At 42.3% G+C, this 288,358-nt stretch overlaps 11 protein-coding genes and 1 pseudogene across 22 annotated transcripts in view; 6 read left to right on the top strand and 6 right to left on the bottom strand.

Moving 5' to 3' along the window:
• Positions 1–5,637: 5,637 nt before the first annotated feature.
• clip1a (CAP-GLY domain containing linker protein 1a) lies at positions 5,638–61,225 on the bottom strand. Of its 6 annotated transcripts, XM_064937256.1 has the most exons (26): positions 61,078–61,225; positions 39,750–40,044; positions 36,285–36,805; positions 34,277–34,401; positions 33,858–34,074; positions 33,493–33,690; positions 33,059–33,150; positions 32,756–32,816; positions 30,497–30,601; positions 28,234–29,142; positions 27,882–27,998; positions 27,501–27,558; positions 26,573–26,729; positions 26,131–26,296; positions 25,772–25,924; positions 20,601–23,264; positions 19,847–19,984; positions 19,171–19,277; positions 14,823–14,943; positions 14,633–14,685; positions 11,204–11,321; positions 9,184–9,334; positions 9,044–9,096; positions 8,330–8,335; positions 6,905–7,032; positions 5,638–6,658 (listed from the first exon to the last, which is right to left on the bottom strand). In XM_064937256.1, exons 2-26 carry the CDS (start codon positions 39,838–39,840, stop codon positions 6,430–6,432), a joined length of 6,738 nt encoding a protein of 2,245 aa, XP_064793328.1. In that variant the 5' UTR covers positions 39,841–40,044; positions 61,078–61,225; the 3' UTR covers positions 5,638–6,429. The 6 variants fall into 6 exon arrangements, with proteins under 6 accessions (XP_064793328.1, XP_064793329.1, XP_064793330.1 ...); XM_064937257.1 differs by lacking the exon at positions 8,330–8,335 and having other exon boundaries at positions 5,638–6,661; XM_064937258.1 differs by lacking the exon at positions 8,330–8,335.
• Positions 61,226–68,887: 7,662 nt separating this feature from the next.
• LOC135514071 (zinc finger CCHC domain-containing protein 8-like) lies at positions 68,888–75,029 on the bottom strand. Its single transcript, XM_064937255.1, has 14 exons — positions 74,821–75,029; positions 72,851–72,893; positions 72,699–72,773; positions 72,490–72,595; positions 72,322–72,399; positions 72,129–72,232; positions 71,780–71,845; positions 71,624–71,684; positions 71,360–71,493; positions 71,072–71,214; positions 70,823–70,935; positions 70,622–70,708; positions 70,429–70,534; positions 68,888–70,208 (listed from the first exon to the last, which is right to left on the bottom strand). The coding sequence occupies exons 1-14, from the start codon at positions 74,981–74,983 to the stop codon at positions 69,298–69,300; spliced, it is 2,190 nt and encodes a 729-aa protein (XP_064793327.1). The 5' UTR covers positions 74,984–75,029; the 3' UTR covers positions 68,888–69,297.
• A 15-nt stretch (positions 75,030–75,044) lies between these two features.
• Positions 75,045–77,337, top strand: si:ch211-110p13.9 (uncharacterized protein LOC562347 homolog). The gene is made up of 4 exons (XM_064937254.1): positions 75,045–75,277; positions 75,379–75,508; positions 75,595–75,728; positions 75,860–77,337. Exons 1-4 carry the CDS (start codon positions 75,164–75,166, stop codon positions 76,736–76,738), a joined length of 1,257 nt encoding a protein of 418 aa, XP_064793326.1. The 5' UTR covers positions 75,045–75,163; the 3' UTR covers positions 76,739–77,337.
• An 18,796-nt stretch (positions 77,338–96,133) lies between these two features.
• LOC135514068 (arginine/serine-rich coiled-coil protein 2-like) lies at positions 96,134–110,787 on the bottom strand. The gene is made up of 10 exons (XM_064937253.1): positions 110,642–110,787; positions 104,519–104,675; positions 104,233–104,273; positions 101,371–101,540; positions 101,125–101,241; positions 100,834–100,950; positions 97,585–97,664; positions 97,217–97,479; positions 96,902–96,991; positions 96,134–96,808 (listed from the first exon to the last, which is right to left on the bottom strand). Exons 1-10 carry the CDS (start codon positions 110,645–110,647, stop codon positions 96,623–96,625), a joined length of 1,227 nt encoding a protein of 408 aa, XP_064793325.1. The 5' UTR covers positions 110,648–110,787; the 3' UTR covers positions 96,134–96,622.
• A 2,942-nt stretch (positions 110,788–113,729) lies between these two features.
• kntc1 (kinetochore associated 1) lies at positions 113,730–140,647 on the top strand. 2 transcript variants are annotated; one of them, XM_064937252.1, is made up of 62 exons: positions 113,730–113,924; positions 114,312–114,453; positions 115,299–115,419; positions 115,513–115,628; positions 115,765–115,843; positions 115,950–116,027; positions 116,128–116,162; positions 116,275–116,385; positions 116,601–116,694; positions 116,853–116,905; positions 117,030–117,142; positions 117,269–117,323; positions 117,484–117,582; positions 117,883–117,926; positions 118,062–118,124; positions 118,221–118,296; positions 118,386–118,511; positions 118,873–119,039; positions 121,029–121,140; positions 121,274–121,417; positions 121,537–121,593; positions 121,733–121,804; positions 121,986–122,105; positions 122,234–122,377; positions 122,551–122,646; positions 122,767–122,870; positions 122,979–123,081; positions 123,162–123,296; positions 123,418–123,537; positions 123,762–123,834; positions 124,028–124,095; positions 124,212–124,513; positions 124,727–124,899; positions 125,102–125,202; positions 125,358–125,502; positions 125,645–125,701; positions 125,791–125,954; positions 129,538–129,642; positions 129,798–129,926; positions 130,034–130,150; positions 130,347–130,456; positions 130,609–130,816; positions 130,928–131,017; positions 131,136–131,301; positions 131,433–131,491; positions 131,680–131,896; positions 131,994–132,067; positions 132,284–132,494; positions 132,698–132,810; positions 132,947–133,002; positions 133,095–133,173; positions 135,560–135,684; positions 135,777–135,912; positions 136,029–136,124; positions 136,274–136,330; positions 136,462–136,516; positions 136,607–136,670; positions 136,860–136,989; positions 137,251–137,340; positions 137,519–137,673; positions 137,828–137,927; positions 139,821–140,647. In XM_064937252.1, exons 2-62 carry the CDS (start codon positions 114,328–114,330, stop codon positions 139,848–139,850), a joined length of 6,618 nt encoding a protein of 2,205 aa, XP_064793324.1. In that variant the 5' UTR covers positions 113,730–113,924; positions 114,312–114,327; the 3' UTR covers positions 139,851–140,647. The 2 variants fall into 2 exon arrangements, with proteins under 2 accessions (XP_064793324.1, XP_064793323.1); XM_064937251.1 differs by lacking the exon at positions 113,730–113,924 and adding an exon at positions 113,968–114,047.
• Positions 140,648–142,381: 1,734 nt separating this feature from the next.
• On the bottom strand, positions 142,382–144,427 carry LOC135513614 (hydroxycarboxylic acid receptor 1-like; annotated as a pseudogene).
• A 9,380-nt stretch (positions 144,428–153,807) lies between these two features.
• Positions 153,808–191,386, top strand: hip1rb (huntingtin interacting protein 1 related b). 2 transcript variants are annotated; one of them, XM_064937250.1, is made up of 32 exons: positions 153,808–154,162; positions 164,034–164,097; positions 164,477–164,619; positions 165,359–165,415; positions 165,681–165,761; positions 168,366–168,442; positions 168,777–168,838; positions 169,541–169,681; positions 172,684–172,741; positions 173,906–173,981; positions 174,113–174,277; positions 174,427–174,479; positions 174,645–174,717; positions 176,693–176,876; positions 176,981–177,069; positions 177,963–178,079; positions 178,194–178,295; positions 178,609–178,803; positions 179,041–179,188; positions 179,333–179,419; positions 179,566–179,673; positions 179,806–179,942; positions 180,026–180,136; positions 180,275–180,333; positions 180,431–180,461; positions 180,564–180,626; positions 188,805–188,905; positions 189,036–189,141; positions 189,281–189,404; positions 189,505–189,566; positions 189,666–189,893; positions 190,064–191,386. In XM_064937250.1, the coding sequence occupies exons 1-32, from the start codon at positions 154,070–154,072 to the stop codon at positions 190,070–190,072; spliced, it is 3,204 nt and encodes a 1,067-aa protein (XP_064793322.1). In that variant the 5' UTR covers positions 153,808–154,069; the 3' UTR covers positions 190,073–191,386. The 2 variants fall into 2 exon arrangements, with proteins under 2 accessions (XP_064793322.1, XP_064793321.1); XM_064937249.1 differs by having other exon boundaries at positions 174,424–174,479.
• A 1,733-nt stretch (positions 191,387–193,119) lies between these two features.
• On the top strand, positions 193,120–220,380 carry LOC135514064 (RILP-like protein 1). Of its 3 annotated transcripts, XM_064937244.1 has the most exons (8): positions 193,120–193,620; positions 198,583–198,730; positions 209,069–209,187; positions 209,409–209,684; positions 209,950–210,230; positions 214,042–214,140; positions 218,631–218,718; positions 219,340–219,427. In XM_064937244.1, exons 1-8 carry the CDS (start codon positions 193,333–193,335, stop codon positions 219,343–219,345), a joined length of 1,305 nt encoding a protein of 434 aa, XP_064793316.1. In that variant the 5' UTR covers positions 193,120–193,332; the 3' UTR covers positions 219,346–219,427. The 3 variants fall into 3 exon arrangements, with proteins under 3 accessions (XP_064793316.1, XP_064793317.1, XP_064793319.1); XM_064937245.1 differs by lacking the exon at positions 218,631–218,718 and having other exon boundaries at positions 219,340–220,380; XM_064937247.1 differs by lacking the exon at positions 219,340–219,427 and having other exon boundaries at positions 218,631–218,724.
• Positions 220,381–220,855: 475 nt separating this feature from the next.
• On the top strand, positions 220,856–224,108 carry rilpl2 (Rab interacting lysosomal protein-like 2). The gene is made up of 4 exons (XM_064937248.1): positions 220,856–221,433; positions 221,578–221,729; positions 221,831–221,968; positions 222,445–224,108. Exons 1-4 carry the CDS (start codon positions 221,140–221,142, stop codon positions 222,464–222,466), a joined length of 606 nt encoding a protein of 201 aa, XP_064793320.1. The 5' UTR covers positions 220,856–221,139; the 3' UTR covers positions 222,467–224,108.
• Positions 224,109–224,350: 242 nt separating this feature from the next.
• kmt5ab (lysine methyltransferase 5Ab) lies at positions 224,351–227,059 on the bottom strand. Its single transcript, XM_064936412.1, is given in 6 exon segments — positions 224,351–226,207; positions 226,333–226,409; positions 226,411–226,528; positions 226,602–226,647; positions 226,744–226,776; positions 226,778–227,059. Coding segments are annotated over 6 exon segments (570 nt in total). The 5' UTR covers positions 226,862–227,059; the 3' UTR covers positions 224,351–225,995.
• A 15,862-nt stretch (positions 227,060–242,921) lies between these two features.
• mtrfr (mitochondrial translation release factor in rescue) lies at positions 242,922–248,937 on the bottom strand. The gene is made up of 2 exons (XM_064937243.1): positions 248,479–248,937; positions 242,922–243,357 (listed from the first exon to the last, which is right to left on the bottom strand). The coding sequence occupies exons 1-2, from the start codon at positions 248,749–248,751 to the stop codon at positions 243,127–243,129; spliced, it is 504 nt and encodes a 167-aa protein (XP_064793315.1). The 5' UTR covers positions 248,752–248,937; the 3' UTR covers positions 242,922–243,126.
• A 5,224-nt stretch (positions 248,938–254,161) lies between these two features.
• Positions 254,162–288,358, top strand: part of LOC135514061 (membrane-associated phosphatidylinositol transfer protein 2-like) — a 96,675-nt gene continuing 62,478 nt past the window's right edge. For 2 of the 3 annotated variants that reach the window (XM_064937242.1, XM_064937240.1), the window contains exon 1: positions 254,162–254,721. The gene's annotated coding sequence lies outside the window, so the exon portion shown is untranslated. Of the gene's footprint in view, positions 254,722–281,118; positions 281,257–288,358 lie in introns of those variants that run through there. The other variant, XM_064937241.1, reaches the window with a different exon arrangement.

The following is a 288,358-nucleotide window of genomic DNA, read 5'->3' as shown; positions in this document are numbered from 1 at the left end:
CAGTCAGTGCAAGATAGGGTCAATGCGGATAGTCACGGTAAAATTTAATTAACTAATTAAAAGACTCAGAATTTTTGGTTTAAGATACATAAATTAACAAAAATCAATGATTGCAAAGTTAAACAAACCATACAATTTCAACAAACTTCACAAAAACACATCTACTTGAAGAACAGTGCAGATCCAAAGTTTGGTAACAGAATGTGTTGTCACGTTTTTGTAAAATTCTTAGTGTAAATTGTTAAAAGTACTGTAGTCCTTGTGCATAGAGTTTTATGGTTTGTGTTGAGCCTGGTAGTGGCAGTGTCCAGCACTGACCCCATTGATGATGTCTTTGTGGGCATGTGCCTACAGAAGATTAATGTCACACTGACACACCACTCTGGCTTCAGGACCTTTGGGTTCCGTCAGGTGGTCACACTTCAACCCCTGCATTTACAGGGAGATCATGTTTACGTGTTTTGTTGCTAACTTTACTTTGCTACCTGACAACTTTACGGTTTTTACTTTTTAATTACCGTTTATATTTTTTGTTTTTCCCTCACGCAATTATAATTTATTTCAATCAACTTTTTCGCTCCGGACGCTTTATCTGGACTTGGTTCGTCAGGACCTCCCCCAGCCGAAGCTAAGAAGTAACATTAACATGATGCCTTCTTTTTTAAGTAGCTGTACCCATAATATACAGGAAAACGATCGCCCTACGGCGGGGATAGCTGTGCTGCAAGCCCAGCTTCAGACGCAATCGTTAGGCATGGGTAATTTCAGTGTAGGAAAGGATGAAACAGCGTCTGTGCCACCAGTAAGTACAGATAGTAGTATAAATCCCCTCGCACGGTCCCCGCAGCCGGACAACTTTCTCATGGCTTCTGGGGGGAAATGCTGTAGGAATGCTCAACCGGTGTCGCTCATTCAGCCGACAGAAACTTTCAACCAGTTCTCCCCATTAAGCAGCGAGTCGGAGTCTGAGGCCCAGCCTTCTCTGGTCTCCACTCCTCCCGTTACGGGGTCTGAGACGTCAAAGCCTCCTACCATTAGCTCTGACAAATTGAAAACCCTAGTCATTGGCGACTCCATTACCCGCAGTATTAGACTTAAAATGAATCATCCAGCGATCATACACTGTTTACCAGGGGGCAGGGCTACCGACGTTAAGGCTAATCTGAAGATGGTGCTGGCTAAAACTAAAACTGGCGAGTGTAGAGAGTTATCAACGTCGGCACCAACAATGTTAGGATGAAACAGTCAGAGGTCACCAAGCGCAACATAGCTTCAGTGTGTAAATCAGCTAGAAAGATGTGTCGGCATTGAGTAATTGTCTCTGGCCCCCTCCCAGGTAGGGGGAGTGATGAGCTCTACAGCAGAGTCTCACAACTCAATCACTGGTTGAAAACTGTTTTCTGCCCCTCCCAAAAGATAGAATTTGTAGATCATTTGCCCTCTTTCTGGGACTCACTCACAAACAGGAACAAGCCTGGCCTGTTGAGGAGTGACGGACTCCATTCTAGCTGGAGGGGTGCTCTCATCTTTTCCAAGAACATTGATAGGGCTCTAACTCCCCTAGCTCCACAATGAAATAGGGTGCAGGCCAGGCAGCAGGCTGTTAGCCAGCCAGCCTGCCAGCTTAGTGAAGTCTTCCACTAGCACAGTCAGTGTAGTCAGCTCAGCTATCCCCATTGAGACCGTGTCTGTGCCTCAACCTAGGTTGGGCAAAATTAAACATGGAGGTGTTCGCTTTAGCAATTTCACTGGAATAAAGACCTCCTCCATTCCTTCCATTATTGAAAGAGATTGTGATACCTCACATCTCAAAATAGTGCTACTTAATGTTAGATCCCTCACTTCCAAGGCAGTTATAGTCAATGAACTAATCACTGATCATAATCTTGATGTGATTGGCCTGACTGAAACATGACTTAAGCCTGATGAATTTACTGTGTTAAATGAGGCCTCACCTCCTGATTACACTAGTGACCATATCCCCCGCGCATCCCGCAAAGGCGGAGGTGTTGCTAACATTTACGATAACAACTTTCAATTTACAAAAAAAACACGTTTTCGTCTTTTGAGCTTCTAGTCATGAAATCTATGCAGCCTACTCAATCACTTTTTATAGCTACTGTTTACAGGCCTCCTGGGCCATATACAGTGTTCCTCACTGAGTTCCCTGAATTCCTATCTGACCTTGTAGTCATAGCAGATAATATTCACATTTTTGGTGACTTTAATATTCACATGGAAAAGTCCACAGACCCACTCCAAAAGGCTTCCGGAGCTATCATCGACTCAGTGGGTTTTGTCCAACGTGTCTCCGGGCCTACTCACTGCCACAGTCATACTCTGGACCTAGTTTGGTCCCATGGAATAAATGTTGTGGATCTTAATGTTTTTCCTCATAATCCTGGACTATCGGACCACTATTTTATTATGTTTGCAATTGCAACAAATAATCTGCTCAGACCCCAACGAAGGATCATCAAAAGTCGTGCTATAAATTCTCAGACAGCCCAAAGATTCCTTGATGCCCTTCCAGACTCCCTCTGCCTAACCAAGGACGTCAGACTAAAAAACTCAGTTAACCACCTAACTGAGGAACTCAATTTAACCTTGCACAATACCCTAGATGCAGTCGCACCACTAAAAACATTTGTCACAAGAAACTAGCTCCCTGGTATACAGAAAATACCCGAGCTCTGAAGCAAGCTTCCAGAAAATTGGAACGGAAATGGCGCCATACCAAACTGGAAGTCTTCCGCCTAGCTTGATCATCCAATTTTTCCAACTTAATTGAGGAAAATAAGAACAATCCAAAATGTATTTTTGATACTGTCGCAAAGCTAACTAAAAAGCAGCATTCCCCAAGAGAGGATGGCTTTCACTTCAGCAGTAATAAATTCATGAATTCTTTGAGGAAAAGATCATGATCATTAGAAAGCAAATTACGGACTCCTGTTTAAATATGAGTATTGCTTCAAAGCTCAGTTGTCCTGAGTCTGCACAATTCTGCCAGGACCTAGGATCAAGGGAGACACTCAAGTGTTTTAGTACTATATCTCTTGACACAATGATGAAAATAATCATGGCCTCTAAACCTTCAAGCTGCATAAGGGACCCTATTCCAACTAAACTACTGAAAGAGCTGCTTCCCGTGCTTGGCCCTCCTATGTTGAACATAATAAATGGCTCTCAATCCACCAGATGTGTACCAAACTCACTAAAAGTGGCAGTTTTCACCTTTATTTAACTAGGCAAGTCAATTAATTAAGAACAAATTCTTATTTTCAATGACGGCCTAGGAACAGTGGGTTAACTGCCTTGTTCAGGGGCAGAACGAAAGATTTGTACCTTGTCAGCTCTGGGATTTGATCTTGCAACCTTTTGGTTACTAGTCCAACGCTCTAACGACTAGAGGCTGCGCTGCCACCCCACTAAATAATAAATAATAATAAAATAAATAGTAATAAAGCCTCTCTTGAAAAAGCCAAATCTTGACCCAGAAAACATTTTAAAAACTATCGGCCTATATCGAATCTCCCATTCCTCTCAAATATATAAAAAAAGCTCATCTCACTGCCTTCTTGAAGACAAACAACGTATACGAAATGCTTCAGTCTGGTTTTAGACCCCATCATAGCACTGAGACTGCACTTGTGAAGGTGGTAAATGACCTTTTAATAGCATCAGACCGAGGCTCTGCATCTGTCTTTGTGCTCCTAGACCTTAGTGCTGCTTTTGATACCATCGATCACCACATTCTTTTGGAGAGATTGGAAACCCAAATTGGTCTACGCGGACAAGTTCTGGCCTGGTTTAGACCTTATCTTTTGGAAAGATATGTTTGCCTCTGTGGATGGTTTATCCTCTGACAAACCAACTGTACATTTCGGTGTTCCTCAAGGTTCCGTTTTAGGACCACTATTGTTTTCACGATATATTTTACCTCTTGGGGATGTCATTCGGAAACATAATGTTAACTCTCACTGCTATGTGGATGACACACAGTTGTTCATTTCAATGAAACATGGTGAAGCCCCAAAATTGCCATCACCTGGTGAAGCCTGTGTTTCAGACATAAGGAAGTGGATGGCTGCAAACTTTCTACTTTTAAACTCAGACAAAACAGAGATGCTTGTTCTAGAAACAAAGAGATCTTCTGTTGAATCTGACAACTAATCTCGATGGTTGTACAGTCGTCTCAAATAAAACTGTGAAGGACCTCGGCATTACTCTGGACCCTGATCTCTCTTTTGACGAACATATCAAGACTGTTTCAAGGACAGCTTTTTTCCATCTATGTAACATTGCAAAAATCAGGAACTTTCTGTTCAAAAATGATGCAGAAAAATGAATCCATGCTTTTGTCACTTCTAGGTTAGACTACTGCAATGCTCTACTTTCCGGCTACCTGGATAAAGCACTAAATAAACTTCAGTTAGTGCTAAATACGGCTGCTAGAATCCTGACAAGAACCAAACAATTTGATCATATTACTCCAGTGCTAGCCTCCCTATACTGGCTTCCTGTTTGGCAAGGGCTGATTTCAAGGTTTTACTGCTAACCTACAAAGCATTACATGGGCTTGCTCCTACCTATCTTTCCGATTTGGTCCTGCTGTACATACCTACACGTACGCTACGGTCACAAGACGCAGGCCTCTTAATTGTCCCTAGAATTTCTAAGCAAACAGCTGGAAGCAGGGCTTTCTCCTATAGAGCTCCATTTCGATGGAATGGTCTGCTTACCCATGTGAGCGATGCAGACTCAGTCTCAACCTTTAAGTCTTTATTGAAGACTCATCTCTTCAGTATGTCCTATGATTGAGTGTAGTCTGGCCCAGGAGTGTGAAGGTGAACGGAAAGGCACTGGAGCAACGAACCACCCTTGCTCTCTGCCTGGCCGGTTCCCCTCTCTCCACTGGGATTCTCTGCCTCAAACCCTATTACAGGTGCTGAGTCACTGGCCTACTGGTGCTCTTCCATGCCGTCCCCAGGAGGGGTGCGTCACTTGAGTCACTGACGTGGTCCTGTCTGGGGTTATATCTGGAGTATTTCTCCTGTCTTATCTGGTGTCCTGTGTGAATTTAAGTAAGCTCTCTAATTCTCTTTCTCAGAGGACCTGAGCCCTAGGACCATGCCTCAGGACTACCTGGCTTGTTGTCCCCAGTCCACCTGGCCCGACTACTATTTTTTGACCATGTTGGTAATTTATGAACATTTGTACATCTTGGCCACGTTGTTATAATCTCCACCCGGCACAGCCAGAAGAGGACTGGCCACCCCTCATAGCCTGATTCCTCTCTAGGTTTCAGCCTTTCTAGGGAGTTTTTCCTACCCACCGTGCTTCTACACCTGCATTGCTTGCTGTTTGGGGTTTTAGGCTGGGTTTCTGTACAGCACTTTGAGATATCAGCTGATGTAAGAAGGGCTATATAAATCAATTTGATTTTGATCATGCTGGTGCACAAACTGAATCCAACCGAGATGTGGATTATGTGGTCTCTACTGCAGGACACAAAGCTGAAGTGCTTTAGATTAAGGATATGAGGCATCAGGTGGTCTTTCTCACTACGGTAAAATAAGCATTCCTTTCATAGAGAAATTACCCTTATCGTCAAAAGTAAGGTCCTTTCACACGAGCTCCTGCAAAAAAACTTTAATTCATCCATAAATTTCATTTGATTTTTGTACAGATATTCAACATTCAAAAAGTTAGGTAAAGAAATTCATAAGCATTATACCATCTGTTTACAATATTTTATTCTCTTAAAATGATAATTTAATTAAGAAATGTTCTTGTAAAGGCCACTTAAAAAAGAACCAAGGATTTTAAACAGAGGAGAAATAGTGTGTGCAGTCCTTTAGGTTTGTTTAGCAGTTTCAACCTTGACCACGATCCCACTGTCCCATTCGGCCGAGGTCAGGTCTTTTTTTACTGAAAGTCAACCAGTGTTGGGTTTCACTGTTCCAACACGTCCAGGCAGCAGGAGACAGCCATGCTCCTCTGCATTCCTTTCACCACACAATTATCACACAGACAAGGCAACATTTTTTAAAGTATAAAGTATTCTCAAGCTTAAAAAAATAAACTATAGCCTCTCATCTTATGCACAGTGAAGAGGATAGCAACAAACAAACCGTGGATTTTATTTCAAGACAAGTCCTTTACAATTACCAATTAAAACCTTTTATCACAATACATATGCATTCCTGCCCCTTTTCCCAGTCAATGATGTGAACATAGTGTGGCCGGAATAATTACATTTGTTGTTTTGAGAAAACCTTCTCCCATAAGAGCGCTTAGGGGCTTGAGCAAGACTCTTTCTCCACAGACAAACATGTGGACAAACCCATACAGTAGGGAACTCCATGTGAATTTGATTTATGTGCAAAATTTGAGATTGTGCCAAAGATGGCTCTCGAAGGCTTTAGATTAGAAGGTCTGGTCATCGTTACAAGAGTCAGTCGAGTGGCCAAAGGCCTCACAGATGTCACAATAAGCCCTCTCCTCATCCTTACTGCCGTGATAGGCGGTGTGGGGTGGGGAGTCCGGCATCTGCATCTGAGTGGGACAGTCTTCTGTATCATGGAGGTCGAAGCAGTCACAGATGTCACAGAAGAGCCTTGGTGGGACCTTCTTTTTGGAGGGGCCTTTGTTAAAACTGCTGAGAAGATGGTGGGAGACATACAGGGTCAGGGTGTGAGCATGTACAGTAAATTAGACAAATGGAAAAGTACTTAACGGGGGAGGGGACAAACTAAGACTGATGAAATGTTAAGATAGAAATAATGCTTCATGCTCTGAACTAGCTTCATGAAATTAACAAAACAAAAAAAGCATGAGGTTAGTGTGGGCTTCAACTGGTCTGACTTCGGGTTACAGTTTAGGAGCATCGGAAAAGGCTGACCCGTCATAGTTGTCAAGCTCGCTTGCATTATTCCCATTGAGGGCAGCCTCTGCCATCTTCTCCAGCTTGCCCTGAAGTTCCTCATTCTTCTTCTGCAGGTCCACGATAACCGAGTTCAGGAACTCAATCTGTCCCAGACAACACGGGATATCACGGACATTGCCACAGTTCAGTAAAAAAATAAATGTGACATGTAACTTAGAACTATTGGACACATGAACAACAGGTCATCCAACTGTATACACATCTCATTGAGTGCCAATATCACACAAGTAGTTAGTAAATTCACCCCTTTCCCCAACCCACCATGCTACAAGAACAGTGAACCACAACCTTCACCAATGTGCTTGGCCAGTTCCTATGTTGTGAAAACAAACCCACATCCTGGCTTGAGCATGGGAAAGGGTACTGAGGGCAACTCTGGATCATCCATCATGAGAAATTGTGGCATCAAGGCATGTCAATTTGCTGGAAAGCATACTCTGATAAATGTCCTGTGTGAATAGGATATGAGGTCCTTTTTTTGAATCCCTGAAAGCTATTGTAAATAAATCCTTTGAAGTTTTTGCAGAGGTTTTAGTCACGTAATTTTACATACAACTAAGATGTTTGGTGCAGTATTTCTCAAGTAAAAACATTTGCATAGAAACAAGTAGTCTCTCATTGAATGACAACAAACAATTGAAGAATGCCCAATGTTGACCAATCACCAACAAAGGGGCATATACGTCGGCTTCAGAACTTCGGCTTGCCTCAAGAAAATAACACAAACGGCAGAAAAAACCTCCTTGCCGAAGACCAAAACACCACAAAATGTTGTCATAATATACACGGGAGTGTACAAAACACCTGCTCTTTCCATGACACACAATGAACAGGTGAATCCAGGTGAATGCTATAATCCCTTATTGATGTCATCTGTTAAATCCACTTCAAAACGGTGTAGATGAACGATAGGAGACGGGTTAAAGAAGGATTTTTATGGTGAATGGGAAAGAAAATATTTAAGTGCCTTTGAACAGGGTATGGTAGTAGGTGCCAGGTGCACCGGTTTGAGTGTGTCAAGAACTGCAAAGCTGCTGGGTTTCTCACGCTCAAGTTTCCTTTGTGTATCAAGAATGGTCCACTACCCAAAGGACATCCGGCCAACTTGACAACTGTGGGAAGCATTCGAGTCAACATGGGCCAGTATCCCTGTGGAACACTTGACACCTCGTGTCCATGCCCCGACAAATTGAGGCTTGAAACTGTTTCGAATGGGAAGTATGCGGACGCCTTTAGGAGACGACCAGAAAGGTAAATCAACAGGAACATTCAGGAATTATTCTTCAGAACATAGAACAGCACAGACAGAACAGGAACCAAGGGGAAATCTACAGACAAATAGACATGCATGAGTGGAGCTGATGAAAAACAGTAACAAACCGCTGCCTGATTTCCGGGTAGCGTGGCCAACATCAGTGACAGAGGAGGAGGGAGGTAAATGAGGAAGTGGAGATGGAGGAGACAAAACAGATCAAGATTAGGACCCACCTAATAGCAGACAATAGATTCAAGTCATCACTGAAAAATACTAAAACAACCTAAGAGAAAAGTGGGTAGGCAGCAGTACAGCTTCATCACTGTTCAACCTCTGACAAACCTATTCAAAGCCTGTGACAGTAAGTTAAGGGATAAAGGCAGATCTACATGGTAAGCAACTTCAGTGCTCATTATTGTTTTTGGTTAAAGCTGTTTGAGGCATCTCAGCACACCTGTGATAAAACAGCTTCCTAAATCAATTGTCAGAGGTTTTCCAGTGAGTTAAAATAAATTATGTACACTGCCAGTCATGGACTTTGCAGACATTGACATGAGCAAAATTACATTCATTTAGAGGGAATTTCCATACCACTGATCGTATGAAAGTTGTCATTGTCATAGTACGCTAAGCAACCACAGCATGTCATATGGCAATAGTATGGAACCGTAACTTAAATTAATGCACAAGTACGACTTAGGTTAGGTACTTCTTACACACAATCTTGCCAAACACACAATGCAACAGTGTACATATCAATAAATAACCCACTGATTGACATACCCAAGCGGTCTCTTATTCACCCATTTTTGCTAAATCGGTGCATTATAAATGTATACCTGGCTTTCTGCAGTCTCCTTGTTCTCCCTTAGTTGATCCAGGGCTGTGTCACCTGAAGGGAAAACATGCATATAAAGCATTCAGTGACAGTGAAGTTCAATCTGCAGACATGAGTTAAGCTTCAACTACCCAGTCATACCTGAGGAGCTGGTAACAGTATACTGTCCTCCTGAAAGGCTCTTCTCCAGGCTCTGAACATGCTCCTGCAGCTGTGCCTTGTCCTTCTCCAGTAACTGGATAGTAAACTTCAGTGTCTTCGCTATGGCGCTCTCCCCACGCAGCACTGATAACTGCTCAGAGGTAAAAATAAAAATGTCATATACATTAGACAATGGCTATACAGTTGGAGTCGGAAAATTACATACACTTAGCTTGGAGTCATTAAAACTCGTTTTTCAACCACTCCACAAATGTCTAGTTTTGGCAAGTCGGTTAGGACATCTACTTTGTGCATGACACAAGTAATTTTTCCAACAATTGTTTACAAACATATTATTTCACTTATAATTCACTGTATCACAATTCAAGTGGGCCAGAAGTTTACATACACTAAGTTGACTGTGCCTTCAAACAGCTTGGAAAATGTCAGATAATTATGTCATGGCTTTAGAAGCTTCTGATAGGCTAATTGACATGAGTCAATTGGAGGTGTACCTGTAGATGTATTTCAAGGCCTACCCTCAAACTCAGTGCCTCTTTGCTTGACATCATGGGAAAATCTAAAGAAATCAGCCAAGATCTCAAAAAAAAAATTATAGACCTCCACAAGTCTATAACTGTTTGGCCATAATGACCATCCTTATGTTTGGAGGAAAAAAGGAGAGGCTTGCAAGTCGAAGAACACTATCTCAACCGTGAAGCACGGGGGTGGCATCATCATGTTGTGGGGGTGCTTTGCTGCAGGAGGGTCTGGTGCACTTCACAAAATAGATGGCATCGTGAGGTAGGAACATTATGTGGATATATGGAAGCAACATCTCCAGACATCAGTCAGGAAGTTAAAGCTTGGTCACAAATGGGTTTTCCAAATAGACAATGACCCCAAGCATACTTCCAAAGTTGTGACAAAATGGCTTAAGGACAACAAAGTCAAGATATTGGAGTGGACATCACTAAGCCCTGACCTTTTTGGGCAGAACTGAAAAAGTGTGTGTGAGCAAGGAGGCCTACAAACCTGACTCAGTTACACCAGCTCTGTCAGGAGGAATGGGCCAAAATTCACCCAACTTAGTGTGGGAAGCTTGTGGAAGGCTAACTGAAACGTTTGACCCAAGTTAAACAATTTAAATGCAATGCTACCAAATACTAATTGAGTGTATGTAAACTTGTGACCCACTGGGAATGTGATGAAATAAAAGCTGAAATAAATCACTCTCTCATTTCACATTCTTAAAATAAAGTGGTGATCCTAACTGACCTAAAGACAGGAAATTTTTACTAGGATTAAATGTCAGGAATTGGGAAAAACGGAGTTTAAATGTATTTGGCTAAGGTGTATTTAAACTTCTGACTTCAACTGTATATACACTGAAGAAAAATATAAACGCAAAATGTAACAACTTAAAAAAATACTTTGGCCCTAATCTATTCTCTAAAATGATATTGGAGGCAGATTATGGTAGAGAAATGAACATTCAATTATCTGGCTCCGCTGGACATTCCTGTAGTTAGCATGCCAATTGAACGCTCCCTCAACACTTGAGACATCTGTGGCATTGTGTGACCAAACTGCACATTTTTAGCGTGCCTTTTCTTGGCCCCAGCACGAGGTGCACCTGTGTAATGAACATGCTGTTTAACCAGCTTCTTGATATGCCACACCTATCAGGTGGATGGATTATCTTGGCAAAAGAGAAATGCTCACTAACGGGGATGTAAACAAATTAGTGCACAGAATTCGAGAGAAATAAGCTTTGTGTGTGTATGGAACATTTTGGGGATCTTTAATTTCAAACATGGGACCAACACAATATTTTTGTGTTTACATTTTTGTTCAGTGTATTATACTAACGCTGAAAAACAATGTACTGAAGTCTTAATGAACTCAAGTTCTAATAAGACTAGTCCAAAGCTTTTTGGCTTAGAATTAGTGCCAGGGAGCCTGCCATGAGGCTAGGGAATTAAAATGTCTAGAAATAGGGAAGAGCACCAATTCTTACCTCACTCATCAGGGTCTCCAGCTCCTGATCCTTCTCAGAGATCAAGGCGCTGCTTGTATGGATGGATTTCTGGAGGAAGGCTTTCTCCTCATCTAACTTTTTCTTCATTGTGGTCTCTCTTTCAAAGGCAAAACAGAATTATGATTATAGTCATAAGAGTTTAACCACTCAAAAAGGGAATAGTGAAGCATTGACCATGCATAATCTGAGTGAACCCAAATGTCTACTGGAGTACCAACAACAGCCGACTGGTTTCCTTAAGTTCGGTTAAAAGGTGCACCATGAAGAAATCCCTCCGCCATTTCCTGGTTGTAAAAATTCTAATAGTTTGCCTAATTTCAGTTTGTGACAAAACAAGCTAGTGTCGAGAATCATTGAACCATCTAAACAGCTGTGAAATATATTTTCCATAACAAAAAATATTGTATTTTCAGCTGTTAGAAGCTCATGTACAAAACATAATAGAAGACGAAAAAACAAAACTTAATGGGAAGCATCTTAATAGTGCACATAGAACAGTTTTACCGCTTCTTAGACTAGCTTTCAAAGAGAATGACAGATCTATAACTCACATTTCTATGTGAATTTGGTCGGGTCGCCCAAAACGTTGCTACTTGAAACTCCATCTTTATATATACACAATGGTGCTTGTGAAACTTTACAATTCAGAAGCATGGAATAAAAAGGTTTAAAGTCCCCCCCCCACAGTGACCGTACATACATCCCAACCAGAAGCCATGGATTACCGGCAACATCTGCACCGAGCTAAAGGCTAGAGCTGCCGCTTTCAAGGAGCAGGACACTAATACGGACGCTTATAAGTAATCCCGCCATGCCCTCAGAATAACCATCAAACAGGCAAAGCATTAATACAATCCTACTACACCGGCTCTAACGCTTGTCGGATGTGGCAGGGCTTGCAAACTGTTACGGACTACAAAGCGAAACCCAGCAGCGAGTTGCACAGTGACGCGAGCCTATCAGACAGGATAAATGCCTTTTATGCTTGCTTCGAGGCAAACAACACTGAAGCATGCATGAGAGAATCAGCTGTTCCGGACAACTGTGTGAACACGCTCTCCATAGCCGATGTGAGCATGACCTTTAAACAGGTCAACACCCAACAGACTTATTACCAGAACGTGTACTCCGAGCATGTGTGGACCAACTGGCAAGTGTCTTCACTGACATTTTCAACATCTCCCAGACCGAGTCTGTAATACCTACAAGCAGACCACCATAGTCCCCGTCGGTAGCCATGAAGTGCTTTGAAAGGCTTGTCATGGCTCACATCAAAACACCATGATCCCGGAAACCCTAGACCCACTCCAATTTGCATACCACCTGAACAGATCCACAGATTAAGCAATTGCACTCCACACTGCCCTTCCCCACCTGGACAAAGGGAGCACCTATGTGAAAATGCTGTTCATTGACTACAGTTCAGCGTTCAATACCACGTAAAACTGCTTCAGAGTGAAAACAAATATTTACATTCCAACAGGACAATGACCTCACACATACAGCCAAAGCCATGCTGGAATGGCTTCAGAACAAGAATGTGAAAGTCATTGAGTGGCTCAGCCAAAGCCCAGACATGAATCCCATTGAAAATATGTGGGGGTGTGAATACTTGTCAATTAATATTCTTAATTTTTCAATACACTTGTGAAAAAACAAACATTTAATCCATTCTGAATTCAGTCTCAAACAACAAATTGTGGAATAAGTCAAGGGGTATAAATAATTTGAAGGCACTGTAAACATACTGTGATGACAAAAAGCAAGACAGTGTAAACAGAGCACAAACATGACATGCCACAATGATGAATGGAAAAGTGATACAAACATCCATGATTAACCTCTCTGGGATATGTGGGACGGTAGCACCCCACCTTGCCAACAGCCATTGAAAGTGCAGGGCGCCAAATTCAAAACAACAAAAATCTCAATCAAAATTCCTCAAACATACAAGTATTTTACACCATTTTAAAAAGATAAAATTCTCATTAATCCAGCTAGTGTCTGATTTCAAAAAGGCTTTACAGCGAAAGCATCAAACGATTAAGTTAGGTCACCACCAAGTCACAGCCATTTTTCCAGCCAAAGAGCACAAAGAGATAAAATGAATCACTAACCTTTGATGATCTTCATCAGATGACACTCATAGGACTTCATGTTACACAATACATGTATGTTTTGTTCGCTAAAGTTCATATTGATATAAAAACATCTCAATGTACATTGGGCACGTTACATTCAGTAGTTCAAAAACATGCAGTGATTTTGCAGAGAGCCACATCAATTTACAGAAATAATCATCATAAATGTTGATGAAAATACAAGTGTTATATATGGAATTAGAGATAAACCTCTCCTTAACGCAACCACTGTGTCAGATAAAAAAATATAAAAAAACTTTACAGAAAAAGCAAACCATGCAATAATCTGAGTACAGCCAAAAAGATATCCACCATATCGTGTAGTCAACATTAGTCAGAAATAGCATTATAAATATTCACTTACCTTTGATGATCTTCATCAGAATGCACTTCCAGGAATCCCAGTTCCACAATAAATGTGTGATTTTTTGGATAAAGTTCATAATTTATGTCCAAATAGCTTCTTTTGTTCGGTGAACAAATCCAAACGCGCGTTCGGTGAACAAATCCAAACGCGCGTTCGGTGAACAAATCCAAATGCGCGTTCAGGTCCAGCCGAACGTCGGACAAAAAGTTCAGAATATTCCGTTGCCGCCCGTAGAAACTTGTCAAACTAAGTATAGAATCAACCTTTAGGATGTTTTTATCATAAATCTTCAATAATGTTCCAACCGGACAATTCCTGTCTGTAGAAAAGCAATGGAACGAGAGCACTGCACGTCACGAGCCTGTGGCACTCTGCCAGACACCTGGCTCAATCCCCCCTCATTCTCTCCCCTTAATAGCAGAAGCCTCAAACAAAGTTCTAAAGACTGTTGACATCTAGTGGAAGCCTTGGGAAGTGCAATATGACCCCATTTACACTGTATATTGGAATGGCAAAGAGTTGAATAACTACAAACCTCAGATTTCCCACTTCCTGGTTGGATTTTTCTCAGGTTTTTGCATGCCATATGAGTTCTGTTATACTCACAGACATCCTTCAAACAGTTTTAGAAACTTCAGAGTGTTTTCTATCCAATACTACTAATAATATGCATATATTAGCATCTGGGACAGATTAGCAGGCAGTTTACTCTGGACACCTTATTCATCCAAACTACTCAATACTGCCCACCGTCACCAAGAAGTTAATTGCAGAACTGTTGGGAGTGTCTATTTTCGACTAGAAACGGCAAACAATTTTCAGACACTTGATTTGGATGGAAATTAAAACAGCATTATAGACAGGGCTAGCTACATACACCATGTTTCTACAGTTTCTCACCTCTGCTTCATTTCTTGCAACTGTTTATTGAGCTTGGACTGCTGAGCTTCCAGCTAAGAAAAAAGAACATACATTATAGGATGAATTGCTTGGTTGGAAAGTTGTAGTAATTCAATGTAAATGTTACATTCTTAAAATATAGAGGCAGTTTGAGGGAGGAGGTAACACATCAGTCGTCCAGTGGTGGTACCTTATGCTGGCCACTGGTCTCCTTCTTGCTGCTGCCAAGCTCCTTGGTCAGCTTGTTGTTCTCCTCCTGTAAGGCCACCAGGGACTGGGACTTCACAGAGGTAGCTTGCTTCAGCTTATCACTAAACACACACATTATTCTAATTCAATAATTATTCTTATCTCAGATATTTGGGAATTGAGGTTGGGTATGAAGACAATGTCTGACACTTCCATGTCTGAATATTTAAAGTCTGAAAACTGTTGAAAGCAATGAGCTATAACTCATACCCAGTGTGTGTGTGTAATGTATTTTCACTCAGAATAAGAATGTCAGAACGAGGACAATTAAAAGCATGGAGTAAAGAAAGCAAGTTTACATTTCTTTTAAGTAAATCTATTAAGAAAAATAAATAAATCAAGATGTATGTATGTATGTATGCATGTATGCATGTATGCATGTATGTATGCATGCTTGCATGTATGCATGTATGCATGCTTGTTTTTTTTTGCCCGCACATAATGACTAAGCGAAAACAGGTTTTGTAAAATACCTTATTTACATAAGTATTCAGACCCTTTGCGATAAGACTTGAAATTGAGCTCAGTTGCATTCTGTTTTCATTGATCATCCTTGAGATGTTTCTACAGCTTGGAGTCCATTTGTGGTAAATTAATTTGAACAGGGCAGCACGGCTGGCCCTTAAATGTACAAGGAGAGCTAACATTAACAATATGAATGTAAATCTCTCATGGCTCAAAGTGGAGGAGAGATTGACTTCATCATTACTTGTTTTTGTTAGAAGTGTTAACATGCTGAATGCACCGAGGTGTCTGTTTATACTACTAGCACACCCATGCATACCCCACAAGACATGCCACCAAGGGTCTCTTCACAATCCCCAAGTCAAGAACAGACTATTGGGAGGCGCATTGTACTACATAGAGCCATGGCTACATGGGGGACTGACACATGCAGTAGAATCAGATAAGACACACACGTACACATTGTATTGTAAATATGTGGTGGTGGAGTGGTGGCCTGAGTGAACACATTGAATGTGTTGGGTAAGGTGTTATGAAATGTAATGTCATGTAGTATTTTAAACTGTAGGTATGTGTGTACAGTGGGGCGAAAAAGTATTTAGTCAGTGACCAATTGTGCAAGTTCTCCCACTTCAAGATGAGGCCTGTAATTTTCATCATAGGTACACTTCAACTATGACAGACAAAATGAGGAAAAAAAATCCAGAAAATTACATTTTGGATTTTTTATTAATTAATTTGCAAATTATGGTGGAAAATAAGTATTTGGTCACCTACAAACAAGCAAGATTTCTGTCTCTCACGGAACTGTAACTTCTTCTTTAAGAGGCTCCTCTGTCCTTCACTCGTTACCTGTATTAATGGCACCTGTTTGAACTTGTTATCAGTATAAAAGACACCTGTCTACAACCTCAAACAGTCACACTCCAAACTCCACTATGGCCAAGACCAAAGAGCTGTCAAAGGACACCAGAAAGAACATTGTAGACCTGCACCTGGCTGGGAAGACTGAATATGCAATAGGTAACCAGCTTGGTTTGAAGAAATAAACTGTGGGAGCAATTATTAGGAAATGGAAGACATACAAGACCACTGATAATCTCCCTCGATCTGGGGCTCCACGCAAGATCTCACCCCGTGGGGTCAAAATGATCACAAGAACGGTGTGCAAAAATCCCAGAACCACATGGGGGGACCTAGTGAATGACCTGCTGAGAGCTGGGACCAAAGTAACAAAGCCTACCATCAGTAACACACTACGCCGCCAGGGACTCAAATCCTGCAGTGCCAGACGTGTCCCCCTGCTTAAGCCAGTACATGTCGAGGCCTGTCTGAAGTTTGCTAGAGAGCATTTGGATGATCCAGAGGAAGATCGGGAGAATGTCATATGAACCCAAAATAGATCTTTTTGGTAAAAACTCAACTTGTCGTGTTTGGAGGACAAAGAATGCTGAATTGCATCCAAAGAACACCATACCTACTGTGAAGCATGGGGGTGGAAACATCATGCTTTGGGTCTGTTTTTCTGCAAAGGAACCAAGACGACTGATCCATGTAAAGGAAAGAATGAATGGGGCCATGTATTGTGCGATTTTGAGTGAAAACCAAGGGCATTAAAGATGAAACGTGGCTGGGTCTTTCAGCATGACAATGATCCCAAACACACCGCCCGGGCAACGAAGGAGTGGCTTCGTAAGAAGAATTTCAAGGTCCTGGAGTGGCCTAGCCAGTCTCCAGATCTCAACCCCATAGAAAATCTTTGGAGGGAGTTGAAAGTCCGTGTTGCCCATTAACAGCCCCAAAACATCACTGCTCTATAGGAGATCTGCATGGAGGAATGGGCCAAAGTACCAGCAACAGTGTGTGAAAACCTTGTGAAGACTTACAGAAAACATTTGACCTCTGTCATTGCCAACAAAGGGTATATAACAAAGTATTGAGATGAACTTTTGTTATTGACCAAATACTTATTTTCCATCATAATTTGCAAATTAATTAATTAAAAATCCTACAATGTGATTTTCTGTATTTTCCCCCCTCATTTTGTCTGTCATAGTTGAAGTGTACCTATGATGAAAATTACAGGCCTCATCTTTTTAAGTGGGAGAACTCGCACAATTGGTGGCTGACTAAATACTTTTTTGCCACACTATCTATCTATCTGTCTGTCTGTCTGTCTGTCTGTCTGTCTGTCTGTCTGTCTGTCTGTCTGTCTGTCTGTCTGTCTGTCTGTCTGTCTGTCTGTATGTATGTGTATGTATGTATGTATGTATGTATGTATGTATGTATGTATGTCTGTATGTATGTATGTATGTATGTATGTATGTATGTATGTATGTATGTATGTATGTATGTATGTATGTATGTATGTATGTATGTATGTATGTATGTATGTATGTATGCATGTATGTATGTATGTATGCATGTATGCATGTATTCATTTAACTGTGTATATGTTGTATGTATGATATGTATGTATGTATGTATGTATGTATGTATGTATGTATGAAGTATGTAGTATGTATGTATGCATGTATGTATGTATGTATGTATGTATGTATGTATGTATGTATGTATGTATGTATGTATGTATGTATGTATGTATGTATGTATGTATGTATGTATGTATGTATGTATGTATGTATGTATGTATGTATGTATGTATGTATGTATGTATGTATGTATGTATGTATGTATGTATGTATGTATGTATGTATGTATGTATGTATGTATGTATGTATGTATGTATGTATGTATGTATGTATGTATGTATGTATGTATGTATGTATGTATGTATGTATGTATGTATGTATGTATGTATGTATGTATGTATGTATGTATGTATGTATGTATGTATGTATGTATGTATGTATGTATGTATGTATGTATGTATGTATGTATGTATGTATGTATGTATGTATGTATGTATGTATGTATGTATGTATGTATGTATGTATGTATGTATGTATGTATGTATGTATGGATCCATATGTATGTATGTATGTATGCATGTATGTATGTATGTACATGTATGCATGTATGTATGCATGTATGCATGTATTCATTTAACTGTCATATGTTGCTGGATCCCAGGAAGTGTAGCTGCCGCATGGGGATCCATCATTAACACAAAAACGTAACCAGTTGGCCTGAATGCAAAGCTTTATGTCTGGACAAAACCAGGCACCGCTCATCACCCATCTAACACAATCCTTACCATGACGCATGGTGGTGGCAGCATCATGCAATGGGGATGCTTTTCAGTGATGGGAGACTAGCAAGGATAGAGGAAACAATGAATGGTCCAAACACACGCGCACAGTCGTGATGAAGGCACGACAGCAGGTTGAAAAAGTTGGTCATGGGACAAAGTTTGTAATTCGGAACAAGAATGTGAAAGCCTTTGAGTGGCCCAGCCAAAGCCCAGACTTGAATCACACTGAAAATCTGTGGAAAGACTCCCTATCTAATTTAAGCGCTTGAGAAAATGAGCAAGGAAGAAAATCCACAAATCCAGATGGGTATGTCTGTATCAGCTATGCACAAGCCAACCCAAAGCTGAAATCGCCACCAACGGTGCTTCTACAAAATGATTGACTCAGGGATGTGAATACCTATGTAAATGCGATATTTCTTTATTTCATTTTCAATAAAATTGCTACAATTAAAAATAAAATAAAAATTGCTGTCATTATGAGGTACTGTGTGTAAATCAGTTTAATATGTTTAATTCAGGCTGTAACACAACAAAATGTGTAATGTGGAAAATCAAGGGGTTTGAATACTTTCTGAAGGCAAACACACACACCACACAGTATACTCACATCTCCTGGCACAGGCCGCTGATTTTCTGGTTCTCTGAGCTGAGCTGCTCTTTAGAAAGGTAGAGCTCCTTTTTGTATTTGGAATTCTGTTGCTTCAAGGAATCCAGCTGTGCATTAACAAAAAAACATAGATCACTTCTAATGTACTGTATATAATACAGATTGTTTGAATCCTGTGAAAGTTCAAGTTGAGAGCATTTTTCCTCACTATAGCTTTCAGTCCCTAGTGAACTTTACTTGTGCCAGTATGAGTACATAAAAGGATTGATGCAATTTCTTATTTTATGTTGGGCAATGAAATTAACACACAAAAAAAGTACAAGTTGAAATTATCAAATAAAAAATAATTATGGGGCTGAAAAATCCTGTTTTAATGTGGATCTTAGAGTGTGAGCATGACAGCACCTGTGGCTAAAATTCTGTTTATATGTATCACTGTATTATACTGTGAATAATAACTTAAACAAGTGGTTTGCAACCATTAAACCCCGAAACCAAACTTCTGTTAAGTTTACAAGGAGCCCCTTCCAAAGTCCTTAGTGATAGCCCTGTATGACAGTAACAAAGCCATCATTCCTCACCCATACAATTTCAACAATCTCCATACCTTATTGAAAATCCATGATGCTCAACCACTATAGTATACCCCAACAGAGGCATTACATTCTCCATATACCTGATTGGTCATCTCCTTCTTGGCACGCCTGAACTCTTCCAGCAGAGACTGGGCCTCAATCTTCTCCTGCTGCAGAAGGCCCTTCTCTTGTGTCAGCAACTCCACGACCTCAGCAGTCTTCCCTGAGAACTCCGCTGCCTAGGTAGTGAGGGAGAGGGGGGCATGTCAACCAGACATATATAATGAAATACCTGTAACTTACTTGGATAGGGGTTGGTTGAGGTGAACCCCTATGTCCTGAGATATCATTTGATGGAACCTTATTTTACACAGCCCAAATCAACTCTAACAAGAGGATCCCTAAAGGATCACTCCATTTTCTCATATTATGCCGAGTTAATTTCCATGCTTTGCATGTCAGTCATCCAAGTCATTCCAAACCGGATTTTGAAGCTCTAGGGGGTTACAATGATTGTTTCTCCTATGAAATTAGTGTAATCCTCAGGAATCATTGTAATGCCAACATCTACTACTACTTACTAATTACTATTGTCAACCCAAATTCTAAGGGAGCGGAGATGTAACCATCTACCCCAACCAAGGAACTTCTCAAATCACATTCTAAGCCCAAAGGAATTTACATTTTATAAATAAACTGTTCGCAATGGACTAGAAGCAAGAGAGCAGTTAGTAAAGGAGATTAAACAAAAATTAAGTTAAATAGAAGACCGGAGTAGCATGCAGTGAGGTTGAAACAAGACCACAGGCAGCTCAACGTGAGAGTTAGTTACGGGGTTTGTTAGTAATGGAGTACCTCAAGCTGCTTGGAAATAGCATTTTTTAGTTGAGCCTCAAGCTGGGTGACCTGCTGGATGGCTTTGTCCCTCTCCTTGAGCAAGGCACCCTTCAGGTCCTTCAGGTCTTCCAGGTTGGTGGCCATTTCTTCTCTGACCTTGGTAGACACAGATGCCTCCTCCACAGAGGCTTTGTGCTGTCCCTCCATCATTGACTTCTCAGCACGTAGGGCGTTGACATCTGCTTCAAGCTGTCTCTGTGTAACTTGCAGCTTCTCTACCTCCCCCATGAGCCTTGAGTGTTCCCCATCCCTACTCTCTTGGCTGCTGTGGAGGGAGGAAAGGTCTTGCTCCAGGCAGGACTGTATAGCTAGGAGGTCTACCTTCTCCTTAGCCAGGGAGGAGACCTCGTTGACAAGCTTCTCCAGCTTGGCAGACAGGCATATTTGGTCTCCAGCCAAGTCACCCTTTTCCTGGTCCCTCTCCTTCAGCTGTGCCTTTAAGTTCTCAACCTCCCCAGCCAAGGCTTTTCTCTCCACTCCAATATCCTTAAGGTTGGCAGACAACTCATCCATGGCCTTCTCTCTGGTGACAGATTGTTGAGTGAGGTCCTGCACTTTGACTTGCATCTGGACTTTCTCCTCAAGAAGACCCTGTCTCTCACCTAACAATCCAGTGTGGGTCATCTTAAGTTGCCCTAAATCATTACGTAAACTATTTCTCTCAGAGGCCATTGTGTCTCTTTCAACACAAACAGAGGCAACCTCTGCCTTCAGGCTGGATTCAGACTGCAGCAGAGTAATCTTCTCCTGTGTCAGAGTGAACAACTGTGTCTGTAAGTCCTCTCTCTCTCTGGAGAGGTCATCCTTTGCAGAGGACAGTTTACTTCGGTCACTTGCTTCAGTCTGCTGCTGCAATTCAAGAAGCATTTTTGCCTTTGAAAGTGATTCCGTTTGACCTTTGAACTCCTGGACCTGCAGAAGCAGATCCTCTTTGTCCTTCTGCAGGCTCTTGTTAAGCTCCGTCTGCTGCGAAAGCAGGAGATCCTGCTTTTTTGTTAGGGTATCGTTCTGCTGAATGAGTTCCAAACGCATCTGCTCAGAGTTGCCTTTTAGTTCATGATGCTCCTCTGCAAGTTCAGTTTTGCTTTTTTCAAGGGCCTCCCTCTCGGAGCAAAGCTTCTGAAGCTGTGCCTGTAGATCAACCTTTTCTTTTTTCAAAGAAGCTCCCTCAGCCTCCACCTTTTCTATCTTCTGTTTTAATTCCTCCAGCAAGGACGCGAGGTTGGAATTGGCTTGCTTCAGGTCATCATTGGCCTTAGTGGAGCTGTCCAACTGGTCCTTCATATAGCAGATCTCACCTGCAAGCTTGTCACGCTCTTTTGTTAGAGTACACTTTTCAGAGATCTCCTGTGTGTGCTTTTCTTCCAGCTCTTCCTTTTCATGTACCCAACAGTCACTCTCCATGTTCTGCTTTTCCAGTGTTAATTCTATAGCCATCTTCTCTTTGCGTATGGAGTGTAGCGCCTTCTCAGTCTCTGCATTCTGGAGACAAAGTGCTTCCTTCTCCTCGCCAAAAGATGACAACAGCTCTTTAACTTTCTCCTTAGAGGTTGCCACTTCCTCTGTAGAAAGTCTGAGCTTCTCCTTTAACTCTTCTCTCTCCTTGATAAGTTCATCTTTCTCAGAACACACCTTTCGCTGGGTAGCAAGCATGTCCTCTTTCTCCTGCAGGAGGTGAAGCCTCTCAGAGTCGGTAACCTCACTGCTGGTCTTGGACTGGTCCAGCATTTTGGCCAGGCTCATTTTTGAAGCATGTAGCTCAACCTTGTCGCGGACAGACTTCTCAAGATCCTTCTTAGTGATATTCAGCTGATTTTGAAGCTCTGCATTCAAGGTTTGGAGGGCCTCTTTGTCAAAAATGGCAGCATTAATTTGAGTAAACATCTCCACTTTATCTTTGCCCAAGGTCTCGGTCTGTGCCTGCAGCTGAGTGTTTTTCAGATAGAAGTCTTCTTTTTCCAAGCTTAAAGATTGATACCTTGCCTGCAACTCCACATTCTTTGCATCAAGGGATTTCTTAGCATTTCTGGCTGCATCCCTCTCCAACAAAAGGCTATCCCTCTCAGAGGTCAGCTTCTCCCTGCTTTGCTGGAGCTCGTTCCTCTCCTCACAGGTCTTCTCATAGACCTCTGCTAGCTGCTTCCTCTTAGTTTCCTGCTGCAGGATCTCCTGTTGGTACTTCAAAAGGACCTCATGCTTCTCTGCATTTTTCTTTTGAAGCTCCTCAACTTGGGACTGATGCTCCGTTTCAGATTGACTGAGGGATGTGTTATTGGCCTGTGCCTCCTCAACAGCAACTCTAAGCTTCTCCACCTCTCTGGATAGTGAGGCATTCTCTCCATCTAGCTTCCGGTTGGTGGTCCAAAGTTCATCCTGCTCTTTTGTGAGCTTGTCCCTCAGTGTCAGAAGTTCTTCAGTCTTACCTGAGAGCTCCTGGTGACTAGCCTCCGAGGCTGAGAGCTTGGCCTCGAGTTCAGAGAGTTGATTTTTGAGACTTCCTTCCTGGGCTTTGAGATCTGAGCTTTCCTTAGACATGTGCGCCAGCACTGAGATTTGCTTCTCCAGGTCTGTGGACAATCTCTCAATATGCTGCTCGGAGTAGTCGAGCTCACCAGAAAGAAACTGAGGGAAAAAGGTTGAAAGAAAAAAAATGGGCATATAAAGGGAAAACAAAATAAGTCAAGCATTTTATTACAAAAGTTATAAAATGCAATTGGAAAAGTTAAGCTGGTGCAAGCATAAAAGACAGTTGGGAGAAAAAGAAACAAAGCTGACAATGAAAACTTGAGAAAACAGAGGTACACCAATGGAGTGCTTATGATTGCATGTGTATGAAGATGTGTGTGTGTGTGTGTGTGTGTGCCTTCTAAGTGGCCTCTAATGATTCAGGTTTTCAATCAGTGTGCACCAGGTGTGGAGGAGTGTGTGCGTAATTGAATACTTTCAATTGGGAATATTTTTTTACAAGTAGATAACACTATTTTAATAATCTTATAATAGTTGTGCCTCGAAATTCTGCCCTTTTGTATCCCTTTGACATTAAGTAGAAATTGTGCACCAATATTGCATTTTAAAAGCCGTGACGTGAACAGAACTCGTTTAATATGGTCAAACTAGTGCAAAAGCAGGCGAGCTGGTTCTACACTTTTTGGCAATTTTCTGTTGTTTTGTGGTGTAAAACTGAGTGTGTCGAGCATAACACGCCAACCCACAGGCAAAATAATATATATACAGTTGAAATCAGAAGTTTACATACACTTAGGTTGGAGTCATTAAAACTTGTTTTTCAACCACTCCACAAATGTCTTGTTAACAAACTATAGTTTTGGCAAGTCGGTTAGGACATCTACTTTGTGCATGACACAAGTAATTCCAACAATTGTTTACAGACAGATTATTTCACTTATAATTCACTGTATCACAATTCCAGTGGGTCAGACCCAATTCCAGTGGGTCAGAAGTTTACATAAACTAAGTTGACTGTGCCTTTAAACAGCTTGGAAAATGTCAGAAAATTATGTCATGGCTTTAAAAGCTTCTCATAAGCTAATTGACATCATTTGAGTCAATTGGAGGTGTACCTGTGGATGTATTTCAAGGCCTACCTTCAAACTCAGTGCCTCTTTGCTTGACATCATGGGAAAATCAAAATAAATCAGTCAAGGCCTCAAAACAAATTGTAGATCTCCACAAGTCTGGTTCATCCTTGGGAGCAATTTCCAAATGCCTGAAGATACCACGTTAATCTGTACAAACAATAGTACGCAAGTATAAACACCACGGGACCACGCAGCCATCATACCTCTCAGGAAGGAGACGCGTTCCGTCTCCTAGAGATGAACGTACTTTAGTGCAAATCAATCCCAGAACAACAGCAAAGGACCTTGTGAAGATGCCGGAGGAAACAGGTACAAAAGTATCTATATTCAAAGTAAAACGAGTCCTATATGACATAACCTGAAAGGCCGATCAGCAAGGAAGAAGCCACTGCTCCAAAAGTGCCATAAAAAAGCTGGACTACGGTTTGCAACTGCCCATGGGGACAAAGATGGTACTTTTTGGAGAAATGTCCTCTGGTCTGATGAAACAAAAATAGAACTGTTTAGCCATAATGACAATCGTTATGTTTGGAGGAAAAAGGGGAAGGCTTGCAAGCCGAAGAACACCATCCCAACCGTGAAGCACGGGGGTAGCAGCATCATGTTGTGGGGGAGCTTTGCTGCAGGAGGGACTGGAGCACATCACAAAATAGATGGTATCATGAGGAAAAAGTTACGCTAACAAAAAGGGATTGAAATTGTGGAACAACCCATAAATGGTGAGCACAGACTGAAGCCCTACACTTTACATACCGGCTACTCATCGTGAAACGACACTAATTAAACCACTAACAATTATGTGGTTACTACATCCACTTAATCAAGATTATTGAAGCATGAATTAAAATGTCATCAGTTTTTTATATCTAAGGTGTGCCTCTGCTTTCAAAGTAGGCCCTAAAACCACACCATAGCCACACCATAGCCACACAGTCAATGCTGAAATTAAGACACATATGATATATGACATGGTGCAATGGGCTTGCATAAACAGTTATTATCAAAAAGCAATAATATGAGCAGATAAAACACTAACATGAATATTGGGCTTAGTGTGTTTTTATGATTCAATTTGTTTTAATGAAATCAAAGAAAGAGTTCACTGTGATATGCCATAATTGTTCTAACAGTCAACCTTTCATAAAAGTAATACGGACTTCAGCTACTTCTTACCTTCCTTCCTACAGTATGATTACTACCCAGACAGAAGTGAGGTGGTCTAATTAGCATCAAGTGAATATCAATCCTCACCATAGACCATTTCAGGCAACACTTCATTTGACTTGGAAACAACAGTCAAATGGTAATGACATAATAATAACCAGGTCATTTCTGGTACTGTAAAATAAGGTGCTACTGACATCTCTTACAGAAAGTGGATAGGACTATACTGGAAAAATCTTCTCACTTAATACTTCAGTCAACCTAAAGAAAGCTAACGCAAAGCAGCAAGATTTTTTGTACAAAAAGGCAGCTCCTCCTGAGAGCATAAAACATGGTGGTCCTGATAATGCTATGGTGGGTGCTCACCTGAGCCTTCTCTTTGTAAGGCTGCAGCTCAGTCACCAGCCTCTCCAGCTCCTGGAGCTGCTTGGCATGGTGCTCTGAGGCCTCAGACAGGGCCTTCTGCTGGGAGGTCTGAAGATCCTTGACCTGGGCCTCACACTGCTGCAAACTCTTCTCCTACACACACATAAAATGAAGGAGACAGTAACTAACATCAATCATTTGAGGTTTGGTAGGGGGACAGCGGTAGATTATTTCAGTGTTTGGGTTAGAGACAGTAAAACGTCTATTACTGAAGAATGTAGGCAGTTTTACAACAAACCGCTTCTCTTCACATCTAATCATCTACTTTATCCCAAAGCCATCTCTGGGTTTTCACTCACCAATTGTGTGATTTTCCCCTGCAGGTTGCTTAGCTGGCCATGATGCTCGTCCCTGGCAGCCTTCAGCTCCTGCTCCTTCTGGGCAACTTCCTGCTGTTGTTGCTCCTCAGAACATGCAGCCCGCTCCTTCTCCTCAGCGAGTTGGGTCTGTAACTCTTCTAGACTCCTGGTAAAGGGGAAGGAGCTCAATCTCTGACCAAATGAGACCAGTGGCATTCAAACAAACTGTGGCTTCATTGTAGAGGACAGATTCAAACAGTTTTAGACTGAAACTGAAGAACTGATAAACCAGGGCGATGGACAGGTTTTGTGCATTGATGTCACACTCATTAAATATTGGCACTGGAGGAAACCGGATTGTGTACTTCTCAGATGACAGTAAGCCATTAAACAACTTTAATATGTTTGAGAACACCTTTGTTTGTGACATTTCATTGTGTACCTTTTTTTCTGAGTGATGTCTTCATTCATTTTGGTCAGCTGTGCTGAACTGTCGCCTGATGACTTCATCATGTCTGAGATGTCACTTTGGAGCTTGGCCTTTTCGTTTGCGAGCTGATCAAGCCTCTCCTCTCCAGCCTTTAGCTTCCTCTCCAGCCCTGAGTGAGAGGAAAACATAATTCAGTCATGGGTAACAAGCCTCAATCCACATACACATACTATACACAGCCAATTTGTTACACAATATAAACATAACGACTAACTCAGACTCTCTATAGTGATTCTTTTAGTAAAACATTGGTGATATTTTGTGGTGTTGGTCAGGGATAACTTTCTCAAAACAGGTTGTGGTTGCCCTTTTGATTCAGTAATCACAACCTGGTTTATCGAGCAGAAACTCAAGACAACAAAAACAAGCAGGTTTGGAAACCCCTGGTGTAGGATACAAAGTTATATTACTGAATGTACGTAGGGAGAATGGTCATATTGAGCTGTGTGTACTGAAGGGTAGTGCTGGCCAGTGTTCTGACCTGCAAGTTAGCTTCTAAGAGCCTCTGAGTGGGATGTGCACTGCTCTTTTTTGTTGTTGCTAAGCTTCTAAAGCAACTCTGACAGAGAATGAGGGAATTTAGACCGACACTTGCATCATTCAAGTTCTTAGCACTAAGCAAGACACAATTACATGCACTAATCTACTGTCTACTGCTTGGCCATGTGCTTGGCCATGTGGACCAATATAATGAATTATTTGCACAAAACCACATAATTGATAATCATTAGATTAGCTTGAAGTCAACATTTTCTTTCTGGTAAAATATGTCTTGCAGATAAAAACCCATGTAACCCAAGTAATAAGAAAACAAAGACTAACGTTGTTACAGGTCAAACATCCTGTAACGTTGATACATGAAAAAAGTAAATCTATTTACCTTGCATAGTTTGTGTTGACTTAGCCTGATTGTCTGTGCTTTCTGACAGTTTTTGTTTCTGAGGAAATAAAACTTTGATGAATACATTTGTGCATGCTTAAGTCAAGAGTTTTCCATGACAAACCTCAAAATGATTGACAACTAATAATGTTCTACACAAGTTATTGAACCAACATTTGTATTTAAGGATTATAATTTTGATGGTATCGTAAGTGTGTAATAGAAGGTAGATACGTTTTATCATTCCCATGAAAACAAAAAGCTAGAATTCCAAAGCTATGCTCTTCTTTACCTGAGCTTACCTTGAGCCCTACAGTCATGCAAGTCCACACATTCCCAACCCCTGGCGCCACAACACCAGTCATAAGCCCTAGTACTCACCAGGTTGCCCAGCTCTTGCTCCAAGGAGACCTTGTCATGCAGCACAGAGGTCAGGCTCTGCTGCAAGGAGAGGAGCTCCTGCTGCTTACCCCCCAGCTCAGAGTTCAACTCACTGACCTACAGCCACAGGCCAGGGCATGACACCATGGACATGGAGAACATTTTGAAGGGGGAAAAAATGATGAGTGACAAAATGAAGGAAAAGCTAATAAAGAATAAAATGAAACAAAAGCAAATTGCTTTGAAGGTAGGGATCAATCAATACAACATGAAATACCACAGGTGTGTTTCACGCTTATTTTTCTGGAATATGGTCATGGACAATGGTAGTATGGCGTGGGTATGGACCTACCCTGTTGCTCTGTGAGCGAGCTTGGCTCTGGGCCTCCTCCAGCTGGGTCCTCAGGTTCTGGAGAGCTTGGTTACCTTGGCAAGCCTGGGACTGCAGGACCTCCATAGCTGCCACCTGCTCCTGGACCTCCTTGGCACGGTCCTGGGTCTGCTGGACAAGCTTAGCTTCATGCTCCTCCAGCTCGTTTACCTTCAGCTCAGCAGTGTGCAGTTTGCCCAGCACGTCCTCCATCTCCACCAGGTGCTGCTCCTCAGCGCACTCCACACTGGAGCGCAGGCTCTCCTCCAGGCACTCCTTCTCCTCCGACACGACCAGCAGCTGTTTGTTGAGCTCCCCTTTCTCCCGTGCCCGGGCTGCAGCCTCTGCCTCACACCTGGCTCCCGCCTCCTCCAGTGCTTGCTTGTGCTCCACCTTCAGCCTCTCCAGGGCACTCTTGGTCTCCACCAGCTCTGTCGTCTGGGAACCGGCCCCTTTACTGAAGGACACCTTCAGCTCCTCCATGGCCTGCTGGTGTGAGGCGATGGCAGATTCCAGCTTGCAGCGCCACAGCTCTATGACGTCTGCATTCTCCTTCTCGTTCTGACTGAGGCGCAGCTTCAACTGCTCGTTGTCTGTGGAGACCTTGGTGGATGAGACTTGGAACTGAGACACTGCCTCACTGTGGGCCTTCTCCTCCGCTGCCAGCATCTCCTTCAGCCCAGCCAGCTCAACCTGTTGCTGGTCTTCTTGAGAGGCCAGCTGAGCCCTCAGAGAGCTCACCTCTTCCAGGAGAGGGGAGGTGGTGGAGTCTGAGCCCCCCGAGCTTTGCTGGACCGCCAGACGCAGCCGCAGGTCAGCCACCTCCCTGGTCCTCAGCACCAAGTCCCTCTCCAGTTCCATGATGCGGGACTTCTCTGACACCGTGGCCACCTACGGGACGGCACAACTCTGGCTCAAACAAAACCATGTTCTTCAACCTATGGAAACATTGTGATTGTGTGTGTACTGGCAGGACAAGAGGGTAGCTGTTGAAGCCCCTTGTCATCAGACAGGTTTACATGGGTCAATATTTTTCTAAGAAAGTCATTTACAAACAGATGTCCTTCATAGTTGCAGTAGCGCAATGAAAGTAACAGCGCAGACCACATTAGCATAAAATGCCTACAGTTGAAGTACTACACCGCCCTCTAGTGGATATAAGCTGGAACCATATCAGTCATCACACATAATTGTGTATTGAACTGCTGTCCCCAAATGCTGTAGCTTCTTCTGGTTTTCATCCTTACGTTTATATCAGGGGTCAATTTAGGCCAGAGAAACTTGATAGTTAAGACTCTTTCCCAACTAATGACATCAAATGATTAATTAAGAACCAGGGGAAAAACTAAACCAGCAGAGACTACGGCCCTTGAGGATGGCAGTTTAATACTCCATCACTGGCTGTGAAACCCCTGACAGACGCATATAAGAATTGTTAAGGGGTGGTAGCAGGAAATAGACTCGCAAGAGGCGGGGGTTCCCAGATGGGCAGGACAATTGGGGCTGGTAGAATTGGGGGGGGGGGACAAAGGACAACTGGGAGCAACGGTTGGGTATAGGGGTGGTGTCTGGCTACCATGTTGCACCACAAAAGCTGTTGAGACAGTGGGCAGAGGAAAACATGGAGAAAGAGGCAAGTGAATAACCCCACGATGGAGAACCCTAATGATCCTATATGTAGTGTGGCCCTGACATGGCCGTTGTCTAAGTCTAGGTTTTACCCATAAAACGGCAAATCTAAAAAGAACAGGATTGAGGTTTAGGAAAACTATAAGTACAGCATTTCAACCCAATAAACAAGATTTAAAGTCGGAATATTTCAAAATGTTTTGAGTGACAGCAGCCATGTGTTTAAGATTCCTGTTCGGGTAAGACACAGGAATGTTTCATGTTTGATAAAATGGGAAGAGAATGAAAGCATGCGAGAGATGCTGCAAATGGATCTCTAACTTACAGCTGAGGCCAAGAGATAATATTCTTAATTTCAAGTAAAAAGATTAGTCAACTACACAATTCAATGTTTGCTTAGAGATATTCAAATGCAGTTAAATACCGACTCTCCATCCACAAGCCTCTATGGCAGAAATGGTCAGAAAAACAGCATATGGAAGCCAGTGCAACAGGTATTTGGAGATCCTCTGTAACCCATTGTACACCCTCCCAAGAGTTGCAACATTACCCCTGGTACCATCCACACTCCACCCCTCGTTCCAAACGCACCACTGTGCAGAGCAAGATCCATTACCCTAGTGTCTTCTAACTCTTTCTGGAGTTTCTCAGCTTTGGTCTTTTCAAAGAGCAGGCTCTGTTCAAGCTCCTTAATGTGGGCATGCTCCAGTTTGGTCTGCGTCTGTTAGTAAAGAAGGGGAGAGGAAGAGAACAAAACCAGTGCCACCATCACATGCCAGCCCAACACAGACAGAGGAAGAGGGAGGGAGGGGAAGGAAGGGTACCCCATGCAGATCCCATGCCAAGCACAGGTGAGCATTGGGGATGTAGCTGGAGGTGGTGATAAGAGGATATGATAGAAGCAGCAGGGGAGATGTGCAATGTTTATGGATGTGTAGTTGTTGGTTGTGATTAGAGGAATCCATGCAGAATGACCTGGTGAACAACCAAAGGGAAAGACTAGGAAGGAAGGTTGGAGCTCAAGACCGTGACGAGGCTGTGAGATGCATCTCCAGTGGTTGGTCGAGACCGTGACTAGGCTGTGAGATGCATCTCCAGTGGTTGGTCGAGACCGTGACTAGGCTGTGAGATGCATCTCCAGTGGTTGGTCGAGACCGTGACGAGGCTGTGAGATGCATCTCCAGTGGTTGGTCGAGACCGTGACGAGGCTGTGAGATGCATCTCCAGTGGTTGGTCGAGACCGTGACTAGGCTGAGATGGTGGAGGGGAGCATCTCCAGTGGTTCCATGCTTAGCACTGGGCCAACATGAACAAGAGGAGAAGAAAAAGAAGCAGTAACGTCACTGAAGCAGTTACAAGACAACATTAGTACACCGTCAATTGCTTGAAATCAACAGAAAACATTTGCTGTGTTGATTTGGTTTGTTGTTGTTTTTTTAAAGCTGCATGCATGTGAATGATATATATTTCTGCAGTAAGTAGTACACAGACCATTAGTATGCAATCAAAGGAAGATAAAAAGGGGGTATTACTTCTAACCCTGTAGCACTCATTTTTAAAGATAACATTTGATGTGGGACGCCATCAGGGTAATTGGGATGGTCCCTGATTGGAGTTGCACTGTGGGATAAATAATGACACAAATCCTTTGATCAGACGTGTACATATTAAACAGCCCTGGGTCCACCTGCTTCCCAGTCTCTGCTCCATAAACAAGGATATGGTTAGCCAAGGGAGAGGCAGAAAAAGTAAGTTGTTCTCCAAGAAATAGCCCACATTTCCACATTCCCATCAAATAGCACTAGAGCGATGTTGAAGAAAAGTGTGCAAACCTTACAGTCTGATGTGCCAACGACATTTCTTAGCAAGAGGGGAGCAGGAAAGAAATAAACACCAACTAATTCCTAAAATGATCCTAGGCTCGTGTGTTTATTTCAAGCAAACAGTGTTCCAAAAACAAGTTGGGAACATTCAAGCTGTGTTAATATCCACATGCTACATAGTCATGAAATGAGGAAGACCTCCAGGTTGGTGAAGATCGGTCTAATCAAGGCACTGCGCATATTTGGAAGAATGACAATACATGGATAATAGTTTAGTTATTTGTAGATCAGCGAGTCTGCAGTGCCGTGCTCAGGCTGATCCTCTACAAAAGCATGACTTCATGGACACTAAAAGAACATCAGAGCCAGGTTCAGTCAGGTCTGATTCTGACAGCTGTTCCATGGAGGACCTTACTGTCACACGATAGAGAATGAGATTTCAGTCTTGAGTGAGATGGCATCGATCATGCCATGCAACAAACCTAATAGGACTGTGGGCACTGGGCAGGACAGATCTCTGGTGTAGACAGACTGAAGAGAATATTCATGCTCAGTCCTTGGCATACTAGATTAAGGACATGTCACTGACAAGGACACCAATCACTCACTTGCCAACTTAAAATCACAAGCCGGTAGCCAAACTGTTGATGTAATGTATACAGAGTAGCCAAATAGGGACCTTCAATAAGATGTATTCATTGATTATGTTAGAATCTAATGTACACCCTACCACTTTAATCTCAGGGGTCGGGAGCAGTGATGTTGCGGAGTGACTTAATTCCAGAGGTGGACTCTAGTCTGCACTCATCAGAACAGGATGCTTTTAACTCAAAATGTCTGTTTCACAAGACAAGGAGTTTCAACAGCAGTCCTGATGAGATGCAGTGTTGGTGGATTTCTGATACACCTCAGCATCAAATGGATTAATTCCAGTCACTTAGGGGGCGATTTTAACTTGAGATAGGGACATGTAAATCAAAGATGCTCCATAGCATTAGAAAGGAAAAATGTATTCATATTTTGAGTTTGTGGAGAAGTGTATGTGTGTTTACCTCCAGGTCTCCTTTGGTAATGCAAGCTTCCTCCACACGGAACTGGAGGTCCTCCACTTTCCTATCACACAGAGCACACTTCAGATTATAGTTCAGGAACATTTAATATAAGAGGTCTGAAAAAGGAATCATGGATCAAGGGTTTGAAACAGGTTTTCAATCTGACCTACATAATGCCCCCCCTCCCCCCATTTTCCTCCTGTGATACTGTACTGATAACATACAATCAGAACATAGTTATACCCATAGTTAGACCCCATACCCCCTGGACTCCCTTCACCCCACACCCCTCTGAAGCCTCACCGCTTCTCCTCCTCCAGCTGATTGAGCAGCTCAACCTTCTCCTTGTCAGCAGCCTCCACCAGGGTGCGTAATTGGTCCATCTTGGCCTCCATCTTCACAACACATGAATATGCATTCATTAAAACAGATCATCAATATAAGTTGATGACTCATGACAAAACAACGTTATGGAAGGCCGCTATGCATCTGGGAGTTGGCTATAAAAACAAGTGCTTTCTCATTGACAGCAGATGGCAGTGCAGAGGTTTTTGTGACATGAGTGTGAGGTACAGCAAGGTGTTTTCCCAAATCATTACCCAAGGTTTGTCATGGTCATGTATGACATAACACACTTCTGCAGATGAGAGTACAAGTTCCAAAACTGTAACGTCCTGGGACTTATCTGTGTGGAAATGTGTGTGTAAATCATGAGGAGGAACTCAGTGTGTATTGACCTGCTCCTGGTCCTCTCTCAGCAGGGTCAGTTCCTGCTCCACCTCGCCCACATGGGTGGTTGCCTTGGCCACCTCTGCCCTCTCCATGTCACGCTCCGCCATCAGCTGCTCGATGTGCTGCTGCTTCTCCTTCAGCACCTCCTGAACTGCTGTGGTGCCAGAGATCTTTCTCGAGTACCGTGATGACGTTTCTGTCAGCTGTGGTGGGAGGGGGGGGGGGGGGTAGAAGAGTGTTTAGACTGGTTAATGGGGGGGTGGGAGTTCTACTCAGGACAGCAAAAGACAAGACCAATTAAAGAACAGACATCTTGTTGCTCTGCAGTTGTAAATGTGGATGCACTTATGAGTGTGTGTGTGCGCCTCACCAGGCCTGTGCGGCTGGGCTTGGCACTGACGGAGGAGGCCACAGAGCTCATGGAGCTGATGGAGGAGGCGCTGGGGCTGCGCTTCAGGCCCGAGGGCGTGGCCACCAACTTCCGCACCATGGTCTTTGCCTTGGCCGGCGTGGTGGAGGGGAAGCCAATACGCGTGACCTTATGGACTGGGGCGAACAGGCCATACTTGGGTTGGCATTGAAAGTATCTGAGGAAATACAAATGAAGTGGATAAGAAAAAAAAAGCAATGTCACTGCGCCCCCCCCCCACAGACAAAAAGTCTATACAAAAAAGTATATACAAATAACACCCATAAGACTTGCCGGTACTTAACTTTCTTTTAAACAAACTGGTTGCCAGAGTAGCATGTTTCTCAAGCCTGTGTGATAATCCTCTCTGGTCTGATTACCTGGTTCCTGCCACTGCCCCATCGTTCTTTCCCAGGGGCTCATCCAGTTCCACACCACACCACTCTCCCTTGGCAAAGTCTGTTTCACCAAGAAAGCGAACCACACCAGCTTTTGTGCCACCAACCTGCAGAGAATGTGCAAAGAAAGAGTTCAGAAAAAAGAATCTCAAAGCACCTAGAGATTAACGAGCTTGGCATGAGATAAAACTACCAAGGCAACAGTTCTTAATAATAATAATCATAATACATGCAACATGTCAACATCACGGGGCTGATAAATGTATCGTCAGCGTTTCCTTTTACAATGCTCTAAAGCAGTGATCACTTTCTAAGTCAAAATGCAAGCCGAGATCTACCGCTCAGATGTTTTAAACATGGCTAAACATAAGCCTATGCAACATTAACCTATTAAAAACAGTTCTGTAACAATTAGGTTTGTGCAGTAGGCTAAAGGCCCAATACATTATCACTGCATATTGGATATGCTTGAATTACCCTGCCAATGTTGTCCTTCTCAGACCATTTAGAAATGATTTGGTAATAGATAAATTTGTTGTATTACTTGTGAGGCACAGCTAAGTGAGCATAATAATTTGCGTTATTATTTTTGGGGGACGGATGGTCAGTCTGAGGGGAGGAAGGAGCAGCGGTGAGGCTGCCTCTCAACCGACTCACCGTCCCACCGTTTTCTCTCCATTTGCTGAGAAAAGGGGACAGTCTTCCAGCTGATGGTGAAACAAGTCGCACTGCATTATTTCTGCCTCATGCACAAATTCATATGGTTACTCCTATGACCAGAGACTGTTAAATATTCATCGATATTAAAAAAGCCACAAGCCACTAATAATAACACAAGCTCATCAGAAGACTTTGCTATACTCAAGTCATTGCAGCTGCAATGCTGGTTGTAGCGTGAGTGGAAGTAGGAAGAACGCACATTTTATGGATTATAAAATCTTTGAACGTGTTGAATAACAATTTAAACATGAACTTACTCATTAAAAACAGCACCTCTTTGCTGTACTCGTTGAGTCTCTCTCTTGTCATGGGTTTAGAAGTTTAAAAATGTCAGTGTCAACTTTGCTGTGCAGTCGAGGCTTCTTTTTACAGTCTATGGCTTAAGGGAATTGTGCAAACACAGTGATCTGAGCTACCTGATTGGCCAGTGGTAGGCCAAAAGGTGCACTTGATTTGCTCTCTGGCCCTGCCGGGTAGGTGGAGTTCTCCACCTTTACACAAATGAAACGGTTAAAAACGGGAAAACTTGCCATCCTGGCACTATGGCTGCTGAATCAAGTGCACCTAGCAACAACAGAGCAAAACAAATTAAGAAAATAGCAACGGAATGCTTTATCCTTCGTTTTTTTACAGCAACGTTTGGTGATCAACTAGTAATGCCTTGAAGATCAACCAGTATCGCGATCGACCGGTTTTTGACCACTGTTCTAAAGGGAGAAGTGAGAAATAATGTGGTGAGAAAAGCACCCTCCCTTCCTCTGAGCGTGGGTGACACTTCCTCTTAACACAATGTGTTACACAGCCCGAGGCTGACGGCGAGAGAGAGGGGGGCCTTGGACAACACACTCAGGACGGAAGGTGCTCATACGAGGACAGAGCTTGGCTGTGAACAGAGGGACTATACACAGAAACTGAGCTCACTGAGGAGTGTTAGAACGGATGTTCTCATTGGTCAGTGAGAAGTTGGGAAGGAGGTGGGAGGAGGTTGTGTTCCGCAGACACATTCCTGAGAGATTACCATGGTGAGAGGGAGGAGTGGTCAGTCGTGTAACTGAGACCAGGCTGTATTTACAGCATTTGTGGCCACACAAGGGGCAAGAGGGTGTGGGGATGGGGATGAGCCCTCTCTAACCTGGAACAGGGTTAGGAGGCCAGGAGGAACATTTGAGACAAACTTGCATAAATGGACGAGCAGGCAGATGCTTCAGGATAAAAGCTACCTGATTCAAAATAACAGCTGCATTCAAAGTGTAAATGAACTAAGCCTTACCAAAACGCGGTCTCCATTCTTCAGCTCCCTCTCCCCTTTCTTGACCGAGCTGGTGTCTGAGAGGTTGGAGATGGACTCGCTGTTTGTGCGTGCCAGGTTGGAGGCTGGAGTGGCAGGCGTTGCAGTTGAGGCTTTTTTGACAGAGGGGGTGTGAGAGGCCAGGCTGGTGGTGGAGGGGGTGGGCGACCCAGCCCGGGACGAAGGTGCTGTCTGAGTCCCGTTGGCCTCGCCCTCTGTGTAGGACAGCTTGGAGGGGCGGGTGAATATCCCTTTCAGGGCCTCGCACTGGAAATAGCGCACCCCTGCCACCGAGCCATCGTTCTTCCCAATGGGCTCATCCAACACTATGCCAGCCCACTGTCCTGGTGCAAACTGAGCCTCCCCCAGGAACTGCACCACGCCAGGTTTGTTCCCATTCACCCACACTCGCTCCCCAACCTGGAAGTTCTCCCCGCCATCTTGTGTCCCAGCTGCACCGCCTCCTGGAGTGGACTTGTCGGCTGCAGCTACTTTGGATCCGGCTGCATGGAAACAGGTGGAAATCATCCAATTACTGCCAGTGTGCCAATGCCACTAAAGTTGGTCCATGGTGAGCTGAGCTAACAGGGCTAACATGAAGGGGTTAGCTCACAGAACATGACACCTTTACCCCGCTATTCAACAGTTCCAAACTCTTATCCCAGAGTGAAATATGTTACGTACAGTGCCTACAGAAAGTTCACACCCCTTGACTTTTTCCACTTTGTTATTACAGCCTGAATTTAAGATGTATTAATTTGAGATTGTGTCACTGGCCTTCACACAATACCCCATAATGTCAAAGTGGAATCATGTTAGACATTTTTACAATGAAATGTCAAGTCAATAAGTATTCAACCCCTTTGTTATGGAAAGCCTAAATAAGTTCAGGAGTAAAACATTGCTTACAAGTCACATAAGTTGCATGGACTCACTCTGTGTGCAATAACAGTGTTAAACCTTTTTTTTGACAAACTCATTTTGAATATTCCTTTGAGCATGGTAAAGTTATTAATTACACTTTGGATGGTGTATTAATACACCCAGTCACTACAAAGATACATGTGTCCTTCCTAACTCAGTTGCCGAAGAGGAAGGAAACCGCTCAGGGATTTAACCGTGAGGCAAATGGTGACTAAAACAGTTGCAGAGTTTAATGGCTGTGATAGGAGAAAACGGAGGATGGTTCAACAACATTGTAGTTACTCCACAACACTAACCTAAATGACAGAGTGGAAAGGAAGCCTGTACAGATGAAAAATAATCCAAAGCATGCATCTTGTTTACAATAAGGCATTAAAGTAAAACTGCAAAATATTAGGCAAAGAAATTAACTTCATGTACTGAATACAATGCTTTATGTTTGGCGCAAATCTACCAACATCACAGAGTACCACTCTTCATCTTTTCAAGCAGGGTGGTGGCTGCATCATGTTATGGGTTATGCTGTTCATCTGCAAGGACTAGGGAATGTTATTGGATAAAAGAAACGGAATAGAGCTAAGCATAGGCAAAATCCTTTTGGAAAACCTGGTTCAGTCTGTTTTCCAACAGACACTAGGAGACAAATTCACCTTTAAGCAGGACAATAACCAAAAACACAAGGCCAAATATACACTGGAGTTGCTTACCAAGACGACATTGAATGTTCCTGAGTGGCCTAGTTACAGTTTTGACTTAAAGATGCTACACACAGGATTTCTTAGAATAATTGCATTGTTATTTCAGAAAATGTCCATAATATATCTGGCGCTAATAGTGGAATGGTGGTGTTTCACAGTATTACTCACCCGCCAGTGTTGTGATTGGCTGTGAAATTCACCTATTGATTCCTCCTGCCGAAGTGGCATCAGTTGTCAAACTGGGAAAGCTGTTCTGACTTTGTGGAGCTGTTCTGATCTAGTGGAAATCTTCATTTTAATATTAATATATATTATATATATATATATTAATATATTAATATATATATTAATATATATATATATTAATATATTAATATTAATATATTAATATATTTATATATATATTAATATATTAATATATTAATATATTTTATATATATTAATATATTAATATATTAATATATTTATACCAATATATATATATATATATTTATATATATTAATATATATATATTAATATATTAATATATATATATATTAATATATATATATTAATATATATATATATATATATTAATATATATATATATATTAATATATATATATATATTAATATATATATATATAAATATATATATATATATATAAATATATATATATAAATATATATATATATATATTAATATATATATATTAATATATATATATAAATATAATATATTAATATATATATATAAATATATTAATATATATTATTAATATATTAATATATATATATATAAAATATATATTTTAATATATATATATTAATATATATATATTTAATATATATATATTAATATATATATATACCAAAATAATATTTATATTATCATGGTTATATGGTCCATACATGTATATCAATACATATATAAAAATAAATATATATTTTTATACATATATATACATATATATATAATATATATATAGACATGAAAATGGCTGTTTAGCATAATGGTCAATATACATATATGTATATATGTATATATACATATATATGTATATATATATGTATATATATATGTATATATATATATATATATATATATGCTAAATGTTGTACAAGCCAGGTGTGCAACGCTCTTAGAGACTTACCATTAAGACTGATTCTAACATGTATTGACTCGTGTGAATACTTATGTAAATTATGTACAAAAAACATGGGTGAGAAAAATTCAGGCTGTAACACAACAAAATGTGTTATAAGTCAAGGGGTATGAATACTTTCTGAAGGCACTCTACCGTCAACATTTGATCAGGCCCAATAATTAAGGTTGCCTGATTTTCAACATATAAATAAACTGGCTCATATGATAACAGCCAAGCAATGCACAAAGTAATAGTTGATTGGATGACATTTACATGAGGCCAAACTTCAGTGGCATTTTCACATGACCCGACTGTCAATGCTTTGAAACAAAATACCAGCACAGGGTTCACATTTTACATAGCAAGCCTGCTGTGTCTAAAGCCTCTAGTGAACTCAATTCACCAAATTTCTCCTACTTAAAAATATAGTTAATCCACCATATTGGAGAGATTTTGGGGGTAAATACTATAGCCTATGGAATCAAAATGGCCAGTGACCGATCAGCATGTCTACATCAAATCTAGTCAAGCCGCATCAGCAGATCCAGACTGATGAAGCAGTAAAGCCCATTTCATTGCAACCTTAAGCTGATTGATGACATCAAAGTCAGAGGTTAGGTGCTGTAGCTACCAGCCTTAATGAGAAGCAGCAAGGACATGAGAACTGCTGGTGCTAAGGGGGACGAGGACCTCTTACCAGCGGAGGGGGTGGTCTTGGTGGCTGGCGCCCCCGTTGACCTACCCATCTTGCTGGGCGCTTTGAGCCCGCTGGGCTTGGTTGTGCTCATGTTTCCTCTCTGTGTGCTGTGAAATCTACAGGGCCTTTCTGTCCGTCAGTGGGCGCTGGCAAACCCCAAATCATTGACGTAGTTGTGCTCAGACTCTGAGATGACAATGCTCTCTGAGTCACAGCACCAAAATAAATCAAACAAAAATAAAAAAAAAGGTAGGAAAAGGGGTGAGGGAGAAAAAGATTCCCCTCAAAAAGGACCCTGTTAAGAGAGAGGAAGACAAATTAGTGCAACAAACAGCTTCGTATAGTATGCATTTGAGTTAGCCTAGTTTATTCATATTATTTACTTTGCATAGAAGACTACTAATGATAATACCCTGAAGGGAACAGGATTTTCACAGAAAAATCCTATATTTCAGTCTTCACTTAAAATGGTAAGCCAGGAGGGAGGGTTGTTTCACTGGTCCAATTTTTACTTTGTGGACATGACTATTCAAACACTGGCGTCTTATATTGATTTGTTCACTTGGTATAATTGATTCCACCACAACATCATGGGTGGCACTGACAAGGCTTATTGTTTACAACGGATTAATGGTGAGCATAGATGGGCTGAATAGCCTGCCCTTGACATTCAAATGATCTTGTGTTCTTATGACAACAAGCAGTGCTCGCCCGACTGACTCGTCACAGTGAGTCCTATACTAAAAATACTCTGTCACAAGCCAGGCCACATTCAAGTGTCTCCGTGTGCGCATGCATTTGTCACCACCATACAGAAACAAATTCTCGCTTTCCCTTTCTCTCCCTCACACACGCAAAGTCGATCAGTCTTCGATATCAACAAACCTAGTACCATTCAGAAACACAGGTAGGGAATTCTTAACGAAAGACCTGCGCATAAACACATTTCAACCCCAGACATGAAGACTGGAAGTACACTCTTTTTGCATGTCAGAGTACACTCATTTTGCTTTGCTCAATAACATGTGATTCTACCCTCCCTGCTTTAATAAGGACTTCAAAAATGGGCCCATTACATGGATTTAGTAACACTCCAATGACATGTTTCTAAATTCGGGGTGGCAGGTAGCCTAGTGGTTAGAGTGTTGGGCCAGTAACCGAAAAGTTGCTAGATCGAATCCCTGAGCTGACATCTGTCGTTCTGCCCCTGAACAAGGCAGTGAACCCACTGTTCTTAGGCAGTCATTGTAAATAAGAATTAGTGCTTACCTGACTTGCCTAGTTAAATAAAGGTTAAAAATAAATAATACCTCACATTCTCATCACAAGTGCTCTGCTGTGTTTTTGCCAGGGTTTTACCAATCAATCAGGCCTTGCAAATAGCTCTGTACCCATCAAACACAAGAGTCTTGGGATTAGTAAACAAACAGAAAATGATGAAAGTGTTTAGCAGCCCTCCTACAGGCCAGACTACTAGATTAGCTAATAGCTAAATATGCTACAAGGGTCTAGCCTACCTGTTATTACCAGACTGACAAAATGGTGGCCTTGGCATAATCCGGAAACATTTGTGTTGTCCTTCAATAACTTCTCAATAAGGCTTCCTGTTAATATTAATGTTTGAGAACGAGCATTAATTAATGTAGTAACTAGGGAAGCCTTAGGCCAAGGAGTGGCAACATATGTGTTCTACTGTTAGCTAGCAATGTAGGAAGACAATTTTATTGACAGTCTTTGCTCTGACTTGCAGCATGTTAGGGACTCCCAAGTGTTGAAATAATGCATGTGGTTGAGAGAGCCCAGAGCAGCAGGTGCACAGCAAGGCCTTCACATCAAGTTACCACCTTACCCCTGGAGGTCAACCACACTACTGTTGCTATGGCAACACAACCTATTATTTTTTTAATTTATTTTATTTATTTCACCTTTATTTAACCTGGTAGGCTCGTTGAGAACAAGTTATTATTTACAACTGTGACCTGGCCAAGATAAAGCAAAGCAGTGCGACAACAAACAACAGTGTGTGCAAATGGCGTGAGAAGGTAGGCAATAAATAGGTCATGTATTTCATATACCTTTGACTATTGGATATTCTTATAGGCACTAAAGTATTGCCAGTGTAACAGTATAGCTTCTGTCCCTCTCCTTGCCCCTACCTGGGCTCGAACCAGGAACACATCGACAACAGCCCCACTCGAAGCAGCATTAGCCATCACTCCACATAAGCCGCGGCTCTTGCAGAGCAAGGGGAATAACTACTTAAAATCTCAGAGTGAGTGACGTTTGAAACGCTTTTAGCGCACACCCCGCTATCTAGCTAGCCTTTTCACATCGGTTACACCAGCCATTAGACTGATAGGCTTGAAGTCATAAACAGTGCTGTGCTTGCGAAGAGCTGCTGGCAAAAAGCACGAAAGTGCTGATTAAATGAATGCTTACGAGCCTGCTGCTGCCTTCCATCGCTCAGTCAGACAGCTCTATCAAATCATATAGACTTAATTATAACATAACACACAGAAATACGAGCCATTGGTCATTAATATGGTCGAATCCGGAAACTATCATTTCGAAAACAAAACGTTTATTATTTCAGTGAAATACGGAACCATTCGCTATTTTATCTAAATATGTCATAATTACGTAAAAGTCTAGCAAATTAGTTTGCAACGAGCCTCCCGGGTGGCACAGTGGTTAAGGGCGCTGTACTGCAGCGACAGCTGTGCCATCAGAGTCCCTGGGTTCGCGCCCAGGCTCTGTCGTAACCGGCCGCACCCGGGAGGTCCGTGGGGCGACGCACAATTGGCCTAGCGTCGTCTGGTTTAGGGAGGGCTTGGTCGGTAGGGATGTCCTTGACTCATCGCGCACCAGTGACTGCTGTGGCAGGCCGGGCGCAGTGCGCGCTAACCAAGGTTGCCAGGTGCAGTTTCCTCCGACACATTGGTGCGGCTGGATTCCGGGTTGGATGCGCGCTGTGTTAAGAAGCAGTGCGGCTTGGTTGGGTTGTGTATCGGAGGACGGATGACTTTCAACCTTCGTCTCTCCCGAGCCCGTACAGGAGTTGTAGCGATGAGACAAGATAGTAGCTACTAAAAAACAATTGGATACCACGAAATTGGGGAAATTATATACCAGAAAAAGGGGTAATTATTATTTAAAAAAAAAAAAAAGTTTTGCAATAAGCCAGGCTGCCCAAACTGTTGCGTGCAATGAACGCAAGAGAAGTGACACAATTTCACCTGGTTAATATTGCCTGCTAACCTGGATTTCTTTTAGCTAAATATGCAGGTTTAAAAATATATACTTCTGTGTATTGATTTAAAAAAGGCATTGGTGTTTATGGTTAGGTAGTCGTCCAACGATTGTGCTTTTTTCGCAAATGCGCTTTTGTTAAATCATCCCCCACCGTTGCATCGATTATATGCAACGCAGGACACACTAGATAAACTTGTAATATCATCAAGCATGTGTAGTTATAACTAGTGATTATGATTGATTGATTGATTGTTTTTTATAAGATAAGTTTAATGCTAGCTGGCAATTTACCTTGGCTTCTACTGCATTCGCGTAACAGGCAGTCAATCTCCTTGTGGAGTACAGCAAGAGGCAGGTGGTTATAGCGTTGGACGAGTTAACTGTAAGGTAGCAAGATTGGATCTCCCGAGCTGACAAGGTGAAAATCTGTTGTTCTGCCCCTGAACAAGTTAACCCACCGTTCCTAGGCATTCATTGAAAATAAGAATGTGTTCTTAACTGAATTGCTTAGTTAAATAAACATTTTTAAAACGTCAAAATCGGCACCCAAAAATACCGATTTCCTAATTAAATCGGCCATTCCGATTAATCGGTCGACCTCCAGTAGTGATGCTAGTCAGGCGGGCGCTGGCAGCGAACGGTCGAAAAGCATGCATTTGATTTTACTAGCATTTAACTTCTTCGATATAGGGGGCGCTCTTAATTTTTGGATAAAAAAACATTCCCGTTTTAAACAAGATATTTTGTCACAAAAAGATGCTCGACTATGCATATAATTGACAGCTTTGGAAAGAAAACACTGACGTTTCAAAAACTGCAAAGACATTATCTATGAGTGCCACAGAACTGATGCTACAGGCGAAACCATGATGAAATTTCAAACAGGAAATGGCCCAGATTGAGGGCGCTGTGTTCCAATGTCTCCTTATATGGCTGTGAATGCGCCAGGAATGAGCCTACACTTTCTGTCGTTTCCCCAAGGTGTCTGCAGCATTGTGACGTATTTGTAGGCATATCATTGGAAGATTGACCATAAGAGACTACATTTACCTGGTGTCAGCTTGGTGTCCTCCGTCGAAATTATTGCGTAATCTCCATTTTACCATTTGCCTCAGAGGAGAAAGTCAACTGCCACTAATTATTTATCATCGAATAGATATGTGTAAAACACCTTGAGGATTGATTCTAAACAACGTTTGCCATGTTTCTGTCAATATTATGGAGTTAATGTGGAAAACAGTTCGGAGTTGTAATCACTGAACTTTCGGGGGGTTTTCTTAGCCAAACGTGATGAACAAAACAGAGCGATTTCTCCTACACAAATAATATTTTTTGAAAAACTGAACATTTGCTATCTAACAGAGTCTCCTCATTGAAAACATCCGAAGTTCTTCAAAGGTAAATGATTTTATTTGAATGCTTTTCTTGTTTTTGTGAAAATGTTGCCTGCTGAATGCTAGGCTTAATGCTATGCTAGCTATCAATACTCTTACACAAATGCTTGTGTAGCTATGGTTGAAAAGCATATTTTGAAAATCTGAGATGACAGTATTGTTAACAAAAGGGCTAAGCTTGTGAGTGAATATATTTCTTTCATTTCATTTGCGATTTTCATGAAAAGTTAACATTGCGTTATGCTAATGAGTTTGAGGCTATGATTACGCTCCCGGATACGGGATTGCTCGACGCAAGAAGTTAAGAGCAGTTGGAGGCCACAGAAGGAGCGTTGCATGGCATTGAAGCTCATTTGGAGGTTAGTTAACACAGTGTCCAAAGGGCCAGATGTATACAGAAAGGTGTCTGCGTAAGTGGATCAGGTTATCACCTGCGCCCAGAGCGACATCATTGATATATACAGAGAAAAGAGTCGGCCCGAGAATTGAACCCTGTGGTACCCCCATAGAGACTGACAGAGGTCTGGACAACAGGCCCTCCGATTTGACACACTGAGCTCTCTCGTTCGAAGACTTTAGAAAGGCAGGGCAGGATGGATATAGGTCTTTAACAGTTTGGGTCTAGAGTGTCACCCCTTATGAAGAGAGGGATGACCGCGGCAGCTTTCCAATCTTTAGGGATCTCGGGACAATACGAAAGAGAGATTGAACAGACTGGTAATAGGGGTTGAAACAATGGCAGCAGATAGTATTAGAAAGTGGGGTCCAGATTCTCTAGCCCAGCTGATTTGTACAGGTCCAGGTTTTGCAGCTCTTTCAGAACATCTGCTATCTGGATTTGGATGAAGGAGAAGCTGGGGAAGCTCGGTCAGGTAGCTGCGGGGGGGGGGGGCAGAGCTGTTGGCCGGGGTTGCAGTAGCCAGGAGGAAAGCATGGCCAGCCGTGGATCTCAATTATCGTGGATTTATTGGTGGTGACCGTGTTACCTAGCCTCAGTGCAGTGGGCAGCTGGGAGGAGGTGTTCTTGTTCGCCATGTACTTTACAGTGTCCCAAATATTTTTGAGTTAGAGCTACAAGATGCAAATTTCTGTTTGAAAAAGCTAGCCTTTGCTTTCCTGACTGACTGCGTGTATTGGTTCCTGACTTCCCTGAACAGTTGCATATCACTTGGACTATTCAATGCTATTGCAGTCCACAACAGGATGTTTTTGTGCTGGTCAAGGCCAGTCAGGTCTTGAGTGAACCAAGGGCTATATCTGTTCTTAGTTCTACATTTTTTGAAAGGGGCATGCTTATTTAAGATGGTGAGGAAATTACAACAAGGCATCCTCTACTGACGGAATGAGGTCAATATCCTTCCAGGATACCCGGGCAAGGTCGATTCGAAAGGCCTGCTCGCAGAAGTGTTTCAGGGAGCGTTTGACAGTGATGAGGGGTGGTCGTTTGACCGCGGACCCATAGTGGATACAGGCAATGATCGCCGAGATCCTGATTGAAAACCGCAGAGGTGTATTTGGAGGGCAAGTAGGTCAGGATAATATCTATGAGAGTGCCCATGTTTACGGATTTAGGGTTGTACCTGCTGGGTTCCTTTATGATTTGTGTGAGATTGAGGGCACCTAGCTTAGATTGTAGGACTGCCGGGATGTTAAGCATATCCCAGTTTAGGTCACCTAACAGAACGAACCCTGAAGATAGATGATGGCCAATCAATTCACATATGGTGTCCAGGGCACAGCTGGGATCTGAAGGGGGTCTATAACAGGCGGCAACAGTGAGAGACTTATTTCTGGAGAGATTCATTTTTAAAATGAGAAGTTCTAACTGATTGGGTATAGACCTGGAAAGTCTGACAGAACTTTGCATGACATCTCTGCAGTAGATTGCAACTCCTCCCCCTTTGGCAGTTTGACGGAAAATGTTGCAGTTGTGTATGGAAAACGTCAGAATTTTTGGTGGCCTGCCTAAGCCAGGATTCAGACACGGCAAGGACATCAGGGTTGGGGGAGTGTGCTAAAGCAGTGAGTAAAACAAACTTAGTGAGGAGGCTTCTGATGTTAACATGCATGAAACCAAGGCTTTTTCGATTACAGAAGTCAACCAATGAGAGTGCCTGGCGACATGCAGGGCCTGGGTTATGCAATACTGTATAGAGGAATGTTCTGAAAGTTGAACAGGTTCAGGTTTTACATCTGGCCTACTGTTTTAGGCAGGGGTGAAGTAACATCTGCAATGGAATAGGCCAGTTCAACTTCATACGTCCAGTCCCCTCACTACACTGCCAGCAAAAGAAAATGTATTATTACATTCCAGCTATTGACAGAGAGGTCTCCCTGCATTAAGTGAGAGCACCTAACAGTATCAAGATGCCCTGGATTACAGAAAACTAAAGAAATTCTAAATGGATCTTGCTGCTAAGTCACAGACACATACCTTCCATTCCTCTGAAGCCCTAAGCGCTATGTTAAATAAAACAAACTAGATCTCTCTAACGCACATCTACCTTAAGGCAAAAAGAGGTTTCTCAACAGCACAGAATAAAGGGTGGGTCTGCAGCATTGCCCCAATTTACATGGCGCAGTTTTCCCCCTTTGTGGCTGAATGACACCCATTAGTGCCCTGAGGTCAGGACCACGACCAAAAGCCCTCGAGGAAAAAGCACAGAAATTATTGATATCTTCATGGCAGTGAATCATCAGAGGATACAGAGTAGAGGGTATCCATTGGCAAGCCTATTCTATTTTCTATAAATTCACTCCTCACTAATGGTGTACTCTATAAAAAAAAATAGAAGATGGCCGATTACAACAAATGTCCAGAACTATATTTCCAAAGCTGACTTAAACAAAAACAACCCCACAAACAAATAGGACTATGCCTCCTCCATTGCATTACAAACATAATCTGTTGATTCCATGGCATTGTTTAGAGAAAGGCTAAAGTCATCTTGGGGAAGAGAGCGGGCTTTCCCAAATAGACCAGCAATTTCTAGACTTGAAACCAGAGCCGTACATCTATAATTATAAACTATGGACATCTTTCAGCTTAGCACTGGTGTAGTCAGCTGAAAATGATCCAATTATGCAGATGGAGATGTTTCCCACTGGTAAAACTAATCTTTTGCTCCAGACTCTCACTTTAATCTCTATTCAGGAAGATAACAGAACATTGGTGTTTGGCTAATGCAGGTGTTGGGCAATTCACTTATCCTTACAAACCCAAATGCCCATCACTGTCATGCACTGCACTACAGCTGTAGGATAGCCTACTTCTGTTAACACGACAGTGATGAATGTTCAAAATTACATGGTATTTTGGGAAAGTTACCATACCAACATCTTAAACTATGTTACTAGTCAGGGCATTTTCCTAAAAATAATTCCCATCCACTTTAGAGATGGAAATTTTGTTCAATTTTATTGACGACTAACTGACCCGCATTAACAGGTCAACAAACAATTAAATTGTTTTCAAACAGTAGAATGAGGAGACCAACAGAAAATACTATTAGAGATCTGTATATAAGAATGAGATGCTTTTGTTTCTGCCCTAACAATGGGAGTCGGCCCAAGGCGGAAAGGCAGGCGACGAGACTCGGCCCAAAATAAACCCATAGAAACATATTGGGCTTATTTTGGACAGATTTTGGCGAGAGTGAAACCATTCGCTTTTGTCTCTTCCTCTCTTATACTATGCATCCATACAAGAACCGGACATTTCTCATTAAGAGCTTAAGGGAAACGTGTAGCAATAGCAAGCCTATCATCTTACAGTTCAAAATCATTAAACACTCCTGGAATGAAGCAGATAAAACATCATTTTCAAACATTTGCCAAAATGCAATTTGTGGAAAACAGTTCTAAACCTAACGTGAGCAGTTGTGATAGAGATGAACATTTCTGTTAAAAATTTAGAAAGAGGGGGAATCTAATAGCAACAACTATGATGGATTGCTAATATGACTAGGATTGTGCCTTTGGCTTCTAGACAACAAAAGAGAGTTGATATGAAAAACACTAGAACAGGGGAGAAATGCTGGTTAATGGCTTGAGGAAGTCTTTTGAAAATAAATTGCCTCCACATTTCTACAGATGGATTTTTGCAAGGCTACTTTGAAGAAAGGTAAGACATGCCTCATTATTTGGAAGGAAAGTAAACTTTCCGGTTTCAATTCTACTGCCTCAAGCTCACATTGCAAAGTGGTGGGTGACTCACTGAGTCAAAAGGTAGGCAGGCTATGGCCTGTACACCCGAAAGGCGAATGGGAGGTGCGCTTTAATTACGAATTGATATTGAGAAATAAAAAAAGCTTGTTTTTAATTCCACAAAATAATGCAAATTACCCATAGACCGATAAGCATGACCGGACATATGGATTTTCAGCAGCTAACCGAGTAACATCCCTATTATTTGAATGTAATTTGATTTGTTTAAATTTAACAAACTTACTTTCAGACCAGGATAATTTTCTTGAGCAATTGTTGGACCCACTTCCTGTAGTGTGCAGACATGAATTATTTGTGTCTAATTACATGTTTCCTATGGCTCTGGGTTCATGCCACCTACAAAATGTAAAGCACTAATGACTCATTTGCACTATGAACTCAACATTACAGTTCCACCAGTGCATGCTGTAAATTTAGGAGACATAAAATCCGATAGCAATAATATTGAAGGATGGCAGCAAGCTATATAGTTTAACGAAGCACGCACTGTAAAATGAAATAACCTTGCTGCTCTGTTGGGATACATGAAATGGGTGGGGACTGCCTAGCTATAATTAATTGTTACAATTTCCTTTTTTTATTTAGAAAATTTCTCTTACTTTAAAGCTCTGCATTATTGGGAAAGGGCTCGTAAATAAGCATTACAGTAAAGTCTACACCGGTTGTATTCAACGCATGTGACAAATACAATTTTAATTTGACTGGTTGAGGATGTGTTCTGTAAAACAGATTTAGTTCTGAAACCGATTTGAGGGCCCAAAACATGGAGATAATCGACCTCCATGTACGATTACTTGTGGCAGCAGCTTATCCACAGCATGTCTGGCTTAGCTAAGCCATGCAGAGTAGGAAAGCATCGCTCAGACAGACTGTATAGCTCTCTGAACGCAGGGAAAAGGCCTTTCATTCTTCACTGTGCAATATACTTTTGCTGACATCAGTTTCCAACTTGAATGGTTCAAACGTTACTATTACTGTTGGTGGGTTAGTTTTTGATGCTAATTTATGCAAATGTCAATAGTTTGACATTTATAGACTTTTGAAAATGATATTTTAATGTTTGCAGCTGAGCTGGTAAAAGATCAGTAGGATTTAAAATAGTCTACCACTGTTTTTATGGTTGGCATTATGCCAATTTACGCAAATTCAAATTGAGTATATTTTAAAGGTTTCAGATCATTTGAAGTTAGGATAGCTCCAATGTTTTAAAGATGGTCTTGTAGCTTAATTGGCTGAGGAGCAGGACCATTTTCAATAGCTACCACTGTATTCCTATGGTTCTCATTCAAACCCATGTTATTTATGCACATTTAAAATGGTTATAGTTCAAAAAGTATAAATAGTATCAACAAGCTGTATGCAAGACATCGAAGTTGAGTCAGTCTGCACATTTCAACATCGGAGTTGATAGCTTACACGGTTCAAGAAGTAGCATCTAGAACTTTTAAAATGTCACCATTCAAGTCTATGGCCACTGAAATGCATTAATTAATTTATTTTACCTTTATTTAACTAGGCAAGTCAGTTAAGAACAAATTCTTATTTTCAATGACGGCCTAGGAACAGTGGGTTAACTGCCTGTTCAAGGGCAGAACGACAGATTTGTACCTTGTCAGCTCGGGGATTTGAACTTGCAACCTTCCGGTTAGTAGTCCAACGCTCTAACCATTAGGCTACCCTGCCAAATATGGTTGTAGAACAAAAAGTTAATAGTATAAAAAATATTTTCTCAAGCAACCTGCGAAAAACCAGTCTACAAGAAAGCCAGTCTACAAGTTTTACATTTGTTTTCATGTTGATAGATTAAGTGCTAGAGTGAGGGGAATAATGAATATGTAAAAGCGCTAGAGTGGGCTTGCTTTCAGCAAGCACACTAAATATATAGTACCAGTCAAAAGTTTGGACACACCTACTCATTCATGTTTTATTTTTTTACATTGTAGAAAAATAGTGGAGACATCAAAACTATGAAATAACACATATGGAATCAATTAGTAACCAAAAAAGTATTACGCCTAAATATATTTGAGATTCTTCAAAAGGAGCCACCCTTTGCCGTGAGGACAGCTTTGCACACTCAACCAGCTTCATGAGGTAGTCACTAAGGAATGCATTTCAATTAACAGGTGTGCCATGTTAAAAGTTGATTTGTTGAATTTCTTTCCTTCTTAATGCGTTTGAGCCAATCAGTTGTGTTGTGACAAGGTAAGGGGGTATACAGGAGATACCCCTATTTGGTAAAAGACCAAGTCAATATTATGGCAAAAACAGCTCAAATATGTAAAGAGAAACGAAAGTCCATCATTACTTTAAGACATGAAGGTCAGTCAATCCGGAAAATTAAGAACTTGGAAAGTTCCTTCAAGTGCAGTCACAAAAACCCTCAAGCATTGTGAGGAAACTGGCTCTCATGAGAACTGCCACAGGAAAGGAAGACCCAGAGTTGCCACTGTTGCAGAGGATAAATTCAATTGAGTTACCAGCCTCAGAAATGGCTGCCCAAATAAATGCTTCAGAGTTCAACAGACACATCTCAACATCAACTGTTCAGAGAAGACTGCCTGAAATCAGGCCTTTATGGTCAATTTGCTGCAAAGAAACCAATACTAAAGGACACCAATAAAAAGAAGAGACTTGCTTGGGCCAAGAAATATGAGCAATGGACATTAGACTGGTGGAAATCTGGCCAGCTCTCTGGTCTTGGCCATTGTGGAGAGGTTGGAGTCTGTTTGATCGAGTGTGTGGAATAGTGTCTTTTATACAGGTAACGAGTGGAGAACAGTTGAAGTGTACCTATGATTAAAAAAAATTACAGACCTCTACATGCTTTGTAAGTAGGAAACCTGCCAAATCGGCAGTGTATCAAATACTTGTTCACCCCACTATAAGCAAGCCGTTATGCCCGTCAGTATCTCAATGGAAATGATAGTGTTGCTAGTGTACTGATGCATATTTCTGATCAATTTCTCTCCCAAGAAAAGAACAAGCATATCATTAGGCCTATACTGGAATGAAGGGATATCAGGGCAAATAGCCTAATATGTTTAATGCAACTATAAATTGTTACAATACTATTACCATGTTATTGCTACTTTTATCCGTGGCATGCTGTAATGTAAATTAATTAGTGATGCACCGATATGACATTTTTGGCCGATACAGATATCCAAATATTATCCTTACCTTTTAAGCATTCTAGTACAGTTAAATAATTAACACACACAGCAGTCTAAGCCACTGCATCTCAGTGCAAGAGGAGTTACTACAGTCCTTGGTTCGAATCCAGGCTGTATCACATCCGGCCATGATTGGGAGTCCCATAAGGCTGACACAATTGGCCCAGCGTCGTCCGGGTTTGGTCGTCCTTGTAAATAAAAATGTGTTCTTAACTGACTTGCCGAATTAAAAGGTTACACACACACACACACAGACCAAAAAGTTCATTTGTTGGCATTTACATATATCCCCATTACCAGTAAAACAATCAAAACATAATCAAAACCTATTTTTCACATACTTGCGGTGCTGCTTTATTGTTCATTTGTTCAGTCGTTTCATTCTCAACCAGGATTTCTCATACTATGGAATGTCGTTTGGGTCTCTGAAGTCAAATAACACTATTTAACCTGTCAAGTGAGCTTGTTGACCAATCAGGACCTGAAGATGACTGCACGTCACAATTTAACACGTTCATAAAATTTTTTAGGTGTCATCATCTAAAATAACCCTAATTTATAAGACAGTTCTTATTTGAATAATGGTGGTTGGACCAATCTATGTGAAGCTAGCCACAATAAGGATTAAATAAAAGTATGTCATTGACAGTGATGCAAATGAATACAAATAGTAGAATTATGCCATAATTGAATAGATCATGCTAAACGAGGTTGGAATGTTATAAAATCAACAAAAGACAATTTGCTAATTTGACAAATCTGTTGAAATCACACTGGATGTATTATACTTTAAATTTGTGTTTGGAGCATACTTATTTCACTGTACAGCATTGCCTATTGATTGTGGATCAATGACATGGGGTATCAGTCCACTCAGTGACACACACAGAACATTAGCGTCGTAGCTCTTATTGCGGGACTCTGAAACAACTGAATTGAGCCACATTCATTGTAAATCTGTGTATTGAACACTATCCCCAAGGAAAAACAATACTGCATGGATGTTTGAGTCTGATCACACTGAGGACGTTGTGAAAAAAATATATTGGGTATCGAGTAGACTGATACTCCATTTCATTGATCCCCATTCCTTTGATAAAGCTGTACAGTGCAATATGAATGTCAATACACACAATAGGCTGACTGGGGAGATGATTTCACACAGTCACAGTCCCGCGATAAGAGAAACAACGCTAATATTTGTGTAAACTCTTCACATTTGTGTTCTGTGGGTGTCACCAAGTAGGCTAATACCCGATTTCATTGTTTCACATTTCAACCTTAACGTTATCTAGTCTAAATATGGCATGGATCCACCAATTGTAACCTTCTGCATCTTTTTCAAAGAGGTACTTATATTTTGAAGGCAAACCGCAAATTCCACTATTGTGCCAAATCCTTATTGTGGCTAGCTTCACAACACATAACCCGGTGTGCGGTCTGGTCCAGTGTCACTTGCCAGACAAAGCTAGCTGGCTGTTTATAACGTTAGCTTGGGCAACAAGGTTAAGTAGCTAGCTAGCTATTTATTTTCATGAACAGAAGTTCAATTTCAATAGAAGAACAACAAGTGGCTACCTTGCTAATACTTACTAACAAGGATTCCTAAATCATTGCTAAAAAACATGAAAATGACTGCAGTTTCTACTGATCATTGCTTTCAGGCTGGTTGTATTGGTGCTAGCTTGGTACCAAGCTAAATCTAGCTACCCCAGAAGTTGGTCAAACAAATAATGCTTTATTACCAACGCAGAATTGTTAACATCGTTTGTGGCCAGTGTTTGCAAACTTTTTTGTACAGCTTTGACAGTGCTGATAGTAGCTGGGGATTTTAACAAGGCTAATCTGAAAACAAGACTCCCTAAATTGTATCAGCATATCGATTGCGCAACCAGGGCTGGCAAAACCTTGGATCACTGTTATTCTAACTTCCGCGACGGATATAAGGCCCTGCCCCGCCCTTCTTTCGGAAAAGCTGACCACGACTCCATTTTGTTGATCCCTGCCTACAGACAGAAACTAAAACAAGAAGCTCCTACACTGAGGTCTTTCCAACGCTGGTCCGACCAAGCTGATCCCACACTCCCAAGACTGCTTCCATCACGTGGACTGGGATATGTTTCGTATTGCGTCAGACAACAACATTGACGAATACGCTGATTCGGTGTGCGAGTTCATTAGAACGTGCGTTGAAGATGTCGTTCCCATAGCAACGATTAAAACATTCCCAAACCAGAAACTGTGGATTGATGGCAGCATTCGCGTGAAACTGAAAGCACGAACCACTGCTTTTAATCAGGGCAAGGTGACTGGAAACATGACCGAATACAAACAGTGCAGCTATTCCCTCCGTAAGGCAATCAAACAAGCTAAGCGTCAGTATAGAGACAAAGTAGAATCTCAATTCAACGGCTCAGACACAAGAGGTATGTGGCAGGGTCTACAGTCAATCACGGACTACAAAAAGGAAACCAGCCCAGTCACGGACCAGGATGTCTTGCTCCCAGGCAGACTAAATAACTTTTTTGCCCACTTTGAGGACAATACAGTGCCACTGACACGGCCTGCAACGAAAAAATGCGGACTCTCCTTCACTGCAGCCGAGGTGAGTAAAACATTTAAACGTGTCAACCCTCGCAAGGCTGCAGGCCCAGACGACATCCCCAGCCGCGCCCTCAGAGCATGCGCAGACCTTCTGGCTGGTGTGTTTACGGACATATTCAATCAATCCCTACCTCAGTCTGCTGTTCCCACATGCTTCAAGAGGGCCACCATTGTTCCTGATCCCAAGAAAGCTAAGGTAACTGAGCTAAACGACTACCGCCCCGTCATCATGAAGTGCTTTGAGAGACTAGTCAAGGACCATATCACCTCCACCCTACCTGACACCCTAGACCCACTCCTAATATAATGTTTACATACCCTACATTATTCATCACATATGTATACGTATATACTGTACTCTATATCATCTACTGCATCTTTATGTAATACATGTATCACTAGCCACTTTAACTATGCCACTTTGTTTACATACTCATCTCATATGTATATACTGTACGATACCATCTACTGTATCTTGCCTATGCTGCTCTGTACCATCACTCATTCATATATCTTTATCCCCTTACACTGTGTATGAGACAGTTTTGGAAATGTTAGTTAGATTACTTGTTGGTTATTACTGCATTATCGGAACTAGAAGCACAAGCATTTCGCTACACTCGCTAACCATGTGTATGTGACAAATAAAATTTGATTTTGATTTTTTTGCTGTGCCTGGCATGCAAGTGCAAATTCAGAACACACAACATTCTATAATAACTGTTATTTGACATGTCAAATTAAGAGCTTATTTAACACGCCAAAGTGTTATTTGACGTGTCTTTACTGTGCAACTCCGATAGAGCAACGTGTACCGGTGCCCGACCAGTCAGCAAAAGCCAACATCACCCACAACAGAGAAAGGTTGATTGTGAATGGCAATGAATTCCATTATCTTGACATTAATGGATTTCGCCTTTGAGTTGTCTCGCTGAAATTCTTACTCTTTCAAATGACTACTCAACTTGTTGACTGCTTGAGCCACACAGCAGACATTGTGGGCTTGGTTAGAAATGCTGTGTTGCACGTGTAGCGCAAAGTTTTACGTGGCGTCATTACGTCAACGACCTACATTATATAGGTATGCACGTCAGCTTTGACATCGGTTTTGCACATCGGCGTTAAACTAGACATCGAGCCTGAAGACTGATCATGCTCTCCACAGCCGATGTGAGTAAGACCTTTAAACAGGTCAACGTTCACAAGGCCGCAGGTCCAGACGGATTACCACGACATGTACTGCGAGCATTCGCTGACCAGCTGGCAAGTGTACTCACTGACAATTTCAAACTCTCCCTGTCGAGTCTGTAATACCAACATGTTTCAGGCAGACCACCATGGTGCCTGTGCCCAAAAACACTAAGGTAACCTGTGTGAGGTTCTGTGTTATGCACCATAGCCTGTTACCATATCATATGTGATTGAATATTATCTGCTGTTGGCTTGTGTGGGTGTATGTGTTATGCAACATAGCTGACTTGAGTCGTTGTCAACAGTTTCAGGGCCATGGGCCTTTCTTGTGATGGAAAAATATAGAATAACATAAAAACAGGAACTGTACGGTCTTTTGTTAGATAACAGGAGCCAAGTGTGATAACAGTATCGAGAGCATGAGCGCATAGATATTCTACACAACTACAACGACTGACCGCTGAAGCGCCTAGGGGGCTGGGACCAGCTCGTACGCCAACAATCAACGATAGGCTGGGTGAGTTTAAACCACGCCCAGTCTCTACTCTGTGACAGGCCGGCTCGGAAGCAGGAACTACTTCTGTCAGAGTATTAAAGAAGATACTGTTAGTATGTTGGCTAGTTCTCTGTTCTACCCTTGCGTGGTGTTACAGCGAACCCGTATATATACGAAAATTGCATTTACCACTTATTGCTTAGCTAATAAAAAGTACATAGTATACAATCGGTGACTCAATGTCATATTTATCCTGATACCAGATTCGATTGATACAACCCTTAACACCTGCCAAAATTACTACCGACCCGTTGCACTCACGTCTGTAGCCATGAAGTGCTTTGAAAGGCTGGTCATGGCTCACATCACCACCAATACCCCAGAATTCCCTAGACTCACTCCAATTTACATACATACCCAACAGATCCACAGATGATGCAATCCCTATTGGTTGAGAGCTTCATGTTCCTTGGTGTCCACATCACCAACAAACTAACATGGTCCAAGCACACCAAGACAGTTGTGAAGAGGGCACAACAAAATCTATTCCCTCTCAGGAGACTGAAAATATTTGGTATGGGTCCTCAGATTCTCAAAAGGTTCTACAGCTGCACCATCGAGAGCATCCTGACTAGTTGCATCACTGCCTGGTATGGCAAATGATCGGCCTCCGACTGCAAGGCACTAGAGGGTAGTGTGAACTAGAGGTCGACAGATTATGATTTTTCAAAACCAATACCGATTGTTGGAGGACCAAAAGAAACCGGAACCGATTAATCAGCCGATTTGTATTTATTTACTTGTAATAATGACAATTACAACAATACTGAATGAACACTTATTTTTACTTAATATAATACATCAATAAACATCAATTTAGCCTCAAATAAATAATGAAACATGTTCAATTTGGTTTAAATAATGCAAAAACAAAGTGTTGGAGAAGTAAAAGTGCAATATGTGCCATGTAAAAAAAGCTAACGTTTGAGTTCCTTGCTCAGAACAGCATGAGAACATATGAAAGTTGGTGGTTCCTTTTAACATGAGACTTCAATATTCCAAGGTAAGAGGTTTTAGGTTGTAGTTAATATCATATTTATAGAACTATTTCTCTGTATTTCATATACCTTTGACTATTGGATGTTCTTATAGGCACTATAGTATTGCCAGTGTAACAGTATAGCTTCCGTCCCTCTCCTCGCCCCTACCTGGGCTCGAACCAGGAACACATCGACAACAGCCACACTCGAAGCAGCGTTACCCATGCAGAGCAAAGGGGACAACTACTCCAAGTCTCAGAGCGAGTGACATTTGAAACGCTATTAGCGCGCACCCCGCTAACTAGCTAGCCATTTCACATCGGTTACACCAGCCATTAGGCTGATAGGCTTGAAGTCATAAACAGCGCTGTGCTTGCGAAGAGCTGCTGGCAAAACACACGAAAGGGCTGATTGAATGAATGTTTACGAGCCTGCTGCTGCCTACCATTGCTCAGTCAGACTGCAGTATCAAATCATATAGACTTAATTATAACATAACACACAGAAATACGAGCCTTTGGTCATTAATATGGTCGAATCCGGAAACTATAATTTCAAAAACAAAACGTATATTATTTCAGTGAAATACGGAACCGTTCGGTATTTTATCTAAATATTCTTGTTACATTGCACAACCTTCAATGTTATGTCATAATTACATAAGATTGGATCCCCCGAGCTGACAAGGTGAAAATCTGTTGTTCTGCCTCTGAACAAGGCAGTTAAAACACCGTTCCTAGGCCATCATTGAAAATAAGAATGTGTTCTTAACTGAATTGCTTAGTTAAATAAAAATATATAAAATAAATAAATTGGCGCCCAAAAATAACGATTTCCGATTGTTATGAAAACTTGAAGTCGGCCCTAATTAAATCGGCCATTCCGTTTTATCGGTCAACCTCTAATGCGAACGGCCCAGTACATCACTGGGGCCAAGCTTCCTGCCATCCAGGACCTCTATACCAGGCGGTGTCAGAGGAAGGCCCAAAGAAATTGTCAAAGACTCCAGCCACCCTAGTCATAGACTGTTCTCTGCTACCGCATGGGAAGCAGTACCAGAGCGCCAAGTTTAGGTCCAAGAGGCTTCTAAACAGCTTCTACTCCCAAGCCATAAGACTCCTGAACACCTAATCAAATGGCTACCCAGCCTATTGCATTGCCCCCCTCTTTTACACCGCTGCTACTCTGTTGTTATAATCTATACATAGTCACTTTAATAACTCTACCTTCATGCACATATTACCTCAACTGTACAGGTACCCCCATGTATTTAGTCTCGCTATTGTTATTTTACTGCTGCTCTTTAATTACTTGTTTACTTTTATTTCTTATCCATATCTTTTTTAACTGTATTGTTGGTTATGGGCTCCTAAGTAAGCATTTCACTGTAAGGTGTTGTAGTCGGTGCATGTGACTAATAAAATTTGATACCGATCTTGGCATTTTTAGCTAATATCGACCAATTCCGATATGTTCTCCCATATATTGTGCATCCCTAACCCTAATATTTAACAAACATGAAGCTGTGGGAAATAAAGGTGCAGAAAAAATGCTGAGTGGTTAACAATGGCATGCTGCAAACGAGATTCAGGGACATGCTGGGACACTCAGCCCTCCCAGCTTGGGACTTAAGGCTCTTGGTCTAAAAGACATCTCCTCTCCTCAATATCATTTTACTCGTCTCAACTTGTGTACCAACCAGCGGGCATGTTTAGCCTACAGAAAAGTATTGGCACCACATCTCTTTTAGAGCCTGCCCTGGCAAGTGGCTTTAATCACAAAAAATGACAGGAGCTAAGCTGTGTGCCCTCTGCACTCTCACTGGTTGTCTTGGCAATTTTCCTAATCATAAAGGTCTTCTATGCCCCTGTTTGGCAGCACTCAGGTCACCCTCATCACTTACCAGTATTTGTACACTACATCTGCAGAAAGTGTGATCACATCACACATTTAAAACAAACACTCCCGCTGCCCCCTCACATATTAAGTGCACTAAAGACATGCTCCAGTTCTTCTCTTTGGAGAAAACATCTGCTGGGGTCATTATATAGTCCCCCTAGCACTCGTAGCAGGCAGTGTAACAAAAAGCCAGGGTCTTTCCGCCTCCAATACCTCCCCACTCATAGCATCTGATTGTCCAACACGAACACAAGCAGCCTTGTTCAGCACTTGTCTCCTAGAGCTTGAGTTGAGTTATGCCTAATGCCCCCCAAAACATCAAAGTTTAATTGCTTGGTTGACAAAGATTTGTGAAATAATCATTACAGTTTAATTTCATCTCAAACACTGAATTTACTTGAAAAACTTAGCAAGGAGAAAATAGCCTAAACTTTAAGACATTAAAACACAAGCTTTGTTGTCTAGTCTACTTGTCCTAACAAATACTTGTATTTTTGAGAGAGAGAGCAGGTATAGAAGAGACAACTGACCTTCAGAGAATGGACAATTTGCTAACGGAAACTTCATACACAACACATTAACATCCACACAACTCAGTTTTGGATAGCCTCAATTCGGATTCATCATCAAAAGATTAACTATAGGCTAACTGTTTGTAGTGTCTGGAAGCTTGTGTAGTGGTTTGTTGTGTTTGATGGTATGGGTTTGCTGTAAATCAGTGGAGATGGTTGTCGAACACCAGACGCAATGTCCTTGATATCATTCAATAATAATTTCTTATTTGCCCACTTTTTCTGTTACACATCTTACTCTAGTAATTATAATGAGCCATCAGAGCAGGGCCTGGCACAGGACAATGGTAGGTTAAATCATCCTTGGTGCCCCTGCTTCCTTTAGACGGAGAAGCAAAACTTCTTGTTAGTGGAGATTGATCTGTGCATAAAAAGGGTGCAGACACCCAAGCCCGAAGTTCTGTTTTGCTGAAATGTATCAATTATACGAGGCCAAAAATTATGCTGATTGTTCATGATCAAATGTTATCCCAACAGGTTTTTTGTTTAATCACTACTGAATCATTTCTATTGAGCATGAGCAGTGTCAAACCACTGAAACCAACTCCAGGTCACAGTTTACACATAGCTAAATCACAGAATAGATTACCTTGACCTGAGTTTAGGTACACACTATAAAGTGAATTCAGTCACTACCATGTTAGGATATTTGGCAAGAGACAATCACTTATGAAAGGTATCTAGCAGAACCAATTACTAAATATAATTTTCTTGAAGTTAGCGAGCAAGCTGACAGACAGGGTTTGTTGAGTTTGCCGTGTTCTTCATGGGACAGGCAAAGGTGCACATATTTATGATTGACCAGTCGAAAGGTTCCCTAGGAGGTTCCTACTGACGCATTGCATTCCATTGATGTTTAGTGTGGTCGATGAGGTGGCACATCTGGATATCGTGACAGTAGCTGCGAATGGAGCTACTGTATAAAACTTACTTAAAGAAAACTCGATTGGGTTAACAAACTCATGTCTAGTTCAAACAATCCAAATGTGTTAAACCACTAACTGGTCGATGTGGCGGACTTAGCTAGCCAGTAGCCATATGGTTCATAATATTTGAGCTTTCCTAAACCACAGAAACATAGCACACTGACAGTCTTGTTGCTCGTATAGGAAAGCTAGCTAACGTCGAGGGAATTCCACAGGTCCGAACGTCGACTCGTACCACAATGTCGCCCCTGAATGACATGTCTTGAAAACTAGCGGTTAGGATCGCTTGTGATCTTTTATTTAAAATATAATCTCCAAGTAAAAGCATGTTAAAAATGTGAGATCAGTATCTAGACTTAAGGCCCAGACAGGTCGTGGCTGGCTAAACGCGGTATATACTAGCAGCTAGCTAGCGTTACATGAGCTAAATTGGCGCTTAGTAACTGTTTCTCCGTGGGTTATGGGCTCCCTGTCTTGACTGAGAGCCCGCAGGGCTACCTACAAAGCAAACGTGAGATAGCCGTGTTCAAGCCTCTTCAACCAATCCTTACCTGTAGCACTCCCGTATGAATTGCTCTTTGACGAACAGCTAAAAACAATCCCAAACAAGCACAACCCTCTTTCGAGTTGTCTCCCCAACCGAAGCCTTGTGTTCCGACGGACTCGCGTTCACGAGGTGCTGATTGAGCGAAGCAATGACGTAAAAATGGTCTCGCCCCTATAGAATACAGGGAGGAAAAATAACTAAACTAAAATTAAAAAATAAACTACCACAATTATAATATTAGCACAAGGTCATAAAATGCATTTGCTAAAAGAAAATCTACTAAACTTGAATTATGTCTGTCAGTTTTATTCAGGATAAAGATAATTGTATTACTTTCAATTAGAAACGATTGGCTCAGATTTGTATCTTTCAGCATGCAATTTCTGTAAAAGATTAAGAATAAAGATTGCTTCAATACAGACAAAATGTTGCCACCCGGGTACGGTTGTTCCTTTCCCTGTACTTGTTAACTAAACAGATTTTGAAACCGTGTCGGCTTTGTGGAACTTGCTTATTTTTACCATTCAAATGTTGGTAAATTCAAATACGGTACTGACATGATTTGAATGGTGAGATTAGGAGTTGGGTGGCTATACAGATCAATCATTATATTAAAGGGAGTTTAAAGGAGGCTGTATTCGAAAAGCATACGTATTAGATCAGGGCCGTTAATTAAAGTCACGAAATAGGACAGACAACGCTTCAGACCAACAGTCCATTAACATCCAGCAGCAGCATGACACTACACGAAACACCAGCCCTCCAAATGGTTTATAATCTTGAACAAATATTTAGATTTGATAACAAAAACACGATAAATTAATTTACCGAAGCCTTACTGTGTACTTTTAAATCGGACTTCAAATGGCAAAACAACTACGGCGAAAAACAACAAAAACAAACAATTGCATTGTAAAACGTTGGTCCATCTCCTGTGACACTTCTCCAGAGACATGATGGTCAGTCACTTCTTAGTCTTGTAGGAAGCTGCTATAGACCACCAAGTGCTAACAGTCAGTATCTGGATAACGTGTGAAATGCTTGATAAAGTATGTGAACAGGTTTAGTAATATTTACACATTTAAAAAAAAACTGAAATATAACATTTACATAAGTATTCAGACCCTTTATTCAGTACTTTGTTGAAGCAACTTTGGCAGTGATTACAGCCTTGTGTCTCTTGGGTATGATGCTCCAAGCTTGGCACATGTGCATTTGGGAAGTTTCTCCCATTCTTCTCTGCAGATCCTCTCAAGCTCTGTCAGGTTGGATGGGGAGCGTCGCTGCACAGCTATTTTCAGGTCTCTCCAGAGATGTTAGATAGGGTTGAAGTCCGGGCTCTGGCTGGGCCACCCAATGACATTCAGATACTTGTCCCGAATCCACTCCTGCGTTGTCTTGGCTGTGTGCTTAGGGTCGTTGTCCTGTTGGAAGGTGAACCTTCGTCCAAGTCTGAGGTCCTGAACGCTCTGGAGCAGGTTTTCATCAAGGATCTCTTTGTACTTTGCTCCGTTCCTCTTTCCCTCGATCCTGACTAGTCTCCAAGTCCCTGCCGCTGAAAAAGATCCCCACAGCATGATGCTGCCACCACCACGCTTCACCGTAGGGATGGTGTAGGTTTCCTACAGACGTGACGCTTGGCATTCAGACCAAAGAGTTCTATCTTGGTTTCATCAGACCAGATCATCTTGTTTCTCATGGTCTGGAAGTCCTTTAGGTGCCTTTTGGCAAACTCCAAGCGGGCTGTCATGTGCCTTTTACTGAGGAGTGGCTTTCTGTCTGGCCACTCCACCATAAAGGCCTGATTGGTGGAGTGCTGAAGAGATGGTTGTCCTTCTGGAATGTTTGCCCATCTCCACAGAGGAACTCTGGAGCTTTGTCAGAGTCATCATCGGGTTCTTGGTCACCTCCCTGAACAAGGCCCTACTCCCCCGATTGCTCAGTTTAGGCCGAGCGGCCAGCTCTATGGAAGAGTCTTGGTGGTTCCAAACCTCTTCCATTTAAGAATGATGGAGGCAACTGTGTTCTTGGGGACCTTTAATGTTACAGAAATGTTTTGGTACCCTTCCCCAGATCTGTGCCTCGACACAATCCTGACTCGGATTGTGTTAATTCCTTCGACATCATGGCTTGGTTTTTGCTCTTACATGTACAGTCGACTGTGGGACCTTATATAGACAGGTGTGTGCCTTTCCAATCAATTGAATTTACCACAGGTAAATCAAGTTGTAGAAACATCTCAAGGATGATCAATGGAAACATGATGCACCTGAGCTCAATTTCAAGTCTCATAGCAAAGAGTCTGAATACTTATGTAAATAAAGGTATCGTTTATTTTATTTTATTACATTTGCAAAAATGTCTAAAAACTTGTTTTCAATTTGTCATCAAATTTGTTTTTTTCTATCAAAAATTACATGCCACCGGGGTCTGATAACTTGGATGGAAAATTACTGAAGATAATAGCGGATGATATTGCCACACCTTCATTCTAAACCTACTAGAAAGTGTGTAACCTCGGGCCTGGAGAGAAGCAAAAGTAACTCCCCTACCCAAGAATACTAAAGCCCAATTTACTGGCTCAAATAGCCAACCAATCAGCCTGTTGCCAACACTTAATAAACTTTTGGAAAAAATTGTGTTTGACCAGATAGAATACTATTTTACAGTAAACAACTTGACAGACTCCTCACATTTATAGGGAAGGACATTCAATTAACACAAATGACTGACGATTGGCTGAGAGAAATTGATAAGATTGTGGTAGCTGTTTTGTTAGACTTCAGTGCGGCTTTTGACATGATCATAGTCTGCCGATGGAACAACGTTTGGATAAAGAGTTACAGTGGCTTGCTAAAGTATTCACCTCCTTGGCATTTTTCCTATTTTGTTGCCTTACAACTTGGAATTAAAATATATTTTTGGGCGGTTTGTATCATTTGATGTACACAACATGCCTACCACTTTGAAGATGCAAAATATTTTTAAGTGTGTAAAATCTCTTGGGGTATATTTCTATTAGCTTGGCACATCTAGGCACTGGGATTTTTGCCCATTCTTCAAGGAAAAACTGCTCCAGCTTCTTCAAGTTGGATGGGTTCTGTTGATGTACAGCAATCTTTCAGTCATACCACACATTCTCAATTGGATTGAGGTCTGGGCTTTGACTAGGCCATTCTAAGACATTTAAATGTTTCTCCTTAAACCACCTGTGTTGATTTAGCAGTATGCTTAGGGTCATTGTCCTGCTGGAAGGTGAACCTCTGTCCCAGTCTCAAATCTCTGGAAGACAAACAGATTTCCAACAGATTTCCCTGTATTTAGCCCATCCATCATTCCTTAAATTCTGACCAGTTTCCCAGTCCCTGCCGATGAAAAACATCCCCACAGCATGATGATACCCCCACCGCGCTTCAGTGTGGTGATGGTGTTCTTGGGGTGCTGGGTTTGCGCCAGACATAGCATTTTCCTTGATGGCCAAAAAGCTCAATTCTAGTCTCATCTGATCAGAGTATCTTCTTCCATATATTTGTGGAGTCTCCCACATGCCTTTTGGTAGAACACCAAACGTGTTTGCTTATTTTTTTCTTTAAGCAATGGCTTTTTTTCGAGCCACTCTTCCATAAAGCCCATCTCGGTGGAGTGTACGGCTGAAAGTGGTCCTATGGACAGACACTCCAATCTCCGCTGTGGAGCTTTGTAGCTCCTTCGGGGTTATCTTTGGTCTCTTTGTTGCCTCTCTGATTAATGCTCTCTTGGCCTGGTCCGCGAGCTTTGGTGGGCAGGCCCTCTCTTGGCAGGTTTGTTGTGGTGCCATATTCTTTCAATTTTTTTTTATACAATGGATTTAAATGGTGCTCCATGGGATGTTCAAAGTTTCTGATATTTTTTTATAACCCAACCCTGACCTGTACTTCTCCACAACTTTGTCCCTGACATGTTTGGAGAGCTCCCTGTTCTTCATGGTGCCACTTGCTTGGTGGTGCCCCTTGCATAGTGGTGCTGCAGACTCTGGGGCCTTTCAGAACAGGTGTATATGTACTGAGATCATGTGACAGATCATGTGACACTTAAATAAAGTCCACTTATATGCAATCTTACTAATTATGTGACTTCTGAAGGTAATTGTTTGCACCAGATCTTATTTAGGCGCTTTATAGCGAAGGGGGTGAATACATACAGGGGGGAGAACAAGTATTTGATACACTGCCGATTTTGCAGGTTTTCTACTTACAAAGCATGTAGAAGTCTGTACATTTTATCATAGGTACACTTCAACTGTGAGAGACGGAATCTAAAACAAAAATCCAGAAAATCACATTGTATGATTAAGTAATTCATTTGCATTTTATTGCATGACATAAGTATTTGATACATCAGAAAAGCAGAACGTAATATTTGGTACAGAAACCTTTGTTTGCAATTACAGAGGTCATAGGTTTCCTGTAGTTCTTGACCAGATTTGCACACACTGCAGCAGGGATTTTGGTCCACTCCTCCATACACTCCTCCATAGATTTTCTATTGGGTTCAGGTCTGGAGACTGGCTAGGCCACTCCAGGACCTTGAGATGCTTCTTACGGAGCCACTTCTTAGTTGCCCTGGCTGTGTTTTTTGGGTTGTTGTCATGCTGGAAGACCCAGCCACAACCCATCTTCAATGGGGGAAGGAGGTTGTTGGCCAAGATCTCGCAATACATGGCCCTATCCATCCTCCCCCAATACGGTGCAGTTGTCCTGTCCCCTTTGCAGAAAAGCATCCCCAAAGAATGATGTTTCCACCTCCATGCTTCACGGTTGGGATGGTGTTCTTGGGGTCGTTCTCATCCTTCTTATTCCTCCAAACACAGCGAGTGGAGTTTAGACCAAAAAGCTCTATTTTTGTCTCATCAGACCACATGACCTTCTCCCATTCCTCCTCTGGGTCATCCAGATGGTCATTGGCAAACTTCAGACGGCCCTGGACATGCGCTGGCTTGAGCAGGGGGACCTAGCGTGCGCTGCAGGATTTTAATCCATGACGGCGTAGTGTGTTACGAATGGTTTTCTTTGAGACTGTGGTCCCAGCTCTCTTCAGGTCATTGACAAGGTCCTGCCTTGTAGTTCTGGGCTGATCCCTCACCTTCCTCATGATCATTGATGCCCCACGAGGTGAGATCTTGCATGGAGCCCCAGACCGAGGGTAATTGACCGTCATCTTGAACTTCTTCCATTTTCTAATAATTGCGCCAACAGTTGTTGCCTTCTCACCAAGCTGCTTGCCTATTGTCCTGTAGCCCAACCCTGCCTTGTGCAAGTCTACAATTTTATCTCTAATGTCCTTACACGGCTCTCTGGTCTTGGCCATTGTGGAGAGGTTGTAATCTATTTGATTGAGTGTGTGGACAGGTGTCTGAGAGCCAGAATTCTTACTGGTTGGTAGGTGATCAAATACTTATGTCATGCAATCAAATGCTAATTAATTACTTTTAAAAAATCATACAATGTGAGTTTCTGGATTTTTTTTTTTTAGATTCCGTCTCTCACAGTTGAAGTGTACATATGATAAAAATTACAGACCTCTACATGCTTTGTAAGTATGAAAACCTGCAAAATCGGCAGTGTATCACATTCTTGTTCTCCCCACTGTATGCACGCACCACTTTTCTTTTTGAGAATTTCTCAAAACAAGTTATTTTTTAAATTTCACTTCACCAATTTGGACTATTTTGTGTATGTCCATTATATGAAATCCAAATAAACATCTATTTAAATCACACGTTGTAATGCAACAAAATAGGAAAAATACCAAGGGAGATTAATACTTTAGCAAGGCACTGTACCTGTCTAACGTAACACAGAGGGGGGTTATTTAATTGACGCCTCTCCAACATAATCCAGGTATAATCAGGAATTCCCAGGGCAGCTGTCTAGGCCCCTTACTTTTTTTTCAATCTTTACTAATGACATTCCACATGCTTTGCTTCTACATCTGCATTGCTTGCTGTTTGGGGTTTTAGGCTGCGTTTCTGTATCTACTGATGTAAAAATGGGCTTTATAAATACATTTGATTTATTGATGTATGCGGATGACTCAACACTATACACGTCAGCTACTTTAGCGAGTGAAATCACTGCAACACCTCAGTTAGTTTCAGAATGGGTGGCAAGGAATAAGTAAGTCCTAAATATAAAAAACTAAAAGCATTGTATTTGCAACAAATCATTCACTAAACCATAAACCTCAACTAAAGCTTGTAATAAATAATGTGGAAATTGGGCAAGTTGAGGTGACTAAACTGCTTGGAGTAACCCTGGATTGTAAACTGTCATGGTCAAAACATGTTGATACAACAGTAGCTAAGATGGGGAGACGTCTGTCCATAATAAAGCACTACTCTGCCTTTTAACAACACTATCAACAAGGCAGGGACTACAGGCCCTGGTTTTGTCGCACCTGGACTACTGTTCAATCGTGTGACCAGGTGGCAGAAAGAGGGACCTTGGAAAATTACAATTGGCTCAGAACAGGGTAGCACGATTGGCCCTTGAGTACAGAGGGAGCGAACATTCATATTATGCATATAAATCTGTGATGGCTCAAAGTGGAGGAGACTTCATCACTACTTGTTTTTGTAAGAAGTGTTGACATGCTGAATGCACCAAGGTGTCTGTTTAAACTACTAGCACACAGCAGACACCCATGCATACCCCACAATACATGCCACCAAGGGTCTCTTCACAATCCCAAAGTCAAGAACAGACTATGGGAGGCGCACAGTACTACATAGAGCCATGGCTACATGGAACTCCATTCCACATCAGGTAGCTGATGCAAGCAGTAGAATCAGATAAAAAAATATATATTAAAAATACACATTATGGAACCGTGGGGACTGTGAAAAACAAACACACAAGTACACATGGATTTGGTATTGTAGATATGTGATAGACTAGTGGCCTGAGGGCACACACTTAATGGATTGTGAAAAGTGTTATGTCATGCAATATTTTAAATTGTATATAACTGCCTTTATGTTGCTGGACCCCAGGAAGAATGGGGATCCTTAGGAAATACAAATAGTCAAATGTATTGTAGTGGTCAAATTAAGTGTTGCTGCCATCTAGTGCCATTCTGTAGTAGCAATTAGAGCAGAGATGTCTTTGATGCTGACAGCAATGGTTGTTACTTAAAAATCAATCAACATCTAGAGATTCTGGGTTCGAGTCCAGGCTCTGTCGCAGCTGGCCGCGACCGGGAGACCCATGGGGCAGCGCACAATTGGCCCAGTGTCGTCTGCGTTAAGCGAGGGTTTGGCCGGCAGGGATGTCCTTGTCCCATCCCGCACTAGCGATTCCTGTGGTGGGACGGGCGCAGTGTATGCTGACACGGTCGCCAGGTATACGGCATTTCCTCCGACACATTGGTGTGGCTGGTTTCCGGGTTAAGTGAGCATTGTGTCAAGAAGCAGTGCGGCTTGGCTGGGTTGTGCTTCGGAAGACACAGCTCTTGGCCTTCGCCTCTCCCATACGGGAGTTGCAGCGATGAGACAAGACTATAACTACCAATTGAACACCACGAAATTGTGGAGAAAAAACATAGATAAAAAAAAAATATATATAAAAATAATAAACATGAGATTATGCACAGCCATATTGCTGTAGTGAGATTCTGAATGCAGAGACCCATTTCCTGTGTCTTGATAGAATTGTAAAAATCAACGAGTTTCAAATTAACTTTAAAAGAACATCAAAATGAATGTCCTTATTTGATAAGAGTAGCCAATGGGAGGCTTTTTGAACCATGAGAAAAGGAGGCGCACCTAGACTGCAATGAGACTTGTAAAAAATATCAATTGATGGTAAAAACAGAAAGAGGAAAAACATTTGATAAAATCTTTACACCTAAAAAGAGCAATATGGATGTTGTCATTGCTACAAAAATGATTATGTGAATGTCAAAACAGACACTACCTAAACTAGCAATGGGGTTTCCTGAAAGAAAAACCTTGCATCTTTAGACCCCAGCTAACTCATACACAGAAAAGACATTCAGTTTAGTACAAAAAAATAAAACATTAAAAAGGATGTTTGAATTGTGGTCACCAAACTGTTTCGCTCCAATTTCTGTGGCACACTTACAGAAAGGAAAGTGTATGAAATCTACAGACTTGTTAAAAAAATAAAATTTAAAAAAAGTGTTTATGCAAAGCAATCCCTGGATTTGAATTCAAACCAGTCTTTTCTCACTTTTTGATTTTCGCCATATTTCGGGGGGAACCTTTCAGCAAGTCTCGGATTCGAAGGTATGTCCCGGTGGCCTCAGCAACTTCTGTGAATTCTGGCGTGTCCTCAAAGGGAATAATGCCCTGTGCAAACCTACTCCGGTGAGGCACGGCCATTACATTCCCCAAAGAGTCAGACAGATCTCCCTCCATAGCATCTTGACCTGAGGGATCCGACTGATGACTCACTTGGTTCACTGGCGTTTGCAGCAATCTGACCTTCTGTGCAAGCACATTGCCTCTATCTGTGGCAGCTTCAGGGCTCTGAGGGCCCTCTTCTTCGTCTGGTGAATGCAGTAAGCTGCCCTTGTTTTCAACCACCTTGCCTTTATCTTCAGCATCTTCCTCATAATCCTGACATTTGCTAGAAGATGTCTCAACACTGATCTGCTCATCACTGTTGTGGCTGGCAGCCTCCATAGATCCCTCCTTTTCCTCATAATCTTCAGTCTCACCATCCTCCATTTCAGATTCAGTGTCAACATGGGCAGGTGTGGAGATGCTGGGCGAGCTGGGGAGGGGTGTTCCAACAGCTGGTGTCTCAGAGTCACTGTTGGTGGCTGTGTCAGCATTTTCCAATGCTGCCCAGATCAGCCTCTGCTGCTCCTCCAGCTCTTCCAGTGTCAGCTCTTCCTCCTCCCCGCCTGCAGACTCCTCACTCCCTCTCAGAGTGCGTCCCCGCAGGGCCCTTGAGCCATTTGTGGGTGTGGGGGGAGGTGTTCCCTTAGGAAGAGGAGGTGGTGTGGGAGTAGCTGGCGGAGTACCATGAGGTAACGGAGGGGGTGAACCAAAGGATGGAGAGCCAGGGGGCAGCGGGGGCTGGAACTGGAAGCTGTCTGAGCTCCGGTGGCGGCGGGGTGTAGTATCCTGGTCTGGAAACAGACACTGACAAGTGTTATGCACTGCCAGAGCACAGCCATTGCAAACATACAACATAAGCGACGCAAAAGTATTTTCCTGTTTTTGCAGACAGGACGACCAGTCATAATGACATTGAAAAGTTATGTAAAGCAGAATATATTAATCTGCTGGTCGCTATAGTGTAATTGTTTTCACTTTGTGTTCAGACACCTGGAATTATAACACCTCTACCTGAATCAAAGTCCATATCTGAACTCCTGGCATCAGATCTCCTTTTCTTTGTCTGCCGGGGAGTTGAGTAGGATTCATGTGGTCTTTTATTGCAGTTGGCACCAGGCTATTGGCAAAATATATTAGTTTATAGTGTGCACACATAGTGGCAAACAATTGATTAAAAAGTGAAATAGGATAATTTTTAACTTACCATTGGAAAATTGTTAGAGAGATAAGCAGCAAAATTCTGCTTCATGTGATTATGCTGCATTGGAATAGAGCCATATAGCCTGTAGTCCTAAAAATCATGGGGGAAAAAATGTCAGTGCAAAGGTTTACAAGTGGTGGCCAAGACCTCTGTGCTTGTACCTTAATGATGGCCAGATATCAAACTGCTTTCAAGGAGACTTACATCCTTCACACTAGGGGGTGAAGATATATTGAAGCCTGGGAAATCTACAAGCTTGGAAACATCATAGGAGATTTTTGGTCCATTGTCCTCTGTTGGTTCTTCATCACTTGAAACTATATAGTGAACACATCAGCGCAATATGAATGAGAATCATGAAAGAGCAGTGTATCAACCAAAACTGAAAGGCCAGTCAAGGATGTATTATCTTACTATGTAAAGTGGCTATGGTCTTTCTGGGTGAAATCTTACCCTTCCCATCATAAAGCATGAGACCGGAGTTCTCCATCTCTGCCTCCTTAAGCCAGCCAGGTGGGTAGCCTAGCTGCCTCATGCGGTAGATGTGAGGTGGTAGTGTGTTCATATCAACTCCCAGTGCAGACAGCAGCTTCTCACTGTAAGAAAACACAAACTCCAAGAGATATAAGATATCAAAAACCCAAGCTCTACAACAACTTCACTTTAACCATGCAACAACAACTGATAACAAATTGGTATCTTATTATGTCAAGGCCATCAGACATTTTCAATCTGCCTTGCCTTATGAATCCAGGCTTGTATTTGGCAAATCGCTCCTCCACTTCATCAGCATGGTAACGCTGATTGCTCAGGTTTCCCTGGTTACCGTGACAAAACTCCTTCCGCTTCTTGTTGATTCTGGCCATGTCCTTTGGCTAAAGGAGCAAACATAAACAGAGCTGATCACGTCAAACCTGTTTTTAAGCTCTTCTGTCTGGCCATAGAAAGTGAGCAACTTTCCTGTTACATGATGCACATTAAAGTCAAAAGTTATTCAAGACTTACCTGAGGACAGTCTCGAAGTTGATGACCATCCAACCCACAGTTGAAACAACAAGGCTTAGCTCTGCAGTGGGCACAAACAGCACAGTAAGATATTATCATTTACAGATATTTCTTGCATAATTTTTATTTTTTAAATCATAAGAATGTCTGCTATACCTTTTCTCTTTCATCTGTACTTCTTGTCCATCTAAGGCAATGACCTGGCTGAAGATCTGCTGATATCTTTGAAACAATTCAGAAACTCAATAAATGATGCAACTGTAGTTTAAAAGTGGGTAACAAAAAACACTTCTAGATTTTTTTCTCATATAACGACTACAACATACATTCATATACACACCACGAAAGACAAGGAAGATAATGGTTCAAGGTTCAAAGAGTGGCAACTAAGAATCCTCTCCAGTTGATTTTCTACAACAATCAAAGCTTGACTCTACACTGAAATGTGTCATTGTTGAAGATGGGAGTGAAGGACAAGGGGAAGAGAAAGCAGTGTTGAGGATACTTTGGAACCTCCCATCCTTCTGTCTGCTGGGGGTTATCATTTAGCAGGGGCTGTCCAAGTTTGTCCAGACAGAAACTAGTGAAATACAGGACACTTCCCACCATCTGCAAAAAGAGAGAGACAAATATTATATCCAGACAAACAAAGCATGGTCTGGACACTTAGATTGTCCCCATTCGCAAAAAAAACTCACACTGAAGGCCTCCTTAATCTTTTTGATTCCACAGGAGGTCTTGGTCTTCTGATCTTCTTCCATGATGAAACTTGAAGACTGCATGGGGAAGAAAACAGAGATGTAAAATATTTTAATTGTAATTAACTGTTCCTTCTTGAAGCTTGAGGAGGAAATCTGGAAATGCACCTGAGGGTTGACATTTCCGTAGGGATTTCCTTTTTCAACTTCTCCCTGCTGCTGCTGTTTCTGAACAATACTACAGAGGCAGTCTTCAATTTCTTGACGGCATTGCCTGGGAAAAGAATATCAACAGTTCACATGTTAATACCCAAAGATCCTATAATCAAGTAAGTACATTTCTCCAATTAGGTTTCTAAAGCCCAAAAAATACCTACTTTGAGATGTTATTGTTTGCAAAAAGGATGTGTAGAAGAGGACCATCAATCTTGATGTTTTCAACATTAATGCCACTGAAAGAAAAACATTTGAATGAGGACATTACTGTGGAAATGTATCTAGTCTAGTGAGTTGTGCATGAATAACTTACCTTGGCCTTGTCAACACTTTCAATTTTCTCTTCAACTCTTGGTGTGGACAATAGGTTAAGGAAAGAAGAGGTACTTCATATCAAAACAACATAGCTGGACATCAAACAAGTCAGTCTGCTAACGTTAGTTTGTCTGGAAAATGTTCAGTCCTACCAAGCTATTTATCATTGGATGAATTTAAAGTGACTACTTCTAGCTATGTACATAGAATCTGCAGTGCTTCTTTGAAGAGTGTGACCAAATCTAATATTTTTCTGCAACCATTCACTCCACCAGACTTGGGAGTTACTACAGCTTCGCAGATGACAGGACAGAAAACATTACTTTTTGCATGGGTTCTAGCTAGTATAGTATTTATCTGCAATGACCAAAAGTATGCAAGGTAGTGATCTAAAATGCTCTCAAGGGGCACGTCCAACCAAAGACATACAATACCTTTTCTCTTTTGCTAGCTAGGTCGCTAGCTAACGTTAGGCCAGACCTGATGGTGGTTGTGACTTGGAGTACAGCTACTACCAGAAATTACTTTTCGTAGCAATAGAGTACCAATGTATGAGTCATAATACCCATAAAACCTAGCGGTCAAACAAGGAAATGGTTCCAAACGTTTTTCGACCATTGTGTTTCGTGTAGGCTTACCCTGGCATGACGTTTTGATAACTGTGTAAATCTCTCTTGGACAAGGTGACTTTTATCAATATATTCACCCCACAAAAATTAAATGCTAGTCAGCTGCTAATGTAGCTATCATGAAGAACTACAAACGACATGATCTGGATAAGACTGCCAAATCAAGGCAAAGGTAGGAATCTCTGGATTAACTATGAATAAATTGGCAATTCTGTGAACTGGCTTGTGCAAGCTTTAAATTGATACAATCTTTTAGCAAAGGTGTCAGCTAGAGGTTACATGCAGGGATTTGTAGTCTTGCATAATATCTACTTTGATGTTAATTCACATTTTTGAATCAGAGTAAAGAGACGAATATTGATGTCACCTTAACCATATAAATACGTTTTGGACATCAAAATGTTATGCCAGGGTAAGCCTACACGAAAAACACAGACCTTCAGTGTTTAAATCCCTGATGGGGAAAAAAGATTGGAACGATTTCCCTGTTTAACCGCTAGGTTTTATGGGTATTATGACACCGCCACTGTGGGGCTCTATTTTGGAGAGAACTTTAGCCAATCCGCCTAATGGTGCTTTCAAGACAAATGGGAACTCGGGAAAAACGCTGTCAAATCCTGACGTCAGTTGAAGCTCTAGAACAGGATTTGTTTTTTGCCCTAACACTACACAGCAATATGAAACTTTTTGGGCAACCTGACCAAATTCAAATAGAAATGTGTTAAAGCTCTGTCATTCATATTGAACGCAAGTCTAAGACGCGGTAGATCTGCTTATGTTAACTACTTCTATGCTTCCCGGTCTTAAGTTTAGTTTTTGCGTCTTGCTTTTGTACAATAGCTTCAAACAGCTGAAAATACAATTTTGGATGATGGTTAATATATTTCATAACGCTTTAGATGGTACAATGATTCTCTACACTGTATTTGTAATTTGTTTGACTAAACAAGCAACTATTAGAATTTGTGCTACCAGGAAATGGTGGAGCGATTTCTGTATAGTACATCTTTAAAATAATCAATGCATGATGAGTTGGTTATCAGCTGTGTAGTGCTAGAGCAAAAACCTAAATGTACACCCAGGGGGGGACCCCAAGACCGAGTTTGAGAAACGCTGCTATGGAAGGACGCCCAAGTTCCCGACTTGACCCCCCGAGTTCCCAGTTGTCTTGAACACGGCATTAGCTTTTTCCTAACCTGCCACGTTAATTATCATAGCCTGTTGCGTACATTCTAACCTGCTACGAAAGTCACTACTGGTCTAGTTGTACTCAATCTAATTTAGAACCTATGACCGTGCTTAGCTAGCGAACACCTGCTAGCTTCTCACACAAGGATATTCTCTTCTATCAAACTCCGTATTGTTTCCTCACACTCCCCCAATCTTCCCTTGAGCTCAGAGCATTCTTCTCCATCCTCCGTGAACCGAATGTGAGTTGCAGTAGGCATACTCTCTCCCAATTGCTCAAAGAGTTCACTGTCACCAAAATCTACATCGGCCATCTTCGCTCTGTTGCTTAACGTACTCCCGCAAGAGCGTTGATTGGTTGTTTTATGTCACATGTTCAGGATGTTTCCTTTCACCAGCATTTCTCTTGTCGTCATCAACATTGAAGCATGAGAGGACCTGCGGAATATTACAATAAAGTTGTTCAATTGCTGTAACTAACTTTCTGGTGTATAATGTCAACATTAACAACTATCCAGTTACCGCGTTGGGATGGTGGCAAGCTGAAAGTTCGCTTCATATACTTGTCAAATAGAAGCTCTTTCAAAGTGACGAGCTGTCCTATCGAGGTGAGTTCCATAGCTGCATAGCTAACGTTAGCGAATAGCCTGCATTAGCTGTCTCTCAGTACAATTTAAAATTTGGACTTCTTCTTTTTGCTCTTCTTTAGGGATCAATGGTTCCTCTCTTTTTAGGGGCTGATCTCTTCTCAAACACTGATATCCGCACAGAGAACCATCCCAGATATCATGCAAAGTTTGCAAAGAAAGGATTGGCAACTAAACTAAATTTCTCCTCAGGTAAGTTTTTATTCCCAGATACAGAACACCATAAAGCAAGTTGCATGGTTTATGGATATCATATCTTGTTTGTTTGCAATTCACAGCTTTTAGATTCCATGGACTGAGGGTACCCACTGCCAACAATTGCATGTGGTTCTACAGCATCCAAGGTGTTTTTCGAGTGGCCTTTGAAATGTATAGTAAACAAGAGCAGCTCTCTGTGTTGGAGAACTTTCAGGTAATATTTCAGACTCCTGGTTATATAACAAATCCACCCATAGAGGCTGCAACCTACAATTTCACCGGATGAATGCTTGAAGTAGGCCAACAATGTAATGTACTGATACTTAATGGTTACTCATACTGTAGGAGGTATGGAAGTCCCGCCTAAATGACATCCCACTAAAGATGAACTACAACCTGAGTGTCCAGCTGGATCCTCCACCACCCCAGATCATTGTGGAGATGTATGACCAAGACCTAAAGCTCAAACTGATGTCCCGGAATCCCCAAGGTTACCCATCTCAATCTGTGGAAATCCCAGAGGCAGACACAGGCCCTTCAGGTGACACTTCAGCAGACCACGATTACTGCTTTCTGCCAAATGAGAGTATGCCAACACAGCCAGTCCATCTATGTCCCTCCATCTTAAGTCAAAAACTGCAGGGCTTGGAGGAAAAGCTGAGCTCTGAGAAACAGCTGGGGACTGACCAGCAGGAGACCATACTGCTTCTGTTGGAGAGCATTGAGCGCTGTGTGAGCAGGCCCCTGGAGGAGAGGGATGTGGCGGACATTGTACTAGCTCTGCTAGAGGCTCGGAAGTGGGGCTCTGTGTACTCCAGCCACCTGCTTCACTCTATAGGCTGCTGGCTTGGCCAGCAGTTCCATGGAGCCAACAGTAGTATCAGCCAGCAGGTAGAGGGCTTCAAGGTGCGACACATAGAGCGAATCACAGATTTGCCACCTGCAGAGGAACTGGCGTCAGAGCTTTTTCCAGAGGCCATGCGAACACTGCTGCTCCACTGGATGGGTCTGAGTGATGACTCAACCCTGTGGAAGAGACAGAGTGAGTACCCCATCCTGCTCCTAATCCTGGAGTTTGCCAACCACAACCTCATCACTGGTGTTGCACATGTGCTTTACTCAAGTCTTAAGGTGAATTTAGATTTAGCCAACTCAAAAGAGTTAAGTACCGAAGAAAGTAAAACTACTGTTGTAAAAAAAACTACTCAAGTAAAAATTACTTAAGAGTAAAAGTAAATTAGTTAGTTTTAAAATTAAAACATTGATTTAATTGATTATTAGCTATTTTTTTCCGCCCGAACATTGTTACCATAGAGATCATGTTGAATTTCTATTATTAGTATTCTAGTTCCTAATTTTTTACACATGATCTTTTCCATGCAATTACTTTAAAAGAGGAATTTAATGTAAAATCTCATTAGAAATGAGGTGTTTTGGTGTAACAGTAATGTTATAGGCCTACTATGCTATGGTATGTATTATAGTCGGTTCTGTTATGTAAAATGCAAATTATCAATGTGATCTTGCAAGACATTGATTCAGCTTTGATCTAACATTTCTAAATGAGCACCATTGTGAGAAGTGACCTTCTATTTGTAATAATAATATGAGTATGACTATTAGGCATAGGTAATAGATCTTTATGAGATGTCATTTTAAGCAATTGGAGCACCCTTCATGGTGCTGAAAGTACAGCGCCAGGGTTGCACTGTTGGGGCAAAATGGTTTTGTTAGTCTAATGCTATGTATATGCTTGAATTGAATAGTACTTTACACTGGTAATTTCACCTGCAATTGCTTCAATAAACTCTTATTGCTGATTCCTGGAAGAAGTTTTATTCAAGCAATTTACCCAGACAAAAAAAAAGTCCATGATTTGTGGGATTTTCACAAAATGCAGTCCATAGAATAGTCCTTCGGAGGAAGAATTGTTGACATATACAGTGCATTCGGAAAGTATTCAGACTCCTTGACTTTTTCCACATTTTGTTACGATAGAGCCTTATTCTAAAATTGACAAAGTAAAAACAGGTTTTTACACATTTTTGTAAAGAAAAACCTCACGTTTACATATGTAATCAGACCCTTTACTCAGTACTTTGTTGAAGCACCTTTACAGCCTCGAGTCTTCTTGGGTATGATTCTACAAGCTTGGCACACCCGTATTTTGGGAGTTTCTCCCATTCTTCTCTGCAGATCCTCTCAAGCTCTGCCAGGTTGGATGGGGAGCGTCGCTGCACAGCTATTTTCAGGTCTCTCCAGAGATGTTAGATTGGGTTCAAGTCCGGGCTTTGGTTGGGCCACTCGGGGACATTGAGACTTGACCTGAACCACTCCTCTGTTGTCTTGGCTGTGTGCTTAGGGTCATTGTCCTGTTGGAAGGTGAACCCTCATCCTAGTCTGAGGTCCTGAGCGCTCCAGAGCAGGTTTTCATCAAGGATCTCTTTGTACTTTGCTCTGTTCATTTTTCCCTCGATCCTGACTAGTACCTCAGTCCCTGCTGCTGAAAAACATTCCCACAGCATAATGCTGCCACCACCTTGCTTAACCTGGCACCATCCCTACGGTGTTCTCCAGACGTGACGTTTGGCATTCAGGCCAAAAAGTGGTTTCATCAGACCAGAGAATGTTGTTTCACATGGTCAGAGTCTTTAGATGCCTTTTGGCAAACTCCAAGCGGGCTGTCATGCTTTTTACTGAGGAATGGCTTCTGTCTGGCCACTCAACCTTAAAGGCCTGATTGATGGAGTGCTGCAGAGATGGTTGTCCTGGAAGGTTCTCCCATCTCCACAGTGGAACTCGAGCTCTGTCAGATTGACCATCGGGTTCTTGGTCACCTCCCTGACCAAGGCCCTTCTCCCCCGATTGCTCAGTTTGGCAGAGCGGCCAGCTCTAGGAAGAGTCTTGGTGGTTCCAAACAGGGCAAACTGGCTCTAACCAGAATAAAGAGTGGGAGGCCCCGGTGCACAACTGAGCAAGAGGACAAGTACATTAGTGACTAGTTTGAGAAACAGAAGCCTCACAAGTCACCTCTGCTGCTCCAGTTACTCAACTAGTATAAAGAAGGCTTTTATTGCTTCTTTAATCAGTACAACCGTTTCAGCTGTGCTATCATAATTGCAAAAGGATTTTTTTTACGAACAATTAGCTAATCCAAGTAAATCATTTTAAAAGGCTAACACAACGTCCATTGGAACACAGGAATGATGGTTGCTGATAATGGGCCTCTGTATGCCTATGTAGATATTCCATTAAAATAATCTGCCGTTTCCAGCTACAATAGTCATTTACAACATTAACAATGTTTACTCTGTATTTCTGATCAATTTGATATTTTAATGGACAAAATAATTTGCCTTTCTTTCAAAAAGAAGAACATTTCTAAGTGACTCCAAACTTTTGAATGGTATTGAATGTAAAAAAGTTTTTTATTTTTTGTAATTATGGGGTATTCTGTTTAGATTTGAGGAAAAAAAATAAAAACTACTGCAACTATCAAAATGTGGAAAAATTCAAGGAGTCTGAATACTTTCCGAATGCACTGTATGAGACATTTGAATCTTTAAGCATAGTAGAGAAATAATTAATCATAAATTGGCATATTTATGACCGTTTGGCCTTCCCCAGGTCTCTTTTAAGACTCCATAATGTTTAATCTGTAGACGCTACAAAACAAACATTGGTGTCATATGAAGCTTTACAGATTGCTCTGTAATATGAGTAGTATTTTGATTTCAAAAACGTTTTACATTCATTTGAATATTTTTAATTGAAATAAAAAGACTACTCATATATTATAGAGCAAGTGGTAAAGCTTCATGACACCAATGTTTGCTTTGTAGCACTTACAGATAAACATGGAGTCTTAAAGGAGACCTGGGTAAGGCCAAAATATAATAAATATGCAAATGATTATGGTACAACAAAGCAAACATTGGTGTCATATGACGCTTTACCGCTTTATCTGTAATAAAGTAGTATTTTGATTTCAAAAAACTTGTTACAATAATTTATGAATATTGAAAAATATAAACATGAATATTTTAAAACAACTTTTGATTTGGCATTTGTCAATATATTGTTGAACATAATGTAGCCTACTCTATGGTTTCGATTCTCACATGCATTTCCTTCGCACTTCTTAGTAGTTGGTACTGTATTCAGACTTACCTTGTTCAGTTGCATGACGGGCTTTGCAGGTGTGGTTCCCTTGCGCGCTGAATAAATGTAATTCAACCACTGAAAACCCTCCCACTTGCTGACCAACAGATTCTTGTGGCGTTTTCAGCACATTTTATCTTAAGCCATCCCTTTAAATATGGTGTACATTTTTAGTTCGACTTTTTTTCGACAAGCTCAATAGAAAATAGAGAGAATGGGTTCAGAATATTAGGGATCAATGAAAGAAAGCCATTGAATATGATTATAGTTGTCTCTTTTTCAGCATCAATTGCCAGATTTAAAAATACTCTGATCTTGTAGATTATTTAGGGTTAGGAAAGTAGGCTATTTATGAATCATAAAAAAAACAGGTTTGGAGAGTCTTTACGCATGAATGAAAATTATGGTTTGATTAATTCTGAAAATTGCCACATTTTAGTTATTTTACCCATGGTTATGTTGGAAGGTTAGTGTGCACATACTGTGCCCATACACCTACATAAAGCACAAACACAGACAAACATAAGCCTTGTTTATACCTGGTGCTAACATGCATCCTTTGTCCTGATCTTGTCCACATCCTGATTGTGCCCACAATTTTAGATGTACACATAGCATTAAAATGTATCTTATCTGTCCACTGTGCCCGCTTTGTGACCAGATTTCTCGATCCCTCCATGTATGCAAATTATTTGAAAGATATTCTTTCAAAATAATATATACAGTCACCTCCAATTATTGGCACCCTCGATAACGAGCAAAAAAAATACTTGTTTTTTAAAATGAATACATACTGAGCTAGCTATACTGCAAAAAAAGGGAAATTATATTATACTAACACAATTGCTCAGAGAAAGATTTTATATACCAGTTAGATTTTTTTCTCTCAAAAAAATGTCCCAATTATTGGCACCCCTGTTTTCAATACTTTGTGCACCATACTTTTTCTAGGATAACGGCACTGAGCCTATTTCTATAATGTTTAATGAGATTGGAGACCACATTGGGAGGGATCTTAGACCATTCCTCAATACAGAATATTTCCAGATTCTTGATATTCTTTGGTTTGCACTTATGGACTGCCCTCTTCAAACCACAGTTTTTCAATGCGGTTCATGTCCGGAGATTGAGATTGCAAAATGTTGATTTTGCTGCAGTCCAGAAGGTTCTGGGTTCGCAGACCGCCATGGACAAGAGTAGGGATGGAAAGATTTGTAGGGATGGAAATTTGCAAGTCCAGGAAAAAGTACCCTTTTATAAACGCATTTCATCCAATTCTACATCATTTTATATGACTGGAGACGGTAGCATAATCTTCTTTACTACAATTACCGAAATTACAGGCTAGGCATAGACAGAGAGGCCTATGTGTTCATTTTATAATAGGCCTCTTTCTCCAATGCTAAATCAGTGTGTCTTGTTGGCAACAAACTGTCCCTGTTTGCAAATAATGTAATTTGAAACATCATTATGAATCTAAATAAGGTACTTGCTTAGATTCTATGGTGGAAAAGTAAGGCCTACCTTTACAACCTAGACAGAGTAGGCCTGCCTTTACAACCTAGACAGAGTAGGCCTGCCTTTACAACCTAGACAGAGTAGGCCTGCCTTTACAACCTAGACAGAGTAGGCCTGCCTTTACAACTTAGACAGAGTAGGCCTGCCTTTACAACCTAGACAGAGTAGGCCTGCCTGCCTTTACAACCTAGACAGAGTAGGCCTGCCTTTACAACCTAGACAGAGTAGGCCTGCCTTTACAACCTAGACAGAGTAGGCCTGCCTTTACAACCTAGACAGAGTAGGCCTGCCTTTACAACCTAGACAGAGTAGGCCTGCCTTTACAACCTAGACAGAGTAGGCCTGCCTTTACAACCTAGACAGAGTAGGCCTGCCTTTACAACCTAGACAGAGTAGGCCTGCCTTTACAACCTAGACAGAGTAGGCCTGCCTTTACAACCTAGACAGAGTAGGCCTGCCGTTACAACCTAGACAGAGTAGGCCTGCCGTTACAACCTAGACAGAGTAGGCCTGCCGTTACAACCTAGACAGAGTAGGCCTGCCGTTACAACCTAGACAGAGTAGGCCTGCCGTTACAACCTAGACAGAGTAGGCCTGCCGTTACAACCTAGACAGAGTAGGCCTACCTACACGGAAAAATGTAAGTTTTACCTGGTGCTACTCTTCTTTCGTGGCTTAACCAAACAACAGAAGATTTTCGCGTCATTTCAATTAAATTACATTGAACCAATTGACGTTGAATTGACATCTGTGCCCAAGTGTTTCCCTAAAAGCTGTCTGGGTTTGAAACATCTTCTATATTACAAAAATGATAGCGACAGAACTAGATTACTTTCCAAGCAAAGTCAATGTTTTGGCTTCTCGGATATAGAAGGTTGTAGCTCAGCCTCTCAATGTCATAGCAACAAACCAAAGATATACCTATACGCATCGAGTCACGTCTTCCCCGGCCGTTTTACAGCTTGTTTCTAGCATAAAGCATCGTGGACAGAAGCGCCATTATAGACAACTTTATATAATCGGATCTGTTTTATTTTCTTAATCTTAAACTAACATGGGGTAGGCCTATGCTTTTTGTCATTTTCTTTAACAAAAAATCAAATCAAATGTTATTGGTCACATGCACATATTTAGCAGATGTTATAGCAGGTGTAGCGAAATGCTTGTGTTCCTATAGCCAACAGTGCAGTAGTATCTAACAATTCACAACAATACAGAAATCTAAAAGTAAAATAATGGAATTCAGAAATATATAAATATTAGGACGAGTAATGTTGGAGTGACATTGACAAAAATACAATAGAATAGAATACAGTATATACAAATGAGATCAATAAAGCCAAATGTAAACATTATTAAAAGTGACTAGTGTTCCATTATTAAAGTGGCCAGTGATTCCATGTCCATGTACAGTTGAAGTCGGGGGTGGCAGCATCATGTTGTAGGGGTGCTTTGCTGCAGGAGGGTCTGGTGCACTTCACAAAATAGATGGCATCATGAGGACGGAAAATGATGTGGATATATTGAAGCAACATCTCAAGACATCAGTAAGGAAGTTAAAACTTGGTTGCAAATCGGTTTTCCATATGGACAATGACCCCAAGCATAATTTCAAAGTTGTGGCAAAATGGCTTAAGAACAACAAACTCAAGGTATTGGAGTGGCCATCACAAAGCCCTGACCTCAATTCTATAGAAAATGTGTTGGCAGAACTGAAAAAGCGTGTGCGAGCAAGGAGGCCTACAAAACTGACTCAGTTCCATCAGCTCTGTCAGGAGGAATGGGCCAAAATTCAACCAACTTATTGTGGGAAGCTTGTGGAAGGCTAACCAAAACATTTGACCCAAGTTAAACAATTTAAAGGCAATGCTACCAAATACTAATTGAGTGTATGTAAACTTTTGACCCACTGGGAATGTGATGAAATAAATAAATACTGAAATAAATAATTCTCTACTATTATTCTGACATTTCACATTCTTAAAATAAAGTGGTGATCCTAACTGACCTAAGACAGGGAATTTTTACTAGGATTAAATGTCAGGAATTGTGAAAAACTGAGTTTAAATGTATTTGGCTAAGGTGTATGTAAACTTCCGACTGTATATAGGGCAGCAGCCTCTAAGATGCATGGTTGGGTAGCCGGGTGGTAGTCGAGTAGTGATGGCTATGTAACAGTCTGATGGCCTTGAGATAGAAGCTGTTTTTCAGTATCTCTGTCCCAGCTTTGATGCACCTGTACCGACCTCAGCTTCTGGATGATAGTGGGGTGAACAGGCCGTGGTTCAGGTGGTTGATGTCCTTGATTATATTTTTGGACTTCCTGTGATATTGGGTGCTGTAGGTGTCTTTGTGGGCAGGCAGTGTGCCCCCGGTGATGCGTGGGGCAGACCGTACCACCCTCTGGAGAGCCATGTGGTTGTAGGCAGTGCAGCTGCCATACCAGGCGGTGATCCAGCCTGACAGGATACTCTCAATTGTGCATCTGTAAAGGTTTGTGAGGCTCTTAGGGACCAAGCCAAATTTCTTCAGCCTCCTGAGGTTGAAGAAGCTCTGTTGCGCCTTCACCACATTCTGTGTGGGTGGACCATTTCAAATTGTCAGTGATGTGTACGGTGAGGAACTTGAAGCTGTCCACCTTCTCCACTGCTGTCCCATCGATGTGAATAGGGGTGTACTCCCTCTGCTGTTTCCTGAAGTCTCCGATCAGCTCCTTAGTTTAGTCGACGTTGGCACCACTCTGCCAGGGCCCTCACCTCCTACCTGTAGGCTGTCTCGTCATTGTTGGTAATCAGGCCTACTACTGTTGTGTCGTGCAAATGACACAACAGTTGGAGGCGTGTGTGGCCACACAGTCATGGGTGAACAGGGAGAACAGGAGGGGGCTGAGCACGCACCCTTGTGGGAACTCTGTGCTGAGGATCTGTGATGCGGATCAGCGAAGTGGAGGTGTTGTTTCCTACCTGCAACACCTGGGGGCGGCCTGTCAGGAAGTCCAGGTCCCAGTTGCACAGGGCGGGGTTGAGACTTGGAGTGTACTATGGCATTGACTGCTGAGCTGTAGTCAATGAACAGCAATGAACAGGAATACATAGGTATTCCTCTTGTCCAGATGGGATAGGGCAGTGTGCAGTGTGATGGCAATTGCATCGTCTATGGACCTATTGGGGTGGTATGCAAATTGCAGTGGGTCAAGGGTGACAGGTAAGGTGGAGGTGATATGATCCTTGACTAGTCTCTCAAAGCACTTTATGATGACAGAAGTGAGTGTTATGGGGCGATAGTCATTCAGTTCAGTTACCCTTTGCCTTCTTGGGTACAGGAACAATGGTGGCCATCTTGAAGCATGTGGGGACAGCAGAGTGGGATAGGGAGAGATTGAACATGTCCGTAAACCCACCAGCCAGCTGGTCTGTGCATGCTCTAAGGACTCGGCTAGGTTGCCGTCTGGACTGGCAGCCTCGCGAGGTTTAACACCTTAAAATGTCTTACTTATGTCGGCCACGGCAAAGGAGAGGGGGGGGTGGTCCGCAGTTCTTGGTAGCGGGCCATGTCAGTGACACTATTATCCTCAAAGCGTGCAAAGAAGGTGTTTAGTTTGTTTGGAAGCAAGACATCGAGGATCTCTCTGTTCTTTGCTCCATTCATCTTTCCCTCGATCCTGACTAGCCTCGCAGTTCCTGCCGCTGAAAAACATCAACACAGCATGATGCTGCCACCATGCTTCACCATAGGGATGGTGCCACGTTTCCTACAGATGTGACACTTGGCATTCAGGCCAAAGAAAAGAGTTCAATCTTTGTTTCATCGGACCAGAGAATCTTGTTTCTCATTGTCAGAGTCCTTTAGGTGCCTCTTGGCAAACTCCAAGCGTGCTGACGTGCCTTATTACTGGGGAGTGGCTTCCGTCTGGCCACTCTACCATAAAGACCTGATTGGTGGAGTGCTGCAGAGATGGTTGTCCTTCTGGAAGGTTCTCCCATCTCCACAGAGGAACTCTGGAGCTCTGTCAGAGTGACCATCAGGTTCTTGGTCACCTCCCTGACCAAGGCCCTTCTCCCCCGATTGCCCAGCTCTGATGGAGTCCACTGTGTTCTTGGGGACACTTCAAAGCTGCAGACATTTTTTGGTAATCTTCTCCAGATCTGTGCCTTGACACAATCCTGTCTCGGAGCTCTACGGACAATTACTTCGACCTCATGGCCTGGTTTTTGTCTTACATGCACTGTCAACGGTGGGACCTTATATAGACAGGTGTGTGCCTTTCCAAATCATGTCCAATCAATTGAATTTACCACATGTAGAAACATCTAAAGGATGATCCATGGAACAGGATGCACCTGAGCTCAATTTCAATTCTCATAGCAAAGGGTCTGAAAACTAACGTAAATAAGGTATTTCCTTTTAACTTTTTTATTTTTTCGCAAAAAATTCTAAAAACCTGTGTTTGCTTTGTCATTAAGGGGTATTATGTGTAGATTGATGAGGAAAAACAATTATTTAATCAATTTTAGAATAAGGGGTCTGAATACCTTCAAAATGCACTGTATGTCTACTTACAGTGGGGCAAAAAAGTATTTTGTCAGCCACCAATTGCAAGTTCTCCCACTTAAAATGATGAGAGAGACCTGTAATTTTCATCATAGGTACACTTCAACTATGACAGACAAAATGAGAAAAAAAATCCAGAAAATCACATTGTAGGATTTTTAATGAATTTATTTGCAAATTATGGTGGAAAATAAGTATTTGGTCAATAACAAAAGTTTATCTCAATACTTTGTTATATACCCATTTTTGGCAATGACAGAGGTCAAATGTTTTCTGTAAGTCTTCACAAGGTTTTCACACACTGTTGCTGGTATTTTGGCCCATTCCTCCATGCAGATCTCCTCTAGAGCAGTGTATTTTGGGGCTGTTGCTGGGCAACACGGACTTTCAACTCCCTCAAGATTTTCTATGGGGTTGAGATCTGGAGACTGGCTCGGCCACTCCAGGACCTTGAAAGGCTTCTTACGAAGCCACTCCTTCGTTGCCCGGGAGGTGTGTTTGGGATCATTGTCATGCTGAAAAGACCCAGCCACGTTTCATCCTCAATGCCCTTGCTGATGGAAGGAGGTTTTCACTCAAAATCTCACGATACATGGCCCCATTCATTCTTTCCTTTACACGGATCAGTCGTCCTGGTCCCTTTGCAGAAAAACAGCCCCAAAGCATGATGTTTCCACCCCCATGCTTCACAGTGGGTATGGTGTTCTTTGGATGCGACTCAGCATTCTTTGTCCTCCAAACACGACGAGTTGAGTTTTTACCAAAAAGTTCTATTTTGGGTTCATCTGACATTCTCCCGATCTTCCTCTGGATCATCCAAATGCTCTCTAGCAAACTTCAGACAGGCCTCGACATATACTGGCTTAAGTAGGGGGACACGTCTGGCACTGCAGGATTTGAGTCCCTGGCGGCGTAGTGTGTTACTGATGGTAGGCTTTGTTACTTTGGTCCCAGCTCTCAGCAGGTCATTCACTAGGTCCCCCCATGTGGTTCTGGGATTTTTGCACACCGTTCTTGTGATCATTTTGACCCCACGGGGTTAGATCTTGCGTGGAGCCCCAGATCGAGGGAGATTATCAGTGGTCTAGTATGTCTTCCATTTCCTAATAATTGCTCCCACAGTTGATTTCTTCAAACCAAGCTGCTTACCTATTGCAGATTCAGTCTTCCCAGCCTGGTGCAGGTCTACAATTTTGTTTCTGGTGTCCTTTGACAGCTCTTTGGTCTTGGCCATAGTGGAGTTTGGAGTGTGACTGTTTGAGGTTGTAGACAGGTGTCTTTTATACTGATAACAAGTTCAAACAGGTGCTATTAATACAGGTGAGGAGTGGAGGACAGAGGAGCCTCTTAAAGAAGAAGTTACAGGTCTGTGAGAGCCAGAAATCTTGCTTGTTTGTAGGTGACCAAATACTTATTTTCCACCATAATTTGCAAATAAATTCATTAGAAATCCTACAATGTGATTTTCTGGATTTTTTTTCTTCTCATTTTGTCTGTCATAGTTGAAGTGGGAGAACTTGCACATTTTGGTGGCTGACTAAATACTTGTTTGCCCCACTGTATGTTAGCAAATGTTGTATACAACAATACAGTTAAAAGGCACACACATATATTACAACTGTAGCAGGCCAATCTTTCTCCTGGAGGTATGCTGGGTGTGCAGGCTTCTATTCCAGCCCAGCACAAACACACCTAATTCAACTTATCAAACTAATGAGTTGATAATAATGTGTATTATTGCTGGGCTGGAATAGAAGTCTCCCCATCCAGGCGATCAGGGAGTGGAGCAAAGTTTGCCACGTCTGGTATCAACTTTTTTTGTTCACTCAAAATGATGCTTTAGTAATAATAGCCTAATTTACTAAGATGTCTAACATTTACAAACAAGTTAGATTATTTGTACACTTTGAAATTATATTTTGATTCATTGAAGTGAAGTGTTTGAACTTGTTTTAATTGTTAACTTAACATGGTTCAAGATAAACTAATGCCAATGTTCATTCATCACAGATCACAATTCTGCAATAAAAAGGTGTGAAGGGGGATCTGTCTTTAATTTGTCTGTGCTTCTGTGTTGCTTTCTCAAATGAACATTACCTTTTTGTCCAGTTGTAAGCTCTCCAATCAGCTTCCTTTGATTGTGAACCCATTTATCTTTTATAATTTTATTGGTCACATACACATGGTTAGCAGATGTTAATGCGAGTGTAGCGAAATGCTACACTCGCAGCTTATCATAATGGATGACATACATCACCAATGCTATCATGACACAAGGCAAGACCCAGATTCAGACACAGGAGGCAGATGGTTGGAATCTTACAGTGTTTAATATTCCAAAAAGAGTAGGCAAGAGAATAGTTGTGGACAGGTAAAAGGTCAAAACCAGATCAGAGTCCAGGAGGTACAGAGTAGCCAAAAGGCTCGTGGTCAAGGCAGGCAGGCGGTACAAAGTCCAGAACAGGCAAGGGACAAAACCAGGACTAGAAAAAAGAGAAAAGGCAGGAGTACGCGGAAAACCGCTGGTTGACTTGGAACATACAAGATGAGCTGGCACAGAGAGACAGGAAATACACTGGGGAAAACAGGAGACACCTGGAGGGGGTGGAGACAATAACGAGGACAAGTGAAAAGAATCAGGGTGTGGCAAATGTAGCCACAGGCCTACAGTATGATGGTAAAACTGGCCTAATGGGCAAGTGAAATCAATGTGCCCCTTGTCATTGTACACCTGAAGCAGAGAATAGCTAAACTCACACATAATTTGCATATTGATGAGCTAGCTATATGTTATGAATTTAAAATGATAGATGTAGATAATGTATATGAGGCTAATCATAAACCAGATTTTCTACATGATTTTTCTGCCATGAAATTGTTTAGTGCAAATCCAACCCTTGTATTCCAGGTACAGTTCTGTACATGAAAATAAGGAGCTGGCAATATGTAGGCTAATTAAAAATGTCGAAAAGGAAAATAATGTGGCATGGAGAGAATTGTAATTCTACCTCCTTTATTTGCCAAGAATGACATGGAGGAGGATTGCAGAGATGTTGATGGTGGGTGAAGAGAGATTTGCAAAGCCACAATTTCCTTTACCCAAATTACCCATTCATGTGAATGTAGGCCTATGTATTTTACAGGAAGTGAGCTAAAATCATCAATGTCATGATACAAGTATAATGAAAGCGCTGCTCACCTTCCCACAATCCCCTGCTCATTGGTCCTTGTGCTCCCGTTGAAAATTAATGAGGACGGAGCTTTGTCTTGCGAATTCGTAAGTGGTGGAAACCCTATGTAAGTTATTCAAATCTGACTTATTGTGAGGTCAATCAGTCAGAAAAATAGATTCATCATGGGCATGAAACCGTTTTTATTATTTAAAATGAATTATGGATCATTTGATGAAGACAACACTCACAGCCAATGGGCACACTTGAAATTGCCGCCCAGCGGAGAATGAGAGATATGGAGCAGCATTCGGCACACATCGATATACAGCCTAACAAGCAACTAATTCTAAAACAGAGAAATATAGAATATTTCATAAATTACAAATTACATGACCCTCCCCTGGACTAAACTACAAAAATACTAAACTCTCCCCCTGACTGAAATGTTTAAATATGGCCCTCCCCCATTTTCCGCTAGGGCCCATTCTGTAAATTTCGAACCATCCCTTATTGCACATTTTGTTGTGTTACAGCCTGTATTCAAAATAGATTAAATAGATTTTTGGTGGGGGAAGCATCATGCTATGGGGATGCTTCTAACGACGTGGACTGGGAGTATGGTAAGGATAGAGAGAACAATGAATGGAGCCAAATACAGCCAAATCCTTGATGAGACCCGATTCAGAGTGCAAACAACCTTAGCCTGGGGTGAAGATTTACATTCCAACAGGACAATGACCCCAAGCATGCAGCCAAAGCAACACCGGAATGGCTTCAGAACAAGAATGTGAAAATCCTTGAGTGGCCCAGCCAAAGCCCAGACTTGAATCCCATTTAAAATCAGTGGAAAGACTTAAAGACGGCTGTTCACTACCGCTCCCCTTCTAAATTAACAGAGCTTGAGAAAATCTGCAAGAAAGAATGGGAGAAAATCCCCAAATCCAGATGTGCAAAGCTGATAGACATAACCAAGATGGCTCAAAGCTATAATTGCTGCCAAGGTGCTTCTACAAAGTATTGACTTGGGTGTGAATACTTATGTAAATTAGTTATTTCTGTATGTCATTTTTTATAGATAAACATTTCTAAACATGTTTTCACTTTGTCATTATGGGGTATTCTGTGTAATGAATGAGATTTAAAAACATATTTAAACCATTCTTAATTCAGGCTGTAACAACAAAATGTGTAATAAGTCAAGGGTATGAATACTTTCTGAAGGCACTGTAATAATCACAGTACAATACACTAGAATGCAGTTAAATCAACTAGCCATGGAAATTTGGCAAAACCATGCATAACTGTACATGCTGGACATACAACAGACTTATTTTCATAATGAAAACTAAGTGGGGTCTGATTCTGACAGTTCTAAGTAATTGATAATATTCCATTTGCCCAATATTCCATTCCAGATTCAATGATTCCACATGTCAACCTCTTCCATTGAGTAACACAGTATAACAAGATCATGTAGGCTATGAAAAGACCAGTCAGTTCCTATTTCATCTGTTCCAACTCCAAGTCAATAGTCTCTAATACACTGTTGTAGTGTACTCTGTAGTGTACTCTGTAGTGGATTCTGTGTTGTTGTTGCTGGATCATTAATGCTCATTGATTTGACAGACCCCCTCACAAGAACCAAATGTGTGTGATTTGACTGGAAGTCTGAAGTGGTTGTTTTTTTATTCAATATAAAGACAGGCAGTTGCATTCAGGCAGGGGTGGAAAAAACGCTGAAATACACTATTTAAGTAGAAGTACTGTTACTTTAATGACATTTTACTAAAATGGAAGTAGGATTTAGCCTGATACAAAAAGTGGGCTCCAGAGACCCACCTGCACCTGAAATTCTGATAATGAACATTTGGGACTGCTTGATGACAATAGAATGAATTTTAACACTGAGTTTGACATGAAATGTAATTTATCCTCCAGATATTTCACAATGCTATTGTGAGAAACAGATGTATATCCTTTACCAAATGTATGTAATTATAACATTTGCATTTTAAATTACACCACACGACCAAATGAATGTGGACACCTGCGCGTCAAACACCTCATTCCAAAATCATGGGCATAAATAATAAGGAGTTGGTCCCCCCTTTGCTGCTATAACAGCCTCCACTCTTATGGAAAGGCTTTCCACTAGATGTTGAAACATTGTTCTTCCACACCGATCTTGATAAACCATTTCTATATGGACCTCACTTTGTGCATAGGGGCTTTGTCATGCTGGAACAGGAAAGGGCCTTCTCCAAACTGTTGCCACAAAGTTGGAAGCACAGAATCGCCTAGAATGTCATTATCTATGCGGTAGCGTTAAGATTTCCCTTCACTGGAGCTAAGGGGCCTAGCCCGAACCATGAAAAACAGCCCCAAGACCTCCTTATTTCTTCTCCACCAAACTTTACAGTTGGCACTATGCATTGGGGCAGGTAGCGTTCTCCTTGCATCCGCCAAACCTAGATTTGGTCTGACTGCCAGATGGTGAAGCGTGATTGCTCACTCCAGAGAACGCATTTCCACTGATCCAGAGTCCAATGGCGGCGAGCTTTACACCACTCCAGCCGACACTTGGTATTGCGCATGGTGATCTTAGGCTTGTGTGCGGCTGCTCGGCCATGGAAACCAATTTCATGAAGCTCCCGAGGAACAAATTATTGTGCTGACGTTGCTTCCAGAAGCAGTTTGGAAAGAGTTAGTGAGTGTTGCAACCAAGGACAGACTATTTTTACGTGCTTCAGCACTCGGCGGTCCTGTTCTGTGAGCTTATGTGGCCTAGCACTTCGCGGCTGAGCCGTTGTTGCTCCTAGATATTTCCACTTCACAATAACAGAACTTAGAGTTGACCGGGGCAGCCATACCAGGGCAAACATTTTATGAACTGACTTGTTGGAAATATGACGGTGCCACATTGAAAGTCACTGAGCTCTTCAGTAAGGCCTTTCTACTGCCTATGTTTCTCTATGGAGATTACATGGCTGTGTGCTTGATTTTATACACCAGTCAGCGACGGGTGGGGCTTATCCACTAATTTGAAGGGGTGTCCACATACCTCTGTATATACAGTATCAGTCAAAAGTTTGGACACACCTACCAAGGGTTTTATTTATTTTTACTAATCAAATCAAATGTATTTACAGTGCCTTGCGAAAGTATTCGGCCCCCTTGAACTTTGCGACCTTTTGCCACATTTCAGGCTTCAAACATAAAGATATAAAACTGTATTTTTTGTGAAGAATCAACAACAAGTGGGACACAATCATGAAGTGGAACGACATTTATTGGATATTTCAAACTTTTTTAACATATCAAAAACTGAAAAATTGGGCGTGCAAAATTATTCAGCCCCTTTACTTTCAGTGCAGCAAACTCTCTCCTGTTTTTTAACAGGGCAATGACCCAAAACACACCCCCAGGCTGTATAAGGGCAATTTGACCAAAAAGGAGAGTGATGGAGTGCTGCATCAGATGACCTGGCCTCCACAATCACTCGACCTCTACCCAATTGAAATAGTTTGTGATGAGTTGGACCGCAGAGTGAAGGAAAAGAAGTCAACAAGTGCTCAGCATTTTGGGAACTCCTTCAAGGTCCCACAAAGCGCAAACCAGATGGAATGGCGTATCCCTGCAGAATGCTGTGGTAGGCATGATGGTTAAGTGTGCCTTGAATTCTAAATAAATAACCGACAGTGTCACCAGAAATGCACCCTCACACCATCAAACCTCCTCCTCCATGCTTCATGGTGGGAACACACAGAGATGATCCGTTCACTTACTCTGCGTCTCACAAAGACACGACGGTTGGAACCAAAAATCTCAAATTTGGACTCATCAGACCAAAGGACAGATTTCCACTCGTCTAATGTCCATTGCCCGTGTTTCTGAATTGACTGACCTTCATGTCTTAAAGTAATGGACTGTCATTTCTCTTTGCTTACTTGAGCTGTTCTTGCCATAAAATGGACTTGGTCTTTTACCAAATAGAGCTATCACCCCTATCTTGTCACAACACAACTGATTGGCTCAAACGCATTAAGAAGGAAATAAATTCCACAAATTAACTTTTAAGTGACTACCTCATGAGCTGGTTGGGAGAATGCCAAGTGTGGCTATTTTGAAGAAAATAGTCAAAATAAAGAAAAACCCTTGAATGAGTAGGGGTGTCCAAACTTTTGACTGTAGCATGTCAGTGATTGAGACTAATGTGTTTTATATCCCCGGTAGCAGTCATGTAATTTGGGTCTACAGTCAATCACGGATTACAAAAAGAAAACCAGCCCCGTCACAGACCAGGATGTCTTGCTCCCAGGCAGACTAAATAACTTTTTTGCCCGCTTTGAGGACAATACAGTGCCACTGACACGGCCCGCAACCAAAACATGCGGACTCTCCTTCACTGCAGCCGACGTGAGGAAAACATTTAAACGTGTCAACCCTCGCAAGGCTGCAGGCCCAGACGGCATCCCTAGCCGCGCCCTCAGAGCATGCGCAGACCAGCTGGCTGGTGTGTTTACGGACATATTCAATCAATCCCTATCCCAGTCTGTTGTTCCCACATGCTTCACGAGGGCCACCATTGTTCCTGTTCCCAAGAAAGCTAAGGTAACTGAGCTAAACGACTACCGCCCTGTAGCACTCACTTCCGTCATCCTGAAGTGCTTTGAGAGACTAGTCAAGGACCATATCACCTCCACCCTACCTGACACCCTAGATCCACTCCAATTTGCTTACCGCCCAAATAGGTCCACAGACGATGCAATCTCAACCACACTGCACACTGCCCTAACCCATCTGGACAAGAGGAATACCTATGTGAGAATGCTGTTCATCGACTGCATTTAACACCATAGTGCCCTCCAAGCTCGTCATCAAGCTCGAGACCCTGGGTCTCGACCACGCCCTGTGCAACTGGGCACTGGACTTCCTGATGGGCCGCCCCCAGGTGGTGAGGGTAGGCAACAACATCTCCACCCCGCTGATCCTCAACACTGGGGCCCCAGAAGGGTGCGTTCTGAGCCCTCACCTGTACTCCCTGTTCACCCACGACTGCGCGGCCACGCACGCCTCCAACTCAATCATCAAGTTTGCGGACGACACAACAGTGGTAGGCTTGATTACCAATAACGACGAGACGGCCTACAGGGAGGAGGTGAGGGCCCTCGGAGTATGGTGTCAGGAAAATAGCCTCACACTCAACGTCAACAAAACTAAGGAGATGATTGTGGACTTCAGGAAACAGCAGAGGGAACACCCCCCTATCCACATCGATGGAACAGTAGTGGAGAGGGTAGTAAGTTTTAAGTTCCTCGGCATACACATCACAGACAAACTGAATTGGTCCACCCACACAGACAGCACCCACTGCCCTCCAGGACACCTACACCACCCGATGTTACAGAAAGGCCATAAAGATCATCAAGGACAACAACCACCCGAGCCACTGCCTGTTCACCCCGCTATCATCCAGAAGGCGAGGTCAGTACAGGTGCATCAAAGCTGGGACCGAGAGACTGAAAAACAGCTTCTATCTCAAGGCCATCAGACTGTTAAACAGCAACCGCTAACATTGAGTGGCTGCTGCCAACACACTGACTCAACTCCAGCCATTTTAATAATGGGAATTGATGGGAAATGATGTAAAATATATCACTAGCCACTTTAAACAATGCTACCTAATAGAATGTTTACATACCCTACATTATTCATCTCATATGTATACGTATGTGCTGTACTCTATATCATCTATTGCATCTTTATGTAATACATATATCACTAGCCACTTTAGCTATGCCACTTTGCTTACATACTCATCTCATATGTATATACTGTACTCGATACCATCTACTGTATCTTGTCTATGCTGCTCTGTACCATCACTCATTCATATATATTTATGTACATATTCTTTATTCCCTTACATTTGTGTGTATAAGACAGTACTTTTGGAATTGTTAGTTAGATTACTTGTTGGTTATTACTGCATTGTCGGAACTAGAAGCACAAGCATTTCGCTACACTCGCATTAACATCTGCTAACCATGTGTATGTGACAAATAAAATTTGATTTGAATTGACTTTGGTCCAGTCAGCAATTGCCAGATTATGCCCCCAAAAAAGTTTTCATTTTACCATTCATGTTCGAGTTTTGCTTGTGCTTCTAGCTCCGACAGTGCAGCACAATCTATCAAGTGATATCTAAGTTTCACAACATATACCCAATATACAAATAAATCTAAGTAATGGATTAATTCAGAGCGGCATTGGAGTAAGATACAGTGGCGTAGTATAGAGTACAGTATATACATGAGATGGGTGATGCAATATTTACAAACAATTAGTGACTAATATACCGTAGAATAGAGTACAGTTTACACAAATGAGATGAGTAATTCAAGATAGAGACAATACAGTGGCTAGTGTTTCATTTCCTTTAAAGTTGCCAGTGATTCCTAATCTGAATCTAGGCAGCAGCTACTGATATGCTGGAGATGGCCGTTTAACTGTGGTGTAGTATAGAATACAATATATACATATTAAATGGGTGATACAATATGTAAACAATTTTAAAGTGACTAAGATACCGTAGAATAGTGTGGAGTGCATTTTATACATATGAGATGAGGAATGCTCGATCCGGAACATTGGCTAGTGGCTAATGATCCATTTCTAAAAGTGGTGTGACCCAGGTGGTGATACAGGATGCTCTCAATTGTGCTTCAAAGTTCGTGAGGGTTTTCTTTAGCCTCCTGAGGTTGAAGAGGCATTGTTGCACCTCCTACACCATGCTGTCTGTGTGGGTGGACCATTTTAGTTTGTCAGTGATGTGTACGCTGCGTAACTTGAAGCTTCCACCTCCTCCACTGTGGCCCCATCGATGTGGATAGGGTGGTGCTCCCTCAAGTCCACAATCATCTCCTTTGTTTTGTTGACATTGAGTGAGAGGTTTTTTCCTGGTACCACTCCCAGAGCCCTCAGCCGACAGGGAGGCGTCTCATTGTTGGTAATCAAGCCTACTACTGTTGTGTCGTCTGCAAACTTGATGATTGAGTTGGAGGCGTGCTTGGCCATGCAGTCATCAGTACTTAGTCAATGCTGTATGCATCCTCTCAGCAAAAATCCATTCGGAAATACGTGTTTGCTACACCCACAAAAAAATGTTGTAGCTGTGTATAAAGCATTCATGGCCAAAACAAACACCAAGGACCACTTCTCAACACAAAGGGACTTTTATTTCAAGGACATATGTAACACTATTGTTCACTCCTTCCATTAGTAGTATGATCCACTCTTACATTTCCATTCAGTAGAAAGGAAACAGAAAGATGATATAATGGCTACATTTTGAGATTATGATCTGAAGCCATTTGTAAAGACTCTTGGTAAATATATGTAAACAGAATTTTCACTTGATCTACCATTAAAAATGTATACAATTTGAGTAAAAAACAATATGCAATCACATTTCTAACAGAAGTCTAAATCTAGCCTGCATCACTCAAACTACTGCATCATTCTGAAAAGATGTACAGATTTCTTAAAACTCAGTATCTATTTACATGGGAATGTTCCAAGACGTGAGATTGTTTCTAAATAAATTACAGATCCAATGCAACAACATCCATGCAAGCTTGAGTGCTAGCTATGAGGAGAGACCTATGAGGAAGAAAGCAAGGGCAAGCCGGTGCATGGTTTGGCATTAGATCGCGTCCATGCCCCGTGAGAATGAAGAGCCGAAGCCTAGTCCCATGCCTCTCTGAGTGTGGGTCTGGGACCTGGCCATCTCGTACTGAAGGTCAAGGTTATGGAACATCTCCTCCTGCTGCTGCAGGGTCTTCAGGCCTTCGTCGTTGAGTGGCTTTGAGGCCTCACCTTCCTCTTCCCCCTGACAGGACAGAAACCACAGTGTTAGAAATACAAGGCTCTGCAGCATGGTACACAATCAAATGAGAAAATAAAAGGACTCGGTTATACATACTTTGATGCCCATCAGTTTCCGAAATTTAACATTTTGGTCCTTATTTCCAAAGTTGAGCTTCTCCCACAACTCAGCTGTCTGGGACTTGTCCTTCAAAACCAAACAATTTCAATGCATTAGTAATTTGCAACAATCGAGCCACCATGAGCGGAGTTGCATGTTCTTTTCGTAACGTTTTCATTAAGTCACTAGTTGTACATTCCGGACATAACAAAGCACACTAAAGATAAATCGGCCCCATCAGATAATAAACAGCGTAGACTTAATGCACAACATTCTGTATTGCGTACAAGGAATTCCAAAATAAAATCTTACCCCTTCCTTCTTTCCCTGCCAGAGCTTCTTCCTTTTCTTCTCCTGCTCTGCAAACTTCAGGGGGTTGACAGCCGAAGGATTGTAATAGCTGGGCACAGCAATGCCAGTCTCTGCTAAGGTTTTGGCTTGTAGGGCTGCCATCTGCGCTGCCATGGCGATCTGGGGCGTGACCTGTGTCCCAGAGGCCAGGAGAGCTGCCACGTTGAGGACAGGGTGGGTAGCAGCAGCAACTACTACTGTGTCAGACAGCAGGGGGGCTGGCACTAAAAACAATACAATACACACACAAAAAAAAAAATGGTTAGAGATTAGTGATCGGTTTAACTCACTTTGAATTAGGTGCAATTGATAGCCGAGAAGTGTCTCACCTGCAGGTACCTCCTGATGCTGCTGTTTCTCCAACATATCCTTTTCTTTCTGCTCTTGCAGTTTCTTTGCCCTTTCCAACCTGGAGATATAGAGAGAAGACAGTGAAGGGTGTTCATATTCGTCAGCTAGGCTTTTGGAGCAGAATGACAATCTATCAAATAGAGATACTCAAGAAACAAATCATGAACCCCACAGTTCCTCTAAGGGTATTTTCACATACAGTCCTCATTAAAATAATCGATCTCAGTCCGTACAAAAATGGTGTGGAAGAACTTGACTGACCTGCACAGAGCCCTGACCATAACCCCAGTGAACACCTTTGGGGTGAATTGGAACACCGACTGCGAGCCAGGCCTTATCGCCCAACACCAATGCCCAACCTCACTAATGCTCGTGGCTGAATGGAAGCAAGTCCCCGCAGCAATGTTCCAACATTGCTATGTTTAGGAAGGAACCAAGATCTTTTTCCAACATTCACACCATTCAAATCAGAATGTGTTGTCAGACAGCTAAATATACCCACTTACATTTTGGAAGCTAATAGACTGCATTTAGTTAAAATATATGAGACAATTGTAATTAGAAGATACTATTAACCCTGTCTAGAGTCTAAGCCGGTGGAGGGGCGAATTGTTTTAAGAGTCATACCAAGGAACATTTAGTTATTTGATTTGACATTGTAAGACCCTTTAAAAAAATTACAAATATTGGATAAAACATTGCATTTGGCATTACTGCTATTAGCCAATAGAAACACATTGAATAACAGATTCACTACATAGAACAGTCAAAAAAGAATATCAAAAGGAAGTTTGTTCTGAAGTGTCTGTCCTATATCTGCGATAAGATCAGGAAACCTTTAATTACGTAAAAAAATGTATATGTATTTATCCCCTATTTTAGGGACTAAACTATCTCCACATAGAGTGCCTTCAGAAAGTATCAGACCCCTTTGACATTGTCCACATTTTGTTACGTTACAGCCTTACTCTAAAATAGTTTATTTTTATTTTTTACTATTCCTTAGCAATCTACACACAATACCGATAATGACAAACGTAAAACAGGTTTTTACATTTTTGCAAATGTATAAGAGAACCTTATTTACATAAGTATTAAGATCCTTTGCTATGACACTCAAAATTGAGCTCAGGTGCATCCTGTTTCCATTGATCATACTTGAGATGTTTCTACAACGTGATTGGAGTCCACCTGTGGTAAATTCAATTGATTGGACATGATTTGGAAAGGCACACACCGGTCTATACAAGGTGCATGACAGTGCATGTCAGAGCAAAAACCAAGCCATGAGGTCAAAGGAATTGTCTGTGAAGCTCCGAGACAGGATTGTGTCAAAGCACAGATCTGGGGAAGATTACCAAAAAATGTCTGCAGCATTGAAGGTCCCCAAGAACACAGTGGCCTGCATCATTCTGGGTCAGGGAGGTGTCCTTCTGGAAGGTTCCTTCTGGAAGGTTCTCCCATCTCTGCAGCACTCAACCAATCAGGCCTTTATGGTAGAGTGGCCAGAAGGAAGCCACTCCTCAGTAAAAGGCACATGACAGCCCGCTCGTTTACCAAAAGGCACCTAAAGGACTTCCAGACCATGAGAACCCTGATTCTCTGGTCTGATGAAACCAAGATAGAACAAAGAGTCATATCTCACACGTCTGGAGGAAACCTGGCACCATGTCTATGGTGAAGCATGGTGGTGGCAGAATGATGCTGTGGGAATGTTTTTCAGCGGCAGGGACTGGGATACTAGTCAGGAACGAGGTAAAGATGAACGGAGCAGAGTACAGAGATCCTTGACGAAAACCTGCCCCAGTGCTCTCAGGACCTCAGACTGGGGCGGAAGGTTCACCTTCCAAAAGGACAACACAGGAGTGGCTTCAGGGATAAGTCTCTGAATGTCCTTGAATTTCCCAGCCAGAGCCACGACTTAAACCTGATCGAAAATAACTGGAGAGACCCATCCAACCGGACAGAGCTTGAGAGGATCTGCAGAGAATAATAGGAGAAAAATCGCCAAATACAGGCGTGCCAAGTTTGTAGTGTCATAACAAAAACGACTCAAGGCTGTAATTTCCTGCCAAAGGTGCCTGAGTAAAGGGTCTGAATATCTATGTAAACTGGTACCGGGGACCATCAGACAAGTCTTGTGAGTGTCCTAGAGCTAAAAAGAAAACACCATTGTGTTCTTGGCTGTCAGAGGGGTCATATTAGTGTGTAGCCCAACCAGTTTGGATGCTACAGACAGAAATTGGCAGAGGAGGTTGTACCGACTTCAGACAAGTCTTGTGAGGGTTGTGGACATCCTAGAGCAAAATGAATGCCATCGTGTTCGTGAGTCTCATCTTTCAATAGAGTGGTCATAACCGTTTGGACGCTACAGACGTTTTTGTGAGAAGACAGATTTGAGATGTCTTATGGTCTGACAAACACTGCTCTAGCTCTGCCACCTTTCACCACAGATGCAGAAGGGCGATATCGGCGGTTGATTGAGACAGACCATGCAAAAAAAACATCTCTAACTTAGACGGATTTTGATGGGGATTTCCTATTACGTTAATTGGATTTCCACGGGGCCGCGGAAGTTGTAGACTAAGGGTTAACGTGCAAATATTATTGGTGAGAGAATAAATAGCAAGAGAATAACTGCAGACTAAATCATTTTACCTAAAATGTTACTACTGCCCCTTTAAGAGCTAAAATAGATTTGTACCCTATGTTGCGATTCTCACCAAATATGTTGTCTTCAGACTATTAAAACCCCACAATCAATAAACAGCTATCTTAGCCTATAGATCACATATTGCAAACAAATAAACTGAACTAAAAATTCTAGACATTTTGGAATTTCTGTGCATCCTTGACAATCGCTAATCAATATCCAAAAACAGGACACTTTCCTGCGAAGCTGCACATCACCAGCTTTCTTTTCTGGCACCAATGTGAGGGTTTATGGCAGGGGAAATGGTGTTGCAGTAGTCTAGCGTGGTGCTGGAATACTGACAAGCGAACCTATGGACCTTTGTGGTGACAATGGAACTGGAACACGGAATTCAAGCAAACCGAACTCAGACCAACTCTGGAGATGGTCTCTGTTCGGTTTGAATCGGGGAGGGAGGGCTCTTTTGAGAGGTATGAGTTCCTTTGGGGTGATCATACTGCACAAAACCACACTGAGTTGACAAAAATTGTCTGAAAGGGACCAAGTGTGAAAACACCCTAAGATGCTGCGGTACCTTCTAGCCAGGGCCTCTTGTGCGTCCATGGCAGTGTTTCTGCCCCGGAAAGCCTGGGGGCTCACAGACCTGCTACGACTCTTCTCTTTTCTGTGCACTTTCTCCTTCTTCCGCTCCCTAAAGAGACATTATAGCATTTCAAGATCCACAGAAAGATTGGCATTCAGTCACACACAACACAATTTAAGAGACACATGGTGACTGACGAGGAGTGGCACATTTGAGGCACACAGGAGTGGTTACTAAAGACAAACACAGAAAATGGTAGGGAGAGAAGCAAGCGAAACGCACCTGCTTTTGCTCCTACGGCGGTGTTTGGTCTTTGAGCCCGACCGGGACCTGGCCCTCTTCTTCTTCTCCCGCGGGGAACGCGATCTCAGTTTGTCCTGACTTCTGCTGCGATGACGCCTAAAACAGGACAAAAATGCAAGATTTATTCTTATAAAAAAAAAACATACAGCTCACTCTACCCAGTTTACTGTGACTAATCTCAATACATCAAGACATCATGTAGCATCTCACTGAGCCTAGACCCACCTGTCGCATGAGTGTGATCTGGAGTGGCTCCGTCCCTTCTTGTCTTTGCGCCGGTGTCGCTCCTCCCCGTTCTCTGCAGAAAGTCTCTCCCTGCCTCTCTCAGTCTGCTCCGGCTGATCATCCTGCTTGCTGTGAGACTTTGATGGCTTCTCAGAGTCCCTCCTTTGTGCCTGTTTTAAGAAGAAGGTGTCTCTTTCAGGAAAATAGTGCAACAAAGAGTTAGTACAACTGTTTGATACAGAAGATACCAAAGCATGTTAGGAACTCATGCTCACTTCAGACATACATCCCCCTCATATTTAGAAAGCCTGATTACCAGAAACCAAACATTTCTTTACAACATTGACAGACCATGACCGGATATGTCAGAAGGGTAAATAGCTTGACGGAGCTACACTGTCAGTCCACTTTTTAACCGCTTGTTTAAATGTTGGGTTTTTTCCCACTTTGAGTGCAACGTTTTTATTCATCTTACTTAACAGGGCAAGTCAGCCTAGTGGTTAGAGCGTTGGACTAGTAACCGAAAGGTTGCAAGTTCAAATCCCGAGCTGACAAGGTGCAAATCTGTCGTTCTGCCCCTGAACAAGGCAGTTAACCCATTGTTCCTAGGCAGTCATTGAAAATAAGAATCTGTTCTTAACTGCCTGGTTAAATAAAGGTTAAATGTCGGCCTACCCCAGCCTAACGACGCTGGGCCAATTGTGTGCCACCCTATGGGACTCCCAATCATGGCCGGTTGTAATACAGCCTGGAATCGAACCAGGGTCTGTAGTGACACCTAGCACTGAGATGCAATGCCTTAGACCGCTGGAGATAAATTTGATAATGAAATGCCCTCCAATGTACCAAGACACATACTCCAACTTGTAGCACGTAGGTCAAATCTACCACCTACTCAAGTGCACCAAGTACAGTCACTTCTACTTAGTTTTGTTTCAATCATATTATGGAAAGCACATAAATTAAATACCTTATATAGTACAAAACCCAATGTAGATTATCATGGATAATCACCTCTGAGACAGCTTTAATACATATGTTTTAGTTCAGCACTTTATTCCCTCCCCAATCTACAAGTGCATGCAGCCAAGAAGATTTCAATGGTGGGCTCAGAATGAATTTGGATTAATAAGGTTACAGCCAGCAGACTTGAGCTTGAATTGAACCCAGTAATAGGCAATTGAACCCAGGAAAAGGCTCATGTTAATTTCCTTTATTTGCAATTATTTTCTAGGAGGCAAGTATAAGTTTGAATGGCTGATAGTTACCTGTCCGAGTAGTAGGCATATAATTTTGCTATGTCAGCAGCGTCTTCAGTTCAGTGTCTCTTCGTGCTTTAGCACGCTGAGTATGATTTATTGTAGAAATGTTATCATGTGATCTACACACAGGATTTATTAAAAGAATAATCTCATATACAGTACCAGTCCAAAGTTTGGACACATCTACTCATTCAAGGGTTTTTCTTTATTTTTTTACTATTGTCTACATTGTAGAATAGACATCAAAACTAAGAAATAACACATATGGAGTCATGGAATAAAAGTGTTAAACAATTCCAAATATATATTTGAGATTCTTCAAAGTAGCCACCCTTTTCCTTGATGACAGCTTTGCACACTTGGCAATGGAATGCATTAAGGTGTGCCTTGTTAAAAGTGAATTAAAAGCCTTTAATTTGTGGAATTTCTTTCCTTCTTAATGCGTTTGAGCCAATCAGTTGTGTTGTGACAAGGTAAGGGGGTATACAGGAGATACCCCTATTTGGTAAAAGACCAAGTCAATATTATGGCAAAAACAGCTCAAATAAGCAAAGAGAAAAGACAGTCCATCATTATCTAAGACATGAAGGTCAGTCAATCTGAAACATTTCAAGAACTTTGAAAGTTTATTCAAAAAACAAAAAGTGTTTTGATGAAACTGGCTCATGAGGACCACCACAGGATTTTTATTTTAAAATGTAACCTTTACTTAACTCAGTCACCCAGGTACATTTGGGCAAATCGTGAAGGAGACATTTGTATTCATAAATTCGGTGACCTATAGAATGTTCTACACCCCTAATGATATAGTGAAGTCTGGTTACGTTCTAGGATCTCTGAGGAATACATACGAATGTGATCTGACTGGTTGAACCAACATTTAGGGTGAGATTTTCACAGATACCTTGCTTTGAAAATTGAAAGAGTGGAAATACAAAATCGATCGTGCATTCTAGAAGGACCTTTAAGGATATGAAAGAGGATTTCTCTAACAAAACGACACCTCATTATCTCTGGGACCCGTTGGATGATAAAAATCAGAGCAAGACTTCAGAATGGAAGTACACATTCCACCTTCAGAGATGAATTTATCAAACTTATCGCGGTGAAAAAAAAGTGTTTAGTTGTTAGGAGCTCTCGAGACAATAGCATGGCATTTTTTCGCAGTAATAGCTACTGAAATTGAATCTTTTAAGAATCTCAAATGTATTTAGAATTGTTTAACACTTTTTTGGTTACTACATGATTCCATGTGAAATGTCATTGTCTTCACTATTATTCTACAATGTAGAAAATACTAAAAATAAAAAACCTTGAATGAGTAGGTGTCCAAACTTTTGACTGGTACTGTATATATTCTTCACCATCTACTATGGCTACACTCAAGTGACCAAGGATACGTTAATGAGACATCAAAATAAAAAAAATAAAAAACATGTCAGTTTTTCCATTAAGTCTTTTAGTAAGCTTTGACTCAGGTTTCATTGCCTACAGTGTTTGGTACTTACCATGGTCAACAAAAAAGACACTATTGATATTCAAGATGGTGACAGTACTGCAGCCTACTTTTAGTTCACTAAAATTAACTAAGTTTAGTTACCTCTTTGCTCCTGCTCCGACTTCGTCTGTGCTTTTTGTCACCTGTAAAAGTAAAAACGATGAGAACAGTGACAAAATTCTACTGCACTATTAAATTAGGATTGACTCCGATGAGTCACCTGTAGTGCGTGACTATTTTGGACTGTTCTATCAACAAGGTACAGCTGCTTTAAGCTTATGTCAAATCCAAATCACATGACCAGACCTACCAAGTGAACATAACAAAAATGTATTACCAAAACTACAAACATCATTCCGAGTTTTAAAATTTAGTGCATTTAACTCACTTGATTTGCGTTTTCGGTCCCTGGAGTGTGACCTTGATCGGGAAGGATGGTGTTTGGAGCTTCTGGGTGATTTGGATGATTCCATAGTGTGTTTTCTTCTGTCCGTGTAAAGAGAGCCCATCAAGGGTAGCAGGTTGGTCGAGTCGGCATCACTTGCCTAAATTAAAGTAAACACACTGATCAACCTTAGGGTTTATTTGTTCTTTAACCTCACTTCGGGAAGACAATGTTCCAGCACCCCAACCAGGACCAGTGGTGTAAAGTACGAGTAAAAATACTTTCAAGTAGTGATGCACCAATGTGACATTTTTGTCCGATACCAATATCCTAGTACAGTTAAATAGTTAACACACACACACACACAGCGGTCTAAGGCACTGCATCTCAGTGCAAGAGGTGTAACTACAGTCCCTGGTTCGAATCCAGGCTGTATCACATCTGGCCATGATTGGGAGTCCCATTGGGCGGCACACAATTGGCCCAGCGTCGTCCGGGTTTGGCCAGGGTAGTTTGTCATTGTAAATAAGAATTTGTTCTTAACTGACTTGCCTAGTTAAATAAAGGTTACACAAACAGACCACACTGACTAAAAAGTTATTTTGTTGGCAATTACGCATGTCCCCATTACCAGTAAAACATCATCAAAACCTATTTCTTTCACTTGCTGTGCTGTTTCGTTGTTCAATTGATCAGTCGTTTCATTCTCAACCAGGATTTCTATGGAACGCTGATTGGGTCTTTGCGTGTCTAAACAGATACATGCCAAATAACACGACATAATCTGTTTCAGTAGCTATAGTTAGCTAGCTAACTATATAGCTAGGTATCATCTTCTAAAATAACCCTACTTTATAAGACAGTTCTTATTTGATTAATGGTGGTTGGACCCATCTATGTGAAGCTCTCCACAATAAGGATTAGGCACAATAGCGGAATTTGCGGCTAGCCTTCAAAATAAATGGCATAATTCTACTATTTGTATTCATTTGCATCACTGTCAATGACAATACTTTTATTTTGAAGGCTACCTGCAAATTCCGCTATTGTGCCTAGCTTCACAACACATAACCCGGTCCGGTCGAGCCTCACTAGCCAGATGAAGCTAGCTGGGTGCTTATAACGTTAGCTTGGGCAACAGGATTAGGTAGCTGGCTAGCTATTTATTTTCATGAACTGAAGATCAATTTCAATAGGCGAACAACAATACTTACAATCTTGCTAAGAATAATGAAAATGACTGCAGTTTCTATGGTCATTGTTTTCAGGCTGGTTGTATGGGTGATAGCTAGGTACCAAGCTAAAATTAGCTACCCCAGAAGTTGCGGTCGAACAACTGATGTTTTATTACCAACGCGGTATTGTAAACACATCGTTCGTGGCCTGTGTTTGCTGACTTTTTTGTAAAGCTTTGACAGTGCTACGGTATCTTTTTATACACGCAAAGCCCAAACGGCGTACCCTAGTATACATGTCGTGAAGCTAATAGCAGTGACGCTATTACTGTGTAACTCCGGTAGGCAACATCTGAAAAATAGCGCCCTTGGCAGTGTGTACTGGTGCTCGACCAGTTGGCGAAAGCCAACATCACCCACGACAGAGAACAGTTGACTGTCAAGGACAATGAATTCCATTATCGTGGCTTTAATGGACTTTGCCTTTGAGTTGTCTGGTCGAAATGTTCTTACTCTTCCAAATCACTGCTCGATCCACACAAGCAAACATCGTGTGGGCTAGGTCAGGAATGCTGTGTTGCACCTGTAGCGCAAAAATGTACATGCCGTTATTACGTCATGTACATACGTTATATAGGTATGCACGGTAGCTTGACATTGATGTTAAAAACCAGCGTTAAACTTAACATTGGCCAATACCGGTGTTGCCATTTCTAGCTAATATCGTCCGATTCAGATATGTTCGCGGATGTGTCATGCATCCCTACTTTAAAGTACTGCTGAAGTCGTTTTTTGGGGTAGCTGTACTTAACTATTTATATTTGCCAACTTTAACTAAACTACATCCCTAAAGAAAATGATTTACTTTTTACTGCATACATTTTCCCTGACACAAAAGTACTTGTTACATTTTGAATACTTAGCAGGACAGAAAAATGGTCCGATTCACACACTTATGAAGAGAAAATCCCTGGTCATCCCTACTGCCTCTAATCTGCAGACTCACTTAACACAAATGCTTTGCTTGTAAATAATGTCTCAGTGTTGGAGTGTGACCCTGGCTGTACGTAAAAAATAATAATTGTGCCGTCTTGTTTGCTTAATAAGGAATGTTTTATTACTTGTACTTTTACTTTTGATGCTCAAATATATTTAAGTAACTACATTTCCTATTGATACTTAAGTATATTTAAAAATCAAATACTTTTAGTCAAGTGTTGTTTTTACTGGGTGACCTTCACTTGAGTAATTTTCTATTAAGGCATCTTTACTTTTACTCGGGATTGAGAATTGAGTACTTTTTCCACCACTGACCGGCACCACTACGTTCTAGGGAAGATGAACGATGACTCAACCGGCTGTGTTATCCCACTGAGCTAAAGACATTAATTCAGAGGGCCAACGCTTGTTCAGGTCTCAGGCATGTTTACTCATCAGTCACATCAACTGGGCCCTTACACAGACTTTAATTTGCTTCACATTGCTCAACATAAAATGCTGGTAGTAGCTATATCGCTAACGTGAGCTAATTGTCTCCAAAGTTACCAACCCTCCTCCTGGACAACGACTGGGTATGCAGGCATTTGCGCTAAGTCAACCCAACCAACACCTATTAAAAGTACCTGATGGGCATCTGGTTAGATACAAATGGAGGCTGCAACTGGCAAATCAACATAATTGCTAACGCTAGCTAAGTTAATTAAGGGTGTTTTCACAAAATAATCGATCTCAGTCCTCTTTAAAGTGAACTCCGGGGGGGAGCGAAAGAACTTTGTTCTCTTTGTCACACTGCCCTTGAATTTGAATGAGGACAACTCTCTTGCCAGTTCACTTCACCTATTTTGTGGTCCGAGTCCTCTTTGCATTCACATTGCTTTTAGAAAAGAACCAAGATGTTTTTCCCAATATTCACTCAATGTAGTGGGTTTTTACAAAGTACAGGACAAGCCATTCCATCAGAATGTGAGGGAGGAGGAGGAATAATGGCCACGGGCTGTTTACCATGGTTCGGGCTAGGCCCCTTAGTTCCAGGGAAGAGAAAATAATGCTACAGCATACAATGACATTATAGACGATTCTGTGTTCCAACTTTGTGGCAACAGTGGTGAAGGTCCTTTCCCGTTTCAGCATGACAATATCCCGTGCACAAATCAAGGTCCATAAAAAAATGGTGTGGAAGACCTTGACTGACCTACACAGAGCCCTGACCATAACACCAGTGAACACCTTTGGGATGAATTGGACCGCCAACTGCGAGCCAGGCCTCATCGCCCAACCTCACTAATGCTCGTGGTTGAATGGAAGCAAATCCTTGCAGCAATATTCCAACATATAGCGGAAAGCCTTCCCAGAAGAGTGGACGCTGTTTTAGAAGCAAAGGTGGGGCCAACTCCATATTGATGCCCATGATTTTGGAATTAGCTTTTCGACAAGCAGGTGTTCACATACTTTTGGTAATGTAGTGTACCTACTTACATTTTGGAAGCTAATAGATTGCATTTAGTTAAATGGTGAGACATAATTGTAATCAAAAGATACTAATAAAATGAAATATTATTAGTAACAAATTGCAGAAGAATAACTGCAGATTAAATTATGATGTAATTTTAAATTTAACACCCAATGTTGGCTACTGCCCTTTTGACTGTCAATCACCGTATTCTTATGGGCAGACTCAATAGCCTTGGTTTTTCTAATGACTGCCTCGTCTGGTTCACCAACTACTTTGAAGACAGAGTTCAGTGTGTCAAATCGGAGGGCATGTTGTCCGGACCTCTGGCAGTCTCTATGGGGGTACCACAGGGTTTAATCCTCAGGCCGACTCTTCTCTCTGTATACATCAATGATGTCACTCTTGCCGTGGGCGATTCCCTTATCCACCTCTACGCAGACGACACCATTCTGTATACTTCTGGCCCTTCCTTGGACGCTGTGCTAACTAACCTCCAAACGAGCTTCAATGCCACACAACACTCCTTCCATGGCCTCCAACTGCTCTTAAAACGCTAGTAAAAACAAATGCATGCTTTTCAACCGTTCACTGCCCGAACCCGCCCGCCCGACAAGCATCACCACCCTGGACGGTTCTGACCTAGAATATGTGGACAACTATAAATACCTAGGTGTCTGGTTAGACTATAAAAACTCTCCTCCCAGGCTCATATTAAACATCTCCAAACCAAAATCAAATCTAGTCAGCTTTCTATTTCACAAAAAAGCCTCCTTCACTCACGCCGCCAAACTTACCCTAGTAAAACTGACTATCCTACTGATCCTCGACTTTGGCGATGTCATCTACAAAATAGCTTCCAATACTCTACTCAGCAAACTGGATGCAGTTTATCACAGTGCCATCCGTTTTGTTACCAAAGCCCCATATACCCCCCACCATTGCGACCTGTATACTCTAGTCGGCTGGCCCTCGCTACATATTTGTTGCCAGACCCACTGGCTCCAGGTCATCTATAAGTCTATGCTAGGTAAAGCTTCGCCTTATCTCAGTTCACGATAACAACACCCACCCGTAGCACACGTTCCAGCAGGTATATCTCACTGATCATCCCCAAAGCCAACACCTCATTTGGCCACCTTTCCTTCCAATTCTTTGCTGCCAGTGAATGGAGCGAATTGCAAAACAATCGCTTAAGTTGGAGACTTATTTCCCTCACCAACTTTAAACATCAGCCATCTGAGCAGCTAACCGACTGCTGCAGCTGTACTTAGTCCATCTGTAAATAGCCCACCCAATCTACCTACTTCACCCCATACTGTTTTAATGTACTTTTCTGCTCTTTTGCACACCAGTATCTCTACTTGCACATCATCATCATCATCATCATCATCATCATCTGCTCATTTATCACTCCAGTGTTAATCTGCTAAATTGTAATTATTCGTTCCTATGGCCTATTTATTGCCTACCTCCTCATGCACACACTGTATATTGACTTTTTTTCTACTGTCATTGACTTGTTTATTGTGTTATTGGCTTGTTTATTGTTTGGTCCATATGTAACTGTGTTGTTGTCTGTCTCACACTGCTTTGCTTTATCTTGGCCATGTCGCAGTTGTAAATGAGATCTTGTTCTCAACTAGCCTACCTGGTTAAATAAAGGTGAAATTTAAAAAAAAAATTAAGAGCTAGAATAGATTTTGTACTCTGTTGTGATTCTTAAAATACGTTGTCTTCTATTCAAACCCCACAATCAAATAAACATTTTACTTAGCTCTCAGCCTTCAGATCACAAAATTGCAAACAAATAATATGAACTAAAAACTCGACACATTTTGGAATTGCAATGCATCCAAAAATGGTTTGGGAATTGCTGACAAACCTTAAGAAATATCCAAAACAGCAAACGCTTTTTCCGCGACCCTGCACATCATAATTGTCTCTCTTTTTTAGTATCAATGTGAGGGGGTATGGCAGGGGAACGATGTTGCAGTAATCTAGTGTGTGGTGCGGGAATAATGACAAGCGAACCTAGGGCGTTGAGTGTTTCCATTGCCCTTAAAAGGTTCGGGGAATCGAGGGGTCTGAGTTCATTTGGAGTGTTCTCACTGCACAAACAATTAAGAGAACCACACTGAGTTCACAAAAATTGGCTGAAAGGGAACGAGTGTAAAAACAACCACATTAAGGTTTGCTACCTAATGACGTTGCTAGTTTGCAAAAGACTGCGAACGTTATGTTATATAGCTAGTTAGGTAACTAGTTAACACTAACATAATCCGATAAAGTAGAATTTCCATGTATTTCCAAAATCAACACGACAAAGCTACCAACTACTACAGCAACTAACCGTCAGCTACTGACGTTATCTCGCTAGGTTGTCGACATGGCTGCCACGGCAAAGACGCCATCTTGATTAAACAAAACATCTTTAAAATAGAAACAGCGAGCATAAATTATTATATAAACTCGATGGTAATGTATTTGGTGAACACTTACCGCCATGAGTCGCTTAAAGAACCCCCGTAAAAAAAATAATAAACGTGAGTTGTTCTTTCTGTGCTGTTGTTGAGCTTCGTTCGGTGTTCCAGCAAATTCCTCCCACTTCCAGGCCGTTCTGTTACAACAGAGAGCGGAAGTGGCGGAGTAAGAGGTTTTACTCCGACCACAATTTGTCCACGACAATAAACCAATGAAGTGAGGAATTTTTGTATGGTGGTCAATGAGTGTCGAATTTGGTTAACAAACAATAATTTCTAATTTTCTGGATTAATCTTATTTTATAGAATATAAGTTTCGTAATGGTTAGTTTGTTACGAATGCACTGATATAAGTGGACGCACTTGGAAAAACGATTTTATATTGGTGTTAATTAATCAGGTCAACACCACCAAGGCCTGGGGTCCTGACAGTATTCCAAGGCCAATCTCAGCACATGTGCAGATCAACTGGCAGGTATATTCATGGTAATTTTCAACCTCTCTGTAATCTCCACATATTTTATGATGACCACAATAATTTCTGCTAAGATCACCTCCACCACGCTGACCCTTAACATAGGGTCCCCACTGGGGTGTGTTCTTAGTCCCCTCCTGTACTCTCTGTTCACCCACGACTGTGTGGCCACACATGACTCCACCACCATTATCAAGTTCGCTAACGACACGATGGTGTTAGGCTTGATCACCGGCGATGATGAGTCAGCCTACAGCGAGGAGGTCAGTGACCTAGCAGTGTGGTGCCAGGTTGGTCGTCAAAGACCCCAACTACCCAAGTCATAGACTATTTTCTCTGCTGCCACGCAGCAAGAGGTACTGGTGCATCAAGTCTGAAACCAACAGGCTCTTGAACAGCTTCTATCCCCAAGCAATATGACTGATAAATAGCTAACAAAATATATACATGGACTGTTTACCTTGTATCTTTATTGATCTTTTATTTCAATATTTGCACTGTCTCTATGCACTGTCACTCCAACACACACACAAACACCCACTCCATTGTTTGTTCACTCACACATAATATGCACATACAGTGCATTCGGAAAGTATTCAGACCCCTTGACCTTTTCCACATTTTGTTACATTACAGCCTTATTCTAAAATTGATTAAATAAAAACAATTCCTCATCAATCTACACACAACACCCAATATTGTCAAAGCGAAAACAGGTTTTTAGAAATTGTACCAAATGTATAAAAACACAACAGAAATACCTTATTTACTTAAGTATTAAAACCCTTTGCTATTGTAACAGTTTAGCTTCCGTCCCTCTCCTCGCCTCTACTTGGGCTCGAACCAGGGACCCGCTGCACACATCGACAATAGCCACCCTCGAAGCATTGCCCCAAAAAAGCCGTGGCTCTTGCAGAGCAAGGGGAACAACTACTTCAAGTTCTCAGAGCGATTGACGTCACTGATTTAAACGCTATTAGCGCACACCCCACAATCCATTTCACACTGGTTACACTCACCCCCCTTTTGACCTCCTCCTTTTCCGCAGCAACCAGTGATCCGGTTCCACAGCATCAATGTAACAGTATAGCTTCCGTCCCTCTCCTCACCCCTACCTGGGCTTGAACCAGGGACCCTCTGCACACATCAACAACTGCCTCCCACAAAGTATCGTTACCCATCGCTCCACAAATTCCACCCGGCAAACCATTTCACACCAGTTACAATCTGAGACTCGAAATTGAGCTCAGGTGCATCCATCATCCTTGGGATGTTTCTACAACGTGATTGGAGTCCATTTGTGGTAAATTCAATTGATTGGGCATGATTTGGAAAGGCACACACCTGTCTATATAAGGTCCCACAGTTGACAATGGATGTCAGAGCAAATACCAAGCCATGAGGTCGAAGGAATTGTCCGTAGAGGTCCGAGACAGGATTATGTCAAGGTACAGATCTGGGGAAGGGTACCAAACAATGTCTGCAGCATTGAAGGTCCCCAATAACACAGTGGCCTCCATCATTCCTTAATGCAAGAAGTTTGGAACCACAGACTCTTCCTAGAGCTGGTCACCCGGCAAAACCGAGCAATCGGTGGAGAAGGGCCTTGGTCAGGGAGGTGACTAAGAACCCAACGGTCACTCTGACAGAGCTCCAAAAGGCACCTAAAGCACTCTCATACCATGAGAAAACAGATTCTCTGGTCTGATGAAACCAAGATTGAACTCTTTGGCCTGAATTCCAAGCCTCACATCTGGAGGAAATCTGGCACCATCTCTACGGTGAAGCATGGTGGTGGCAGCATTATGCTGTGGGGATGTTTTTCAGCGGCAGGGACTGTGACACTAATCAGGATTGAGGGAAAGATGTACGGAGCAAAGTACGGAAAGATCTGCTCCAGAGAACTCAGGACCTCATACTGTGGCGAAGGTTCACATTCCAACAGGACAACAACCCTAAGCACACAAGCCAACACTGCCTTACTCCCTATCGTTCGCACAACTTAGAAAAACTACATTTTAGGGCTTCCCTTATGCCCTTTTTCATGACAAGTCACTGAGTGAGTATGCTTGTTATCCACCACTGAGTGAGTGTGCTTGTTATCCACCGACCAGAACATTAAGGGTGTGTTCATAAATTGCCTCCAGTGTCAGAGATCGCTTTGTGTCTTTCCTAAATTCAGAGCGTACACTGTCACTGGCCAGTAGGGTTAATCCGAGTTCTGACCTCAAAGGAACTCAAGCCAACTGCCTAAAATTGGCTAGCTTGCTAGAGCGCAGAATAACTAATGATTTTTAGAACTCGCAACACCTTTTGAATATGACCGGCGTAAGTAAAGTCGGGGAAAAAAATGTTATAAAATTGTTGCCAGCTGCACAATTACAGTCACCTATGCTCAATATAAAATGAAAACAGCCTAACCAGCTCTACTAGGGCAGGTAAATTGGTGTGAGGTGTTCTCTAATGTGTGTCTGGTAGTAGCTAGCCAGTTAGCTTGGGTGCTTGATTGTGATGGTGAGGACGGAACGCTCGGATCAACCCACCTAATAGACAATATTTGGTTACAAGTGAGAACCCGGATGACCAATCACTGATTGCGCACGCCTACTAAAGATAGTTGGAAATGAAAAAGATGGCTATTTGAATCAGCTTCCTTTTGGTTTGAGAACGACTTCCATTCCACCAACTCAATCTGGGGAGTGCAAATAAATATACAAAGAACACCATATCAGTTCACTATTATTTTATAATAACCTTTTATTATTTTATTTGAATGATTTCAAATGAACCTTTTCAGTTTGAGTATGCGCCTGTTACTACACAGGAAGTAAGTAGAGTTGTGTTTCTCTCGTTATGGTCTTTGTTTTAAACCGCCAAATTCTGAACCCGCATAGTAGGGTGGTGTTGTGCTCAGTTTACCAGTAAACCGTTGTCAGGGTACCTGTAACCGGTGAGTTTGTTACCTCGATATAGACCAAATTATTTTATAACATGTCTATCTATACCTGTATGTAGTACATTTTGTATATACATATGTTTTACCTAGCTAATGTTAACTACGGTACTCCGTAGTTAACTGACATGACAGCAAAGAGTGGTGACAGCTCTGCAGTACTAGCATACCACGTAAATAGTTATATGCTAAGTAACTAACTATCTATCTAGCTTCCTAGTTATAACTGACCTGTTAGTGTCCCGTTTTTTTTTTATATAGGTAGGTGGACTGAACAATGTGGAACGACGTTGAACTTTTACTCAATGAGGATACCAACACAGGTCGCCTTTGCAATGTTCGAGAGGAGAATAGTGGTCTGTACCAAGTGGATACTTTGGTCAAAATTGCTTCAACTGAAAAGGTAAGACCAAAAGTAGTCGATTAAACTCAACTCCGCGATTTACGTTGTAGCTCAGACGTCACATAGAAACTACCGTGCGCGATATTTTGTAGGGTGCTGAAATCAATAGTTTTTTTGATTAAAAATTACATTTTACATGTTGTCAGAGGTCCAGTCCAATTCCACCCACAGTAGTCGTCGCTCAACTCCATCGTATGTAGGGAGTTGAGTTTAATTGTCTACACGAAAAGTTAACGACTCTAACCACATGATTGATTACCTATACAGTTATGAATCACCTTCTACGTGAACACAGTATACAGTGCCGGTGTTGTGCCGAAAATCTCCCCCCCCCCTCTAATGTCCTTAATTTTGGGGCTAGAGTGAAATACTTTCTGTGGCACACACTAAGCATTTCAGAACAACTATGGCTGAATTATTATCCTTACACTTTCAAAAATACTAGTCAAATAATACATGGGAGAGATGACGAATTCTGGCAAAGAGATTGATTTATAGACTAATACAAAAAATCAGTAGCAGATTTAGGTAGGTGTGACATGGGCAGCCACTCAGGGCGCCCCCGGGTGCGGGTGCTGAAGGGGGGATTCGCCCAGGGCGACATACAAGCTAGAACCGCCACATACACTTGAAACAAATAGCCAAACCGAAAACTGCAGACAGAAATTTGTTCTACTACTAAGATCAGTTTAATGTTGGCTAAACTGACAACTGAGTGCAGAGCAGAAAGCGAAGGAGGGGTTCTGTCAGGGGGTAGAATTTCGCCCCAACACAGGTATTAATTAAATTCATGATCCGCTCTTGACTCTTCAGTGCAAGTTGTTCACATTATTGTTTTCCTGCAGGTGTTGTCAGATCCTCAGCTTTACTCCTCCAGCAGTTCAAACTGCAGCATTGTTGTTGCTGATTCAACTGTTATACTGTTCGACCTCAGCTATCAGACTATGTTGCTGCATCTTGACTTTGGTTAGTATCTCCTTTGTGTTCTGTGTGTAGATGTCTAATCAAATGATGTTTCATTATGGTGAATGATGATAATTAAAAACATGTTTATTTCAGACTCTGATGTGGATACTGTGGATGATTGTCTGGACGGACATTTTCTGGTGGTTTGCGAGAGAAACGGAAACCTCCATCTTATCTATGTGCCTCAAAATACCATTCTTCTCACCATAGTAAGAGATGGGGCTGATCTCATATGCCCCATGATATTTCAGCAATTAAATGTGTCAGTGTCATACGTGTGCCAAAAGTGCTTGCATGCTGAGTGCAATATCTTTTTATAACATTTTTTTTTTTTTACTCTTCTAGGCTTTGCTGAAGAATGTCCCCTCTGGAAAAGAGAAAACATATCAACATCTTATCCTACTGGAGGATAAGACATCTTTCGGTGAGTTGTTCATAGTTTCATAGTAGCCATTTCTTTGGAATAAAATGATACAGTATCATGTATCAGTGTGTTGAGGTGAAAGGTTAAACCTTATCTTTGTTGCCAGGGATGTACCACCTGTTCCTTCTTACTCAAGATGGATTTTTTCACATCACAAACCTTGCCCTGGAGAAGATTCAAATAGGTATTTCATTTTAATTAGGTTTTCAGATAGTTTTCTTTTACTTGAGACCTGTTATATTTAACTTTCAATTATTTTGAACCATATTCTCTCATCTCTGTAGCTATTGAGAAAATGGACCATGGGGCTTTGAAAGAGGTATTTGGCTTTAACTATGTTGGAGATGGTAAAATAAAGATTTAAAACCATTTGAAGTCAGAATAATAAAATAATTAACCCCTAACCATCACATCACATTGTTTCTTTCCAGCTCCAGTCTCTAATTAAGACAGACTTCTGTTCTACCAAGGAGATCCATGGAGGGGGATGTAACACAGCAGTGATGTGCAACCTTGGCAATGAAATCCACCTCATGATTGGGGTATGGTTGTGCGCAAGTAACTGCACTGCTTTGTTACAAAAGATTTGTATGCAAAGATAAATCCTTGAAAACATAATTCGAGAACTGCTGACGATATTAGGAAGTTAGACTTTTATTCATCAAGTAGGCTATTCATACAGTATTTATTCAATTGTAACATTTTAACTTTATAGCTTCTCGCATAACTGATGTGGTTATGCATTCTTTTTGCGTAGGCGGACGGGGAAGCTGTTCTAACCCACTGGAGATGGGATCATAGTCAGGGCACGATGTCTCTCTGTCAGTCCCTGGACTCCAGCCTAATACCAGGTAGTTTTAATAACATTTAACTGTCTGGCTTTGGTTAAAGCTACACTACTTTTCTCCCTGAATTGCTTATGTATGTTATCAAAAGTTAGGCTATAGCATTATTTTGAATTGTTGTGTATTAATGTTGCAGTCAAATTTTGCCCTTATCTGTATTGTAGGGGTGACAAAGATTCTGGTGGTGGACAATCTCATGTATGTTCTTAGCACAGAGGTGAGTCCAGCTGTATGAATCTCCATCAATCAGTTTATAATTTAATTCTTTAGCTGTTTTGGTCAGTAGAACATTTTAAAGTTGGACAAAGTTGAATCTTTCTCTACCTTTCAATTGGTCTTAGAACATTCTGAGTCTTTGGGACCTGCATTTCCTGGTGATGGTGTGCTGCTGGCCTGACCTCTCCATCCATGACTTCCTACTCATCACAGAGTGTGACTCTGCTTCAATAGCCACGTATGTGTTCACTTCAATGCTATACTATTGTTAGACCTATACTATTTCTATTAACATGATGTAATGTTTAATTTTTAAATGCTTGTGCTGTAATGATTTTGAAAACAAAACCTCTCCTCTTCATAGGCAAGAAAGTGCAAGCACAAAAATCATTACATTGACCATGCAAGACAAAAGCCAGGTAACTCCAGTCTGTCTCTATGGTTTCTAGACAGCTACTTGTTAGTAATAGTCCCATCTACATACATTAATGCTCCTCTGGTATAAATAGTTGTAAGAATCATCTGAGGTCCTCTCTGACTGTGTTTGTTGATGGCAACGCCCTGTTTTGTTATCCTTAGATGAGGAGCCTGCAGGTGCGTTCTCTTCCCTCCATGACTGTCCTCTATTCTCTGGAGGTCTCCTCTACAACCTGCCTGGTACAGACAAGAATAAGCACGGTAAAACCATAAACAATTATAATCCACTCTGATTGCATCAGATATCAGGTTCAGAAAGTACACCAAATTCAAAATGTGCCTGATTGTAAACGCATTGGAATGGAATTTCAGTGTACTTCCTGAATTTAAATGGAATTGACTTTCCCAACCCTGTCATATCACACCATATTACAATACCCACGTAGCGAAGGATAATGGAACAATAAGTCATTGTTATTTTACTTTAGATTATGAAAGTCTGTCAGAGCTTCAGCATCCTACCCAACCTCAGTACATTGTTTTTATCCTTCTGAATTTCAGGACACTATATATTTGCTAGAGGGGATTTATGAGAATTCACAAAAGTAAGTGTTTCTTTGGTTGTTTAAGGACACTAGAGTTTCCCTGAGTAAATACTCAGGTGGTGGAGTTTCACAAACAACTTTGAATTACAGTGAATTGATGTGTAAATGCAATTCTCTTTTTTTTCTGACAACTAGCTCTGAGGAGCATATATCCTCTGTCGTCATGAGATGCTTCACAGAGGCTTTGCCTGAGAACAGGTATAGTAGTGTCATCACGCACACTGCATATTTCCATATCCTTGCACTAGTTACATACAAGATGTCAGTATCAGTAAACACACTTTTTTCCCCCAGACTCAGCAGACTTCTCTACAAACGCAAATTTGAGGAGGCAGAAAAGTTTGCCATAGCATTTGAGCTTGATGTTGAGGTTGGTGTAATTTTTCTGGTGTTGAAAATTTATTCTAACTAAAATGAATAATAAATGTACTTGACTGACATGCCTCCTTGACCACCCAGCTTGTCTATAAGGTGAAGCTGGATTTTGTGCTGGAGCAGCTGGCGTCAGCCTCTGTAGGTGGCAATGGGCAGGACGTATGGTCTGACCTGGTGGAGGAGGCAAAGACCAACCTGATGAAGATCATGGTGAGTTTTATCGGGGGGGGGATGTATATAACAAAGCAAGATCAGTCAGCCAGCTAACTTTCCTTAATATTCTGGAATATAAACATTGAATCTATAAACAAATAGACTTGAAAATGGGGATGGTATTATTCTCAAACTATGACTGGTGTCAGAGAAGGGTATACATTTGAATCACAAGCTGGCAAACCTACAGTAGATAGGGCCACAGTGTAATAATGTGCTATTTAACAGTGTGCAGGCCTTCTTGTTCTATACCAGTGTTCTTAAACAAGCCATCTACATTTTCAAGTGTAAAAATTCCTTGAAAGGTTGAGATCAAATAAGTACACTGTGCTCATTGACGAGTGTGTTTGTGTGTCAGGATGAGCAGTATGTGGTGGAGTATTGCCTCAAGGCTCCGTGGCCGACCTTTGACACTGCAGAGAAGATGCTGAACCATGCCGCCTCCCGCTGCCCCTCTTCACAGATCCAGGAGGCTCTGGCTAGACTCGCCACCTTCTGCTGTCTCCACAGCCTGGACAAGTTCAAGTATGTTCAATTTGACTGTAATTCTATGCCTGACTTGCTAAAGGGTATTGAGTATATGTATTGTAACTGTGTAAATTAGTGCCATGCCTGTACTTGCATTCGGAAAGTATTCAGACACCTTGACTTTTTCCACATTTTGTTACATTTTGCCTTATTCTAAACTGGATTAAACAAAAACAATTCCTCATCAATCTACATCTAGTGGTTAGAGCGTTGGACTAGTAACCGCAAGGTTGCGAGTTCAAACCCCCGAGCTGACAAGGTACAAATCTGTCGTTCTGCCCCTGAACAGGCAGTTAACCCACTGTTCCTAGGCCGTCATTGAAAATAAGAATTTGTTCTTAACTGACTTGCCTGGTTAAATAAAGGTAAATAAATAATTAAATAAAAATAGCCCATAATGACAAAGTGAAAACAGGTTTTTAGAAATTGTACCAAATGTATAAAAAAAACAATATACCTTATTTACTTAAGTATTAAGACCCTTTGCTATTGTAACAGTTTAGCTTCCGTCCCTCTCCTCGCCTCTACTTGGGCTCGAACAAGGAACCTTCACACATCAACAACTGCCTCCCACGAAGCATCGTTGCCCATCACCTCAAAAAAAACGTGACTCTTGCAGAGCAAGGGGAACAACAACTTCAAGGTCTCAGAGCGAAAAAAACAAAACAAATCTACACACAATACCCCACAATGACAAAGCGAAAACTAGTTTTTATACGTTTTGCAAATGTGTTAAAAATAAACTGAAACCTTATTTACATAAGTATTCAGAACCTTTGCTATGATACTCGAAATTGAGCTCTGACGCATCCTGTTTCCATTGATTGACCTTGAGATGTTTCTACAACTTGATTGGAGTCCACCTGTGGTAAATTCAATTGATTGGACATGATTTGGAAAAGCACACACCTGTCTAATCAGGTCCCACAGTTGACAGTGGATGTCAGATCAGGTTGAAGGAATTGTCTTTAGAGCTCTGAGACAGGATTGTGTCGAGCCACAGACCTGGGGAAGGGTACCAAAATATTTCTGCAGCAAGAACATAGTGTCCTCCATCATTCTTAAATGGAAGAGGTTTGGAACCAACAAGACTCTTCCTTGAGCTGGTCGCCTGGCCAAACTGCACAATCGGTTGAGAAGGGACTTTGTCAAGGAGGTGACTAAGAACCCAATGGTCACTCTGACAGAGCTCCAGAGTTCCTCTGTGGAGATGGGAGAACCTTCCAGAAGGACAACCATCTTTACAGCACTCCACCAATCAGGCCTTTATGGTAGAGTGGCTAGATGGAAGCTGCTCCTCAGTAAAAGGCACATGACAGCCTGCTTGGAGTTTGCCTAAAGGACTCAGACCATGAGAAACAAGGTTATCTGGTCTGATGAAGAGGAGTCTAGTCAGGGTCGAGGGAAAGATGAACGGAGCAAAGTACAGAGAGATCCTTGATGAAAACCTGTTCCAGAGTGCTCCGGACCTCAGACTGGGGCAAAGGTTAATGTTTCAGCAGGAATGTCCTCGAGTGGCCCGGCCAGAGCCCGGACTTGAACCCGATCTAACATCTCTGGAGAGACCTGAAAATATCTGTGCAGTGACATTCCCCCTCGAACTTGACGGAGCTTTAGAGGCTCTACAGAGAAGAATGGGAGAAACTCCCCAAATTCAGATGTGCCAAAAATGTAGCGTCATACCCAAGAAGACTCAAGGCTGTAATCGCTGCCAAAGGTGCATCAACAAATTACTGGGTCTGAGTACTTAGTTATGCTAATGTAATATTGCAGTTTATTTTGAATACGTTTTGCAAATTTTTCTGAAAACCAGTTTTTTCTTTGTTATTATGGTGTATTGTGTGTAGATTAAGTAATAAAAAAAAGCAATTTATTCCATTTTAGAATAAGGCTTTAACGAAAAGGAGAAAAAAAAATGGAAAAGTTGAGGGGTCTGAATACTTTCCTAATACACTGTTTAATTTCCTCCTGGTTGTTTCCCTCCAGTGGAATCTCCTGGATTGAGTTTCTGAACATCACAGACTACGTTGGGTACATGCTGTCCCACTTGAGAGAGGGAGACCTGAAGGGGGCCCAGCACCTTTGGCTTAGACACGAGGTAACACAAATTCACACAATCAACTGTTGCACCATAAGACATCTAATGGAGTTTCATATTTTTCTCTTGTAATATGTGGATTTTACTGGAAGATAATTGATATTTGTCTGCTGTTTCTGTGGTTGTCCTGTAGGGAGAGATTGCAGTGCAGTTTGATGAGAGAGGTCTTGATGCTCTGCTCAGCTCCTTTCCAGAAGACCTTCCATCCCAGGACCTTTGTCTCTGGCTGAGGAGTGTCATTGTGCCCTTTGTTAGGAGAGTGGTACCTAGAGGACAGGTACGGTGGGCACTCACCATATTCTGTCAGGGCAGAAAACAGATCATGATGATATATGTTTTGATCAGTTTGTATTTCCAGTATTTTGTTGACAAGGCTTTTGAGTGATGTGTTCGTAGAAAATCGTTGCGAGGTGGTTGGAGCAGAGAGCCAGGATTCTGGAGTTAACAGAAAAGGTAAAGCCAACACCTTTTCATTGCTAGACTTGAGGAATAAATCTGAGTGCTCTCGTCAATAACTTGACTGATGTAGGTGATCACACACTTAAACATTTCCACATTTCTTCTGCCCCTTCACACTATTCTGTTCCTATAGGGAGACTGGCCCCAGAATGGACTGAACTTGGCGGAACTTGGGTTGCCGTCGTTATGGATGTGGATACCTTCTGTAAGCTGCATTTTATCACCTCATTCCTTTGGTTACTTTCACTGTCATCCCCCTCACTTCCTATTCCCCTATGCGCTCTCAATTCATGCTCACTTTCAAACACTGGATGTCAAAATGTTATATGCTTAGTCATTGATTAGCAGGAAGTAACCTATCCTCTAATTGTGATTGGTGGTCTCAGGAGGATGACTATGGTTCAGAGGAAGTGGAGCACCTCAAGTCCCTGGTCTCTAACCTCCGCCAGCTGCTGGATCTCTACAACAAGTACAACTGCAGGCTCTCCCTGTCAGTCTTTGAGAAGGTCTGTGTGTGATAGCCATCTGGGGATTGTCTGATTTGGATTCTTATCTTGTCGTTTTAAATATTGTTGAAATTCTGTATGTTATTGTACATGGTATCTCTCTTTATCTGCACTGTGGGTATGTTTAGGCAAGTATCCGCAGCGTAGCATTCCTCATGCTGGATAAGGTGCCTGCCCCAGAGCTGATCCCTGCCACGGTGGAGGGCAGTGTCAGGCCCTACAGCCTGGAGCACCAGCTGCCCCTGGATGAGCTGCTGCTTCAGTACATCAAGGTGTCTACCCATCTACCAGGAGACACACTTTACTATGCTTTCTACTTGGCTGCAAATTAACTTAGCTGCTCATATTGTAAATGGTTGTCACTCTGGATTGTTGATTGTCAGACATAATCTGGTTTGAGTCATTGTGTGTCATTTTTGTCTTATTTTTCTCTCTAACCCACTAGAATCTGCTAGAGCGCTGCAGCTCACAGACCACTACGTTGTTCACAGAGTGGGAGGCCAAAGCTGTGGCTGTGCTTGGCTGCATCACGGACACTGACGTGAGTTTATACACTAATTAACCACTTCCTGCCCTTCAAGGTTTGGCCACCAAATGGGATTGTAGATTTATGTACACGCCTTGATTGACATAGTATTCAACTGTGCTGTACTGTGTACAGCTGGTGGTAGACGCTGTGCTGGAGATCATGCAGAAGGCCGTGGTGCCCTGGACTGAGGTAGTGGAGAGGCTGGTCCAACAGCACTTGGAGATGGTGGGACCCAAGTAAGACTTACTGACCTGATCCTCCTCTGGTAACAGAGAGCCCTAGCTCTCACTTGTTGCAGGCTTGTGGACTGCTTGGGTTCTAATCTTCCATAATCCATCCCACAGGCAGGAGCTTCTGAAGGAAAGCTACCGTCTGATGGAGATGAGGAAGCTGCTCAGAGGCTACGGGATCCGCAACTTCAACCTCTCCAACAACACTCAAATCATGGTAGGACTTTCAGGGTGTGTACAGTATGTAGATGTGTATATTTATGTAATTTCTGATCCATGTTGATTCTCCCTTTGTAGACACTGGTGAGGTACATCCTCAAGCAGGATCTCCCCACCTCCCTGGAGGACTCTCTGAAGCTGGCTGGGGCCTACAAACTCCCCACCTCTCAGATACACATCTTATACCTCATCCAGCTGATTAGCCAGAGCAAGGTACAGTATGTGAGCCCAGCCTATAGCTCTTCCCATGGTGGCTGTTGCTTTCTGATGGGGAATCTCTTTTGTTCTGTGTGTTTCATGTGTGTAATGTCTGTGTGTTGCATCGAAATTGCAGAGCGAGCCATGTGTGACACTCCTGAAAAAGCTCGCCCCCGAGGAGGCAGATTGTGTGATCGAGAGGCTGGCTAACTGGGCACGACTGGAGCTGCAGGACAAAGACCATGTGTCTGAGGAGGTGAGCCTCTTTCAGGAGCAGTAGGGGTGTATTTGCATTCAGCAGATTTAAGACTATTCCAGGTCTATCATACGTTTATATTTGCATTGACATCTTCTTTTAATAGGTTTGATATCATTTAGAAATAGTGTTTAGTAGTGATGTTCTGTACATGCCATTTCTCAATAGGAGTATACTCTTCATGCAGAGTCACTTGGGTTCTTATTGTGGCCAATTTCTAACAGCACAAGAAGCACCAGATGGTCGTAGCACAAGTGATGGTGGAGGCACTGACGTTCTTACAGCGGATCCAGAAAGGTTGTGGCAGCTTTTAAACTCTTATCAATGTAATACTTGAAAAGACTGATTGCTAAACCTCCCAATATTGACATCATCTCTCGACGAATTTAACATTCAGTGTCTGAGGTCTTGATAAACTGTGAGTGTACCAGAGTTTGTGTGGATGTGCTAAGAAACTTTTACGCGTTAATGTTAATTCTCTCCCATTTAGGGGATGCCTTTAAAAGTGTGGATTGTGAGAACAATCTGATGATGTTTAAGGCGATTGCTCACCTACAGGTAAGGTTCAATCATGGAATGATTTTGCAGAATGTGAGATGAAGGCCTCACCTGACTCACTGTTTCTGGTCTTTGACCTCCTGTGCTGAAAGGATCCTAATCTACTACATTTACAGGAGGACTTTGACATCTTCCTCACCCCTAACAACTATGAGGACCCCAAGGTGCGAAAGCAGTTCCAGGAGTATCACATCACAGCCTATGAGAACACCCGTGCTCGGGGTCCCTCCAAGAGCAAGGTCACAGCCACCCCCATGGTGGCCAACGACCCTGACGGCAAGACCAAGAACATCTCCACTGAGGCTGGCCTCCGCCGCTTGGCACGGCAGCTCCAGCGCACGGAGCAGGAGCTGTGGGCTGACTTGGCCCTGCGTGCCCTGGGGGTCGGCAAAGTCGACAAGGCCCTCAAGATCCTCAGGTCAGGGGGAAGGGGAACCAAGTTTAGGGGGGTAGTAAAGGAAAGCAATGCCCATGTTCCTCACTTTTTTAAAATTTTTTAATGAAGGCTTGTCATAATCTGAATATCTCATCCACAACATTGAAGTGTTTGATGGTAGTGTGGGCCTTAACTCTGGGTACCTCCCTAACTGTGTCTCTTACTCCTTTCAAACCCATGACCTTGTCCCCATAGTGAGCTGTATAAGCACCATGGTACCACCAGCACAGGGAAGGTGCTTTTCAGTGCTGCCCAGAAGCTGTGCCAGATGCTGGAGGCAGACGTGCCCATGATCCTCCCTGAAGGCGTGGACCTCCCAGCAGTCATCCACAAGCTGGCCTGCCAGGCCGTCACTGTCTGCCACTCAGGTACTGTACAGCACTAACACCCTGAGCCTGGAGGTTAACCCAAGTCTTTATGGGAACTCACACATTTTATTTTAGAAGGCGCTTATCCTCCAATGGTTTAAGTGTAAGTAGTTCACATAAAGTGACACTATGACTATAGCACCCTAGTAAGTGATACCTCTGACTTGAGTATGTGCTCACTATTCTTTCTTGTTTCTCTCAGACCTGCTCCTGGACTGTGTGGAGCTGTGTAAGAGCACACGGGCTGCCATGGATGTCTACCACCAGTGTCAGCTGTCAGACAACTATGGCTTCATAGCAAAGGTGAGTGCCAGTACGGCACTTTTCCCCATCGGGCTACCAGATTCCTACCATAGTCTTCAATGACAACCCTAATCAATAGATTATAATATTAGACATTCACTTAGTCTTTGTTCATGTTAGGTCATCAGGCTTTAATGTCACTGCCATGTGTTCAGGATTTGTCCCTGGCGGCTGAAAGGGACCCGTACTCCCAGTGGAGCTTCCAGGATGTCTTTAAAGAGGACTGCATCATCCTGGACCCCGTGTCTGTCCTGCCAGTCCAGTATGAGATCACCAACTGTCTGCTGCCCTTCTCCTCAGGTACCTAAAATCCTGCAGACTAAGTGTCTCGTATCTGGTATCTTTTTAACATTGTATCACGTGTGATGTTATACTACTTTATAATGCCCAAGCATTGTTATTGATTTGAATTGCATTTAACTCATGTTAATTCATGTTGCAGATAGAAAACTTTACCCACTGGACTGCTCCTGTCTTTCTCACTGCTCTTTCCAACAAGGTAGCTACTGCAGTTTCCTCCAATTAATAGATGGATATAAATGCAGTTTTTATGCACCCTTAGCCTCATGGGTCATTGTCCACGTGCAGATGCCAACTTCCTGAACCCGCTACTGGTGCCCCTGGCCTCCATGCATCAGATGCTGCAGGAGTGTAGTCAATTGGAGCTGGCTCTCAGACTGCTGGTCAACTCCTTTGGCAGCTGTCTGCAGCACGTCACCTCCAACATCATGAACATCAAGCTCGGCATTCAGGTATGATGACTACAGTACAGTATAAATGTCAAGATTATGTTTTTCAGGTGTTAAGTGTTTTCTATAGCAGAGGTATACTAATGTACATTTGTTGAGTGAGCAATTTTTTTGTAGCGTAAATTTGATTTATTTTTATTTATTTAACCTTTATTTAACCAGGTAGGCAAGTTGAGAACAAGTTCTCATTTACAATTGCGACCTGGCCAGGATAAAGCAAAGCAGTTCGACACATACAACGACACAGAGTTACACATGGAGTAAAACAAACATACAGTCAATAATATAGTATAAACAAGTCTATATACGATGTGAGCAATTGAGGTGAGATAAGGGAGGTAAAGGCAAAAGGCCATGGTGGCAAAGTGAATACAATATAGCAAGTAAAACACTGGAATGGTAGATTTGCAATGGAAGAATGTGCAAAGTAGAAATAAAAAATAATGGGGTGCAAAGGAGCTAAATAAATAAATAAATACAGTAGGGAAAGAGGTAGTTGTTTGGGCTAAAATATAGGTGGGCTATGTACAGGTGCAGTGATCTGTGAGCTGCTCTGACAGTTGGTGCTTAAAGCTAGTGAGAGAGATAAGTGTTTCCAGTTTCAGTGCTTTTTGTAGTTCGTTCCAGTCATTGGCAGCAGAGAACTGTAAGGAGAGGCGGCCAAAGAAAGAATTGGTTTTGGGGGGGACTAGAGAGATATACCTGCTGGAGCGTGTGCTACAGGTGGGAGATGCTATGGTGACCAGCGAGCTGAGATAAGGTGGGACTTTACCTAGCAGGGTCTTGTAGATGACATGGAGCCAGTGGGTTTGGCGACGAGTATGAAGCGAGGGCCAGCCAACGAGAGCGTACAGGTCGCAATGGTGGGTAGTATATGGGGCTTTGGTGACAAAACGGATGGCACTGTGATAGACTGCATCCAATTTGTTGAGTAGGGTATTTGAGGCTATTTTGTAAATGACATCGCCAAAGTCGAGGATTGGTAGGATGGTCAGTTTTACAAGGGTATGTTTGGCAGCATGAGTGAAGGATGCTTTGTTGCGAAATAGGAAGCCAATTCTAGATTTAACTTTGGATTGGAGATGTTTGATATGGGTCTGGAAGGAGAGTTTACAGTCTAACCAGACACCTAAGTATTTGTAGTTGTCCACGTATTCTAAGTCAGAGCCGTCCAGAGTAGTGATGTTGGACAGGCGGGCAGGTGCGGGTAGCGATCGGTTGAAGAGCATGCATTTAGTTTTACTTGTATTTAAGAGCAATTGGAGGCCACAGAAGGAGAGTTGTATGGCATTGAAGCTTGCCTGGAGGGTTGTTAACACAGTGTCCAAAGAAGGGCCAGAAGTATACAGAATGGTGTCGTCTGCGTAGAGGTGGATCAGAGACTCACCAGCAGCAAGAGCGACCTCCTTGATGTATACAGAGAAGAGAGTCGGTCCAAGAATTGAACCCTGTGGCACCCCCATAGAGACTGCCAGAGGTCCGGACAGCAGACCCTCTGATTTGACACACTGAACTCTATCAGAGAAGTAGTTGGTGAACCAGGCAAGGCAATCATTTGAGAAACCAAGGCTGTCGAGTCTGCCGATGAGGATGTTGTGATTGACAGAGTCGAAAGCCTTGGCCAGATCAATGAACACGGCTGCACAGTAATGTTTCTTATCAATGGCGGTTAAGATATCGTTTAGGACCTTGAGCGTGGCTGAGGTGCACCCATGACCAGCTCTGAAACCAGATTGCATAGCAGAGAAGGTATGGTGAGATTCTAAATGGTCGGTAATCTGTTTGTTGACTTGGCTTTCGAAGACCTTAGAAAGGTATGGTAGGATAGATATAGGTCTGTAGCAGTTTGGGTCAAGAGTGTCCCCCCCTTTGAAGAGGGGGATGACCGCAGCTGCTTTCCAATCTTTGGGAATCTCAGACGACACGAAAGAGAGGTTGAACAGGCTAGTAATAGGGGTGGCAACAATTTTGGCAGATCATTTTAGAAAGAAAGGGTCCAGATTGTCTAGCCCGGCTGATTTGTAGGAGTCCAGATTTTGCAGCTCTTTCAGAACATCAGCTGAACGGATTTGGGAGAAGGAGAAATGGGGAAGGCTTGGGCGAGTTGCTGTGGGGGGTGCAGTGCTGTTGACTGGGGTAGGAGTAGCCAGGTGGAAAGCATGGCCAGCCGTAGAAAAATGCTTTTTGAAATTCTCAATTATGGTGGATTTATCAGTGGTGACAGTGTTTCCTATCTTCAGTGCAGTGGGCAGCTGGGAGGAGGTGTTCTTATTCTCCATGGACTTTACAGTGTCCCAGAACTTTTTTGAGTTAGTGTTGCAGGAAGCAAATTTCTGCTTGAAAAAGCGAGCCTTGGCTTTTCTAACTTCCTGTGTATAATGGTTTCTTGCTTCCCTGAACAGCTGCATATCACGGGGGCTGTTTGATGCTAATGCAGAATGCCATAGGATGTTTTTGTGTTGGTTAAGGGCAGTCAGGTCTGGGGAGAACCAAGAGCTATATCTGTTCCTGGTTCTAAATTTCTTGAATGGGGCATGTTTATTTGAGATGGTTAGGAAGGCATTTAAAAAAAAATATCCAGGCATCCTCTACTGACGGGATGAGATCAATATCCTTCCAGGATACCCCGGCCAGGTCGATTAGAATGGCCTGCTCGCTGAAGTGTTTCAGGGAGCGTTTTACAGTGATGAGTGGAGGTCGTTTGACCGCTGACCCATTACGGATGCAGGCAATGAGGCAGTGATCGCTGAGATCTTGGTTGAAGACAGCAGAGGTGTATTTAGAGGGCAAGTTGGTTAGGATGATATCTGAGGGTGCCCGTGTTTAAGGCTTTGGGGAGGTACCTGGTAGGTTCATTGATAATTTGTGTGAGATTGAGGGCATCAAGTTTATATTGTAGGATGGCTGGGGTGTTAATTAAGCATGTTCCAGTTTAGGCCGCCTAGCAGCACGAGCTCTGAAGATAGATGGGGGGCAATCAGTTCACATATGGTGTCCAGAGCACAGCTGAGGGCAGAGGGTGGTCTATAGCAGACTGAAACGTTGAGAGACTTGTTTTTAGAGAGGTGGATTTTTAAAAGTAGAAGTTCAAATTGTTTGGGTACAGACCTGGATAGTAGGACAGAACTCTGCAGGGTATCTTTGTAAATGACAAACATACAAAAGATTACACCTGAAGTATAACAGTAGGATATCAGTGCAAGAGTTTTACCACATTTGAACAAAATAGAAAACAAACTATATAAAAAATTAAAGGGAAAAACCAGACTCGAAACAGGAAAAAACCCGGTGTGGTTCATGTACCCCTGTATGCCTCCCCACCTGGTGTTTTCCAGGTGTTTTGTACAGATAGTTTCATGTGTTAGTGAAGTAGACTAAGGAAATTGACATCAGTCAGGGGTGTACTGTAGTGTCTCACCTGGAACCATGAGCAAGCAGTCCCTTGATCAGTCTTTGCATTTCTGTTGATGTTGCTATATATCTCTGTCTAGATTTACACTTGTCTCACTGTAGCTGTGTCTGTTCTCTGGACCACTATTCTATATTGTGAAGGGAAGTATTTACATTTTACGTGTTCCCTTTTCAGCTCTATGGCCCGCAGGCCCTGCAAAAATATAAGGCGTGCTTGAGTGATTTGAGAACAACTACTCTGTCCTCTATCAATGCTGTTGCAGTTGCCCTCCTGCACAAGGTGATGTGAGACTATTGTCCTGGATTTCAGGGGAGGATGTCTGACATTCTTCTCTAAAATAAAATTACATTGTATTCCGGCCATGCTGTATGTGTAATTTACAATAGACCTAACATGATTACTATAACAACTGGTGTTTTTACTCTGTGCAAAAGGTGTTTAACTGGAGAGTGGTGGATTGTGACCTGGCTATTGGACTCTGCACTCTCCTGTCCAAAACCGAGGTGTTTAAGATACTGTGGAAGGTGATCGACAACACTTGGCAAAACTATGATAAGATCTTGGTAAGATCATTATACTTATATACTGTCATTATCTGTTCCACCTTGAATTGTTTGTCATTGTTTTGATTCATGTTGTATGTGACAGTCGATATGTCCATGATTTTCAGGCTGTGGCTATGGTGGGGGCCCATCTCTGTAACTTGTACAGCGAGCAGGAGGAGCGGAAGAAGTTTCTCTCGGTCATCACCGACGCTGAGTGGGGGATCGAGCTGGGCAAATTAGGGGTGTGTCGATCTTGAATGCTTTTTTCCCCCCTATCAATTTAACATTTGCAGTCTTTCAGACATGGCTGGTTTTTTGAAGAAATCACGATGTTGAACTTTGTGTTAATACCTGCTAATTAGGTGCATTCTTAACGTAATCTACCCTCCCTGCCTTGCGAAAGGACTCGGTTTAAAAGCCTTGTCTCTCTCTCCCCAGATATCCATCCAATCTGTGTTTCGTCAGTGTCCAGAGATGAAGAGTCACCTCATCCCGACCCTGGTGAAGAACAAGAACACCACCCCTGAGATTATCCTTCAGTACTGCAGGTGAGCTGTTATAGGAAGTCAACATGCTACTTCAATCTTTTGTTTTTGGGTATGATACTACTGCATGCTTTGTAGTTGCCTATTGCTGTCTTGTGACGTTACGCTGTAATTAATGAGTGTATGTATGTCCTGTGTGTTCCTCCTACCTGTAGCACCTTTGATCTGAACAGAGATGAAGTGATAAACCAGTACATCACCACCCTGCTGCAGGAGGAGGGGGGAGGGGCAGGAGACCCTGGGGCGGTCCAGGGGGAGCAGCCGCTAGGGCATGCAGACGCCCTGGAGAGAGCTCTGCAGATCATCCCTATGCTGCACAGCACCAGAAACCTCACCATCAGCCTCAGTGCTGCCATACTCAAGGTCTGAGCATACACAACTCTCAGCCTAGGTTTAGGGGTTGATGGTAGGACGTAATGATGTGTAGAGGAAATGGAGTGTTTAACTAGGTCTTGTGTTCCCTTTCCTCCTCAGCTAAGTCCATATAACTATGAGAGGATTGAAGGGGTGCTCAGGATCATACAGACAGCTGATGAGCAGATCACCAGCATTTCAATCAGTCAGGTGTGGCATCTTGATTTCTACTGTGCCTCTGCTAAATAAGTGTAATCCTCAATGTCATATTTTCTTTGGCATTACGATCAAGTCTCATCCACACGCAATATATTTCCCTCATCTCCAGGCAATAGGTCTGCTCCAGCACTTGAAGTCCTACAAGCGCATCTCTCCCCCTACAGACCTGGAGAGCAGCCACCTTCTGGAGAATGGCCTGGAACCCTCGGCCCTGGCCAACATCAGACTGCCCTTCCACCTGCTCATGCAGACCACCAGCTACTGGAAGATCCTCTGTGAGTACGATACTCAGTTTAAGCTTACAATATTCATGTGGTCAATAAGAGTTCATAAATAAATGATTGAGTGGACCTTTTGCATACTCTAGCTCGTATAAGGATTTGACAGATTCTCTTTCTGTGTTTAGCTCCAGAGCTCAGTGAGGAGACCTTTCCTACTCTGCTTCTGATAAGCAAGCTGATGAAGGTACAGTACTCTGCTCCACTGGTGGCTGTGGTTTATACTGGACATTACTGTTATGTTTGTTTTTTAAGATATGAGTGGTAAGCCTACCAGAATTTAAACTAATATTGGCAATGTATTATTAGTTGTTTCTATTGACTTTAATTTGGTCACCTGTGAATTTGACCCTACTTTTTCCTGCCTTCTGTCAGGTGAGCGTTGACAAGCTGTACATGTCAGCAGTGAACCATGTGTTTGAGAGGAGTATGAAGCCCTTACTCCTCGAGCAACATAAGAGGAGGCAAAAACACACCTCCAGCAAGGAGACCTTCAAGGTGGCAAAGACCATCATGGGGTACATTCACTGCATCCAGAACCCAGAGTGGGCCGCTGCCACAGCCCATAAAATCGCTCAGGAGCTGCCGCCAGGTCAGACCGTTAGCCAGTCAAACTGCCATGCCGCTGTTCATGGAGGAGCCGGCCTCTGCATCAATGTTCATCCTATTCACTTTTGTCTCTGCTGTAGGCACTGAGAAGACCCAGTCATTAAAGTTCTGCCTAGCTCTTGGTGACGCATGGCTGAAGGACCCAAAACTTGAGGTTAGACCACTTGTTTTGTGTTTAGATTGAGGACCGCAGAGCATCAACACAATGTTGAACTATTATAGATGTAGTTATATCTGTTATGTCTGCGTCAGCTGCTTGAATTCAGAATACCCAGTCTTGTCTTCCCTTTCATGCTTTTTTTTTCTTCGTATATCTAGTCCATTCTTGTAGAATAAAAATTCTCTCCCCTCTGTCTTGTCCCCTGAGCAGGAGGCAGCGCGGACCAGGGTGGAGACCTTCCTGTCAAAGCTGAAGCTGCAGTTCCAGCGCTCGGCCACAGAGAACGTCCTGATGTCCAGCCAGCTGAACAGCCCAGAGCACCTAAAGCTGACAGGGCAGCCCGCCCGCCTCATCGTCATCCTTTACGAACACAGCAGTGTAGAGCAACGCTTCAGGGGCTCTGCTGGCCAAACCCACCCTGGTGAGCCCTCCACCATAACCAGACCAACCACATGCAGGCCCACTCTTATTGCCATATAGCTCCATGTACCTGTCTGGAGGGCTAAGTGGAGCTACAGAATCACTGTATTGATGATATGTACTATAGTCCTTTTAGAGCAAAATGGAACCAGACTATTTTCAGATTAAACTTTTTTTTTTAAGTTTATTTTTTTGTATGACTAGACATTCACGCTGTATGCAAAGAAATAGCAGCCATCAATAGTGTGGATTTTCTGAAGATCCGAAGCATGCTGCTGGAGAAATGGATCTGCAAAACCGGCCCAGCTGTAGCCAAGGTAAGTCCAACCTTACACTGTCTCTGATCTGCCACAGGTAGACTGGATGAGCTCATCACTAGGGGGGAAAATAGTCATTTTGCACGACATTTTGGAGTATGTGATACATCCTAACCGAAGGCTCTTTATTTTGAAGGACATCAACAACCAGGATTGTGTCAATGACATTCAGGAGGATTCAGATCTAATGAGGTAGCTCCCTGCATTCATCACTTGACTATCATAGCCTTACAGTTCACTATAGACCATTAACAAGGGATGTCTCCCATGTCCCCCTCTCTCAGGGTGGTGTACCTACTGCAGATCTATTCCATGGATGTGGGAGTCTGTCTGTTGAGCCCTATCCTCTCAGCAGAAACATGGGTGAGTTGGTAGATGGGATAGGTCAGGATTGATCTATAAGTTCCTATATTAATCATTACATGTTCCACATTTAGTTTGGAATTGGTGGGCTGGTGGGAAACAGTAGGGGGCTTTACAGAATTGGCTAACACTTAACACCATGTCATAACAGCGGACATAACTTGTCATGACCCATATTTTTACACCTGTTGTGACACATGTTGCGTTATTTTATGGCTGGTTATGACACTTACATAAGTGTCAACCCACATTTATTCAAATAAGTTTTTTTTTTTCCCTGCCAAGAATTTTCCTTTCAAGGAAAGTTTGTTTCTTAAATCCTTTTGTTGTAATGAATTCTTTAGTCATGTTTTTTTCCCATCATATTTTAAATAATTTGTAGAAAATACACTATGACAGTGTCACGAAGCATTATGACCATCGTAATCATATAAGCCAGATAGGCCTATCACGTACATGACTTTATATCAGTCATCAGTCAAAAAGAGTGTGTCTTGTCCTGCATTCATCTCAGTCATCAGCAACAGAGCATTGGGGTAGATGCATGTCTGACATCAATGTGTGTGCAATTACAATGAAAATTTAACATGATATATATATATATATATATCTCAAACAGAGCATATATATATATATATATATATATACTGCTCAAAAAAATAAAGGGAACACTAAAATCCTAGATCTGAATGAATGAAATATTCTTATTAAATACTTTTTTCTTTACATAGTTGAATGTGCTGACAACAAAATCACACAAAAATTATCAATGGAAATCAAATTTATCAACCCATGGAGGTCTGGATTTGGAGTCACACTCAAAAGTGGAAAACCACACTACAGGCTGATCCAACTTTGATGTAATGTCCTTAAAACAAGTCAAAATGAGGTTCAGTAGTGTGTGTGGCCTCCGCGTGCCTGTATGACCTCCCTACAATGCCTGGGCATGCTCCTGATGAGGTGGACTCCTGGACAGTCTGTGGTGCAATGTGGCGTTGGTGGATGGAGCGAGACATGATGTCCTAGATGTGCTCAATTGGATTCAGGTCTGGGGAACGGGCAGGCCAGTCCATAGCATCAATGCCTTCCTCTTGCAGGAACTGCTGACACACTCCAGCTACATGAGGTCAAGCATTGTCTTGTATTAGGAGGAACCCAGGGCCAACCGCACCAGCATATGGTCTCACAAGCGGTCTGAGGATCTCATCTCGGTACCTAATGGCAGACAGGCTACCTCTGGCGAGCACATGGAGGGCTGTGCGGCCCCCCCAAAGAAATGCCACCCCACACCATGACTGATCCTCATGCTGGAGGATGTTACAGGCAGCAGAACGTTCTCCACGGCGTCTCCAGACTCTGTCACGTCTGTCACATGTGCTCAGTGTGAACCTGCTTTCATTTGTGAAGAGCACAGGGCGCCAGTGGCGAATTTGCCAATCTCTGTGTTCTCGGGAAAATGCCAAACGTCCTGCACGGTGTTGGGCTGTAAGCACAACCCCCACCTGTGGACGTCGGGCCCTCATACCACCCTCACGGAGTCTGTTTCTGACCGTTTGAGCAGACCCATGCACATTTGTGGCCTGCTGGAGGTCATTTTGCAGGGATCTAGCAGTGCTCCTCCTGCTCCTCCTTGCACAAAGACGGAGGTAGCTGTCCTGCTGCTGGGTTGTTGCCCTCCTCCACGTCTCCTGATGTACTGGCCTGTCTCCTGGTAGTGCCTCCATGCTCTAGACACTACGCTGACAGACACAGCAAACCTTCTTGCCACAGCTCGCATTGATGTGCCATCCTGGATGAGCTGCACTACCTGAGCCACTTGTGTGGGTTGTAGACTCCGTCTCATGCTACCACTAGAGTGAAAGCACCGCCAGCATTCAAAAGTGACCAAAACATCGGCCAGGAAGCATAGGAACTGAGAAGTGGTCTGTGGTCACCACCTGCAGAACCACTCCTTTATTGGGGGTGTCTTGCTAATTGCCTATAATTTCCACCTGTTGTCTATTCCATTTGCACAACAGCATGTGACATTTATTGTCAATCAGTGTTGCTTCCTAAGTGGACAGTTTGATTTCACAGAAGTGTGATTGACTTGGAGTTACATTGTGTTGTTTAAGTGTTCCCTTTATTTTTTTGAGCTGTGTATGTATGTATGTGTATATATGTGTATATGTATATGTATGTGTGCTATGATGTAATGGAATGTTTTGCCTTTTGTGGGTTTTGACACTTGTAGGTGTCACAACAGCAATAAATTAACTCAATATGTTACAACAGTGTTATGATCATATAACAGGTTATGACTGTTATAATGCTCAGTGTCACGTAAAGTGTTACCCAGAAGTGTGTATGTCAAAGTGTTGAATTCCCATTGTTGATATCTTCCTAGCCCCTCAGCAGTTCTGGGCCACGTCTTACTTTCTGCCACCGGAGTCGGGCCCTGCTTTGTCTCATCCACATCGCTGACCCCACCACCCTGGAAACACAGCTACACATCCCCAAGACACAAGTCCAGTAAGCGATCCTCGCTCTGATAAAGGCCAGTAGCCATGACTGATTGTCTGTACCTGACTGCTGCAGTTCTGTTGCTGTTTTTCCTTCTGCAGGTATTACCTGAAGTGCTACATCTACCTGTCTCAGCTGGAGGACCTAAACATCCCTTACACAGTGGAGTCGTTCCTCAACAGTCCCAAAGAGGGCATGGTCAAGGGACTGTGGAAGAATCACAGTCATGAGCCACAGGTAGGCCGACTAGATCAATGTACTGGATGATTTCAAGTCGGTTTCATTCAATGTGATGCAACCAAGACGAGGTAGTCAGGTTTGTATTGAGCTGAAGTTGCCTCCTGTCTCTGCAGGCTGTGCGTCTGGTGGCAGACCTTAGCCTGGAGTACCAGGTGTTTGACCCTCAGTTGTGGAATGGGTTACTGCAGAAACTACTGGGCTTCAACATGGTGAGAAGTGGCAGTCCACACAGTTTCAAGAACAATACTACTGCTAGAAATATTAGATTCTGCAGTCTGTCATGTCAATGAAGTTATATGGCATTAAGACAGGATATGTTTTGGTGGCACCAAATTTGGTGTTCCCATCTGCTCTTCAGATAAGTGACTTGCAAAAGGTATTGGAGGCACTGGGAGCTGTCCCCTCTCTCTGGCAGGTAATTACCACCAGGTTCAACGTGTCTCAAGGAGCCCATTGTGTACATTTTAGGGAGAGAAAATTCACAGCCACCACCTACTCTTTTGGCTTGGACAGTTCTTGTTAAAGCTGTATTTTTTTTTCATTCAGGTCTCCAGTTTTTCCAGGACCTGGAGAAGTATGATCCTGGCCCCATTCGTATCAGGTAAATTAATCTATGAGACCACAACTCAAAAACATGAGGGTGAGGTGGAGAAAGTCAGCAAAATCACTCGTAATGTTCTCTGTCACACAGCGTCTCTTCCTCTGAGCCCCCAACAGCAGGCAACCCTCTACAGGACCTTTGTTCTCCTCCTTAAGTATGTTCTGTTGCTTTATAGAATAGGTTGATAACAATTTCTAGAACTGTCACATAGGGATCAAGAATGGTGTCATGGCATTACCATGGTAACATTACGACACAATTCCTCAAATCTTTGACAAAGTGCTGATTCATCCTTTATTCTCCATGTCCCACTCATCCCAGCATCTTCCCTGGTCTCTGGCAGGTGCCCTTTCCTGTTGAATCTGGACCTGATAGGCATCGCCAATCGCTTTGCCCAGATCAGTCTGCCAGGCTTTGCCCTAGGTGCCCTCCTGCTCATCCCCTGTGCCAAGAGGAAGGGACAGCAGATTCAGGTGATGCAGCTGGGTCTGGGGGTTCCATAAGGATAGTGGTGGTAGTGGCACACCACCAGCCCCCTAACATATCTGCCCTTTACCAAATTGTTCTCTGCATCTTTAGATGGAATTACATTCAATTGTTTTGGTTTAACAATGGCCACAAATTGTCCAAGACTCTGAATAAAACTATTAAAGGTATTGGTAGTGTCTATGCATGAGTCTCTTCCCCTTGTTTGATGTGCTTACTGTGTAGTGTATATGATTGCTCCCTCCCAGGGCCTCCTGTCAGCATGTAACCCCATCACCATCCTGGAGCAATTGGATGAGCATATGAACACTGGGGAGTTGGCAGGGGTTCCCTCACAGGTGAGCTGCAATCACATTCTCTTATTGCCTTCATTAGTTAACCACTCTTGGCTCTACTGTATTTGTGATTCCATCTGTTCTCCATAATCTTTTACACATTGGATTATTTTGTTTAGTTGTTGAGAAATGTTGTATGGAATTCAGAATGTGTCATTAACTAATTTCTTCTCCACCCCAGATAAGGGACACAGTCTTGATGTTCATTTGCCAAAACAGGCAGTACCAGAAGCTGTGGAAGACCAAGCACTTTAATCTTCTCAAGCAACACATTGTGTCAAGTGGTGACTCCAACCAGGTGAAGAACCTGGTAGATTATTTGATATCCCACAGCTGGTAAGTCCTCAAAGCAGTAATTTTACAAGCATCATTTTATGTATAATTGAATGAAAATGTTAACATCACACTCCAGGCAGGTATGAGCAGAGAAATGTTTGTTTCTAAAATACGTAATTACTTTAATCCTTACCCTTTGACCTCTGATGTTCAGTGAGGAGGATGCCAACTCCCTGGCCCATGAGTATCTGAAACACAGGGAGCGTAAAGGGAAACTAATACCAGACATGTCCCCTGCATCCAGTGCCCTGAAGGTAACTATAGTCGGCAATCCTACAGTGCCTTGCGAAAGTATTCGGCCCCCTTGAACTTTGCGACCTTTCGCCACATTTCAGGCTTCAAACATAAAGATATAAAACTGTATTTTTTTGTGAAGAATCAACAACAAGTGGGACACAATCATGAAGTGGAACGACATTTATTGGATATTTCAAACTTTTTTAACAAATCAAAAACTGAAAAATTGGGCGTGGAAAATTATTCAGCCCCCTTAAGTTAATACTTTGTAGCGTCACCTTTTGCTGCGATTACAGTTGTAAGTCGCTTGGGGTATGGTCTTTATCAGTTTTGCACATCGAGAGACTGAAATTTTTTCCCATTCCTCCTTGCAAAACAGCTCGAGCTCAGTGAGGTTGGATGGAGAGCATTTGTGAACAGCAGTTTTCAGTTCTTTCCACAGATTCTCGATTGGATTCAGGTCTGGACTTTGACTTGGCCATTCTAACACCTGGATATGTTTATTTTTGAACCATTCCAATGTAGATTTTGCTTTATGTTTCGGATCATTGTCTTGTTGGAAGACAAATCTCCGTCCCAGTCTCAGGTCTTTTGCAGACTCCATCAGGTTTTCTTCCAGAATGGTCCTGTATTTTGCTCCATCCATCTTCCCATCAATTTTAACCATCTTCCCTGTCCCTGCTGAAGAAAAGCAAGCCCAAACCATGATGCTGCCACCACCATGTTTGACAGTGGGGATGGTGTGTTCAGCGTGATGAGCTGTGTTGCTTTTACGCCAAACATAACATTTTGCATTGTTGCCAAAAAGTCCAATTTTGGTTTCATCTGACCAGAGCACCTTCTTCCACATGTTTGGTGTGTCTCCCAGGTGGCTTGTGGCAAACTTTAAGCGACACTTTTTATGGATATCTTTAAGAAATGGCTTTCTTCTTGCCACTCTTCCATAAAGGCCAGATTTGTGCAATATATGACTGATTGTTGTCCTATGGACAGAGTCTCCCACCTCAGCTGTAGATCTCTGCAGTTCATCCAGAGTGATCATGGGCCTCTTGGCTGCATCTCTGATCAGTCTTCTCCTTGTATGAGCTGAAAGTTTAGAGGGACGGCCAGGTCTTGGTAGATTTGCAGTGGTCTGATACTCCTTCCATTTCAATATTATCGCTTGCACAGTGCTCCTTGGGATGTTTAAAGCTTGGGAAATCTTTTTGTATCCAAATCCGGCTTTAAACTTCTTCACAACAGTATCTCGGACCTGCCTGGTGTGTTCCTTGTTCTTCATGATGCTCTCTGCGCTTTTAACGGACCTCTGAGACTATCACAGTGCAGGTGCATTTATACTGAGACTTTATTACACACAGGTGGATTGTATTTATCATCATTAGTCATTTAGGTCAACATTGGATCATTCAGAGATCCTCACTGAACTTCTGGAGAGAGTTTGCTGCACTGAAAGTAAAGGGGCTGAATAATTTTGCACGCCCAATTTTTCAGTTTTTGATTTGTTAAAAAAGTTTGAAATAACCAATAAATGTCATTCCACTTCATGATTGTGTCCCACTTGTTGTTGATTCTTCACAAAAAAATACAGTTTTATATCTTTATGTTTGAAGCCTGAAATGTGGCAAAAGGTCGCAAAGTTCAAGGGGGCCGAATACTTTCGCAAGGCACTGTATATAACATAAATTGTTACTAATGTGAAATTAAATAAATATATGCCATTTAGCAGACACTTTTATGCAAAGCAACTTAGTCATGTGCGCATACATATTTTTTTTTGTATGGGAGGCCCCAGTGGGAACCAAACCTAAGATCCTGGCATTGTAAGTGCCATGCTCTACCAACTGAGCCACACAGGACCGCTTATATGTAATTTCACTTTTAACTTTAAATTTTTTGGGCTTGTTTTGCAGAGGTTTCTCAGCATCGATATAGATAAGTAAATGGTGTGGATATGAACAGGATGAAGAACACATATGGGACATAAAATATATTCACAGTATGTTTATTCAAATGTGTGTCTCTTTGGGCTAGAAATGCAATGTTTGCACTTAGTCTCCTTACTCAATCTATTCACATGTAATATTCACTGTATCTATTTTCTAAAGAACTAAACATTGTTTCTGGTGAAATGCTTAATTTTCAAGACAAGGGAAACGTTATAGTGGAATGACTAATGACATTTTTATTACAACATACAGTTATCAAGCAATATAAAACGTTGTCTACAGTTATTTTAGTTAAAGCAGCAATTAACATTTACATTTTAGTCATTTAGCAGACGCTCATATCCAGAGAGACTTGCTTTTTACCTTCAATTTCCTGTCCTACACCATACCAGTCTCTGTCTTGCCTACATGTGTGAAAACATTGATTTTCTTCATTCTGTAGTAAAAAATATAGGAAGTGAAGGCCCAGTGCAGTCAATGAGTTTTTCCTGTGTTTTGTATCACATTATTCAACACTTAATGAAACTAACTCAGTGTGAAACAATTTGATCAGCCATCACCAGGCTGTAAATGAGTTATTAGATCAATAAGAAAAGTTCAAAACTTCTGCCAATGACTGCTAGTTATTAGTTTCTCTCCCCACTCATGCCACTCATAGACAGTCCTAGCAAAATTCTTGCTTGAGATATTGCTTTCTTGCTAAGAAGCTATTTTTGTTACTTGACATGTCTGTATTTGAACATTACAAACCATCTACTTGGTACTATCCAAATAAAGTGTTACCGAAATAATATTTTCAGGCTCTGATTTATACGTTATGATGTTCCTGTCACATAGGAATTATATGGCATTGCGCTGTGAAACACAGTATTAAATGTATTGTACCATCTCAAATGGAAAACAAATACCAATGGCATGCTCAGAAGTAAATGGTCCACTGGTATGATCATAATTTAAAGGAAGTTATATTACATTTACACAAGTAATTTAGCAGTCACTATCTGATATACAGTTTGAAGTCTACGTTTACATACACCTTAGCCAAGTGGGTCAGAAGTTTACATACACTATATGTATGTATTTGGTAGCATTGCCTTTCAATTGTTTAACTTGGGTCAAACGTTTCGGGTAGCCTTCCACAAGCTTTCCACAATAAGTTGATTGAGATTTGGCCCATTCCTCCTGACAGAGTTGGTGTTACTGAGTCAGGTTTTTAGGCCTCCTTGCTCGCACACGCTTTTTCAGTTCTGCCCACACATATTCTATAGGATAGAGGTCAGTGTTTTGTGATGGCCACTCCAATACCTGGACTTTTGTCCTTAAGCCAGTTTGCCACAACTTTGGAAGTATGCTTGGGATCATTGTCTATTTGGAAGACCCATTTATGACCAAGCTTTAACTTCCTGACTGATGTCTTGAGATGTTGCTTCAATATATCCACAATTCTCCTTCCTCATGGTGCGATCTATTTTGTGAAGTGCACCAGTCCCTCCTGCAGCAAAGCACCTCCACAACATGATGCTGCCACCCCCGTGCGTCACGGTTGGGATGGTATTCTTCGGCTTGCAAGCCTCCCCCTTTATCCTCCAAACATAACGATGGTCATTATGGCCAAACAGTTCTATTTTTGTTTCATCAGACCAGAGGACATTTCTCCAAAAAGTACGATCTTTGTCCCCATGTGCAGTTGCAAATCGTAGTCTGGCTTTTTTATGGTGGTTTTGGAGCAGTGGCTTCTTCCTTGCTGAGCGGCCTTTCAGGTTATGTCGATTATAGGACTCGTTTTACTGTGAAGAAAGATACCTTTGTACCCGTTTCCTCCAGCATCTTCACAAGGTCCTTTGCTGCTGTTCTGGGATTGATTTGCACTTTTCGAACTGAAGTACGTTCATCTCTAGGAGACGGAACGCGTCTCCTTCCTGAGCGTTATGATGGCTGGGTGGTCCCATGGTGTTTAACTTGCGTACTATTGTTTGTACAGATGAAAGTGGTACCTTCAGGCATTTGGAAATTGCTCCCAAGGATGAACCAGACTTGTGGATGGCTACAATTTTTTTTCTGAGGTCTTGGCTAATTTCTTTTGATGTTCCCATGATGTCAAGCAAAGAGGCACTGAGTTTGAAGGTAGGCCTTGAAATACATCCACAGGTACACCTCCAATTGACTCAAATGATGTCAATTAGCCAGAAGTCCAGAAGCTTCTGAAGCTATGGCATCATTATCTGCAATTTTCCAAGCTGTTTAAAGGCACAGTCAACTTAGTGCATATAAACTTCTGACCCACTGGAATTGTGATACAGTGAAATAGTCTGTCTGTAAACAATTGTTGAAAAAATGACTTGTGTCATGCACAAAGTAGATGTCCTAACCGACTTGCCAAAACTATAGTTTGTTAACAAGAAATTTGTGGAGTGGTTGAAAAACGAGTTTTAATGACTCCAACCTAAGTGTATGTAAACTTCTGACTTCAACTGTACATTTTTTTTTGGGGGGGGGGGGGGGGGCTTTTTAAAATGTCTGTTTGGTCATGGCAGGAGCTTTGTTCCTCTAGCAGTTATTTCCTTTGGCTTGTGAAGTGTCTCTGTGAATAGATGTCTGATCACCAAACACTTTCGCACCTCACTGAGGCATTGAGAGCCTTGAGATTTATTGACCACTGCGTTGCTCATGCCTACTCTGTTCGGTCTCAGACTGAACCTTAAGACTTTTTCATAGATCCTCTTGAAAAATGGTCTTAAGAAGTAGTAGACTACAGGATCCAGCATGCTATTTAAGTAGGTCAGACTGATGGTGATATAGAATGCAGTTTCAAGTCCTTTTTGCTATCGGTGGAAGCAGTTCCTGTGTTCTTCATCCAGATCAGTAGCCGTGTGATGTTGCTTGGGAGGACGCAGAATCTACTGATTCCTAGGCACAGATGCACTTGGTGCATCCTAGCCGCCTTGTCCAGACGGCTCGCCCGCAGCTAGACTGAGATCTGCTTGATGCAGAAGACCATGATCCCAAGAGATACCAGGAACCCCAGAAAGAACACAGCATTGTGCAGTTTGTTCTTGTTGGTGAGAGTTGATCAGGAAGTGTGAGCTCAGGTAGATCCTGAGGACCCACAGGCTAACTGCACCACTCACTGCCTGAGAGGCTCATGGAGTTGAATGGGTGGTGGGGATGGTCCACACGCATGTACCTGTCCAGTGTTACAGGAAGAAAACAACACTTTCTCCACGATTTATATCCAACATGAAGAGGGACATACGACAGGGTTTCTCCAAGTTTCCAGTCCATCCCTGAGATTTAGTAGCTGGAAGGGCAGGGCTATGTTCAGCAGGAAGACAGTGATGCTCTTCCAGGGCTTCAGGTGGAAGCAGAATATCCAGAGAGCCAGGCCGTTACCAAGGACACCCAGAACAAATTCCAGCAACAGCAGTGGGTCAGCACCCTGGTGAGGTCGCCCTCAACTACACAGCCTCCCATTATTGATAGTTAGTCCTCTGCTTCTGTCGCACTATTAGATTACACAGACAAATTTATATTTTACACTTTGTCTATGTGGTCATTGTAATGCAAAAAACAATCATCCTTTTTGTAGCATCTGAAGAGAAGGTCAAGACAACCAACACCCATGAGACGTCAGCTCCTAAATCGTTAACCGAAGAGCCTAAAGAAATTCCTATCAAAATTATATGTAGTGATTCTTGTGTCCAGTAGTTTGTCTCTGAAAGGAAAGTAATCTGTGACAGTTGATAGACTAGCAGGACAAGACAGGGGTGGATACATGCTCAGTTTCCCTCTGTGTACAGAGAAAATCTGCTGTGTTGTGACATCAACACATTTTTGTGTCTGTATAGAGTTAGTTGGATTACATGGGTGTGACTTCAAACTTGCCAAACTAGCAACTTCATGTCTACGCATGCGTTTGGTTGTCGTGTGTGTCTCTTGTTTAAAATCTTTCTACCCCCTCACCTAGTTTGTGTAAACTACAGGTCTTAAGTAAATTGTCTTTAAGGCAAGTCCTGTTTATGAGAACAACTCATAAAGACTTGTGGCATTGTTTATTGTTTTGATTTGATATTCTGTTTGTTGTGTCTAGGTTGGCTCCCCAAATTTATTGGAATATTTCAAAGCAAATTCTATCTAAAATATATATATTTTTAAATTACCCAAAAATTCATAAAGTTTGGCAAAAGCCAGGCAAAAAAAACATTTAAGATCTAGTGTTCATAGATGTGGATAATTTCTCATGTTTTGTTTAACAATACTGCTTTCTAGTGCGTAAACTGCACTTTCACAGTTAATCACTGCAATGCTGAAGATGGCCACCATTTTTCCCACACCCCAGAATCTTTCTTTAGTCATATTTTTGTGAATTTAGCAAAGCTGACAATTTACTTTAAATTACAATTCCTAAGTAGTCTTGCATGTACCAGAACGGCTCATAGAAGTAGGAGCTTATCTTCTGTTTCTGTGGCGTGAGGAAGCTTGATGTTCAAGTACACCACCTGGATAGGACACAGGTCCTTACCCCCATTTATCTCCTTTGGCGGAGTGCCAAGCAGAGACTCATCGGGTCCCATTTTTACAGTCTTTGGTATGACTTGGCCGGTGATCGAACTCCCAACCTTCCAAACTTAGGGCTGACACTAACCAAAAGGCCACTGAATTAGGAATTTTAGTGTAGGTTTATAGGAGTTGCTCATATTTCAGAGACAGGCCTACACATAACTGCCAATGTGAAGACTTTTTAGTAATCGAGCGACAAGGTATATTGAAAGAAGGTGCTTCCACACAGGTGTGGTTCCCAGTGACGTGTATTCATGGATGCCAAGGAAAGTTGGGCTTCCCCCAAAAATGGACAAATAAACATACCAAATAATTTAGCTTTTGTCTCTGTTTCATAAATTTCCTTCTAGTCGCAAAAGGCTGAATGGATCTCACCGGCAAAAGCATCGGAGTGAACAAAACAGTTGCACTCTGGGGGGAAAAAAAGTTAATTGTTTTGTGTTGTCCTCTGGTAGATAACTAAAAATGTCCCTTTTCTAAATTAGCCATGGATGGAGATAGGGTTTTGGACTTGTCGTTTTACTTAATTCTCCGTACTGGCCAATAATTATAATGGCGATTTACTGATCCATCCACAAATTCATACATTGTGCCCCTGGCCTGAGAAGATGAAGTTCAACATGTAGCTAGATATATATATTTAACCTCTTAAGGATCCTCCCCTTTTTTAATTTGTACATTTTCGGCCAAAATGACACACCCAAATCTAACTGCCTGTAACTCAGGCCCTGAAGCAAGGATTTGCATATTCTTGGTACAATTTGAAAGGAAACACTTAAGTTTGCGGAAATGTTAAAGTAATGTATGCGAATATAACACAATAGATCTGGTAAAAGATAATTCAAAACATAGCCCTGCCCTTCCAGCAAACAACCATTCTTTTTTTTTTTTTTTACCATCTTTGCAAGAGAGGCCATAATGCAAGAGAGGCCATAATGCATTATTCTAGCCCAGGTGCAATTTAAACTTTTCCACTAGGTGGCATCAGTGTATGTGCAACGTTTTAGACTGATCCAATGAACCATTACATTTCCGTTCAAACTTTTGTATCAATACTGCCCAAATGTGCCTAATTTGTTTATTAATAACTTCATGTTCAAAACTGTTCTCTCTCTCCTCAAACAATAGCATGGTATTCTTTCACTGTAATAGCTACTGTAAATTGGACAGTGCAGTTTGCTTACATTTTGGTTAATCTTTCTGCCAATATCAGGTATGTTGATGTCCTGGGAAATGTTCTTGTTACTTGCAACCTCATGCTAATTGCATTAGCCTACGTTAGCTCAACCGTTCTGTGGACGTGACACCGATCCCAAAGAAGCTTTAACTAGGCAAGTCAGTTAAGAACAAATTCTTATTTACAATGATGGCCAAACCATCCCCTAACCTGGACAATTGTGTGCCGCCCTATGGGACTCTCAATCACGGCTGGGTGTGATACAGCCCGGGATCGAACCCAGGTCTGTAGTGACGCCTCTAGCACTGCAATCCAGAGCCTTAGACTGCTGCACCAATCGGTCCCCCAAAAATGTATTATGGTAATGTTAACTAGCTGGCCTGGCACATCATTGCCCATGGTAGCCCAGTGGTTAGAGCATTGGACTAGTAACCGAGAGGTTGCTAGATCGAATCCCTGAGCTGACAAGGTAAAAATCTGTCGTTCTGCCCCTGAACAAGGCAGTTAGCCCAGGAACAGTAGGTTATCATTGAAAATAAGAATTTGTGCCTAGTTAAAATAAAAATAAGTAAGTGGGTTAGTGAGTAAGCATTTTAGAATTTATTCTGCCACTGTCGGCTCATTGTCTCTGCCTTAAGCCTATATATCACGGTGTCAAGGCATATGAACTAACCGGTTATCGAGCAAGCAACGCAATTATCGCAACGCAAGTTGTGATATGGCTTTATTTTTACATATGGCTTCCCCAGTGATTTTACCCATGCACCGCTACTGGTGGTTTCGGAGTTAAGTAATTAATATCCCATCATGCTTAAGCTTAGTGTGTGCTTCCCAGTCAAAACTGTTTGCATATATTATGACGTTTTTGTGTTCGGCTGTTCAAGCACACAAATTTTCTTCTTGAGTCTAGTCGAAGTTCAGTAGCCAACGTCTACGCCCCTTCGTCGGTGATTGGTCAACAGTAGGGGTTCTTCAGTTAAATTTTTTTGTCATTCTACGAGCAATTTTTTTTCCCTTGCAAAAATACTGCACAAAACATCTGTTAGATGTAAAATTTCACGACTAAGACCTAGCAAAAACGTCAATTGATGATAAATCACAATCTGTTTTTGATTAATTGACTTTTAAAGTAGTTAGACTAAACATTAGACTCAATTCTAATTATATATGTTGGATCATCAACTGTACAGAGGAGACTGCGTGAATCAGGCCTTCATGGTTGAACTGCTGCAAAGAAACCACTACTAAAGGACACCAATAAGAATCACGAGCAATGGACATTAGACCGGTGGAAATCTGTCCTTTTGGTCTGAGTCCAAATTTGAGATTTTTGGTTCCAACAGACCCTGTCTTTGTGAGATGCAGAATAGATGAGTGGGTGTTCTCCGCATGTGTGGTTCCCACCATGAAGCATGGAGGAGTACAGTGCCTTGCGAAAGTATTCGGCCCCCTTGAACTTTGCGACCTTTTGCCACATTTCAGGCTTCAAACATAAAGATATAAAATTGTATTTTTTTGTGAAGAAATCAACAACAAGTGGCAATCATGAAGTGGAACGACATTTATTGGATATTTCAAACTTTTTTATCAAATCAAAAACTGAAAAATTGGGCGTGCAAAATTATTCAGCCCCCTTAAGTTAATACTTTGTAGCGCCACCTTTTGCTGTGATTACAGCTGTAAGTCGCTTGGGGTATGTCTCTATCAGTTTTGCACATCGAGAGACTGAAATTTTTTCCCATTCCTCCTTGCAAAACAGCTCGAGCTCAGTGAGGTTGGATGGAGAGCATTTGTGAACAGCAGTTTTCAATTTCCACAGATTCTCGATTGGATTCAGGTCTGGACTTTGACTTGGCCATTCTAACACCTGGATATGTTTATTTTTGAACCATTCCATTGTAGATTTTGCTTTATGTTTTGGATCATTGTCTTGTTGGAAGACAAATCTCCGTCCCAGTCTCAGGTCTTTTGCAGACTCCATCAGGTTTTCTTCCAGAATGGTCCTATATTTGGCTCCATCCATCTTCCCATCAATTTTAACCATCTTCCCTGTCCCTGCTGAAGAAAAGCTGGCCCAAACCATGATGCTGCCGCCACCATGTTTGGCAGTGGGGATGGTGTGGTCAGGGTGATGAGCTGTGTTGCTTTTACGCCAAACATAACGTTTTGCATTGTTGCCAAAAAGTTCAATTTTGGTTTCATCTGACCAGAGCACCTTCTTCCACATGTTTGGTGTGTCTCCCAGGTGGCTTGTGGCAAACTTTAAGCGACACTTTTTATGGATATCTTTAAGAAATGGCTTTCTTCTTGCCACTCTTCCATAAAGGCCAGATTTGTGCAATATACGACTGATTGTTGTCCTATGGACAGAGTCTCACACCTCAGCTGTAGATCTCTGCAGTTCATCCAGAGTGATCATGGGCCTCTTGGCTGCATCTCCGATCAGTCTTCTCCTTGTATGAGCTGAAAGTTTAGAGAGAAGGCCAGGTCTTGGTAGATTTGCAGTGGTCTGATACTCCTTCCATTTCAATATTATCGCTTGCACAGTGCTCCTTGGGATGTTTAAAGCTTGGGAAATCTTTTTGTATCCAAATCCGGCTTTAAACTTCTTCACAACAGTATCTCGGACCTGTCTGGTGTGTTCCTTGTTCTTCATGATGCTCTCTGCGCTTTTAACGGACCTCTGAGACTATCACAGTGCAGGTGCATTTATACGGAGACTTGATTACACACAGGTGGATTGTATTTATCATCATTAGTCATTTAAGTCAACATTGGATCATTCAGAGATCCTCACTGAACTTCTGGAGAGAGTTTGCTGCACTGAAAGTAAAGGGGCTGAATAATTTTGCACGCCCAATTTTTCAGTTTTTGATTTGTTATAAAAGTTTGAAATATCCAATAAATGTCGTTCCACTTCATGATTGTGTCCCACTTGTTGTTGATTCTTCACAAAAAAATACAGTTTTATATCTTTATGTTTGAAGCCTGAAATGTGGCAAAAGGTCGCAAAGTTCAAGGGGGCCGAATACTTTCGCAAGGCACTGTAGGTGTGACTGTATGGGGGTGCTTTGCTGATGACACTGTCGGTTAATTATTTTCAAATTCAAGGAACACTTAACCAGCATGGCTACCACAGCATTCTGCAGCCATACGCCAAACGCACCTGGTTTGTGCTTAGTCCCACTATCATTTGTTTTTCAACAGGACAATGACCCAAAACATACCTCCAGGCTGTGTAAGGGCTATTGCGTGCTGCATCAAATAACCTGGCCTCCGCAATCACCTGACCTCAAACCCAATTGAGATGGTTTTGGATGAGTTGGACTGCGGGGTGAAGGAAAAGCAGCCAATAAATGTAAAGCATATATGGGAACTCCTTTCACGAATGTAGAATATAGTAAAAATGAAAGCCTGATTCACGCAGTTGCCTTTGAACAGTTGATGTTGAGATGTCTGTTACTTGAACTCTGAAGCATTTATTTGGGCTGCAATTTCTGAGGCTGGTAACTCCTAATGAGGTAACTCTGGGTCTTCCTTTCCTGTGGCGGTCCTCATGAGAGCCAGTTTTAGAGCTTGATGGTTTTTGCGACAACTCTTGAAGAAACTTAAAAAGTTCTTGAAATGTTCCATATTGACATACCTTAATTTCTTAAGAATGGTGGACTGTTATTTCTCTTTGCTTATTTGAGCTGTTCTTGTCATAATATGGACTTGGTCTTTTTACCAAACAGGGCTATCTACTGTATACCACCCCTACCTTGTTCCTAGTCGCTCCTCAGCCTCCAAAACCTTATCCATTCTGATATCCTGCTCAAACATTGCAAACTCATAATTTGCCCCTATCAGCTCACAACTGTTTTTCAGTCTGATGCCTGTTTGGTTTTGGTGTGTTTACCACTCTCAAATACCATCCTCAGCTTCCTTTATTTCACAACCACACACTCTATTCTATAGGAGGTTGTCCTCTCTCTTTGTGTCAATGGTCTGAAAGTATGAATCCCTCTCAGATATCACTGAAGGTTACTATCTTTGTGCATTTCAAGGCAATTTCAAGAAGCTATTTACCTTACCTGGCACTTCCTTTTACTTACAACTCTGTTCTGCATTGTGTGCATATGGAGGTTCTTGGCAAAAATAGTCTATCCATCCTATCCACAAATTATTTATTCATAGTACACAGGGACTGGTCTCTAAATCACATTCTCTGCTAGTTAAATGACTCATAAACCAATCCCTTCCCATGCATCATGGAAAAAATACCTTTCCGTATGTAGTACTGTGACAAATTGGACCAGAGTTTGTTCCAACATATCAATTTCATCAAGAAACTCCAACCACTGTTTGTCTTGTCACTTGTTTTACTGTCCATGTGTACTTTTCTTTTTTTGTACATTATTAAAAATTAAAGCATTTCATAATTGTATTCTAGTATTCATAACTTGAAGAAACAAATGCATATCTCCACTCATTCATGTGAACTGCAATGAGACACTCTGGACTCTTAAGTTAAGGAAATGTATAAAATAGTTCTTACATCATCTAAGGCTGCATAATCTACTGGAGGGTTATACATAAGGATTTGTAGACATGCTTGTTCACAGGAGGGTGGGTGGAGCAAAATCAAGGAAGTGGGAAGGACCATCTGCTCTCCTTTTTTGAAGTCTTGAGCAGCCCTATTCTCAAAAAATAATTATTTGTAGCCATAGCTTACCAGGCCAGAGGAGGAATGTGTGGGAGCCAGTTTTTCCTGTGGTGCAAGCAGACCTCTGCTGGCTTTTTTGTTCTCCTGAAGTCATGTGATCTTTCCTGTTTCCCACACCTGCATACTCTACTCTGAAGTGTTATAGTTCCCACTCCACCCGGTGCAATGAACATGAAAGTCCTGTCCTGCGACCATGAATATGTTTAATTAGCAGACAGGCTCTAATGACACCGTGGTTGGATCACAAGAAGTTCATCTTTAAACCTATGCAGAATATGTTTTGTTTTCTGAATTTTTACAATGAGTATTTTTGTATTTGAATCTGGCGCTCTGCAATCTCACTGGATGTTGGCCAGATGGGACGCTAGCATCCCACATACCCCAGAGAGGATAAGGAAACTTAGGGATGACATGCCAGCAACAAACGCTGACACTACACATCCAAGTAAATCTGACAAAATTTTGGAAGACAACAATTGTACTTTTGAATTCTGTGTGGAAGAAGTGGAAAAAATTATTGTTGTCTATCAACAGTGACAAGCCACCGGAGCCCAACAATCTGGATTGAAAATGACTAAGGATAATAGCAGACGATATTGCCACTCCTATTTGCCACATCTTCAATTTAAGCCTACTAGAAAGTGTATACCCTCAGGCCTGGAAGGAAACTAAAGTCATTCGGCTTCCCAAGAATTGTAAAGCCCCCTTTACTGGCTCAAATTGCCGACCAATCAGCCTGTTACCAACCCTTAGTAAACTTCTGGAACAAATTGTGTTTGCCCAGATACAATGCTATCTCATAGTAAACAAATTGACAACAGACTTTCAGCATGCTTATTGGGAAAGACACTCAACAAGCACAGCACTTACACAAATGACTGACGATTGGCTGAGAGAAATTGTGTTGGCTGTCTAGTTAGACTTCAGTGCAGCTTTTGGCATTATTGATCATGGAAAAACATATGTGTTATGGCTTTACACCCTCTGCTATAATGTGGCTAAAGAGTTGTATAATAGAACACAGAGGGTGTTCTTTAACAGAAGCCTCTCAAACATAATCCAGGTAGAATCAGGAATTCCCCAGGGTAGCTGTTTAGGCCCCTTGCTTTTTTCCATTTTTACTAATGACATACCACTGGCTTTGCATCAAGCTAGAATGTCTATGTATGCGGAGACTCAACACAATACGTGTCAGCTACTACAGCAACTGAAATGACTGCAACAGCTAACAAAGAGCTGCAGTTATTTTCAGAGTGGGTGCAAGGAATAAGTTAGCCCTAAATATTTCTAAAACTAAAAGCATTGTATTTGGGACAAAACATTCACTAAACCCTAAAACTCAAATAAATCTTGTAATAAATAATGTGGAAATTGAGCAAGTTGAGATCAAATCAAATCGTATTAGTCACATGCGCTGAATACTGTGAAATGCTTACTTACGAGCCCCTAACCAACAGTGCAGTTTAAAAAAAATATGGATAAGAATAAGAGATTAAATTAAGAAGTAATTAAAGAGCAGCAGTAAAAAATAACAATATGTACAGTGCCGGTACAGAGTCAACATGCGGGGTCACCGGTTAGTTGAGGTAGTATATACAGTATATGTAGGTAGAGTTAATTAAAGTGACTATGCATAGATGACAACAGAGAGTGGCAGTGGTGTGGAGAGGGGGTCTTATGGCTTAGGGTAGAAGCTGTTTAGAAGCCTCTTGGACCTAGACTTGGCGCTCCGGTACCGCTTGCCATGCGGTATCAGGTAGAACAGTCTATGACTAGGGTGGCTGGAGTCTTTGACAATTTTTAGGGCCTTCCTCTGACACCGCCTGGTATAGAGATCCTGGATGGCAGGAAGCTTGGCCCCAGTGATGTACTGGGCCGTTTGCACTACCCTCTGTAGTGCCTTGCGGTCAGAGGCCAAGCAGATGCCATACCAGGCAATGATGCAACCAGTCAGGATGCTCTCGATTGTGCAGCTGTAGGTCCCTTTGAGGATCTGAGGACCCATGCCAAATCTTTTCAGTCTCCTGAGGGGGAATAGGTTTTTTTCGTTCCCTCTTCACGACTGTCATTCACCAATTTGTAAGTCGCTCTGGATAAGAGCGTCTGCTAAATGACTTAAATGTAAATGTAATGGAATGGAAAACAACAGAAATAAATTATTGTAGTATCTGTCACCTTCACCCTGAAACATCTCAATCTCCTCATCAAGGTCCTTATCCACTGGTAAAATAAATAAACATAATTGCAGACAGTGCTCATACCAGGGAGGACCTGTGATTGCTTAGTGACAGACTTGAATAAGATGTTATATAAACAATATTTAAAGGCTGTTCAGTGTGAAGTGAAGGAAAAAAGTACTTAGTTTTTTTCATCTACATTTGATGGGTGTTGTTTTGTATTATATCGTATTTTTTCTTTAAATTACCTGGTGAACTGTAGAGCTGCATTTAGTCCTACTGTTATCCATATTATATATTAATTTTCTCAAGTGTCATTGAATGCACTGTCCTATTGTAATCCTTTACTTCGGCTTCTCTCTGGGTTTAAACTAAGATTCATTTTCTGATACATCCATACTCTGTTTTAGTCCTGTCGACCTAAAAGCAGGCAATGATTTTACAAGTGCTTCCCCTTTTATTTGCACACAGAAAATAGCTCTCTTAGTTTGAGTGTTGTGGTACTGAAGTTTGACAAAAGTAGTACAAAATCTGCATGTTGACACTTTTCACTTTAACTTTTATGCTGACTTGATCTAACTTAGCTTCTTGGGTATAGTAGTTGCAGGTCATTCCCCGCTTGCAGTGATGAGGGTTCTGTTAAATGCCATCCCACAATGAAAAGAGCAGACAGGCAGTTTCCAAAACAATGGAATGAGTGGTGGCCTACCCACATATGCTGCTGTGTACTCACAGGACAGTCCCATAAGGGTAGGTTATGATAAGCAAATTAAGTAAATGTATGTAGCTGTGTTAGATGGGTAGAATTGGCTTTTGCATTGATGTGGCTGTGCCTGAAGAGAGTTGTTGGCTACATGGCAAGCATACATTGCTCTGTTCCAAGCACCTCAATTAGCCCATTGCACCTTGTAAGGCCAAAAAGCATTTTATCAGGCCATATGCGCCATTATCTAGCCTGTAGTCCCTTCCTTAGTAACCACAATCATAATACAGGCAAAAGCACAAAATCAGATGTATAATGGATTGCACTGTAGTGGTGGAGAAAATACATCAATTTCACATCATCCAGATTGTTTTCTTTTATCATAAAATATGATCTTAACAAGCATGCAACAAATAATGCATTAAACTATTTAAAAATATTTTCTATATGGGAAATTGCTGGTTCTGAACGGTAGGTAGCCTGCTATACCATAACAAAAACTCTATTGCCTGATAACGTTTCAAGTGGGGTAGAAAATAATCCTGTCCTTTCAATACCGCATGAGTGACGTCAACAGCTTCCCTGACGCATGGGCTCCCCCCGCGTTGCTATGTGTGAACTGCTGTTATATCCTTCGGTAGACGACGCTCCACGTACAGCAAACATAGCATTCATTTAGCGTTTTCCTCCTCTGCCTGTGATCTCGCAGTCTACAAATGCCACTCGTGGACGCCGAACCGGTTGTTCGCGCGTTGCTTCTACCAAAAACGACAAGGAGTGTCTTACTTTGACTGCTTTATAATCGATCATTTCCCTCAATAGCGGGTACTTGTTACAAGCATTCGATATCGTCGAAGATCCAGTAAGAATTTCGCCGGGTGCCAAGACGTGAGGATGAATTCCATACGACAGGTGCCTTCAAGGGTGAAAACCAAAAGGACCGAAACGAGTTTAGGTGCTGAGAGGGAACATTTTGATAAACAGCAGGTAAATATGAATACCCGGTGGTGGTGGTGGTAGAATTTGCGGTTCATAACTGATTGTTTTGCGGCTTTATGATAAAGTGTTTCTAATAGCATGTGAGGCCTTTAATTTATTTAACGTATTTGTTATTTGCGAACACGAAAATAAGAAATTTAGCTTGTGAACTGTAATGCTGCTCTTATTGAAAACGTTTTGATGCAAATTCGGCACCTGGCCCATCACCTGAGTTCCTAATTTGATAGGCCTATGGGACCACGGATGGTCGAAACATTACTCACAGTAAACATGTTGACGATTTTAATTTAGAGGCTAATGGAAAGTCCTGTATGCCATTGAATCAGCTGTTAGTCCCTGTGGTTGTGCTAAATATTTGATTGAAACCCGAAGAATGAATGACCTCCCTTGAGATTTAGGCCTAATAACTTTACATTGATCAGCCATGTATGGATTTTTGGATAGAGATGTCTTATTGTCCAGAACTTTTAAACTGTAGCATTACCATCATCCAACAATTAATAATCATCTATTTCCAAAGAATTTCTTGGAAAAGGACACTCCTTCACAGTCTGGGAGCTATAGGTCATGTTTATGACTTCATCATTGGTAGACCTTTTTTGTTGAAACATTTTAGAAAATAATTTGTATTTTTACCTTGATTTTATTTTTCTGGCTTAAGTGTCATTTACTTACTACCGGGGAGCTAATTGGCAATACATTGAATCCTTTAGATGAGTGTCTGCCTCTCAGTGAAGTCCTGGCTCTTAATATAAAGCCTATGTTCAACTAGAAGGTCTTGTTTGGCTACCTTGTCCTGACTTCCTTGCTCTTAGTGTATTGAAGTAGCTTTGAAATATACTTCCTGTGGCTGGATCAACAAATGGCAAATGATCCGAAGTTGAAATAACATTGTAACCTGCTGGTCTCCTCCATCGGAAATGACTGGACAACCAGCAGAAAGCAAACTGTCAACACAGTGTGACCCTGGCAAGAGAATTCTCTGCCATCTCCTTGTGCCTTCGATTGATGCAAAAATACAGAGCCTATTATATTCACACAAGGTCAGCCAGACAAAGTTAGGCAGTGATGATACTAAACTGAATCACTGAGAAAGAGGAAACCAATTCCTTTGGCTGGCTGGATGGAGGAAGGAGTGGGAGAGAGAGATTGTGTGGTCCCTTTGACTGCATTGTAAACTGGATGTTTAAATCCGGCAAAGATAAGCATATCAGATCATATCAGAGGCGCAGTCACATGCCCTTGGCGCATGCGCTGGTCAGCGCTGCCATAGACATGTGATCCTGACAGATGTTACACCCAAACAGTGACTGGCATTATGTCCAGCCATTGGTCAGGCCCTTTGTACTGCTGTCCTGAGGGAGCCCTGTTTTTCCTTCCCAATCTATGGTCTACTTGACATGTCTCAGTTAACTGTCAGCTTGTGACAGTCAACTCCTGATATGACAGTGGAAATGTAGAGACCGTTATGTAACATGCTACAATGTCCAGGTACTCAACTCAATTCCAAGGACGGGCAGCTCCACCATATTGTTTTTCCATAGAGGGTGCTGCAGAGTCGCTGTGCTGCAGTACTTTACCATCCATATAAAGCTGGCTTACTGACCCCCCCCTCCCAAATTTGGTTCTGTATGCTACTTTGACAGTTAACAAGTCTAGCCTAATGTACAGCACAATAGTGTAGCTCTATCCCAGTCATCAAAGGTAACTGGAAAGATATAAGAAGGCACTGCTATACGTTCTATTCATTCAATACTGCATTACATGATGGATCTAGTTCTTGCCATTGACCTGTAGAATTCTGCTGATTCTGGGGTCTACTGTAGGTGTAATGTTGCACCCCATTCCTCTCTCTGTTTTTTTCCCCCTCCCCCTCTAGTTTTATCTGTTGACCTCCCTACCAAGTTCAGATGTCCCACAAAGCACCTGTTGTTCACACACTCACTGTGTGTGGGTGTGTGTGTGAGAGTTTGCTCTCCATCATTTCGGATGCCTCAGTGCCCATGAGAGAGGGCTGGGGGAAGGGAGTGGCTGAGTGTAAACACAGCCTCTCTCTAGGCTTCTGAGAACAGCAAAGCATTCAAACATTTTGCTTATGGTCATTATTTATTTTGTCACCTGTGTATACTTGCAAGTAAATGTCCATTTGGAACAATTGACCCACCCTACCAAGTGGTGTGGCGTGTGACTCCTTGTTGCCAGTGTACAGTTCCCTGGGGTGTCCATGGAAACCAAGCATCTACAGGAACATTAGGAAACCAGGGGAACCATGGTGAGGGTTGTTATTATTTACAGCTGACATCCACTTTGGGAGGCACAGCATAGAGAGTGCACACACATCAGCTAGCATGGTCATAGTGCTGACACGCAGGGTTGATGTGACTACTTTGGAGATGATAAAGAGGCGACTGGAATGACTGTAGTACTGTCTGAGGATGACAGAGCAGTATTCGACTTCTGCCTCCCTTGAGTGGGTGTGTGCAAGACCTAACCCAAACCACCTCTCAATCTCAGACTTGATGTCTGAGAGAGGAAGTGTCTCTACAGCACAGAGCACTCCCCTTAATATCCAACTATTGTAGGAGGGTTTGAAGCAATGACAAGTCCTTGTGTCCACTGTTAATCTTCAATTTTGTCACCTAGATATCCGTGTAGGATATCAGGCTAAGGAGAAGAAGCAGCAGGGGCGAGGACAAAGTCGTTTCATCAAAGGCAGGAAGGGCTAGTCCAGTTGCGGCTCAGGTTTCTGTCTGTATCAACATTGTAAGTGACTGAGCCAGCTATTGTTGTGCTGCCTGGGAGGCAAAGCAGGAGACAAGGAGAAATTTAACACAATGGGGACATTTCCAGCGGGTTTTCAGAATAGCCATTAAAAGGGTGTTCTATGAAAAAAGCTAGTATTTGATGTTGTGAGAATGATAATTGAAACTTGTTGAAATGTCACTTTTTTTAATGTTGATAAATCTTTCCAAGTGATAACAGTGAAGTCTGTTTTCAAAATCAGTGGTTTGACATAAGTCGTTATCTAAACACCCCAAACTCCTCTATCCAGTTTCAATGTTTGCCTCCATACAATGTAGTGTTGGATAAAGGAGAAATTCAATTGCAATTTGTTGGTGACCGAGTTGGCCTCTTGGTATCATCAGCATCTTACTGTCTTACTCTGCTTGTCACCACTCCCAGTGAATTAGTGCTAGACTAGTTAATGCTAACAAAACCAGACAATGCGTTCAGCCTCATTAGCAGTGTGTTTACACAAGTTTAACAGCATTAATAGTGGCAGCTGTGCGGTGCTTGGGTATATGTCTGACCTTGACAACCAGAGCGGCAGCAACAGTCTGTTGAATTAAGCTGATAAAGAACTGCAATAACTAGTCACTGCAGGGCACCTGACTGACTGCCCAGTGTGGAGTACATTAGACGTGTTGCTGCAGTGTCTCAGGAAGCTATAGTCTTCCTGGCAGTGATGTCTAAGCATATAGACACGCTGTTGAAAGGCAAGAAGGGAGAAGATGACAAGGTAAGAAAGGAGGGAACACAGGGATGGGAGGGATGAACAGTGTGTGTGGCGTGTTCAGGGATTAGGCTTGGCTCATCACTCCCGCTCTTTCCCTACAACTACCTCTCCCTCAATTGGGGGATTAAGACTTATGTTTTGGGTCCAGGTTCAATGTTGTATCTGTCGAACAGCTAAATAGCGTCAGACTGTCTGTAGCTCACTTGGATCATAGTTAAGCCCAGTTTCTCCTGTGGCCAACCAGATCAATGTACACCTTCCTGACCTTCTTAAAGCATTGCTGTTGGAAAGTTTTAATGGCAGTGGTGGAAAAAGTCATACTTGAGTAAAAGTAAAGATACCTTTTTAATAGAAAATTACTCAAGTGAAAGTCACCCAGTAAAATACTACTTGAGCAAAAGTCTAAAAGTATTTGTTTTTAAATATACTTAAGTATCGGAAGTAAGTGCAATTGCTAAACTATAGTTCGGTATCAAAATAAAAAGTCGTAATTTCACAATCCTTATTAAGCATGCATCATAAGGGGAACATTTCTGTATTTTGTAAGTTACATATATTGAGAACTTGATTGCTGACAAGTAAAACATTTTGGGACTATGTCAACAATGGACTAATGAAGCAAATACCAGAACATTGTTTTGGGATGGAATTGTCCTTTAAGTACTTTACACTACTGTTTAATGTTTTTGGTTTCTTTGTATGAATGAGGGAGTAAACTGAGGGAGCTTGCCAGTGAGAGACAAGCTAGGTCTTTTGTTGGTTTGTGACATTGCCAACCTTCAATTCTAGACTTCAAGCAGTTCTGTAAATTGTATTGCTCACACTTCACTGGACTATGCACTGTATGCAGTCTCTGATCAGGTTAGTGTAACAATGATCCCCCCCCCCCCCGTCTCGATCTCTCCTCTGAGTGACAGTCAGTTTGAATGTATTATGGAGCCTCCTTGCAGCCATGCTGCTCTATGGCCATCTGTTGAGGCCTCTGTGCCAGGCGCTGTGTGCCAGAATGTGGCCCCCATCAAACCAATCTTCTACCCCAGCTGACAGGCCTTCCTCTTCCCACAAACCCCTCATTGTCAAGCACCCCTCTAACCTAGGGATGGGCATTTTGAAATTATTTCAGTATTCAAGTTATGATATTGTTTTGCATATCCAGATTGTCGAAATACATTTATAAAAAAAAAAAGGAATTTGACTACATTTTGTTTCAGCAGGAGGGTGGGGTGAGGGGTGAAAGGAGCGGCGGGCGATCTGACAGTCTGGCATGGGGGGAGGAAGAAAGTAGCCAAAATGACCCGCTCTAGTTAGCTAACATATGGCAGCAACAAATTTATCTATCATACCATCTGGTAGTACCTGTCTTGACTGCATCAAATCATTGTAAAGAAGCTAGCTAGCTAAAGTAGCAAGGCTAATTGAGGCTATGTTGCTATGCTTCCCTGTCAAGTGTCTAAAACGACTCCATTCATGGTTGATCATTGTAGCCTACTCCTTCTCAGTTAGCAAATTCTGTCATTTTAATTCCATTTGGCAATGATAAGAAATCTCCCACTTCAGCAGTGGCGTGAAGTACTTAAGTATTTTTTTGAGGTATCTGGACTTCACAATTTTTTTGTTGTATTTTTTTGATAACTTTTACTCCACTACATTCCTAAAGAAAATAATTACTTTTTACTCCATACATTTTCTCTGACACCCAAAAGTACTTACATTTCGATTGCTTAGCAGGACAGGAAAATTGTCGAGTTCTCACACTTATCAAGAGAACATCCCTACCGCCTCTGACCTGGCGGACTCACTAAACAAAAATGTTTTGTTTGTAAATTATGTCTGAGTTTTATCGTGTAGTTATATTCGTAAATATAAAAACAAGAATGGTGCCATCTGGTTTGCTTAATATAAGGAATGTGTAATGATTTTATACTTAAGGTTCTTAAACATATTTTAGAAATTACATTTACTTTTGTTAAGTATATTTAAACAAATAACTTTTAGACTTTTACTCAAGTACTATTTTACTGGGTGACACATTTATTGGGGTGATTTTTCTATTAAGGTATCTTTAAGTACTTTTTCCACCACTGCACTTCACTTGCTACACATGGAACCTCTGACTGAAGCACCACTTTGATTGACGACAATAACAACAAGCTACACGTGTGAAACGTATGTAGGCAACCGGTGCATCTTTTTTTTATGTGGCGCACTCATAACTGTCATACTGTTTTATAAAAATGTTGAGTGGAATGGTCTATCCTTGTAGGCTATGTAGCAATGTCACATCATTTTATTTCATTTTAGACAAAGCTAAGTATACTTGGGAGAGTAATCTAATACCAACGTCTGTTCAGATATTCAAATAACCTTGTCCATCCCTAATCCAAACCATCACTTGCTCTGGTCCCCTTAGCCAAGGGGTCTAACACTAGCAGTAGCCTCTCAAGAATGGTTAACCAGGACACCCCTCTCCTTTTTTTCCTCCATCTCTCCCCTCGCTCTGAGTGGTCCCCTTAACCAAGGGGTCTAACACTAGCAGTAGCCTCTCAAGAACGGTTAACCAGGACACCCCTCTCCTTTTTTTCCTCCATCTCTCCCCTCGCTCTGAGTGGTCCCCTTAAGCGCACAGTAGCCCCTCTGTGCTTTGTTTAGTGACTGCGTGTTTTGGTAGAGGGGGAGGTTGGTAGGTTGTGGTGGCTCCAGAGTTTCACTAACTAAATGAAGTCTTTATGCTTTTGTGGGATTGCTGGCCAATTTTGCCAGGCTTGCTTCGGATATCCGATAAATGTGAGGATTGTATTTCTCCTTCCCTGTGTTTACGATAAGATGTATGTGTGTATTCTAGGAAGAAATGTCATGTAAATACCAGAGTGAGTGAATTTCTATCACTGTGTATATACAGCCAGAGGGTGAAGTAAAACGTGTGTTGGTCTGTATGAGCCTATGTTTGTGGGATTATTTTGCAATTGAGTGACTGTGTGTGCAGTACCAGTCAAAAGTTTGGGCACACGTACTCATTCAAGGGGTTTTCTTTATTTTTTACTTTTTTCTACATTGTAGAACAATCGTGAAGATATCAAAACTATGAAATAACACATATGGAATCATGTAGTAATGAAAAAAGTGTTAAACATATCAAAATATATTTGAGGTTCTTCAAAGTAGCCACCCTTTGCCTTGATGACAGCTTTGTACACTCTTGGCATTGTCTCAACCAGCTTCATGAGGTAGTCACCTGGAATGCATTTCAATTAACAGGTGTGCCTTGTTAAAAGTTGATTTGTGGAATTTCTTTCCTTAATGCGTTTGAGCCAATCAGTTGTTGTGACAAGGTAGGGGGGTATACAGAAGAAAGCCCTATTTGGGAAAAGACCAAGTCCATATTATGGCAAGAACAGCTCAAATAAGCAAAGATAAATGACAGTCCATCACTTTAAGACATGTAGGTCAGTCAATCCGGGAACATTTCAAGAACTTTTAAAGTTTCTTCAAGTGCAGTTGCAAAAACCATCAAGCGCTATGATGAAACTGGCTCTCATGCGGTCCACCACAGGAAAGGAAGACCCAGAGTTGCCTCTGCCGCAGAGGCTACGTTCATTGCCTCAAATTGCAGCCCAAATAAATGATTCAGACACATCTCAACTGTTCTCGTGAATCAGGCCTTCATGGTCAAATTGCTGCAAAGAAACCACTACTAAAAGACACCAATAAGAAGAAGAGACTTGCTTGGGCCAAGAAACATGAGCAATGGACATTAGACTGGTGGAATCTGTCTGTTGGTCTGATGAGTCCAAATTTGAGATTTTTGGTTCCAGCTGCCGTGTCTTTGTGAGACGCAGGGTAGGTGAACAGATGATCTCTGCATGTGTTGTTCCCACCGTGAAGCTTGAAGGAGGTGTGATGGTGTGGGGGTGCTTTCATAGTGACACTGTCTCACTTGAACCGCATGGCTTCCACAGCATTCTGCAGCAATACGCCATCCCATCTGGTTTTCTCTTAGTGGGACTATCATTTGTTTTTCAACAGGACAATGACCCTAAACACACCACCAGGCTGTGTAAGGGCTATTTAACCAAGAAGGAGAGTGATGAAGTGCTGCATCAGATGTCCTGACCTCAACCCAATTGAGATGGTTTCAGATGAGTTGGACCGCAGAGAAGAAAAAGCAGCCAACAAGTGCTCAGCATAATTGGGAACTCCTTCATGACAATTGGAAAAGCATTCCAGGTGAAGCTGGTTGAGAAAATGCGAAGTGTGCAAAGCTGTCATCAAGGAGAAGGTTGGCTGCTTTGAAGAATCTAAAATCTATTTAGGTTTGTTTTAACTTTTTTTTTGGTTACTACATGATTCCATATGTGTTAATTCATAGTGTTGATGTCTTCACGATTGTTCTACAATGTAGAAAGTAGTCTAAATAAATAAAAACCCTTGAATGAGTAGGGATGTCCTAACTTTTGACTACTACTGAACATACAGATGTACATTTGCCCCTGCTCAGTGTAGCATACCATTGTCTCTTTCTGTGGGTTATTGAGGGGGAAGTGGGGCGAGAGAGAGGCTGGGATAGTGCCAGATAATCTGTATAAATGAACCATAACAGCTCATGCGTGTTACTGCAAGCTGGATTAGTCAGTTATGTAATTAGTTGAACTGAAATGGAACAGCAGGCTTGTGAGTGAACAGGGGTTTCAGAGCTTTTAACTTCCTCCATCTTATCTTTTTCACCTGCTGTGGTCTACACATGTATAATATGTGTCTGCCAATCCTGGGCCACAGGGAGAGTGGGTGGTGATCTCCGAATGAGGAGCTATTGGCCAATGCTTCCGTGTTCTTGTGTTGTGAGGAATGCTATGGTAGTCCATTGTTTGGTGCTCTTGATCCTACCCTCCGTCGAGTCTGGAGATATGTGACAGGTTTAACTGAACGAGTCGGCTAGAGAAATGTGATATTTTACACTTATTTCCCTCATTTATTAATTACAATCTGTAGCGCTAGTCTTCAGTGGGTCTGTATGGGCCAGTCAAAATATAGCTTGTTCTCACTGTTCAGAACTGTTGCTTCAATGCAGATCTTATGTAAGGACAAGTTAGACTGAGGGTTACTATGACAAGACTGGCTTAAAACACACTGTTATTTGTATCAGAGGTCACAATATGCTTGTCATGTTTTGGATTCAGAGCGTTTCCTTATCCTCTAGCGTTACTAACTATGCCTTTATCAGTTTTGGGCCAAGCCTATGTAGTGTACACAACCACGTTGAGGAAAGTGTTGAGACCTAGTTCTGACTATCTGCTTCTCTCCCTTCCTCTCCATTCACTTGGACTTGATATACCTGTTAGCCTAGTTGCCTGAGTGCCAGGACGCTTGCGCTGTGTTGCTGGTGACGACATGTTTCTTTCTTCCATTGTCATTATCGACAACAAAACATGTAGAGAGGATGCCCTGATGTATGTAGTGTTTTTGTAGCATGTAGGGTTTCAACTGATAGGAATGCTCATTTTGACAGGTATTGTAATCCCTCTAATGCAGGGATCCGTTAAATTACGTTTGGAATGCTGTAAGCATGTCATATGTTTTAAAATGAATGGACACACCAAAGTAAATGGAACAGAAGCCTATGGGCTTGTTCAGTCTTCTTTACTCACAGTAGCCTAATGAAGGAAAAACAGGGGTTATTGAACCCTTATTACATGAGCCTCTGCATGTAAAACATACACAATCATTTTTCTGATTCTGTCACAGTGCAATCTGCTGTGTTCTCAGCATCTCCAGTACAACTCCTCCCTGGCCTTGTATTTCAAAACACAGTATGGCTTATCAGTAACCTTTGTTGTGTTTTAAAAGACTACTCCCTCCCTCTGTGCTGTTGAAAGACTACTCCCTCCCTCTGTGCTGTTGAAACAAGGGTTGCCTTGTCAACTGCTACCACTCCACCTGATAGTATGGGTGTGTGGAGACTTGCTGATCACGTCTAGTGAACACAACCTATCACCCCCTCACTCCTGGGTCATCTGACTATACTGTACATGAATATACTGTACACAAACATGGGACATAAAGATTGGCATGGTGGTGTGGCCCTAAAATAAAACCAAGTAAAGAGATGATCAGTATGGCTTTTATTTGTATAAGGTGCCAGTTCATTAAAGTGTCTTGTTTTGACATTTGATTTTGTTTATAGAAATGGCGCTCTTTATTAATTCCAAATTTCACATTTTGGATTGTCTTCTACTCAAGTTGAATCTAGCTCCCATTTAAAATGTTTTTGTTTTATGTCACTGAGTGGTAGGTCGGTAGCCATAGTGACTTATGACCTGAACCTGTTCTCTCTACTCTCTCCTCCAGCTCAGCAGCATCAGCAAAGCCATCAACTCCAACGAGGCGCCTGTGAAAGAGAAACATGCACGCCGTATCCTTCAATATAACCCCAAACTGGAAACAGCAAACCTTTTGCTATTATTTGCTCCAAACTTTGTACGCCTGATAACCCACTGTCTTCCAACTGGGCTGTTTTTAACCACTCGAGTTGCTGAATTAATGTACTGTAGGTAATTGCTTTTTAGAGTTGACATTTGCCATCATGTATTCTATACAGCCACCTAGTATATTTTACTGTTGCAGGCATCGATGGAAACATTGCTTATTTTAATCTCCTTAGATTGAAAATACTGTGAATTTTATCATCATACATGAGCAAGAGAAAATGAAAGAATATATATGTGAGGGAACAAGAGGTATTATTTTGGCTTTGTGTTTTGCTTCTTGGCTCTTCCTTGACGGCCCGACAGGGATCATTCTGGGGACCCACAGAGAGAAGGGAGCCTTTACCTTCTGGTCCTATGCCTTGGGCCTCCCTTTGTCCAGCAACTCCATCCTCAGCTGGAAGTTCTGCCACGTGGTGCACAAAGTGTTGCGGGATGGCCACCATAACGTAAGATCTGCTCTATACACTCTAGTACAACTGCGGTTCTGTTTTTTTAAATATATATATACATACATACATACACAAAAGGAAAATACACATGAAGGTTTTAGGTGGACAATTTGGCACAGATCTTAGATGAAAATACTGCATAATTGGTAGCCTATAGTATATTTAAAAAAACCATGCAATATTTCTTTGAGCAGAGCTCACAAACTCACTCATCGCTGCAACTCCCTAACGGGTTCGGGAGAGGCCAAGGTGGAGTCATGCATCCTCCGAAACATGACCTGCCAAACCTCGCTCCTTAACACCCGCTAGCTTAACCCAGAAGCCAGCCGCATCAATGTGTCAGGAAACACCATTCAGCTGGGGTCAGCCTGCAGGTACCTGGCCCGCCAAAAGGACTCGCTAGAGTGCGATGAGCCAAGTAAAGCCCCACCGGCCAAACCCTCCCCTAACCCAGACGATACTGGGCCAATTGTGCACCGTCCTATGGGGCTGGGTTGGGGCACAGCCCGGGAATGAACCCGGGTGTGTAGTAACGCTTCTAGCACTGCAATGCGGTGCCTTAGACCGCTGCACCACTTGGGAGACCCAAGCATGGAGGTTTTTATGCAGACCACAGGCCGTAATTAGTCCAAATTAGCTTAATGGTGAAATGTTAATTGTGTAATTGAACATTATTGAGTGACTGTTTCAATATTATTATTGAATTGACCTTATCTATCCCCTTTTTGCCCTCCAGAGCCTTCAGGACTGCATGAGACATCACAGTAACATAGTTGAAACAGGGCAACTATGGGTGAGTCTGGAGATTGTGCTGTGTTTTTGTTGGGGGGTGCTTGAATAGGTTGAATAAGTTTTGGGCGAACAAATTTAATTTCAAATGGCTTGAAATGGGGGAAATCCCTTTTAATGATTTAGTTTAGGCAAAAATGCAGGACATGTTTAAAAATTATTTTTTTGTCTGCTGCAGATTAGAGGAAAGGCTCGAATGGGAGATGTTTCTTGCTGTGTTGAAGTAAAGCACAGCTCAATGCTTGTTACTCGCTCACTTTTGTTTCCAGGGCAACCTTCATGACAGATATGGCCAGCTGGTGGCTCTGTACGCTAAGCTGCTCTGCACAAAGATGGAGTTCCACGTGAAGGTAAGCCTACCCTCTTTAGCCCTCAAACTGAACTCTGGACCTCCAAGCCAGTTCCACTGTGTTTTTTCATTGTTCCCTCAAATCAGGGACTGATTTAGAACTGGGACACCGGGTGTGTGCAATGAATTATCAGATCAAACCGAAAACCAGCAGGCTCCTGTCCTCGTTGAGTAATGGTTAAATACCCCTGCTCTATAGCACGTGTCAAACTCTAGGCTCGCGGCCCAGATCCGAGCCCACGGGTGGTTTGCGTAATAAAAAAATGTATATAAAAATTCCGGGAAACAACAATCTCAATCCACATTGGAATGACTAAAACCAAATCAAAACGGTCTATAGATGATAATGGACCTTTATTGTCTCTTCACTCTGTCCAACTTGCTAAAAGTAATCAAAAAGAAAGGTAGCATCGATAATTCCAAAAGTAATGGGTGGAGAACTGTTTTCGTACATTTTGACAGCAAGGAAATATTATCCATTTTATGTGCGGCCCTGCAGACCTCGGTGAAGACCGAAATAAGGCCCGCGGCCAGAATGAGTTGACACCCCTGCTCTACAATTTTGGGGTACTGCATGCTTCACCATAAGGAGACATTGGCTTATCTTTCCACTGTATGCATTGCCACAAGTGCTTTCACAAAATGCCACCTAATTAAACGAACAATGTATGCCATTTGAAATGATTTACAGTAGGGCAAAAAAGTATTTAGTCAGCCACCAATTGTGCAAGTTCTCCCACTGTAATTTTCATAATTTCATCAACTATGACAGACAAAATGAGAGAGAGAAATCCAGAAAATCACATTGTAGAATTTTTTTATTTGATTTTTGTTTGTTGAATTCTCTCCCTTTTTCTCCCCAATTTCTTGGTATCCAATTGTCCAATTATCGAGTAGCTACTATCTTGTCACATCGCTACAACTCCCGTACGGGCTCGGGAGAGACGAAGGTTGAAAGTCATGCGTCGTCCGATACACAACCCAACCAAGCCGCACTACTTCTTAACACAGCGCCATCCAACCCGGAAGCCAGCCGCACCAATGTGTCAGAGGAAACACCGTGCACCTGGCAAACTTGGTTAGCGCGCACTGTGCCCGGCCCGCCACGGGTGTCGCTGGTGCGCGATGAGACAAGGATTTCCCTACTGGCCAAACCCCCCCCTAACCCGGACGACGCTAGGCCAATTGTGCGTCACCCCACGGACCTCCCGGTCGCGGCCGGTTACGACAGAGCCTGGGCGCGAACCCAGAGTCTCTGGTGGCGCAGCTGGCGCTTCAGTACAGCGCCCTTAACCACTGTGCCAGTGGTTAACTTATTCTTTAAGAGGCTCCTCTGTCCTCCACTCGTTACCTGTATTAATGGAACCTGTTTGAACTTGTTATCGGTATAAAAGACACCTGTCCACAACCTCAAACAGTCACAACCTCAAACTTGATTTGAGCTTGGTTTGAAGAAATCAACTGTGGGAGCAATTATTAGGAAATGGAAGACATACAAGACCACTGATAATCTCCCTCGATCTGGGGCTCCACGCAAGATCTCACCCCGTGGGGGTCAAAATGATCACGAGCAAAAATCCCATAACCACACGGGGGGGGGGGCTAATGAATGACCTGCAGAGAGCTGGGACCAAAGTAACAAAGCCTACCATCAGTAACGCAAAACGCCGCCAGGGACTCAAATCCTACAGTGCCAGACGTGTCCCCCTGCTTAAGCCAGTACATATCCAGGCCTGTCTGAAGTTTGCTAGAGGGAATTTGGATGATCCAGAAGAAGATTGGGAGAATGTCAGATGAAACCAAAATAGAACTTTTTGGTAAACTCAACTTGAAGTGTTTGGAGGACAAAGAACATCCAAAGAAGCATCCAAGCATCCAAAGAACACCATACCTACTGTGAAGCATGGGGGTGGAAACATCATGCATTCGGGATGTTTTTCTGCAAAGGGACCAGGACGACTGATCCGTGTAGAGGAAAGAATGAATGGGGCCATGTATCGTGAGATTTTGAAAACCGCCTTCCATCAGCAAGGGCATTGAGGATGAAACGTGGCTGGGTCTTTTCAGCATGACAATGATCCCAAACACACCGCCCGGGCAATGAAGGAGTGGCTTCGTAAGAAGCATTTCAAGGTCCTGGAGTGGTCTAGCAAGTCTCTAGATCTCAACCCCATAGAAAATCTTTGGAGGGGGTTGAAAGTCCGTGTTGCCCAGCAACAGCCCCAAAATATCACTGCTCTTGGAGATCTGCATGGAGGAATGGGCCAAAATACCAGCAACCGTGTGTGAGAACCTTGTGAAGACTTACAGAAAACATTTGACCTCTGTCATTGCCAACAAAGGGTATATAACAAAGTATTGAGAAACTTTTGTTATTGACCAAATACTTATTTTCCACCATAATTTGCAAATAAATTCATTGAAAATCCTACAATGTGATTTTTGTCTGTCATAGTTGAACTTGCACAATTGGTGGCTGACTAAATACTTTTTTGCCCCACTGTACATGTGAGGTCATTAGATATTTCTAATGTTGTACCATCCTTGAGAAATGATGTACAAGAATTGTTGGATCATTTTTGCAATCCTTTTGTCTTCTGTGCAGCATTCTGAAATCCGAGCCAACCTAGAGGTAACAGATGAGGTTCTGGAGCGCGTTGCAGGAACAGACATCAATAATGTGTGAGTGTGTTTTCTACTCCTCCCTCTCCAGTCTCCACACATCCCTGGCACTCTCACGTGCACTCCCTCTCCTGTTAAGGAGTTATCAGAATAGCATACAGGGACATCAAACAAATGTGTATACGTTTAATTGACATAGATCAAGTGAAGTAAATTATTGATATAAAATATTAACTTAACATTCTTTCTGATTCAAAGAAGGCCAACATACCATTTTGTCGCCATTTTAAGTAGAGATGGAGAACTGTGGAGACAAGGGAGAGAACCTGCTGCTCTTTTCTTAAGGAAGCCATTAGCCTTGTTACTAAGGGGGGTATCGACTTCACTCCTGCAGGTTCCAGCTCACTGTGGAAGTGTTTGATTACCTGGATACAGAGCTGAGGCTAGCCGAGACAGGTGAGAATCCTCCGCTTCGCCCCTACCTCCACCTCTCAAAGGATGGGTAACCTGAGGTACAGGGCTGTGGTTTGTGTGCCTAAAATGGAATAGGGGCAGGATAGTGGCCAGTTAAATAGACTTGTGAGCACACACTTGTAATGCTGTTGAGGGAGTGAGTTAATCCCCCCCCCAAAAGTTAAGGGAAACACATTTCTAAACCACTTTGTTTGTTTAGTATGATTAGGGCCCTCATGTCATTTCACCAAAGCCCTATAAATAGGTTATAAATGTTTGCTATTAGAGGACATTAATTATTTTTCTTCTGATTGGCTGTAATTGCATCATGCACCTCCCTGCCCTGCAGGATGTTGTCACAGCCTGTGATCCCGAACAACTATAAACAAACCCTACAACTGTAAACAACCCTGCCTGCCTCCGTGACTAACTGGGCATCTTGTACTCAGGAAACATGGGAGCTCCTAACCGCCTTGTGCTTTCACACATCTACCCACCCTACTGCTAGATCTGCTGATAACTGTTTTCTACCCACAGAGTGGGTGATTCATAAATGTGTGAGCCATTGTCCAAGTGCTGTATTTCTGAACTAGTGACAGTGAAAGGTGTTTAACCCAAGCAAGCCGGCGATACCAAATCCTCCCCATTTTAAGGTTTTGTTTATTGTGGTGTTTGTTATGTGTTACATTGACGTGTGATCTGCAGTGATCCGGCAGCTCAACACGTCCATTGCCATCTCTACGCTGACATCAGGCCAGTGTCGCCTGTCTCCCCTCATCCAGGTCATTCAGGACTGCAGTCACCTCTACCACTTCACCGTCAAGCTGCTCTTCAAGCTGCACGCTTGTACGTTAGCATCTTTAATCTCAACTGCATGACATATTTTTCAACATGTACTGTAACATCAAATTGTATTAGTCACATGCGCCGAATACAACAGGTGTGGACCTGACAGTGAAATGCTTACTTACGAGCCCCTAACCAACAATGCAGTTGAAAAATACAGATAAGAATAAAAGATAAAAGTAGCAAGTAATTAAAGAGCAGCACTATATACAGGGGGGTACCGATACAGAGTCAATGTGCGGGGGCACCGGTTATTTGAGGTAGTATGTACATGTAGGCAGTTATTATAGTGACTGCATAGATGGCAACAGAGTAGCAGTGGTATAAAGGGGGGGTGCACTGCAAATAGTCTGGGTATGCATTTGACTAGATGCTCAGGAGTCTTATGGCTTGGGGGTAGAAGCTGTTTTGAAGCCTCTTGGACCTAGACTTCCTGGTACTGCTTGCCATGCGGTAGCAGAGAGAACAATCTATGACTAGGGTGGCTGGAGTCTTTGACAGTTTTTAGGGCCTTCCTCTGACACTGCCTGGTATAGAGGTCCTGGATGGCAGGAATCTTGGCCCCAGTGATGTACTGGGCCATTCACACTACCCTCTGTAGTGCCTTGCGGTCGGATGCTGAGCAGTTGCTATTCCAGGCAGTGTTGCAAACAGTCAGGAGGCTCTCAATGGTGCAGCTGTAGAACCTTTTGAGGATCTGAGGACCCATGTCAAATCTTTTCAGTCTCCTGAGGGGGAATATATTTTGTCTTGCCCTCTTCACAACTGTCTTGGTCTGCTTAAACCATGTTAGTTTGTTGGTGATGTGGACACCAAGGAACTTGAAGCTCTCAACCTGCTCCACTGCAGCCCTGTTGATGAGAATGGGGGCATGCTTGGTCCTCTTTTTCATTTAGTCCACAATCCTCTCCTTTTGTCTTGATCACGTTGAGAGAGAGGATGTTGTCCTGGCACCACATGGCCAGGTCTCTGACCTCCCTATAGGCTGTCTCGTCGGGGATCAGGCCTACCATTGTTGTGTCATCAGCAAATTTAATGGTGGTGTTGGAGTCGTGCCTGGCCGTGCAGTCATGAGTGAACAGGGAGTACAGGAGGGTACTGAGCACGCACCCCTGAGGGGCACCTGTGTTGAGGATCAGCGTGGTGGATTTGTTGTTACCTACCCTTACCACCTGGGGCCGGCCCATCAGGAGGTCCAGGATCCAGTTGCAGAGGGAGGTGTTTAGTCCCAGGAACCTTAGCTTATTGATGAGCTTTGAGGGCACTATGGTGTTGAATGCTGAGCTGTAGTCAATGAATAGCATTCTCACATAGGTGTTCCTTTTGTTCAGGTGGGAAAGGGCAGTGTGGAGTGCAATAGAGTGCATCATCTGTGCATCTGCTGAGGCGGTATGCAAATTGGAGTGGGTTTGTCTAATGGTGTTTGATGTGAGCCATGACCAGCCTTTCAAAGCACTTCATGGCTACAGACGAGTGCCACGGGTTGGTAGTCTTTAGGCAGGTTACCTTAGCGTTCTTGGGCACAGGGACTATGGTGGTCTGCTTAGAACATGTTGGTATTACAGACTCAGACAGGGAGTGGTTGAAAATGTCAGTAAAGACACTTGCCAGTTGGTCAGCGCATGCTCGCAGTACACTTCCTGGTAAGCTGTCTGGCCCTGCGGCCTTGTGAATGTTGACCTGTTTAAAGGTCTTACTCACATCGGCTGCGGAAGTCGTGATCACATTCTTCCGGGACAGCTGGTGCTCTCATGCATGTTTCAGTGTTATTTGCCTCGAAGCGAGCATATAGCTCTCGGCTGTGCTTCCCTTTGTAGTCTGTAATAGTTTGCAAGCCCTGCCACATCCAACGAGCGTCAGAGCCGGTGTAGTACGATTCGATCTTAGTACTGTATTGACGCTTTGCACGTTTTGATGGTTCGTCATAGTGCATAGCGGGATTTCTTATAAGCATCCGGGTTAGAGTCCCGCTCCTTGACAGCGGAAGCTCCAGCCTTTAGCTCAGTACGGATGCTGCCTGTCATCTATGGCTTCTGGTTGGGGTATGTATGTACAGTCACTGTGGGGGCGACGTCATCAATGCACTTATTGATGAAGCCAATGACTGATGTGGTATACTCTTCAATGCCATCGGAGAAATTCCGGAACATATTCCAGTCTGTGCTAGCAAAACAGTCCTGTAGCTTAGCATCTGCTTTCTCTGACCACTTTTTTCTATTGATCTAGTCACTGGTGCTTCCTGCTTTAATATTTGCTTGTAAGCAGGAATCAGGAGAATAGCATTGTGGTCAGATTTCCCAAATGGAGGGCGAGGGAGAGCTTTGTATGCGTCTGTGTGGCGTATAGGTGGTCCAGAGTTATTTTTCTTCTGGTTGCACATTAAACATGCTAATAGAAATTTGGTAAAACTGATTTAAGTTTCCCTGCATTAAAGTCCCCGGCTCCTAGGAGTGCCGCCTCTGGGTGAGTGTTTTCTTGTTTGCTTATGGTGGAATACAGCTCATTCAATGCTGTCTTAGTGCCAGCCTCTGACTGTGGTGGTATGTAAACAGCTACAAAGAATACAGATGATAAACTCTCTCGGTAGGTAGTGTGGTCTACAGCTTATCATGAGATACTCTACCTCAGGCAAGCAATAGCTCGAGACATCCTAAGATATCGTGCACCAGCTGTTGTTTACAAAAATACATAGACTGCCACCCCTTGTCTAACCAGACGCCGCTTTTCTATCTTGCTTGTACATTGTATAACCAGCCAGCTGTATGTTGTTGTTGTCGTTCAGCCAAGACTCCGTGAAGCATAGATTTGAATTTTTAATGTCCCTTTGGTAGTCTAATCAATGAAAGGAAAATAACTGGAGATCACAAATGTGATGCAAAGTATTATTTATAGTAGTTCCATGTGTCTACTTGCTCTAAACTACGCTTTGCTAACATGATTAGACTCAACTTGTTTCAAAGTATTTTTTTGTGACTTTGTCTATTGCATGTCCTGGATTTCAGGTCTCCCAGCAGACACCCTGCAAGGACATCGTGATCGTTTCCATGACCAGTTCCACAGGTAAGTCACCCAGGAGCTCGGGCTGCTAGTAAATGAGGGGGTAGGAACGTGAGGGAGGAAGGGAGCCTCAGTATAACAGGGAGGCTGCAGCACAATCCTGCCTGTCCCTCCCCCTGGCCTGTTACCCTGAGCCATTGCAAATATCCTGGTGCTTAACACCCAGCTTCCACCCATTGTAATGTGTCATCATGTCGTCACAGTCAGACACACATCTGTGAAAGTGAGAAGGGGCTGAGTCTGAGCATTTCAGGTAGTGTACCAGTGACCATAGTAATAATACCGACCTGAACAACAATCAGCCCAGAAAAAGAGCAGAGAGGGAGCTTGATGTGTTAGTGGATACCTTGGCATCAGTGGCGGTCAGTGCTGTTTATGAGCATGGCCTTATTTCTATTACAACATATTGGATGACTGTCATTCATATTCCATTCACCCAGTTCAATGTAACATCGATAGGTTTAGGCTACTGCGTGATACTCACATTTTCCCTGTACCCATCACTCTTGCCTGCATCTAGCTGATCTAGGATGTAGTCATTTGTCCAACAGTTATAAACAAGAGTTTATACTGGACAAATTCAGATGTGTTTATCCCCGTTTCGTTCCATTTGCTTCCTTTTTAAGAAACATTTTTCAATAGAATCGGCGGAATGAATAGGCCCCTGATCACACGTAAACACAGTTCACATTCCTTTCCAAGCCAAACCATATTATAACCGCTACACAGCCTACATCATTGTCACCATATTAGCTAAAGTAATGTCATAGTTATATTAGCTATGTTGACTAACACGTTAGTAAACCCGCTATACAATCAATCAGTAACGTTAGTGTACAGTCAGTAAGTAGTTTAGCACTAACACTGGTGGGCCCCAGTGGCAATACAGTTGTAAAACCAAAAGCTTACCTTGACTTGGAAGAGTTCCAGTGTTGTTGGCTAGTCCAGCAAGGTAACATGGCACCCCTCTGAGTAGGCAAAACTATTTAGCTGCATTTGCTAGCTAAGTAAGTGAAACTTGGTTCTATTTGTTTTATTTAATTCTGTCCTATACACATCCCCCTCTATTTTAGGGATGCAATAATACAACACAGTTTTGAAAATGTTATGTTCTTGTAGATTATAGTGGTATAATTCAAATCTGTGATTGAAATATTTGCCTTACAGCCTCAAGACCTTCTTCAACAAAGCCAGAGACATGATGTACTTCAAGAGACTCATCCAGATCCCCAAGCTGCCAGAAGTAAGAGCATAGACCGACATAGTAGGGGAAAGATACTGTATTGGGACTCAACCACACTTCCTAGATTGTGGAGCCATCTGTGTTTTATAGTCCTGTCTTATTTATTTGTGTGTGTGTGTGTTCATCTCCAGTCCCCTCCTAATTTCCTGCATGCGGCTTCCCTGGCCAAGCATGCAAGGCCAGTGGTGGTTATCCCAGACGAGGATGAGCCCGAGCAGGTGGATGATGACGATGACGACCCTGAACCGCTGATCAATGTCAGTGACGTCACCGTGCCCAGCATGGCGGTGCCACAGGTACGACTTATAGGGCACAGGGTCATGACCTCTGAGGGCAACAGCTATGGCCCATTGAATGTGTATGTCTTATTTTTTTAAAGTAGCACTAATTTTGGCTGTAGATTGTATAAGCATTCATGCGTCTTCTCTGACTTTTCCTTTAGCAGTTCGATATATTTGATCAAACCTTTGGACCTGCCAATGGGGGTTTTGATGACAGGTTAGTCATTGGTATTTTAGCATTGGTGTGTTTGAAACGGAAGGATATGTAAACTGGTGATGTTTTTTGAACTGACATGTCTGGATATCTTCTTGTGAATTGAGTTAGTAGTGTGCCTGTGTGTGTATCTTAAAGGTTAGTGGCTGTATGTCTTCTGGTCCACAGGGATATCCAGATTGAGAACCTCAAGCGGGACTTGGAGCTATTGAGGACAGATCTGGAAAGGGTCAAAGGAGAGGTAAGTAGACATGAGTTTTAACTCTTTTAAACAGATTTTACACCTAGCTAAAAATAAATGACTTGTACCTCAAATAATACTATTTAAGGGTTAATTATTCCTGTTAACAATTGATATCGATCATATGTATTTATAAAGCCCTAAAGGGCTTTATACCTCAGCCAATGTCACAAAGTGCTATACAGAAACCCAGCCTAAAACAATGCAGGTGTAGAAGCACGGTGGCTAGGAAAAACTCCCTAGAAAGGCAGGAACCTAGGAAGAAACATTGAGAGGAACCAGGCTCTGAGGGGTGGCCGGTCCTCTTCTGGCTGTGCCGGGTGGAGATTATAACAGTACATGGCTAAGATGTTCAAACGTTCATAGATGACCAGTAGCGTCAAATAATAGTGGTTGTAGAGGGTGCAACAGGTCAGCACCTCAGAAGTAGATGTCAGGTAGCTTTTCAAAGCTGATCATTCAGAGTTAGAGACAGCAGGTGCGGTAGAGATCGTTGAAAACAGAAGGTCTGGGACAAGGTAGCACATCCGGTGAACAGGTCAGGGTTCCATAGCCGCAAGCAGGACAGTTGAAACTGGAGCAGCAGCACGGCCAGGTGGACTGGGGACAAGCAAGGAGTATACTTAAATTCACACTGGACACAGGATAAGACAGGAGAAATACTCCAGATATAACAGACTGATCCTAGCCCCCGACACACAAACTATTGCAGCATAAATACTGGATGCTGAGACAGGAAGGGTCGGGAGACACTGGCCCCGTCCGACGATACCCCTGGACAGGGCCAACCAGGCAGGATATAACCCCAGCCACTTTGCCAAAGCACAGCCCCCACACCACTAGAGGGATAACAACAGACCACCAACTTACTACCCTGAGACAAGGCTGAGTATAGCCCACGAAGATCTCCTCCATGGCACGGCACGATCCCAAGGGGGGTGCCAACCTGGACAGGAAGATTTCATTTAAGTTTCTATTCACTAGTCAGAAAAGTCTGTCAAGCCCTCTCCCGCCAAAATGAACGCTATACATCTTCTAGCGATCTATTGATAGGACAGGCACCTGTCAGTCACAAAGCGATCAATGACCGGGAAACACTGCTGGTTTACAGTCTGCTGTCTGTCCCACCTTCCTGTACCTTTATGATTGGTGTGAGCTGTGGTAGGTTGCAGTCAAAAAAAATGGCTGGAGAGCGCAAGAGAAATCTGCCCATCCCATTTAATGTAAGTGGTGAGTCGAAAATCCACATAGCCTAATTTATTGTTCATTTATTTATTTTCTTTTGCGAGTTTCCTATCGCCAGCCAAGGAGTCATGGCGCATAGGCTATTGACTGTCCTTTGATTGACGACCGAACAGCAAGTGTTTTGTTTATAAAAGGTGTCAAAATGACTAAATAAAGTTAATCTCCCTAATTTGCGTACTGGTATACTTTTTGACAATTATCTGCAGATAAGTAATGAAAAGCCTGGGGACACCTGGCTGGCTACTCCGTGTACTTAGGGGAAACACTGATAACCAAGTTTTGACATTGGTAGACATGGTTGATTTGCAAAGTAGAGAGGAATTTAGATCATGTGTTGGGTGGATGCAAAGATGAATCGTGACATGTGGAATGTGGCAGCTTGTCTCAGAATGGGAAATGACATCTGTCTGGTCAGAGAAGACCAGAAGATGTGTCTGGGACACAGTTTGAAATGTACTGTTAACCCCAATTTCTGCAAATGGCTGGGTCCTAATGTGGCCTGTTTCTTAACTGTTGCTAAAAGTTTATGCCTGTGATGTTGAATTGAGCCATCCTAACCTGAAATTGTATACATTTTGTAAAAATAATTTGTACCACTCAACACTTTTGTTTCCCCCGTCTGAGGCCCTCATCCACTAGTGCCATGTCATGGCGTCCTGTGGTGGTAGTGATCATCTACCCAGGGGAGGTTTACTATGGTGACTGACTACCTACCTCCTCCCTCCTGCAGGCCCAGCGCTACATCACTCAGCTTAAGTCCCAGATCAATAGTCTGGACGCGGAGCTGGAGGAGCAGCGGGTGCAGAAACAGCGTGCCTTGGTGGAGAACGAGCAGCTGCGCATGGAGCTAGAGGCCACGCGCCGCCGCAATGCTGAGCACGAGAGTGTGCAGGCCACCTTCGGAGAGGCCGAGAGTAAGAGAAGCCACTCACTAAGTCTGGCATACATGTTCAATCACATTATATTGAACACACACTGACGTCTCCCTCTTGTCTCTGACCCCCATTTTGCTACCCAGCAAGAGCCCAGGCCACAGAGCAGCGCTATAACAAGTTGAAGGAGAAGCACACTGAGCTAGTGTCTAGCCATGCGGAACTGCTCAGGAAGGTACACTCTTATGAGGAACCTCACTCACCTCTGTTTTCATTGTGGTTTTCTCCACATATGCTCATATCAAATGTATTTATATAGCCCTTCGTACATCAGCTGATATCTCAAAGTGCTGTACAGAAACCCAGCCTAAAACCCCAAACAGCAAGCAATGCAGGTGTAGAAGCACGGTGGCTAGGAACAACTCCCTAGAAAGGCCAAAACCTAGGAAGAAACCTAGAGAGGAACCAGGCTATGTGGGGTGGCCAGTCCTCTTCTGGCTGTGCCGGGTGGAGATTATAACATAACATGGCCAACATGTTCAAATGTTCATAAATGACCAGCATGGTCAAATAATAATAATCACAGGCAGAACAGTTGAAAATGGAGCAGCAGCACGGCCAGGTGGACTGGGGACAGCAAGGAGTCATCATGTCAGGTAGTCCTGAGGCATGGTCATAGGGCTCAGGTCCTCCGAAAGAGAGAATTAGAGAGAGCATACTTAAATTCACACAGGACACCGAATAGGACAGGAGAAGTACTCCAGATATAACAAACTGACCCTAGCCCCCCGACACATAAACGACTGCAGCATAAATACTGGAGGCTGAGACAGGAGGGGTCAGGAGACACTGTGGCCCCATCCGATGACACCCCCGGACAGGGCCAAACAGGAAGGATATAACCCCACCCACTTTGCCAAAGCACAGCCCCCACACCACTAGAGGGATACCTTCAACCACCAACTTACCATCCTGAAACAAGGCCGAGTATAGCCCACAAAGATCTCCGCCACGGCACAACCCAAGGGGGGGCGCCAACTCATATAGACTCAGACTCAACTGAGTGTTATTTTTCTGTATAGTGTGAAGAGAATGTTTAACAACGTATATGTGACATTGTGTTGGCAGAGTGCAGACACAGTGAAGATGCTGTCAGCCACCCAGCAGACTCAGGAGGAGGTGGAGAGGACTAAGCAGCAGTTGGCTTTTGAGGTGGATCGTATCAAACAGGATGCTGACATGAAGGTTAATGTTATTGAGTATTAGAAATAGTGATCCAGTACTGTTAATGTTATATTTCAGTACTGTATTAACCTTTTGTCTAAATAACTGAATAATGTTATTGTCTTATCATTGCAGCTTGAGGAGCAGAAGTTTGAGATGGAGAAGCTTAAAAGAGAGTTTGAGGAGAAGAAGGCAGAAGTGGAATGTGTCAAAGGCACTCTGCAGAGCAACGAGAAGGTGTGTGGTGATGATGCAGTAAATACTGAATAAAGTGGGTTCCCTCCACTCTGTAATGACACAGGGGACTCATGTGATTCACCATCATGCAAAACTAGATGCAAAAGAATCGCCTCACTTTCCAGACTTGCAAATCAGAATTGTCTGAAGGCTATAGGAACCTGCACTGTGTGAGGAAGTGATCACATGAAAGTCTCACAAACATCATAAAAGGCTTTTCCTCACAAAAGTTAATGTACCCATTATTCTGTTATCTGCCTTCTCCCTCTTCCTGTCTCTTCTCTACCCTCTCTCCCTCCTCCCTCTCTCCCAGGTGGGGGAACAGCAGACCAGATCCATGTCTGCCCTGCAGGCGGAGAAGGAGCGTCTGATGCACTCTGTGAGTGAGAAGGAGGCAGCACTGTCAGCCCTGCGCCATGCTGCACAGCTGCAGCAGTCGTCCCTGCAGCAGGAGAGGGAGAGGAGCACCAGGGAGCTGGGAGAGCTGCAGGGCAGGCTGCAGGAGAAGGTCAGTCAGCTGCTTTGTCTTGTCTATCATTTGTTGATTGCAAAAAAGAAAATGGACACAAGCTATACTGCTGGTCAAATCCACTATTACTCAGACTGTGCATTGCAAAGTGACAGATTTTCTTTAATCATTGAACAATTTGGCTGTCTGCACAATATTAGATAAACCATTAGTATGTCTGTGCCATCTATTTTTCCCTCTGACCATATGTCTGACTGTCTCATTGCATCTGTGTAGTCTAGCCGTGAGGAGCAGCTGCAGCAGAAGCTGCTGGAGGAGCAGTTCTCTCTGCTGCAGGGAACGGTCTCTGAGGCTGAGAGCATCATCCAGGATGCTGTGGCCAAACTGGACGACCCCCTGCACATCCGCTGCACCAGCTCCCCAGGTTAAAATGAGTGAACGTACACATACACACAGAAATGCTGTTCATATCACTTAGAATATAAAGTGAAAGATGACTCATTCATGCATGTGTGTAAATTTATAAAAATAATGCTTTTCAAGCTTATCTTTCTCTCCACCACCACAGATTACCTTGTCAGTCGGGCAGATGCCACTTTAGGCTCCATTGACAAAGTGAAAAGGGGTCACTCAGACTACCTGACGAACATGGGAGGTGAGTTGATCATTACTTTGTGCTCAGTGTTTTTGATATAATTAGTCGTCTTTGAGCAAACCCAGTGATAATGGTCATGAGTGCTTGTTAGTGACAGAGCTTAGCTGTGTTACTGGCAGTGATGCATCCTTTCCTCTGTTTACCAGATGTTGGTGGGCTTCTGAGGGCCCTGACCCAGTTCTCTCACCTGGCTGCTGACACCATCATCAACGGCAGTGCCACAGCGCACATGGCTCCCACCGACCACGCCGACCGTAAGGACGTTCTCTTCAAATAGAACGGATTCCTGTTAGAAATGGATTTTGAATTTTTACTGAAATGATATTGAATCCATTTGGTATGTGATTACGGTGTCAGTGTGTATCTTGCACTTTTGCACCCTGCAGGTCTGACTGAGAATTGCAGGGGCTGTGCCACTCAAAGTCTGCAGTTTCTGAAGGACCTCAAGTCCAAGGCCTCTCTCCAGAGGGCAGATCCGGCCTCCATTCGCATTGTGGTCCAAAAGATCCTGAGGCTGGGGGAGGTAATGGACTACTGGGCAGAGTCTTCTCAATTTTTATCCCTGTCCTTTTACTGTTTTTCTTAATCTCCTCTTCCAATGTTTAGGAGCTGCGACCTAAAGGCGTGGATGTGCGACAGGATGAGCTGGGAGATCTGGTGGACAAGGAGATGGCAGCAACATCAGCAGCCATTGAGGAGGCAGTGCGCAGAATCGATGTGAGGATCACAACCATGTAGAACATCCCACTGTAGAGGGGAATGACATCACAAGCTCAACACTATCTACACAATATATCTGTATTCATACCCAGGTTTTATCCACAATTCTCAATTGCTGTTTTTCTATATCTAAAGGAAATGATGAATCAGGCACGAAAGGACACCTCTGGCGTCAAACTTGAGGTCAATGAAAGGTCAGTAGTATGTTTGACTTACACTCTGTATTTTAGTTGAAATACTTAATGCATTTTTCCCCTTTAACTCACCATGATATTACTCCTTGTTTCATAGAATCCTCTACAGCTGCACAGACCTGATGAAGGTAAGATGGCTGCTATTCTACTTACTGTTTTGATTGACTTACTCAAAAGGCCTGATCGAAATCCTAATAAAGCTGCGTTCCCTCCTTTCTTCTCTCCTTCAGGCCATCCATCTACTGGTCCTGACATCAACCGACCTACAGAAGGAGATTGTTGAGGGAGGGAGGGTGAGTCTTGACATTTAGAATTTAACGTTGAAAACTTTGTGAAAATGGTGGTAGGCCTGATCACCGACAACAGCGAGGAGGTCAGAGTGGTGCCAGGACAACAACCTCTCCCGCAACATGATCAAGACAAAGGAGATGATCGTGGACGACAGGAGGAGGGCCAAGTACGCCCCCATTCACATTGATGGGGCTGTAGTGGAGCAGGTCGAAAGCTTCAATTCCTTGGTGTCCTCATCACCAACAAACTATCATGGTCCAAACACACCAAGACAGTTGTGAAGAGGGCACGACAACACCTTTTCCCCCTCAGGAGACTGAAAAGATTTGACATGGGTCCTCAGATCCTCAAAAGGTTCTACAGCTGCACCATCGAGAGAATCCTGACTGGTTGCATCACAGCCTGGTATGGCAACTGCTCGGCATCCGACCGCAAGGGCTTACAGAGGGTAGTGCGTATGGCCCGGTACATCACTGGGGCCAAGCTTCCTGCCTAAAAATTGTCCGACTCAAGCCGACCTATTCTCATAGACTATTCTCACTGCTGCCGCACGGCAAGTGGTACCGGTGTGCCAAGTCTATGTCCAAAAGGCTCCTTAACCGCTTCTACACCCAAGCCATAATAATACTGCTGAACAGTAAATGAAATGGCTTCCGGGACTATTTGCAATGAACCCCCCCCCCCCTTTTTTTTTTTTTTTTACTCTGCTGCTACTCTTTTTATTCATTTATTTAACTAGGAAATTCTCGCGGTTTATTGTTTATGCATAGTCACTTTACTCTACCAAGATGTTCAGTACCAGTCAAAAGTTTGGACACCTACTCATTCAAGGGTTTCTTTTATTTTTACTATTTTTACATCTTAGGATAATTTGTAGAATACATTGTAGAATAATAGTGAAGACATCAAAACTATGATATAACACATGGAATCATGCAGTAACCCAAAAAGTGTTAAAACAAATCCAAATGTATGTTGAATTCTTCAAAGTATCCAACCTTTGCCTTTTTAACTAGGCAAGTCAGTTAAGAACAAATTCTTATTTACAATGACGGCCAACCAAAAGGTGAAAGGCCTCCTGCGGGGAATTCAAGTAAAAATAAATTACATGGAAAATATAGGACAAAACACACAGACAACATAGCATGGCAGCAACACAAAAATATGATAGCAGCACAAAACATGGTACGAACGTTATTGGGCAGTGACAACAGCACAAAGGGAAAGAAGGTAGAGAGAACAATGCATCACACAATGCAGCCACAACTGTCAGTAAGAGTGTTCATGATTGTCTTTTGAATGAAGAGATGTCCAGTTGGAGGGTTTGTTGCAGCTCGTTCTAGCTGCAGCAAACTGAAATGACGAGCCACTCAAGGATGTGTGTGCTTTGGTGACCTTTAACAGAATGTGACTGGCAGAACGGGTGTTTTGAATGTGCAGAATGAAGGCTGCAGTAGATATCTCAGATAGGGGAGAGTGAGGCCTAAGACAGTTTCATAAATGAGCATAAACCAGTGGGTCTTGCAACGGGTTTACAGAGGAGTATAGAGTGCAGTGATGTGTCCTATAAGGAGCATTGGTGGTAAATCTGCTGGCCGAATGGTAGAGGACATCTTGCCGCTCAAGAGCACCCTTACCTGCCGATCTATAAATTACGTCTCCGTAATCTAGCATGGGTAGGATGGTTGACTACCTCAAGCTCTAAACCCTCAGAGGTAGTAATCACACCTGTGGGGAGAGGGGCGTGGAGTTCCCACATGCTGAGCACTTGTTGGCTGCTTTTCGTTCACTCTGTGGTCCAACTCATCCCAAACCATCTCAATTGGGTTGAGGTTGGGTGATTGTGGAGGCCAGGTCATCTGATGCATCACTCCATCACTCTCCTTCTTGGTCAAATATCCCTTACACAGCCTGGAGGTGTGTTGGGTCATTGTCCTGTTGAAAAACAAATGATAGTCCCACTAAGTGTAAACCCAGATGGGATGGTGTATCGCTGCAGAATGCTGTGGTAGCCATGTTGGTTAAGTGTGCCTTGAATTCTAAATAAATCACTGACAGTGTCATCAGCAAAGCACCCCCACACCATGACATCACCACTTCCATGCTTCACGCTGGGAACTACACGTGGAGATCATCCGTCCACCTACTCTGTTTCTCACAAAGACACGGCAGTTAGAACCAAAAATCTCAAATTTGGAATCATCAGACCAAAGGACAGATTTCTACTGGTTTAATGTCCAATGCTCGTGTTTCTTAGGCCAAGCAAGTCTCTTCTTCGTATTGGTGTCCTTTTAGTAATGGTTTCTTTGCAGCAATTCGACCATGAAGGCCTGATTTCATGCAGTCTCCTCTGAACAGTTGATGTTGAGATGACTATTACTTGAACTGTTAAGCATTTATTTGGATGCAATCTGAGGTGCAGTTAATTGCAGATTTCTAAGGCTGGTAACTCTAATGAACTTATATTTTACTGCAGAGGTAACTCTGTGTCTTCCTTTCCTGTGGCAGTCCTCATGAGAGCCAATTTCATCATAGCGCTTAATGGTTTTTGCAGCTGCGCTTGAATAAAGTTTAAAAGTTCTGACCTTCACTTCTTAACCCTTGTGTTGTCTTAAGGGTAAAAATTGAGCTGCCACTATGTTTAACAGCAGAGAACCCCCTGAATTATATTCTTTTTACTTTAAATTTTACTGACATTAGAATATGTGGAACATCGCCTTTGTTCATATTTCCAACATTAGAAAATGTGGAACATCGCATTTCCATGAAAACTGTACACCACCAGGGTACAAAGATTGTCTTAGGGTCATTTTTTGACCCAGCAGTTATACAATAATTGACATACACACACACACACACACACACTCTGAGAAATTGAGATGTGTTCTACTGATTTGAAATCAGCCAGCAGCTCAAATCAAATTTATTTATATAGCCCTTCATACATCAGCTGATATCTCAAAGTGCTGTACAGAAACCCAGCCTAAAACTCCAAACAGCAAGCAATGCAGGTGTAGAAGCACGGTGGCTAGGAACAACTCCCTAGAAAGGCCAAACCCTAGGAAGAAACATAGCCTGGTTCCTCTCTATGTGGGGTGGCCAGTCCTCTTCTGGCTGTGCCGGGTGGAGATTATAACATAACATGGCCAACATGTTCAAATGTTCATAAATGACCAGCATGGTCAAATAATAATAATCACAGGCAGAACAGTTGAAAATGGAGCAGCAGCACGGCCAGGTGGACTGGGGACAGCAAGGAGTCATCATGTCAGGTAGTCCAGAGGCATGGTCATAGGGCTCAGGTCCTCCGAAAGAGAGAATTAGAGAGAGAAAGAGAGAATTAGAGAGAGCATACTTAAATTCACACAGGACACCGAATAGGACAGGAGAAGTACTCCAGATATAACAAACTGACCCTAGCCCCCCGACACATAAACGACTGCAGCATAAATACTGGAGGCTGAGACAGGAGGGGTCAGGAGACACTGTGGCCCCATCCGATGACACCCCCGGACAGGGCCAAACAGGAAGGATATAACCCCACCCACTTTGCCAAAGCACAGCCCCCACACCACTAGAGGGATACCTTCAACCACCAACTTACCATCCTGAAACAAGGCCGAGTATAGCCCACAAAGATCTCCGCCACGGCACAACCCAAGGGGGGTCGCCAACCCAGACAGGAAGATCACATCACTGACTCAACCCACTCAAGTGACGCACCTCTACTAGGGACTGTATGAAAGAGCCCTAGTAAGCCAGTGACTCAGCCCCTGTAATAGGGTTAGAGGCAGAGAATCCCAGTGGAAAGAGGGGAACCGGCCAGGCAGAGACAGCAAGGGCGGTTCGCTGCTCCAGAGCCTTTCCGTTCACCTTCACACTCCTGGGCCAGACTACACTCAATCATATGACCCACTGAAGAGATGAGTCTTCGGTAAAGACTTAAAGGTTGAGACCGAGTTTGCGTCTCTCACATGGGTAGGCAGACCATTCCATAAAAATGGAGCTCTATAGGAGAAAGCCCTGCCTCCAGCTGTTTGCTTAGAAATTCTAGGGACAATTAGGAGGCCTGCGTCTTGTGACTGTAGCTTACATGTAGGTATGTATGGCAGGACCAAATCAGAGAGAGGTATTAGCAAGCCCATGTAATGCTTTGTAGGTTAGCAGTAAAACCATGAAATCAGCCCTTGCCTTGACAGGAAGCCAGTGTAGGGAGGCAAGCACTGGAGTAATATGATGAAATTGTTTGGTTCTTGTCAGGATTCTAGCAGCCGTATTTAGCACTAACTGAAGTTTATTTAGTGCTTTAACCGGGTAGCTGGGAAGTAGAGCATTGCAGTAGTCTAACCTAAAAGTGACAAAAACATGGATTAATTTTTCTGCATCATTTTTGTACAAAGTTTCTGATTTTTGCAATGTTACGTAGATGGAAAAAAGCTGTCCTTGAAACAGTATTGATATGTTCTTCAAAAGAGAGATCAGGGTCCAGAGTAACACCGAGGTCCTTCACAGTTTTATTTGAGACGACTGTACAACCATTTAAGATTAATTGTCAGATTCAACAGAAGATCTCTTTGTTTCTTGGGACCTAGAACAAGCATCTCTGTTTTGTCCGAGTTTAAAAGTAGAAAGTTTGAAGCATGCTTCTAGCGAGGGCAATTTTGGGGCTTCACCATGTTTCATTGAAATGTACAGCTCTGTGTCATCCGCATAGCAGTGAAAGTTAACATTATGTTTTCGAATGACATCCCCAAGAGGTAAAATATATAGTGAAAACAATAGTGGTCCTAAAACGGAACCTTAAGGAACACCGAAATTTACAGTTGATTTGTCAGAGGACAAACCATTCAGAGACAAACTGATATCTTTCCAACAGATAAGATCTATACCAGGCCAGAACTTGTCCGTGTAGACCAATTTGGGTTTCCAATCTCTCCAAAAGAATGTGGTGATCGATGGTATCAAAAGCAGCACTAAGGTCAAGGAGCACGAGGACAGATGCAGAGCCTCGGTCTGATGCCATTAAAATGGCATTTACCACCTTCACAATTGCAGTCTCAGTGCTATGATGGGGTCTAAAACCAGACTGAAGCATTTCGTATACATTGTTTGTCTTCAGGAAGGCAGTGAGTTGCTGCGCAACAGCCTTTTCTAAAGATTGAGCCAATTTAGTTTTTAAAAATTATTTTCTGGGTCAAGGTTTGGCTTTTTCAAGAGGCTTTATTACTGCCACTTTTAGTGAGTTTGGGACACATCCGGTAGATAGATAAATCAAATCAAATTTTATTTGTCACATACGCATGGCACAATTATGTTTAGAATGGGGATATTGTTTATTCATTTATCCATAATAAATCCATAATAAATTCAACAATAGTTTCCTAGGAACGCGAAGTGGCCATCTCTGTCGGCGAGAGCCGTTTGTTATGTTCAACATAGGAGGGCCAAGCACAGGAAGCAGCTCTTTCAGTAGTTTAGTTATGTTATGACTACAAGGTCTGATAGGAATTCAGGGAACTCAGTGAGGAACGCTGTATATGGCCCAGGAGGCCTGTAAACAGTAGCTATAAAAAAGTGATTGAGTAGGCTGCATAGATTTCATGACTAAAAGCTCAAAAGACGAAAACGTCATTTAGAAAGAAAAAAAAATTGTACATTGAAATTTGTTATCGTAAATGTTAGCAACACCTCCGCCTTTGCGGGATGCATGGGGGATATGGTCACTAGTGTAGCCAGGAGGTGAGGCCTCATTTAACACAGTAAATTCATCAGGCTTAAGCCATGTTTCAGTCAGGCCAATCACATCAAGATTATGATCAGTGATTAGTTCATTGACTATAATTGCCTTTGAAGTAAGGGATCTAACATTAAGTAGCCCTATTTTGAGATGTATCATGATCTCTTTCAATAATGACAGGAATGGAGGAGGTCTTTATCCTAGTGAGATTGCTAAGGAGAACAACGCCATGTTTAGTTTTGCCCAACCTAGGTCGAGGCACAGACACGGTCTCAATGGGGATAGCTGAGCTGACTAGACTGACTGTGCTAGTGGCAGACTCCACTATGCTGGCAGGCTGGCTAACAGCTCGTGGCAGCTCCTGAAGAAGATCACCATGGTTGGCACAGTTAGAAAGAACAAGCCTGAGTTTCCCCCTGCACTGCTTGCAACATGGGGGAGAGAGGCCCTCTCATCAAAGTTTGCCTTCACCCCCACCACCACTCTATTTCCTTGACTCCCAAAGAGGAACAAGAATGTGGTCCTCCTACAACCACAAATGAGGTGTGGACGACAAGGTGATTGGAACTTAGAGCTGCAGGAGAATTACTTCCCACTGGCCATCTTCTGTAACATCATTGATATGTCCTCATACAATGCCTTTGTGATATGGAACACGATCAACCCTACCTGGATGCCTGATAAGCAGAACAAGAGGAGGGTGTTCCTGGAGCAGTTGGGAAAGGCACTTGTAACCCCCCCACACATTCAAAGAAGGGAGCGCCTCCCTCGCACAGAAGCCTCTGCAGCGCTTGTGAAAGCTGTTCAGGGGGCTGAATCTCATCCAGATCCAGCTGGGGCAGGCAAGAGGAGGATATTGCAAATCTGCCCCCCAAAGGACTGTAAAACAAATACTATGTGCTGCACATGTGAGAATTAAATCTGCAAAGTCCATGCACAGACACTTGCAAACTGTCCTACATGTGCTAATTAGAGTTGCTTGATTTTTGTTCTTTATGTTTTTGTATCTATCTTATTTTATTTATTGTTTTATACACCTTGTGGGTGTGGGCAATTGTTAAAAAATGGGAGAAGACTAGTATTTTGTAGTTGAATTCCTCATTGTACAGTATATAAGAATATATCACTATGTTACCAAAAAAGTTCAAGACATATTTTTTCCTTTCAATAAAATGCATTCAAAACTATTTTCTGCACGTTTCTGCTACTTTCTTAGGCTATATAGTGCTATCTCTCGGGTCCTGTGTGGCTCAGTCGGTAGAGCATGGTGCTTGCAACGCCAAGCGTCGTGGGTTCGCTTCCCGCTAGGGCCACCCATATGTAAAAGTAGTGGCCCCAGCCGACTTGTAAGTCGCTTTGGACAAAAGCGTCTGCTAAATGGGATATATTATTATATTATTATTATATAAAAAAAATGTGTTTACACCTATGCAGTACCTTTAGCAATAATAATAATAATAATCCTCTACATTAGCTAAGAAAACAATTATGACAGGTGTGTGGTAATAAAAACAAGTGGTGTCCACTGATTTAAATGCAGTCTTACTGCATTGTGAAGAGGGAAGCCCCAGATATTCACAAAGTTTGATGAATGGCAGGTTGTTTCTTCATGCAAAATAGAGTTGGAGTTTAAAATTCAATTAAGCTGCTTAATTTTAAGGGTTTTGTGAAGGCAAGTCATTTTTGACCCTTAGGACAAGGGGGTGTACAGAATGTTAAGACTACACAAGGGTTAAAGAAATTATGGACTGTTTCTCTTTGCTAAATTGAGTCGTTCTTGCCATAATATGGACTTTGTCTTTTACCACCAATAAGGGTTATCTTCTATATACCCCCCTACCTTGTCACAACACAACTGATTGGCTCAAATGTATTAATAAGAAGGAAATAAATTCCACAAATGAACTTTTAACAAGGCACACCTGTTAATTGAAATGCATTTCAGGTGACAACCTCAACTGGTTGAGTGTGCAAAGCTGTCTTCAAGACAAAGGGTGGCTACTTTGAAGAATCTCAAACATAAAATAACACTTTTTTTTTGGTTACTACATGATTCCATGTGTTATTTCATAGTTTTAATGTCTTCACTATTATTTTACAATTTAGAAAATTGTAAAATAAAGAAACCCTTGAATGAGTAGGTGTCCAAACTTTTGACTGGTACTGTATATATTACCTGGACTAACCTGTAGCCCCGCACATTGTCTCTGTACCGGTAACCCCTGTATATGTTTTTATGTTCATTTATTTTTTGTTTAGTAAATATTTTCTTTAACTCTCTTTAAAAAAAAAAATTTTTTAAATATATATTTTTAATTGCATTGTTGGTTAAGTGTTTAAGTAAGCATTTTTAGCTGTTGTATTCGGTGCATTACTACTTTATTTTACATTTTTTTTTAAAGTTATGTCCTGATCACAGCTAGACTTGATCTTCTCTTTCTAGGGTGCAGCCACTATTAAGGAATTCTACGCCAGGAACTCCCGTTGGACTGAGGGACTCATCTCTGCCTCCAAAGCTGTGGGATGGGGAGCCACACAGATGGTGTAAGTGCATTATAGGGGGTCGCCTTAACTTTTTATCCGAGTGTGGTTATTTGTGTGTGTGTGTGACTTAGAGATCCCTCATGTTATAGGATGGGATGATGGTGTGATGTTTGTTTGGTTTATCCCACAGTGAGTCTGCTGATAAAGTGGTGCTGCACACTGGTAAATATGAGGAGCTCATCGTCTGCTCACACGAGATCGCTGCTAGTACAGCACAGCTGGTTGCTTCCTCCAAGGTGAGAAACAAACACAACCTTTTTAACTCTGTGTTCCCTTTCCCCTTGCCAATATCTCTTTTATTCTATTTTCCTCATATATTCAAAGTGTGTCCCTATCACTGTTTTCTTCATTTTCCCTCTCTCCTTCTGCATTTAGGTAAAGGCAGACCGCAACAGTACGAAACTGACAGCTCTCCAGCAGGCTTCTCGCCGTGTAAATGAGATGGCGGCCAACGTGGTGGCCTCCACCAAGACAGGCCAGGAGAACCTAGAGGACAAGGGTTAGTGTGGTTGGTTGTGTGTCTTAACAAACAGATGTGAATCCTCTCAGGCCTTATGAGTCATATGGCTGTGTTTGATGCGTTTCCCTTTTTTCTGCAGATACCATGGACTTCTCTGGAATGTCCCTCATCAAGTTAAAAATGGAGGAAATGGAGTCGCAGGTGAGTCACCAGGCCTGTGTGTGTCTTTTTGAGCCTGTCTGCATGCCATGTGTGTGTTCTGTGTGAAAATAACCTTTCTCAACTGTATGTTTGTCTCAGGTGAAGGTGTTGGAGCTAGAGAATCAGCTGGGTAATGAGCGTCTGCGTCTGGGAGAGCTCAGGAAGAAGCACTATGATATCGCAGGTGTTCCAGCAGCAGGCCTCTCAGAGGGCAATGGCCTGGCCCCCTCATCTGCCTCTGAGCCCTCCTCACCCAAACCCTCCAAGCCTAGCATCATGAGGAAACCTGCCTTGGCTCAGAAACCCAATTTACCACCTAAAAATATGGTAAGAGCCAAAATGGCTGGATTTGTGTTCATGTTTAGGGTAGCACTTGCTACAGAAACTGCCACATAATGACACATTTAAAAAAATCTCAACTAACTCTTATGCTTCACCAAATATAAAATACTCTTGTGCTATTTCAAATATGTGTGTTGTCTGTCTTATCATTGCAGTTCAGGTAGATTGATGCAGGCTAAAGAAGGACATCTCCATGCTGGATGGTCGGGTTGATCTGAGACAAACTGCCATCATATGAAGTGAACACAGGGTCCTTTTAAGCTGCCTCCAGCCAGGCGATCCTCTTTCCCAACCCCAACTGTACCTCTGTCCCTCTTTTCTTTTGCCAAACTGGAACTTGTGCTCCTCTCTTCTTCAGCCTGATTTGATCCCTCAGTGCGTTCTGCCTCTGAAGGAGACATGCTCTATTCTTCTTTTATAGATTAAACATCATATGCCACCAAGGTGGGATTCTTTGTTTTCGTGGACATAATGGTATTAAAAACTGAAAGGGAAAATATAAGGAATTCGTGCAAAACTTTTTTATTGCAGCAATGCCATTTTGTCTGAACTTTTTACTTATAGCCTACTGTATATTAAAAATACTAATTTTATTAGTATGGACAGGATCACTGCAACATCACAAAATGACAGCAATATATTGAACTAGCCCATATCTGGGACAGCCTCATGTTGCTGTAATTTTCTATGTTGGTTGGTGTGTACGAAAGGAAGGAGACATTGGCACACAGATTATGCGGATAAGAACATATTTCCACACATTAAGTCCTGTTCAATGTCTCTGTATTAGTTCCAGGTTGTCATTCCTTCTATAGCTTGATTTATTTCTAAGTGGGACTGTGGTCCTGTGCTCAACTCTTTTCATATCACCAAATGATCATCAGTAAGACCAGGGGGTGAGAATTTTCAGGCAACCCTGTTTAGGTTAGTGTTTGATTCTAGATTTTACCAATTTAACCCCTGGTACAGGAACAGCTCCCATCATTAAAGCATGCACTAGTTTAGCTATACACATGGTCATAAGGAAGTATAATTATGCTTTTTTTTAATATATCTATATACAATTGGAAATTCACTCAATGGGGATTAGCAATCTGCACATCACAAATTATTCTTTGCATCTCTTCTACGTGCTCCCTAGCCACTGACTGTCTCTCACACTGGTTATATTAAACTGGCTATGCAGTCAAAGGATGTTGGTGAAGATGCTGGTACACAAACGGAATCTCTGTACTTGACAAATAATTATCACCTTGAATTTTTAGAGGATGTCTACTTTCCAAAGCTGAAAATGGACAGGGGGCTATACAGTATGTGGAACTCTTCTGCTTCTGGGAGCTTTTCTTATGATTACTTCTGTGCTTTCATTTGTAATGAACACATTTATACATTCAAATCTATTAATATATTTTAGTAAAGATTACTGTGGTTCCTCCATGTAATAAGTATGTCAAATGAGCAATAAATGTTTATGGTCATCTGTTTGTTCTTCTGTATTTTGGAAGGTAAAATGGTAGTTGTCAGCAGGTTTTTAAAACAACGAAATATTTGGATTATGGCTGTTATTGACCCTGGAATTGTTTACTGGGACTAGGCATATATATAGGAGGGGGGGGGCATCATGTAGTCTAAAGAACTGACACAGCCTTTGAGGATGTTTGAAAATGGTAAACAGAAAAAATATATACTGAACAAAAATATAAATGCAACACGTAAGATCTTGGTCCCATGTTTCATTAGCTGAAATAAAAGATCCCAGAAATGTTCCATAAGCACAAAGCTTATCTCTCATTGTATGCATACATTTGTTTACATCCCTGTTAAGTGAGCATTTCTCCTTTGCCAATTGAATCTATTCACCTGACAAGTGTGGTATATCAAGAAGCTGATTAAATAGCATGATCATTACACAGGTGCACCATGTGCTGGGGACAAGAAAAGGCAACTCTAAAATTTGCAGTTTTGTTATACAACCCAATGCCACAAACATCTCTAGTTTTGAGAGTTTGAAATGGACATGCTGACTGCAGAAATGTTCAGAACTGTTGCCAGAGAATTGTATTTCTCTACCATCAGCTGCCTCCAATGTCATTTTGGAGAATTTGCCAGTATGTTTGACCAGTTACACCACCGCAGACCACGCCAGCCCAGGACCTCCACATCCAGATTCTTCACCTGCAGGATTGTCTGAGACCAGCCATCCGGACAGCTGATAAAACTGGGTTTGCCGTCTCAGGGAAGCTCATCTGCGTGCTTGTCGTCCTCACCAGGGTCTTGATCTGACTGCAGTTCAAAGTCGTTACCGACTTCTGTGGGCAAATGCTCACCTTCGATGGCCACTGGCACGCTGGAGAAGTGTGCTCTTCAAGGATTAATCCCGGTTTCAACTGTACCGGGCAGATGGAAGACAGTGTAGCGTGTCGTAAGGTCGAGCAGTTTATTGATGTGAACCGAGTGCCCCATGGTTGTGGTGGGGTTATGGTATGGGCAGATATAAGCTATGGACAACGAACACAATTGCATTTGAATGCACAGAGATACTGTGATGAGATCCTGAGGCACATTGTTGTGCCATTCATCCACCGCCACACCTTCATATTTCAGCATGATAATGCACGGCCCTGTACACAATTCCTGGAATCTGAAAATGTATCAGTTCTTCCATTGCCTGCATACTCACCATACATTTCACCCGTTGAGCATGTTTGGGATGCTCTGGATCGACATATGACAACTTGTTCCAGTTCCTGCTAATATCCAGCAACTTCGCACAGCCATTGAAGAGGAGTGTGACAACATTCCACAGGCCCCAATCAACAGTCTGATCAACTCTATGCTGAAGAGATGTGTTGTCCTGCATGAGGCAAAAGGTGGTTACACCAGATACTGACTGGTTTTCTGATCCATGCCCTACCTTTTTTTTGAAGGTATCTGTCACCAACAGATGCATATCTGTATTTCCAGTCATGTAAAATTCATAGATAAGGGCCTAATGCATTTATTTCAATTGACTAATTTCCTGATATGAACTGTAACTCAATAAAATCTTTGAAATTGTTGCATGTTGCGTTTGTATTTTTGTTGTCTTTATTCACTTTCATATTAACATTGCCCAAGAACGATTAATTCAGAGAGGATAGAAAGAAGAAAAACTTAATGACCTGAAAGTGCCAGTCACACAAGTACACTTCAGCAGGAGATCCAAGAATAACTTGACATGCGCAGTGGGCTACACAGAACGTTCATAGTTCGTGATAGGTATTGGATTGCACTCTGGAAGTTGAGAATTAGGCCTACATTCAAAGAGTTGTAAAAATATCGGAAAGAATAGCTATACGAAGTAGGCCTAGATCGTACTACAAACGTTACACAATAATAACTGTCAAATAACTGTCCTTGTTGATTTCGGAGGGGAGAAACAGACATGGAAGACTTCGGAACACCCCTGGACAAAAACGCTACGGAGTTAACCGTTATGGACGTCTATGACATTGCCGCGGTTGTGGGACATGAGTTTGAACGCATTATCGATCAGTTTGGATGCAAGGCTTCACTGCGGCTGATGCCCAAAGTGGTCCGGGTTCTGGAAGTTCTGGAGGTGCTGGTCACCCGAAACAATATCAACCCAGAGACGGAGGAGCTACGGCGTGAGCTGGACAGGTTGCGAATGGAACGGAATGACAGATTGAAGAAAGAGCAGCTACATCAAAAGGTGTGTTTACCGAAATATTTAGCTCACGTGTGCAACACGAAGAGTAGCCTACTACACCAAGTATGGGCTTTTCATGACATTCCTCTGCTCTCTGACACTCGGTGTCACATTGCGCAAGAGCATGTTGACAAAAGTTACGTAAGAAATGTTTTACACATGCTGGAGCCACACTGCACCAAATACCCTGGTTTCAGACTCTAAATTATCTTTACTACTCGAAAGACTAACCACTTCCATGCCAGTCGGGAGAATGTAGGTGTTTAATCTGAACACTCAAAAGCTTTTTTCTCCACCGACAGTTGGGTAAGGGAACTAACTGTAGGTTGTTACAGCCCCCACCACCTTGTCAGACTCCATACATAAAGTGTACAACATAAGACAAAAGTAAAAAAGAAAATATACACCGAATAAATTGCAAGCACTAACACTGCAATACACATTTATAAAAAAAGAAATACACTATCAATACATGTATCACCATAAACGATAGAAAGGGAAGAAAAGATAAGGGGGTAATGTTCCGTGTGTGTTTATGTAACGGTGAGTCGGTGCAAAACGTTTTGTTTGAGAAGCAGGTGTGAAGAGTTCTTAAAGTCTGGTCAAATAAAATAAGTTTGATTTGTCACATACTTCGTAAACAACTGGTGTAGACTAACAGTTAAAAGCTTACTGGTCCTTTACCAAAAATGCAGAGTTAAAAAAAAAGAAATAGTGACACGAATAACAATAATGAGTAAAAATAACATGGCTATATATAGGGAGTACCAGTATCAAGTCGATGTGCAGGGGTACGAGGTAATTGAGGTAGCTAGTATGTGCATGTTGTAGGGGTGACGTGACAAGGCAAAAGGATAGGTTAACAGCAGCAGTATATGTGGTAATTGAAAGCTTGTGCGTGTGAGTGGTGTCAGTATACATGTGTGTGCGTGTTAAGTGTGTGTGGGCATCTGTGGTGTGTGTGTGTGCATGGAGTCAGAACAAGAGAGTTGCAGGTAGTCCGTGTAGCCATTTGATGAGCTATTTAGCAGCCTTGTTTAGTAGACTTAAGGCTTGGGGCTAGAAGCTGTTCAGGGTCCTGTTGGTTCTAGTCTTGGTGCGCTGGTACCACTTTATGTGCAGTAGCAGAGAGTACAGTCTATGGCATGGGTGGCTGCAGTCAGAATTATTTTGGGGCTTTCCTCTAACACCGCCTGGTATAGAGGTCCTGGATGGCAGGGAGCTCGGCTCCAGTAAAGTACTGGGCCATACTCGCCACCCTTTGTAGCGCCTTGTGGTCGGGTGCCTTGCAGTTGCCTGTCAAGCGGTGATGCAGCCAGTCAAAATGCTCTCAACGGTGCAGCTGTAGAACTGAGGGCCAGAGACAAATCTTTTCAGCCTCCTGAGGGGGCCGAGGTGCACTACAGAGGGTAGTATGTACGGACCAGTACATCACTGGGGCCAAGCTTCCTGCCATCCAGGACCTCTATACCAGGCAGTGTCAGAGGAAGGCCCTAAAATCATATTTAAAACATTGTTAGTTAAGGATTTGTAAGTAAGCATTTCACTGTAAGGTGATGATGCAATACCTGTTGTATTCAGCGCATGTGGCAAATAGAATTTGATTTGCAGTTGATTACGGTTTATTGTACAATCAGATGTTTTGGGTAGGGCTGCGGTGGACGTGGACTGTTGCTCCGGTTTTCATTCTGATGGAGATTTTTTGTCCCCATAAGCACGCTTGGCCCTTCTCCGGTCTGCTGATTCAATCAGGTCCTCGAACTCAGGGGAGTGTCAGGGTGGAGAAGTTTGAAAAGATCTGGGTCTGTCTCCACATCAGACATCATGTCTCCACATCAGACATCATGTCTCCACATCAGACATCATGTCTCCACATCAGACATCATGTCTCCACATCAGACATCATGTCTCCACATCAGACATCATGTCTTCAGCTGCCCCCGCAAATTGCTGCTTCTCTTTAGCAGAGAGTTCTATTGACCGACAGAAGACAATAAGTTATTCTACTCAATAAAGAAACAGTCTTGAACCCTGGAATCTCAACAACAGCAAAAAGCTGAAGAAGCACTCACTAAAAGCTGTGGAACCAGTCTCAACTTGCATCTGAGGAGTCAGTGTTTAAAAAAATATATATATATATTTCACCTTTAATTAACCAGGTAGGCAAGTTGAGAACAAGTTCTCATTTACAATTGCGCCATGGCCAAGATAAAGCAAAGCAGTTCGACACATACAACAACACAGAGTTACACATGGAGTAAAACAAACATACAGTCAATAATACAGTAGAAACAAGTCTATATACGATGTGAGCAAATAAGGTGAGATAAGGGAGGTAAAGGCAAAAAAAAGGCCATGGTGGCAAAGTAAATACAATATAGCAAGTAAAACACTGGATGGTAGATTTGCAGTGGAAGAATGCAAAGTAGAAATAAAAATAATAGGGTGCATAGGGGCAAAATAAATCAAATAAATACAGTAGGGAAAGAGGTAGTTGTGTGGGCTAAATTATAGATGGGCTATGTACAGGTGCAGTAATCTGTGAGCTGCTCTGACAGCTGGTGCTTAAAGCTAGTGAGGAAGATAAGTGTTTCCAGTTTCAGAGATATTTGTAGTTCGTTCCGGTCATTGGCAGCAGAGAACTGGAAGGAGAGGCGGAAGGAGAGTGGTGTATTAGCAATGGTTATATGCATCAAAATCCTTGAGAAAATTGTAAGATGTAGAATTATGTTACAGTCAGTCCATTATGTCTTTATGAGACAACTCACCTTCAAAATCTGCTCCACTCTTCATCTATGCACCTTAATCTCAGCTGACTGACCAGGAGACCCAGTACACAGGCGTTGTGCAGACTTCCTGAGCCATGACAAAGAAAAAACATTACATTAAGTTTATGCATGATATTCACACCTATTTCATTTAACGTATATAAGATAACTTCCATACAATTTACGGATAGCTCATTCTGTTTTGCTGGATTAACGCCCATGGCTCGTTCCAGTGCAGGCGTTGAAGCACTCTGTTGTAGCTGCTGCTGTTGGAATAGTTGAGCTACTTGTGTCATCAGCCTTTCATTCATATAAGCCACCATGTTGTAGTCCGACATTTGATTTAGCCTGGCCATGAATTGTTGGAAATCCATGCTCTTGTTTGGTGATGCATCATTTCCTTGCACGAAGAGACTCCTGGATTTGTCTGGTTTATTTACAAGTAGACCAGACCCAGCTTCTATCGCATTGGCGTCTATGGGAGAGCCACCACTTAAGTTGACAACAACTGTTTAACAATTTTTTTCAATGGTAAACGGCCTGAGTAAGACCTCTTTATTTGTCCACCATCTTTTTCAACCAGTCTTTTTAGCTTGGCTTTTAATCAATGACACCTTTGTTTTATGTGCAATTATGCAGAATGAAAAAGTTAAAGATGCTATACCTTTGTGTATGTATGTACAGTTGAAGGCAGAAGTTTACATACACTTAGCTTGGAGTCATTAAAACTTGTTTTTCAACCACTCCACAAATTTCTTGTTAACAAACTATAGTTTTGGCAAGTCGGTTAGGACATCTACTTTGTGCATGACACAAGTCATTTTTCCAACAATTGTTTACAAACAGATTATTTCACTTCTAATTCACTGTATCACAATTCCAGTGGGTCAGAAGTTTACATACACTAAGTTGACTATGCCTTTTAAACAGCTTGGAAAATTCCAGAAAATTACATCGTGGCTTTAGAAGCTTCTGTTAGGCTAATTGACATCATTTGAGTCAATTGGAGGTGTACCTGTGGATGTATTTCAAGGCCTACCTTCAAACGCAGTGCCTCTTTGCTTGACATCATGGGAAAATCAAAATAAATCAGCCAAGACCTCAGAAAAGAATTGTAGACCTCCACATGTCTGGTTCATCCTTGGGAGCAATTTCCAAATGCCTGAAGGTACCACGTTCATCTGTACAAACAATAGTACGTAAGTATAAACACCATGGGACCACTCAGGAAGGAGACGCGTTCTGTCTCCTAGAGACGAACGCACTTAGGTGCAAAAAGTGCAAATCAATCCCAGAACAACAGCAAAGGAGCCTGTGAAGATGCTGGAGGAAATAGTTACAAAAGTATCTATATCCACAGTAAAATGAGTCCTATAATCGACATAACCTGAAAGGCCGCTCAGCAAGGAAGAAGCTACTACACCAAAACTGCCATAAAAAAGCCAGACTCGTTTGCAACTGCACATGGGGACAAAGATCGTACTTTTTGGAGAAATGTTCTCTGGTCTGATGAAACAAAAATAAAACTGTTTGGCCATAATGACCATCGTTATGTTTGGAGGAAAAACGGGGAGGCTTGCAAGCCGAATAACACCATCCCAACCGTGAAGCACGGGGGTGGCAGCATCATGTTGTGGGGGTGCTTTACTGCAGGAGGGACTGGTGCACTTCACAAGATAGATGGCATCATGATGGAAAATGATATGGATATATTTAAACAACATCTCAAGACATCAGTCAGGAAGTTAAAGCTTGGTCGCAAATGGGTATTCCAAATGGACAATAACCTCAGGTACACCAGCTCTGTCAGGAGGAATGGGCCCATAATTCACCCAACTTATTGTGGGAAGCTTGTGGTAGGCTACCCGACACGTTGACCCAAGTTAAACAATTTAAAGGCAATGCTACCAAATACTAATTGAGTGTATGTAAACCTCTGACCCACTGGGAATGTGATGAAAGAAATAAAATCTGAAATAAATCACACTCTACTATTATTCTGACATTTCACATTCTTAAAATAAAATAAAGTAGTGATCCTAACTAAGACAGGGAATTTTTACTAGGATTAAATGTCAGGAATTGTGAATAACTGAGTTTAAATGTATTTGGCTAAGGTGTATGTAAACTACTAACTTCAACTGTGTGTGTGTGTGTGTGTGTGTGTGTGTGTGCGTGCGGTTGATGCATCTCCCAGGAGTTGGAGCTGGTGGAAGACGTGTGGAGAGGGGAGGCCCAAGACCTGCTGTCTCAGATCACACAACTGCAGGTGGAGAATAAGAGCCTTCGGAAGAGCCTGTCCCTAAAAGACTCACCTGTGACTGAGGACCTGCAGAGTCAGGAGGGTATGTGCAGCACAGAGTGGTATTTAGCAGCAACGTGGTCTCAGAGCATTTCGTATTATTCTTTAAGTAAATCTGAGACTCCTAGTCAGTTGTACAACTGAATGCATTCAACTGAAATGTGTCTTCCGCATTTAACCCTCTGAATCGGAGAGGTGCTGGGGGCTGCCTTAATCGACATCCACGTCTTAGGCACCCAGGGAACAGTAGGTTAACTGTCCTGCTCAGGGGCAGAATTTAGTATTATATGTCACATTTCTCATGGTATGTATTCATTTTGTCGATCATCTATTTCATTTTTTTATTTTTTCACCTTTATGTAATCAGGTTGGCCAGTTGAGAACAAGTTCTCATTTACAATTGCAACCTGGCCAAGATAAAGCAAATCAGTGCGACACAAACAACAACACAGAGTTACACATGGAATAAACAAATGTACAGTCAATAACACAATAGAAACATCTAAATACAGTGTGTGCAAATGTAGTAAGATTAAGGAGGTAAGGCAATAAATAGGCCATAGTGGCAAAATAATTACAATTTAGTAATTAAACACTGGAGTGATAGATGTGCAGGAGATGAATGTGCAAGTTGAAATACTGGGGTGCAAAGGAGCAAAAAAATAAATAACAATATGGGGATGAGGTAGTTGGGTGGGCTATTTACAGATTGGCTGTGTACAGGTGCAATGATCGGTAAGCTGCTCTGACCACTAATGATAGTTAGTGAGGGAGATGTAAGTCTCCAGCTTCAGTGATTTTTGCAATTCGTTCCAGTCATTGGCAGCAGAGAACTGGAAGGAAAGGCGGCCAAAGGAGGAGTTGGCTTTGGGGATGACCAGTGAGATATACCTGCTGGAGCGCGTGCTACGGGTGGGTGCTGCTATGGTGACCAGTGAGCTGACAAAAGGCAGGGCTTTACCTAGCAAAGACTTGTAGATGACCTTGAGCCAGTGGGTTTGGCAATGAATATGAAACAAGGGCCAGCCAACGAGAGCATACAGGTCGCAGTGGTGGGTAGTATATGGGGCAGTGGTGGGTAGTATATGGGGCAGTGGTGGGTAGTATATGGGGCAGTGGTGGGTAGTCTATGGGGCAGTGGTGGGTAGTATATGGGGCAGTGGTGGGTAGTATATGGGGCTGTGGTGACAAAACGGATGCCACTGTGATAGACTACATCCAATTTACTGAGTAGAGTGTTGGAGGCTACTTTGTAAATGACATCGCCAAAGTCAAGGATTGGTAAGATAGTCAGTTTTACGAGGGTATGCTTGGCAGCATGAGTAGGATTCTTTGTTGCAGAATAGGAGCCGATTCTTCTAGATTTAATTTTGGATTGAAGATGCATAATGTGAGTCTGGAAGGAGAGTTTACAGTCTAACCAGACACCTAGGTATTTGTAGTTGTCCACATATTCAAAGTCAGATCCGTCCAGTGTAGTGATGCTGGACGGGCGGACGGGTGCGAGCAGCGATCGGTTGAAGAGCATGCATTTAGTTTTACTTGCATTTAAGAGCAGTTGGAGGCCATGGAAGGAGTGTTGTATGGCATTGAAGCTTGTCTGGAATGTCCACAATGTCCAAAGAAGGGCGAGAAGTATACAAAATGGTGTCGTCTGCGTAGTGGTGGATCAGAGAATCACCAGCAGAAAGAGCGACATCATTGATGTATACAGAGAAAAGAGTAGGCCTGAGAATTGAACCTTGTGGCACCCCCATAGAGATTGCCAGTGGTCCAGATAACAGGCCCTCCAATTTCACACACTGAACTCTGAGAAGTAGTTGGTGAACCAGGCGAGGCAGTCATTAGATAAACTAAGGCTATTGAGTCTGCCTATAAGATTGCGTTGATTGACAAGAGTCGAATGCTTTGGCCAAGTCGATGAAGACTGGTGCACAGTACTGTCTTTTATCTATGGCGGTTATGATGTCGTTTAGGACCTTGAGCGTGGCTGAGGTGAACCCATGACCAGCTCGGAAACCAGATTGCATAGTGGAGAAGGTACGGTGGGATTTGAAATGGTCGGTGATCTGTTTTGTTAATTTGGCATTATAAGACTTTAGAAAGGCAGGGCAGGATGGATATAGGTCTGTAACAGTTTGGATCTAGAGTGTCTCCCCCTTTGAAGAGGGGGATGACCGCGGCCGCTTTCCAATCTTTAGGGATCTCAGACGATACGAAACAGAGGTTGAACATGCTAGTAATAGGGGTTGCAACAATTGTGGCAGATCATTTTAGAAAGAGAGGGGCTAGATTGTCTTGCCCAGCTGATTTGTAGGGATCCAGATTTTGCAGTTCTTTCAGAACATCATCTATCTGGATTTGGGTGAAGGAGAAATGGGGAGGCTTGGGCAAGTTGCTGTGGGGGGTGCAGAGCTGTTGTCCGGGGTAGGGGTAGCCAGGTGGAAAGCATGGCCAGCCGTAGAAAAATGATTATTGAAATTCTTGATTATCGTAGATTTATCGGTGGTGACAGTGTTTCCTAGCCTCAGTGCAGTGGGCAGCTGGGAGGAGGTGCTCTTATTCTCCATGGACTTTACAGTGTCCCAGAACCATTTGGAGTTTGTGCTATAGGATGCAAATTTCTGTTTGAAAAAGCTAGCCTTTGCTTTCCTAACTGCCTGTGTACATTGGTTCCTAACTTCCCTGAAAAGTTGCATATCGCGAGGGCTATTCGATGCTAATACAGTACGCCACAGGATGTTTTTGTGCTGGTCATGGGCAGTCAAGTGTGGAGTGAATCAAGGGCTATATTTGTTCTTAGTTTTACATTGTTTGAATGGGGCATGCTTATTTAAGATGGTGAAGAAGCACTTTTAAAGAATAACCAGGCATCCTCTACAGACGGAATGAGGTCAAAATCCTTCCAGGATACCCGGGCCAGGTCGATTTAGAAAGGCCTGCTCGCTGAAGTGTTTTAGGGAGCATTTGACAGTAATGAGGGGTGGTCGTTTGACCGCGGACCCATTATGGACACAGGCAATGAAGACCGCAGAGGTGTATTTAGAGTGCAAGTTGATCAGGATGATATCTATGAGGTTGCCCGTGTTTACACATTTAGGGTTGTATCTGGTAGGTTCCTTGATAATTTGTGTGAGATTGGGGGCATCTAGCTTAGATTGTAGGATGGCCAGGGTGTTAAGCATATCATAGTTTAGGTCACCTAACAGTACAAATTCTGAAGATAAATGGGGGGCAATTAATTCACATATGGTGTCCAGGGCACAGCTGGGGGCTGAGGGGGTCTATAACAGGAGACAACAGTGAGAGACTTATTTCTGGAAAGGTGGATTTTTAAAAGTAGAAGCTCGAACTGTTTGGGCACAGACCTGGCTAGCATGACAGAACTCTTCAGGCTATCTCTGCAGTAGATTGAACCCCCCCCCCCCCTTTGGCAGTTCTAACTTGGTGGAAAATGATGGAAATTTCAGATTTTTTGGTGGCCTTCCTAAGCCAGGATTCAGACACGGCTAGGACATCAGGGTTGGCAGAATGTGCTAAAGCAGTGAATAAATCAAACTTAGGGAGAAGGCTTCTGATGTTAACATGCACAAAACCAATTATTTTACGGTTACTGAAGTCAACAAAAGATAGGACCTGGGGAATAGGAGTGGAACTGGGGGCTACAGGGCCTGGGTTAACCTCTACATCACCAGAGGAACAGAGGAGGAGTGGGGAAAAGGGTACGGCTAAAGGCTTTAAGAACTGGTCGTCTAGTGCGTTGGGGACAGAGAATAAAAGGAGCAGATTTCTGGGCATGGTTGAATAGATTCAGGGCATAATGTACAGACAAGGGTATGGTAGGATGTGAGTACAGTGGAGGTAAACCTTGGCGTTGAGTGACGATGAGAGCAGTTTTGTCTCTGGAGGCACCAGTTAAGCCAGGTGAGGTCTCCGCATGTGTGTGGGGTGGGACAAAAGAGCTATCTAAGGCATTTTGTGCGGGCCTGAGGGCTCTACAGTGAAATAAAACAATAAGATCTAGCCAAGACAGCAGTAGACAAGGCATATTGGCATTAGCGAGAGGCATAAAGCAAACACAGGTTTATCAGGAGAGCTAAGACAACAACGGGTAAATGTCGATGAATGGGCAGAGCGGGTTAGTTAGGTACATACAGGACCTGAGTTTGAGGCTGGGTCCGACAGGTAAACAAAATGAGGTACTGTGTTATTGAAACAGTCCAGGGGGCGTCAGCTGTGTAGCTGAGTAATCATAGGTTCAAAAGAGCAGCAATAGGTGAGCCAGGGTGGCGTTTGGTAGTCACTACTACGCTAGGCGAGCAGACACAGCGTTCAGAAAAGCTAGTGGGCCGGGGCAAGTAGATGGTTCTTCGGCGACATCGTAACATGTTCACTTGTTGATTCGTCTGTATACCAGTTGTGATGGATCGGTGGGCTCCGTGTCGGCAGTAAAAGGGTCCAGGCCAATTGGCAAAATAGGTTTTGTAGCCCAAGAATTGGCCGAAGGACCTCTTCGGCTAGCCGAGAGATGGGCCGAGCTCCAGGCTAGCTCCAGTCTAACTGTTTCTTGCTTTGGGACAGAGAAGTTAGCCAGGAGTAGCCACTCGGATAGTGGCTCTACTGATCCGCAGAGGACAACTTATGATATTCAGGACAGTAGCCATAGTGATTAGCATCTTGACAAGTCAATGTCATTTAGGGTGATTTAATTGTGCACTCCTACAATTAACCTAAATGCCTCATAACAAGGTATATGTTTTGAGTGCAGAAGATATGAGGTGATGTGTTATTGGTGTGTAACAGACAGAGCTGGAGAACATATACTACAGAAAGTATAGCATTGCTGGCAACACAGGGTCTCTGATCACCATGTCAGTGGCAAGAACACTTGAATTTCCAGCTGCATCTAAATCCAGTAGGAAGACTTGGTCAGGTGATGCACCATAAGTGGGACTGATTTATACATTGAAGTGTCATTTGACCTACATGCTACCAGGTGCCTCTGGAAGATGCGTGTACCTCAGCGACCTGGAGAGCAGTGGGAAGACCGGGAAGAAATATTAAATGACATGACTTGGATAATCTATCCACTACCACCAGAATAGTGGTGAAACCATCAGAAGGGGAAGATTAGTAACAAAGTCAATGGATAGATGAGACCAAGGTCGCAGAGGCACGGGAAGTGGAAGGAGCTTCTCTGTTGAAGCATTCCGGGGGGACTTAGTTTGAGCACACTCGGAACAGGAGTTGATATACCGCCTAACATCCTGCATCAAGGTGGGCCACCAGTATTTCTCAGTGATGGAATGGATGGTGCGAAACTATTTGGATGTCCAGCGATGACAGTTGTGTGTGCCCAGGTCAGCAGCCAATCCCTTATCCCTGTGGGAACGTAGATGTGTGTGCCCAGGTCAGCAGCCGATCCCTTATCCCTGTGGGAACGTAGATGCGTGTGCCCAGGTCAGCAGCCAATCCCTTATCCCTGTGGGAATGTAGATGCGTGCGGGAGGACAATTCCGGGATGCAGGCTCACTCTCCTGGCAGATATCCACATCTACATCCCAAACCACTGGACCCACGACTCTGGAGGAGGGGATTATGGGTGCCTTCTGGCCAGGAGTCTCTCCCGAATCGTAGATACGGGACAGGGCATCGGCCTTGATGTTCTTAAAACCTGGGCGATAGGTCAGCGTGAAGTCGAATCTGGTGAAGAGGGCCCGCCTGGTTTGTGCGTATGTACTCAAGGTTCTGATGGTTGGTGAGGATGACAAATGGTTCATTGGCACCCTCCAGCCAGTGTCTCCACTCCTCTAATGCCAACTTCACCGCCACGAGCTCCCGATCGCCGACATCGTAATTCCTCTCTGCGGGGGACAGTTTATTGGATTAAGAAGCACAAGGATACAATTTTAGTGGGTCCCCCTGTCTTTGTGACAAAACTGCCCCCACACCCACGTCCGATGCATCTACCTCAACCACAAAAGGTAGCGTGGGATCTGGGTGTTTTAGCAAGGGGGCGAAGGTGAAACACCCCTTGAGGAGACAAAAGGCCTTGTCGGCTGCTGGAGACCAAACCAACCTACGAGGCCCACCCTTGAGGAGAGAGGGGCGGCGACGACACTGAAGTTCCTGATGAAGCAGCGGTAAAAGTTGGCAAATCCCAAAAACCGTTGTAACCCCTTGATAGTGGTTGGGACTGGCCATGACCTTACCACATCTACCTTCTTGTCCTCCATCCTCACTCCCTGCAGGCTGATTTGGTAGCCCAAGAAGGAGACAGCCCTCTGGTGGAATTGGTACTTCTCTGCCTTGACGAACAGGTGGTTAGCCAAGAGGCATTCCAGGACTGCTCGAACGTTTTTTTTATTTTTTTTATCGTGTTATTTCTTACATTGGTACCACAGGTAATCTTAGGTTTCATTATACAGTCGGGAAGAACTACTGAATATAAGAGCAACGTCAACTCACCATCAGTACGACCAGGAATATGACTTTCCCGAAGCGGATCCTGTGTTCTGCCTTTCACCCAGGACAAGGAGATGGATCCCAGCCTGTGACCCAAAACAAAGATGTCGTAAAAGAGGGAAACGAAGCGGTCTTCTGGTCAGGCTCCGGAGATGGGCACATCGCGCACCACTCCCTAGCATACTTCTCGCCAAAGTCCAGTCTCTTGACAACAAGGTTGATGAAATCCGAGCAAGGGTAGCATTCCAGAGTGGTCACAACAACATACAGGAACTCAAGTCATTCTGTTCGCCTGATTTAGAATTCCTCACAATAAAATGTCGACCACATTATCTACCAAGGGAATTCTCTTCGATTATAATCACAGCCGTATATATTCCCCCCCAAAGCAGACACATCGATGGCTCTGAACAAACTTTTTATTTGACTCTTTGCAAACTGGAAACCACATATCCTGAGACTACATTCATTGTAGCTGGGGATGTTAACAAGGCTAATCTGAAAACAAGACTCCCTAAATTGTATCAGCATATCGATTGCGCAACCAGGGCTGGTAAAACCTTGGATCATTGCTATTCTAACTTCCGCGACGCATATAAGGCCCTCCCCCGCCCTCCTTTCGGGAAAAGCTGACCACGACTCCATTTTGTTGCTCCCTGCCTACAGACAGAAGCTAAAACAAGAAGCTCCCGCGCTTAGGTCTGTTCAACGCTGGTCCGAATGCTTCCATCACATGGATTTGGATATGTTCCGCACTGTGTCCAACAACAACAGTGACGAATACGCTTATTCGGTGAGCGAGTTCATTAGAATGTGCATTGAAGATGTTGTTCCCATAGCAACGATTAAAACATTCCCAAACCAGAAACCGTGGATTGATGACAGCATTCGCGTGGAACTGAAAGCGCGAACCACTGCTTTTAAACAGGGCAAGGTGACTGGAAACATGACCGGATATAAACAGTGTAGCTATTCCCTCCAAGGCAATCAAACAAGCTAAGCATCAGTATAGAGACAAAGTAGAGTCTGCTCAGATACGAGGTATGTGGCAGGGTCTACAGTCAATCACGGATTACAAAAAGAAAACCAGCCCCGTCTTGCTCCCAGGCAGACTAGCTTTTTTGCCCGCTTTGAGGACAATACAGTGCCATTGACACGGACCGCAACCAAAACATGCGGACTCTCCTTCACTGCAGCCGACGTAAGTAAAACATTTAAACGTGTTAACCCTCGCAAGGCTGCAGGCCCAGACGGCATCCCCAGCCGCGTCCTCAGAGCATGCGCAGACCAGGCACAGACCAGCTGGCTGGTGTGTTTACGGACATATTCAATCAATCCTTATCCCAGTCTGCTGTTCCCACATGCTTCAAGAGGGCCACCACTAAACGAATACCGCCCCGTAGCACTCACTTCCGTCATCATGAAGTGCTTTGAGAGACTAGTCAAGGACCATATCACCTCCACCCTACCTGACACCCTAGACCCACTCCAATTTGCTTACCGCCCAAATAGGTCCACAGACGATGCAATCTCAACCACACTGCACACTGCCCTAACCCATCTGGACAAGAGGAATACCTATGTGAGAATGCTGTTCATCGACTACAGCTCAGCATTTAACACCATAGTACCCTCCAAGCTCGAGACCCTGGGTCTCGACCCCGCCGGGCTGCCCCCAGGTGGTGAGGGTAGGTAACAACATCTCCACCCCGCTGATCCTCAACACTGGGGCCCCACAAGGGTGCGTTCTGAGCCCTCTCCTGTACTCCTTGTTCACCCACGACTGCGTGGCCATGCACACCTCCAACTCAATCATCAAGTTTGCGGACGACACTACAGTGGTAGGCTTGATTACCAACAACGACGAGATGGCCTACAGGGAGGAGGTGAGGGCCCTCGGAGTGTGGTGTCAGGAAAATAACCTCACACTCAACGTCAACAAAACTAAGGAGATCATTGTGGACTTCAGGAAACAGCAGAGGGAGCACCCCCCCTATCCACATCGATGGCACAGTAGTGGAGAGGGTAGTAAGTTTTAAGTTCCTCGGCGTATATATGACAGACAAACTGAATTGGTCCACTTACACAGACAGCGTTGTGAAGAAGGTGCAGCAGCGCCTCTTCAACCTCAGGAGGCTGAAGAAATTCGGCTTGTCACCAAAAGCACTCAAACTTCTACAGATGCACAATTGAGAGCATCCTGTGGGGCTGTATCACCGCCTGGTACGGCAACTGCTCCGCCCACAACCGTAAGGCTCTCCAGAGGGTAGTGAGGTCTGCACAACGCATCACCGGGGGCAAACTACCTGCCCTCCAGGACACCTACACCACCCGATGTCACAGGAAGGCCAGAAAGATCATCAAGGACAACAACCACCTGAGCCACTGCCTGTTCACCCCGCTATCATCCAGAAGGCGAGGTCAGTACAGGTGCATCAAAGCAGGGACCGAGAAGCTGTTTTTCAGTCTCTATCTCAAGGCCATCAGAACTCCAGCCACTTTAATAATGGGAATTGATGGAAATTGATGTAAAATATATCACTAGCCACTTTAAACAATGCTACTTAATATAATGTTTACATACCCTACATTACTCATGTATATGTATATACTGTACTCTATCATCTACTGCATCTTTATGTAATACATGTATCACGAGCCACTTTAAACTATGCCACTTTGTTTACATACCCTACATTACTCATCTCATATGTATATACTGTACTCGATACCATCTACTGCATCTTGCCTATGCCATTCTGTACCATCACTCATTCATATATCTTTATGTACATATTCTTTTTCCCTTTTACACTTGTGTGTATAAGGTAGTAGTTTTGTAATAGTTCGGTCAGATTACTCGTTGGTTATTACTGGATTGTCGGAACTAGAAGCACAAGCATTTCGCTACACTCGCATTAACATCTGCTAACCATGTGTATGGGACAAATACATTTGATTTGATTTTGATTTGATTTAGTACTCCAGCGACGTCGGAGGGGAGGAGCAGACGTGACAATCAATAGTGAAGAAGCAACCCTGGGATGCTGGCCTTCTAGACAGAGTTGCAAAGAAAAAGCCATTTCTCAGACTGGTCAATAAAAATAAAAGATTAAGATGGGCAAAAGAACACAGACACTGGACAGAGGAACTCTGCCTAGAAGGTCAGCATCCCGGAGTCACCTCTTCATTGTTGAGACCTGTTTTGCTGGTACTATTTAATGAAGCTGCCAGTTGAGGACTTGAGGCGTCTCTTTCTCAAACTAGACACTAATGTACTTGCTCAGTTGTGCACCGGGGCCTCCCAATCCTCTTTCTATTCTAGTTACAGCCCGTTTGCTATGTTCTGTGAAGGGAGTAGTACCCAGCGTTGTACAAGATCTTCAGTTTCTTGGCAATTTCTCGCATGGAATAGCCTTCATTTCTCAGAACAGGAACAGACTGATGAGTTTCAGAAGAAAGTTATTTGTTTCAAATAGACAAATGCTGATGCTCAACTAGTCTAAAGAAGGCCAGTTTTATTCCTTCTTTAATTAGAACAACAGTTTTCAGCTGTGCTAACATAACTGCAAAAGGGTTTTCTAATGATCAATTTGCCTTTTAAAATGATAAACTTGGATTAGCTAACACAACGTGCCATTGGAACACAGAAGTGATGGTTGCTGATAATGGGCCTCTGTACCCCATATAGGTATTCTATTAAAAATCAGCAGTTTCCAGCTACAATGGTAATTTCACATTTTCATTAACCATGTCTACACTGTATTTCTGATCAATTTGATGTTATTTTATTGGACAAAAATGTGCTTTTCTTTCAAAAGCAAGGACATTTCAAAGTGACCCCAAACTTCTGAACGGTAGTGTATGTTTATGTGTTAATGCCTGTGTGGGCTGTATGTGTGTATATCTTGGACAGGTGTGTCAGAGAGAGAGTGTCAGGTGATGAAGAAGCTAAAGGAGGTGGTAGACAAACAGAGGGATGAGATCCGGGATAAGGACCATGAGCTGAACCTCAAGAACGAGGACCTGGAGGCGGTGAGGCTTGTCTCTTTTCATCTAGTAGCATTCCACACTCCCTGAACTACATAACAATCCCTCCTAGGCTTCCTACTGTCTGTAGCCTAATGCTTCAGCACATAGATGTCTCGTCTTGCCTGAGGAGGACAACAACTTCCACCAACAATCTGGACACTGTTTCCATCAGTTCATTACAGATAAATGGGTAGGATTAAACGGACTCCTTCCTCCCCTTATAGCTTCAGCTGCAGCAGCACCGTCTGATGAAGATCAACCTGGACCTGCGACACAGGATCAGTGTGGTAGAGGCTCAGGGCAAGGCAGTGATCCAACAGAAGGCTGAGCTGGAGGCTATGTCCCAGGCGCGCCAGCAGGAGCTCGGGGCCCTGCGTCGGGAGGTGGCAAGGCTGAAGGAGGAGCGCAAAGAGTGGGAGCTGGACATGAAGAGGTCAGCCGAGGAGGAACCATCCCCCTCAAAGTCTGTGATGACAGTGCTTACACCAGTATCGGCCAAGGTAACCACAGCTACAACCCCCTACCTGATCAAATCCATTACATTTCTCTTTAAGACACCATTACATATCTGTACGCTTCACCTTATAGAGTTAAGATTATACCCAAATTACAGGGTTTTAAGTTCCCTATTGACAAGAACACAATAACATGACATCCACCCAAGGAGGGTCAGTCAACCTTGTAGATTAGCCATTGAGTATCATAGCCACTGCTAACAAAACCTGTCATAGCACTGTAAGTGACCGTGCTATTTCCCAAATCCAGTCCTTGGTACTAGCATCAGCAGCCTCCATCGAACACAATTCTTTTTGGGCGGAATGCAGAAGTGACCATGAATTCCTGGCACAGTGCTTTGAGTCAGAAGAGAGCCCTCCTGTCCTCTCGCTGTGTGACAAGGACCAGGAGGAGGAACCTGATGTCCTGGATCAAAAGGAGTCCGACAGGCCCCACTTCACCCTCGAGGAGCTACGGGACGTCCTGAAGGAGAGGAACGAACTCAAAGCTCAAGTGTTCATGCTGAGAGAGGAGCTCATCTATTACAAAAGGTTACATGATATGACATCTGCTGTGTGAAAAAACAAAGTGAATAAAAACATTTAAAAAAATAATTACCTGGAGTTGAGGGACTAGGGATTTATCATCACTTTTTAATACCCCTTCAACTGAATCTTATGTTATTACTATACTGAACAAAAATATAAGCGCAACATGCAATAATTTCAAAGATTTTACTGAGTTACGGTTCATATAAGGAAATCAGGCAATTGAAATCAATTAATTAGACCCTAATCTATGGATTTCACATGACTGGGAATACAGATATCTTAACAAAAAAGGTAGGGGCGTGGATCAGAAAACCAGTCACTATCTGGTGTGACTGCCATTTGCCTCATGCAGTGTGATCTCCTTCGCATTGATTTGAGCAGGCTGTTGATTGTGGACTGTTGTCCCACTCCTCTTCAATGGCTGTGCGAAGTTGCTGGATATTGGCCGGACCTGGAACATGCTGTCGTACACGTCGATCCAGAGCATCCCAAACACGCTCAACGGGTGACAGTCTGAGTATGCAGGCCATGGAAGAACTGGATCATTTTCAGCTTCCAGGAATTGTGTACAAGTCCTTGCAACATGGGGCCATGCACTATCATGCTGAAACATGAGGTGATGGCAGTAGATTAATGGTACGCCAATGGGCCTCAGTATCTCGTCACGGTATCTCTGTTGATTGAAATTGCCAATCGATTAAATGCAATTGTGTTCATTGTCCAACGTTTATGCCTGCCCAAACCATAACCCCCCCACCACCATGGAGCACTCTGTTCACAACTTTGACATCGGCAATCTGCTCGCCAACACGATACCATACATGTGATCTGCGGTTGTGAGGCTGGTTAGACGTACTGCCAAATTCTTTAAAATGACGTTGGAGTTGGCTTATGGTAGAGAAATTAACATTGAATTATCTGGCAACATTCCTAAAGTCAGCATGCCAATTGCACAATCCCTGAACTTCAGACATCTGTGGCATTGTGTTATGTGACAAAACTGCACAATTTAAAGTGGCCTTTTATTGTCCCCAGCACAAGGTGCAGTGGTGCACCTGTGTAATGGTTATTCTGTTTAATCAGCTTCTTGATATGCCACACCTGTCAGGTGGATGGATTATCTTGGCAAAGGATAAATGCTCACTAACCGGAATGTAAACAAATTTGTGCACAAAATTTGAGAGAAAAAAGCTTATTGTGCATATGGAACATTTCTGGGACCTTTTATTTCAGCTCATGAAACATGGTAACAACACTTTACATGTCGCATTTATATTTTTGTTCAGTGCACATGTACAGTTGAAGTCGGAAGTTTCAACCACTCCACAAATTTATTGTTAACAAACTAGTTTTGGCAAGTCGGTTAGGGCATCTACTTTGTGCATGACACAAGTAATTTTTTTCAACAATTGTTTACAGACAGGCTTTCACTTATAATTCACTGTATCGCAATTCCAGTGGGTCAGAAGTTTAGATACACTAAGTTGACTGTGCCTTTAAACAGCTTGGAAAATTACAGAAAATGATGTCATGGCTTTAGAAGCTTCTGTTAGGCTAATTGACATCATTTGAGTCAATTGGAGGTGTACCTGTGGATGTATTTCAAGGCCCACCTTCAAACTCAGTGCCTCTTTGCTTGACATCATGGGAAAATCAAAAGAAATCAGCCAAGATCTCAGAAAAACAATTGTAGACCTCCACAAGTCTGGTTCATCCATGGGAGCAATTTCCAAAGAAGGTACCACGTTCATCTGTACAGACAATAGTACGCAAGTGTAAACACCATGGGACCACACAGCCATCATATCGCTCAGGAAGGAGCCGCGTTCTGTCTCCTAGAGATTAACGTACTTTGGTGTGAAAAGTGCAAATCAATCCCAGAACAACAGCAAAGGAAGATGCTGGAGGAAACGGGTACAAAAGTATCTATATCCACAGTAAAACAAGTCCTATATCGACATAACCTGAAAGGCCGCTCAGCAAATCAAATCCAATTTTATTTGTCACATACACATGGTTAGCAGATATTAATGCGAGTGTAGGGAAATGCTTGTGCTTCTAGTTCCGACAATGCAGTAATAACCAACAAGTAATCTAACTAACAATTCCAAAACTACTGTCTTATACACAAGTGTAAGGGCATAAAGAATATGTACATAAAGATATATGAATGAGTGATGGTACAGAGCAGCATAGGCAAGATACAGTAGATGGTATCGAGTACAGTATATACATATGAGATGAGTATGTAAACAAAGTGGCATAGTCAAAGTGGCTAGTGATATATGTATTACATAAAGATGCAGTAGATGATATAGAGTACAGTATATACGTATACATATGCGATGAATAATGTAGGGTATGTAAACATTATATTAGGTAGCATTGTTTAAAGTGGCTAGTGATATATTTTACATTTCCCATCAATTCCCATTATTAAAGTGGCTGGAGTTGAGTCAGTGTGTTGGCAGCAGCCACTCAATGTTAGCGGTTGCTGTTTAACAGTCTGATGGCCTTGAGATAGAAGCTGTTTTTCAGTCTCTCGGTCCCAGCTTTGATGCACCTGTACTGACCTCGCCCTCTGGATGATAGCGGGGTGAACAGGCAGTGGCTCGGGTGGTTGTTGTCCTTGATGATCTTTATGGCCTTCCTGTAACATCGGGTGGTGTAGATGTCCTGGAGGGCAGGTAGTTTGCCCCCGGTGATGTGTTGTGCAGACCTCACTACCCTCTGGAGAGCCTTATGGTTGTGTGCGGAGCAGTTGCCGTACCAGGCAGTGATACCAGGCGGTGATATAGCAAGGAAGAAGCCACCGCTCCAAAACCACCATAAAAAAAGCCAGACTCTGGTATGCAACTGCACATGGGGACAAAGATCGTGCTTTTTGGAGAAATGTTCTCTGGTCTGATGAAACAAAAATAGAAATGTTTGGCCATAATGACCATCGTTATGTTTGGAGGAAAAAGGGGGAGGCTTGCAAGCCAAAGAACACCATCCCAACCGTGAAGCACGGGGGTTGGCAGCATCATGTTGTGGGGGTGCTTTGCTGCAGGAGGGACGGGTGCACTTTACGAAATAGATGGCATCATGAGGACAGAAAATTTAAGTGGATATATTGAAGCAACATCTCAAGACGTTAGTCAGGAAGTTAAAGCTTGGTCGCAAATGGGTCTTGCAAATGGACAGTGACCCCAGGCATACTTCCAAAGTTGTGGAAAAATGGCTTCAGGACAACAAAGTCAAGGTATTGGAGTGGCCATCACAAAGCCCTGACCTCAATCCCATAGAAAATTTGTGGGCAGAACTGAAAAAGCGTTTGCGAGCAAGGAGGCCTACAAACCTGACTCAGTTACACCAGCTCTGTCAGGAGGAATGGGCCAAAACTCACCCAACTTATTGTGGGAAGCTTGTGGAAGGCTACCCGAAACATTTGACCCAAGTTAAGCAATTTCAAGGCAATGCTACCAAATACTAATTGAGTGTATGTAAACTTCTGACCCACTGGGAATGTGATGAAAGAAATAAAAACTGAAATAAATCATTCTCTCTACTATTATTCTGACATTTCACATTCTTAAAATAAAGTGGTGATCCTAACTGACCTAAGACAGGGAATCTTTACAATAATTAAATGGCAGGAATTGTAAAAAAAAAATGAGTTTAAATGTATTTGGCTATGGTGTATGTAAACTTCTGACTTCAACTGTATATTTACTAATAATGTTGCATCCCACTTTATCCTTTTCATTTTTTGCATTTGTTCATAATACAAGTCCACATTCTTTAAATTAATCCCTTCTCCCTGCCTCAGTGAGGAGTTGGAGAATGAGATATACGGCATCAACTTGGATCCATCACTTCAGTCACAGCCTGCAGCCACTGAACAGCCTGACTCAGGGATCAAACGTCTGTAAGTACTGAGGCCCACTAGACCTACGCCAAAACTCCTCAGCCACCCCACTCCATCTCTCTTGATGGTATGTGCTCAGGCCACACACATATAGGTGCACAGGCTATAATTTCCACAATCTCTGACATTTTCAAACAAGGTTGTCACTAACCACGTTTCCATCTAGTTTTTATGCAAGTAAAGTCATCATGACAGCTGTGATTGAAACAGGACTTTTCGGTCATAATAAATAATGGTAATGTAGACAAATAATTTGTTTCTTTCGAAATGGTGGGATCTTTTTGTGTCTGTAAAATTAATTATGCAAGAAATGGTGTTGGAAATGCCTTTATGGTCCTCCCACTACGACTTGAGCAACCAGGCAGTTTATTAGGATACAGATTAACTAAATTAACTTCACAGGGTGGTGAAAGTGCAAGGTGGTCTTGATGCTCCTTTCCAGTAAATATCGAGGTTCTTATTCTGGTGACATGATTGATGCTTGACTACCGTTTTTGACAATTTTTTGGTATTTTTATTTAACCTTTATTTTGACAGGGAAGACATATTGAGACCTAGGTCTATTTTCCAAATGTACCCTGTATAATACAATATAAAATACACATTAAACACAAAATATACACACTACATGACCAAAAGCACAAAAATGTACAGTTGGCACTATGCATTGGGTCAGGTAGTGTTCTCCTCTCATCGTGAACCGTGATTCATCACTCCTGAGAATGCGTTTCCACTGCTCCATAGTTCAATGGTGTCAAGCTTTACACCACTCCAGCCGACACTTGGCATTGCGCATGGTGTTCTTAGACTTGTGTCCGGCTGCTCAGCCATGGAAACCCATTTCAGGAAGCTCCCGACTCAGTTATTTTGCTAATGTTGCTTCCAGAGGCAGTTTGTAACACTCACTACAGAGTTCCAACTGAGGACAGATTATTTTCTCATGCTACGGGCTTCACTTGTGTGGTTTAACCACTTTGCGGCTGAGCCTTTGTTGCTCCGAGACATTTCCACTTCACAATAACAACACTTACAGTTGACGGGCCGCTCTAGCAGAAATTTGACGAACTGACTTGTTGGAAAGGTGGCATCCTATGACGGTGCCTCGTTGAAAGTCACTGAGCTCTTTAGTACGGGCCATTCAACTGCCAATGTTTGTCTATGGAGATTGCATGGCTGCGTGCTCAATTTTACACACCTGTCAGCAATGGGTGTGGCTGAAATGGCCGAATTCACTAATTTGAAGGGGTGTCAACTGGAAGTTGACCGATTTAATCGTAACGGCCGATTAATTAGGGCCGATTTCAAGTTTTCATAAGAATTGGAAATCGGTATTTTTGGACACCGATTTGGCCGATTTTTTTTTTTTTTTTTTTTTTAACTAGGCAAGTCAGTTAACACATTCTTATTTTCAATGACTGCCTAGGAACAGTGTGTTAACTGCCTTGTTCAGGGACAAAACGACAGATTTTTACCTTGTCAGCTCGGGGATTCAATCTTACAACCTTACAGTTAACTAACGTTAGTCCAACGCTCTATCCACCTGCCTCTCATTGCACTCCACGAGGAGTTTACCTGTTACGCGAATGCAGTAAGAAGCCACGGTAAGTTGCTAGCTAGCATTAAACTTATCTCATAAAAAACAATCAATCATAATCACTAGTTAACTACACATGGTTGATGATATTACTCGTTTATCTAGCATGTCCTGCGTTGCATATCATCGATGCGGTGCGCATTCGCGGAAAAAGGACTGTTGTTGCTCCAACGTGTACCTAACCATAAACATCAATGCATTTCTTAAAATCAAAACACAGAAGTATAAATTTTTAAACCTGCGTATTTAGCTAAAATAAATCCAGGTTAGCAGGCAATATTAACCAGGTGAAATTGTGTCACTTCTCTTGCATTCATTGCACGCAGTGTCAGGGTGGGTATATGCGATAATAATAAACGTTTTGTTTTTGAAATTATAGTTTCCGGATTCGACCATATTAAAACCTCTTGAAGCTAGGGGGCACTATTTTTATGATGACAATTATACCGGATCCGGGATGGGTGGTTCAGAGAGGTTAATGACCAAAGGCTCGTATTTCTGTGTGTTATTATGTTATAATTAAGTCTATGATTTGATATTTGACAGAGCAGTCTGACTGAGCGATGATAGGCAGCAGCCGGCTCGTAAGCATTCACTCAAACAGCACCTTTGTGAGTTTTTCCAGCAGCTCTTCGCAATGCTTCAAGCATTGAGCTGTTTATGACTTCAAGCCTATCATCTCCCGAAACTAGACTGGTGTAACCGATGTGAAATGGTTAGCTTGTTAGTGGGGTGCGCGCTAATAGCGTTTCAAACGCCACTCGCTCTGAGACTTGGAGTAGTTGTTCCCCTTGCTCTGCATGGGTAACACTGCTTCGAGGGTGGCTGTTGTCGATGTGTTCCTGGTTCGAGCCCAGGTAGGAGTGAGGAGAGGGATGGAAGCTATACTGTCACACTGGCAATACTAAAGTGCCTATAAGAACATCCAATAGTCAAAGGTATATGGAATACAAATGGTACAGAGAGAAATAGTCCTATAATTCCTATAATAACTACAACCTAAAACTTCTTACCTGGGAATATTGAAGACTCATGTTAAAAGGAACCACCAGCTTTCATATATTCTCATGTTCTGTGCAAGGAACTTAAACGTTAGCTTTTTTACATGGCACATATTGCACTTTTACTTCCTTCTCCAACACTGTTTTTGAATTATTTAAACCAAATAGAACATGTTTCATTATTTGAGGCTAAATTGATTTTTATTTATGTATTATATTAAGTATAAATAGGTGTTCACTTATTATTGTAATTGTCATTATTACAAATACATTTTTAAAAATCTGCCTTTTTGTCCTCCAATAATCGGTATCGCTATCTGCGTTGAAAAATCAGAATGGTCAACCTCTAGTGTCAAAATACTTTTGTATATATTGTGTAAATATATACACACACATTATAATACAAACACACAGTCATGGTAAGCACAAATAAAACAACACAAATCACCCAGAAAAAACGGTTCATAAGAATATTCTTGCTCTTATCCATAATAATCTCATCATGTAGACAAGCTTACCTGCACTATATCTGTGAGCTGTTGGCTAGAATGCACGTGTCAAGACCAGAGTAGGAACATTTGCAATTTAACACAACAGTTTTTGTGACAAAACTATCGGTAGAGATAGAAAATTGCGATGGAAACATTGAACTTTAGATTTGTATTCAGTACATGAAAATACACACTTATTTTTATCCTCAAGTTAGTTTGGTGGAAACACCACTGTTGGGAAAATGTGCATATTTAATGCAAGTGAAGTACATGTTGGATATAAAAAATGTTTATGACAGGCCTGATGGTCACAAATTTTCGGTAAACTTCCAAAATCTCGACAAAACAAAATACAATAGACAAGTTGGGATCTTTTTGTGTCGGTAAAATGTATTATGGTAGAAATGTCGGTGGAAACGCTTTTATGCGCCAATATTGGTATAATAACTATCATATCAAAGTAAACTTGGAGTCAAGCGATGACGTGTGGTCCTCCCACTATGAGCAGTCCGTTTATTAGGATACAGATGAGTTATTAAATTATTATGAACTTCACAGGGTAGTGAAAGTGCAAGGTGATGAGCTTGATGCTCCTTTACAATAAATATTGAGGGTCTTACTCTGGTGACATGATCATCGATGCTTGGCTGCCTTTTGTCAAATATTGTTCTTTTGTCCATGATAATCTCCCAATGTTGGAAATACGAACACTATCTGCGAGCTGTTGGCTAGAGCGCACGTGCCAATACCAGAGTATACACAGACTCGCTAAATAACACATTTTTGTTTGAGAATCCATCAGTACAGTTGAAAATGCGATGGAAACCCATTTAACTTTTATTTTTTATTCGGTACATGGGAATTTAAACGCAAAAGGTATTTATGTGCACTACACCGTCACGTAAATACTTTTATCACCAACAAGTAAATTTGATGGAAATACATGTCTGGTGGGAAAATTGTTTTTATGCGGATTTTAGAATATTCTCATGACAATCTGTCGCCAATTGGATGGAAACCTAACTTTATATATGTATGTCACTGACCAATATGCTTGCGTGAGCACTAAAAAAAATAATGACAAATTAATTTCCACAATGCTTGTTTGGGAATGTTATATTTGTAGAAGGACCATGTTAAACGGATAAAGTTTCCGCACCATTCTGTGACTTTTTTCAACTACCATAATAATTTCTTTAAGGTCATTTACAAATAATTGTGAAGAGAAGAAAAATGACCACTCCATAAATAAATAGTTTATTATTAATTATTTAAGTAGTTTACTTCGTCTAGATGTGGCTTGCCTCCTTTGCCAACCTGGGTGCTGCAAAGAAGTCACTTTGCACCAAAACTCGGACTACTTTTTTCCCGCTTATGTCTCTTCATCTGTACTTCTTTGGACAGGATATTCACTGCAGTAATGCCGATGGTAGCAGCAGGGTTGATTGCAGACGATCCAACGTTACAGCCGATCAGACGACTTATGTCCTGTGTATGAACTTTTACATTTATTTCATCTCTTTTTGTGATGTCATTGTTGGTGAGCCAAGCACGTCACTGTGCCAAAGCCCCTCCACGCCTGTCATCTCAAATGCAATACTTCCTTGTAATCATGTGTGCATGATGTGGGAGTATTCTTATTGGCTGATCATGTGTAGACCTTGAACCAGCTCATCATAGATGTCACAATCATTAAAAATGGTCACCTCTTTTGCCAATATACTAATCCAGCAACTCACTATTACATGTACAAATCCACATATGCATGTTGTCTGAATTAGGATTTTTTTCATAGCATGGATATTCACGGTTGACAGCTCTTCGTTTGTTGAATAGATTGGAGTGACTAACTATGTTACCCTCTGACAGGGCAAAGCTTATGCACCTCCCCAACCTTTTTGTTTAGCACTTTTCCTCATGCATGCTCTCATTCTGCTTTTGTCCTCACTCTGAGAACTCAATGTTCTCACTCACTCTTCATGAATAATCTGAAGTGTAACAAATGTATTTTATTGATGTATTTTTGTAGTAGTATTGTCATGGCAATTTTTTTTCGTTTTTGTTGCGCATGGTGTAACCTAAATTCTTAATTTCTCTCATTGTACCTATCCAGGTTTAGCATCTTCTCTGGAGAAAAGAGGCGACCAGAGGAAGTGATTTGTTATTTGCACGCAGAGCAGGCTCAGGAGGCACTGAAGCGTCCATAACCAGGGACCTACGCTGAATGCACAAAACATTAGGAACACCTGCTCTTTCATGACAGACTGACCAGGTGAATCCAATTGAAATCTATAATCCCTTATTGATGTCACCTGTTAAATCCACTTCAATCAGGGTAGATGAAGGGGAGGAGACAGGTTAAAGAAGGATTTTTAAGCCTTGAGACATGAATTGTGTTTGTGTGCCATTCAGAGGGTGAATTGGCAAGACAAAATATTTATTTGCCTTTTGAACGGGGTAGGGTAGTTGGTGTCAGGCGCATCCGTTTGAGTGTGTCAAGAACTGTAATGCTGTTGGGTTTTACCACGCTCAACTGTTTCCTGTGTGTATCAAGAAGGGTCCACTGCCCCAAAGAACATCCAGCCAACTTTACAACTGTGGGAAGCACTGGAGTCAACATGGGCAAAATCCCTGTGAATGCTTGACATCCTGCAGTCCATTGAAGCTATTCAGAGGGCAATAAGGGGGTACAACTCAATATTAGGAAGGTGTTCCTAATGTTTTGTACACTGTGTGTATAATGTCTTATGCTGGTGGTCTCCAAGTAAAAACATGAAGAGCTTCATGCCAAGAGGGATTGTCAGGACAAAGTTGTCTTGTGGGGACAATGGAGAGATTGATTCAGGAGAGAATAATGTGCAATCTGAGAGAGATCCTGTGCCTTTTGAATTCATTTTTAGTTGTGCAGACTATGGTGCTTTATACTAGCAATAAGTATTAGTGTAACTTCAGAGATTGCTCAAATGTTTATTTTGACTATAAAAGCAAACTTATAGCAAGTCTGATGAGGCCCCAAGTAAGACAAAATATATTGAAGGCATTTTGACGTGATATAACTATCGGCCATATTTAAATTGTATTTATGTTAAGATTTTATTTTGACTATACTGCACTTGAGTTTCCTAGTGTCTGAATAAAAAGCTGGCATATTGTTGACTATCTGTGATGTGAATATGTTCACCCGTTTTCAATGTATGCTCAAAATTAATCGTAGACCCCTAAAAATATGAAATGGCACAATTATTTTTTTTTTTTTTAAATTTCACCTTTATTTAACCAGGTAGGCTAGTTGAGAACAAGTTCTCATTTACAACTGCGACCTGGCCAAGATAAAGCATAGAAGTGTGAACACAGAGTTACACATGTTTTAATGCCTGTCAGTTCTTGCATTAAAATGTGAGATATTTTGGCCTTTTTCAATTTGACAGTTTTATCCCTGATTTTCCAGGTGCCTCTGCAAACTTTGAGACCCCCAAAGCCCCCCGGGTTGACGGAATGTTAATCAAACTTCGAAATTCACAGTATAGTGTTGAAAATACCGGGGAAATATCACGTGCTGTTTCACCTGATTAGTGTGTCCCTACTGGATTATGCGCATGGCTTCACCTGTCGCCAGGGAAACTTTCATCTTGTACAAGCGGCGAGAAACAGGCCATTGCCATTGGTTTATTTGTATGCCACTTATAGACTGGATACAGCAAGTCAACCATTCAAATTTAGAAAGAGGAGGGTTTATTCAGCTAGCCTACTACCGGTAACTTGAAGTGGCTACTGTAGCATGCATGGAACTAAACTTAAAGTTCACAAGTATCTTGTATGTTAAATGTCACAACGCTCGATTTGAGAAATCGGTCCCACCGTTTGAGAAAACAAAAACTTTTGTTGAATTCGGTGCGTCTTTGGAGTACGAGCAATGGAAGAATTGAGCGAGTCTTCACCCGCTTTGGCGTTCGAGAAGGAAGCATTTGAGCTGACGGTGGAAGATGTTTATGACATTTCATACGTGATTGGCAGAGATTTGCTGAAAATAAGTACTACAGGTGAGGAAGTCTCCGATTTGCAATTCAAAATTGTCCGGGTTTTGGAGATGTTTGAAACGTTAGTGAATAAGTATAACCTGTCATTGGAGGAGCTGAAAATGGAACGAGACAACTTGAAGAGTGAACTGGATAGAATCGTGAGAGAAAGTTCTGCCGGGCAGGAAGCGGTGAGTTTGATCTTTTCAAACCGGGAAACTAACTAACGTCTGTCAGGGTATGTTCAAGAATGTTGTAACGTTTTAATGGGTTGCTATACACTACTGTGCAACATACAGTTGTGGACTCCTTTTTTTCAATCAATATGTTCTCAGCAAACACTAGGACCAAACAAACTGGTGGTGGACCTGAAAGATCCCAATAGACCACGCTTCACAATGCAGGAGCTGAAGGAGGTGCTTCAGGAGAGGAACCAGCTCAAGGCCCAGCTACTGGTGGCGCAAGAAGAGTTGCAACTCTACAAGAGGTAGAATACACAACCAGACTTGACCAGTTAGTTTCCCATGCAAACCGCACCACCTCACCCCAACCCACACAAAAATGTAATGTAGTGCTTTGTACTTGCAGTGGGATGCTGCCACAGGGTGAGCAAGCCATGGTAGAGGTTGACTTAGTATCTTCATCCCCTTCAAAACCTGTTCCTGACACAACAGATGAGTCTAAAGAAGAGGAACCTAACGAAGGAATGACCACCATCAGAAAGCTGTGAGCAATTAGTTTTTTTCACCACTCAACTTTGCATAATCATAGTGAATTGCAAGAAGAGCATGCAGTATGACATGGTTTATTTACACCCTGAAAACAAGTATTTCAGAGACGACTATAGTATCACACAGGAGACAACCAGGTGGTTTGTTCTCACGGTCTGTCTCTGCCCTCGTAATGACCTGCTTGTGACCGGCTGGCTGTGTTTGTGCTGATGCTGTGTGATTGGGGGAATCTGACTGAAGAGGGGGAAAGCGAGAACTGATACCACTTCACCAAGCCAGCTCCGCTGCAGTTGTCAGTATTGTTATTGTCGGACTTGCGTGACTCAGTCAAGCCTTGGCTGACACTGCAAATTCACTCAATCCCCCGTCGCCTCCTCTAAGACTAGTAACGTCCAGGGATGTACATTGTGTTGTCAAACTATTTGCAGAGCAAGTTCTCTAAAATAAACTAATTCTTATTTCTTTTTGTAGGTTTTCATTCAGACGGAAATAAGGACAACCTATGAGAACAAGGACCTAAGACATTACTAATGATAAACCAAACATTTTTATGCACATGCTTTCTATCAATGCTTTGTATTAGATCAGTTTTCGTTAATGAATGGAAATGTTTTTAACTGGAATAATTTTGCTTTTGAAACTAACTCAGTTGTCTTTTTATAGATTTAACTGTTGTCATTAATACAGGTATGGGAAAATAACTATCCTCATTAAGGTCAAATAACATGGTACAGACCAATGATTTATCCAGTGCATTCAGACAGTATTCAGACCCCTACAGCCTTATTCTAAAATGGATTAAATTGTCCCCCCAATCTACACACACTACCCCATAATGACAAAGTGGATTTTTAGAAACGTTTTTCAAATGTATAAAAAATGGAAATATAATTTACATAAGTATTCAGAGACTTGTTACTCAGTACTTTGTTGAAGCACCTTTGGCAGGGATTGCAGCCTCAAGTCTCCCTGGGTATGATGCTACAAGCTTGGCACACCTGTATTTGGGGAGTTTCTCCCATTCTTCTCTGCAGATCCTCTCAAGCTTTTAGGTTGGATGGGGAGTGTTGCTGCACAACTATTTTAAGGTCTCTCCAGAGATGTTCAAGTCTGGGCTCTGGCTGGGCCACTCAAAGATATTCAGAAACATATCCCTAAGCCACTTCTGTGTTGTCTTTGCTGTGTGCTTAGGGTCATTGTCCTGTTGGAAGTGAACCTTCACCCCAGTCTGAGGCCCTGAGTGCTCTGGAGCAGGGTTTTATCAAGGATCTCTGTACTTAGCTCCATTCATCTTTCCGGCTGGGGGGTGTAGAAGCCACCGCATGCCCATTTTGGCAATCCTGCACAATTGTTAAAAACAAAAAATTAATTGCCCCACAGTGGTGTCATAATACCCATAAAGTCTAGCGGTCAAACGGGGAAATGGTTCCAATTGTTTTTCCACCATTTTTCTCATAGGGGATTATAGAAACAGTTAAGGGGTGTGTCATGAAGGCTTACCCTGGCGTGACATTTTGTTAACCATCTAAATTGCTTTCAGGCAAGGTGACTGAAATATAGTTTGTGCTATTTACTGACTCATGCTAATTAGCATCAAAGTAGACATCATGCAAGACTACAAATCCCTGCACGTCAACTCGAGTTAACGCCTTTGCTAACAGGGTGTGTACATTTAACTCCAGACCATTCACAGAATTACCAATTTTATTTATTACATTTAGCTAACGGTTAATCCAGATATTTTTACTATAATTCGTCAATCTCATCCATCTCATGGCATTTGTAGTTAATGATTAGCAACTAATTAGCGTTTCATTTGTTGGGGGTAAATACAGGCAAATATTTTGATAAATCATCTTGTCTAAGGAGAGATTCACATGGTTATCAAAATGTCACGCCAGTGTAAGCCGTCATGACACACAGCTCTTCTAAAATCCCCCATGAGAAAAATGGATGGTGATAAATCAATTGGAACCATTTCCTGGTTTGGCCATTAGGCTTAATGGGTATTATGACTCATACTGTGGTACTCTATAGAAATGCATTTGTCCAGGTTAGTTTGCCACATTTATTCTATTAAACACCAATGTAAACGTTTAAATTATGAGCAAAACAAAAATAAACTATTGAGATGACTTAAACATGTTTTTCCTTACCATTTTAATTGAAATACTGATGGCTTCAACCTCTCAATGGTCAAAATATAGCATTAGCATCCAGGGTTTATTTGTTTATTTCACCTTTTATTTAACCAGGTAGGCTAGTTGAGAACAAGTTCTCATTTGCAACTGCGACCTGGCCAAGATAAAGCATTGCAGTGTGAACAGACAACAGAGTTACACATAGAGTAAACAATTAAGTCAATAACACAGTAGGGAAAAAAGAGTATATACATTGTGTGCCAAAGGCATGAGGAGGTAGGCGAATAATTACAATTTTGCAGATTAACACTAGAGTGATAAATGATCAGATGGTCATGTACAGGTAGAGATATTGGTGTGCAAAAGAGCAGAAAAGTAAATAAATATGAACAGTATGGGGGTGATGTAGGTAAAATTGGGTGGGCTATTTACCGATAGACTATGTACAGCTGCAGCGATCGATTAGCTGCTCAGATAGCAGATGTTTGAAGTTGGTGAGGAAAATAAATAAAAAATACATCATTGGTACAGACTCACACCTGTGTCCTCAAACAAAGGAACTGTAACAGTTTCTTTGGACACGTGGTTGAACATTGTGACGATGGAACCGTTCAAAGACCAACGTTCAAGACTGGTTGCAACAGTAGCCCTATTAGAGACAAAGACAGGACCTCCAAGGGCTTGATTCTATCTACAGTGCTCAAGAGATGCAATCAACATTAAGGCAAACGCTGCATGTCAGTTCAATTTGAAATGGCTTTTTAATTCTGAACTTCAGCGATACTGATGGAATCGAGCCCCATGACCACTATACTGCCCCAGATTCACTATACCTAACTCATACACCTGAATCCTATCAACATAATCTGCCTCTACCTTGGGGTTGAGTAGCACAGATCATGGTAATGAATCCTTCCCAAAATTATTTGTTGATTAGATAAATATATAAGCTCTTGTAGCAAATATAAAAGTGTTACCAAACTTGTTCCTTGTCCAGAAATTGCATAAAAATGTACATTTTAGGCTCTGAGTGACTGAGCATAACTATTTTACACTAGTTCACACAAGGGCTTTTAAAGTCCATTTTACCTTTCAAATAATAGAGCAGCTGTGAAAGAAAGCAGTTTAGAATGATAAAGTTACAAATCACTTCATTTGTTACACATTTTGTAATACACTGACCTACAGGGAGGATGTTGGACTGTTACATGTCTGTGAATATTAATTGGTACATTGTCAAAAGGCCAAGCTAGCTTTTCTATTCATTGCAAAATGAGCTTCCATGCTAGCCAGATATCTGAGCAGATTTGTCTATGTACACTTTAATTTACTCTCAAAGAGCAACTTACTTTGTAAATTGTTAATGTATTAGGATTTCACCCATTGCAAAATATATACATTTGAAATCAAGTATAAGCTGGAGTTCCAGAAGCCTGGAGAGCATTGACGACCATATGAAAATTGTTGCTTCAACTAGAACCATACCTAGCATTATAAATTAGAAAGAATATAAAAACAGCATTAAAAAAATAGCTAATGTTACAAATATTATTCATATCTTCTTGGAAGCACAGGCCTAAATATGTATAAAAACGACCCCCAAATCCAGCAATATATTGATATACAGTTTTAACAAATTGATCCATGTGTCATCTTGAAGGTTGTCTTCAATATTGTTCATACTGCCACAGTTTTGCCCAAATACATTGCTTGAAAGGGCAGATTAAAAATAAACAAAACGCCCACCTAATTTGTCTCACCTGGAATGCCAAGTTGGCAGTTTAGTGCCAAGGGAATATTCAGGGCCAAGAAAAAAAAGAAGCTTTAATCAAATGCACCTAGTAATTATCTTGAATACTCTGTTAGTGTAAAAACAGCACATCAGTATTTGAGCAAAGTGTGAGCCGAGATGGATTCCTTGCTGCGGTCACCATAGTCATAAAGCAGCTCTTCCTCTGACTCAATGTCCCTGGAAGCCACCAGTATGAGATGTGTTATTCCATCTATGTCATGGAGTTTGGTCTGGAAGTTGCCAGTTTTACTGTGGTTTAGCAGCCTTCCCAGGCGAGTTGATTCTTTTGTAGCATCCACACCGTAAAGAGGAAATTAAAGGTTTGAAAAAATCAATGAGCAAGCTGATAACATCAACATTGTGGCAATGTATAAGTCATAGTTAATTAATACAAATTTTAAATGAAGTTTGAGTAGATACCTTACCAGTATGTTTTGCTGACATACTGGAAATAGTACATGTAGCAGCCAGTCCCAGGGTCTTGGGCATACAGAGCCTCTCTCCTTTGCATCAGCCAGATGCAACAAGTCTCCATGATACTCAATTACAAACTTTCCCTTCTTGAAATATCTGACAGCAAATATTCCTCTTCCCTTCCCCTCTATATGTTTGGCCTATTGGGCTTCAAGTACAGGTCAAATCAAATTCCAGGTCTTATGATCCATTTCAGTACAATGTTACTTTAATTTCTAAACTAAACTGCAGTCCTTCTTCAACTCCATTTTTATCATGTCATTGATTACATTAAATTCTGAGCAAGAACATGTTTTTTTTTACTTGTTCTTGCATGACACGGTTGATCTTCAAGCACAACCCACTCTGGTATTATAAACTGACCTTCAATTCAGCTTTGCTTTTTCTGGAACTCTTGTCTAATAGGATAATAATCTGTGACCTTCCTGTTTTGGGCAGCATTGCTTTCTGCTCTGGATGAAAAGAGAACACAGTATTCCATGGCCAGATGATCTGGTGTTGCAGTGTTGGCTTGATCAAATACTGTGCTTCATTTGAACAAATATTTTACTGACATGTTTGTCAACATTACTTACTTTTTTACTTTGACTAGCCCCCTTCTCAGTTTTGGGCTTGGTGATATTGCCATCTGGTGCAGTTGGGTTGGGGTGTGATTTTAGATCCTCCTCCTGGACATGCAGGGTAGTTGTCTCTCTGGGTACCAGTCTCCCTGAATAGAATAGTGGGGAGAGAAGCAGTGTACATCAGACTTTGTTGTATAAGCAAAACATATGGCTTCAGGAGAGGAATGCTATGGATGCCTAAATAAACAAACATTTAGCGTCATAAGACATTGGTCAGTGACAATTACTGCTACTCATAGGAAATTATTCTGGGGGGGAGGCACTTAACTCCGATCTGACTCAAAGGAATTAGAGGTTAAATAATATATACACTGCTCAAAAAAATAAAGAGAACACTTAAACAACACAATGTAACTCCAAGTCAATCACACTTCTGTGAAATCAAACTGTCCACTTAGGAAGCAACACTGATTGACAATAACTTTCACACGCTGTTGTGCAAATGGAATAGACTACAGGTGGAAATTTTAGGCAATTAGCAAGACACCCCCAATAAAGGAGAGGTTCTGCAGGTGGTGACCACAGACCACTTCTCAGTTCCTATGCTTCCTGGCTGATGTTTTGGTCACTTTTGAATGCTGGTGGTGCTTTCAGTAGTGGTAGCATGAGACGGAGTCTACAACCCACACAAGTGGCTCAGGTAGTGCAGCTCATCCAGGATGGCACATCAATGCGAGCTGTGGCAATAAGGTTTGCTGTGTCTGTCAGCGTAGTGTCCAGAGCATGGAGGTGCTACCAGGAGACAGGCCAGTACATCAGGAGATGTGGAGGAGGGCAACAACCCAGCAGCAGGACCGCTACCTCCAGCAGGCCACAAATGTGCATATGTCTGCTCAAACGGTCAGAAACCGACTCCGTGAGGGTGGTAATGAGGGCCCGACGTCCACAGGTGGGGGTTGTGCTTACAGCCCAACACCGTGCAGGACGTTTGGCATTTGCCAGAGAACACCAATATTTTCTGCATGTTATTGGAGAGGATGCATTGGACATTTACAATAGCTTTCAGCCATATGAGGCAAACTTGACATTGACTGTGCTAATGGCTAAATTTGAGGAGTACTTTGTAACAAGCCAGAACGTCACGTTTGAGAGATACAAGTTTTACTCAGGGAGTCAGTTTTGACCAGTATTTGGCTGAACATACACTGAGCAAAATGTGTGAATTTGAAAATCTGAAAGACTCACTAGTGAAAGACAGAATAGTCTTTGGCATACTTGATAATGGACTCGAGGAGAGATTGCTGTGTGAGCAAGATTTAACTTTGGATAAAGCAGTGAATATGTGTCGAGCAGCTGAAACCACCAGAGCACAAACTAAAGAGCTGTGCAGGGATGAGACGTCAGTCAAAGAGAGGAGCAATACACACAACACCTTTAAAAAACAAAAACAAGCAAAAGAGAGAAATCAAAACACTACATGTGGAAAATGTGGATTTATCCACAAGCCAAAAAAATGCCCTGCATATGGCAAATCATGCAACAACTGTGGGGAAAAATAATCATTTCTCAAAATGCTGCAAAGCTGAGGCTACAAAGAAAAAGGTTCACACAGTCAAGGAGGAGATTGAATGAAGAATGAAGAATTCTTTGTTGATTATGTGGAAATATGCAATGCAGTAAATGCTGAATGGATTGTGCCATTGACTGTGAATGAAACTATAATAAAATTCAAGCTTGATACTGGAGCACAGGTAAACCTGTTGTCGCTGGATGACTACAAAATAATGAAGGTGAAGAGTAAAATACACCCGGTGAAAATGAAGGTTACTGGTTATACTGGGGAGAACGTACCAGTCAAAGGTAGCTGCATCGTAACTTTACAGCATCAGGAAAACAGTTGAGAGCACAGCTGCTGATTGTAGAAAAGAGTGTACAGCCTATTCTAGGAATCAATGCATGTGAAAAGCTCAATTTGTTGAAAAGAGTGTATGTAGTGACATCACAGACTGAAAATGACCAAGAATCAATACTGGCTGAGTATGAGGATGTGTTTGAGGGTATTGGATGTTTACCAGGAGAACACAAAATATGTACTGATGACAAAATTACTCCAGTTGTGCATGCATGCAGAAAAGTTCAAAGTGGAACTCGGACGCATGGAAAAGATGGACGTCATCACAAAAATGGATGAACCTACAGGGTAAGCTCACTGGTTATTGTAGTGAAAAAGAACAGTGGTCTCAGGAAATGTCTAGACCCGAGAGATCTCAACGAAGCAATCAAGAGAGAGCATTTCAAGTTGCCAACCAGAGAAGAAATAATGTCGCAGTTTGCTGGAGCAAAGTGGTTCAGTAAGCTTGATGCCTCATCAGGATTCTGGCAAATGAAGATAGATGATGCAAGCTCAAGGCTATGCACATTCAACACACCTGAGGGCAGGTACAGATTTCTTCGTCTACCATATGGGATTCTCTCAGCACCAGAGGTCTACCACAAGACAATCCACATGATCTTTGAGCACATTCCAGGAGTGGAGACTATGATGGATGACATCATCGTTTGGGGGTCCAGAAAATAAGAACACGATGCGAGAGTGAGAAAAGTGCTGGACCGGACACGGAAAGTCAACCTAAAACTAAACAAGGACAAATGCGAGTTTGGTGTGAAAACACTTACCTTTGTGGGAGACTCCGTCCACTTTCAGAGGACGGAGTCAAACCAGACCCGAGGACAACATCAGCCATCAACAACATGGAGCGCCCGAAAAACAAGGACGATGTGAGACGCTTCATGGGCAAGATCACCTACCTTGCAAAGTTCATACCTCAACTGTCAGCACAGTCCGCTCCACTCAGATGTCTTCTGGAACAGAAAAATGAATGGGAATGGTCCCATGAAAAGGAAAACTGCTTCAAAAACCTGAAGAAGTCAATCACAGTAGAGCCAGTGCTCAGGTTCTATGATCCAGAGAAAAGCACAAGGATTTCTGCAGACGCGTCACAGTTTGGCCTGGGAGCAGTTCTTCTGCAACAGCATGACACATGGCAACCCGTCGCTTATGCGTCCAGAGCCTTGACAGGCGCAGAGACGAGGTATGCATAAATAGAGAAAGAACTACTGGCAAGCACATACGCTTGTGAAAGGTTTCACCAATACGTCTACGGGCGAGACTTCGAAGTAGAAACCGACCACAAACCATTGGTGTCGATCATGTCTAATCCACTGAATGATTGTCCAATGAGAATCCAGAAAATGTTGATCAGACTGCAAAAGTATGATGTGAAGATGATCTATACCCCGGGAAAGTTCATGTTCGCCACCGACACTCTTTCTTGAGCAGTCGACAAGGAGAGCTTCGACACACAGAAAAACACAGATTTAGGCCTACGTTGACATGATCGTAGCATCACTTCCTGTGTCTTCTGAGAGAATGGAGCAGATCAAAAGAGAGACCGCAGCTGACCAAACAATGACGGACTTGAAAGAAACAACACTGATAGGATGGCCTGCACAGAAAAACAACTGTCCAAGGGGAATACAGGATTACTGGATGTGCAGAGCAGAGCTCACCATTGTGGATGACATAGTGTTCAAAGGCAACAAGATTGTCATTCCCATGACACTACGCAAAGAAATGCTACAGAAAATACACGAGGGCCACTTGGGTGAGGAAAAATGCAAACGATGAGCACGAAAAGTAATGTACTGGCCAAGAATGAACCAGGAAATCAGCCAGACCACTGCTTCATGTGACCTGTGTTTGACCTACAGGCCAAAGCAGCAAGCAGAGCCGCTAATGCCTCATCCAGTACCCAACAGACCCTACTACAAAGTTGGAGTTGACCTTTTTGACTGCAATGGCAAAAGTACTACTACTACTACTCAAATTATTCTGAAGTAGCAACACTGCCAACTACTTCCAGCAAAGCTGTAATCACCTACCTGAAATCAGTCTTTGCAAGACATGGGGTTGCGTCTGAACTGTACTTGGACAATGGCCCGCAGTTTTCAAGTTCCGAATTCCGATCGTTCGCTGACGACTGGGGATTCCGACACAACACCTCCAGCCCCAACTACCCAGGGTCCAACGGCTTAGCAGAGTTCAGTCAAAATGGTCAAAGGTATGATAAAAAAGGCACACGATGGAAAGGAGGATTTCCTAAAAAATATGATGATCTACCGCAGCGCACCGCTGCAGAACGGACTTTCACTTGCACAAATGTTGATGGGACGTCACATCAGAACCAACCCACCCATCCATGAGGACTTGCTAACACCCAGAGGTGCTCAGAAAGTCAAACTCACAAAGGAAAAACAGAAAGACAAACAAAAACAGCGACACAACAAAAGTGCGAGACACTTACCTGAACTGAAACCTGGAGATCATGTACGACTCCGAGACATCACTACAGGAACCTGGATGCAGCAAGTGTGTGTGCAGAGAGAAGTTGCACCATGATCCTATGAGATCCAAACGGAGCATGGATCACAACTGAGACTAAACACAGTGGATCTAAGGCTGCAGCCATTCACTCAAGGGACTGAGGATCATCAGGAGGATACTGCTGAAGCATCAAATGCTTTTAGAAATGGACAATTCAGTCAGAACACCCTGACTGACAATGAACGCTGTCCAACTGTTTCAGGAAGCACTTCAGCAGAACGACCAAAAAGGACTGTCAGCTTATTGAGAATTGCTCAAAATTCAAAAAAGGGGCACCTGGACTGAATGTTTGGTTTATGTGATAAGAAATAGGGCCACAATAGAGTATTGTTGGACAGACGATATTTAGTTGAAAAAAAATGTATTTTTTTAAGGAAAAAATTTTGGGGAAAGAAATGTGTGTTATTGAAAATTGCATGTTATGAAGGTTGAGTGAACAAATGTGATGTGACGTGTAGTTACATAGAAAAGTAGTTTTATTTTAAAGGAAAGAAGATGTGTTGTTATGCGTTAATAACATTTAGACTACGTTACCCAGCAGGCTATGCTGGAGGCGGATGGTAAAGGAATGCCTTGCATGGCTAAACATGGAGTTTTCTAGATGAAGTATATGTTCATTAGTAGTAGTTAAACCTACGCCCCAGTTTGTCATTATATAAGGAACAAACACAACACATACAATAGCAATGTTTATGATTATTTAATTATAATAATGTCCTTTATCTTATTAAGCTATTAGCACAGGCTGCAGTAGATGTGTACATCATCAGCAGCATTCTTTTTCATTCAATAAGTCATCTGAGTTTGACATTTAGGCTTTAGAAATATTGTGTTAAAACTATAACCTAATACAGTATAGCAAAAGGTGAAAAGAAAAATTCTAAATAAAACGTGTATTATTTGGTAATTTTGTCAAAGTTGTTGTTAGAAAGTCGTTTTTGGCCTTTAATAAACATGGATTTGCTATTTTGAGTATATATTCCATTGTGGGTGTCAATATAAAATGACGTCCATATTTGCCGTTGCAGATTTTCTGTAAACAAAGTGTCTGAATTCCAACATGATTTTTCTCTCTTTAATTTGTTTCTGGAAATGTCTTACAAGCCCAATATTTAGTCTAGGCTATGTTTTGTCAGGTGTAAAATTTGATATTGTAATAAATACCTGGGGAACGCCGGTGACTGTAGTTTTCCCCCCAAGTTGTATACAGTATATATATATAGGGTCAAATCCTGAGAGCTCATTTATATCCGCCATTATTAGGCTACTAATCATAGCTAAAAACCCTTTCCCTGTTGTGCATCTGTAAAGATTAGAATTATGTTGTTCACTCGTCTACCTAAACAGAACACGCACATTTTATTGTCAGATTTTCTGTCAGGCTGGATGCTGTAACAATGTATATAGACAATTTATCACTTTGGCTACTTAATTCTACGCATACGGTTCCATGATTGTTTCCCCATGCCTATTGATTGATTGGGAAGTGAACGGTTCTTTGACTCTTATGACACCCAGTGTTCGCTGAACCATACTGCATCTCATCTACAATCTACTATGATAGGCTACATTAATTAGACGGACCTTGTATTTCAAGATAAAATTTACAAAAGTAATGCAGCATACCCATTGAAACAATACCTTAAATAAAAATAGAATAAAACTAGGCAAATGTTTCAGCCACTTATTCCTGGACAATTTCAAATGATTAATTCCAAAACAATTTCATAATTCATATAGTATTATTACTAAAATCACCAGTAAAGATGTATTGCATGTGGCATATAGTATATTATATATAATTGTATTTTTCCCCTCCAACAGTTGAGGTTGTTCACTCTTCTTCAACAAGTATATTAACACTGCAATCCTACAGGCCAGTAGTGAATGACTATGGAGCATCTTTGGGCTTTTCACAGGTAAAGACTGAAATTGCCAAATGTTCTAGAAGACAACAACCATTATCTAATGTGATAGATTATACCACACATTTTAAATGCTGCGAAATTGATAAAAAAAATTGCAGCACAATGCATGAGTGTCAAAGCGGATTTTTGCTATAATTTCAGTTGGTGAAATAACGGACACAAATCACACTGTTTCATTTGCAAACCATTCTTTCATTGTATCACAGAGTTCAAGTGGAAGTCAAGTGCCTCAGAGTAAATATGCAGAATTGCTAGCCATTATTGAAGAGGCAAGGAGATAAGACCAATTTATTAATGGAGAGACTAAAAGCAAGGTATGTACTTGCCTTGCACATTCATGTACTGTAATGCTAGAGCCTTCAAGTCCATTCACAAATGTATCTACCGTGCGGGGGGAAAGCCCAGACACTGTCTTAATGTTAATCTTCACATGTGGATAAAAACAAATTGAACACTCAACTTAATTATCATCCAAAAATAACTTAAACACATTTTTGATGTTAATGCTATGACGTGATGTCGATGCTAATGTTCAGTCCCTGGACAATAAAGTAGACGAGCTCAGGGTGAGGATCTTCTTCCAGAGAGACATCAGGGACTGTAACATACTGTTTCACGGAGTCATGTCTCTCTCCAGATATACTGACTCCGTCCATACAGCCTACAGGGTTTTCCATACATCGAGTGGACAGGAAAAAATAACTTTTTGGGAAAAATAAAGGAGAATGTGTATGTTTCTCTTCGGTCATCGTCACGGCCGTGTATATTCCCCTCAGGCTGACACCTCAACGTCTCACGAAGAACTACACTAGACGCTGTGCAAACCAGAAACGGCATATCCTAAGGTTGCATTTATTGTAGCTGGGGACTTCAATAAAGCAAATCTGAGGAAAACGCTACCTAAGTTTTATCAACACATCGACTGCACTACTTGCTCATAAAGAATTCTTGACCATTGCTACTTCCCCTTCTGGGATGACTAGAAGCAAATCAAATCAAATGTATTTAAATAGCCCTTCGTACATCAGCTGATATCTCAAAGCGCTGTACAGAAACCCAGCCTAAAACCCCAAACAGCAAGCAATGCAGGTGTAGAAGCACGGTGGCTTGGAAAAACTCCCTAGAAAGGCCAAAACCTAGGAAGAAACCTAGAGAGGAACCAGGCTATGTGGGGTGGCCAGTCCTCTTCTGGCTGTGCCGGGTGGAGATTATAACAGAACATGGCCAAGATGTTCAAATGTTCATAAATGACCAGCATGGTCGAATAATAATAAGGCAGAACAGTTGAAACTGGAGCAGCAGCACGGTCAGGTGGACTGGGGACAGCAAGGAGTCATCATGCCAGGTAGTCCTGGGGCATGGTCCTAGGGCTCAGGTCCTCCGAGAGAGAGAAAGAAAGAGAGAATTAGAGAGAGCATATGTGGGGTGGCCAGTCCTCTTCTGGCTGTGCCGGGTGGAGATTATAACAGAACATGGCCAAGATGTTCAAATGTTCATAAATGACCAGCATGGTTGAATAATAATAAGGCAGAACAGTTGAAACTGGAGCAGCAGCACGACCAGGTGGACTGGGGACAGCAAGGAGTCATCATGTCAGGTAGTCCTGGGGTATGGTCATAGGGCTCAGGTCCTCCGAGAGAGAGAAAGAAAGAGAGAAGGAGAGAATTAGAGAACGCACACTTAGATTCACACAGGACACCGAATAGGACAGGAGAAGTACTCCAGATATAACAAACTGACCCTAGCCCCCCGACACATAAACTACTGCAGCATAAATACTGGAGGCTGAGACAGGAGGGGTCAGGAGACACTGTGGCCCCATCCAAGGACACCCCCAGACAGGGCCAAACAGGAAGGATATAACCCCACACACTTTACCAAAGCACAGCCCCCACACCACTATAGGGATATCTTCAACCACCAACTTACCATCCTGAGACAAGGCTGAGTATAGCCCACAAAGATCTCCGCCACAGCACAACCCAAGGGGGGGCGCCAACCCAGACAGGATGACCACATCAGTGAATCAACCCACTCAGGTGACGCACCACTGCCAACCTGAAATGGTCCATCCACTCAGACAGTTTGGTGAAGAAGACACGACAGCACCTCGTCATCCTCAGGAGGCTGAAGAAATTTGGCTTGGCCCATAAGACCCTCACAAACTTATACAGATGCACCATTGTCGAACTGTATCACTGCCTGGTACGGCAACTGGACCGTCCGCAACAGCAAGGCTCTCCAGAGGGTGGTGCGGTCAGCCCAACGTATCACCGGAGGCACACTGCCTGCCCTTCAGGACATCTACATCACCCGTTGTCACAGGATGGCCAAGAAGATCATCAAGGATCTCAGCCACCCGAGCCACGGCCTGTTCACCCCACTACCATCTAGAAGGCGGAGACAGTACAGATGCATCAAAGCTGGGACCGAGATACTGAAAAACAGCTTCCATCTCCAGGCCATCAGTCTATTAAATAGTCACCACTAGCCGGCCTCTGTCTAGTAACCTGCCCTGAACTTTAGTCACTGTTACTAGCCGGCTACCACCCGGGACGCAACCCTGCACCCAGAGACTGTTGCCCTAGGTACATAGTGATTGATCACTGGTCACTTTAACCAAATCAAATTGAATTAGTCACATGTGCCGAATACAACAGGTGTAGACTTTAGTGAAATGCTTTGTTACGAGCTCCTAACCAACAATGCAGTTTAAAAAAATATCGATAAGAATAATAATAAAAGTAACAAGTAATTAAAGAGCAGCAGTAAAATAACAATAGCGAGACTATATACAGGGGGGTACCTGTACAGAGTCAATGTGCGGGGGCACCGGTTAGTTGAGGTAATATGTACATGTAGGTATAGTTATTAAAGTGACTATGCATAGATGATAACAACATAGTATAGCAGCAGTGTAAAAGAGGAGAGGGAGGGGGGGGCAATGCAAATAGTCTGGATAGCTATTTGATTAGATGTTCAGGAGTCTTATGACTTGGGTGCTCCGGTACCGCTTGCCGTGTGGAAGCAGAGAGCACAGTATATCTAGGGTGGCTGGAGTGTTTGACAATTTTAAGGGCCTTCCTCTGACACCGCCTGGTATAGAGGTCCTGGATGGCAGGAAGCTTGGTCCCAAGAGCACAGTATATGACTAGGGTTGCTGGAGTGTTTGACAATTTTTAGGGCCTTCCTCTGACACTGCCTGGTATAGAGGTCCTGGATGGCAGGAAGCTTGGTCCCAGTGATGTACTGGGCCATTCACACTACCCTCTGTAGTGCCTTGCGGTTGGAGGCGGATCAGTTGCCATACCAGGCAGTGATGCAACCCGTCAGGATGCTATTGATGGTGCAGCTGTAGAACATTTTGAGGATCTGAGGACCCATGCCAAATCTTTTCTCCCGAGGGGGAATAGGTTTTGTCGTGCCCTCTTCACGACTGTCTTGGTGTGCTTGGACCATGTTAGTTTGTTCGTGATGTGGACACCAACTACCTTGAAGCTCTCAACCTGCTCCACTGCAGCCTTGTCGATGAGAATGGGGGCGTGCTCGGTCCTCTTTTTCCTGTAGTCCACAATCATCTCCTTTTGTCTTGATCACGTTGAGAGAGAAGTTGTTGTCATGACACCACAAGGCTAGGTCTCTGACCTCCCCATAGGCTGTCTCGTCATTGTCGGTGATCAGGCCTACCACTGTTGTGTCATCTGCAAACTTGATGATGGTGTTGGAGTCATGCCTGGCTGTGCAGTCATGAGTAAACAGGGAGTATAGGAGGGGACTGAGCAAGCACCCCTGAGCGGCCCCTGTGTTGAGGATCAGCGTTGCGAATGTGTTGTTACCTACCCTTACCACCTGGGGGCGGCCGTCAGGAAGTTCAGGATCCAGTTGCAGAGGGAGGTGTTTAGTCCCAGGATCCTTAGCTTAGTGATGAGCTTTGAGGGCACTATGGTGTTGAACGCTGAGCTGTAGTCAATGAATAGCATTCTCACATAGGAATTCCTTTTGTTCAGGTGGGAAAGGGCAGTGTGGAGTGCAATAGAGATTGCATCATCTGTGGACCTGTTGAGGCGGTATGCAAATTGGAGTGGGTCTAGGATTTCTGGGATAATGGTGTTGTGAGCCATGGCCAGCCTTTCAAAGCTCTTCATGGCTACAGACGTGAGTGCTATGGGTCGGTCGTCATTTAGTCAGGTTACCTTAGTGTTCTTGGGCACAGGCACTATGGTGGTCTGCTTAAAACATGTTGGTATTACAGACTCGGACAGGGGGTGGTTGAAAATGTCAGTGAAGACACTTGCCAGTTGGTCAGCGCATGTTTGCAGTACACGTCCTGGTAATTCGTCTGGCCTTGTGAATATTGACCTGTTTAAAGGTCTTACTCACATCGGCTGCAGAGAGCGTGATCATACAGTCTTCCAGAACAACTGGTGCTCTCATGCATGTTTCAGTGTTATTTGTCTCGAAGCGAGCATAGAAGTAGTTTAGCTCGTCTGGTAGGCTCGTGTCACTGGGCAGCTCTCGGCTCTGCTTCCCTTTATAGTCTGTAATGGTTTACAAGCCCTGCCACATCCGACGAGTGTCACAGCCGGTGTAGTACAATTCGATCTTAGTCCTGTATTGACGCTTTGCCTGTTTTGATGGTTCGTCGGAGGGCATTGCTGGATTTCTTATAAGCTTCTGGGTTAGAGTCCCTCTCCTTGAAAGCGGCAGCTCTAGCCTTTAGCTCCGTGCGGATGTTGCCTGTAATCCATGGTTTCTGGTTATGGTATGTACGTACAGTCACTGTGGGGACGACGTCATCGATGCACTTATTGATGAAGCCAATAACTGTGGTGTACTCCTCAATGCCATCGGAGGAATCTCGGAACATTTTCCAGTCTGTGCTAGCAAAACAGTCCTGTAGCTTAGCATCTGCTTCATCTGACCACTTTTTTTATTAATCTAGTCACTGGTGCTTTTATTTTTGCTTGTAAGCAGGAATCAGGAGAATATAATTATGGTCAGATTTGCCAAATTAAGGGCAAGGGAGAGCTTTGTATGCGTCTCTGTGTGTGGAGTAAAGGTGGTCCTGAGTTTTTTTCCCCCCTCTGGTTGCACATGTGACATGCTGATAGAAATTTGGTGAAACTGATTAAAGTTTCCCTGCATTAAAGTCCCTGGCTACAAGGAGCTCCGCCTCTGGTTGAGCGTTTTCTTGTTTGCTTATGGCAGAATACAGTTCATTAAATGCTGTCTTAGAGCCATCCTCAGTCTGTGGTGGAATGTAAACAACTACAAAAAAATACAGATAAACTCTCGAGGTATATAGTGTGGTCTACAGCTGATCATGAGATTTTTTAAATGTATTTTTTATTTCACCTTTATTTAACCAGGTAGGCCAACAAGTTCTCATTCACAACTGCGACCTGGGCAAGATAAAGCAAAGCAGTTCGACAAAGACAACAGAGTTACACATGGGGTAAACAAACATACAGTCAATAACACAATAGAAAAATATATATACAGTATGTGAAAATGTAGTAAGATTAGGGAGATAAGGCAATAAATAGGCCATAGTGGCGAAATAATTACAATTTAGCATTAACACTGGAGTGATAGATATGCAGATGATGTGCAAGTAGAGATACTGGGGTGCAAAAGAGCAAAAATAAACAACAATATGGGGATGAGGTAGTTGGGTGGGCTATTTACAGATGGTTTGTGTTCAGGTGCAGTGATCGGTAAGCTGCTCTGACAGCTGATGCTTAAAGTTAGCGAAGGTGATGTAAGTCTCCAGCTTCAGTGATTTTTGCAATTCGTTCCAGTAATTGGCAGGAGAGAACTGGAAGGAAAGGTGGCCAAAGAGGTGTTGGCTTTGGGGATGACCAGTGAAATATACCTGCTGGAGCATGTGCTATGGGTGGGTGTTGCTATGGTGACCAGTGAGCTGAGATAAGGTGGGGCTTTACCTAGCAAATACTTATAGATGATCTGGAGCCAGTGGGTTTGGCGATGAATATGAAGTGAGGGCCAGCCAACGAGAGCATACAGGTCGCAGTGGTGGGTATTATATGGGGCTTTGGTGACAAAACGGATGCCATTGTGATAGACTACATCCAATTTGCTGAGTAGTGTTGGAGGCTATTTTGTAAATGACATCGCCGAAGTCAAGGATCGGTAGAATAGTCAGTTTTACCATGGTATGTTTGGCAGCATGAGTGATGGATGCTTTGTTGCGAAATAGGAAGACAATTCTAGATTTCATTTTGGATTGGAGATGCTTAATGTGAGTCTGGAAGGAGAGTACAGTCTAACCAGACACCTAGGTATTTGTAGTTGTCCACATATTCTAAGTCAGAATTGTCCAGAGTACTGATGCTGGGCGGGTGTGGGCAGCGATTGATTAAAGAGCATGCATTTAGGTCCAGATTTTGCCGCTCTTTCAGAACATCAGCTACCTGGATTTGGGTGAAGGAGAAGCGGGGGGGGGGGGGCTTGGGCAAGTTGCTGTGGGGGGTCCAGAGCTGTTGGCCGGGGTAGGGGTAGCCAGGTGGAAAGCATGGCCGGTCGTAGAAAAATGCTCATTGAAATTCTCAATTATCGTAGATTTATCGGTGGTGAGTGTTTCTCATTGCAGTGGGCAGCTGGCAGGAGGTGCTGTTATTCTCCATGGACTTTACAGTGTCCCAAAACTTTTTGGAATTTGTGCTACAGGATGCAAATTTCTGTTTGAAAAAGCTAGCCTTTGCTTTCCTAACTAAATGTGTATATTGGTTTCTAACTTCCCGGAAAAGTTGCATATCGCGGGGGCTATTCGATGCCAATGCAGTATGCCACAGGATGTTTTTGTGCTCGTCAAGGGCATTCAAGTCCAGAGTGAGCCAAAGGCTATATCTGTTCTTAGTTCCAAATGTTTTGAATGGTGCATGCTTATTAAAATTGTGAGGAAAGCACTTTTAAAGAAAAGCCAGGCATCCTCTACTGACCGGATGAGGTCAATATCTTTCCAGGATATCCGGTCCAGGTCAATTAGAAAGGCCTGCTCGCTGAAGTGTTGCCTGCGTTTGACAGTGATGAGGGGTGGTCGTTTGACCGCGGACCCATTATGGACGCAGGCAATGAGGCAGTGATCACTGAGATCCTGGTTGAAGACAGCAGAGGTGTATTTAGAGGGCAAGTTGGTCAGGATGATATCTATGAGGGAGCCGGTGTTCACGGATTTAGGGTTGTACCTGGTAGGTTCCTTGATAACTTGTGTGAGATTGAGGGCATCTAGCTTAGATTGTATGACGGCCGGGGTGTTAAGCATACCCCAGTTTTGATCACCTAACAGTACGAACTCTGAAGATAGATGGGGGGGCAATCAATTCACATATGGTGTCCAAGGCACAGCTGGGGGCTGAAGGGGGTCTATAACAAGGGGCAACAGTGAGAGACATTTCTGGAAAGGTAGATTTTTAAAAGTAGACATGTATAGTACAAAAAGTGACAAAACTCTGCAGGCTAACTCCGCCCCCTTTGGCAGTTCTAACTTGGCGGGAAATGTTGTAGTTGGGGATGGAAATTTCAGAATTTTTGGTGGCCTTCCTAAGCTAGGTTTCAGACACGGCTAGGACATCAGGGTTGGCAGTGTGCTAAAGCAGTGAATAAATCAAACTTAGGGAGGAGGCTTCTGATGTTAACATGCATGAAACCAAGGCTTTTACGGTTACAGAAGTCAACAAATGAGAGCACCTGGGGAATAGGTGTGGTACTGGGGGCTACAGGGCCTGGGTTAACCTCTACATCACCAGAGGAACAGAGGAGGAGTAGGATAGGGGTACGGCTAAAGGCTATGAGAACTGGTCGTCTAGTGTGCTGGGAATAGAGAATAAAAGGAGCAGATTTCTGGGCATGGTAGAATAGGGCATAATGTACAGGCAAGGGTATGGTAGGATATGTGTACAGTGGAGGTAAACCTAGGCATTGAGTGATGATGAGAGAGATTACATCTCTGAAGGCACCAGTTAAGCCAGAGGTGAGGTCTCCGCATGTGTGGGGGGTGAGACAAAAGAGCTATCTAAGGCATGTTGAGAGGGACTGGGGGCTCTACAGTGAAATAAAACAATAAGTACTAACCGAGACAGCAGTAGACAAGGCATATTGACATTAGAGAGAGGCATAGAGCAACCACGGATGTTGATCGAGAGAGCTAAGACAACAACTGGTAAATGGCAATGAATGGGCAGAGAGGGTCAGTTAGGTACGCACAGGACCTGAGTTCGAGGCTGGGGCCGACAGATAAACAAAAAGGTGTTTCTAATATTAAATATACACTGAGTGTGTATTTATATTCCAGACTATGATATTGCTCATTCTAATATTTCTTAATTACTTTATTTTTATTTTGGAGATTTGCATGTATTGCTTTGTATCGTTAGGTATTACTGCACTGTTGGAGCTAGGAACATAAGCATTTTGCTATACCCGACCAATAAAATTGTATTTGATAAAGCAAGGTGAAGGTTCACTTATTGTTAGCTGTTTTAGCATAGATTCACAGTTTTTTGCCGTAACAGTGTTGTCTCGTGTGTTTCATAACCATGTTATTATAACAATTCAATAATGATGAGACGGAAGACAGGAATCAGTTCAACTATTTATCTAAAACGTGCTCGGTCTACAACACATACAACCCCCATGATGCTCTGCGGCACAACCCCAATACAACTTCAAGACAATGTTTTTATTTTTATTCCCTCGAGTTTCCATTAGCTTATGAACTGTCGCCGTAGTTAAAGGAAATGTGCAACGCAAAATACCTAGGTGGGAACCTGTTAAAGGTGCACAACAAGTATATATTTTGCATTGGTAAAATTTGTTCTCTGTGATATGAACATTCCAAAGGTTTCCAAAAGCGTATCACAAGCAGGGATTATTCATGTTTCTAAACATTTAAACAGAGCATCAGGACTGTAAGTACACATTGGCCCAGCAGTGGTCCATATGTTTCACTGAAAATAGGGAAGGCTGTATGCCTCCTTGGGTTCTCGCGATCTAGTACTTGCTGTGTGAAATCTACTATGCACCATTGGGGTCTGTATAATTTGACGTTTCATGGACTCAAGAACTTGTGTGTTTTTATCTTTTCTTTTTCATTTGAAAGGTATCATTCACGCCAGGGGGCTTATACGTGAATGCTTGGCAGAAACCGAGAGAAATGCAAGGCTCTAACAGGCAAGGTGCAAACAAAGTTATTGGATTGGACCAACTCTCCAGACTGAATATCAAAGACTCAAAAGACAAAGGCCTTTGATTTTATTGGTCCAATAAAAGTAGAGTAAAACATCATTGTTTTTTAAAACTGAGGTGGCACCTTGGGCTTCAACAAAAAAGTTACCCATGAGCTGTACTTGACAGGAATTTCCTGGTTTTATGTGTTCCCACTGCCTAAAAATGCATTGTATGTAGCAAAGCCCCTATCATTTAGTGAAACTCATATGGATTTAAGAGTGTACAAAGGGCATTTTGACAATGGAGGAGTAGTAGCTTGTATCTTTTAACATATTTAAGCATGAGTGACAACAAAAGGGATAGTGCCAAACACACTGATAAACACACCACATTATGAATTAACCATTGTAATAGCCATTGTTTGCGTCTTTGTATTTATTAACAGTGTAATAAAACTTAATTTCATTACAATTAAAGAAAAATACTGACATCATTCCTCCATTTTAAACAGATTGATGGCAATATAATTTATTTCAATAGGTGCTCTTTATTTACAATACAGAACATGATGAGGTAGGACATATTTGTTGATCAGACTAAATGTTATGTTCATGCATACTTTTCATCCCCTGTCATCCCCTGGTTTGAAGTCTGTCATCAGAGCCTCTTTGAAAAGTCTCTTCTTCTCCAAATTCTCGTTTGCCCTTTTCCTCTTGTCTTGTTTCCTCTGTATAGACTCCTTCTTATTCTTCAGAATGTCGCTCTCTTCTCCCTTGTAGGTGACCTCAAGCTTCTCCCTCATTATCTGCCGAGCTCTTTTGCGGTTTGTTTCCACCGATCTGGTTTGATGGCACTGAAGAGAGGAGTTAGCAATAAAAATGTACAGATTACGGTACCTCCTAAACAGGTGTCTAGTGCTGATGGAGCGTGAGGGAGCACCTCAGTCTTTTCAATTTGAGAATACACAGAAAATGTATTCTGATCAATTCTAAATAAATTACTTAATTACCACAAATTCCATGAAAAACAATAGAATGACAATCCAAATAAATTCGTAGTCTATAGCAGCCTAGAGGCAGGTAAATGGTGGCTTCTTCCCTGTCTTCTCTCTGGCGGTGGTGAGAATTATGAACTGTAGGCTACATGTGTGCACTGTGGAGGCCCGTTGAAGGCTTGACAACTTTGGCCAATAAGATTTTTTATTATTTTGTTATAAATTCAGCTGTGTCTGCCTTGATGTTCATAAATCTCCACCAACCCTTTCTTGCGCAGTGGAACCCAGAACGATATGTGACCACTTGGTTACGGTGACACCGTTCTGCCGAGGACACCCAAAACAGAGTGGCTACTGCAAAGCCCAAGAGCCTGACCACCTCTGGAGGTTGCTGTAGCCCTGCTTGGGATATTTAGCCTATATTGACTATTGGTTGAGATGCAGGGACGGTTCTACCTTGGTATGTCTGGGTGGAAAATTGGAAATGTGAATTTTGGACAAATTAGAGGTAATAATGCATTTAAGTTATAGTTTATTGAGATGCATGAATACACCACATCAAAAGCTTGATTTTATGATTGTTTTAAAACAAATTCCCTTCAATTCTACCTAGAAATGATATGTTCACTTCTTGGTCAATTGATTTGATGATGCAAATAAATTTATGCAAATAAATTATATGAATTGATAGTTCCTCTGTTTTATTTTATTCTGTAATAGGGTATATTGAAACAAAGTGTTCAAGCTATTTAAATTAAAGTTAATTTAGCTCTGTCCTTTAAGAACCCGAAGGGCGCTCCAATAGTTTAAAATAACTTTTGCCTACACCTAATAGTCCTAGTAATCACTTATTACATTCTTATTACAAATAGAAGATTATCACTTCTCACAATGGTGCTCGTTTAGTAGTTAGATCAATGTCTCACAAGATCACAATCTCTTAATTTGTATTTTACATAAATAACAACCGACTATAATACATTCCATAGCATAGTAGGCCTATGACATTACTGTTACACCAAAAACAACTAATTTCTAATGAGATTTTAGGATAGTTAGCTGAAGCTAAATAGTGCACCAAAAGCTAAATCATGCACCAAAACTCAACAGAGCCACTAGGGAGGATATATGTTTTGATTGAAACAAAATAAAAGGCAAATATTTTTTAACATAATCTGCTCTAATTTACATAAGTCCAGAGAGGACATATAAATAGGAAGGAATTGTTCCCTCATTATGGCGAGATCACAGGAACCACTTCATCAAAGAGCCCTGTGGCTGCGTTGATAACAATGCGTGGCATTTAAGCCCTGAACGATGCCTGACAGGCAGCTCCGTCTCCCAGGTTGCGTGCCACACCCCAAGACCACAGCCAATCGCATGCAAGGAACAACGCAGCTAACTTTGTTAGTCTTGTGAGCAAGCTAGTTAGCTATGTAGTCTTGTTAGCTAGCTATCTAGCAAGTGTAGGAGAAAAATTCATGACTATGGGTGATTTTCCAGTACATATATTATGCACTAATATAAGTAGTAAACAGAATGAATATAAGTTTAATTATTAGATATGTGCAAGCAGAATAAAGGCTGAGCTCAGGTGAATGAACAGAGCAGGGTCAACATGGAGTTAATCACTAGACATGTAAAAACAGAACGTAGGCAGAAAATGTATGCCTGTGCTGTTGTAGGCCTGAGGGAAGTCATTACCTGGTCCTGTGACTGGCTTTAGGGCATGTAGTTGTATTGTATATGTATGTCTGTGCCATTACAGGCTTGGGGAGAGCCAATGTGTAGTCCTATAAGTATAATTGGACAGACACCTGCATTATGTGTGTCTTATTTTTGTATCATTGCTATGGATACACAACCAATAGAATTAGTAAACAAGCAAGAAATGAGATAATGGTGGCGAGAGGCAGGGGTGTTAATCATCTACATAGAGGGGAGTGAACATGTGTGTTATCTGAAGGTGGAAACCTATAAGACCTGAGGTGTGTGGCAAGAGAATTTAGTTATTCTATGGAATTGCTCGGTTTAGTTACTATCAATATTTCCACGACACAAGCTAACTTGTTATCTATACTGGTTGTTAACTTACGTAACTGGATCATATTTACAGTGGGTGAGCTCCATTCCTGACAGGCTGATCAGATTAAATTTCAGCCTTTGAGGCTGATAAATCAGGATGCTGCTTTGTCGGCGGTTTCATAGCTCAGGCTCCTTGCAGGCATATTAGCTGTGAAAGTGCTTTAGAGGCAGATGCATATCTGATCCAAGAGGTGAGCTCTATTCCTGGCAGGCTGATCTGATTCAATAGCATATATCATGATGCTGTGTTGTAGGCTGTTTCATAGGTAAAGTTTCTTGCAGGCATATTAAGTGTCCGTGTGTTATAGGCTATTGAATCTTATCAGCCTGCCAGGAATAGAGCCCACCCAGTCTTGATCATATACATAATGCACTCTGCTAATCTGCCTGCAATGGCCTTTATCTATGAAACAGCCTTCAGGATAGAATCCTGACTTATCAGCCTCTGAGACTGCTATTGGATCTGATCAGCCTGTCAGGAACAGAGCACACCCACTCTGTAAATATAAATATTATCCATAAAACAAGAAGTGTCCCGTACAATTATACACATCAGTTATGCAAGCTAACAACCAGTATATATAAAAACCAAGACTAGCCAAGTTACAGTGCTTTCAGAAAGTATTCACACCCCTTGACTTTTTCCACAATTTGTTGTGTTACAGCCTGAATTTAAAATGGATCAAGTTTAGATTTTTTTTGCCACTGGCCTACACACAATATCCCATAATGTCAAAGTAGAATGCCTTTTTTTTATGTTTACAAACTAATAACAAATGAAAAGCTGAAATGTCTTGAGTCAATAAGTATTCAACCCCTTTGCAAGCCGAAATACATCCAGGAGTAAAGATCTGCTTAACAAGTCATATAATAAGTTGCATGGCTCTCACTCTGTGTGCAATAACAGTTAACATGATTTAAATGATTACTTAATCTCTCTACCCCACACATACAATTATCTGTAAGGTCCATCAGTCGAGCAGTGAATTAAAAAAAAAAAGAGACAGGCAAGGTTTTCCAATGAAGAAAAAAAAGAAGCAGACATTGAATATCCCTTTAAGCATGAAGTTATTAATTATACTTTGGATGGTGTATCAATACACCCAGTCACTACAAAGATACAGGCGTCCTTCCAACTTTAACTCAGTTGCCGGAAAGAAAGGAAAACGCTTTGGGATTTCACCATGAGGCCAATGGTGACTTTTAAACAGTTAGTCACAGAGTTTAATGGCTGTGATAGGAGAAAACTGAGGATGGATCAACAATATTGTACTTACTCCACAATACTAACCTAACTGACAGAGTGAAAAGAATGGAGCCTGTACATAATTCAAATATTCCAAAACATGCATCCTGTTTGCAACAAGGCACTAAAGTAATACTTTATCCAGAATACAAAGTGTTATGTTTGGGGTAAATCCAATACAACACATTATTGAGTACCACTGTCTATATTTTCACGCATAGTGGTGGCTGCATCATGCTATGGGTATGCTTGTAATCGTTAAAGGACTGGGGAGTTTTTCAGGACAAAAAATACAACGGAATGGAACTAAGCACAGACTCATGGGTGTGACTACTCAGGTAAATTAGATATTTCTGTATTTAATTTTCAATACATTTGCAATCATTTCTAAAAATGATTGAGTCATTATGGGATATTGTGTGTAGATGGGTGAGAATTCAGGCTATAACAACAAAATATGGAACAAGTCAAGGGGTATGAATACTTTCTGAAGGCTCTGTAGCTGCGTTGTTGCTTACATGCAATTGGCTGTGGTCTTGGGGGTGGCATACAGCCTGGGAGACAGTGCTGCCTGTCAGTCATCATTCAGGGCTTAACTGCCACACAAGAGCTTAGCTGCCCAAGAGCTCTTAGCTCAAAGTTAGGGACATTTAGCTTTCTAACATTCTAACTTATAAACTGATGAGCTCCAAACACAAATTAATGCATGATGTTAGCATGAAATGTACCATACCTTAGTGTAGCAATAAATTAAAACAAATGTGCAGATGGACCATGGGTTCTGCCACCTCAGACATACTGTCAATCTATCATCAATCCGCCCTCTCCTTTTTATAGAGTTTATCTCATGATCTTGACAAAACATATTTTGAAAAGGCTTTTTATGTAATGATCATGAGATAAATAAGTTGTTCACTCACAAACAGTAATTCAAGAAGATTGAAATGCATAGGCTATTCCCATTAAACTGATTGAGATCAATCAAATGATTGCCATGCAGATGCAGTTAGACCCGGGAAAACAAATAATTATCATTCATGATTGACAGTGATGGTCTATTTTGAAATTAGGTATGCCTAACTTGGAGTTTTATGGTATAAAAATACAACATTTTTTTGAGACAATATGTGTGGGCATGGGCAGACGTTGCAATTAGAGGATGCATTTCATGCATATTCTATAATAGGGCTCTCAAACCCTATTCCAGGAGAGCTATCCTGTAGGTTTTCATTTCAACCCTAATTGAGCACATCTGATTCTAATAATTAGCTGGTTCATAAAATGAATCAGGTTAGTTACAACTGGGGTTGGAGTGAAAACATACAAGACGGTAGTGCTCCAGGAACTGAGTTGGAGAGCCCTGTAATGATAGGTTATTCAATAGGCTACATCTGTCCATACAAACTTTGATAGAGGAAATTAGGACTTAATTTACATATTTTGTTGCGCTCCCTCACCTAAAAAAAATGAGCACTACAACACTGCTCCTAAATGGGGCACCTTGCCCACCTTTATGGGGAACCTAAAAGACCCCCATACATCATATGCATATGGAAGTATGTTTATATATTTCGTGTTGTCCATGTGTAATATTGGTTGTCTTATGGTCATCATGAACTAAAAAAGGCTTAATGTAATATGTTAGTCACCTTAACGACAATGCCAGTTGGGATGTGCCTGAGCACCACACAGTTGCTGGTTTTGTTGGTCGCCTGACCACCAGGTCCAGACCCTCTTACAAACTGCTCGTCCAGCTCGTCTTCATTTAGGACAGGGAGATCAATGTAATCTTTCTTACCGGCGGTCTGAACATGTGCCAAGCCAACGGGTGGCACAGTAAAAAGTGGAGGTCGTCCTGAGGTTCCCCATGTTACCTTCCCCGTCACTTGAAAGATCAGGTTAACGAATAATCTTGACGACATTTCCCTCCTGAATTACGTGAGAGGGTTCCGTTTGCATTTACACTAAACGTGATATCTCTCTTTACACTGTTTTAATAATGCAGCAGACAAATATAGGCAAAAATATGATTGTTTACACGTGTAAATACAAAAGAAACAATCACTTCCTTTTCAGCCTCAGCAAATCAAGTTCACCGTTTACTTCTTCTTCCCTCCTGGATTGGTGGCTATGAACCAACAGTGGCACACTATCGCCACCACATGGATTGAAGTATAAGGAGGACCAACAGCTCAGTGAAGGCTATCATGGCTGTCTGACATGATTTCCTTTTACAATGACCTTTTAATGTATTCTAGAGCATAATCAAATGGTAAAAAGGATCTAATTGGGAAAGCAGAGTCAGACAACACCCTCCATATGCAGCAATTCCTTTACCTTTTCACGATCAAATGTTTGTCTGTGGAAGTAGATTTATCATGTGTGCCGTTTATAGTGCCTTCAGAAAGTATTCCCCTTGAGTTTACCACATGTTATTGTTTTACACACTGATTTAAATTTAATTGTGATTTTATACCCCATAATGTCAAAGCAAAAAAAAATTATTCAACATTTTTACAAATTATTTATAAAAGAAAAGCTTAAATTACTTGAGTCAGTAATAATTCAATACCTTTGTTAAGGCAAGCCTAAATATGTTCAGGAGTAAAAATGTGCTTAACAAGTCACATAAGCTGCATGGACTCACTCTGTGTGCAATAATAATGTTTAACATGATTTTTGAATAAATACCTCATGTCTGTACCCCAAACACACAATTATCTATAAAGTCCCTCAGTCGAGCAGTGAATTTCAAGCAGATTCAACCACAAAGCCCAGGGAGGTTTTACATTGTCTGGCGAAGAAGGGGCCTATTGATTGGTAGATAGACAAAAATAAAACCTTGAATATCCCTTTGAGCATGGTGAAGTTATTAATTACACTTTGGATGGTGAATCAATACACCCAGTCACTACAAAGATACAGGCATCTTTCAGAACTCAGCTGCCGGAAAGGAAGGAAACCGCTCAGGGATTTCACCTTGAGGCCAATGGTGACTTTAAAAAAGTTAGATGTTAATGACTGTGATGGGAGAAAACGGATGGATCAACATTGTAGTTACTCCACAATACTAACCTAATTGACTGAGTGAATAGAATGAAGCCTGTACAGAACAAAAATATTCCAAAACATGCACCCTGTTTGCAATAAGGCACTAAAGTAAAACTGAAAATAATGTGGCAAGGAAATTATCTTTGTGTCCTGAATACAAAGTTATGTTTGGGGCATATTCAACACAATACATCACTGAGTACCACTCTCCATATGTTTTTTTTATTTTTTTATTTTACCCCTTTTTCTCCCCAAGTTCGTGGTATCCAATTGTTTTTTAGTAGCTACTATCTTGTCTCATCGCTACAACTCCCGTACGGGCTCGGGAGAGACGAAGGTTGAAAGTCATGCATCCTTCGATACACAACCCAACCAAGCCACACTGCTTTTTAACACAGCGCGCATCCAACCCGGAAGCCTGCCGCACCAATGTGTCGGAGGAAACACAGTGCACCTGGCAACCTTGGTTAACCCGGCCCGCCACAGGAGTCGCTGGTGCGCAATGAGACAAGGACATCCCTACCGGCCAAGCCCTCCCTAACCCGGACAATGCTAGGCCAATTGTGCGTCGCCCCATGGACCTCCCGGTCGCGGCCGGTTACGACAGAGCCTGGGCACGAACCCAGTCTCTGATGGCACAGCTGGCGCTGCAGTACAGCACCCTTAACCACTGTGCTACCCAAAACTGCATCATGTTATGGGTATGCTTGTCATCGGCAAGGACTAGGGAGTTTTTTTAGGATGAAAAGAAATGGAATAGAGCTAAACACAGCCAAAATCCTAGAGGAAAGCCTGGTTCAGGCTGCATTCCAACTTGCACTGGGAGACAAATTCAATTTACAGCATGACAATAACCTGAAACTCAAGCCAAATATACACTGGAGTTGCTTACCAAGATGACATTGAATGTTCCTGAGTGGCCTAGATACAGTTTTGAAATGCTTGAAAATCTATGGCAAGACTTGAAAATGTATGCCTAGTATTGATCAACAACCAAATGGACAGAGCTGGAATTATAAATTAAATAAAAAAGATCCTCAAAATGTTCCATACACACAAAAAAGCGTGTTTATCTCAAATTTTGATGACAAATTTTGTTTACATTCCTGTTTGTGATCATTTCTCCTTTTCCAAGATAATCTGTAGACCTGATAGGTGTGGCATTTCAAAAAGCTGATTAAAGAGCATGACCATTACACAGGTATACCTTGTGCTGGGGACAATAAAAGGCCAATCTAAGATGTACAGTTTTGTCACACAACACAATACTACAGATGTCTCATGTTTTGAAGGACCTTACAATTCGCATACTGACTGCAGGAATGTTCATCAGACCTGTTGCCAGAAAATTGAATGTTAATTTCTCTACCATAAGCTGCCTCCAACGTAATTTTAGAGAATTTGGCAGTACGTCCAACCGGCCTCACAACCGCAGACCACGTGTAACCACGCCAGACCAAGACCTCCACATCTGGCTTCTTCACCTGCAGGATCGTCTGACAGGGTGCTGAGGAGTATTACTGTCTGTAATAAAGACCTTTTGTGGGGGAAAACTAATTCTTATTGGCTGGTCCTGGCTCCCCAGTGGGTAGGCCTATGCTCACCCATGACTGTGCCCTTGCACAGTCATGTGAAATCCATAGATTAGGGCCTAATGAATTAATTTCAAATGACTGATTTCCTTATATGAACTGTAACTCAGTAAAATCTTAGAAATTGTTGCATGTTGCATTTATATTTTTGTTTCCAACAGGACAACAACCCTAAGCACACTGCCAAGACAACGCAGAAGTCTCTGAATGTCTTTGAGTGGCCCAGCCAGAGCCCAGACTTGAACCCAATTGAGCATCTCTGGAGAGACCTGAAAATAGTGGTGCAGCGACGCTACCCATCCAACCTGACAAAGCTTCAGAGGTACTGCAGAGAAGAATTGGAGAAACTCCCCAAAAACAGGTGGGCCAAACTTGTAGCGTCATACCTCAGAAGACTCAAGGCTGTAATTGCTGCCAAAGGTGCTTCAACAAAGTACTGAGTAAAGGGTCAGAATATTTATCTAAATGTGATATTTCCAGTTTTTATTTTTAATACATTTGAAAAAGTTTCTAAAACATGGGAAAATGTGGAAAAGGTCAAGGGTCTGAATACTTTCCAAATGCACTGTATATTGTATATAGTGGTGTGTATAGCAGTAGTTATATAGGATGAGCCTTGACTAGAATACAGTATATACAGCACATATGAATTTGGTAAAACAGTTATGTAAACATTATTAAAGTGACCATTGCTAGCTGAATATGTAGATAGGGCAGAAGTCTCTAAGGTAGAGTACCGGTGATATCCAGCTCGTAACAGTGACTAAGGTTCAGGACAGGGTACTGGGCAGAAGCCGGCAAGTAGTGACTATTTAACAGTCTTGTGGCCTGGACATAGAAGCTGTTTTTCAGTCTTTCGGTCCCAGCTTTCATGCACCTGTACTGTCTCCGCCTTCTAAATGGTAGGCGAGTGAACAGGCCGTGGCTTGGGCTGAGGACTTCTAAGACCAATGCAATTTTCAAGGTTGATAATGGAGTACTATTCCTTTAGACACCACCAAAAGATCGGAACAGGTGATTCTCAGTTTTGTTTAGAAGGAGCTTGATTCTCCTATCTGTTGCATCCATATTATGTCACACAAGTGAGAAGGTTTCTGTGGGTCTGGCTCATTGACTGTATATATAAAGGTCTGGCTATAAACAATGCAACATGTGACTACAAAGCCCCATCTTGTTTTAAAGCATACAACATTAAGCATATACAAAGGAAAAGAGACCAGATTTCCAAATATTTCACTTTACTTTATGGTCTCTTTTGGCTTTTAAAAGGATAGTTCACCCATATTCCAAAATTACATATTTGTTTCCTTACCCTTAATGCAGTCAGAGATATATGGTCACCATCAACTGTAGGCTGGGTTTTCATGGTGCTTCCTGTAGAGCACCACTGTGGAGGTGTCATAATACCAATCAAACCAATAGTTTTTCCACCGTTCATTTTTCCCATTGGGGATTTTAGAAATACTTAAAAAATAAGGGCTGTGTTTTGTGTAGACTAACCGTGGTGTGACGTTTTAATAACCATGTAAATCTCTCTCGGACAAGGTGACTTTTATCAGTATATTCGGCTCTATTTACTCTCAGATTCGAAAATGCGAATTAGCTTCAAACTAGACATTGTGCAAAACTACAAATCCCTGCAAGCTCCTGCATGTCATCTCCAGCTGATACCTTTGCCAACGGGTATTGTGTCAACTTAAAACTAGCTGAAGACAGTTCACATAATTGTCCATTTAAAGAACTGTAGCCTATTTATTAATTAACACTTTAGCTAACATTTGATAGTTAATCCAGAGATTCTTACTTTTGCCTCCATTCAGATCATCATGGCATTTGTAGTTCTTTATGATAGCTACATTAGACGCTAATTAGCATTTCATTTTGGGCGGGGTAAATAAAGGTGAATATATTGATAAAAGACACCTTGTCCTAGAGAGGTTTACACGGTTATCTAAACATCACACCAGGGTAAACCTACACAAAACACAGCCCTTATTTGAAGTGTTTCTAAAATTAATGCTGGAAAAATTATTGGAATCATTTCCTTCTGTGTCCTCTAGGTTTATGGGTATTTTGAATCATACTGTGGTACTCTATACCAATTGAATAGATTTTACATTATTTGAATTTAATGTTAAGCCTTATTTCACTGTCGTATGCACAACCTACATTTTTGCTGGACATCATTTGATATTTTCATAAGAATGCATCATATAGAGAGAAATAGTAATGGCATCTTTTTGTATGCAGTAACTCCGTCATGGGTCTTTGTACAAAACCTATTGGGAAACGAATGGTGTTTTTGGAGGGTTTTTGGATTAACGCCAAAAATAAGGTCCGTGGTAAACACAGGTTTAGGAGATGTTCTCTTATGAGATAATCTTCATCAGCTAATGTCACTTTTTGTGAATTGTTAAGCATTTATGTAATACATAAAGCACATAAAGAACATAAAAGCCTCATAATACATAAAGCTCATGTTAACTAACGCATAGGATCTCCTAAACCTGACTTCATTTTCCGGAGTTTTTCCCCAAACCCTATTCTGGGAATGGGAATGGCTGAACGAACCAGAGGTAACACATTTCCGATTGCGGAGCATTTGGCCAAAGTACGAGCATTTGGCCAACAGGGGCGCTTTCCATTTGGCCTGAGCGCGAGAAGGAAGCAAATTCATAGTTGTGGTTCACGTTCACGTATGCAGCAAACAAGACAAGAGGCAAGAACCCTCAGAAGCTCAGGATTGCGAGTATCTTCACCATATTGTCGCAATACGGACTTCGGTTTTACCGGTGTTTGAATCCAGAGCGTTTTTTTTCGCTTGAGCGGTAACTGAAGTGATGAAGGCAACTCGCGTGTGAATTACTACTGGAAACAATAACGTTTTAGTAGACTACATGGATTTTCCGTCGGTTGTCAATACTTAACCCCGCTTTTTATCGGTTTACTACCATACAGTTTGGGGCCAACGTAGTTATTTGTTCAAGGAAATGTGAGGACTTGGATGCAGCTCAAGAAAGATGATGACCTGAGGATGTCCCTAATTCCTGTTTACATGAAGTAGTTCAACTATCAAACGTCCTCAAGACAACGGAAAGGAAACGGACTAAATTAATTGTTGGCTACATTGTAACATTTCAAGCTGGCAAGTAATGCCACTTTTTATTTTCTAAGTCTGCTGAGTATCCCACAGAGGAACCAAAACGCGCTCGTGACCGAGAGGGAACGGCCGATTAACTTTGATTTTGGGTAAGTCCTAGGCAGTATTCTATTCCAGCGTGCGAGTGCGCATCCTTTTTATGCATGTGATGAGCATTGCGAGCCATCAATTTGTGATTGCCATGTCGCGATGTTGCTAGGTAACTGACTTGTGTTAAGATGGTGGGTTTACTTTGGGTCACAGTGAAAAGTGCGGAACAATTTCAATAATTTCCTCCACAGACAGCAGCAATTCAAAATCCAATTGCATATGCAGTGTTCATTATCCTCTCATTACCTCACGATCAGAGATGTCTGTCTAGTAGTAGGTGAAGGATGCGATGCAGTAGAATCATGCTTGATTCCCTTGACTTGTTATATTGTTACCACTATCTACAACCTATTTATCAGCACACAAGAGATCAACTAATGCAAGAGGGAGTTCGTCAACAACTCTGGATTTGTTGTATGCTGTTGAAAAGAGATGCATTATAACACTAAAAACAGTTCCCTATGTCTGGTTTTTGGGGATTACTTGTTGCCATTGAGTGATTTAAAAATGAGCCTGTTTGGTTAACTTTTACATTTTCGCCAATTGGGAAAGGGGGATACCTAGTCAGTTATGCAACTGAATTCCTTCAACTGAAATGTGTCTTCCGCATTTAACCCAACCCCTCTGAACGAGAGAGGTGCCGGGGGAACAGTGGGTTACCTGGCTTGCCCAGGGAACGAACGACAGCTTTTAACTTGTCAGCTTTCGGTTACTGGCCCAACGCTCTAACCACGAGTACCATGTTGCAACATACTGTATGTACCTTTCCACGGTACCTTTCTTTTCTTGAGGTATCTGCAGGTACGGATTCAGGACTGATTCATCATGCAAGTGCCCAACCCATGCTTATCTCAACAATATTGGGAGCTGTGGCAGGTTGCCATTTGTGTTGTCCTTTTGTCGTTTAGGTTGTAAATATTAGTCAGTTATCTTCTGACACTGTGGCCCATCTGAGTTGCTGTATTCATAGTTTGTCATCTTCTATTTTCACATCATGTATTTTCCAACAAGGTTTGCAGCTGAACTGTGCCTGTTGTTATAACAGGGTAGTAATGATATTGATTGGAGCAGTCACATGTGGTAGTCTCTTTGAGTGATCTTGGGTTTTTCATCCAGGTTTTTTAATGGTCTCTCGTCAATTCTTTAAAAAAAAATCAAACTAATAAACTCTGACTGCAGCATCACCTGCACATTTGTTCCACTTTATTTGTCTGTCAAACAAACAAATAAAAAAGAGAAAGAGAAATAGTGTGCTGTTTGTCCATCAATGCCTCTTAATATGTGAATTCCTGACCATGTCTCTTAATGCAGCTGTCAGTTGGTCAGGTTTTGTGGGCTTCCATGGTGAGATGCACTCCCCAGTCTACTGTAATTGAGGCCAGTGTGACTCACTCCCCAGTCTACTGTAATTGAGGCCAGTGTGACTCACTCCCCAGTCTACTGTAATTGAGGCCAGTGTGACTCACTCCCCAGTCTACTGTAATTGAGGCCAGTGTGACTCACTCCCCAGTCTACTGTAATTGAGGCCAGTGTGACTCACTCCCCAGTCTACTGTAATTGAGGCCAGTGTGACTCACTCCCCAGTCTACTGTAATTGAGGCCAGTGTGACTCACTCCCCAGTCTACTGTAATTGAGGCCAGTGTGACTCACTCCCCAGTCTACTGTAATTGAGGCCAGTGTGACTCACTCCCCAGTCTACTGTAATTGAGGCCAGTGTGACTCACTCCCCAGTCTACTGTAATTGAGGCCAGTGTGACTCACTCCCCAGTCTACTGTAATTGAGGCCAGTGTGACTCACTCCCCAGTCTACTGTAATTGAGGCCAGTGTGACTCACTCCCCAGTCTACTGTAATTGAGGCCAGTGTGACTCACTCCCCAGTCTACTGTAATTGAGGCCAGTGTGCCTCACTCCCCGGTCTACTGTAATTGAGCCCAGTGTGACTCACTCCCCAGTCTACTGTAATTGAGGCCAGTGTGACTCACTTCCCAGTCTACTGTAATTGAGGCCAGTGTGACTCACTCCCCAGTCTACTGTAATTGAGGCCAGTGTGACTCACTCCCCAGTCTACTGTAATTGAGGCCAGTGTGACTCACTCTCCAGTGCTGACAGGGGCCTGTGACCACTGCTGCCCATATGGTGGTTCTGCACTGAAGGGTAGCCCTGACACAGTGCCACTGTTCTGGAGGGAGGCCGCACTACCACGGCACACTACCTGAGGTTGCCCCCTCTTTGTGCCACTGTACTGAAAACATTCACATTCTTTCTGCAAATGTATGCTTGTTGGGCCTAAAGGCGCAGGTTTCTCTTTAATTATTTGGTTGACAAAGTAGCTGAACCCCCTTACTGTAGCAGGTTGTGAAGACATGTGGTGCCTCCCTCTCAGGCCTGTGTAAAGGACAACATGGCATCACTCCAGCCATCCACCATCAACTCACTGATAGAACTGATGTCCCCCTCACACACAATGACATCAACAATACACGTCTACTGCCAGAAATAGATAAAGGGATTAAAAGTGCATAGGCTACTTTGAGGAGATGTGAGGAAACTGTTATTACACAGCTTTTTATTTTTAGGATGTTGTAAACAGTGGAATTCCTGCCTTTCAAACATGGACGACAGGCGCACTAGATTCTTAAATGGCAAGTTGTTATTTTGAGATAACTCTGTAGGTGTTGATGTGTGTTTTGTTATGTGCACAGGATCTTTGCACAAATCAATTATACTCCATGCTGGGCTTGTGGGAACTTGTTTTGTATCCTGATTTACAGTCATTTTTACTTAATTCAATATCTCTAAAGAGAGTGACAACAAAGCCAAATGCAATAGGAGACTTGAAATAAATAGTATGTACATTTTTTGCTGTCTGAATTGAATTAGTGGCATATCCTTGCCATTATTTCCCCAGTGCACACCCAGATGCATGGACCGGTAGTTCAGCTTCATTATACGCTGCAGATTGTTATGTTTGCGTTCCCTGTTCAAAGCACATGTCAGAGAAACTGATTTATAACAGCATAAAGTGTGAAAAGGAAAGTTAGTCACTGGGTATCTTCTCACTCTCTCTCAAATTTTTCCCTGTATCATGAGGCTGAGATTACTGTGTTCCCCAACCCCTGGAGTGGTGTTTGATGATACTTAAAATAAATACAATTCCACTCAAACTATCTTTTGGTATTTGTTTCATTAGTGCACTGTTGATACAGTCCCAAAATGTTTTGCAAGGCTGCAATCAAGTAGTTTTCATAATAAAGAACTTTCAAAATACAGAAATACAGCCAGTGATGCATTTTGCGTCATACCGGCTGTATTCCTGCCCAACGTGAATGGTAAGAGCTCAGACACACATGGAAAATGAAATGACCCCGGGAATCAGAGATGCCCAAAAGCGATATAACATAAAAAATGGGTGAATCTTTGCTTTAAGGGGGAGGAGGACTTGAGGTGAAGAAGATCTATTATAGCCATCAGGCTAACCACTAATACCCACTGATCCAGGGAAACTCCTCACTCTCACTTGATTGTTGTGGTGTAATGGTACACATATTCATATCGAACCGTTCGTTATGGGAGCCTCAGTTTGGTCCACACTGTGAACCAGAAGGAATACATTAAAAAACAGCATATTTACAAAATAAAAACCCTAGGTCTATAGGCTATGCCTACACGGGTGTAGGCCTATGCATCTTGAGTAAATCTGGCGATTCAGGCTATTTTGTTAAAAATCTAATCAAAATGTATTTGTCACATGCGCCGAATACAACAGATATAGATAGACCTTACAGTGAAATGCTTACTTTACAGGCCCTTAACCAACAATGGAGTTTTAAGAAAGTACAACAAAAATAAAAGTAAGAAATAATTACAGGGCAGCAGTAAAATAACAATAGCAAAGCTACATACAGTGGGTACCGTTACAGAGTCAATGTGCGGGGGCCCCGGTTGGTCGAGGAGATGTTGTGACTATGCATAGATATTAACAGAGAGTAGCAGCAGCATAGAAGAGGTGGAGGGGGGCAATACAAACAGTCTGGGTAGCCATTTGATTAGATGTTCAGAAGTCTTATGGCTTGGGGGTAGAAGCTGTTTAGAAGCCTCTTGGACCTAGACTTGACGCTCCGGTACCGCTTGCCGTACAGAAGCAGAGAGAACAGTCTATGACTAGGTGGCTGGAGCCTTTGACAATTTTTAGGGCCTTCCTCTGACACCGCCTGGTATAGAGGTCCTGGATGGCAGGAAGTTTGGCCCGGTGATGTACTGGGCCGTACCCACTACCCTCTGTAGTGCCTTGCGGTCGGAGGCCGAGTAGTTGCCATACCAGGCAGTGATGCAATCCATCAGGATGCTCTCAATGGTGCAGCTGTAGAACCTTTTGAGGATCTGAGGACCCATGCCAAATCTTTTCAGTCTCCTGAGGGGGGAAATAGGTTTTGTCGTGCCCTCTTCACAACCGTCTTGGTGTGCTTGGTCCATGTTGGTTTGTTGGTGATGTGGATGTGGATGCCAAGGAACTTGAAAGCTCTCAATCTGCTCCACTACAGCCTCGTCGTTGAGAATGGGGGCGTGCTCAGTCCTCTTTTTCCTGTAGTCCACAATCATCTCTTGTGTTGAGGATCAGCGTGGATAATGTGTTGTTACCAACCCTTACTACCTGGGGGCGGCCCGTCAGGAAGTCCAGGATCCAGTTGCAGAGGGAGGTGTTTAGTCCCAGGGTCCTTAGCTTAAGGATGAGCTTTGAAGGCACTATGGTGTTGAACGCTGAGCTCTTCAATGAATAGCATTCTCACATAGGTGTTCCTTTTGTCCAGGTGTGAAAGGGCAGTGTGGAGTGAAATAGAGATTGCATCATCTGTGGATCTGTTGGGGCGGTATGCACATTGGAAGGGGTCTAGGGTTTCTGTAATGATGGTGTTGATGTGAGCCATGACCAGCCTTTCAAAGCACTTCATGGCTACGGACGTGAGTGCTACGGATTGGTAGTCATTTAGGCAGGTTACCTTAGTGTTCTTGGGCACAGAGACTATGGTGGTCTGCTTAAAACATGTTGGTATTACAGACTCCGACAGGGAGAGGTTGAACATGTCAGTGAAGACACTTGCCAGTTGGTCAGCGCATGCTCGGAGTACACATCCTAGTAATTCATCTGGCCCTGCGGCCTTGTGAATGTTGAACGGTTTAACGGTCTAACTCACATCGTCTACGAAGAGCGTGATCACACAGTTGTCCGGAACAGCTGATGCTCTCATACATGTTTCAGTGTTACTTGCCTCGAAGCGAGCATATAAGTAATTTAGTTTGTCTGGTAGGCTCGTGTCACTGGGCAGCTCTTGGCTGTGCTTCCCTTTGTAGTCTGTAATAATTTCCAAGCCCTGCCACATCCAACGAGCGTCAGAGCCGGTGTCGTTTTATTCGATCTTAGTCCTTTATTGATGCTTTGCCTGTTTAATGGTTCATTGGAGAGCAAAGCGGGAATTCTTATAAGCTTCATTGAAAGCGGCAGCTCTAGTCTTTAGGCCAGTGTGGATGTTGCCTGTAATCCGTGGCTTCTGGTTGGGGTATGTATGTACAGTCACTGTGGAGGCGACGTCATCAATGCACTTATTGATGAAGCCAATGACTGATGTGTACTCTTCAATGCCATCGGAGGAATCCCGGAACATATTCCAGTCTGTGCTAGCAAAACAGTCCTGTAGTTTAGCATCTGCTTCATCTGACCACTTTATTTGACCGAGTCACTGGTGCTTCCTGCTTTTAATTTTTGCTTGTAAGCAGGAATCAGGAGGATAGAATTATGGTCAGATTTGTCAAATGGAGGGCGGGGGTGAGCTTTGCACATGTCTCTGTGTGTGGAATCAAGGTGGTCCAGAGTTTTTTTTCTTCCCCTCTGGTTGCACATTTAACATGCTGACAGAAATGAGGTAAAACTGATGTAAGTTTCCTTGCATTGAAGTCCCTGGCCACTAGGAGCGCCGCGTCTGGATGAGTATTTTCCTTTTTGCCTATGGCGGTATACGGCTCATTGAGTGCGGTCTTAGATGTCTGTGGTGGTATGTAGACATTAAGAAAAATACAGATGAAAAATCTCTAGGTAGTAAGTGTGGTCTACAGCTTATCATTAGATGCTCTACCTCAGGCAAGCAATAGCTAGAGACATCCTTAGATACCATGCACCAGCTGTTGTTTACAAATATACACAGACCGCCACCCCTTGTCTCACCAGAGGCTGCTGTACTATTCTGCCGATAGTGTTTAACCCGCCAGCTGTATGTTATTAATGTCATCGTTTAGCCACGACTCGGTGAAACATAAGATATTACAGTTTTTAATGTCCCATTGGTAGGACATACATGGATTGTATAAATGATTGGAGACAGGCGCAGGAATTCGTAATAGGGGGGTTTAATACGCCACCCAAAATATACAACATGCCATGAAAAGGCACGGGGAGGAAGCACAAAACAAACACACAGGGATGTAACCCAAGCAAAAGAGCAAGGTTAAACCTCTAATAAATGCACAGGACGAGACCCGCAATACACTCCACGTGTGAGACCCATAATAACAAATGCACAACAATACACAGGACGAAACCCGTAATAACAAGTGCACAATACGCGCAGCACGAAAGCCGAAATAACAAAGCACAGGTACTCACAGACCAAGGACATGGGAATAAGAACTGACAAAACAATGGTGAACAAAGGGCACACACATATATATATATATACAATTACTAATCAGGGGGAATGGGAATCAGGTGTGCGTAAAGTAACAGTTCAGTGACGCCTAGAGGCCGGTGATGTAGACCTCCGGAACTGGTGCACGGAATGAGCAGCAGTACCGGGGGAATCCGTGACACCAATCTCCTTTTGCAAAATCTGTGTCTTTCTCCTGCGAATGACTGGGATGAGGGCCGGTCATAAGAGACGGTAGCAGCAGCATTATGTACAAAATAAATTACAAACAATGCGAAAAAACAAACAAAATAGCACGTTTGGTTATTAAGAGCCAATAAGACTGCAGCCATCCTCTCCGGGTCCATTATTAGATGTAAAAACTAGAGCCTAGCGCATTTCGAACTATCCTTTTGTGAGTTACAGTGGGCGGCAGGTAGCCTAGTGGTTAGAGTGTTGGGCCAGTAACAAAAGTTGCTGGATCGAATCCCGAGCGGACAAGATAAAAATCTGTCATTCTGCCCCTGAACAAGGCAGTTATCCCACTGTTCCCTAGTAGGCCATCATTGTAAATAAGAATTTGTTCTTTAACTGACTTGCCTAGTTAAATAAAGGTAAACTTATTTTTTTAAATAACTAGTTCTGTATGATGGCGAGTGATGGGGTCGATAAACCAAAATTGGAGTATCCAGTATCCAGTTTTGTTCAACATTTTGGCTTCCAAGTAAATTACATTGCCGATGGACAGTTGTGGGTAAAACGTTAACGGTATGTCGCCATGCTCAACGAGCTGCCAACACCTCAAATATGTTGAAACATTTACGCCAACATCACCCCAGTATACCGGAGCAAGATGGAACCGCAAACAAACAACAACACATCATCTCCCCTCTGTATTCAAGCAGCCCTTGGCAGCTGCTTCTGACCTGTCCGAAGGATTTTCTCAAATTTGATTTGTACTTTCATTATTTTTTATTTGTACAATTTTAACCCGTTTTTCTCCCCAATTTTGTGGTATCCAATTGGTAGTTACTGTCTTGCGTTATCGCTGAAACTCCAGTACAGACTCGGGAGAGGTGAAGGTCAAGAGCTGTCCTCCGAAACACAACCCAACCAAGCCACACTGCTTCTTGACACAATGCCTACTTAACCCAGAAACCAGCCGCACCAATGTGTCTGAGGAAACACTGTACACCTGGCGACCATGTCAGCGTGCTTTGAGCCTGGCCCGCCACAGGAGTCGCTAGTGGAGTCAATCACCACCTTCCGGAGACACCTGAAACCCCACCTCTTCAAGGAATACCTAGGATAGGATAAGTAATCCTTCTCACCCCCCCCCCCCCCTCCCCCTTAATGATTTAGATGCACTATTGTAAAGTGGCTGTTCCACTGGATGTCAGAAGGTGAATTCACCAATTTGTAAGTCGCTCTGGATAAGAGCGTCTGCTAAATGACTTAAATGTAATGTAATGTAGTGCGCGATGGGACAAGGACATCCTTGCCGGCCAAACCCTTCCCTTACCAGGTCTACGCTGGGCCAATTGTGCGCCGCCCCATGTGTCTCTGGTCGCGGCCGGCTACGACAGAGCCTGGACTCGAACCCAGAATCTCTAGTGGCACAGCTTAGACCACTGCCCATTACGGGAGGCCCTTGGCCAAAGGAATTACAAGAGCCATAGGTAGGCTATGTTTATGTTTTTTATAGTGTTTGGTTTATAGCCGGTGGTTGAGAATAGAGGGTTTCAGCACCTCGAGAAAGCTAGTGTGTAGAATAGTACTCAAATATGCAAAGGAGGATATTGCATATTTCTACCTTTGTGTACCTATTTAGGATACATCACCATGAAGAGAATGACATTTATATCCATAATTAGGCATTTCTGTGTTGTATAGATCAGGGACCCAATATGAAATTCTGCGATTGTGTTACATGGTGTAAATCCACTTCGCTTACGGTAGATCAGTGATTCCCAAACTTTTTATAGTCCCGTGTACCCCTTCAAGCATACCCCCTCTAGCACCAGGGTCAGTGATAACCAGCGCACTTCTGTATGTTGTGAAAGCGTTACATGGTTGCTGCCCATATAATTGCATATTGCAGAAAATACACGAGGGGGGACAGACATGCCAAAGGAATGTCTGACAGCTTGAAAGATGTTTTGAACGCAAAGTTAACCATTTTCAATGTAGCGTTCAAAACGTCTTTCAAGCTGTCAGACATTCCTTTGGCAGCAAGAGCCTCTCTGTGTTTGCTACAGTGTACCCAAGTGGCATCGGGAGCATATCAGGGCACAAGGCGAGACCCAGATGCAAACACTGGATGCAGATGGTTTGAGTCTTTGCTATGTATTATATTCAAGATGGGTAGGCAAGAGAATGGTCTTGGACAGGCAAAAAATCAAAACCAGTTCAGAGTCCAGGAGGTACAGTGTGGCAGGCAGGCTTGAGGTCAGGGCAGGCAGAATGGTCAGGCAGGCGGGTACAGAGTCCAGAACAGGCAAGGGTCAAAACTGTGAGGACTAGTAAAAGAGAATAGAAAAGGCAGGAGCATGGGAAAAACATACTGGTTGACTTGGAACATACAAGACGAACTGGCACAGAGAGACAGGAAACACAAGGAGAAATACCTCAGGGATAACAAGCGACACCTGGAGGGGGTGGAGACAATAACAAGGACAGGTGAAACTGATCAGGTTGTGACAGAGCAACTGCTTGCACGCGGGTTACCACTCCACTATGTCTACCTGTCATGGCTTTTGTGTCATCAGTACAGATACCAAAGTCCGTTTGATGTCACAAAGCTGTCCAGTACTTTAAAAATATCCTCTCCCGGTTTGCAGAAGAGGATGTCTTCCTTAATTGACCCCCCATAAACGTAACGGGCATATACCAGGAGCTGTGCCAGGCCCGCCACGTCTGTTGACTCATCCAGCTGTAACGCATAGAATTCACTGGCTTGTATGAGAAGCAGTAAGAATTTCAAAACATCTCCTGCAATGTCACGGTTGCGTCGTGAAACAGTGTTGTTTGATGAAGACATTGTCAGTATAGTTTTTTTGGGCTTTTCCCCCCAGCATTGTCCCAGCCATATCCGTGGCAGCAGGAAGAATTATGTCCTCCACAATAATATGGGGCTTGCCAGTCCGAGCCACTCGGTAGCTCACCATATAAGACACTAGAAGTCGACCGATTTCAAGTTTTCATAACAATCGGAAATCGGTATTTTTGGACACCGATTTGACCGATTTAAAAAAAATAATAATAATAATTAATAAAAAATTTAAAATAAATAAATAAATAAAAAATAATATATATATATATATATATATATATATATATATATTTTTACACCTTTATTGAACTTGGCAAGTCAGTTAAGAACACATTCTTATTTTCAAAGACGGCCTAGGAACGGTGGGTTAACTGCCTTGTTCAGGGGCAGAACCACAGATTTTTACCTTGTAGGCTCTGTGATTCAAACTTGCAACCTTACAGTTAACTAGTCCAACGCTCTAACCACCTGCCTCTCATTGCACTCCACGAGGAGCCTGCCTGTTACGCGAATGCAGTAAAAAGCCAAGGTAAGTTGCTAGCTAGCATTAAACTTATCTTATAAAAAACAATCAATCAATCATAATCACTAGTTAACTACACATGGTTGATGATATTACTCGTTTATCTAGCTTGTCCTGCATTGCATATAATCGATGCGGTGCGCATTCGCGAAAAATGACTGTCGTTGCTCCAACGAGTACCTAACCATAAACATCAATGCCTTTCTTAAAATCAATGCACACAAGTATATATTTTTAAACCTGCATATTTAGTTAATATTGCTTGCTAACATGAATTTCTTTTAACTAGGTAAATTGTGTCACTTCTCTTGCAACAGAGTCAGGGTATATGCAGCACTTTGGGCCGCCTGGCTCGATGCGAACTGTGTGAAGACTATTTCTTCCTAACAAAGACAACCAACTTCGCCAAACGGGGGATGATTTAACAAAAGCGCATTTGCGAAAAAAGCACAATCGTTTTACCTAACCATCAACACCAATGCCTTTCTTAAAATCAATACACAGAAGTATATATTTTTAAACCTGCATAGTCAGGGTAAATGCAACAGTTTGGGCCGCCTGGCTGGTTGCGAACTAATTTGCCAGAATTTTATGTAATTATGACATAACATTGAATGTTGTACAATGTAACAGCAATATTTAGACTTAGGGATGCCACCCGTTAGATAAAATACGGAACGGTTCCGTATTTCACTGAAATAATAAATGTTTTGTTTTTCGAAATGATAGTTTCCGGATTCGACCATATTAATGACCTAAGGCTCGTATTTCTGTGTGTTATTATATTATAATTAAGTCTATGATTTGATATTTGATAGAGCAGTCTGACTGAGCGATGATAGGCAGCAGCAGGCTCGTAAGCATTCATTCAAACAGCACTTTCGTGCGTTTTGCCAGCAGCTCTTCGCTGTGCTTCAAGAATTGAGCTGTTTATGACTTCAAGCCTATCAACTCCCGAGATTAAGTTGGTGTAACCGATGTGAAATGGCTAGCTAGTTAGTGGGGTGCGCGCTAATAGCGTTTCAAACGTCACTCGCTCTGAGACTTGGAGTAGTTGTTCCCCTTGCTCTGCAAGGGCCGCGGATTTTGTGGAGCGATGGGTAACGATGCTTCGAGGGTGGCTGTTGTCGATGTGTTCCTGGTTCGAGCCCAGGTAGGGGCGAGGATATGGACAGAAGTTATACTGTTACACTGGCAATACTAAAGTGCCTATAAGAACATCCAATAGTCAAAGGTATATGAAATACAAATTCTATAGAGAGAAATAGTCCTATAAATACTATATTAACTACAACCTAAAACCTCTTACCTTGGAATATTGAAGTCTCATGTTAAAAGGAACCACCAGCTTTCTCATGTTCTGAGCAAGGAACTTAAATGTTAGCTTTTTTACATGGCACATATTGCACTTTTACTTTCTTCTCCAACACTTTGTTTTTGCATTATTTAAACCAAATTGAACATGTTTCATTACTTATTTGAGGCTAAATGGATTTTTATTGATATATTATATTAAGTCAAAATAAGTGTTCATTCAGTATTGTTTTAAATGTCATTATTACAAATACATTTTAAAAATCTGACGATTAATCGGTATCTGCTTTTTTTGGTCCTCCAATAATTGGTATCGCCGTTGAAAAATCATATTCGGTCGACCTCTATAAGACGCTCTAGACCCTTCTTATTAATAGTATCTGTTGCTTTTATACATGTCTCGCTACTCAAAAGTCGTCTTATTTCTCGCTCAAAAAACTCCTGTGCCTTATTTTTCAAATTGGCTCGTTTTGTTTCTAAATGTCTGCACAAGAGTGAAGGTTTCCTCGAGTTGTGAGATAGTACTTTTGCACATATAACACACTGTGGCTGAGGATAGGCAATATTCCCAATATAAGTCAACCCCAAATTAATATTCATCATATTTGCGCATCCAGTGTCCCTGTCTGTTGTTCGGTGCTTTCCCGGGGTAGGGGCAATAGGTCTTTGGCTGCATCAGCAGAACAACTTGTGTAATCGACAGGTGCAGGAGTAGTACTGCTGGTAGTAGCAGTACTACCAGTAGAGCTGGTATGTGTCTCTATGGACGCGGGGCTTTTTTTTAAACCATATATCCATTTTTGAGTAAAATGAATGAGCATCAGCAAAATTTGGCTACATATGGACCGTTAGTGGAATTCCCGCGAGAGAGTAATGATTAATGTGATTCGATGTTAATTATTTGACTAGGCTACCTGTATTTGACATTGTGTTGTTATTTCGCTGAACACTAGATGGTTTAATTTCATTTTTGGCAGTGAAACGGGGCTACTCAGGTGAGAAAAAAACTCACCCAAATGTATAGCCCCGTTGGAAAATCTAAATGGACTGTTTGAAAAGGTGAATCTGTACATAGACAAAGTCAGGTGCCACAGCGGGATCTTGCCTAGGGAGAGGAACACCCTAGACTGCATTCTGCACATAGTCTACCTTCATTAAGACTGAGGTTTGGCCCAAGTTTGTTGAGCCTGTTGAGCTTGTTTCTCACACAGAAGATACTGTATACAGATGTGTAGCGCTAGGATCCTTTCTCCCTCTGTTAGTTTTAGTCACACCCCTCAGAGACAGTCTAAACCTTAAAAACTTAAACCTTTCAAAGTCCTGTCATCACAATTTCACATTCTGTTCAGGCCCTCGTCAAATTTACAGTAGGCTAAATAAATGTTTTTTACCTTTGCTGTGTCTGATACTTTCACTCCTGATGCCGCGTTGTATTGCTGTTGCCCAGACTTTGCTGTGATGTGGGTTTTTTTGTTTCCTGCAATCAATATTTAACATTCGAGTACATTTTGATGATGATTTAATTGGAGGTCAGAATGTGATGTGTCCACGCTAAAGCTATTTATAAACTGGGCGGTTTGAGCCCTGAATGCTGATTGGCTGAAAGCCGTTGTATATCACAGGTTTGACAAAAAAGTACTTTTTACTGTTCTAATTACATTGGTAACCAGTTTATAATACCAATAAGGCACATTGGGGGCTTGTGGTATATGGACAATACACCGCGGCTAAGGGCTGTATCCAGGAACTCTGCGTCGTGCATAACAACAGCCCTTAGATGTGGTATATTGGCCATATACCACACCTCCTCGTGCCTTATTGCTTAAATACACTATATACACAATATATACAAAAGTATATGGACACCCCTTCAAATTAGCGGATTTGGCTATTTCAGCCACACCCGTTGCTGACAGGTGTATAAAATCGAGCACACAGCCATGCAATCTCCATAGACAAATATTGGCAGCAGAATGGGGCGGCAGGGTAGCCTAGTGGTTAGTGCGTTGGACTAGTAACCGAAAGGTTGCAAGTTCGAATCCCCGAGCTCACAAGGTACAAATCTGTCGTTCTGCCCCTGAACAGGGAGTTAACCCACTGTTCCTAGGCCGTCATTGAAAATAAGAATTTGTTCTTAACTGACTTGCCTAGTAAAATAAAGTTTAAAAAAATGGCCTTAATGAAGGCTCAGTGACTTCCAAAGTTGCACCGTCATAGGATGCCACCTTTCCAACAAGTCCGTTGGTCAAATTTCTTCCCTACGAGAGCTGCCCTGGTCAACTGTAAGTGCTGTTATTGTGAAGTGGAAACGCCTAGAGCAGTGGTTCCCAAACTTTTTATAGTCCCGTATCCCTTAAAATATTCATCTTCGAGCTGAGTAGCACCAGGGTCAGTGCACTCTAATGTTGTTTTTTGCCATCATTGTAAGCCTGCCACACACACACTATACAATACATTTATTAAACATAAGAATGAGTGTGAGTTTTTGTCACAACCCGGCTCGTGGGAAGTGACAAAGTGCTCTTATAGGACCAGGGAACAAATAATAACAATAATAATTTTGCTCTTTATTTTGCCATCTTACATATAAAGCCTTATTTGTTCATCAAAACATAGTGAATAACTCACCACAGGTTAAATAGAAGGGTGTGCTTGAAAGGATGCACATAACTCTGCAATGTTGGGTTGTATTGGAGAGAGTCTCAGTCTTAGATCAATTTCCATACACTGTCTGTGCCTGTATTTAGTTGTCATGCACCTATGTGAGAGAATCCACTCTCACATAGGTACGTGGTTGCAAAAGGCATCAGTGTCTTGACAGTGCGATTTGCCAAGGCAGGATACTCTGAGTGCAGCCCTATCTAGAAATCTGGCAGTGGCTTCTGGTTAAATTAAATTTTCACAGAACCGCTTGTTGCAATTTCCACGAGGCGCTCTTGTTCAGCTATCGGTAAGTGGACTGGAGGCAGGGCATGAAAGGGATAACGAATCCAGTTGTTTGTGTTGTCTGTTTCGGGAAAGTACCTGTGTAATTGCGCACCCAACTCACTCAGGTGATTCTCTATATCACATTTGACATTGTTCGTAAGCTTGAGTTCATTTGCTTACAAAAAAATCAAACTGTGATGGAAAGACCTGTGTGTTGTCCTTGTTAATGCAGACAGAGAAGAGCTCCAACTTCTTAATCATAGCCTCAATTTTGTCCTGCACATTGAATATAGTTGCGGAGAGTCCCCGTAATCCTAGATTCAGATCATTCAGGCGAGAAAAAACATCACCCAGATAGGCCAGTCGTGCAAGCGGTCAGAAAGTTAAATTTATGGTCAGTAAAGAACACTTTAAGCTCGTCACTCAATTCCAAATAACGTGTCAATACTTTGCTCCTTGATAACCAGCACACTTCTGTATGTTGGAGAAGCCTTACATGGTCGCCGCCCATATCATTGCATAATGCAGAAAATACACGAGAGTTCAGGGGCCTTGCTTTAACAAAGTTAACCATTTTCACTGTAGTGTCCAAAACGTATTTCAAGCTGTCAGGCATTCCTTTGGCAGCAAGAGCCTCTCGGTGGATGCTGCAGTGTATCCAAGTGGTGTTGGGAGCAACTGCTTGCATGCACGTTACCACTCCACTATGTCTCCCTGTCATGGCTTTTGCACCATCAGTACAGATACCAACACATCTTGACCACCAAAGTCCATTTGAACGCTGTCCTGTACTTTAAAAAGATCCTCTCCTGGTTTCCAGAAGGGGATGTCTTCCTTAATTTTATTTATTTTAACTTTATTTAACTAGGCAAGTCAGTTAAGAACAAATTCGTATTTTCAATGATGGCCTAGGAACAGTGGGTTAACTGCCTGTTCAGGGGCAGAACGACAGATTCGTACCTTGTCAGCTCGGGAGTTTGAACTTGCAACCTTCCGGTTACTAGTCCGACGCTCTAACCACTAGGCTACCCTGCCGCCCCATAAATTGACCCCCCATAAACGTAATGGACATATACCAGGAGCTGTGCCAGGCCCGCCACGTCTGTTGACTCATCCAGCTGTAATGCATAGAATTCACTGGCTTGTATGCAAAGCAGTAATTGTTTCAAAACATCTCCTTCCATGTCACTGATGCGTTGTGAAACAGTGTTTGTATAGTTTTTTTGGGCCTTTTACCCCAGCATTGTCCCAGCCATATCCGTGGCAGCAGAACAACTTGTGTCGTCGACAGGTGCAGGTGTAGTGCTGCTGGTAGTAGCAGTACTATCAGTAGAGCTAGTATGTGTCTCTATGGACACGGGGCTTTTAAAAAAAACGTTTGGCTACATACGTGACCGTCAGTGGAATTCCCGCGATTCCCTGTGATTGGATTTTGACTAGGCTACCTGTATTGGACATTGTGTTGTTATTTCGCTGAACACTAGATGGATTAATTGTATTTTTGGCAGTGAAACGAGGCTTCTCAGACGAGGAAAAAAAGCATCACCCAAATGTATAGCCCCGTTGGAAAATCTAAACGGCCTGTTTGAAAAGGTGAATCACATTTTTATTTGGCCTCCCCCGACGGCATTGCGTACCCCAGTTTGGGAATAACCGGTCTAGGGAACAACCAAGGCTCAGCCACGAAGTGGTAGGCCACACAAGCTCACAGAATGGGACCGGCGAGTGCTGAAGTGTGTAAAAATTGTCTTCATTTGCAACACTCACTATTGAGTTCCAAACTACCTCTGGCAGCAACGTCCGTGCAGGAACTGTTCGCCAGAAGCTTCATGAAATGGGTTTCCTTGGCCGAGCAGCCTACGCTCACCATGCATAATGCCATGCATCGGCTGAGTGGTGTAAAGCTCGCCACCAATGGACTCTGGAGCAGTAGAAACACATTCTCTGGAGGGATGAATCACGCATCACCATCTGGCAGTCCGACCTACAAATCTTGGTTTGGCGGATGCCAGGAGAACGCTACCTGCCCGAATGCATAGTGCCAACTGTGAAGTTTGGTGGAGGAGGAATAATGGTCTGGGGCTGTTTTTCATTATTCAGGAAAGGCCCCTTAGTTCCAGTGACGGGAAATATTAACGCTACAGCATACAATGACATTCTACTGTAGATGATTCTGTGATTCCAACTTTGTGGCAACCAGTTTGGGGAAGGCCCTTTCCTATTTCAGCATGACAATGCCCCCATGCACAAAGCGAGGTCTATACAGAAATGGTTTGTCGATTGGTGTGGAAGAATTTGTCTGGCCTGCACAAAGCCCTGACCTCAACCCCATCGAAAACCTTTGGGATGAATTGGAATGCCGACTGCAAGCCAGGCCTAATCGCCAAACATCAGTGCTTGACCTAACTAATGCTCTTGTGGCTGAATGGAAGCAGGTAGTGGAAAGCCTTCTAACAGCTAGTGGAAAGCTTTCCAAGAAGAGTGGAGGCTGTTGTAGCAGCAAAGGAGGGACCAACTCCATATTAATGGCCATGATTTTGGAATGAGATGTTCAATGAGCAGGTGTCCCTATACTTTTGTTCGTGTAGTGGACATCTATGTGGGATCTCCAAATTTCCCCTTGTGTACAATTATCCTTCTGCATATATTTAGTTCTATCCCAAAGACATTTTTCCATCTGATTTTTAAGATCATCACACATACACACAGAAGACATTCTGAGTAATCAAGGAGTGTGATACGAGGCCAGTAGTGAGGACGGTTGGACTTGAGAACTCCTTCACCCTGTGGTGCATCAAGGCCTTGGGTCACAAAATGCCTACATTTTTCCACCGCACTGAGTGGGATTCTAGGACGAAGGGGTTGACAGGAAGCTCAATTAGAGTGTAGATAGATAGATAGATAGATAGATAAATAAATAGTTTATTTAGTCACATGCACAGGGTTGCATATGTGATTGCAGGGTACAGTGGAAGCCTCTGATCTCCAGCGGTGCAGGTCAAAGAGAGTGAAGTAAAACAATAATACAAATAATGAATTAATAATAATCTAAAAATAAAATAATATATACACATTTACAACTGTACCAATTGTATATTGGCGGGTGGGGTGCGATGCTGCTCCTGTAGAACACTGTGTGTGTGTTCGTGTGTGCGTGCTCACAGGAGCTTATCAAACTTTTATATTTTCTTGTTTTGGTTCTGCCTGTAACAGTGTGCTCATGTTTTTGTAATTTCCTTTCTGGGAGCAACAAACATGAAGATCAGAAGCATGTGTGTGTACAGCTCTTATTCACCATTGACCAGATTAGTTTACACTTAATATTGCTCTTACTGTGTGTAATGAGTTTAAGTTAATCATTCATTATATTATTATAAGCCATTCGTTCATCATGACACTTGATGATGTTGATACTTGCCATCAGCAATTAGGGATATGTTTGCAGAAAATTACTGCTATCTAACCTTGCAGCCACTAGCAACATATAATAAAACATCTTTAAATATTATGTGACATGATTAACCAAAACACGGGGCCCTATCATGACGATATCAACATGATAAATGTAATTATTACACTCTTTACACAATCGATTGGTTGAAATTTTAAAATGTGAATGTTTCTATATATAGTCACATCCTATGTTTGAATAACATCAACTACTACTACTACTACTGAGCTTGTCTGATGCTTTAAGCACTGTGATTAAAAAGAGGGAGCCAGAGATCAATGTAGTCTAACCAGAAGAAAAACACCTGTTCCCAACCCTCCTCCTCCCGCTGTTGCTGGCCTTCGCAGATTCTGCCTTTATGCTCCTGAAGTTTCCAGTAATAGGCTACACCAGCGGTCTGCAACCTTTTTCATTTGGAGTGCGAAGTTATCGTACAATTTCTACTGATCTGTGTGCCAGTTCTGATTTTTTTTCATACACCCATTTTCGTGGAACAGTTTAATTTAATTTATAACAAAGTCTTCAATTCTCAAAATGAATATAATGTGGTTAATCAAAATTCTATCTTTTGAAAATTATACAAATCTAAAAGTAATTTCTATTGCCATTGGCAATATGTAAAAATAGCATACATAAAGCCAACAAATAAAAACATTGCAGCCCGCAGGTAGAAAATATCCTGATACAAATAAATATCCTATCAATCACATTGGCTGTGTGGGCTGTCTGCAAGGAACTTGAAACATTTCTAGCACAAGCTTCAGTTGGTACAAACTTTCAACATTGTATAAAATATTCTGGACCCTCAGTTTCCCACACCAGTGAGCTACAGACAGACAGCTTAGGCTATTTGCGCAAGGGATAAGAAGTACTCAGGTAGGCCTTTTTTTAGGACGTTCCCAAAGATTTTTCAAATAGGTTATGTTGAGGAACTATTGTCATTCTCAATGGATGTAAAAACAGACTTTGCTTACTTGCTGTTTGAGGTGAAGAAAAAAGTACTTTGAGAAGCTCCACAGTGATGCTGAGTTAAGACAATCAGAAATGCTATCAGATCCTCAAATGAGCACATTTATAAGCCTACATTTGCGCGCAGGCCAGGTAGACAAGGCCTACTTCTATGCGTAATCAGGTGTGTGTCCTTACACAAGATTGACAGGAGTGCTGCAAACAAAAGACAATTAATAAATTGACAACTAATAAATGTAATGAAATAAACCCAAACTTTTTTCTCACAAGTGTAGCCTCGGGTGTGCGCTCTGCAAACAACGTATCCACTGTTACAATGACAACGGTAAGACTGTAATAATAATATATTGAATGCATTAACAGAAATTACCTTAACCAAACAAACATTGTAGATGATAAATAATGGTAATTGAGGTAAATGTACTACTGGTGATACTGGTGTGCCGTCCCCATGTTCATAAGCAGTTAATAAGATTCAGTTGATGGCCTAGTGAAAAGTCATCAACCTGAATTGTTGCTATGCTAATGTTTGAATTAGGCCACTGCTTAATTCATGCTACTTCTGTAGCTGTACGATGGGCCTACATTGTAACAAACTTGTATTAAATATCACTCCACCCACTAAGCCTAGAACACCCGTGTTTTCTACATTACTGGTATAACTAGATTTGCATACAGGACACAAAATGAGACTCACTTCCTGGAAGTTGAGATTTTATAGACTTTTGTGGCCATGCGGTGCATGTTTTTGTTCATTTTGAAACTGTATAATTAGATAGAAGATTCCATGAGATCACTGAGCATAGATCGCAGTAGATTTTACAGGGCACAGACTCAACACACACAAGCTTACATCCTAAATGCTCATTCTTGGGGAAACTCCTTAGAAGGTATATAAGAGGTGCTTCATGTTAATTGCAACAACATTTATGTACATGTTATGTACTCTGTATTTGCACAACTGGTGTCAATGTGTTTGTTTACTCAGTAACCATTTACTGTCAATTTCTTCTCCTGCCTTGGTTAGTCAGAGGCTATCACTGTGTAACTGAATCATTTTTGAGTAACAACCCTTTCTCAGTCACCAGGTTCACATCAATAACTTACTAGGCTGTGTTCGTGTCCCTCTGTGTGTTTATGCTTGTGTGTGTAGGTCTGTGTCTTCATTTGTTTGTTTATGTGTGTGTGTGTGTGTGTGTGTGTGTGTGTGTGTGTGTGTGTGTGTGTTGGGTGTGTCTGTGTAGCCAGCAGGAGACCGGTAGACCTGGAGTGCCTCTAATTCCCCAAGTGTATTTCTGGTTTTGACATGTGGAATTTCACCCTAGCACTCATGCAAGTTCTATTTGATACCAGTCGGAGCAAAAGATCAGTGAGAGGGGCAGGAGAGACGCAACGTCTTGGCCTGACCAGACCAGCCTCAGAAAGCCTGCATCCTGAGCCCCACCATTTTAAAAATGTGTTTTATTTTATCGAACCTTTATTTAACTAGGCAAGTCAGTTAAGAACAAATTCTTATTGACAATGACGGCCTACCCCAGCCAAACCCGGACGACGCTGGGCCAACTCCCAATCACGGCGGATGTGATACAGCCTGGATTCAAACTCAAACTGAGATGCAGTGCCACTCTGGAGCCTTTCCCCTACTCTCACCCCTGAAGGCTGCATTATCTCTATGGGCCAGATGATAAGATGCAGTTGAGAGTGTCTGAGATACAAAAGCATTAGTGTTGGTTGTTGTTGAACTGAGAAGTACCACTATCTCACTTTTGTCCACATTCCATACATTCCCATGGCCTTGTCGACCTTACTGGCCAAAGTCAGTGGCTCTAACAATTTTGCATGGTGCTAGTCGTAAAAAAGATTAGCTACAGGCCATGATGATGACAATAGCACATGGTTATTTTCTTACCACAGTTCATTGTAAGTAATTAAAAAGTGCATTGTTCAACTGGTTAAAAAAATGTGTGATGAGTTTAATGAAAAGCTGTTGATTAGGAAGATGGACCACAGATGTGAATACTGTTTCTTCCTGTGTGCTGTTTCTATATTGTATATGAATGTTTGTATGTGACATTTGTATTAGTGCCTCTGTGTACCAGAGTCTAATACAGCAAGCCTGCTTGTTTTAATATTGAATTTCTTTTACCTCGGTTGGTCCTTGAGGTGGTTGTCTTGATGATATTATAAATTAACCTCCATCATTTGCTCAGGTGCCAGGTCCTGAAGGGAACATTGTGTTTTTAGCACATTTACCATGCCAACCTCCCTCCCCGTCCCTGTACTGGTACCCCTACCAGTGTTTCCCCTAGGATTTTATTCAGCTGCAGTGGCAAAGATAGTGACTAATTGATCAGACTGACTGATCTAAAAATCACCTTGCATCAAAAATAACTACTCAATATTATTTGTAGATCAGTCAGTCACAATTTACCCATGGTGTACCATTGTTTTGATGTTCTCGAACATGGCCAGGGAGTACAGAGATTTCTCCACGCATCTCTAATGAGACCACTGATTAATGGGCACATCCTTGCTATTGCTCCCACATAGGTACAGTCTGGGAAAGGAAGAGTAAGATGGTGGGGTGTTGGTGTTCTGCCTTCCCTTCCTCCTGAGTCCTGGTTGTTCCAAAAAGGGGAGAGGGGGTGCCTAAACTAAACTAAGGATGGCTCTTTTGATCCCTCTCTCCCTCCCCACTGAAGTTTTAGCCTAAGTCTGTGATGGAGGGGTATACTGTGCCTTCTGGACTTATTCCACATTTTGTTGTTAGTCTGAATTTAAAATGGATTAAATAGATAATTTCTCTCCTACCCATCTACACACAATACCCCATAATGACAGTGAAAACACGTTTTTAGAATAAAAATACAGAAATATCTCATTTGCATAACTATTCAAACCCCTGAGTCAATATGTTAGAATCAACTTTGGCAGCATTTACAGCTGTGAGTCTGAGTAAGTCTCTGAGCTTTGCACACCAGGATTGTACAATATTTGCATATTATTATAGCTCTGTCAAATTGGTTGTTGATCATTGCTAGACAGCCATTTTCAAGTCTTGGCATAGATTTTCAAGACGATTTATGTAAAAACTGTAACTAGGCTACTCAGGAACATTCAATGTCATCTTGGTAAGCAACTCTAGTGTATATTTGGCCTTGGGTTTTAGGTTATTTACCTGCTGAAAGCTGAATTTGTCTCCCGGTGTCTGTTGGAAAGCAGACCGAACCAGGGTTTCCTCTAGGATTTTGCCTGTGCTGAATTTGCCCCAAAACATAACTCTTTGTATTCAAGATATAAAGTTAATTTCTTTGCCACCTTTTTTACAATTTAACTTTAGTGCCTTATTGCAAACATTATCCATGTTTTGGAATGTTTTTATTCTGTATAGGGCTCCTTCTTTTCACTCAGGCATTTAGGTTAGTATTTTGCCTGTTGTTGATTCATCCACAGTTTTCTCCTATCACAGACATTAAACTCTTAACTATTTTAAAATCACCATTGGTCTCATGGTGAAATTCCTGAGCGGTTTCCTTTCTCTCCGGCAAAATAGTTAGGAAGGATGCCTGTATCTTTGTTGTGACTGGGTGTATTAATACACCATCCAAAGTATAATTAATAACTTCACCATGCTCAAAGGGAGATTCAATGTCAGATGTCTTTATTTTTACCCATCTACCAATAGGTGCCCTTCTTTGCAAGTCATTGGAAAACCTCCCTGGTCTTTGTGGTTGAATCTGTGTTTGAAATTCACTGCTTGACTGAGGGACTATTATGGCACAAGGCGAGACCCAGATTCAGACACAGGAGGCAGATGGTTGGGCTCCGATATTTATTATAACACAAGGGGTAGGCAAAAGGCAGGTCGGGTACAGGCGAGAGCTCATGAACCAGGTCAGAGTCCAAACAGTACAGGGCGTTAGGCAGGCTCGAGGTCAGGGCAGGAAGAATGGTCAGGCAGGCAAGTTTGGTGTCAGGACAGGCAAGGGTCAAAACCAGGAGGACTAGAAAAAACAGAGACTGGGAAAAATAGGAGCTAGGAGATAAACACTGGTTGACTTGGTAAACAAGACGAACTGGCACAAAGAGACAGAAAACACAGGGATAAATACACTGGGGATGATGAGCAACACCTGGATGGAGTGGAGACAAGGACAGGTGAAACAGATCAGGGCATGACAGGGACCATACAGATAATTGTATGTGTGGGGTACAGAGATGAAGTAGTCAGTCAAAAATCATGTTAAACACTGTTATTGCACACAGAGTGAGTCCATGCAACTTATTATGTGACTTGTTAAGCAAATTTGCACTCCTTAACTTATTTAGGCTTGCCATAACAAAGGGGTTGAACAGACAGACAGACAGACAGACAGACAGACAGACAGACAGACAGACAGACAGACAGACAGACAGACAGACAGACAGACAGACAGACAGACAGACAGACAGACAGACAGACAGACAGACAGACAGACAGACAGACAGACAGACAGACAGACAGACAGACAGACAGACAGACAGACAGACAGACAGACAGACAGACAGACAGACAGACAGACAGACAGACAGACAGACAGACAGACAGACAGACAGACAGACAGACAGACAGACAGACAGACAGACAGACAGACAGACAGACAGACAGACAGACAGACAGACAGACAGACAGACAGACAGACAGACAGACAGACAGACAGACAGACAGACAGACAGACAGACAGACAGACAGACAGACAGACAGACAGACAGACAGACAGACAGACAGACAGACAGACAGACAGACAGACAGACAGACAGACAGACAGACAGACAGACAGACAGACAGACAGACAGACAGACAGACAGACAGACAGACAGACAGACAGACAGACAGACAGACAGACAGACAGACAGACAGACAGACAGACAGACAGACAGACAGACAGACAGACAGACAGACAGACAGACAGACAGACAGACAGACAGACAGACAGACAGACAGACAGACAGACAGACAGACAGACAGACAGACAGACAGACAGACAGACAGACAGACAGACAGACAGACAGACAGACAGACAGACAGACAGACAGACAGACAGACAGACAGACAGACAGACAGACAGACAGAGAGAGAACCTGTAGATATCCCAGCTGAAAAGGTTGCAGAGGTATCTGGTGAGAATATACCTTGTTCTGTCATGTCAAGCCTGCAGTTTATCTCTGTAGTGTTGTTGTGCCCTAACAGGTATTTTGTTTGGGAGGTGGGGGTGCAGTAAATGAAAAAAATGAGTATTTTTGTGTCTCAAACCATTGGTGTGTGTTTTGTCTTGTCCGTCCTTGTAGAGGCATCTGTGCTTGTTTTGTGAGGTAGGTTCTTGTCAAATTTTCAGACAAATCCTTTGTGGGAGTGATGTGTCTTGTCCAATGGAGCTGTGTTATGTGGTGACATTCTAAAGGACTGGTGGGAGAGATATGATGAGCCCAGGGACTCAGGGGCCCACCATCTTCATCAGGGAAGTGCACAGCTATCAAAGCAGAAAAATGCAATTAGGCCTCGCTCAAACGAAGAAGAGACCTCAATCCCCTGGTAGATGCTGGATTGGCAAATTTAATCGGCAAGTGCTCTGCTCTAGTGATGCGCTGGTTGACTCATAACCCGCAGTCCCTGCGGTTATATCCGTGGGGCAAGCTGGTTTAGGGTCATGAAATATTGTGTTGATGAAGGACGGGTGGCGGGTGGGTTGAATGCATTCAAAATCCATAAACGTATAATTCTTGTGCAATTCATATCTATAGGTTACATTTAGATTTTTCTTTCATAATTCTTTTATCTGCCGTTAGTGTGTAGCCTAGCTATGGTGCACAAAATACACACCAATTGCCAAATGCTTTTGGGAACTTGGGCAGAGAACGTTGATCCACTAAGGAAAAAAAGACAATGTCAGAGTTTGATTCATTCAGAGAAAAGCTGCAAAATGGAGAGTTGAAAATGAACCAGACCAGTAATCTAATGTTTAGGAAAGATTTGGTTGAATTGTAAAAGAGGACAATAGCAGTGGTTATATTATGTGTGATGAAAGGGAAAGGGGGATACCTAGTCAGTTGTACAACTGAATGCATTCAACTGAAATGTGTCTTCCGCATTTAACCCAACCCCTCGTCGTTATGCAAATTCGACAATAACAAGATGGGACTTCAAAATGGCACGTCAACGGAATTGTACTGTTCAGATGGGATAAATGGAATAGTAGCCTAACTGAAATCTGGACACTGACTGTAGGTCTATAGCCTCTCACATAGCCTAACTCCTGCAGAATTAAGAGTTTCTTGCAGTAAAATGATACACCAAATGTACAGTTGAAGTTGGAAGTTTACATACACCTGAGCCAAATACATTTATACTCAGTTTTCCACAATTCCTGACATTTAATCCTAGTAGAAAGTCCCTGTCTTAGGTCAGTTAGGATCACCACTTTATTTTAAGAATGTGAAATGTCAGAATAATAGTAGAGAGAATGATTTATTTCAGTTTTTATTTCTGTCATCACATTCCCAGTGGTTCAGAAGTTTACATACACTCAATTAGTATTTGGTAGCATTGCCTTGAAATTGCTTAACTTGGGTCAAATGTTTCGGGTAGCCTTCCACAAGCTTCCCACAATAAGTTGGGTGAATTTTGGCCCATTCCTCCTGACAGAGCTGGTGTAACTGAGTCAGGTTTGTAGGCCTCCTTGCTCACACACGCTTTTTCAATTCTTCCCACACATTTTCTGTAGGATTGAGGTCAGGGCTTTGTGTTGGCCACTCCAATAACTTGACTTTGTTGTCATTTAGTCATTTTGCCACAACTTTAGAAGTATGCTTGGGGTCGTTGTCCATTTGCAAGACCCATTTGCGACCAAGCTTTAACTTCCCGACTGATGTCTTGAGATGTTGCTTTAATATATCCACATAATTTTCCGTCCTCATAATGCCATCTATTTTGTGAAGTGCACCAGTCCCTCCTGCAGTAAAGTACCCCCACAACATGATACCGCCACCCCCGTGCTTCATGGTTGGGATGGAGTTCTTCAGCTTGCAAGCCTTCCCCTTTTTCCACCAAACATAATGATGGTCATTATGGCCAAACAGTTCTATTTTTGTTTCATCAGACCAGAGGACATTTCTCCAAAAAGTACAAACTTTGTCCCCATGTGCAGTTGCAAACCGTAGTCTGGCTTTGTTATGGCAGTTTTGGAGCAGTGGCTTCTTCCTTGCTGAACGGCCTTTCAAGTTATATCGATATAGGACTCGCTTTACTGTGGATATAGATACTTTTGTACCTGTTTCCTCCAGCATCTTCACAAGGTCCTTTGCTGTTGTTCTGGGATTGATTTGCACTTTTCGCACCAAAGTACGTTCATCTCCAGGAGACAGAACGCTTCTCCTTCCTGAGAGGTATGATGGCTGTGTGGTCCCATGGTGTTTATACTTGCGTGCTATTGTTTGTACAGGTGAACGTGGTACCTTCGGGCGTTAGGAGATTGCTCCCATGGATGAACCAGTCTTGTGGAGGTCTACAATTTGCTTTCTGAGATCTTGGCTGATTTCTTTTGATTTTCCCATGATGTCAAGCAAAGAGGCACTGCGTTTGAAGGTAGGCCTTGAAATAAATCCACAGGTACAGCTCCAATTGACTCAAATGATGTCAATTAGCCAGAAGCTTCTAGCGCCATGACATAATTTTCTGGAATTTTCCAAGCGGTTTAAAGGCACAGTCAACTTAGTGTATGTAAACTTCTGACCCACTGGAATTGTGATACAGTGAATTATAAGTGAAATAATCTGTCTGTAAACAATTGTTGATTTTAGCATCTTGAGAGAGTGAATGCACAGTTAGGAACCTTCTGTAAAGTTTCTATCTTTACCAGCATCATAAAAGCTGATAGTATTTCAACCACATTAAACACTATTCTATAGGTCCTCTTTTGTCTAGTCCTGTGTAACCTGAGAGCATTTGTTTGTGAAACTTTTAGTTACTGTGAACCTTAACTTTGCTGAATATTTTAATATTTTTTAATATTTGTATATTGGATTTTATTTTTATGAATGATGTGTCCCTCACTCTTTGTATATGCCAGACTATGTGTACAGTGCTTTCAGAAAGTATTCACACCACTTAACTTTTTCTACATTTTGTTGTTACAGCCTGATTTAAAAAATACATTACATTTAGATGTTTTGTCCCAGGCCTACCCATAATACCCCATCATTTCAAAGTGGAGTTATGTTTTTGGAATATTTTACAAATTTATAAAAAATGTAAAGCTGAAATGTTTTGAGTCAATAAGTATTCAACCCATTTATTATGGCAAGGTAAATTCAGGAGTAAAAATTAGCTTAACAAGTCACATAATAAGTTGCATGGACTCACTCTGTGTGTAAAGTGGCTCTATTGTAAAGTGGCTGTTCCACTGGATGTCAGAAGGTGAATTCACCAATTTGTAAGTCGCTCTGGATAAGAGCGTCTGCTAAATGACTTAAATGTTAAATGTTAAATGTGTAATGATAATGTTTAACATTTTTTTACGACTCTCATATTTGTACCCCACACGTTAAATTATCTGTAAGGTCCCTCGGTAGAGCAGTGCATTTTAAATACTGATTCAACCAATTCCTCACACAGAAGGGCACGTATTGGTAGGTGTGTAAAAATAACAGAAGGAGACATTGAATATCACTTTGAGCATGGTGAAGTTATTAATTACACTTTGGATGGTGTATTAATACACCCAGTCACTACAAAGATACAGGCGTCCTTCCTAACTCAGTTGCCGGAGAGGAAGGAAACCGCTCAGGGATTTCAACATGAGGCCAATGGTGACTTAAAACAGTTACAGAGTGATAGGAGAAAACTGAGGATGGATCAATAACATTGTAGTTACTCCACAATACTAACCTAAATGAAAGAGTGAAAAGAAGGAAGCCTGTACAGAATACACATATTCCAAAACATACATCCTGTTTGCAACAAGGCAAAACTGCAAAAAATGTGGCAACACATCACTAAGTACCACTCTTCATATTTTCAAGCATCGGGGTGGCTGCATCATGTTTTAGGTATGCTTGTCATTGGCAAGGACTAGGGAGTTTTTTTGTTGATAAAACTAAATGTAACCGCGTTAATTAAGCACAAGCAAAATCCTAGGGGAAAATCTGGTTCAGTCTGCTTTCCAACAGACACTGGGAGACAAATGTACCTTTCAGCAGGACAATAACCTAAAACCCAAGGCCAAATACACACGAGTTGTTTACCAAGACGACATTGAATGTTCTGGAGTGGCCTAGTTACAGTTTTTTTCTTAAATCGGCTTGAACATCTATGGCAAGACTTGAAAATGGCTGTCCAGCAATGATCAACAACCAAATTGACAGAGCTTGAAGATTGTACAATCCTGGTATGCAAAGCTCTTAGAGACTTAATCAAAAAGACTCACAGCTGTAATCACTGCCGAATGTGATTCTAACATGTATTGACTCAGGGATGTGAGTACATATGTAAATGAGATATTTCTGTGTTTAATTTTCAATACATTTGCAAAAATGTCTAAAAACATGCTTTCACTGTCATTATGGGGTATTGTGCGTAGATGGGTGAGAAAAACAAATAATTTAATGCACAAATTTGATTTGATGTGTGTGTCAGTTTGTGTCTGTTTGTGTGTTCCCTCTCACTTCTCCCACTCCCTGTGCAGTGTGTGCCTGTCTGTGCACTCTGACTCACAGGGATCATGTCAAATAAAAGCAACAGCGCTGTTTCTTGTCACTTTACTCTGCTCCCCTCCTTCTTTTCCACTGGCCATAGACGCCTGACTTATATGTAGCTCAAAATACTCCTCCCCATCTCCATCTTAACAGAACATGCAACTCATTTAATGAATCAGATAACAGAACATAATTGGGAAATGTCATTCTGAACAGCGTACCTGATAGCGGGTCCATATGTGACAGAGATTAAACTCTCTGTTAGAAACTTAGGAAGAGGGGGAATCTAAAGATGCAACAACGAGGATGGCTTACTAATATGACTAGGATTGTGCCTTTGGCTGTTGGCCAAGAAAATTATTTTGATGTGAAAACCAATAGAACAGGAGAGAAATGTCATAGTGGTGGGTCCAATAGGGAAGTAAATGGAAATACATTTGCCAACATTCTATTATTACTCCTGTCTATACAGACATAAATCAAATCATTCAAACTACTTCACCAGAAAGCACAATTTAGCCACAGAGTAATCAAGGATCGTTAGCTTCTTTTAAAAAAATTGCTGGGGATTGTTTTAAATCACAAGCTCGTAGGCCTATGTGTATTTGGGAAGCCCACAATTTGGGTAACACGCGGGGCAACAGGCCTCGCTGATTATTGCGGCTGTCAGTAAAAAACATAAAAAACGCGTGAAGATTAATTACAGTCATTTGCCATTCTCATTCTCGAAGGGTGGAAACATTGTCTGCAGATGTCACAACATGCTACACTTGTGAAAAACAAGTTTAGGTTAATTTCATAACCATCATTTACGAGATTTGTCAATTTGTTGTCTTTTGTTTGGAGTGCTCCATGTGTGCAATGAGCATGTATCTGATAATATTGAGGTAGCCTGAGCACACATAGAAGTACACTACATGACCAAAGACATTGGACACCTGCTCATTAAACATCTAATTCCAAAATCATGATCATTAATATGGAGTTGGTCCCCCCTTTGCTGCTATAAACAGCCTCCACTCTTCTGGGAAGGGTTTCCACTGGATGTTGGAATATTGTTGCGGGGACTGGCTTCCATTCAGCCACAAGAGCGTTAGTGAGGTTGGGCACTGATGTTGGGCAATTAGGCCTGGCTCGCAGTCTGCATTCCAATTCAACCCAAAGGTGTTCAATGCGGTTGAGGTCAGGGCTCTACAGGCCAGTCAAGTTCTTCCACACCGAGCTCGACAAACCATTTCTGTATGGATCTCGCTTTGTGCACGGGGGCATTGTCATGCTGAAACAGGAAAGGGCCTTCCCCAAACTGTTGCCACAAAGTTGGAAGCACAGAATTGTCTAGAATGTCATTGTATGCTGTAGCATTAGGATTTCCCATCACTGGAACTAAGGGGCCGATCCCAAACCATGAAAAACAGCCCCAGACCATTATTCCTCCTCCAGGTAGCGTTTTCCTGGCATCCATCAAACCCAGATTAGTCCGTTGGACTGCCAGATAGTGAAGCGTGATTCATCACGCCAGAGAACGCGTTTCCAAGGCTCCAGAGTCCAATGGTGGTGAACTTTACACCTCGATGCTTGGCATTGTGTATGGTGATCTTAGGCTTATGTGCGTCTGCTCGGCCATGGAAACCCTTTTCATGAAGCTCCCATTCAACTGGCAATGTTTGTCTTTGGAGATTGCATGGTGGTGTGCTTGATTTTATACACCTGTCAGCAAATCCACTAATTCTAAAGGGTGTTTTAAATAGTTATCCCTTTTTCTCCCCAATTTCGTGGTATCCAATTGGTATTTACAGTCTTGTCCCATCGCTGCAACTCCCCCACGGACTCGGGAGAGGCGAATGTCGAGAGCCATGCGTCCTCTGAAACACGACCCTGCCAAGCCGCACTGCTTCTTGATACACTGTTTACTTAACCCAGAAGCCAGCCGCACCAATGTATCGGAGGAAGCACCGTCCACCTGGAAAACAAAGTCAGCTTGCAGGCGCCCCCAAACCACAAGGAGTCTCTACAGCGCGATGGGACAAGGAAATCCCAGCTGGTCAAACCCTCCCCTAACCTGGATGATGCTAGGCCAATTGTGCGCCTCCTTATGGGTCTCCCAGTCACGACTGGCTGTGACACAGCCTGGGATCTAACCCGGGTCTGTAGTGATGCCTCAAGCACAGTCCTGTGTCCCATACCTTTGTATATATAGTGTACCTTTTTTAACATCTATTGCAAATTATATTAAATATAGTTACTCAGAGTAAGCTATTTCAAAAGTCCCTCCAACAGTCTCCCTCTCGATGATCATAATCCTCAGTGTGAAAGAGCGATGTAAATTATAGGCCTACTGCTGCATTGGCCTATAAAATAAGAGTTCCAATGCGCTCATTTCTTTAATTGCCAATGAATCATGGTGTATTAATGTGTCCATATGGTTTCGCATTTGTTTACTTTTAACTTGAGAATTGTTATCATTTTAATTAAGATTTTTATGATTGACAATGATTTTGAGAAACGAAAATGTTAATATTGAAGTGAAACTGTTCCACGAAAACGCTCATATGAAAAGAAAATGTTATTATTTAAGTGAAACTGTTCCATGAAAATGCGCATATGAAAATCATAACTGGCACGCAGATTGGTAGAAATGGTAGGATAAATTGTAAGCTTCCCCAAATTTAAATTCATGCGCCGCCTATGAAGTCGTATAAAATAATTGCCTCCACGTTTCCATGGCTGGATTTTGCCTATAGGCTACTTTGAAGCAAGGTAAGACATACCTCATAATATGAAATAAAACATTCAACATTTAAAATGGGATTGAATGAAGTAGCAGCGAATATGTTGAATGAGCAAACTAATGGGCATGGAGAGCCTCACAAATTTGACTAAATTACGTTATCTTTCAGTTTAATACAGTTATTGACTTACTTTTGTAGCTCTTCGTCAGAAGCACATTTTTTGTAAGTCGTTTAGTCGCCCTCCAATGTTAGTCGGACTTTAGCCCGAAAGGTTTTGAGAAATATTATTGGTTGACGATAGGCCTATGAAACTGCGCAGCGCAGGATATCAGATCACAACAACGATTGGGGAAGTGTTTAACAGCAGTAGGCTTAGGCTAACACGTCCTTATGATTTATTTTCATAAGTGCAACGTGACTGCAAGAGACAGGTTGAAATGTGGGACACATATATCTATTTTATTTTAATTGGTGGTGTTTGAATTTGTTGATCAAATATGCGACGTGATTGTTTGGTTGCCGAACCTGTTAAAACGGCCCAAAATGCGGGACTGGTTCGCACAATCTGGAACATGTTATCACCCTATAATGGGAGGTGCGCTTCAATTACCAGTTGAAAAACACGTTTTAATGACTCCAACCTAAGTGTTTGTAAACTTCCGACTTCAACTGTATTTAGTCTCTATTCCAAATGTGCCCTGTATAATATAATATAAATATACACATTATATACCAGTCAAAAGTTTGAACACACCTCATTCAAGGGTTTTTATTTTTTTCATTTTCATTTCACCTTTATTTAACCAGGTAGGCTAGTTGAGAACAAGTTCTCATTTGCAACTGCGACCTGGCCAAGATAAAGCATAGCAGTGTGAACAGACAACACAGAGTTACATATGGAGTAAACAATTAACAAGTCAATAACACAGTAGAAAAAAAGGGGAGTCTATATACATTGTGTGCAAAAGGCATGAGGAGGTAGGCGAATAATTACAATTTTGCAGATTAACACTGGGGTGATAAATGATCAGATGGTCATGTACAGGTAAAGATATTGGTGTGCAAAAGAGCAGAAAAGTAAATAAATAAAAACAGTATGGGGATGAGGGGATTATTTTCTACATTGTAGAAAAATAGTGAAGAAAACTATGAAATAACACATGGAATCATGTAGTAACCAAAAAAGTGTTAAACAAATCAAAATATATTTTTATTTTAGTTTCTTCAAAGTAGCCATTCTTTGCCTTGATGACAGCTTTGCACACTCTTGGAATTCGCTCAACCGGCATCATGAGGTAGTCACCTGGAATGCTTTTCCCAACAGTCTTGAAGGAGTTCCGACATATGCTGAGCACTTGTTGGCTGCTTTTCCTTCACTCTGTGGTCCAACTCATCCCAAACCATCTCAATTGGGTTGAGGTCAGGTGATTGTGGAGGCCAAGTTATCTGATGCAGCACCCCATCACTCTCCTTCTTGGTCAAATTGCTCTTAGGTGTGTTTTGGGTCATTATCCTGTTGAAAAACAAATGATAGCCCCACTAAGCGCAAACCAGATGGGATGGTGTATCGCGGCAGAATGATGTGGTAGCCATGCTGGTTAAGTGTGCCTTGAATTCTAAACAAATCACAGGCAGTGTCACCAGCAAAGCCCTCCCACACCATCACACCTGGGAACCACGCATGCGGAGATAATCCGTTCACCTACTCTGCGTCTCACAAAGACACGGCGGTTGGAACCAAAAATCTAAAATTTGGACTCATCAGACCAAAGGACAGATTTCCACCGTTCTAATGGCCATTGCTCGTGATTCTTCGCCGAAGCAAGTCTGTTCTTCTTTGTGGTGTGATTTAGTAGTGGTTTCTTTACAGCAAATTGACCATGAAGGCCTGATTCACACATTCTCCTCTGAACAGTTGATGTTGAGATTTGTCTGTGAAGCATTTATTTGGGCTGCAATTTCTGAGGCTGGTAACTCTAATGAACGTATCCTCTGCAGCAGAGGGAGCTCTGGGTCTTCCTTTCCTGTAGCAGTCCTCATGACAGCGAGTTTCATCATAGCACTTGATGGTTTTTGCGACTGCACTTGAAGAAATGTTCAAAGTTTTTGAAATCTTCCGCATTAACTGACCTTCATGTCTTGAAGTAATGGATGGACTATCGTTTCTCTTTGCTTTTTTGAGCTGTTCTTGCCATAATATGGACTTGGTATTTTACCAAATAGTCTTCTGGCGCAATACAACTGATTGGCTCATTGATTGGCTCA

This window comes from Oncorhynchus masou, chromosome 25, assembly GCF_036934945.1.
Source record: "Oncorhynchus masou masou isolate Uvic2021 chromosome 25, UVic_Omas_1.1, whole genome shotgun sequence".
In the NCBI taxonomy this organism is placed as follows: Eukaryota; Metazoa; Chordata; class Actinopteri; order Salmoniformes; family Salmonidae; genus Oncorhynchus; species Oncorhynchus masou.
Note: the sequence above shows the minus strand (reverse complement) of the source record. Positions and strands in the feature narration are given on the sequence as shown.

What these genes read in the sequence shown, in the direction of transcription:
- clip1a (XM_064937256.1), bottom strand. Translation starts at nt 39,840, where the DNA reads ATGAGCACAACCAAGCCCAGCGGGCTCAAAGCGCCCAGCAAGATGGGT. An exon ending in AGAATGGAGACCGCGTTTTG is followed by an intron (nt 34,402 to 36,284) that starts GTAAGGCTTAGT and finishes CATTCTCTGCAG; the next exon opens with GTTGGTGGCACAAAAGCTGG. An exon ending in GACATCACTCAGAAAAAAAG is followed by an intron (nt 26,297 to 26,572) that starts GTACACAATGAA and finishes CCCCTTTACCAG; the next exon opens with GAGTCTAGAAGAGTTACAGA.
- LOC135514071 (XM_064937255.1), bottom strand. Translation starts at nt 74,983, where the DNA reads ATGGCCGATGTAGATTTTGGTGACAGTGAACTCTTTGAGCAATTGGGA. An exon ending in TACAAGCCTGGATTCATAAG is followed by an intron (nt 71,215 to 71,359) that starts GCAAGGCAGATT and finishes GTTTTCTTACAG; the next exon opens with TGAGAAGCTGCTGTCTGCAC. An exon ending in CACCCCCTAGTGTGAAGGAT is followed by an intron (nt 70,709 to 70,822) that starts GTAAGTCTCCTT and finishes CATGATTTTTAG; the next exon opens with GACTACAGGCTATATGGCTC.
- si:ch211-110p13.9 (XM_064937254.1), top strand. Translation starts at nt 75,164, where the DNA reads ATGTCAACATTAACAACTATCCAGTTACCGCGTTGGGATGGTGGCAAG. An exon ending in TGACGAGCTGTCCTATCGAG is followed by an intron (nt 75,278 to 75,378) that starts GTGAGTTCCATA and finishes GCTCTTCTTTAG; the next exon opens with GGATCAATGGTTCCTCTCTT. An exon ending in CTGTGTTGGAGAACTTTCAG is followed by an intron (nt 75,729 to 75,859) that starts GTAATATTTCAG and finishes CTCATACTGTAG; the next exon opens with GAGGTATGGAAGTCCCGCCT.
- LOC135514068 (XM_064937253.1), bottom strand. An exon ending in AGATCACACTCATGCGACAG is followed by an intron (nt 101,242 to 101,370) that starts GTGGGTCTAGGC and finishes GTCCTGTTTTAG; the next exon opens with GCGTCATCGCAGCAGAAGTC. An exon ending in CAAGAGGCCCTGGCTAGAAG is followed by an intron (nt 97,665 to 100,833) that starts GTACCGCAGCAT and finishes CTATATCTCCAG; the next exon opens with GTTGGAAAGGGCAAAGAAAC.
- kntc1 (XM_064937252.1), top strand. Translation starts at nt 114,328, where the DNA reads ATGTGGAACGACGTTGAACTTTTACTCAATGAGGATACCAACACAGGT. An exon ending in CCTGGAGAAGATTCAAATAG is followed by an intron (nt 116,028 to 116,127) that starts GTATTTCATTTT and finishes TCATCTCTGTAG; the next exon opens with CTATTGAGAAAATGGACCAT. An exon ending in TGAAGGACCCAAAACTTGAG is followed by an intron (nt 132,068 to 132,283) that starts GTTAGACCACTT and finishes TCCCCTGAGCAG; the next exon opens with GAGGCAGCGCGGACCAGGGT.
- hip1rb (XM_064937249.1), top strand. Translation starts at nt 154,070, where the DNA reads ATGAATTCCATACGACAGGTGCCTTCAAGGGTGAAAACCAAAAGGACC. An exon ending in AATGGGGGTTTTGATGACAG is followed by an intron (nt 174,480 to 174,644) that starts GTTAGTCATTGG and finishes TCTGGTCCACAG; the next exon opens with GGATATCCAGATTGAGAACC. An exon ending in AGATTGTTGAGGGAGGGAGG is followed by an intron (nt 180,627 to 188,804) that starts GTGAGTCTTGAC and finishes TTCTCTTTCTAG; the next exon opens with GGTGCAGCCACTATTAAGGA.
- LOC135514064 (XM_064937245.1), top strand. Translation starts at nt 193,333, where the DNA reads ATGGAAGACTTCGGAACACCCCTGGACAAAAACGCTACGGAGTTAACC. An exon ending in AAGAGCAGCTACATCAAAAG is followed by an intron (nt 193,621 to 198,582) that starts GTGTGTTTACCG and finishes TGCATCTCCCAG; the next exon opens with GAGTTGGAGCTGGTGGAAGA. An exon ending in GAGCTCATCTATTACAAAAG is followed by an intron (nt 210,231 to 214,041) that starts GTTACATGATAT and finishes TCCCTGCCTCAG; the next exon opens with TGAGGAGTTGGAGAATGAGA.
- rilpl2 (XM_064937248.1), top strand. Translation starts at nt 221,140, where the DNA reads ATGGAAGAATTGAGCGAGTCTTCACCCGCTTTGGCGTTCGAGAAGGAA. An exon ending in GAGTTGCAACTCTACAAGAG is followed by an intron (nt 221,730 to 221,830) that starts GTAGAATACACA and finishes TTGTACTTGCAG; the next exon opens with TGGGATGCTGCCACAGGGTG. An exon ending in ATGACCACCATCAGAAAGCT is followed by an intron (nt 221,969 to 222,444) that starts GTGAGCAATTAG and finishes TTCTTTTTGTAG; the next exon opens with GTTTTCATTCAGACGGAAAT.
- mtrfr (XM_064937243.1), bottom strand. Translation starts at nt 248,751, where the DNA reads ATGTCGTCAAGATTATTCGTTAACCTGATCTTTCAAGTGACGGGGAAG. An exon ending in CAACTGGCATTGTCGTTAAG is followed by an intron (nt 243,358 to 248,478) that starts GTGACTAACATA and finishes TCCTCTCTTCAG; the next exon opens with TGCCATCAAACCAGATCGGT.